General features: G+C 48.1%; 10 protein-coding genes across 21 annotated transcripts; 3 read left to right on the forward strand and 7 right to left on the reverse strand.

The window, feature by feature from the left end:
- The first annotated feature begins 39,205 nt into the window (after positions 1-39,205).
- Positions 39,206-62,872, forward strand: LOC122366361 (serine/arginine repetitive matrix protein 2-like). Its single transcript, XM_043338536.1, has 4 exons — positions 39,206-39,382; positions 49,548-52,760; positions 55,457-55,631; positions 62,828-62,872. The coding sequence occupies exons 2-4, from the start codon at positions 49,594-49,596 to the stop codon at positions 62,870-62,872; spliced, it is 3,387 nt and encodes a 1,128-aa protein (XP_043194471.1). The 5' UTR covers positions 39,206-39,382; positions 49,548-49,593.
- Positions 62,828-98,543, forward strand: LOC122366362 (titin-like). Its single transcript, XM_043338538.1, has 17 exons — positions 62,828-63,093; positions 76,642-79,969; positions 80,023-80,601; positions 81,022-82,427; positions 82,885-83,059; positions 84,780-84,940; positions 85,335-85,494; positions 85,822-85,946; positions 86,630-86,730; positions 87,014-87,223; positions 90,987-91,137; positions 92,482-92,651; positions 92,925-93,038; positions 93,418-93,584; positions 93,873-94,024; positions 94,570-94,765; positions 95,569-98,543. Exons 2-17 carry the CDS (start codon positions 76,659-76,661, stop codon positions 95,717-95,719), a joined length of 7,329 nt encoding a protein of 2,442 aa, XP_043194473.1. The 5' UTR covers positions 62,828-63,093; positions 76,642-76,658; the 3' UTR covers positions 95,720-98,543.
- A 167-nt stretch (positions 98,544-98,710) lies between these two features.
- On the reverse strand, positions 98,711-107,232 carry LOC122366365. The gene is made up of 9 exons (XM_043338548.1): positions 107,139-107,232; positions 105,105-105,466; positions 104,781-104,903; positions 103,470-103,509; positions 103,174-103,304; positions 101,924-102,043; positions 101,589-101,667; positions 101,142-101,342; positions 98,711-100,761 (listed from the first exon to the last, which is right to left on the reverse strand). The coding sequence occupies exons 1-9, from the start codon at positions 107,149-107,151 to the stop codon at positions 100,598-100,600; spliced, it is 1,233 nt and encodes a 410-aa protein (XP_043194483.1). The 5' UTR covers positions 107,152-107,232; the 3' UTR covers positions 98,711-100,597.
- A 664-nt stretch (positions 107,233-107,896) lies between these two features.
- On the reverse strand, positions 107,897-119,102 carry LOC122366367 (sushi, von Willebrand factor type A, EGF and pentraxin domain-containing protein 1-like). Of its 2 annotated transcripts, XM_043338550.1 has the most exons (7): positions 118,856-119,102; positions 115,668-115,862; positions 114,956-115,168; positions 113,661-114,532; positions 113,056-113,291; positions 112,473-112,639; positions 107,897-109,214 (listed from the first exon to the last, which is right to left on the reverse strand). In XM_043338550.1, the coding sequence occupies exons 1-7, from the start codon at positions 118,938-118,940 to the stop codon at positions 109,105-109,107; spliced, it is 1,878 nt and encodes a 625-aa protein (XP_043194485.1). In that variant the 5' UTR covers positions 118,941-119,102; the 3' UTR covers positions 107,897-109,104. The 2 variants fall into 2 exon arrangements, with proteins under 2 accessions (XP_043194485.1, XP_043194487.1); XM_043338552.1 differs by lacking the exons at positions 115,668-115,862; positions 118,856-119,102 and adding an exon at positions 115,295-115,366.
- Positions 119,103-136,350: 17,248 nt separating this feature from the next.
- LOC122366369 (acylphosphatase-2-like) lies at positions 136,351-151,768 on the reverse strand. Its single transcript, XM_043338555.1, has 3 exons — positions 151,063-151,768; positions 145,645-145,771; positions 136,351-137,147 (listed from the first exon to the last, which is right to left on the reverse strand). The coding sequence occupies exons 1-3, from the start codon at positions 151,121-151,123 to the stop codon at positions 137,033-137,035; spliced, it is 303 nt and encodes a 100-aa protein (XP_043194490.1). The 5' UTR covers positions 151,124-151,768; the 3' UTR covers positions 136,351-137,032.
- Positions 151,769-152,410: 642 nt separating this feature from the next.
- On the reverse strand, positions 152,411-170,164 carry LOC122366368. 2 transcript variants are annotated; one of them, XM_043338554.1, is made up of 5 exons: positions 169,478-170,164; positions 164,711-164,860; positions 159,248-159,428; positions 158,763-158,906; positions 152,411-154,101 (listed from the first exon to the last, which is right to left on the reverse strand). In XM_043338554.1, the coding sequence occupies exons 1-5, from the start codon at positions 169,997-169,999 to the stop codon at positions 154,007-154,009; spliced, it is 1,092 nt and encodes a 363-aa protein (XP_043194489.1). In that variant the 5' UTR covers positions 170,000-170,164; the 3' UTR covers positions 152,411-154,006. The 2 variants fall into 2 exon arrangements, with proteins under 2 accessions (XP_043194489.1, XP_043194488.1); XM_043338553.1 differs by having other exon boundaries at positions 158,737-158,906; positions 169,478-170,026.
- Positions 170,165-172,716: 2,552 nt separating this feature from the next.
- On the reverse strand, positions 172,717-183,447 carry LOC122366357 (TBC1 domain family member 23-like). Of its 2 annotated transcripts, none has more exons than XM_043338532.1 (13): positions 183,353-183,447; positions 180,989-181,206; positions 180,382-180,586; positions 179,992-180,115; positions 179,133-179,257; positions 178,720-178,870; positions 178,184-178,348; positions 177,085-177,289; positions 176,745-176,839; positions 176,105-176,453; positions 175,668-175,806; positions 175,170-175,364; positions 172,717-174,552 (listed from the first exon to the last, which is right to left on the reverse strand). In XM_043338532.1, the coding sequence occupies exons 1-13, from the start codon at positions 183,391-183,393 to the stop codon at positions 174,324-174,326; spliced, it is 2,241 nt and encodes a 746-aa protein (XP_043194467.1). In that variant the 5' UTR covers positions 183,394-183,447; the 3' UTR covers positions 172,717-174,323. The 2 variants fall into 2 exon arrangements, with proteins under 2 accessions (XP_043194467.1, XP_043194468.1); XM_043338533.1 differs by having other exon boundaries at positions 175,668-175,803; positions 183,353-183,424.
- Positions 183,448-184,107: 660 nt separating this feature from the next.
- Positions 184,108-198,382, reverse strand: LOC122366360 (distal membrane-arm assembly complex protein 2-like). Its single transcript, XM_043338535.1, has 7 exons — positions 198,178-198,382; positions 187,381-187,505; positions 186,862-187,044; positions 186,503-186,590; positions 186,080-186,212; positions 185,550-185,715; positions 184,108-185,087 (listed from the first exon to the last, which is right to left on the reverse strand). Exons 2-7 carry the CDS (start codon positions 187,497-187,499, stop codon positions 184,790-184,792), a joined length of 987 nt encoding a protein of 328 aa, XP_043194470.1. The 5' UTR covers positions 187,500-187,505; positions 198,178-198,382; the 3' UTR covers positions 184,108-184,789.
- Positions 187,881-198,721, reverse strand: LOC122366359 (leukotriene A-4 hydrolase-like). Its single transcript, XM_043338534.1, has 2 exons — positions 198,511-198,721; positions 187,881-190,200 (listed from the first exon to the last, which is right to left on the reverse strand). The coding sequence occupies exon 2, from the start codon at positions 190,188-190,190 to the stop codon at positions 188,352-188,354; it is 1,839 nt and encodes a 612-aa protein (XP_043194469.1). The 5' UTR covers positions 190,191-190,200; positions 198,511-198,721; the 3' UTR covers positions 187,881-188,351.
- A 4,933-nt stretch (positions 198,722-203,654) lies between these two features.
- Positions 203,655-210,281, forward strand: LOC122366363 (golgin subfamily A member 6-like protein 10). Of its 9 annotated transcripts, none has more exons than XM_043338544.1 (10): positions 203,655-203,695; positions 204,251-204,414; positions 204,740-204,908; positions 205,276-205,414; positions 205,785-205,854; positions 206,159-206,735; positions 206,903-207,761; positions 208,148-208,221; positions 208,511-208,643; positions 208,875-210,281. In XM_043338544.1, exons 2-10 carry the CDS (start codon positions 204,374-204,376, stop codon positions 209,159-209,161), a joined length of 2,349 nt encoding a protein of 782 aa, XP_043194479.1. In that variant the 5' UTR covers positions 203,655-203,695; positions 204,251-204,373; the 3' UTR covers positions 209,162-210,281. The 9 variants fall into 9 exon arrangements, with proteins under 9 accessions (XP_043194479.1, XP_043194474.1, XP_043194482.1 ...); XM_043338539.1 differs by having other exon boundaries at positions 203,658-203,707; XM_043338547.1 differs by lacking the exon at positions 203,655-203,695 and adding an exon at positions 203,711-203,885.
- Positions 210,282-222,304: the final 12,023 nt, after the last annotated feature.

The raw sequence follows: 222,304 nt of genomic DNA on the forward strand, positions 1-222,304 counted from the left end.
TTTTGCTATTTGAGGTCACTGATACCAGGTCAGGTCACAGAGGTCAGGTCACTGGGGGGTCACAATATGAAAGTGTCGTGTGATACATGTTTTATGGTCCATTTTACATGACAAATGCGATTATGTGGGTCAGACAGATTTTAGGGCCAGCTTAGGTCACGTTTTGGTCAAGGTCAGGTCAAGGTCAGGTCAAGGTCAGGTCAAATTAGGTCAAATTTCAAAGTTGATATTTTTGCATAAAATGGGTATCGATTCGATGCAGCTCGTCACGGGGAGTTCAATGGTGGTCTCCGTTTTGCGCTACGAGGTCTAGAATTGCTAAAAATTTAGTTCAAAAATTTGACGTCATCAATTTTTAACAGTTTTTTCGCTATAACTTGGCCAAAAAAAGAGGTATCGATCTAAAATTTGGTATGTATATCGAAGAGCGCAGGGTCTATCACATATATTCCGGTTTTTTCGAAATTCGAAAAATTTTTGGAAATTTTTTGAGTTTTTCTGAAAAAATCAATTTTTTTGATTTTTGGGGGTCAAAATCCAAAAATTTCGAAAATCCGAGATAGCAGTTTTGTAGCGCCGTCTTTTCTCTACACAACCACATAAAGAACTTTAAAATTGCTTGTTAACTGTAGAATTGGTGAGCGTTTCAAGATGTCATGTTTTTTGCTCATTTTTACTCGAACATGACCTCAGTTTGACCTCAATAACTCCTGACCTGAGGTGACCTGTGACTTGAAATTTTGTGTGAAGGTGTCAAATTGATGTCCGGTAAGGTACCCAAAATTTGGCGGCGCTGCGCGCCGCCGTTTTCTCGCTATTTAAGAAAAACCACAGGGGGGGGCCAAAATGGCCCCCCCCATCAGGGCGCGGGATATATGTAATAGCAACACATACCCATGATTTACTCTAGTAAGTTGTAGCCAGATATCTTCAAAAATAGCCAAGTTATATGCATTATAGCAAAAATTTCACTATGATATTTTTTAAATCGATTTTTCAGTACGCATTGAGCTCAAATTGCATCCGAAAGACACCTATTTGTTGAAAAAAATCACTTTGAAATCTGACATTTTTAGCCTGAAAGTGGCCTGACCTCAGCTAAATTCGACTCAAAATGACCTCGAATGACATACAAGTAAACGACACCAAATCTAAAATCTATGGCCTAAATGGACAATAAATCACGTGTCACATGGTCGATTCATGAATAAGATTTCCGTGACCTGTGATGACCTGACCCTGACTTGAAAATCAAAGTAAAAGTTTGATACCCTCAGGCATAGACCACTATATATCTGGACTGTGCACGGAAATTAGGGCCCTGCCATTAGGGCCCTAACTTTCGAAGGTCGTCACAGTCAACTTATTCGCCATATGATGATGTGCTTTGGGAAACATCACCACTAGTCAATTTGTAATCTGAGTTATATCTTACATTGAGCAAAAAATATATAATATTAGCGCAATCATCGAAAAAAGAAGGGCATTTTCTGCCCATTTCTTCCATGATTTAACATGGTGTGGATGATGGTTCCCAGCTAATTTTCACGAGAATTAGCAAATTTTTACAGACATGTAGCGAAGATTTTTGCAAGATTATTGTTGTTTGTTGTTTATCATTGACATGCGGGATAGTTCTCTTTTGTCTTTAAATAAAATGAAACCTTTTAATGCATACATGCCACTGAAATACAGTAAAATGTGCCGCTAGTGATAATCACTTCAGAATATCCTATGAACAGAACGGGGAGTGAGCATATTCAAAGAGCCAAGACAGTGCATGCAACAATGTCAGTTTTCCGGTTCCTGGCTAAGGCATCAATATGAAGTCAATTTCTATATGCCCTAAAGCTGAAAATGTCTTGGAATTCTGACCACTGGGCTCCCTGTGAGTTTTATTACATGCTGTGACGCTGGCCGAGACCGAAAAATTGAGCAGAAGACAACTGTAAGGAGAGGTGGCGGATCCGTTTCCAGACTGGCGGCTCCTATAATATCAGTCACAAGTGAAGCCCAAAACTAGCTAAAGTCTTGCAATTTGGTCAAGTGATGGTCACATATGTTATGGCTTGCGGAGAGCTGGCGTGCCCACATCAGCAATCTGTGTTCCGCTCCTGCATGCAAGCAATGGGTCCTGCTCTGGTAACAGCTGCCGAGTCGCTCTCTCTTCGGCACACGTATAGCTTCAAACGTGTGTTTCAAGACAGCGCGACTACCATTGTAAAGGAAAACGATAACTTTCTTCACATTGCTCGCTGAGGGAGTCACACTGTCGAGAGGCACCTCAAGTTACAACGCTACGACCTGCATTCCTTCAACACATTGATGTGTATAGTTGAGCGAAAAACAAACATTGCAATTCATGGAGTCAATATGGACAGTATACCGTCACTCAACACCAGCGATGCGCGAACAGAGCTTCATGAAATAAGAAAGCTTCATGAAAATGAGAAAGGTTGAGCCGCAGGACGTAAACACAATGCAACATTCCTGGGATCAGTTTGTCTATGCAATCAATAACTACGATCCTATTCGTCGATGTGTAAGATACCTACATGGCTGAGAATTTCAGATGTGGATTTACAATTCGAATAGTAACTAAAGGCAAATGTAGCACAAGAACTATAAGAAAGTGCATTCCTAAGTGCGAAGCTCTGCTGCAGTGTCCAGTGAACCGAGATCTCGTGACTCCGTCTAAATCTCGAATCTCGATCGCCATCACCCGCTGCAAAATGCGGCCACCGTCACTGACAACGGTGTTCAAAAGTCCCCTCTCGAGAGGGACAGATGACAGAACCCGTCTGTCCCTATGCTGAGCATGAAATCGGCCTCAGTGGAAGCAGGGAACAGTTGTGGCCCAGCGGGTCACCTCGGACGGTCTCGCTAAAAACGCAGCACCGGCAGCTTTGTTATTTACCCATAGGAATCTTCGTAATTCCGTGGCGCAGATCGTGTGGGCTTTCAAAGCATTGAGCCGGGTGCGTGTCTGATTTAGACAGGCAAATTAATCTGCAGTGTGTCCAATATGCCATCAGACTGTCTCTTGTCAAAAACGACCGATCACGGATTGTTCCTGTCTATTGATGCTTTGAACTTAATACAGTGTGATATACCTGTCTATAAGTGCTTTTATTTATTTATCGTGTTAAAAATCATGCTATAAATTATACATTTATTAAAATATACATCACATTTAAGAAGTTACTTTCATTTAAATGGGCTTACTAGACCGTCAATACACAATTCCGCGTGCTACGTCGAATTTCCCAGCAGGGCCCTAATAGCAGTCGGCAAAATCCGTGCACAGTCCAGATATATAGTGGTCTATGCCTCAGGGTATCTCAAGCATCTATTCACAAGTGCGTACATAAACAAAACAAAAAAGAAGCCTTATTTGACCTGTATGCCAGCGGCCAGATCCCAAAATGTGAACAAGCCAAACATGGATAATTTTTACTTCGACCTGACCTGTAACGTCATCGGTGATCTCGAGGTCAATACCGAGCTTCGTTCGACAGTTTTTTTCTGGGGCTATCAGACGCCGTTTGAATTTTGACAATCGGTCCAGTAATTTTGGGGTTAGGAGGGAGGGCTATGAATAGCCCCCCCCCCCGCCGAGTAGGGTGTGTTACACGCAGACCCCAGTGGCGCGCGGTTAATTAATTAACCTGCATTGTGTTTTTTTTTAATCAGCTCAATTGGCGACAGCTAATGCAAATTCATCAGCGTATGAGTGCGTCCAGCCAGTCCATGGACTTCGACGAATACGAATGCATTGCCGATGGCGGTCGGCGCACCAGGCTCGGGCGGACTAGCCGGTTGGAGTCACTTCCTGAAGAGTCGAGAAGAACAGTATGTAAGTATGCAGCCCACCGAGCCCAGCACGGCGCCACTTTTCAGTTGGTCCACGTGGTGGTTGTCGAATTTGTACCATTGGTCAGTGTCAGGGGCGCGGCAGAACGCCGTGTAGTGACCGTGTAGTGACCCATTAAGGCGGATGTAAACCCACGAGCCGCTGGGGGGGGGGGGGGGGGGGGCATAAAGCTGCTCCCCTTTACGTTTTATGGAATATCTCCGAAACCTGACGAGCTACGAACGTGAAACTTGCCTATAGCTTCAAATGAATACCTAGGCAATGTTTGAGGGAAGGTTTGATGGTTGTAGAACTTAACCCTCGCCCTGGCAGGGGGGGGGGGGGTCGATGCGACCCCCCCCCTAAGGTTTTTCGAAGATAGCGTAAAAACGGCACAGCTTTGGGGCAACCTTTTTACATATGACCTGAAAACTTCAGGTCCGGGTGACCTTGGGTCAGGTCACCAGGTCAGAAAAACCGGTACAAGGTCATGGTCAAATTTCAATTTTCTTTTTGCACCTGTCCAGCTCACAGTTTTCGACTGATTTCCTTCAAACTTTCAGAATGTGCTAAGTTCACCGAGTTGTATAACATATAGTCCGTTTTTTTGAGGTCACTGACCTGAGGTCAGTTAGAGGTCATTACGTCGTAATGTTAAGCCTATGGGAAAATACTAAATTCGGAAAATACTGAAGATATCCGCTTCGTTTTATCACTTTTGTGCTTTGAAACCACGGTACTTAACAGCAGGTCACTTGGTGCTTCTTTGTTTGGTGTACTTATCCATGGGTCAGGTCAAATGAGGTCAACTGAGGTCAAATGACGTTTTTGCCAATAACTTGGCACATAATGACGCTAGAGCTTAAAAAATCGCATCATTGTGTTTCTGGTGATCAGCCGAATCAAATGATATGCGATATGATGCAATTTGGTTAACATGAACTTAATTTATTGATTTAAGTTTACTTAAAATTTAAGAAAAACTTTAAATACACTTAAGCAAGCTAAAAAGTATATCATTCGACGCGCCTTGACGTGCTGAGTTCACTGGTGCTTTTCTTTTTGCTCTATCTTAATTAGATCAAAAGTTATAAGCGAAAAACTTTTGACCTGTTTTTAGCGAAATTTTTACATTTATACCCCCCAAAACCCCCCTAAATATTGACCTAGAGCAACCAAATTTGCACAGGGGCGAGAACTCCGGGGGGCCCACCTACCTACCAAATTTGGTGTTTCTAGGTGCCATAGGAGCCAATCGCGAGGGGGGGGTCGCATCGACCCCCCCCCCCCTGCCAGGCCGTGTTATGAAAAATGCCCTGCCAGGGCGAGGGTTAAGATGACGTCACAGTGGCGTCACAAAGTGTTGTCTTTTTCCGATATGGACCGTTTCTGATGCCGCTAAGCATGAAACTCAACTGTAAATGAACTAGACAGCACCTGCTGTCATCCTAAAACATTTAAGTGCATTTCCAACTAGGTTCTGACCAGTAATTGGTCCTTTATATTCAGTCTCATATATCGGATATATCGTGAGGAAACTGAGAGTCGCAAATCTATAACTTGACTTCTGACGTCACTGTGACGTCATCTCACATGGGATCGACACCAAATTTTGACACAACCTCGACTAGGTATTCAGAAAGATGTGTGCAAAGTTTCCCTTTTCTATCTCTTCGCGTTGTGACGATATCGTCGCAGAAGTAAAGGGGGGCAACTACACATATGCCCCCCCCCCCCCCCAGTGGGCGGCGGGTACGTGGCGCGGAGGCCCAGCGGCCGCCGGGTTAGCCCGCGCACTGCTGGGGGGTGGGTGTTTGAACACCCCACCTTGTGGTTTTTCGCGAATATATCAAAAACGGCGGCGCGGAGCGCCGCCGCTTTTGGTACACTTTATCATACATCAATTCTACACATGTTGTGAAAATTTTGGACCAAGGTCATTCAAGGTCAGGTCACCAGGTCACTTGAAGTGACCTCACCTCATAAAAAGTTTCAATGTCTGTCATAGCTACACCGAGTGACCGATCGCTCTGAAACTTTCAACGATTACTAAGAGCAATAGCATGCACAAAATGTGTACCTATCTCAGAATTTTGATATCGATGACCTAAGGTCAGCTCAATTTTGCGACCTCCCCATTATAATGGGAGAAAATTGAAATGCGCCTGTTTTGGACGAAAGACATTATAAACACTCCCAAACACCGCATTACAAGTGGTTAAGACACACTGAACATGAAAATGGTGTCCGTGACCCTTGTTTATGCCCTGAGGTCATCTTAGGTCACGAATGATATCTAACAGTTTTTTTTTTGCAAATAACTTTTGATAGAGGCATGCTAGAGCGATGAAAATGCCTTATATGTTTTCAGCTCGACGACACGGATCGACTGATATGCAACATGACCCTTTCCGGTCAGGTCATGACCTTGACCTAAGGTCAAATTTTCAAGTTGACCTTTCAAGGTCAAGTTATAGTTCATTCGATGCGTCTTGACGAGAGGAACATGACGAGATGCGTCTTGACGATGCCGGTGAAAGTAAGCTCGTACAAGGCTTGGGTCAAAAGTTATTGCAGAAAAACTGTTTCCGAAAACGGCTATTTTTGCAGTTTTTGCCCCCTGCAGGCAAAACCGTTGACGTTAGGTCAAATCTGGGAGGGATACTCAGAAAGGGCATTAACCCGGCAGTTGCTGGGGTATTTCGCCACCCACCGTTTGCTGGGGGGGGGGGGGGGCGTTAAACGCCCCCAGCCGATAACTCGAGAACCAATAGGCGCAGCGAAACGCACGAGGCGGCAAACGAAAGAACGCGACGAGACGCTTCAGATGAGTACTTTAAAGTTGAATTTTGAGGTCACAGGTGGGGTCAAGGTCAGGTCAAACACCTGAAATCGGGCTTTCAGTAGCATGGACTTCAGGACTTTGCAATTGGCGCCTCTCGTTATAAACTCTGTCAAAACGGTGCACAATCCATCATATAAGGCCTACAAGAGTGTCAGCGCCATGTAGAGGTCAGTCAAGCATAGGTCAGGGTCAAGGTCAGGTCAACCGGGTAGGCAAATATCCCCGAAAATCAAAACTGATATTCGCAGCCTTTGACACATGTTTTATGGGTAATTTGGGGCGTAGAACACGATGGTGACATTCATTTTATCATATGTGTACCTGTTTGGCTCAAAAAGTTAAATTTAAAAAATGCATGTATCATGGTGGTGAAGTAGTCACGAGAAATTGCCGAGATTCAGTTCAAGATTTTGGAAAATGCGGAACGATAATCAATAATCGAAGATAGCCATTTGATTGTTCATGGTATTGGCAGTCTAATGGCGTTTACAGCATGTCTGTATGTCTATTCTGTGATTTTATAGAATTTTTTTTAACATGTGCCGTTTTTGGTCGAAAACTCAGAAATCATGACGTCACTAAAACCTCGATATCTCAAAAAATTTCCGATCGATTTTTTTGAAACTTTGTCACAATAAACTTCAATCAATTCTCTACAGGTACCCAAAATTTGGCGCGCCTGCGGCGCGCAGTTTTTATGCTATGGCCCGGCGAAAAAAGTGGGGGCGTTTAACGCCCCCCCCCCCAGCAACTCGCGGGTTAATAGGGCTATCGAATGCGCTTTTCTGCGGCGCTGTAGCTCTATTGGTTCCCGAGTTATGCGTTGGCTTCTTGGAAATTGTCGACATTCGACCTGGAAATCGGCGAAATTTGCCTTCAATGACCCCTGGTGACCTGACCTTTGACCTGACCAAAAAATTGGCCGAATTGATTTCGTCATTTTTTTACGCTCTTTCCAACGCCGCCTTCCGCGTATCGCTATTCGCTACTTGGCCCAGGAGCCGAGTTACAAGGGGGGGGGGTGTTCAACCCCCCCCAGCAGGGCATGGAAATCCAGGACCCCCAGCCGGGCGCGGGTTAATTGTGCTGATTTACTACTACAACCTTTACGTTCGATTGTTTGGAAACGATGCTTTTTATTTCCTTGCTGCATTGTCATTCGGTACCGTTCCATAGAGCTAGGCAAAGTAGAATTTATTAACCCGCGCCGTGCCATGAGGGGGGGGGGAGGGTCACGTCCCCCCTCAGGTATTTTCGCGAATACCTCAAAACGGCGGCGCGCAGCGTTGCAGTTTTCGGTACACTTGTTCATACAACTTGTCGCACATGTTGAAGACCTGCAGATGTTGTGAACCTGCACGGTCTCATGTTGAAGACCGTGCAGAGGTTCACTTATGACGTCATATGTCAGTGACCTGACCTGACCAAAAAATGCGGTTGGTGTCAAAAGATCCGGCTTGAATCAAAGGTCAGGTATGTCAAGTTTCAGCTCTCTATCGCCAGCGCGTTCGGAGCTATCGCGAAAAAAAACTATAAGGGGGGGGGGGCACCCGCCCCCTCTCGGCCGGCGAGGGTTAAAGGTAGTGTGCCAGCTTTCCTGGACCGTGTGGAGTTAATGGCCCAGATAGGGAGAACCGGATTTTTAGAACTTATCCATACCTTCAAAACTCATGGAAACGTCTTAAATTCTTCAAATTTTGAGTACTACCCCAGTGCGAAATTCGCCCCGACGGGTTGTCGGTCGTACCCCAACCACATTTCACACCACTATGAACAATAAATGCACACACTGAAATCGCTATTACCGATAGGCTCATCCAATCAAGTTTCGATAAACCCGTTCATCATCATCTCCTGCGGTTTCGAACACGCCTGTTAGGTGGTGCGGTAGACCGCGCCCAAAGCCAGGGCCACGGTAACGTGAGGTAGCCGAGTCGGGGCAGAGTGCGCTGACCCAAGCCGGGGCCGCGCGTCCTCCCGGTGTCATGTGATAGCCCGGGGCTGCCCGCGGGGATGCGGTAGACCGCGCCCAAAGCCGCGGCCCCGGCTTGGGTCAGCGCACGCTGCTCCGACTCGGCTACCTCACGTTACCGGGGCCCTGGCTTTGGGCGCGGCTTCTGCTCATACTTTGTGGTGCGGTGGTGGTGCGTCGGGCCGCGCGCTCTGACTTCGGCCAATAAAAATGCGTCAGCTGATCATTGTCATTTCTGCCACTTTCATGTGGTGAAATGGGTTCATAACTTTAGAGACGGCTGTTTCATATCAATTATTTTACATAAAATAATGTTTCAAACCATAAATTAATATTTTTTTATAAATTTAGCTCGAATGTTTGAATGGACGGATTGACAGAGCCGGAACCCACGCTAAGCAGAGCTTGTTGCGTAGACCCCGACCCCTACCGTCCGATCGCGCAATTCCGGGTAACGGGAGAATTTAGATGCCAAAGTTTAACGTGCCCTTCAAAGCCGGACACGGCCTGTCCCACTCAACTGACTTCAACTGGCTGCGGCTGCTCCCACCAACCGCAGACCATCCCCGTCAGGAGTCTCAAATATCGAGCGCCGGAGCGTCTCGAACCCGGGCTCTCACTACCGGGAGTCCAATGCTCTACCAACTGAGCTACGGGACAGGCAGCCAAATTTTTTTATTTGACAGCCAAATTAAAGAAACAATACCAATACAGGCTTACAGTTTAAATTCGATATTGTGTTGTCTACGATTAGACAGCTGATAACTCATTCCCGTACGTCGTAACTCTATAATGACCTTTGCTTATTGTCACATGTGCGCCGCATTCGTGATTGTTGCCGACGCCTGTTTGCAAGTCAGCCCACTACAGTTGTTATACATATCGAAAAACCGATAAACTTTTAGGCAAAAAAAGCACTATTTTAGGCCCATTTTTGATTTTTTGCGATATTAGGTAAAAACAGAAGCTTCTTATCCTAGGAAAAATAAAATGGGATATCATTCGAAGGTGGCACACTACCTTTAACCCGCGCCCAGATGGGGTCTGCCGAGCAACGCGGTCTGATGGGGGGGGGGGCATTTTGGCCCCCCTCAGATCTCGAGAACCACGCAACATAGCGACAAGCGGTAAACGGTGTTGGATAGCCCCAACGGGGAACTATCTTGTGACCCAATTTCATTGACCTCGGTCAAACCGATGACGTCACAGGTCAGGTCAAAGGTCGAATTTTCACCGTTTACAGGCATTTCAAGAAATGCGTTGTAAAATCGTGTAAAATGCATTTCATTGAAAATCATCGATGGGGAAATGTTCTTCAAACACATATTTTGCTATTTGAGGTCACTGATACCAGGTCAGGTCACAGAGGTCAGGTCACTGAGGGGTCACAATATGAAAGTGTCGTGTGATACATGTTTTATGGTCCATTTTACATGACAAATGCGATTATGTGGGTCAGACAGACTTTAGGGCCAGCTTAGGTCACGTTTTGGTCAAGGTCAGGTCAAGGTCAGGTCAAGGTCAGGTCAAATTAGGTCAAATTTCAAAGTTGATATTTTTGCATAAAATGGGTATCGATGCGATGCAGCTCGTCACGGGGAGTTCAATGGTGGTCTCCGTTTTGCGCTACAAGGTCTAGAATTGCTAAAAATTGAGTTCAAAAATTTGACGTCATCAATTTTTAACAGTTTTTTCGCTATAACTTGGCCAAAAAAAGAGGTATCGATCTCAAATTTGGTATGTAGGTATATCGAAGAGCGCAGGGACTATCACATATATTCCGTTTTTTTTCGAAATTCGAAACATTGTTGGAAATTTTTTGATTTTTCTAAAAAAATCATTTTTTATATTTGGGGGTCAAAATCCCAAAATTTCGAAAATCCGAGATAGCAGTGTTGTAGCGCCGTTTTTTCTCTACACAACCACATAAAGAACTTTAAAATTGCTTGTTAACTGTAGAATTGGTGAGCGTTTCAAGATGTCATGTTTTTTGCCCATTTTTACTCGAACATGACCTCAGTTTGACCTCAATAACTCCTGACCTGAGGTGACCTGTGACTTGAAATTTTGTGTGAAGGTGTCAAATTGATGTCCGGTAAGGTACCCAAAATTTGGCGGCGCTGCGCGCCGCCGTTTTCTCGCTATTTAAGAAAAACCACAGGGGGGGGGGGCAAAATGGCCCCCCCATCAGGGCGCGGGTTCCCTCTCATGTGTGCGGCGTTTGCCAGCTTCTAATGTGCAGGTGGGGGGAGGGGGTTCGGTTGGACCCCCCCCCCCCTAGCCGTTTGGCCCCTGATCGAGCTAGAGCTTCTCGGAAAAAAACGAGCGTGTTGCCCGTGACGAGAGGAAGCCGATGATACCCAATTTTAAGGTCCTAGGATATTGGTTGACCTTCCAGGTCAGGTCAATGACCCAAAGTCGGGAAAATCGGGACCTGTTAGAAAGTCGTAAAGTGTGGCTGCTAAGGGGTTTTCCGGGGTGCTGATCACGAATATCGTGTTAGCTTTGATCACAGATGATGTCTTTAAGCATTTAGACCAGATCAGGTCAGGTCAGGTCAGGTCAGGCTCAGGTCAACCAGTAGGGGTCGTGACGGGTATTCGAAGTAGGTGTCAACCGCCTCTGACAGCTTCGTAACATGTTACGAAGGCACCAAAACTACTTCGTAAATGTTCAAATGGTTGCTAAATTCGAATTCAGCTCCAAAAACTAGCCTAGAAACATGCAAAACTCGAAAAAGTGAACCGAGGTCACCAAAGGTCAGTGACCTGACCTGACCTTCAGGTGACCTTGATATCCACCCAAATGCATGGGAGCAACATCAAATCTCATGTTTGAGCGTTTGAAACCACAAGAAGCTTGCAAACGCGCGGCTAATGCGAGCCGACACACGCCGAATCGCGATTCCGGCCAAACATGGCCTCGAGAAATAGGTCACAGGTCAAAGGTCATTTGGGTCAGGGTCGTGAAATTTTGGGAGTTGGTGTAGAATTGATCAACTCGAGGGTACCAAAAGTTTCGTCGCGATCCGCCGCTTTTTGCGCGAGTTGTTCGCGAAAAACCATGGGAAGGGGTCCATCCGACCCCCCCTTTCACACATGCAAGGTCAACTTATAGTTCATTCAACGCGTCTCGACGAGAGAAACACGATGCTGGCTACAGTAATGCTATGGCTCTCTTGAGTCAAAAGTTACTACCGAAAAACCTTTTTTTCGTGATAACTGCAATTTTTTAGAGGTATTGCCTTTTGGAGGCTAAACCGTTGACCTGAGGTCAAATCCGAGAGCAACACTCAGAAATGTCTGTAAAAAGGCATCGAATGCGCCTTTCCGGGGCGCTGTAGCTCTATTAATTCCCGAGTTAGACTTTTGTTGGCTTCAGGAGCAGTAAAAACCTTATTACAAGGCGTATCGTTATATTCTTCATGTAAAATCAAACGTTTCGCCTCTGAACAAAGACATCATCAGTGAAGTTACACACAACAGTACATATTATGAGAAAACAAGCAATCAGGTGACATAACAAGACATTCCCGAGTTAGCTGTCGGGTGCTTCGAAAATTTTTGAAATAGACAAAATTTGACCTTTGATGACCTATGGTGACCTGAACTTTGACCTGACCTTAAAATGACTTAATTATTTCCAACCCTATTTTTGACGCTCTTTCGATGGCCGCTTACTGCGTGTCGCTACGTGGCTCAGGAGCCAAGTCGCCTTGGCGACTGTCATGGATGACAGTCGCCAATTGTAATCACGCTCTCAAGCGGGTTATCAGCATGAAGGAAACATAGGAACGCGTGTTTTACAGCTAGTTAATTGCTGTCGTAGTCATTATTGTCTTAGTTTAGTTTTTATGCCCGTTTCAGTTTATTTCCATATGGAAAGTGTGAATGTCTTATTATATCACTGCATTTCACAACTTGGCTGCAGACTGATGGCAAGGAATATCCACTATGAGTGTATTTGCCTGAATAAATTGGTATTGGTATTGGTATTAGGGGCGTAAACGCCCCCCCCCCCTCAGCACAACACGGAGAACTCGGCCACCAAGACGGCGCGGGTTAACCAGTGCCGGGGCGGGGGGGGGGGGTGTTTGAGCACCCTGCTTGCGTTGTTTCGCAGTTATCTAAAAAAAGCGGCGCAGAGCGCCACCGTTTCTGGCACATCTATTCATGCATCGTTTACGCACATGTTGTGAAAATTTCAAACTCAGGTCTCTCAAGGACAGGTCACCAGGTCACGTAAAGTGACCTCACTTCAGAAAAAGTTTAAAAAAATCCCCGTCAGATGCTACACCGACTGAACGATCGCTTTGAAACTCTCAGCGACTGACAAGAGATGACGTAGGTCATGTAGTTAGGAAATGGGAAATGTTCAAAACCATCACACTTTCTATAGACACCCTGTACTTAGTGCAACAAAAAGCAATATGCAAGTAATGATGCATCATCGTTCACACGGTATACGGCATCGATATTCCTGATTTAATTGTTGCATCAGATCGCATGTCCCAGTTCTCCGAGAAATGCAAATTCATGACGGAAAGCAGTGTCTTCTATCACCTCGCAGACGGCACCAAAACTGACAGTCATGACTGTTTCCGGGATTCCATTGGCAGTTGGGCTTAGGGGGAAGTCCCCTGAACACCCGAGCTAGCCCACCCGACGTCCAGCTGCTCGCTCAGGCACTCGAACGACGCTTGTAGGGGTCAAAGGTCAAGGCGGTAATCAAATTTCATCAGTCTATCTCGTTGCCCGGCTGGTGCTTTGACCCTCCCGGTGCAATTTAACAAAAATGACATACGGCCTCCGGCTGCAGAGATCAGCGATTGGCGGGTCGCACAGAAACAATGCGCTGGCAGGCCCCCCGGCTACCCGGTACGTTTGCGGTAGGAGCGCCAAGTTTCCTCTGTTTGCTCGACAGATGGCCTTTTGTACCTATTGCATTTTGCCTTTTACAACCAGAACAGGGAAATTATGATGGTAATTACAGGATTGCGCTTCCCCTTGAAATGAATCTAGAGGTAACGGATAAGAAGCTACAAGTCATCATGACAAACCGTTTCGAGCGATTTCTGATTGAAAATTCAGTAGAAGACAATCGTCTAGGATGCTGTGAATGTAGTGCATGCGGTGTCTGCGCAGAGTCTGAACGAATGCTTATCAATGCGAACGTGTTTGTCCTGACAACAGGAAAACAAAGCTCCGACCATTATCCTTTAATGCTGCAAACATGTGTTCAATTGGTAAATGGTTATCATACATCAGCTCACTGTGCAGTCATGCTATTAGACCACCATGATCATTGGAAGATGCCCGTCAAGCAGGAGATGATAAGAACTCAACAAGCAGAGCTCTACGTCATAATCAAATGGCACGATCTCACCCCATGCTGGGCAGATGCTCCACACTCGATAGGTCTGCCGGGCCGGTACTCAGATTTACCGAGTAAACACAAGTGAACACGTGTGTAACGTTGACCGGTTTTGGGCTCGAGGACCCAGTGATGATGACTAACAATTGTTCGCCGCCACCTACCTCTTGTTGAGCTGCTTAGCTCGAGCGTGATTACGTCACACTTGATGACGGCTGTTACGTGTGTTTCAAGAACAATTTTGAGTGGTTCGCGTTCGTCATACCTATTGTAAGAATGATTAGGTCACATTGCAGATAAGATGTGTTTGTTATGTTCATAGCAACACAGATATGAAATGCAATGATTTTGATTGTCATATGACATGATACAGTGGAACTGTTGACTTTTTTCATTCATTCATTGTGCATTTTCTCGGTAGACTATGAGGGCTTGGAAGTTCATGGTGATGAAGAGTCATGGTATATACTACGTCATGCTTGATGAACACATTGAAGATGGACTTACGTGTAGTACAATATCTGTATGTCTCTGTGTTTATAAATGTTCAATTTTCTGAATCGGACAGGAATTTAGTAGGTATCAAATATTTGTTTTTCTTACTACGGTTGACCATAAAATAATGGAAGTGCCCTTAGGCCTTAGCAATGATGGGTGTACATCATTGTGCAGCTTCCCCCCCCCCCCGCACGTGTATGCGTTTTTACTGTCATCACATGCGCCGATGTTTTTATTTCCTCTGGTGAGGAACAGAAGTTGTTGGCTTCATTTTGCTCTGCACCACACCGTTTTTCCTATAGACCACCTAAACCTGTGGCGCAGCATAAAAATGGAGCCATGCAATGGCCAAAACCGACGCCACCGCCAGGTCATCAGAGCTCAGTCATATCTCTCATTGTCATATCTCCATAGGCGCGGGAGCCGGGGGCAGTGGGGGCAGCTTCCCCCCCCCGCCCCAACTCTGGGGCCGTGGGGGCGGTGCCCCCACAGCTTTGAGACGGAATACCACATTTTTTTGCAAATGTTTTCTTTTTTTGTTGAAAAAGCCAAGGGATGAAAAATAAGTGGCCTAAAACCGGTAAGAAAACTAGATTTGGGGGACCCTAGGTTGATCACTATGTGTGCCCCCCCCCTGTCTGAAAGTAGTTCCCACGCCCTTGCATATCTCACTAGCTCATAGCTCGTAGCTCATGGTCATATCACGTATGCCAGCGTCTATCGCTTAACCCTCACCCGCACATGCCATTTTCCCATCCTTATAGCCCTCGCATGTGTGCGGCGTTTGCCAGCTTCTAATGTGTAGGGGGGGGGGGGAGGGTCGGTTGGACCCCCTTGCCGTTTGGCCCCTGATCGAGCTAGAGCTTCGCGGAAAAAAAACGAGCGTGTTGCCCGTGACGACAGGAAGCCGATGATACCCAATTTTAAGGTCTTAGCTCATTGGTTGACCTTCCAGGTCAGGTCAATGACCCAAAGTCGGAAAAATCGGGACCTGTTAGAAAGTCGTCAAGTGTGGCTGCTAAGGAGTTTTTCAGGGTGCTGATCATGAATATCGTGTTATTTTTTATCATAGATGATGTCTTTAAGCATTTAGATCAGGTCGGGTCAGGTAAGTTCAGGTCAACCAGTAGGGGTCGTGACGGGTATTCGTAATACGTGTCAACCGCCTAGCTGACAGCTTCGTAACATGTTACGAAGGCACCAAAACTACTTCGTAAATGTTCAAATGGTTGCTAAATTCGAAATCAGCTCCAAAAACTAGCCTAGAAACATGTAAAACTCGAAAAAGTGAACCGAGGTCACCAAAGGTCAATGACCTGACCTGATCTTCAGGTGAGTTTGACATCCACCCTAATGCATGGGAGCAACATCCAATCACATGTTTGAACGTTTGAAGCCACGAAAAGCTTGCAAATGCGCGGCTAATGCGAGCCGACATACGCCGAATCGCGGTTCCGGCCAAGCATGGTCTCGGAAAGTAGATCACAGGTCAAAGGTCATTTGGGTCAGGGTCATTAAAATTTCAGGGGTTGTGTAAAATTGATCAATGCGAGGGTACTGAAAGTTTCGTCGCGATTGGCCGCTTTTTACGCGAGTTATGTGCGAAAAACTTTAGGAGGAGGTTGCATCAACCTCCCTGTGGCGGCGAGGGTTAGATTTAATGTAAATAACATATAATCACAAAAACGTAATATCGTTTTTCTAGAATACTTTTACGCAAAACACGCAAACCCGCAACAAAAAAAAAAAACGCACGCAGAAAACGAATTGTGTAGCCAGGCCTTTATGCTCACTTTTCACGTTATAATAAACACACATTCAATGCTAAGCAACACGGATGCGTCTTAATATACACCCTTGTAACAGCTCCAGAACTGATGGCCGATTTTGCTCTGAATGTGTCATCGCGACTGTTAGGTATAGGTAGCACAATAGAAATGAACTATGTTGTTGGTTAATCCTGATAACTATGCCTACTAGGCACTCGAAGCTCCCCGTTTGAGAAATAATCCACTTGAGTTTGTGTCGATCCCCTCTCGGCCATTGCCTGACTTTTTTGCCGAGTAAAACAGCAGGAACTCGTCCTTAGGCTTTTTGTTTATTTGCTCGCTTACAGGTTAGTCAATGGGCTTAGCAACTCGTGCAGCCACTGCTCGTCCTCGGCTGGGATTGGATGGTTTTGCGGTCATCGACTGCGGTTGCGGTCAGACCGTCTGACTTCTGGGTGTGACCATGTGCTATAGACAGGGATGTACCGGGTGGCCCAGAAAAAACGTTCCCAACTTTAAATCATTATTTCTCAGAAAGTGATAAAGATACAACATTGAAACTTCGAATAGTCAATGCGGCACACATTTTCAGTAAATGGTATGATTTTTATGTTATTCGGTCAATTACTTTTTAAATGGTTCGTGTTTCAAGCATGCCATGTAAAAATTACTTTTTTGCTCCGATGTTTACTCAAAAATGTGAGTGAACGGGTCACTTTCACCCCACGGCACCACGGCCTAGAGCCATGACTGCTACTGGCAGCTAGTCTCATTGATGGTTCGGGTCTCAGGATGACACATTCCCTCAGGCAACCACGCTGGCTCTGTGCCGGCGGCATCGGAAGAAGTTTCCAGTTTTCTAACCATCTTGTGGCTCAAATGCTTTCCTGGCTGACATTCCTGGGGAAAGGTAACTTTTCAACCAGGTTTTTGGTCATCTGCTGGCAATGTTGTTTTTCATAAGCTATTCTGTGGTCTTCTGGCACAGGAACCAGTCTGCTTTAGTTTGTTTTCCTTATCCGGTCGATTTACTGTTTGATCTACTGAAAGGATCCATGCATCATCAGCAGTAATCCATGCACCGTGCCACTCCTGCTAGAAACATGATTTGGTGTTGAAACGAATGGCATCCATGAACACCATTTCGGCTCAGTATTTGAATATTTGGCACATAAGTGAGACAAAAATACTTAAAATAAGAACATACGTGTTGGTGTCATTCACGTGCTCTATTTTTTATTCTTTTTTATAACATGGGACGTCTAACCCAATAATCGCTATCGTTTGACATCGGCAAAAAAAGCAAAAACGTCTTGCTTAATTCAACTCAAGATTGCCAGCTTGTAAATGATGGTATAGTGTTGTAATTTGGCATACCAATGCGCAAAGAAATGACGCAAACTTGATGAAAATTTTGGCTCGTTATTTGCACTCGAATTTGATGTATAGAGCTCCAAAGTTCGGAACGTTTTTTTCTGGGCCACCCGGTATGTATGTATAACCTCTCTCTGCACTGCATGTTATGATTAAGAAGACATGGAACGGTAAGAATAACCAGTAAAACGCCTTTTGGGGCGACTAACGGAGAGAGCGAGAGGGTGAGCCTTGCACGTGCGAAATTTCGAGGGGTTACCTCCAACTGACTTGTGCACTGCACCCTACTAACCGGTCTCTAGCGATGTGCCAAATTTGAGCACAATCGGCCCAGCCGTTCTCGAGATCTGGAAGTGGCACCCTGCACGTGCGCACGTGCAAAATGGGTCCCAACTGACTTGTGCACGGCACTCTACTAACCGGTCCCTAACTGTGTACCAAATTGAGCGCCATCGGTCCAGCCGTTCTCGAGATCTGGAAACGACCGTTGCACGTGCGCACGTGCAGCAGCACCCCAACTCTGGCACATGGATATGCATTGCCAAGTGGGTGCCTACCTACATGCCAACTTTCAGCGCAATCGGCCAAGTAGTTACCGAGATATTGCAACAATTACAAAAATGACACCTCTTCGTTTTGCACGTGGCACGTGCATAAGGGGTCACCCACATGCATCGGGAATAGTCCAATACTTGGTAGAAGGGATGAAGCTACCCTATAAATATTACCGCATGCAACTCGGTCAAGTGGTTGCTAAGATATAAGCGTCGCAAAATCGTGACCACGGCCGGCCGCTCATTCTCAGAAATTTCCGTTAATCTAAGGAAAGACTACGCTCGCTTTGCTCGCTCCGTAATAAGTATTGACTAGAAACCAACCCTCGCCGGCCGAGGGGGGGGGGGGGGGGCGGGTGCCGCCCCTCCCCCAATAGGTTTTTTTTCGCGATAGCTTCGAACACGCTGGCAATAGAGAGCTGAAACTTGGTATACCTTACCTTTGCTTCAAGCCAGATCTTTTGACACCAACCGCATTTTCGGGTCAGGTCAGGTCAGGTCACTGACCTATGACGTCATAAGTGAGCCTCTGCACGGTCTTCGGATGTCGCAACTTCGCAACGCCCTCACTGCCAGAGGAGCTTTCACAGGGAAATGAAACTTGCAGGATCTAGTATCCATTACGAGTCTTACAACTTGTATATCTCGGATTTTTCCTAAAGGTCATATGAGGTCAGGCCATTTTTGTGACCTCACCATTATAAGTCAATGGGGAAAAATAAAACTGCTATTCTGGCGCCGGGAACGATCTCCAAATATCTCAAGCACACAGAATCGTGATTTGATGCACTCCTTGCAAGGTTAGATGCGTCACTTTTGCAATGTTGACCTTTCGTGACGTCATTTATGACGTCGTCAAGGTCATATTAGTTTTTCGTCAATAACTCCCGATCAAATTGAGCTAGCGAGTCGGGAAAGCCACCAATGGACTCGGGAAGACCTGCCGAATCGAATGATATGCGACACGACCTCTTTCAACCAACTTCGTGACCTGGGGGCGCTGACCTGACCTTGACCTGAGGTCAACACCCTAAGTTGACCTGACCAAACAAAATGTATGTCATTCGACGCGCCTGAGCAAGGCGAACACGATGCTGCCAAAATCGGCGCTCTGCGGCCGTTTTTGGCGGTTATTCACCAAAAACTGAACCGTACCTTGGGGCATTTGACCTGACCTCAGAGGTCACCGGTTGACCTAGGACTTTAAAATCGGGTACCAATCTCTGCGTCTTGTAACGGCGCACACGCTCGTTTTTTCCGCGACGCGCTAGCTCCACCAGGGACGAAACGGCGAAGGGGGTCGTACCCGCCCCCCCCCCTCGGTCGGCGCGTATGTAGAAAACCAGTAGGTCCGGCGAGGGTTAAAACACTTAAAAAAATATGGGTTTATGTAGGCCTATGGTGATTCCAAGATGACAAATCATAAATTTCAAAAGCTTATTTTCCAGGAGTAGATGATCACAAATAAGAATTTGCAATTGATTTGTAAGTAAATTGTCTCAAAAACAAAATAAAGTTAAGTGAACACTCTGAACATGCATGCTTCATTGCTGAATCTGACACCAATCACGGCGCTTCAGAATGCCAATGAATCGAAATTTTCCTATATTTCTGGGACCGCAGTGGGGGCTATTATGAGTAACTGGAAAGGCACGAATCTTAGTTCCGGCACGAGCCAGGCAGTGTCCCTCGCCGCTAGTTCTGCAAGTCATCATTGCGTGACGTTACTCACTGAGTCGATACCGTCGCTCCTCCATTCGCCTCGTGGCCCGCGGCGCCCCGTCGAACCAGCGCTCCTCTCGTCTCCATCCTTCACCGCACCGTCATCTGATCTCGCCAGGCTCTCGGCGCCAGCCTCCCTGACTCTTGCAACCGGTAGCGTTGCTGTTTCATGCCCACTCACGCTAGCTTTACCATGTCCAGACCTCATATGGACCTTGGACAAGCGATTGAACCGATTTACGATCCGTTGCGCGTTTGTTTGACTCCAGTCGACTGTGTCAGCTGTTCGTCCGGCGACCGGAGTGAGTCATCCAGCGATGTCACGCCGGGAGGTCGCGTCCCTCACAGGCAGCCGAGCGCGTACCGTGCGGGTGGCGTCACCGTATCGCAGGGGCTATTATCCGAGCCGAGAGACCCGTCCACGTAGCGTTACATCAGCACTTCACTCGGACGGTTCGCGAGGCTGTGAACGGTGCCACCTCTCGGCACTGCTGAGCCGGAATTGAGCGCCGCTAGCCCCGCAACGATCAAAGAGGTGAGTCACTCCTACTCGCCGCCGGTCGGTCCTCTGCCGCCCACCGGCCACCGCGCCCCGCCCACCGCCGCCGCCGCCAGCCGCCCAGACGCTCGCTGCTGGGTGAAGGACGTTAAATACGACCGCCAAGGAAGTCGGCCTCCATTCAGAGTCTGGCGGCGACGAGAGCCTGTCGAGGGTGCTCGGACACCGGCGGGACGGCGTGCAGTCGCTGAACACACAACACTTGGCTCTGAGCGGGCGCCTGAAGGAGCGCGGAGAGACGGAGACAGCAGTCAGCCGAGATCCACCGGGCTCAGAGGACCAGCGCCGGTCACAGGGGACAGAGCAGCGACAGGAGCGGCAGCTACTGCAGCTGACAGTGCACACAGCAGGGAGTACATTGGTGCAAGTGCCACGCGCTGGCAGTGCAGACGAGCCAGTGTAAAGCTAAGTCAGTGTAATAGTGCTACACAGTGGCTTCGGAAGAATCAAAGGAATACAGCAGCTCTTATCGCAGTGAAGAGGGTCAAGCTCACCACCTCCAGCCGTGCCAGCAGCAGCGACTGACTGAGACTCCAGCTATGGCCAGCGGTCAGTCCAGTCAGGGTCCGTGGGTGCAGAAGTCCGGCCGGGAAACGTCCACCTGCTGGTCGCAGCTGGGTTCCGAGGCGCGCAACAAGACGATGCCGCCGTCCACCACCAGCTCGGGCGGCAGGTCCTCTTACAGCACCACCGTCAGCTGGGGCTTCTCCTCCAGCAGTAAAGCGAACGGGTCCAAACGTCAGCAGGATAACAAGGACAAATCGGGGCCCGGCCCGTTGTGGTTCTGACCGACAGCCAAATTTTTGTTGGACTTTGATGTGGCAATGGTGGTGGCGGGCTAAGTACAGCTTTTCTTCATTATTTAACATTTTATACGATAGGTTACATTGATAAAGCAATCCTGAAATGCCACATCCATCAATATTTGTGATCTCAATGTGAACACATTTTTGGAAGCGTATATAATTGTGTTTTGTTCTGCACTTGAATTCAATGTTCAACTTTTTATTTGGTGAGTGATATGCTAATATTTTGCATAAAAAAGTGGAAATAGTCAATGCGAACAGTGCAGATTTAATGGTCGTTCCATGTTTAGAGTTAAGTCCACCTACGAACAACATCTCCATACCACTTCCTCGTGATACGCTACAACGTGACGCTTATCTTACGATGCTATTTATTGAATGTCCGATCAAATATTGGTGTTGGTCTCTTTGGTGTGTGAACGAGCAAGCTAGCTTTTCAACCATGGCTTGTGCGAATATTGAGCTTCTTGCTGAAGCTCTTTTCGTGTTATTGAGTGTTATTTATGTATACCTATTGTGTCGTCATTGCCAACGGATGACAGAACTACCGTGACTGAAACCATGACAACGGAATGCCATTTGATCGTATGCTTTGTACCATATTTCTGATCATAGCAAAGCTGTTGACCTATTGGTGTAAGGATTTCTAACATTATGTGTGTTTCAAAGGTATGAAATACATTATTCATGTTTCTTATCCCTGCCTGTCAAACTGATTAAAATGAATTGGGACGGCGTATTTCAAAGAAGCTGAAGTGCACACATGCACGAGACACGTACGACTATTGCTTCCATCATTCACATAGCTTACACATGTTCGGCAAAACGGCAAAATCTCATGCCCTCACTTTCCTCGTGTTTTTTTTTTTCCAAAATGAAAATATTTATAACCTTTACGAATAAAGTTGGGTTTAGTGAGGGTTTTGAGATTATGTATTATGGACTCCACACGTCGAAGGTTTTCTGCTTTATTTCAATACTTTCCCCAGGCATGGGAACCAAACGTTGTACCTTCGTAACGCCTTTCTCCGTTCTTCTGCGTAAAGCGTTACTGAGTTGAGAGTTCGTTGTTCGTTTCTCCGTTTTTACAAGTAAAATACATTAATATTTTGTGCAATTCTCACACTTTTCACACAGGCAAACAAAATTAGATTGGCAGAGACAGTCAGCCGCCAATTGATTCCACCGAGACAGCGAGCGTCGAGCAGCCATGCAAACCCACGAAAACAGCAAGTTCTAGTGGGTTTTGTTGGCTTCGGGTGAACCGTTCCTTACCTTACCTCCGATCCATTTGACATCTTCTGAAACAAAAACTTTGAATCTAGTCCCATGATGACGTTACAGGTTCGATTTTCCAGCAACATTGCAAAACAAATTTCGACGTCACAGACATAAGCTTCGTCCTTCGCTCATATTGCGGCCTTTTTGCAGCGTCTAACGTGCCGATTCGGGTTCGTTGGAACCCCCTCCCCCCAGCCCTTTGGTCCCTGATTGAGAAGCTTCGCGAAAAAAAAAAACGAGCGCGCTACTCGTGACGAGTGGAACCCAATGATACCCAATGCTAAGTTCCTACTTCCTAGATCAACGGGTGACATTCCATGGCTTAGGCAATGGCCCAAAAGTCGGGAAAGTCGGGACCTGCTAGGGCTTTGTAAAGTGATAACCTTTGGAGGTTTACAGGTTCCTGATTACGAATTCCATGTTAGTTTTGATGAACGATAATGTCTTTATGCATTTTGGGCAGGTCATGTCAGGTCAGGTCAACTAGTTAGCGTCCTGCCAGCTTTCCATAGTAGATTTCTTTCAACCAACACTGACAGCTTCGTTACATGTCACATAAGCACCAAAACTGCTCTTTAACCCGCGCCGGGCCGGGGGGGGATGTTTGAACTGCCCCCCCCCCCGCGGTTTTTCGCAAATATCTCAAAAACGGTGGCGCACACTTATTCATGCATCTTTTCCGCACATGTTGTGAAAATTTCAGATCCAGGGCTCTCACGGTCAGGTCACCAGGTCAGGTCAAGTGACCTCACCTCAGAAAAAGTTTCAATCCTCGCCATAACTACACCGACTGGACGATCGCCTTGAAACTTTCAGCGATTGATTTGAGTAACAGTGTGTTTTCGATATCGGTGACCTAAGGTCAGGTCAATTTTGCGACCTCTCCATTATAAGTCAACGGGAGAAAACTGAAATGCGCCTCTTTTGGACGCATGATGTTCAAAACCCTCTCAAACATCGGTTCATGGGTTAACATGACACACTGAATCGGAAAAATGCACCTGAGACCCCTCTGTGTGCCCCTGAGGTCATCTCAGGTCATGAACGGTCACCAGCAGTTTTTTTTTGCTATAACTTTTGATAAAGACGAAACGAATGATATGCGACATGACTTACTTCGATCAACTTCGTGACCTGACCTCGACCCGAGGTCAGCACCTCATGCTGACCTTACCGGAAAAAGTATTCCATTTGCCGCGTCTGAGCGAGGAGGTGAACATGGTGCTGCAAAAAAAAAAACGCGGTTTTGCAACCGTTTTCCGAAATTATAAAAAAAAACTTAACCCGTGAGTTCGAGCACACCAGCTCAACGGCACTAGAGATGACGGATTCCTTCCTTCCACCCGTCTTCTCATCTGATCTTGCCGTCTGTCCGTCTTCTTAGCTTACCGTCTGCAACTCTGTCATTTCTATTTGCACTTCTGGCTGGACTTTTGCCTGCCCGTCCGTCCGTCCGTCTATCCGTCCGTCCGTCCGTCCGTCCGTCCGTCCGTCCGTCCGTCCGTCCGTCCGTCCGTCCGTCCGTCCGTCTGTCTGTCTGTCTGTCTGTCTGTCTGTCTGCTCTCTCTCTCTCTCTCTCTCTCTCTCTCTCTCTCTCTCTCTCTCTCTCTCTCTCCCTCCCTCTCTATCTCTTTCTCTCTTTCTCTGTGTCCTCTCCACTTTCCTCCCTCGCTCTCTCCCTGCTTTTCTCTCCGTACCAAATAATGACCACAAAACAAGATGTAGCATTTTTGTCTGTAAGCCTTAGGCTTTGCTGTCGGATTAATTTCGTTGAAGAGGACATTTCCGATTCTTTGTATAAGCTGCCACATTTGACCGTGGATTATGAACCTCATTGTTTTAGTTCTCACAGAGCTTATCGACATTGCATCATGTTATGGATGTCAATCACTAATGATTTTAAAGCTGAATGCACATAGCTACACTATGGCTCGTTGCAGTTGCATCACTTTGCACTGTCCTGACAAACGGATGAGCTTTCCTTCAGTGATGCAATGCGACATTGGGATGTAAAGGTCGTGTTGTGACGATGAACGACTGCGGTTACGTGTTGTCCCCGCTACCGGCCTATTGTGTGACACATTCCGTGGTAGGCCACTCCCGCGGGCCGGCAATAAGCATCTCTTCTGGAAATGAGTCACAGTGTAGTTACCAGCCGTACTTTCACTGCTTGAACGGTGCTGTCTCATAACACCTTTCTCATTTTGGTGAGTCTTGAAGAAAAGTGTTCTGCTAAATAAGAAGGATTGACGAACGAAAATACTTACTCAGACAATGATCAGGTCAGGCGCACATCTTCCACCTGATAGCCTCACCTTGGTCTGACACACCAGACCAAACATGATCCCCAGATAATCTGGATTCCCGGAATCGGTCCCAGCCAATCCCCGCGGTTATGTCAATCCAAATCCGGATTAACTGAGCCCCTTTCTTTCAAGTCTCAACCCGTTCCATGGTCTCGTCCGCTGTGACTTGGGAGAAGACGATTACGAATATCACGGGACATCCCCTACGGGACGCAATTGTGAAAAGATTGCCAGCCTGTCCCAGCTTAGTAGCTGCGGACGTGAATCCCGCGGCCGCTATCTCGTCTGGATCTTGCTTGTATCATCTACTGTGCCACCGCAGGGAAGTTTTACAGACGTCATTGGTATCGTGCGTGGCCGGTGACGGTTCTTCCAAGCCACGTGCCTCTTCGCAAGCAGCCACGGTTGTATTGCATCTGCGTGCCAGGATATGCTTTGCAGAAAGATGACGACACTGGGTCTGTTCGGTCTTTAGGCCATTTCAAACGACGTTGATTAGTTCCTGTAGCACAAACGTATAAAATACCGGATGATAGTGATTAACCCAGGCCACAACCAAGTCGAATATTAGCTAAATAGAGGTAGTTTGTGCTGCCTGCTTGTGAAGTTGCCTGGGTTTTCCGAATGTTGTTTGGACCACTTCCTCATTTGTTTAGCTGGTACCATGAGCTAAATAGTAAATTTGTTCACCGTATTGCTTCCGTTCTCTTGTTTTTAATCCGCACCCTGCTGATGAGGGGGAGGATTGGTTGTTTGAACACCTCTTTGCGGCTCTCACCCAAACAACCGAATCCTTGCCTTAGGGCACTTCATCTGACCTCAGAGGTCACCGGTTCACTTGAGATTTTAAAATTGGGTACCAATCGCTGCGTCTCGTAACACTAACGGCGTACCCACTCCCTTTTTTCTGCGAGGCTCTTGTTCAATTAGGGACGAAACGACGAGAAATGGTCGTCTCCCCCGGCCGGGATGCATGTAAAAAAAAACAACAACAATAGGTCCAGCGAGGGTTAACTTGACGAAGAATTGAAGAAATATAAATGTCAGTGCCGGTCAGCTGTTTTTCAGTTGGTAAAACTGGCGTCCGGTGACATTTGCGACCTTTCCATTAACCCGCGCGGGGCTGGGGTCTCCAGCCGAACGAGCGGGGCTGGGGGGGGGGTAAATTTTACCCCCCCTGTTATCTTCCGAACTAATGGTCCGATTTGGAAAATTCAAACGCCAATCGAAAGCTCTCATCACGAACTACTAAAAACATGTACTTAATTTAAAGTTTGAGGTCAAGGTCAAGGTCAGGTCAATGGTACAAATTGCAAGTTTCTACAGTATCGGCCTTGCACCGTAGTTGCCGAAGAATGGAGTCATGGACTGAGACTGATCGCCCAAAACGTGTTCTTAGGCTACCAAGACAATATTCGTTGCATACAATATCAGTCAGAGGTCAAGGTCAAGGTCAGGTCAGGTCAGGTCAGGTCACCAAAAAACAAAATATAGAAAAGGGCATGTGCGACACATGTTTTATGGGTCATTTTACTCATAGAATTCAATAGGCACACTCAATAAGTGATATGGACCACCTCTGGATGAATTTCAGGTCGAGGTCAGGTCAAGGTCAGGTCAAGTGAGGTCAAATTTTGAAGTTGGTTGTTAAGGCCTAAAAAGGTGTCTATCTGATGCAGTTTTTCACGGCGAATCGAATGGTGCTATTTTTGTTTCCGTACGAGGTCTAGAACTTCCAAAAAAGTCATTTTTCAAAAATTTTATGTGTCGTGACGTCATAAAATTTTGAATAACTACCACATTTTTGAACCGATTCTTCTAAAATTTGGTATGTAGGTGCACATAGACCACTTCTTTGACATATATTCCGGTTTTTTCGATAGACTCAAAATTTTGAATTTTATAATGATTTTCCCAAAAAAGTCAGTTTTTTGAAAAAATTTAGGCCAAAATCCAAAATTTTCAAAAAACCGAGATAACCATTTGATAGACAAAGTAAAATTACGTATAACCTTTTTGTTACGTCTTGATTCCTTTAAAAATGAAGATGTTAGCGGCGTTTGAACTTTTGCCGTTTTTGAGGCGAAAATGGCGAACATGACGTCACTAAAACGTCAATTTCTCAAAAATTTTCCGACGGATTTCGCTCAAATTTTCAGAGAACGTGTCAAATTGATGTAAGAAAAGGTACTGAAAGTTTGGCGGCGCTGCGCGCCGCCGTTTTTGAGATATCGCAAAAATTCGCGAGGGGGGGTAAAATTTACCCCCCCCAGCCCCGCGCGGGTTAACCCGTGCCCTGGTGGGGGAGGCTATTTTTTGCCTCCCTCCAGCCTTTTCGATATATCTCCAGAACCGCTCCACCGATCGTCACCAAACTTCTAGTACCCTACCGGGCATCAATTTTACACATTGTGTCAAAAGAAAAAATCCAAAGGCTATGACAGGCTGGCCGCAAATAACGTCAAAGTGACGTCATGTTCTGACGTTTTCGACCAAAAAAAAAAGGTTTCGCGGGATGAGCTGTCAAGTGTCAGGCCTACAACTTTGAAGATACAGAAAAACGTTTAACCCTCGCGGGCCCGGGGGGGGGGGGGGGCGTTTTTCGCCCCCCTGGCGAATATTTGCGATAACTCACGAACGCTTAGGGATAGGAAGGCGAAACTTTCAGTACCTTTTCTCCCATCAATTTGACATCTTCTGAAGTAAAAACTTTGGACCTAGCCCCCTTGATGACGTCACAAGGTCCATTTTTCTAGACCCCTGCACGGCAAACTTCGGCGTCACAGACGCAAACTTCAAATAGCTGCTAAAAATAGAGTTTTAGAGATAAAGACAAATTACGAGCACGGCTGTGTAGCGTTTGACCTAGAGAAAATTAGAAAAATAGTTTCGGTGACCTGAGGTCAGAGGTCAGCTCAACGACCCCGAAATGTGGTTTTAGTTTTTCGCAAATAACTTCGACAAAAATGGTCCTAGAGCTACGGCAGTGGTACCATCGCATTCGCCTTGTCAAGCCGCGTCGAATGATATATATTTTGTTCGGAAAAGGTCAAGTTTCATGTTGACCTCATGTGACCTCGAATGACCTCTGGTTGACCTTGACACATGAAAGGTCGTTTATGATGGATTTGTACCCGCTGATCACGAATCTGGCATCTATTTTCCTCTAAACCTTCATTTAGAGCTTCCGGATGGCAAAATTGTCTTATTTATTATTACTAACTTGAATCAGTGAAATAGCCTCTAGCAGGGATACTCTTCTGTGACCTTGACCTTTGAGCAGCCTTGTATCGTAAGATGAACCACAAATAGGGAACTGATCAGCCTCAAAACATTTCAAAACATCTTGGAAGTTAGCACGCAAGATGTGCGAAAAAGTGCCAAGTTTGAGGTCAATTTTGAGCGTGACCTTGACCTTGACCTTTGATTTGGAGCACATTTTCAGAATCCTCAGATTCTCTTCTTTCGTTTGACACCCACTTTTGCCGGTTTGATGCAGCCTGCCGTCCTCTAGAATGCTTACTTTGAGATCACTACACATGTGCCGGTTTTGGACTTTGACCTTGACCTCTGACCTTGAAAATTGACCTGAGGTCAAAAATTTTGGGTGCATTAGAATCGTCTCGTAAGGACCTTTCGTTTGGTATCGCTTTTGTTTCCGTAGCTCCCTTATTTACGGAGTTAGACAGGGGGGGCGAAAAACGCCCCCCCCCCCCGGGCTGCGGTGGTTGGGATTACCCCCCGGGCCCGGCCGGGTTAAACCGCGCCCCACTGGGGGGGGGGGCTTTTTATAGCCCCCCTCCCGTTTTTCTGCAATAACTTCCAAACCGCTTGACGTATCAACGCCAAACTTTCAGTACCTTAGGCTGCATCAATTTGACATCTTGTGTCAAAATTTGAACTTCGTACCTACTATAGGTCGGCCAGAAATGACGTCAGAATGACGTCATGTTCGGCCGATTTCGACGCAAAACATTGAACTTGGGCAATCGCTCCCAAGAGCTCAGTTTTTAAGCTAGATCCAATTTCTTTGCATTAAAGGACTCAGAATAGACTGCGCTATCAAACTGCTATCTCGGATTTTCGAAATTTTGAAAATTTTGAAAATTTCATATAATAATATCCAAGATTTATATTTTTACATTTTTTCAAAAAGTTTTTGACTTTTCGAAAAAACCAGAATATATGTGATAGAAAGCATTATTCTAGCAAGTTTTAGCTAAATATCTTCAAAAATGGCCAAGTTTTACGCATTATTGCAAAAAATTCACAATTATTAATTTTTCAAATCAATTTTTCAGCACGTATTTGACAACGTACGCCAATATAAATAGCACCATCGTGTTCCTGAGCTCAAACTGCATCCAATAGACACCTTTTTGTTGAAAAATTTTTACTTCAAAATTTGATCTTTTTTGACCTGAAAGTGACCTAACATAAGCTAAATTCGACTCAAAATGACCTCGAATAACACAGACGACATCAAATTCGAAATCTCTGACCTAAATGGACCATAAAACATGTGTCACGTGACCGACGCATGATATAATATTTTCGTAACTTGTGATGACCTGACCTTGACCTGAAAATCGAAGTCCAAGTTTGATACCCTCAGGGTAACTAGAGCATCTGTTCCCGAGTGTGTGATCCAAAAATGAGCCTGATCTGACTTGTAAGACGGCGGCCAGAGCCCAAAACGTGATCAAGCCAAAATGCTAATAATTTTTACTTTGACCTGACCTGTGATGTCATCGGTGACCTCGAGGTCAATGAAATTAGGTTTCGCTCGACAGTTCTTCCGGGGCTATCAGACGCCGTTTGAATTTGACGATCGGCCCAGTAGTTTCGGAGTTAGGAGGGGGGCTATGAATAGCCCCCCCCCCAGTAGGGCGTGTTATTCGCAGACCCCAGTGGGGCGCGGGTTAAGATATAAAAAGGTCAGGTCACCATGTCACGCCAAGTGACCTCACCTCAGAAAAAAATTAGAATGCTCATCATAGCTACACTGACTGAACGATTGCCTTGAAATTTTCACAGATTGATAAGAGTAACAGCATCTATAAAACATTTATCTCGGAATTTTGATATCGGTGACCTAAGGTCAGGTCAATTTTGCGGCCTCTTCATTAATAAGTCAATGGGAGAAAATTGAAAAGCGTCTCTTTTGCACGAACGCCATTCTAGACACTCTCGAACATCGGGATGCACGTAAAATTAACACACTGAACCGGAAAATGGGACCTGTGACCCCTCCCTATGTCCCCGAGGTCATCTCAAGTCACGAATAGTATCTAACAGTTTTTCGCTAATAACTTCTGATATCTAGGCATGCTAGAGCGATGAAAATGCCTTAGATGTGTTCAGTCTGCCGATGCGGATCGACTGATATGCAACATGACCTTTTACAGTCAGGTCATAACCTTGACCTGAGGTCAAATTTTCATGTTGACTTTTCAAGGTCAACTTATAATTCATTCGAAGCGTAACGACGAGAGGAACACGATACTGGCAAAAGTAATGCCGTGGCTCTTTTGAGTCAAAAGTTATTGCCGAAAAACACTTTTCGTAAAAACGGCTATTTTTAGAGTTTTTGCCCTCTAGAGGCTAACCCGTTGACCTGAAATCAAATCTGAGGGTATGTTGGCGAAAGAGCGTTAAAAGAGCTATCGAATGCGTTTTTCCGCGGCGCTGTAGCTTTATCGGTTCTCGAGTTAGCCGTTAGCAGTTTCCAAAATGTTGAAATAGCCAACATTTTACCTTTGGTGACCTCTGGTGGCCTGACCTTTGACCTGACCCCAAAAATGATCCCGTGTTTTCGTCCTTATTTTGGACGTTCGTTCGATTGCCGCTTACCGCATGTCGCTGCGTGGCCAAGGAGCCGAGTTAGAAGGGGGTGTTCAGACACCCCCCCCCCGGCCCGGCGCGGAAGTTTTGGAGCTATTAAGCTCGTCTCGGAGCTATTAAGCGGCTCGGCGCGGGTTAAGATGTCAAAGTTTGCTTTCAAATGACGTCATACATAATGACGAATTTTAATGACATAATACACACCTAATAACTTTTGCTTTGTAGTGAGTTTGTCTTGCTGTAGGAACATTGTGTGTTTCAAAAAGTAATTAAAAGTTGAAGTGTGTTTTCTTGAAAACTGGTGAATGTTTTTCGGTGAAATTTAATAGATGTTTATTTTTGCTCTTTTCAACCACGGTGCATCACTTTAACACGCGCACCGACGGGGGGCGGATATCCGCCCCCCCTGAGGTTTTTCGCGAATAGCGGGAAAACCGCGCGCGCGCCGCGAAATTCGGTACGACTATTCCCTCATCAATTTTATACACGGTGTGCAAGTTTGAACCTCCTACCTTTTAAGGTCAGGTCACCAGGTCACTTTGAATGACCCAACCTCAAGTCACTTTTTTGCAAGTTTGTCACCGTGCCAGAGCTACAGTAGATGTCGGAGGCCTTTGAAAGTCGCAGGATGTTATTAGGTCATTAGTAGCTACAATTTGTTTATCTCGGAATTTGATATCGGTGACCTAAGGTCAGGTCAATTTCGCGACATCCCCTTATAGGTCAATGGGGGAAAAAGCAACTCCCTGTTTTTACCACTAAAACGGTTCGGAATGGCCCCATATACCATACATGACTTCATATACGATTCAACCTTCACTACCTTGAGGTCTGTTTTGCTGTTGGGCAGCTGTGAGGTCATGTGACGTCATCAAAGGTCACCAAAGGTTTTTTGCCAATAACTCCGTACAGGAACAAGATACAGCCGCGCGGATGGTCTCATTGTGTTCAGCTCGTCAAGACGCATCGAATGATATGCATGATGACCTCGAGGTCACGTGACCTGAGGTCAACCTTTGACCTTGACCTTTCGAGGTCAATATATATATATATCATTCGATGCGGATTGACGAGAGGATCACGATGATGCCCTTAGTTTGTTCCTATCATGACTAATTCGAAAGTTATTCGAGAAAAACTATCTCCTTATCTAGCGCCGCCCTTTGGACTTTTTCGACCCCTGTGACGTCATCTTTGACCTGACCTGAAAATGACCTTTGTAAAAATTGTAGACCTTGTCCGTGCGTATCCGATGCCGTTTACTGCTTTTCGCTATCTTGCTTCGTTCTCGAGATCTCAGGGGGGGGGGGGCGGTCATCCGCCCCCCCGTCGGTGCGAAGTTGGCGCAGACCCCCGTCGGTGCGCGGGTTAACGCCAATTCATTAACCCTCGCCCGCACATGCCATTTTCCCATCCTAGAACGCACATGGGGGGGGTGGTTGCCACCCCCCCCGCGCCATTTCGTTCCTGTTGGAGATAGAGCTTAGCAGTAAAGACCAAAAAGATTCTTTGGGAAGAGACGAATCCAATGATACCCAGTTTTACCTTCTCAGGTCAGTCATTGACCTTCCAGGTCAGGTCAAACTAAAAAATGTTGCTGTTTTGGGTCACCGTTGGATATCAAGTGTGCTGCTTATCAAATACCGATGACGATGCTGTTTTCTGGTGCCAAGCCAGCTAGAACCTCTTTGTCACACTACCCGACCAGAATTTTGCTGCTGAGGTCATTTCAGGTCATGTTAGGTCAAGGTCAATTATATGTGTTTGTATGTCTGTGTGTGTCTGTGTGTATACTGATGTGTGCACCGATTGTTTTTGGGTCCATATTACATGAAATCATGCTCTGAGAAGCTTTTACCAAAAATGCAGTCAAAAAACTTCAAAAAAAGTACATTCAGCTTGCCTAAAACGCAATTATCTTAGGTGACCTAGGTTGACCTTGACCCTGACCTTGACCCCTGTACATCGTCAAACAACATGTTCCATGATAGGTAGGAGGTAAGACTGGCAAAAAAGGCCGAAATCAGGGTGTCAAAAGCTCATAAGGCCCATGGCAAACGCAAGATGTTGAGAATTGGCCATTTGGGTCATGACATGACCTGAAAAACAAGGTCATATCTCCGAAACCAAAAATCACAGAAACTTGAAATTTTCAGTGGACATCAAGAAAGGATAGAGGAGCAGCTATACGAAAAATCAGCCTTCTAGCTCTAAAAATGTTGAGTGCAGAGCAGAAAGACTACCTGGGGGGGGTGGCAACCACCCCCCCATGTGCGGGCGAGGGTTAACTTTCATAGGCGCGGGAACTACTTTCAGACTGGGGGGGGGGGCACACCATAATGGAGATGAACCTAGGGTACCCCCAAATCTAGTTTTCTCACCGGTTTAAGTTGTGGGGGCACCGCCCCCACGGCCCTAGAGTTGGGGGGGGGGGCGGCAAGCTGCCCCCACTGCCCCCCCCCCCCCGGGTCTCGCGCCTATGTTAACTTTTGTTGAAGGTGGGACGGTCCCTTTATAAATCCGAGGGAAAAAATTGAATTGCGCTTCTTTTGAAAAAAAGCACGCTCAAACATCGGGTTATAGGTGAACATTACACATTCAAATTTCAATGACAATAGTGTTTGTGTGTGTGTGGGGGGGGGGGTTCCAAGACCCCCAGCGGGGCGTCGGATATCAAACAGGTGACGCTATAGAAGTCCGTACCACAGCTATAGATGACGCCACGGTCTGGATGTCACGGACGCCGCTGACGACTACAACCTACAGTGCTCAGCAGGGAGCACTGAAGTGCCGCGTGTATGGACAGGCAAAGGAGCGACAACGATGTCGAAAAAGAAAGCACAACTTTTCCGCGTCTGGCCCTAAGCAAGGTGTCCGAAATTTCACAATGCATACCGACTTCAGCCTACCGACTAGCGGGCTTAGCGCGGCTTCGGCTCCCGTGTCCGTCTTCGGGGACTGGCACCCACTTTTCATCAACAGTCGGTGATCAGTTTTTATCCTTTGGATAAATTTATTGTTTCAATTTTTTGCACCAGGAAAGTGTTGAAAAGGCGAAAGGCTTCTTTGATATCTTACAACAGATAAAAAAAACCAAAATTTGCCGAAATCAGTGTTATCGCGAAGTTAACAGTAACGAAGCGAGACAATGAATGGAAATATCATCAAATAAATTGTCACATGTCGACTTTCCTCTCAATTTGGCTCTCGAAAAGTTTTGTTGGAACAAATTTGTCTGATCTATCCAGACCAACTTATCGGAGGGTACAGGGCAGGATCACCGCAACAAGCTTCGCTTAGCGGTGGCTCTGTCCTTGTGAATCCTTCCTATCAATAGGTTATGTATGTATGTATGTATGTATTGACGATCAAGAGCAATCCACAATCGGCGTGGCGATTACACTCCGAGTCCGAGCTGGTTGAAGATAACACAAGAAATAGGTACCTACACAAGAAAACGCACACACTTACGGATACGAAATACACAACGCGAACGCCGAACACGCACATACTTGGTGTAACCCGCACGAAGCCGCGTTCATAACTATGTACACACAGACTCGTTTGCCTTTCATAGTCCAAGAGTCATGAGGCTAGCTACTATGGCTACTCTGGCTAGGCTTAAGCCCCTTTTTTACAGCACGGGCAAATCTGGCTGGAGGCAACTGCGTTAGCTCGAGGGGGAGAGTAGGGGAGACCCGGGAGGTATGGGCCGGTTTTGTAAAAAGGCAATTTTCTTCCAGTGGGCAGTGGCTAGACCCGGTTTTTCACTTTGTGTACATGAAATTGCCTTTCGTCTGCAACGTGTGCCTGATATTAGGCACCTCGGATCAACTACTTTGTCTTGAGATAACTTTCAATAAATCATGTGCTTTTTCGATCCATCAAAATACACCGGGAGGTATGGGCCATGGCCCGGGAGGTATGGGCCGGTGCCATGTTTCATATTATTTTCTCGACAATGAGAATAATACTGGTAGCTGGTATCTACCTTGATCTCTCTTAGAGCCCAGGAACCGCATAAGCGGCCAACAGCTCACTTCATAGAGGTCATATGGGCACATATGTATTTTGGTAAACTCAATCATGCACCATGAAATAAGATCAATAATAATTTTCTGTTTGAATGAAATTTGAAGTTAAATTTTCAACCCTGCGTGACAAAATAAAACTTATTGAAGAGGACATTCAATGAAAGCATCAGTTTATTGATTTAGGATCAACGGGGGTGGGTGGCCCAAACCTCCCGGTTAGGACACCATAATGTGCGTAGCATCTCAGGTCATAATCTTGCAAGAAAGCTTCAAATTGCCTATCCAGTCTTAATTTGCATGCTTTAAACTTTATGTTAGCGATGGTCCGACATCATAATACGAGCCTGGCTCAAATTCATCACGAATTTTCTGTATGTACCGTATTTTACTCGAAGAGGGCAAAAACGCTTTTTCACCGCTCATTGCCAAAGAAGACTGAGGAAGATTTTGAAAATCGCGTGGGTTGTATAACGGAATGGCTGCTACCAGTTAACGCCGTCAAATGTGTACAAATACGCAACACTTCTTCAAAACTGCGATGGCCCATACCTCCAGGGGGCCCATACCTCCCGGGTCTCCCCTATTTAGGAGCGCCGCGGCACGGTAGGCGAATCTACGTTTTCCGGTCTCTAGTCGGGGTCGCGGTAAGTGGAAAAGGTGGTCTTGGCGAGTAGACCTTGCTCGTGTTTGGGAATTTTTGGAAAATAGGATCGCGATCTCCTCGGGTTCACCTCTCTGGATGGCCTTGTGCGCCGTGATAAGGGTATGGTATTCAGCCATTGTTTTAGGTGCCATCCAGCCGAGTTGGTCCCGGAGATGGGAGACATGATCAAATTTACGGCGACCGAAAATGACTCTAGCGGCAAAGTTAAGAATTTTCTGAATGCGATCGAAGTTCCTTTGGCTACCATTACCAAATACGGAGAGACAGTACTGGATCCGTGACATGACGAGAGCCACCACTAGTGTCTTGGTGACACCGTCGGGGAGGTAGTGGCGGACATGTGAGAGGCCAATTAGGAGACCCGTGCATCGGCGACTGAGCTCGGACACATGCGCGTCCCAGGACAGGGTGCCGTCGAAGATAACGCCCAGGTTGCCCACCTGCTTGCATGGCACTAGTTTGGTGTCGCGAAAAGAAACGGTGAAAGCAGGTATGCTTCTCAAATTTTGCCGACTGCCGAAAACCATGAGCTGAGTTTTAGCAGTGTTTATTTTAAGAGCATTTGCACTGAACCAATGGTCGAGAGACGCCAGTGACGCTTCCAAGCGCGAGATGAGTCCCCTAAGGTCGTTTAAAGGGCCACTCACCAACAATTGAGTATCATCAGCGTACTGGAAGACTGCTGCATCCTCAGAATAAAGTGATAGATCATTGGAAAATACCGTGAAGAGTAAGGGACCGAGTGCCGAGCCTTGAAAGACGCCCATAGAGTTGGGGAGAGGTTGTGATAATACCCGGCGACCGGACTCGTCCTTCAATGACACACTCTGTGTGTGACCCTGGAGATAAGCGGCGAACCAGGATGTCTCTATGCCGTGCATTGCCAATTTAGCGAGTAATAACTCATGGTTGATGACATCAAAACATTTGCTTAAATCAATAAGGCATAGCATAGAGACATCCCCCCTATCGGTGGCGGCCAGGATTTGGTCACTGACGGACAGAAGTGCTGTCTCAGTTGAGTGCCGGGGTCGGAAACCGTGCTGGGTATTGGCCAGAAGATGGTTTTGGGAGAGATAGCGATAGAGCTGTTTGTGAATGACTCGCTCGACCACCTTCATAGGTTCGGTCTAAATTTATTTTTAAAAAAAAGTTGATAATATTAGGCATTATAAATTTTTATGTGACATATTCTGTTGAACTTACACTAGGTACTTGTGATTAATTTGGGAACAACTGCATCGTTTGCTGGTCGTGATTATTGGTTTATTCGGATTCGTTTGTATTGCTTTTTTGGAGCCTCATTTCATCTCGATAACCGCTTTTGCTACAGCACGGTCTCGATTAGTATCCGATCTATTTTGCTGTAGCCACAATAAACCCAATACACAACTGCCATGCCTGATGCCTGATGCCACTGAATAACGGCTTCACGTACAAAGTTTCCGGATCATATTGGGTCATCTTAGGTCTCCCGTGTTCAGTGACAGCAATCGTAGCAATTACTTTCTTAAATTGGCAAACAATTGTTAATTCAAGCTAAAAATAATCATACAAACCTTATAAAAGTTTAACATCACACAAATAAAGGTACTTAAATCTATGTCGGGGAGCCGAGGCCATCCGATTTTGCAAATACAACTCCTACTTTGGCTCCGTCTCGAACTCGGAGCTAAATTTTCCAACGGCTCCGGCTCTGCATCCCTGTTTGTATGATTTGTAACGTTTGATGGCACAAAATGAAATAACACTTCCACGTGACGCCGTTCGGCCGATGTAATTTGACCGAGGATTTCCTTAAATCCGAGTGTGTCATGCCACTTTAAAGCGAAATAACTCAACCCTGTCCGCTGGAGAATGTAGAGGTCGGTGCTCCTTTTACGACAGACGTCACCATGACTCAGGCGGAATCTGGTGCGGTCGATCAGGCTGCGTCAGCTACTGAAATGTTGATGCTGAACCCAATCAAGCAGAATACAATGCCCCGTGGTTTGCGAGCGATGCGCAATATTTCATACTTTCTATAGGGTTTCCAGCTTTGGGTTCCTGATTGCAACTGTACTGTCGACAAATCGCTCAAGCTTTACAATCAATGAGGTTGTCGAGGAATCAGGAGAAAGATAAGAATGTAAAGGAGAAAGATGCATGTCACTCATATCAGTCACTCATGAGAGAGCAATTACAAATAAAAAAGCAAAAGCACGCTCTTTTTGTTCTTCCTTTTTAGCCCGGACGAAAACTATCCTCCGAGATCCTGCCACCTTTACCATTTCTTAATCTTTTCGTCACTCCTCTCCTCCGATTTCATCCATCCTCTTCAGTCTCTTACCCCTCGACAAGCGGCGACAGCCGGCGTAAACGACTCGCCGCGTGGTGGCGTACCTTTCGGGGCTTCGATTATCGCCAGCTGAGGGTCGTTGGAACGCCACATTCCACCTTAATCGTCCACCTGTGTCAGTGGAACGCCGCCCCGGTGTCAGCGGCAGGATGGCGGGGGCGGCGGCGGGGGCGGGACGGCGGGGGGATGGTCGGCGGCAGAGGGGGCGTGAGGATGGCGGGACTGGTGGGGTTGGCTGTGGAGTAGTAGAGTAGCGAGGCGATGGGATGTGGAGAACTGCAGTGCACACCCGACTTATAATGCAGCAGCTCTGCTGTTTCAAGATGCCCAAGCATTGTCTTGCCTCATCGCACGGGTGCGATGTTCACGGGTCCGTGAACGTCGCATTCAGGGGCCTTCATGGACATTACATGCCGAGAGGCTTCCCGCATCGCCTCTTGTTCTATCTGGATCCACCTCCAGGTGGCATAGCCTTGTGCGTTTTCATCCACCCTCACACTTTCGGTCTCTTCACGTTCTGCTAGGATTAAGTTCCTCTCCGCTGCAAATCTGTTCTGGAATCAATGTTTTCTACTTCTAGGCTCAGCTACCGTTTCAGTAAAGACCAAAAATTTCCAATGATAATGAGCCATAGTTGTATTTTGCGTCGCACTTGCCTGAAGTGGATGAATCGTATCATTCACTGGAGTCATTTCACCATTCTGTGAACAAATTTACCTCATTCATCACTAGTCTTGTCCGTTGCTGTATCGTCTACGTGCCGTCTCCGAAAAGTCTCTCCGTTCCGTCTCAATCCCGTCATCATGTTACGTCTCGTTTTCATCACACGCCTGTTTTGCTTGTCTCCTACTCGTTACGTCTCTTCCCTACCCCCTCCCATCCCTTTCCGTTCCATTCCGTGCCGTAGCGTTCCGTTCCATTCCGTTCCTTTCCGTCCCATAACCGATCCCTCTTCGTTCCGTCTCCACGCCACGTCTCGTTTTCATCCCACCTTTGTTCCTTTTGTATTTAACTCGTTACGTCTGTCCTCTCCCATCCCTTTCCGTTCCGTTCCATCCCTTCCCTCCCTTCCCGTTCAGTTCCGTCCCTACCCGTCCCGTTCCTCTGTCCCGTCTCCGTCCATCACACATCTGTTAAGTTTGTCCCCGTCCCGTTTGTCCCCGTGTCGTTCCGCCCGTTCCCCTCCCCTCTCCTCCCTTTCCATCCCTCCCGTTCCGTCCCTCCGTCTGCCCCGAATGTCGTGACCGGCGGGCCGCCAGTAGCCACGAGGACCCCGGGCCGGCTCGTCACTAGCCGTTTCGTATCGACCGACTGCGCGGCGGCGGCGGCGGCGGCGGCCGTCGGACCCCGCCGCCGCCGCCGCCGCCGCCGCCCAGGGAAACAGTGCAGCCCGACCGCCCATGCCGCAGCGCGGTAGCTAGGTGCTGCGGTGCGGCACTGCCGGCTCGGGGTCAGGTCAGGTCAGGGCAGGTCAGTGCGGGGTTTGAGGGGTTCCCGTGCTGGTGGAGGAGGGCGAGAGAAAAGAAGAAGAGGCGGGAAGGTGTCCTGGCGTCCGACCCTGCTGGCTTGTCTGGAGCTTTGGTAAGCATTGTAAGTTATCGGGATGGGAGAAATGCTTTCTTTCTCTTCGTGTGGGGTAAGTAATGAGGCATAATGAGGCATAAGATATCTGCATAAGATATTAAAGCATGGGGCTTTGTTTATGTAAATTGACTCGAAGTGAATGCCTATGTGTTTTTGTTGTCAAATATTCAACGATTATGATTTTGCTCTTTGGTAATGGATGTTGAACGAGTTTTCACAGGCTCTCGTTTTCGATTTTAGAGCGAAAACACGGCAAAATGGCATGCGAAATCCTTCTGCGGTCCCATTACATTATCCTGCCAGTGCTTATTATACCATTTATGTTAAAACTAACTCTTTTTAAATATTATTTGCAATGTAAACAAATGATTCAAAATTTGGACACAAATGAGCTTTTCAAATACTCAATTTCAATGAGCAGCGTTCAAAATGAGCAATTCTGTTCAAGGTCGTCCAGCGAAATGGTAAACATACATTGGAACTATAAAATAAATTGCGAATCTTCATGAAAAAAGAAATAGAATAAAATGTATGCAGCCAATCCATAGGAGATAGGCAGACAGCATTAGTGCATATATAATTCTTAAATTTCGCCTCGGCAAAAGGGAAAAGCAAACAAAGCGCTAGAAAACTTCTGGTTACATTGTTCGGCAAAAGCTTGAACTGCAGGGCGGGATATTTTTGCGGACGAAGTTTCTCCCTTCCAGCGATCAGTGTCACTTTTTATTCGCTGATGGTGGAGCATAATTTTATTTTTTGTTGTTGTTGCACATTCTTTACGTCTATTCACTAGTGAAAACGCATGAATTTTGTTTATCTTCTTACATCTGCCAACTGAAATTTTCCGTTATTTGCACATTCTACGCCGGACCATTCACGACACGTTGAAGCATTTATATTGCTTCCAGTATAAAAAGGAATGCGTTCATTAGAGTGAGACAAGCACATTCCATTCCACTCTTTCTGTTAGCAATCAAACGCCAGCTCTTTACGACGACCTTGATAAACAGCGTTATGTAACAATACTGCACTTGTATTTGTCTTTAACATTATTTGATGTGCATCTTTGAATGCTCTCCCGTTGTTTGTGTCCAGTAGAGATGAAACCAGCTCAACTCCCATGGTAGGAGGTATACGTTAATGTCGCTTACTGACTGGCATCGCAGGAAAGAGCGAACACGTCATTTGGTGATTGCAGCAGAAATCAAACCCGATAAATCTGCAGAGCCAGCGTGCAGTCTCCAACTCAGATTGCCTCCCTCAATCATTCAGCAAGATTCTCTGAGACGTAATAAAACTTATCAACGTCGCCTTCGGCCCCCAGGCAAATGATAGTCAAACTACTATAATAATTTTTGAAACTTGCAACGCTGTTTTGGGAGACGAGCTAATTTTTCTTAGCGAGTGTGGTCCTAATTGGAGGTGGTTTGCCGTAACGTAAAGGGGTTAAGGCCTGGCTACACTATGCGTTTTCTGCGTGCGTTTTTTGCGTGTTTGCGTGTTTTGCATACCTAATATCGTGCTAGTAAAAAGCGATATTACGTTTTTGTAATGTTTTTCATGTTCAATTTTAGCTAATATAAGAGTTGCAATACCTTTTATACATAACTTATGTAAAAGTTTTATTAAATATAGCTTTCTTCTAGAACGATATTACGCAAATCACGCACACTTGCAAAAAACGCACGCAGAAAACGCATAGTGTAGCCAGGCCTTAAGCCGTAACGTCCCAACCTATCCCAGCAGAAAATGGCGTCTGCCCCATGTCGCCGTCTGGTTAAATAGCACGAAGACACGATGACCCCACGGGACACTACCTCTACTGAGGTCACGCTGTCCAACCCGGAAATGAAAACATCTCGTTAGGGTAACGATGTCGTCCCACTGCGCACAGGGAGCAATCGAACCCGGTGAACCCTGGCCTCGTCTGATGGTGTGAAACTTCCAATGCGCCTGTAGAGGAAAGAGTTCTGTTATACCGTAAATAACAACTCGTGCAGACAAATTTCACATGGAAGGTAGATTGAGATAAACACGATATATGTTTATCAAGGTTTTTGGAAATATACATATGTTTCTACTGCTTTAGATGACAAGTAAAAAACCTGAAACTTTTCTTTGACGGACGACATCATCCTCACTTAACCCTCGCCATGGCAGGGCATTTTTCATAACACGGCCTGGCAGGGGGGGGGGGTTGATGCGAACCCCCCTCGCGATCGGCTCCTATGGCACCTAGAAACACCAAATTTGGTAGGTAGGTGGGCTCCCTGGAGTTCTCGCCCCTGTGCAAATTTGGTTGCTCTAGGTCAATATCTAGGGGGTTTCGGGGATATAAATGTAAAAATTTCGCTAAAAACAGGTCAAAAGTTTTTTCACTTATAACTCTTGATCGAATTAAGAAATATATATTCCCGACCGGGGCTGGGAAAATGCGTTTTATTCACCGAGGTTTTTGTGCGGAGGACCGAGTGCCGGTAGGCACGAGGTCCGTAGCCAAAAACCGAGGTGAATAAAACTGCATTTTCACAGCCCAAGGTTGGGAAGAGATTTACCACATGCCGTACCGGCGCAACAGTTTATATCATATTCATTTGGTATTATATATTATATTCTTAATATGGTGTTAATATTCTATTAATACTATGTTCATATTTATAGTCACCGCGATTATTTTTTGTGTTTTTCATTATTGGGCGGCGCTGGCCGTTGAGTATGAAAGATGAAATTCCTTACTTTTCCCTTATTTAGGGATTGAAAAAGCTGAGGATGAAGATGGTGAGGCGCCAGAAGTTAGAATAAACTATACAGATATGGAGTCCAGCAGGAGTGAGGAAACCGTGAGGAAAACCGAAAATTGGGTGAAACGCTGAATCAAACGCGTCTTAGATCCCAGCTGGAACAATATCCAAATGTTTCATTGTGGCTCGTTAAGATGCTTCGCGCATTTAAAGTGTTCGTTTTTTTGCGTGCATTATGTTGTAATAATGAGTAGGTATACTCTGACCATGTTCTGCAGCAATAAATACATTGGCATTTGGAACGATACCTACCCTTGTTTAGTTGAATTACGTTGACAGCAAAAGTAAGTGAAAACGCCGTCACTTAATTTTGCTCACTTCTGCTGTTGCTGTTAGTGAACACACAATCCGAAAATATCTTCTTTGAATTTGGTTCTTCCGCTCAGAATATTCAGTAAAACTTTGTCTGGGAAAATCAAAAAGCCCTAGGGCCGAATCGTTTCCCAAATACCTTCAACATTAGCCGAGGCGGGCCGAAGCCATTTCCCAAATGCACGTGCTAATGTTAAAGGGATATCTCGGCATGTGGTAAAAGCAATAAAAAAACACCAGTGAAATCAGCACGTCAAGGCGCGTCGAACGATATACTTTTTTGCTTGCTTAAGTGTACTTTAAAAAATCTTAATTATTAAGTAAACTTTAATTAATTAATTAAGTTCGAGCTACCCAAATTGCATCATTTCGCATCTCATTCGATTCGGCTGATCACCAGAAGCATAATGACACCACTTTTTAAGCTCTATCGTCATTGTGTGCCAAGTTATTGGCAAAAACGTCATTTGACCTCAGTTGACTTCATTTGACCTGACTCATGGATAAGTACACCAAATAAAAAAGCCCCAAGTGACATGCTGTTAAGTACTGTGGTTTCAAAGCACAAAAGTGATAGAACGAAGCGGATATCTCCAGTATTTTCCGAATTTAGTATTTTCCCATAGGCTTAACATTACGACGTAATGACCTCTAACTGACCTCAGGTCAATGACATAAAAAAAGAACTGTATGTTATACAACTCGGTGAATTTAGCACATCCTGCAAGTTTGAAGGAAATCAGTCCAAAACTGTGAGTTGGACAGGTGCATAAAGAAAATTGAAATTTGACCATGACCTTGTACCGGTTTTCTGACCTGGTGACCTGACCCAAGGTCACCCGGACCTGAAATTTTCAGATCATATGTAAAAAGGTTGTCCCATAGGCTGTGCTAAATTTGGCGGCGCTGCACGCCGCCGTTTTTACGCTATCTTTGAAAACCTTAGGGGGAGGGGGTTGCATCAACCCCCCTCTGCCAGGGCGAGGGTTAATACGATCAGTAGATTTGTTTGTTTGTAGGACAGCACTTAACTGCTCAGCTCACAAGCAATGGCAATTGATGTGGCAATACTTACGTGGCATCATCTATGAAACTGCAAATGTGCGCGTCGAGCATGGCTGGGCTGCCCAATGTTACTTCGTCAAAAATCTCCAAGCTTCTGCCCAGCAAAGCTTGCCAAATCGAAGTTAACATATAAACCTGGCAATTCTCATCAGCCTTCCAATCTTGTCGGAAATTATGGTAATCGTGCTTGTGCAACAGAAAAACAAGAACATTTTCAATCGTGAAAATGCATGAGCTCAACGGAATGAGTGATCAGTGTTACCACGGAGTATATAGTCTACGACACGGAATGTATGTCGTAGACTATATATTCCGTGGTGTTACTACGTGCATATTCAATGACATTGACGTGCAATATCTGCATACACCACTGACAGGCGACCTGTTATTAGATCTATCACTCGCTAACCGCCTGTAACTGCCGGAGTCGTAACTTTGTTACTGGCACACATCTGCGCAGCTATCATGCTAATATTTCCCGTCAGGCCACACGTGTCTTCTTAACTCTCCCTCTCCCTCCCCTCTCCTCTTTCTGCCTATACCTTGGTCGCCGTTCCAGGCTTCAATCTGGTCTGACGTGATTGCGTTAGGCGGAGTAGGGAGTGTCGTGCGGCGCTAGGTCGCCGGTATAGGTCACAGGTCAGCCGGCCGCCTGGAACTTGGACACAGCGATGGCCAGTAGCGCAGGTGAACTTTCCAGCGCGGTGGTCAGGTCGACGCTGTAGAGGTGCCGTGTTTTGGTTCCGCGTCCACTTCTGAGTAGTATGGCATTGGAGTGAGTGGCTAATGTTCCGGTAAATTCATCCATCCAGACGTTTTTTTCATCCGTTTTCAAAGGTAAATCATCCATTTTGTGAATTGATCTGCCTTCCTGTATTGCCCACTGCTGGTTGCGTGGCGTAACTTCAGCGTGCAATGAATGCTCCAGGTCGACATTCAATGTGTTGAAATGCTAATGGTGACAAAATTGGATTTCACAGCAGGAAAATTGCCTTAGGTAAATATTTCACAAGCACTTGAAAGCATCGTCTCTAAAAGACACTTCCCAATTCCCATATCTGCCGCGCAAAATCCAAAATCCATCCCTTCTTGTATTGTTCTGAGTTGCATGCTCCTGCTCCTCTTACCTTTGCTGCCTTCTTCTCCATAATTTCCCCATCCGCTCTTCTCTGTCAATCCCCTATCTCTTCGCTCTGTCCTATACCTCCGCTCCTCTCTCTGCTATACCCCTCTGCTCTTTCTGCTCGTCCGATCTGCCCGGCGGCGGCCTGATTCTGTCATGAGCTGGCTGACCAGCCCGAGGCTTATCGGCCGTACAGGGAGGGGGGGGGGGCTGGTCGGATAGGGGCGACATGCTGAGCCTGCCGGGGTTAACCGAGCGTCTGATGTGAACATGAGGTCCCTCGTCTAGCGTCGACCCGTCGACGCCGACAGCCGTCCGTCCCGTCACCGCCGGGGCGGAACAAGTGTGCCGTACCCGGCGAGCCACACAAGTGTCGCTGACCGGCGCTGGTGCAGATCGATTCACGCCAGTGGGTCTTGGCGGTGGCGTGGTGCCCCCCCCCCCCCCACGGTCCCATCCCCCGGACTGATCATCCCCTCCCCTCCGTCCGCCGGCCAGGCGTTGCTGTGCGGCCGACCCGGCTACTGGCCAGGGCAAGAGGGAGAAGCGATAAAAGTTAAGGATATAGGTGTTGGTTGTGGAAATAAATGACTTTAAGGAAAGGCGCCACAGACAGTAATGTAGCTCAGTGTGGTCTGCTGGTATATTGGCGTTATTTTTCTCCGTAGCGATTCCTTGGGAAGGCGTTTATCCCCGTCCTGTCCTGCCGCACAGACCGACATTCTGTCCCAAGGGAGCTGATCCAGGACAGCGCCGTCCGTCAATGCTAGTAATGATGACTGATCACTATTCCTTTGTGCTAGTGGTTTTAACATCTTTGTTTCTATCACGGTGCTTTTACCAATTCCTTTTCGTGAACAGCTCTGCGCTCTCATCAGTGTCCTGATTTTATCAACATTTTCAGTCTTAGAAATGTTATCAATGAAGGCGAAGCCACCGACACCACTTTGATCATCCTCACATCCCTGCTTTATCCCCGAAGACTTTGATGCAGCTCAGCAGCACGCTCGCGTTCCTCAGAACCACAGTCTCTCTCTGTATTTCTCGGCTCTCTACCTGTTCTTGTGGCTGGCTCGGGCACTCGGCGCCATTGATTGCCACTAAAACCTGACTGGAGAGGCGTGGCGCCTTCAGAATATATCGGCTGCAGACCTGCTCTGAGCCGCAGATGGAAATACCGCGGCCTGATGAGCTGAGTTCGCGGATTCTCGCCATGCATGGCATAGGAGAGGTGGTGTGGGCGATATTGCCAGGTGTGACGAAATTGCTGCCTCGGCAGAAAATTGAGGCTGGATAAATAGGATATGCGTACTCGTAGGGATAGGCAGGCATGTCTTCTTCATCAATGGTTTTGTGGATGTGACAAGCTTCTTGAATATTGCCAAGAAGGTTGTTTACTGTCAAAGATTATACCATATACATATTACATAGATTATTTATTCAACAGAAAAATTTGTGACCTTTATTAAAAAAAAAACTGCATAATTGTTATCAGGCATAGGTCCATGAAAGCCGGAAATCCGAACAATTTATGGTAATATGGCATGTTTGCCGTGCCAGATAGCGATAACAAATACCAAGCTAAATTTGCTCACCACAAAATTCATCTACAATTGGAAAATCACCCACATGCCTCTTTTCCCTTAACCCTCGCCCGCACATGGGGGGGGGGGGGGTGGTTGCCACCCCCCAGGTAGTCTTTCTGCTCTGCACTCAACATTTTTAGAGCTAGAAGGCTGATTTTTCGTATAGCTGCTCCTCTATCCTTTCTTGATGTCCACTGAAAATTTCAAGTTTCTGTGACCTTTGGTTTCGGAGATATGACCTTGTTTTTCAGGTCATGTCATGACCCAAATGGCCAATTCTCGACATCTTGCGTTGGCTATGGGCCTTGTGAGCTTTTGACACCTTGATTTCGGCCTTTTTTACCAGTCTTACCTCCCACCCATCATGGAACATGTTGTTCGACAATGTACAGATGTCAAGGTCAAGGTCAAGGTCAACCTAGGTCATCTAAGATAATTGCGTTTTAGGCAAGCGGAATTTACTTTTTGTGAAGTTTTTTGACTGCATTTTTGGTAAAAGCTTCTCAGATCATGATTTCATGTAATATGGACCCATAAACAATCGGTGCACACATCAGTATACACACAGACACACACAGACATACAAACACATATAATTGACCTTGACCTAACTTGACCTGAAATGACCTCAGCAGCAAAAACCTGGTCGGGTAGTGTGAGAAAGAGGGTCGAGGGTTAACCCGCGCGGGGCTGGGGGGGGGTAAATTTTACCCCCCCTCGCGAATTTTTGCGATATCTCAAAAACGGCGGCGCGCAGCGCCGCCAAACTTTCAGTACCTTTTCTTACATCAATTTGACACCTTTCCTGAAAATTTGAGCGAAATCCGTCGGAAAATTTTTGAGAAATTGACGTTTTAGTGACGCCATGTTCGCCATTTTCGCCTCAAAAACGGCAAAAGTTCAAACGCCGCTAACATCTTCATTTTTAAAGGAATCAAGACGTAACAAAAAAGGTTATACGTAATTTTACTTTGTCTATCAAATGGCTATCTCGGTTTTTTGAAAATTTTGGATTTTGGCCTAAATTTTTTTCAAAAAACTGATTTTTTTGGGAAAATCATTATTAAATCCTAAATTTTGAGTCTGTCGAAAAAAACCGGAATAAGTGTCAGAGAAGTGGTCTATGCGCACCTACATACCAAATTTTAGAAGAATCGGTTCAAAAATGTGGGAGTTATTCAAAATTTTATGACGTCATGACACACAAATTTTTTGAAAAATGACTTTTTTGGAAGTTCTAGACCTCGTACGGAAACAAAAATAGCACCATTCGATTCGCCGTGAAAAACTGCATCAGATAGACACCTTTTTAGGCCTTAACAACCAACTTCAAAATTTGACCTCACTTGACCTGACATTGACCTGACCTCGACCTGAAATTCATCCAGAGGTGGTCCATATCACTTATTGAGTGTGCCTATTGAATTCTATGAGTAAAATGACCCATAAAACATGTGTCGCACATGCCCTTTTCTATATTTTGTTTTTTGGTGACCTGACCTGACCTGACCTGACCTTGACCTTGACCTCTGAATGATACTGTATGCAACTAATATTGTCTTGGTAGCCTAAGAACACGTTTTGGGCGATCAGTCTCAGTCCATGACTCCATTCTTCGGCAACTACGGTGCAAGGCCGATACTGTAGAAACTTGCAATTTGTACCCTTGACCTGACCTTGACCTTGACCTTAAACTTTAAATTAAGTACATGTTTTTAGTAGTTCGTGATGAGAGCTTTCGATTGGCGTTTGAATTTTCCAAATCGGACCATTAGTTCGGGAGATAACAGGGGGTAAAATTTACCCCCCCCCCCCAGCCCCGCGCGTTCGGCTGGAGACCCCAGCCCCGCGCGGGTTAAAGTCAACAGATCAAAACCATCACTAGGTAGGACCGCTAAATCTAACCAGATTAGCTGGTTCCTCAATAACCAGACAGCGCCGAAACTCTGGCCTTTCGCCGAATTCCCGACTTTGCATTGATCCCGCTAGTGGACAGCAGTAACCGGTGGCTAGATATTTTTAAGATATTTATTTATTTAGTCAGGGCAACATTGATCGCATGGCCATTGCACGGTTTTAGGCCGATGCTATATTTTATTATTCCCGTAAAAAGTGCGTCCTTGTGTACATATATGGTTTCTGAATCCATACGTAACAACGTAGCTTGAATTCTATGCTCACTATTTATTTATCTTTCAATCACCACCAGAAATAAGCACGTGCATCTACTGCTCATGCACGTCACCGATGTCCTCAGTCACGCATCCGTGCTAGCGTGTGCCCAAAATACCACCCTCATTGGTAGCTATGTCTGATTTACCTTCAGCACCGACACACGTATCATCAGTGTATTGATCGAAAGACCAATCACACGGTTTCGGTAACGGATATTGATTGGAGCTTCGGGACATAGTGACGGGTACCGGTGACGTAACGGTGACGCAATGGTGACGTGACGCGTAACGGGATGTTGTGTTATGTGATGAGTTACGTGGCATGTGATGTGACATGTTACGTTACCTTTGACTGGTGACTTGTTTCCAATGAGACTCATTCAAAACATACGACTGAATGAGACTTTCGCCATTCCTTTCGGCGTTTCCTGTCCGTCGCATATTATTCCAGAGCTTCCCGAATTAAATAGTTTATAACTATTTCCTTGATAGCTTGAGCACCACACTGCTTAGGCGATGAACACGCGCGCACGTGCTGTTGCGTCAGCTCGTTTCGGTGGGCTTTATAGTACCCGGTTATACAGTGCATTGAAGGTGGCGACGTGAATTTAAAACCAGGCTTACATATTGCATGTAGTGCTCTAGCGTACGTGAAGAGAATAAAAATGCATCAGCTAATGTGTTACAATACGGATTGAGTTGGTGATTCCGTCCACTTTCGGGTCAGCCAAGGGAATATTTCATGACATCAGATGTGTGAAGTTGAGGTCGATTGCGTTTTTATAATGCGAGTAAGCCACTACACAATCTTGAATCTATGGCGGAGTGGGTCTTTGGATGCAAAATAATATTTTTGTTATTGGAAGCGCTACGCTACATAGGTACGACTGTAACGACTTTGGAAATTGACAAGTGTCACGAAGAACGTCTGACACATAATCCCCTAAAAGTAATGAATAAATCATCGCTCAGTATCTATCTCCCCTTCCTCCAATCCTTTCATCTCCCTTCTCCATCTTCTCCCCCCCCCTCTCTCTCTCTCTCTCTCTCTCTCTCTCTTTCTCTCCCTCAGGCCTCACTCACTCACTAACCTACGTCTCTGTTTTCTAGGTGACCGTCAGCGTGCAATGTGCGGCTCCCATGAGCTCTAACCGGCATGGCCACAGCCAGTGCTCGGCTCAGCGAAGCCGGCAGGCGTAAGCGAGCCGAGCTGTGCGCGCGACAGCGGCAGCGCGGCCCGGCGCCGCTGGCCAGCTTCGAAGACATCAGCGTGGACCGCAGCGTCGACTGCAGCATGGAGCGAAGTGTCGACCTCGATATTGAGGGAGGTGGGGTGATGGCCAAGGCGGCGCCGGCAGAAATCAACTGCCAGAAGCTGGCGCTGCCGGCGGTCAGCATCCAGGTCAGCAAGGCGAGCAGCTCGGCCAGCGAGGGAAGCCGAGCGACGACACCCGAGGCCGATGGGGGCTTCCAGGAGGAGGTTGGTGAGCTGCGAGGGGCCACAGACGAGCTCGGCGCTCCGCACATGTCAGTGAGAAAGGACTCGGTGTCGTCTGCGGGAAGTGAGCTGATCCTGCCAATCAGCGGACGCAGCAGCAGGATTTCGTCTTTCTGTTCCACAGCGTCGGGTCGGCGATCTGTGTCACCCTACCGAACAATGCTTGAAACGTCTTTCTGCGGCAGTCGGCCTCTAGCACCTCCGGAAGAACCGACCGAAATCCCAGAGCCGCGGCTTCCGGCCCTCGCAAGCAACGGTCACCACACACCTTCTCCGGCCGTATCTCCGCCTATGCGACGAGACTCAACGCCAGTGCGTCGAGAGTCGCCGCCGTTACGTCGAAAGTCATCATCGTTACGTCGGGAATCTCCACCGTTGCGGAAAGAATCACCTCCGTTGCGTCGTGCCTCTCCCCCGGAGGACAGACGAGCCTGCACCCTGCCACCCCATCAGGCCCCGCCCAACGAATCGTCGAGGAAAGCGTCTCTGGGGCAGAACCAGCGGCGACGCGAGGAGTCGCTTAGTCCAGCCATGACACCAGACTCGCCGCTGCCGAGAAGAAAATCCTCCTTCAGCCGTTTCCTTAGCGAGGCGAAACGGGAACTCAGGGAGCGAAGCAGGTCGCGGAGTAAGTCAAAAGAGAGGGAGATGGACGGTAAAGGGTCGATCTTGAGCATTTTCAAAAGAAAAGCCTCACATCCGAGAAAAGCTGACGGAGAACGCTCACCGCCACGCTCTCCATCATTAGAAAATCGGTTAGAAGATGAGATCAATAAAGTTGAGTTTAAGTTCTTTGATGGTGAATCTGCCAACACGAACGAACAGGTTTGCAATAACGCCGTCTCTTCTGAAGAGTCTACGGAGAGGAAGGGACCAGATGCGCCGGTCGTCCAAGGGTATGGGAATGTGATGCGTGAGCTGAACTCTGCTCTCATGCAGAGAACACAACGACCAGCCGGCGAGTCCCCTCCGCCTGCGCTACCACTGAAGTCCCCTTCTCGGCTAACACGAGATTTTGGTGCTGTCTCAGTTGAACATGATCACCCGCGACCAGCTGGGGTAGAGCTAGGACCAAGGGTCTTACCTGCCGTCATTCCCAAATTAGATAAAAATAAAGACAATGAAAACAAGCCAGCCAGCACAAAAGCGGAAGAAAAATATATAGCGCAAGAGAAAGAAAAACCGAAACTATCAACAGATGCTGAGAAGGAAGTCAACGACATCCCTTCTGCGCCACGCGCGGAGTCGCCTCCCGCAGCCGTTGCAGCCGAGCCGGCCGGCGGCAGCGCCGCAGACGAAGCAGATGCTGAGGTGCGCTCAGTTTGCTCCGTCCGTTCAGTGCGGTCCTCAGGGTCAGACAAGGAGTCCTCAGCCGCCGAACGGTCGGAGCCAGTAGGTCCGGACGCCGAGGCCACTCAGCTGTGCCAGGCTGACTCAGACGAGGATGAGCTGCCGTACGTGCCCACCACTTTGCCGTTGGAGCGGCCACTTCAACATCCTATTGTTCCGATTGAGCAGCGCGGCTCGGATCTGCGCTGCACCGCTGGAGTCGAGCGCCCGCGATCAGCCAAAGAGGTCACACCAGCAGATTTGAACAATTACGTGAAGGAGGCCAGCACTGAGCCCGCGCCTACATCACAAAGGGTGAAAATATTGATACCGCAAGATAGTTTGAAGCTGATTCGAACACCAAAACGAATGGCCATGAAGAGCTGGTCGCAGTTTGCACACGAGGGTCTCCAGAGCCCTCGTTTGAAAAGGCAGCAGCGAGCGGCGGAGACTGAGACGACGTCGTCAGGAGACGGTCCTAGGATGTCTGTCATTCAGGCTGAGTCATCTCTGGCGGAAGACGAAGAAGAAGAAGAACATGAAGAGGCGAAGGGAGATAAGAGCCCAGTTGTCTTATCGGATACACCGCCTGGCACACCTCCAGGCTGGGTTTGCGTCAACGAACTCCCAGAGCCGCGCCGAACTCCGAGAAAACTGGGCTCGGTTTCGACCAGCGCTACAGTGCACCAGCATTCATCATCATCCCCCACACATTCCTCAACCGACACAAAGCACACAAACCTCATCAGATCGTCTTCTGCAGCACCACAGCGACGGCCTCGCAACGTCGACGAAGACTCTCGGCGACGATCGGACCCGGCCGAGACACCTCCTTCGCGCTCCACGCCTCGCTCTCCAGCGGCGGATTGTACCGACTGTCCGTGTCGCCTCTCACTGACCAGTGGGTCGTCTCAGGAACTTCCGACTAGCGGCAGCTTCAGTCAGCTGCCTAGATCACCAGTAGAGATGCGCGAAGGCGAACTCAAACACGAAGAGATCCAATCCCGTCTCGGCGCGGACTGTGCTCCTGTTCATCGGCAAACTGCTCTCCTTGCGGACACACTCGAAGATGCTACGCTCACTTACTTCCGCACTGTGCAAGAGAACAGCCCTTCGGCGGCCGAAGCGCGTCGACGTTCCGCTTCAACACCCCGCAAGGACTCGTACGGCAACGTACTGACTGTCGACCGGCCCGGCTCGAGGCCGCGCCTCTCCTCCACGGGTTCCGCAAAATCACGCTCGCCATCACCGCACAAAATGCTGATTGAGACTTCGTTCTGCGGCCGGCAGCCGGTGCCGGCACCGGGTTCCTTCGAGGTGGACGATCTGGTGGACATATCGCACCTGCCTAGCGAGACGGCGTCTCTGCACACAGACACGGACAGCAGCGGGAGACAGAGCCAGGACGGCTGCGTGTGCCGCTGTCACAGCGACACTGACGACCAGGACACGGACAGGAGGCAGGAGGAACTGCGCGAGAGACTCTCCGTCGTCAGGTGAGTCACTGAGAAGTAGAATTAGGTATGTATTTTAAGTGAGTCGGTTGCGATTAGGAAGTGTTTACCTCTAATCGATTGAGTTAGGTCTTTTCATTGAGTTTTTTCACCCAAGTGACAGAAATTCGTTGCATAAAATACAGGCAGACATACGTTTTACACCTACATACTCCCACATCAAGGCCGCAAGGATGACACAGTCCTTGCGACATCTATTATAAAACAACTTCGTGACGCAATGACGAAGCTGTCTCGCGAAGTTCCACCGGGAATTACGTTTCCCTAGCTTTGGATGTGGGTCAGCCGACGCTCGACGGTTCCGGTGCCGTCGTAATGCAGTGGCAGTGCGGCACTCAATGGAGCAAAGTCGCGGACCGGTGACCTTTCTGCCCGGAGGCTGTAAGGTCGGGCGACCCCAGAGTAATGTGGGACGGTACAATACATGCACTTAGGGGTGGCTGAGTGCACATTTCGAGCTACGCGAAACGAGGTGGATGTGTAAGGACTTAGGAAATCGTGTTACGAGCCAAGTGGATAAAGTGCAGTACTGTACAGCCCGAATTACCTGTATCTCTACACACGGGCAAGAATTTCTTCCTCAAGAAATTGGTGGTTGAAGAAAAAACCTGTAATGGTGGTGCCTAAAATTGTCTTTTACATTATAAGTGTAGCATTAATACTCATGCAGTTTGTCGCGGGATAACCGCTAGTGAATGAGTGATCATGCCATCACCTTTCAACCTTCCTGCAGTCTTAGCTGCTGCGCCCGCCTGACTCACGGCTCGGCAACCGCGCCCCACTGGGGTCTGCGTATAACACGCCCTACTGGGGGGGGGGGGGGCTATTCATAGCCCCCCTCCTAACTCCGAAACTACTGGGCCGATCGTCAAAATTCAAACGGCGTCTGATAGCCCCGGAAAAACTGTCGAGCGAAACCTAATTTCATTGACCTCGAGGTCACCGATGACGTCACAGGGCAGGTCAAAGTAAAAATTATTAGCATTTTGGCTTCTTCACGTTTTGGGCTCTGGCCGCCGTCTTACAAGTCAGATCAGGCTCATTTTTGGTTCACACACTCGTGAACAGATGCTCTAGATACTCTGAGGGTACCAAACTTGTACTTTGATTTTCAGGTCAAGGTCAGGTCATCACAGGTCACGAAAATATTATATCATCCGTCGGTCACGTGACACATGTTTTATGGTTCATTTAGGCCAAACATTTCGAATTTGATGTCGTCTGTGTCATTCGAGGTCATTTTGAGTCAAATTCAGCTTAGGTCAGGTCACTTTCAGGTCAAAAAAGGTCAAATTTTGAAGTTAAAATTTTTCAACAAAAAAGGTATCTATTGGATGCAGTTTGAGCTCAGGAACACGATGGTGCTATTTATATTGGCGTACGATGTCAAATTCGTGCTGAAAAATTGATTTGAAAAATTAAGAATTGTTAATTTTTTGCAATAATGCGTATAACTTGGCCATTTTTGAAGATATTTAGCTAAAACTTGCTAGAGCTAGTCATAAAAACGCGTTCTATCACATATATTCCGTTTTTTTTCGAAAAGTAAAAAACTTTTTGAAAAAAATGTAAAAATGTAATTTTTGAATTTTATTATATAACATTTTCGAAATTTTCAAAATTTCGAAAATCCGAGATAGCAGTTTGATAGCGCAGTCTATTCTGAGTCCTCTCATGCAAAGAAATTGGATCTAGCTTAACAACTGAGCCCTTGGGAGCGATTGCCGTGGTTCAATGTTTTGCGTCGAAATCGGCCGAACATGACGTCACTCTGATGTCATTTCCGGCCGACCTATGGTAGCTACGAAGCTCAAATTTTGACACAAGGTGTCAAATTGATGCAGCCGAAGGTACTGAAAGTTTGGCGTCGATACGTCAAGCGGTTTGGAAGTTATTGCAGAAAAACGGGAGGGGGGCTATAAATAGCCCCCCCCCCAGTGGGGCGCGGGTTAACCACCACCACACATCCGAAGTGGTGTAAATGATTAATAACCCTTTTCACCGGCGGTTGCAGTGCGATGCAGACTCCATTTTCATTACAGAGTAGGGGCTTGACCACTATTTTACTCAACAGTGGCAGCTAGGTGTCATTGATGATGGAATGCAGTCTTAGAAGTTGTCATGTTCGGTGATAGTGTGGTTGTGTAAAATCAGAGAATTTTTGTAAACGATTCCAATCGCTAAAGGCCAAGTAATGCCTCAGAACTCCATTTTGTTGAATTTTTTCAAGGATTTGACGCGTAATGCCCAGACTAACTATTTGTTAGTATGCTAACGTCGATATCATACCGACATTCGTTCTTGCTTCTATAAGCTCAGGTCAGAACAAATCCGTTCCGAAAGCTACTAAACTATCGGCCAGACTTGATGGCACAATACTTCCGGGGTGGAGCGCTTCATCCCAGCTGAGTGGTCAATAAAACCGTCGTATCAATCAATCACTCCCAGTTCCGTGCAGATTTACTGACTAATCCGCTAAGAGCACAATAAGGCGAACCAGATGTCCAGCGCCAATCACCTTTCAGTGTAGGTAGCTGGCTGATCTTTTTTGAATTAATTCATTTTGCACTCGTCAATGACATGCAAATGCCATGAGATTCAACTAACCTATATCTGTCTGTAAACTCACAAACACACCAATCTGCCTCGTCTTCTGACTCTCCTCCGTGTCTCCTCAGCGGAAGCAGTAGCTCCTCGGGGCCTCCAACGTGCACTGAGCGACCTCCGCCGGACCGTACGGAGCTGAGCAGGTCGGGGGACACAGAGTACCTACTGGCGCAGCCTCCGGCGCCGTTCGGGATGGATCTGGATGTGCCCAGCAACAGGAGCAGCCGTGTCATCTCCCCGCCGCCGGTTAGTATAAGAAATGTGTGGGGACTGAGCTGAGGGGTGGTGTTCTTTCTCCATCAGACACATGTGTGACTAAGACGGCTTGGTGTCATCCCTATGCAAGTACCTTTAGTTATTCCAGCCGGGTGACTAATGCAGAGGTGTTTCAGGCACTAGTTGTGAAGTCGCATGCATGCATGGAGTCATGTGCTGTCATCTTTCCACCAGATACATATAACTGGGCTAATATGGTGACTCTCCGCTAGACACATTCTTCACTGGGATGAGGCATGGCGTCATCTCTGTATGTATAAGTAGACTTATGGGAATATACATTCTTGGACGATACCGCGAAAACGAAATATTTCTATCGAGAGTTTTCTAAGGATTTCATGCACGAGGCCTTGGCCGAGTGCATGAAATTCTTTGAAAATTCGAGATAGAAATATTTCGTCGCGGTAGGGTCCTAGATATTATTTCCTGTATGTTTCTTAATAGTTAATATCGTTCGTTATCTGCTTAAAAAAGGCCGAATATGCATAAATAAAATACAGTAACAATAACGACACGTTAGCTACTGAAATACTGGCAGTTCTTATTACTTAACAGTTCAGCAAAGCTTGCAAATTTTCTTTAAAACAGAAGCCCTCGATGAAATCAAGCAATCCAAGAAAACCATCCAAGAAAACGTCTCGCGCAAAGTTTCTTGGATGGCTGGATTGCATTGCAAGACTGCATCAAACATACAGGAACATGATGAGGTGGCGTAATCGGGTTTATCTTCCGTTGGTGTTTTAAACACCCGACACGTGCCATTTGGATTAAATGTCATTTCATGCAACATTTCAACGTTGGTGGTTCGTGCGCCAGACATTAGCGTAGAGTTTTCATGTTAAACCTCAACTTTTTCAAAATATCTTACATGTTGTATTCTTACATGTACGTCTCTCTCTCTCTCTCTCTCTCCTCTCTCTCTCTCTCTCTCTCTCTCTCTCTCTCTCTCTCTCTCTCTCTCTCTCTCTCTCTCTCTCTCTCTCTCTCTCTCTCTCTCTCTCTCTCTCTCTCTCTCTCTCCCTCTCTCTCTCTCTCTCCCTCTCTCTCTCTCCCTCTCTCTCTCTCCCTCTCTCTCTCTCTCTCTCTCTCTCTCTCTCTCTCTCTCTCTCTCTCTCATCTGATCCCCAACAAGCTACTCGTAGTCTCAAAAGTTCTTCATTTACTGCCAAAGTTGTAGCAGAACCCAAGGCAACGCCCCAACATGGAGGCCGCGCGGCACCGCATCACTCTCTGGTTTTTCCTGAGACGTATTTGGTCGGCTCCTTCCTTCGGAAAAGTCCGCTGTAGTGTGTGCCGTGTGGCGGCGAGGAGAGGTGCAATGCATCACGCTCCGTCTCGCCAGGGCACGGCCCATCTGCCGTTCCAACTACGGCTCTCTGGGGGCCGCGGCAGCACGACGCGAGATATACAGACGGCGCAGAGCAGAGGGGGCGAGGGGGAGAGTGTATCGCGGGAGGGAAGGGAGGACAGGGGACGCCGATAATATTGTTACGCTGGCAAGGTCACATTGGATCAATGCGAGGAGTTATCGGTACTGGCTCGGGCATCTGAACGGGTTGGCTTATGTGATAGTGGATTGAGTAGGAGACACGGATCTGCATTCCGCTATTTCCCTAATGTGCTTCTGAAGAAGGGTTAAAATGAGGAGCAGTGGAGTTTGGCGAGTGATGTAGACGTAGAGCATAAAACTAAGTCTTGAAAAGCTGCATTCTTTAATATTAGATAAATAATTGAATTTAATAATACATTAGGTATTTGTTACTGAACGGTATGTCTACAAGTTGTACCTATAGCAGCAATACTAACCAACCGCTGACATATTTGCTGGCGGTAGTGAACATAAACGACGGACGCAATATCCTCACGTCGCTTTATAAAATAAGGCAGTGATATAAGGTAACGCACTGGTGGAAATATCGGAGCATATCTTTTCTTGGCGTAGCCCATACGCGTCAGCGAGTTTCCAGGATACTGTGCCGCAATACCTTTGTGAAATGCGGGAGAGCCTGGACCCGTAGTCCATAGCAGAGAGCAACAGAAAGCCAAATCCGATCCGAAATCCGATACGATACGAAATCCGAATCCGATACGGAGTCGACATTTTATGATGTAATAGGTATGATCTATTTCAACTGTTTTATTGTAGCATTGTGGTGTACTTTTGCATATTATGTAACTGACGTGGGTACCAGAAAATCCATCTCATGGAGGATCCGAATAAACTAGGTATCTGTATCTGTCTGTATCTGAAAGTCTCTTTCTCAATAATGAAACAAGTTTGTATTAGTTGCTCTGTATTTCACACACATTGTGCTCCCCACTAGCCATAAAGACAGTGGAAGGGCTGAAACGTTTAATAAAAAAGTTAACAAAAATGATAAAAATCTTTTGATAGGATATTACAGGCTACCATTGTCTATGTCTGGTACTAATGGGTCGTCGGGGGTCGCGTGAAGAGCTCTCGCAGTTCTGCTGACCGCTTTTATAGCGTTGACTCTGCTGACGAGTACATTACGTGCTAGCATGCCACGCCAGCTCCGAGCGTGGCGTGCAAGGCTCAGAATCCGCCCGTGACAGGCAGCAGCACCTGGCGGCGGGGTGCCGAACTACGCTCAGTCAATAGAGGGTCCTGTTCGTCAATGCTTCTCTACTGCCATCAACATTACCGGCCTACTTTTTATTTCTGTATATAGGCATTTACATATTCGTGTACATTATATAACTATAATAATATTCCTGCATCTGCAGGTATATTTGTTAAGTATGTGATAATTAAATTAGACTCATTCAATGCAAATGGTCGAATCAACTTCGTTCGATTCAATTCATTTCCAATGGTTTAATTAAGTTAGCCTTCACCCTGGTGGGAAGGCTTGATGATAAACAACAAGAATATGAAGTAGCTAAGAAGTAATAAAAAAGAACAGATAAGAAATATCTGGATGGTGTTTCTTATTCTTGAGTACGGCGAAACAATATAATCGATAAATCTGACTGAAATAGACACGTTTTCTTCAGGCTATCACGTTCTAAGTTGGTTAAGAGTTTCGCCTAAAGATGCATTCACGACCTTCAGTTTGCCAGATACGAGGCATCCGGTTCATTGGCTATTCATGAGTTAATTGAAGTTCAGCTCTAAGTTGGTCATTGATCAGATTAAAAGGTTGGAATGAAGTTTCCTTACGATATTTGCTCAGCCTGTACCGTGCGCATGTCTTGCGTTGGCTAGCATAGCGTTACACTTTTTGTTATTATGCTGGTAGGTGATTGGCTGCTTTTGATTGTAGTCTTACTCCTTCGAAAATATAAGTAGGGGAGAGTGGGGCAAAGCGGCCACCCGGGGCAAAGCGGCCACCCATCGTTTTAGCCCTTCCTAGCTGGCGTCAGTTCCAATTTATGGTTTCCAATTATACTTCTCTTCACGGTCGTTGGAATGAGCTAGACCGGGGTTTCAGGCCCATCACCATTGTTCTGTGAAACACGGAAAAGCATTTCTTGCCAGGTTACCAACTATGTTTACAATTTTTAAATGTTATGTTATTCCATAACCGTTTGGAATTTTTATAAGCGTTCTTGTCCATGCATTGCATGATTATTGTACATGTATTCTACCAATTTTAATATTTTTTACCCCACTAATAGCTAAGCTGGAATATTTTTGTCTCGGACGGTATGCGCGGGGCAAAGTGGCCGGGGCAAAGTGGCCACCCCCAATTGGCCATAAGTTGCTTCCATCTGGATAAAAAACATTATTTATATTCAAATGTGTCGTCATGCAATCATCTTGGCCACTTTTCAGTTGCATGAGTTACCAAATAATGCAATTAAATGTTTATTTTCATGAAAATCCTTTCTTTGTTTACCTACAGGTGGAAGATGATAAAGTAAACATCCATCCTCGCTTAACCTTGTCACCATCAAATACACTAGTCGTACACGAGGCAACTATTTTGTTTCTCATATCGGGACTTGAGAAGACGCCGGTGGCCGCTTTGCCCCAGGGTATGGGGCAAAGTGGCCAATATGCATAGGCTTAAAGTTTTGTCAATATATTTCATATGTGAACGCCTTTGGAAATAAAACGCAGTTGAAATAAAAGGCAACTTACTAGGGATCACATTGGTATAGAAAGAATCTTTCCAAGTTTAAAAATCAAGCGTTGGCATCGTGAGAAGCGTTAGGGTGGCCGCTTTGCCCCACTCTCCCCTACCGGAGTAATGGTTCTAACACAAGAGGGCTGTTTTATGCTACTTTTGTATCAGCATCGCACAGGAAACCGGGTATAAATAGATATTACAAAAATAATTGAATTAGGATGGGACGGCGCGTGGTCAGGTGCCTGGATTTTCATCACTAATGTCACCGATCTATCACTGACACCTGAACACATAGCTCACACTCCATTCGCCCGATTTCTCCACCACGGCACCGAACAGGTGGTCCTGTACCCGCGAATAAGCCCCTCCGGTGTCCCCCATTTCATCTTCCCAATCCGCCCGCTCCATTGTCATCCATTTCCCCTGCGCCGCCGCCCGGTCCATGTCCAACAGAAGAACGACTCCATGAACATTCAGTCTAGCTGTCCATTAAAGCTCGGTGGCACGTGTCCATTAGGCGCGCGGCGGGACTCCATCCATTGAACGATGTGCAATCAGCCGGTCTGGGCCGAGGAGGAATGACCTTGTTCCGCGGCTGTCCGGCCGGCTGGTCGGAGCGGACGCTCTGCCCAGCTGGGTAGGATCGATTCCGGGAGCACTTTCCCCGGCCGGCTGTCGAGCGAACGAGCGGCGGGCGGTGGGCTGTTGTCTGTGAAGGGCTAGTGGGTGCCCCCACGCGCGGTGAGCAGGGCTGACCCGGCGCTTTGGTCAGGCGCACGGCGATGGGGCGTGGAGGGTCGATACCCAAGTGGGTAGGGAGTTAGGGGAATGATTGGGCAATAGGTGGGTCAATAGGGTGCACCCCTCGTGGGAGGCGTTGACCGAAATACCAGGCTAATTCGGATATCATTGAGTGAAATGTATGGCATTTGACAATCAAATTGTTTCATATTTGGTACTGGGTTTGAAATGTTCGATTGTTTAATGTTTAGGGATATATGATTGGACTAAATATTTGTCTACGGATCTTTTCTTCGAAAAGTCAATGCTGATTTAACCTTGGCTTTTGTGCAAGAGCACACCCAAGGTGGTAACATGTTATATAAGCTCAAAGATATACCGGATATTTGATACGTTTTTATAGCATGTACATAGGCCATTTGTAGCACTGATAGCATTTTCTGGGTACTAATAAGGGAGCTAATTCGAAGCACAATCCGAACTCTTATCTTTCTGCTGATTATGAAGTCTCGGCATGAACACTTTAATCCATTTAGCTCGGCGAATCATGCATTGATCCATTGTTGTTGGGCGTCTAACTTACATAACGGTTATTTGAAGGGACTAGTAAAGGTCACCGACTACCTCCACTAACCACATTGCCCCAACAGACGGTAAATAACTTTTGAAAATACCAATTTCCAATTTTAGTGTTTTCTGGACCAAAATTTTGCGAGGAATCCGATGGTGTGGTCCCCGAAATCTGAAAAATTTCCATTTTGGAGATAGCACCTATTTTTTGAAAAATAAGTATTCGTCAGGCTAAATAGTCAAATAAATTGGAAATATAATGAGTTAATTTTTGTAACAACACTAGAATGTGTCGAACATGAATTAGAGATATATTTTAGCTGAGATGATACTATATCTGCGCATACATGTACATGAACTAGTACATTAACCCTCGTCGGCCGAGAAGGGGTGGGGCGGGTGCCGCCTAATAGGGCTTTTCGCGATAGCTTAAAACTCGCTTAGGGTAGACAGCTGAAACTTGGCATACCTAATCTTTTATTCAAGCTGGATCTTTTGACCTCAACTGCGTTTTTAGGTCAGGTCAGGTCACTGACCTATGACGTCATAAATGAGCCTCTGCGAGGTCCTCAGATGTTGCAACTTTGCAACGCCCTCAGTGCCAGAGGAACTTTCACAGGAAGATGAAACTTACAGGACGTAGTATCCTTCAGAGGTCTCACAATTTGTATATCTCGGATTTAACCTAAATGTCACATGAGGTCAGGTCGGTCACGTGACCTCACCATTATAAGTCAATGGGGGAAATACGAAAACTGTTATTTTGGCGCCGGTAATGATCTAAAACTATCCCAAGCACATGAAATCGTGGTTTCATGATCGGACCTTACAAAGAGTACATGAAACCACGATTTCATGTGCTTGGGACAGTTTTAGATCATTTCCGGCGCCAAAGTAACAGTTTTCATATTTCCCCATTGACTTATAATGGTGAGGTCACGTGACCGACCTGACCTCATGTGACATTTAGGTTAAATCCGAGATATACAAGTTGTGAGACCTCTGAAGGATACTACGTCCTGTAAGTTTCATCTTCCTGTGAAAGTTCCTCTGGCACTGAGGGCGTTGCAAAGTTGCAACATCTGAGGACCTCGCAGAGGCTCATTTATGACGTCATAGGCCAGTGACCTGACCTGACCTGAAAACGCAGTTGAGGTCAAAAGATCCAGCTTGAATAAAAGATTAGGTATGCCAAGTTTCAGCTGTCTACCCTAAGCGAGTTTTAAGCTATCGCGAAAAGCCCTATTAGGCGGCACCCGCCCCACCCCTTCTCGGCCGACGAGGGTTAATGTACTAGTTCATGTACATGTATGCGCAGATATAGTATCATCTCAGCTAAAATATATCTCTAATTCATGTTCGACACATTCTAGTGTTGTTACAAAAATTAACTCATTATATTTCCAATTTATTTGACTATTAAGCCCAAAGAATATTTATTTTTCAAAAAATAGGTGCTATCTCCAAAATGGAAATTTTTCAGATTTCGGGGACCACACCATCGGATTCCTCGCAAAATTTTGGTCCAGAAAACACTAAAATTGGAAATTGGTATTTTCAAAAGTTATTTACCGTCTGTTGGGGCAATGTGTAACAGGTTAGAGCTCTGTTTTACCTTTGTGATTTGCGAGGATACTCTAGCTCATTCGGGTGTTGGGAGCAAGCTAAACTTGTTAATCAAATGGTTTAAAAATGGTAAAAACGGTAATTACCAAAACTGGTAATCATGGTTTGACCGTTGTCCTCTGTCACTTTCAGAGCTGGCCGTCATCGCCCGAAGACGCACCGGCCCCCGAGGTGTAGCCTCTGCGCCGGCGGCCGCCTGCCATAGCCTCTGCGCAGGCGTCCCGGGGTGGCCTAGCCAATTCGGCAGCCTTCTCTTTTCTACCTTATATCGTAGTATCCATTGTAGCTGTTAGCGGCCCGTCTGAAGAGGCCGCTCGCTTCGCGTCGCTGCTGGTCTCCTGGTTTTTCTCTGGCACGAAGAGGAGCGTCTCCTCCCGGTGTGCAGCGCCATCTGTCAGGTGAGAACTCAAACTGGCCTCTCTGGCGTGATATCAGCTGATGTGACTGATGCCGAATGAATGAATTGCATTTTGATTACAAACGATAAAAGCGACTAAACAGAGCATTCACTTCTTAGCTACCGAATGAAAAGCAGCATAGGCCTACTTCTTCACATGCATACCTAGTATACTGACTGCCATTTGGCGTAGCAGCGATGATTGCGATAGGGGAAGTTGGGGGAACGCCGAATACTTTTTTTTCTGACGCCCGTAGCACGCAAGGTAGACAACATAAGCTATTCTTGTTGGCGTCATTCGAGAGGCCAGTCTTTTGCCTTTAAAACATACCAGGCGCATTTGATGAATTCGCATACCGTTAAGCGCACAAACTAAAAATATCAAAGAAGTGACTTTTTCGGCGTTGCCCCGGACTGCGGGGAAAGCCGAAAATGGGAGAAATGATCTACGGGGAATGCCGACATTGATGTTTTGCCACTTTATCTCAAACTTTATCCAGAATTTATCAAAGCTGACACGCGTTTTAAGAGCTTGAGGACGCTTGGTGCACACTGGAAGTTATAATTGTGTGATATAATAAGAAAATACCAGGTAAATAATTCCTTAGAGGTAACAGGCCGTTGTGTCGGTTGCAAGTGTCATTTGTGTGACTAAAAATTCGCGTTGCTAGTCTACAGCAGTAAAGTCCACGTAGCGTGCTTTAACGTGCGTAATTGCACGTTTTCGGCATTACCCCAGCCAGCCACACTTTCATTTGCAGGCCCATAACTTTTCAACGTGCCGTATAAATTTCAAATAGTCAGCACACTTATGCAAAGACATGCTGAAGATTACTTGACCGAATTGGCCAGACAAACGGTAGCATAATGAGTAAGAAATGCAGCTTCAAAGGCGCATGTAGTACAAGGAACGCGTACCTTGAAAACGCTCTTGGCGCCCTCACAGCCGAAGTATTCCGAATGACGACTCGTAACAAACATGCGATAATTGTACTCACTTAAGCTTCAGAGCATCACTGACAGGTGGCATCCATGTCTTACGGTTTTCGAAATATCTCGAATTTCGGCTTTGCCCCAACTCCGGCATTGCCCCAACTTCCCCTACCTACAGTGATCAGTGATCATGTCACTGTTTTTATGTGTGCATCATCATGTTCATGTTATATGTGTGCACTGTGTAGTGTGCACTATGTAGTTCCATTAGCTGTAAGGCACAAGCTGAACCTTTTGACATTTTTTAGGCATCTATGCTTGAATCAAATTGATACAGAACACGTTGTGCATGCACTTTAAGTTTATTTTTTATCGATTATTGACATTGCTGCTCGTCCATGCAAGTAGAGATACGAATTACACCACTTGTTCACTCGTTATTACGCGTCCATTGCTATCAGTGTCTCTCTAGTGACAGCGTGACAGACAGCAGGCACCTAGACCCCCGGACAGGACAGAGCAGTGACGCCGAGACTGACTTCTGCAAAATGTCAGGGGCTGGGGACTCTGGTGCTGGGCTGGTCTGGAACTGGGTCTGAAGCTGGGTCACTTGTAGCCGAGGTGGGAATGCTGATACTGCTGGATTTAGACTTTTTGGGATAGGTATTGCAGCTGCATCGACATTCATGTTCACTGTTCAGACAAGCGTTTCAACTGTAGCGTTCTGGAGGCATTCTTTCCTCTCTGTTGCGCAAACATCTATGCCATATTTCCCACGAGACCCTGCTATCCATGACTGACACACTAACAATCAAATCTGTCCGAGCACAAGGCGGCGCCAATCCCGATAATGGCGCAGCGCTGAATGGCATCACACCCACGTATGGGGGGGGGGGGTCAGGGGCATTGGTTTATAGACGGGCCAGTGTATCGAGGCGGCAGAAGACAGCCCAGCTCCTAAAGTGATTTCGCCCAGAGACTGGTTTCGTAACTGCTCTGAGGCAGTGCTAGGCTGTGAATCGTGATTTAATTTGAAGCTGCTGACGTGCAGGGGATTTTTCAGTGAGTTCTGTCTACAGTAAGGCAGGATAATACATTCCCATACATGCAGCATTGCACGTTTAAATCGAGAAAGCCAGGCATTAAAATGGCACGTGCATTATACTGCACTTTTGAAACATACGAGAACTCAATGCTGATTGGTTTCCGAGACATGCAGGAAAATATGTTTTCCTGCACCTTTGGACGTTTTCCTGCACCCCTCGACATTTTCCTGCACCTCTCAAATATATGACGTCATTATGAATGACGTCACATCATAAAGTTGAAGAGCATCATTTTGCTCCTTATAACTTCATTTTATCTATCGTCCATTTTATTTGATTGGCTTATGATATATGTGCCTACATTTTGTTTGATGCAATAATTTTATTATTTGTCATGAATAAAGTGAAACATCACCATATAAAACTTAAACTTTGACGCTATTTCGCAACAAACCATAGCCACGAAGGACTCAACAAGGTTGAAATTGGAGCGTTTTGGTTCCTCCATAACATTTGCAACGCTCCCTATAATGGTACGCATGTATGGGAAATAGCTTCCTGCCCTGTGCTGGGAAAATTTGATGGTGTCACCTCGTATTTTAATCGAAAGTACCTCGGGCCTACCGGCCCTCGGTACTTTCAATTAAAAAACTCGGTGACACCATTAAATTTTCCCAGCCCCGGGCAGGAATGTATTTTCCCATACATGCAACATTGCACGTTTAAATCGAGAAAGCCAGGCATTAAAATGGCACGTGCATTATCCTGCACTTTTGAAACATACAAGAAGTCAATGCTGATTGGTTTCCGAGACATGCAGGAAAATATGTTTTTCTGCACCTTTCGACGTTTTCCTGCACCCCTCGGCGTTTTCCTGCACCTCTCAACTATATGACGTCATTATGAATGACGTCACATCATAAAGTTGAAGAGCATCATTTTGCTCCTTATAACTTCATTTTATCTATCGTCCATTTTATTTGATTGGCTTATGATATATCTGCCTACATTTTGTTTGATGCAATAATTTTATTATTTGTCATGAATAAAGTGAAACATCACCATATAAAACTTAAACTTTGACGCTATTTCGCAACAAACCATAGCCACGAAGGACTCAACAAGGTTGAAATTGGAGCGTTTTGGTTCCTCCATAACATTTGCAACGCTCCCTATAATGGTACGCATGTATGGGAAATAGCTTCCTGCCCTGTGCTGGGAAAATTTGATGGTGTCACCTCGTATTTTAATCGAAAGTACCTCGGGCCTACCGGCCCTCGGTACTTTCAATTAAAAAACTCGGTGACACCATTAAATTTTCCCAGCCCCGGGCAGGAATGTATTTTCCTGCCCGGGGCTGGGAAAATTTAATTGTGTCACTGAGTTTTTTAATTGAAAGTACCGAGGGCCGGTAGGCCCGAGGTACTTTCGATTAAAATACGAGGTGCGGGAAGCTATTTCCCATACATGCGCACCATTATATGGAGCGCTGCAAATGTTTTTGAGGAACCAAAACGCCCCAATTTCAACCTTGTTGAGTCTTTCCTGGTTATGGTTTGTTGCGAAATAGCGTCAAAGTTTTATATGGTGATGTTTCACTTTATTCATGACAAATAATAAAATCCTTGCATCAAACACAATGTAGGTAGGTATATCATAAGCCAATCAAATAAAATGGACGATAGATAAAACGAAGTTATAAGGAGCAAAGTGATGCTCTTCAACTTTATGATGTGACGTCATTCATAATGACGTCATATAGTTGAGAGGTGCAGGAAAACGCCGAGGGGTGCAGGAAAACGTCGAAAGGTGCAGGAAAACATATTTTCCTGCATGTCTCGGAAACCAATCAGCATTGACTTCTTGTATGTTTCAAAAGTGCAGGATAATGCACGTGCCATTTTAATGCCTGGCTTTCTCGATTTAAACGTGCAATGTTGCATGTATGGGAAAAATCATTTTAACTTTTGTTTGATCACAGATAACAGTAGTACTGTTATCTGTGGTTTGATTTTTACTCTCTTTACATATAAAAGATGCGGCGGTCATGGGGCGTGTCATGCAATGTCTTTCAGTAGGTAATTAATTTGTAATTGCATTATATGTTTCTGATATTTCCTTATTTAGTGCAGTGTAAGCACAGACTGTGAGGCCACTTACTGAATGTCTATTCTAAAACACATTCATACAACACAATGGAACACAAACACACACGGACGCAGACCATAACAGAAGTATGTCATTGAGTGTCACTTTTAAGTGCAAGCACCTTACTAGCTCCATTCGATTTATGTTAGGCACGTTATGAAAAAAGAAGTTTTACATTGTATTACCTTAGATGAAGAAAATTCAATGTTTCATGCAGTCCAGAATAAAGCTTATTCCTTTGTAAAAGATGGTTCTTCTTGAATCATTAATTAGTAATAAGAGATTGAACGATTACATAAAGAAAATATTGCAGAGGAGCCTGCTTCTGAAATATTCTGATTCAGAAGATGGCACTGCCTAAAAATGTGAGGCCCGCAATCCGAACGATGCTATACGATCAGAATGGTATAATAAATCCACTGCATATTGTGATGTGGGCTCAGAGATCAATTTTGACCGTACCAGGTGACTTCGACATTCCCATCGCACGGCGCATAAATCAAAGCAATCGGTGAAGTTATGAGAAGAGGCGACGTTATGATGAAATTCCTCATCCTATGCTATAGAGTGGTGGCAGAGAGAGAACGGTGTTGTTTTGAAATTTAATCATGAAGTATTTGGGATAAGGGATAACAGATAAAAATCGTACGCGTAAGCACATTATATTTCAAATAAAGAATGTCCATGATAACTAATTTAAATTTATCCTGACTAAAAGTTCATCTTGGCCCAGCCAGCCACCATCACAGGGAAATGTATGAAATTGCAAACCACACCAGCATCTATACTCACATTGAAGGACGTGATTTGAAGCATACCATAACATTTGAAGCATAGAAACATTATGATATTAATCAAATATTCAGAAACGATATACCCCGCTTCATAGATGAAGCGGGATCTGTGATCCAAGTCTTTAGTGTTGATCCAGCCTTTCGCTTATGATTTATGAAATTCAGAGCACTGCTGACACTTGTGAAGTGATCCGTATAAAGTAACTGATCGCTCTTTCTCGATCGTGACATGGCTGTCCAAGACCTCTGTGAATAATATCAAACACTATGGCGTCTATTTTGTCAGTTATGATTAGTTGGCCACTATTCATGAAACAGTAACGTTATGTTGTGTCACTTAACTTTCATCTGACTGGAATTTATTCCATGACGCAAGTGACAGGGGCTCTACAAACTCCTGCCTCTGAAACTACGAGTCCAATTTTCAATTCAATTGGCGTTTGCTGGCCCCAGAAAAACAGTCGAGCGAGACCTAATTTTGTTGACTTCGAGGTCATCAATGACGTTATCGGTCATACCAAACGGAAAAAAATTATCAGCACGCTAATTTACTGTATCAATGTTGAACATAACATCATCGATAACATTTCTTGTCGTTTTACGTATATCGCTGGTGTCTTATTTCGGTTCCCGACTCCTCTTTCAAAACTCCAGCCTCGCCCCGCAATTACTGAGATTCCCCATCCAGGCCCCCTCCCCTCCTTCCCCACCCGTCCCCCTCCCATCCCCGTCACGTGGGCGGCGCGCCTGGACCGTTAGTTCTCCATTCCGCCACGGGGAGGCCGGAGAAGCGCCGCCGCCGGCGCCGCCGCCGCCGACGGTCAATACGGCCGAGCCTGCGCACGGCTCGACCCGCGCGGCCGGCAGGACGGACGGTGCAGGCGGCGGCGACGGTGTGACTGTGTGCCCCCGTTGGCCGTCTCACCAACCATAGCGTCACCAGAGAAACATGCCCTGGTTCAGGTACGTGACGCCACAGAGGTCAGGTCAGTCAGCTGGACCCGGCCGGCGACTGGGTGGGTCGGGCGGCTGGGGAGTGGCAGGGAGGTCGGGAGCTGTGCGGGCCTCAATGGGACGTGTCGTCGTCTTGTTATCGAGCGATGTTCGGTTTGGTCCAACATCCCTGTTTTTGTCGGAGAGTGTGATTAGAGGTGGAAATCTCAAGTGATTACGTGATGGAGAGGTCGTACGAAGTTCGGGGAAAGATTGGAGAAACACGCTGGTGGTTTTCTTTTCGGGTAGTCGGTTAGAGGTCGATGGGCTCTCATCGGTTTTTATATTCGTCTGAAACTCATATCTGACTGCATAATTAAGAAGTGTACTGTGCTGCTAAAGGCTAAACTTAATTCAGATGGGAGATCACGTTTTATGCAACCAGCAGACCAGAAAGCTTGATCTCAGACTCTCAGCGCGGGTGAAAACAACGACCTCCACCGCTCTCCGGCAATGGCATTTCGGTGTCGCCGTCAGCCGCCTACCGAGCCACCGACGACCATTTCCCAGAGCTCCCATCGCCAGGCCCAGACCCATTCACAACGAGGATATTGAATCCCGTCACCGCGACCCTATCGCTCTGAGCACCCGGCCGTCGGAAATGCCCCACGGTCGCGGTCGCCCTCTCGGCCGGGGCAATGGCGGCGACCAGAGCCGGCAGCGTGGTCGGCGGGTCGTCTCGGCGGCGCGTCCCCTGCGGCCGGCGGAGTTTCGGCGCCACCACCGCCCTGCAAACCATTTCTGCCAATCGATCCGCCGGGGCTGCAGTCCGATTTGGTGCGCTCCAGGCCGGACGGCGGCACAGCCTAACATCCAGGCGTCATGAGCCGGTAGAGCTCGGCGGCACAGCCTACCACTTCAGGCAGGCATGGTGCTGCCATCCAGCGGCCGGGTGCTGAACTTCATGTCGCAGCAGACTTGGCTGCTGGAATGAAGATGTCGGCTGCGGGGAATAAATGCTGAAAGCCGAGCTTCATGTAGATGACCTTTCAAGGGATCATCAGATCAAGGCAAATACAATGCTTTGTGATTGAGAGGTAGGTATCTAGTGGAGAGCCTTTGAAGGGCAAGCCTCATTGATAAAGATAAATATGCTTCGGGTTTTCAGTGTGCCTATTTCAGTTCCGTCACTAACTTTGATTATAAAACTCGTGTTCAAAATTTGGCTTGATTTCTTTCAACTTAACTACAACTTGTGACGATACCTGTTATCCCTAGCATTTCAAATAGCCACGCTAATAAAAACGACGACGCATATCGCCTGTTGATGCGTGGTGTAGGAGCCAAGTTAGGGGAGTCGCAACATCTCCCCCCCCCCCCAAAAAAAAAAGAAACTGACGATTTGTGCGAACATCAGCACGACGTGAGTTGAATGCATCAGAATTCAGGGCCGTGTTGCAATATCAGTGTCTGGCATCCAGTGTGCCACGTCAGTCAGTCAGCGCGCATCGCTCTCTGTTTTCCTCGTTTGCTCGGTTTAACAAGGCTTCCGGTCCATTCAGACCATTTTGGACTGGCGAGCTGAGAGAAGAAATTAATTCATTGAGCTGACGCAACCCCTGGCTGGTGTCCCGTAGCATAGGCTGAATCCGTCCCGTTGGAACTGGCTTGTCCCGATAGTACATACAACCCATCCAGCCGTTCAAACGGTCATCCCCGAGGGGTATGCTCCCCAAGAACCTCCTCTTGCCGATTGCCTGGTAGGGGCGACCGACAGCCCGTAACGATGGTGATCAACGATAGGTACTAGTGGTGTCAATTTCAGGAAACGTTTGTCCAATGTCCGTCCAATGTCCAATACTTACGTCGACTGTCCGTCCAGAAATGTCCAAGCCAGCCATTTGTCCAAAGATGTCCGACATCTACGCAATAGTTTACACTCAACACCGTTATTTAATTTGCTTTTAATCTATCGTTACCAGCTCAAAAGTGTTAATCATATCGAAAGCTGAGCTTTCTAACAGCCAATCAATGTTAAAACACAATTACTTTATAAAAATATTGAGGTGTAGCAAGCGATTGTCCAAAGTTGTCCAAAGGCTGCTGTCATTGTCCAACCGAATTCCGAGTTGGACATTGGACAAAATCGGAATTCCGAAGATTCAAGTTCCGATTGACACCACTAATAGGTACTGAGGATGGAAGAGGATGGATGCCTCCCCGTTCTCTACCATCCTGGGCCAGACCATTACCAGTCGAGTTCTAAGCTGCGATCAGTAGACCGAGATCGACTACTTGACAAGAGTTCCGCTACTCAGCAAGGCGTACTTACAAGGATGTACCAAACACTGACACATGTTGCGAGGCCACAGCGCTCTGCTAGGGAGTGGTAAGGTGTTGATTACTTAGACAGCGCCTGTCGTCTACCGCGTGAGATTGGACGGTCGGCTGGGCCCTGAGAGAGCAGCACTGGATCGATTAACGCCACAGACGAGAGGCGTACTATGACCGCACTCTAGCACCGCGAATTTACATTGAAATGAGCTGTAACGCTGCTTTGCAGTATTTATGTACTTACTCTTGATTTAAACAAATTGAAAACATTGCCATTAGATTGCTTGAAATACATGCATCAGTAAAGCTTAGCGTAGTAATCGGGTGCTTTCCCAATATAGGCACCCACTTAACCCTCGCATGTGTGCGGCGTTTGCCAGCTTCTAATGTGTAGGGGGGGGGGGTCGGTTGGACCCCCCCCTTGCCGTTTGGCCCCTGATCGAGCTAGAGCTTCGCGGAAAAAACGAGCGTGTTGCCCGTGACGAGAGGAAGCCGATGATACCCAATTTTAAGGTCCTAGGTCATTGGTTGACCTTCCAGGTCAGGTCAATGACCCAAAGTCGGGAAAATCGGGACCTGTTAGAAAGTCGTAAAGTGTGGCTGCTAAGGGGTTTTTCGGGGTGCTGATCACGAATATCGTGTTAGTTTTGATCACAGATGATGTCTTGAAGCATTTAGACCAGGTCGGGTCAGGTCAGGTCAGGTCAACCAGTAGGCGTCGTGACGGGTATTCGTAGTACGTGTCAACCGTCTCTGACAGCTTCGTAACATGTTACGAAGTCACCAAAACTACTTCGTAAATGTTCAAATGGTTGCTAAATTCGAATTCAGCTCCAAAAACTAGCCTAGAAACATGTAAAACTCGAAAAAGTGACCCGAGGTCACCCGAGGTCACCAAAGGTCAATGACCTGACCTGACCTTCAGGTGACCTTGACACACACGGGAGTAACATCAAATCACATGTTTGAACGTTTGAAACCACGAAAAGCTTGCAAACACGCGGCTAGTGCGAGCCGACATACGCGAAATCGCGATTCCGGCCAAACATGGTCTCGGAAAAGAGGTCACAGGTCAAAGGTCATTTGGGTCAGGGTCATGAAATTTTCAGGGTAGGTGTAAAATTGATCAATGCGAGGGTACTGAAAGTTTCGTCGCGATCGGCCGCTTTTTACGCGAGTTATTCCCGAAAAACCATGGGGGGGTCCATCCGACCCCCCCCCCCCTACACATGCAAGGGTTAAGATCATTTGCCAGTGTTGGCAAAGCAGAACTTGGGCATGGTCTGCAGGTTCCATTACGTACATAATTCTCCAGACATCCGATTTGAGTAGGCTGGACACTAAACAGCCAATGCTTAGGAATGGCACGGGTGGGCGAGAACCACACATGCCAAATTTATCTTCCTGGCCATTTCATCTTAGTTCACCTCACCTCAAAAGATGAGTCATCCTCAGGACCTAGCTACGACATATATCACCTTCATCACCTACCCGCCGTCGCAGGAACGGTGGGGTGATGTATTTTCTGCTCGGTGGAAGTAGGCGTCTGGAAGTGGATAGCCCTCTTGACGCTATATGTTCTTCTGAAGTCAAATGCTTTGCTTTTAATCACAGTAAAAGTGGTCTTGTATTCATTCGCATATAACGTAAGAAATTCTAGATGTTAACCCTCGCCCATGTAGGGGGGGATTGGTGCAACCCCCCCCCCCCCTGAGGCTTTTCGGAAGTAGTGCAAAAACGGCGGCGTGCAGCGCCGCCAAATTTTGGGTACCTTATGGGGCAAATCTTGCGCATCTTTTGATAAAAAAAAAATTTGACCGGGTCATGTCAGGTCACGGAGTTATGACGTCACAAAGGGAACAGCCTCCGGCCGGATTTTCACAAACTGAGTGCCAACGCCCGAGGTTTCCTGCCGGTGGTATGGACATCGGTTGATGGATCGTGATGAAACTTCCCATGCATGTTGGGGCAAGTATTGGCTATCATATGGTATAAGAAACTTGACCGGGTCAGGTCAGGTCACGGAGCTATGACGTCACAAGAGGAACAGCGTCCGGTACTATTTTTGAAAAGCGCCCGAACCACTATTTTGCTAATTCTTGTCACCTCAATGGGAATATGCAGCAATATTAGCTTCTATAGGGAGCAAATGGACCTCCCAAATCCAAAAATACAATCAGATTTCAAAAATTTAAATTTTGATTTTTCGAATTTCTGCCGCCGACTGTGACCTTGCCGACTTCCGGCGCTCCCAACGCGCCATTTTTAGAGCTAGGGAAACGAAATACATACCAAACGATAGAGAATTGATCAAGGAACACGATAGTGAAGGTTTCAAGTCGATATCTTCCACTGTTTTGCCGCAATCGCCGCGGAAAATTGAAAAAGTCTATTTTTCCGAAAATTTGACCTTTGACCGGTCAAAAGTAGGTCAAATGTTGACCTAGGACCAAAAAATATACCACCAATCGCGAGATCTCGGCGAGAGCAATCCGTTGGTCTTTTCCGCTAAGCTCTACAACGCTCCGTTTTCAAACGCCAAGGGGGGGTCGCACCAACCCCCCCCCCGCATGGGCGAAGGTGGCAGATCGCCGTTTACGGGCGAGGGTTAATTGCTGCATTTGACAGAATGTGAACCATGTATTTGTGAGAATTGGTAACACATCATGACTACATTTTGTTCCAATCTTTGACAGCCGCTACTGATGATTATAATGCCCAAAAAATATTCCCATAGTATTGATTTAAAGAATATACTAGTATGTAATTCATAATAGATAATCAAATCAAATGAAGCCCATGTTCAGTATCTACTGAACATGATTCATTGGTAGGGGGTATAAAAACATCCCAATAAAACAAATTCAGTTTTGCTTAAGTGTCCTATGCCGGGCTCGAACAAACTCCAAATTCATCCACGGCTATCTCCGGTGTACCATGGGCTCGATAACTCTTAGAGGAGATACCGATCTGCCTTCACAATCCATCCTTTCCCTTCCTATACCCTCCCCCTCGGCCTCCGATGGGTTCAGTGACGTCACTGTCTCCGCCTGCGTCCGTCTGATGACGTCACAATGAATCAGCTGCCGTCAGCGGGGGCCATCTTGGTCGTGACCAACCCCCCCCCCCCCGCCACCGCCGCTACCTCAGGCGAGCACTCGATGAACGGTGCGCCGTCGGCGGGCTGGCAGCAGCATCGGCAGCGACGGCCGTCGTCGTCGGCGTCGACGGGGCGCCCGTGGGATCGATGGCCGTCCGACGCGAGACGTCGCGTCGGCAGAGGGAGGGCAGGCCGACGATCGGCGCCTACTCCGCGGGGTGTCGGCTGACGCATGGGAAGGCCGCGAGCCGTCGGCAGCGGCGGCCTGGGTAGGGAGGGTCGCTGGACTTCAGGCACGGCGGGTACCGACGGGGTACGGAGGATTGGCCTAGCCATGACCAGGCGCAGTCGCTTTCGATATTGCGGTGGTGTCTAAGAAATTGTTACGTAAAATAGTTGGATTGTAATCTATTTGCTTGAAATGTCAGATATACCAGTCGTGCCACCCTGGTTTGATACGCTGCATTGCTCTTTTTCAATATTGTGCTTTGTGAAATAATAATGCAGCGTTGTGAAATGATTCTGCAGTGTTGCGAAATGTCAAAAGTTTTGATGTTATTCCTGATATTTAGATAGCCAAATATTCGGTTGATAACATATACATACAATACAAACATTCGGTTGTAGACGTAGTTTTCCAAATTTTGGAAGCGCAAGCAGTAAATTTCTGACCTATAAACACACTTTTTCCCGTATTTTCACTGATTAAGGCTCATTTCATCATTTTACCCTGAAGCTCACAGGTGGGCCGTGACTGTTGCAGAGACGCAACAGATGCGTCATATCATGAACACCGGCGAGGAATAAGGCCATGCGAGGACGCAACAGCCTTACGTAATCATCGTGAATAAACCAGGTGCTTGAAGTGTCGTCTGTAGCACCGGAGAATAAAGGAGTCACCGGCAGACGACTGGACATGACATTGCAATTTACTGACTTGAAACGCGTGGAACTTTGCGACGTCAGTTTATCAGTTTTGAATGTCCCGTAAAATAATGTAAGCGAAGGCTGAATATGGGTCTATTTACAAAATGTTATCGCACTCCATGACCTATCAAATTTATTGGAACTAAGTAAATTATTCTGGATGCTTCTGTTATTATTCTGCTCGGCAATTATATTGCTCGCATCAATCATGTACCTACATTTGTTATATTACGTTATTGTAACGACCCGAGTACACGTTGCTAATACCCAAATGATGTGAAAAGTAAACCAGGAAGCAGAAATAACATACCAACATATTCCATATGTTTTTTTTTATACAGAATGCGCCAATTCACCCCACATATTGCCCGATTTAAAGAAATTCCACCTGACTTTACCAGCCAATCTCCGCCAATGCCTGTGACAGCCCGTCTGTTCCTGCTGCAACACTGCCTGATCTCCCCAGACAGTAAAACTGGCTCTGTCCGCCATGAATCTTGAACAATGTCCAATCGTCTCCGGCCGGGGTCCGTTGAAGCCGGTGAACTGACACGGCTTCTAGCGATGTTAGGACTGCTAGGGAGACGCTGGTAAAGCCAGACGGAGGTTGTCTGGTCCGCCAGCACGGAGGGGCGAGGGGAGAATTCTGATTCACTCCTCAGGCGAGGGGAAGGGGAGCAATACCCGATGCAAAGTCCCTGCGGACATGTATGAGTCATAACTAATTCACAGCGCTGCAGTCTGTCCCGTCCACAATCAGGAAACGTACTTTGGTAAAACGTTCACTGTGGACCTTGAGCGAGCTAGTGATTGCCTATCGAATACTGCCCATTCACAATCCTATTGACCTCCACTGGTCATTCACGTCTGCTAAAATGAACGCATTCTAGTCACAATGGAGAACATATAACTATAGGTACACAATCAAACAGATCGATGGTGAAAAGTTTGAAAGCAATCTTTTTTTAGCCGTGGATGATAGCTACAGAGTTCTTTCGTCATAGTGACGTCCATCGGTGTCCAATGACAGGAACTCTGTCGGAGGAGAAATATGCGCAAATCCGTCACAACCTTTTCTTAATTTCAATGGTTTTGCCAATGCGGTCCCTCATGCTGTAGATCACACAGTTTCTACATGCTGTAAAAAGTGTGTGCACAGAAAGTGCACACACGTTCTCAAAGCTCCATGGCTATAAGCACTTGCATTACGTTCATGAGCTATGTGCTTTTGTAGCACATTCCGGAATCTCCAAGCAACAAAACACTGCTCACATAGGTCATTATCTCATGGCAGTCCTGATATCCATACTTACACTTCTTTCTATCTGTTTCAGATCTTTCAAGTTAGGACATGTACAAATTAACAAAAGGCATCAAGAAGAAAGTTAAAGGCAAGAAAAAGCCTACCGAAGAAGAGCTTGAGCAAGAAGAGCTTCGGCAATATCGTCTTGAGAAGCAGCGGGAGCAGGAACTTCGCGAACAGGAACAGCGAGAGAAAGAAGAACAAGGTCAGGGTGACGAAGGAGCCGAGGATCCGACAGCAGCGGGAGCTGCAGCGGCTCCTTCAGAGGAGTCGGGGAAGCCACAGCAGAAGCCGGCAGAGTCAGACGAGTGGGCCAAGTTCCGTGCGCTCACATCCGGTGTCGACTCCGTTCTCAGCAGCACAAAAGAGAGTCTCCAGACTATCAAGGAAACAAGCTACTTCATCAAGAAGAAGCCAGCTTCTGAGCAAGAACCTGAGGTAGAAAAGAAGCCAGTTGCTCCTGAGGTCAGCAAGCCGAAGTGGGTCGACGTAGATGTTGAGGAAGAGTCACCAGAGTCTGAGACAGAGCCTGAACCAGTAGAACAGCCTGTTGAATCTCAGAAAACACCATCTCCTGAGAAAAGGCGTGACCTTGAAGAGGTTTTATCCGAGGTTGAGAAACTAGAACGTGCTCAGTATTTCGAAGAGGACGTCTTTAACACCGAATACGTTGACGCCGTCAAGGATATCAACCTTGCTGTTATCCCTGATAGTCCAACAGAGGACGGCGACGACCCATTCGATACATCAGCGGTTGACGAGGTCCTCCGTGAAAAGCCAGAAGAAATCAAGAAAAAGAAACTTAAGGCTTTCGCGTTAGGCAAAGCAGTTGAAGTCCTTAGCGGTGCCCAGAAAGATAGCGAGAAGTCCGCCGAGCAGGTAGAAGCTCCAGCTACAGCTGCTCCTAAGAAATCACGCCGTCGGGAGCGAGGTGTTTACAGACGAAAGGGCTCCTTGGACCTACTTGAAACATCAGAAGCGGCTCTACCCTCGGAGGACATCAGAGTTACAAAAAGTGCAACTGTTTCTCCGACAGAGGAGGCACCGACAAAGAAAACACTTCTTGATGAGGACATTGAAGATGGCGGCGATTTCGAGTTAAATCTTGCCGTAACACCTGACTTCCACAAACCCCAGCCAGTACCCGATACCGTAAAGAGCAAGGACAATAGTCCCACTGAACCCCACAACCAGATTATCAGTGATATTGTCAGCGAGTTCGATACCAAGGCTGAGCCTTCTCAGGCTGGGAGTAACGAGCAGATTCTTACAGCCAAACCACCTGATGAAAACGACCTAGAGTTTGATTCTCTTGCAACCGAATCACTTCTTCGAGCCAAGGATCGCGAGGAAATCATCGGTGACGACGACCCATTCGATACATCTGCAGTCACACAAGTCCTGGGTGAAGACAAGACTGCTGACACAGTTGACTTTGACGAAGAGGAAGTCAAGTTTGAGGCCGATTTTGGAGAAGCAAAGCCGAGACCATCTCGTCCTCCACCGCCTGTGATTATCACTTCTCCAGAAAAAGAGACACCAGACTTTTTGACATCTAACGAACATCACGACTACGAACCTCTCCCCGAACCAATCAAGTTTTCAAACGAACAGGAAAAGAAGCCTGATAACAATCAAACCAGCCAGGAAGAAGAAGAGGAAGTTGATCCCTTTGATACCACCGCTGCAGACAAGCTTGTCGGAACCGAAATCAAGCTTCTCGAGCAGGAGCTTTTCGACTCTTCCGACGCACCAGGATCTGAGCAGACATCGGTCCCCGTTGCAAACGAGGACGACTTTGACTTTGACCCTCGTGCAGGAGAAGAGAAACCGGAACCAGATCCGTTCGATACATCATTTGCTGGAGGGTTTGTCTCGAAACCTGTTGACGCAGCAGAGCTTTTAGCCTCGACGCCAACGCAAGACTCTACGCCCGTTGTTTTACCAACGGAGCAGGTAACAGGCTCAACCTCACAGGCAGAGGTCGATCCATTTGACACATCTATCGCGGACACTTTCGGCAACGTCGAGCTGCAAGTACTAGAGACCGAACTTCTGACAACACCTGAGCCAGCTGCAGTAACAGATCTAGCAACAAAACTAGATCTCTCTGCAACCAGTGCACCGCCACGACCTCCTCCACCTGCTCCTAAGAGTGATTCTACCTTTCCGGTAGCATTTGACGTGACACCTGAGCCAAAGCCTGCACCTCTTCCAGAGCTCCTTACCCTAACTCCTGAAGAGGAGCACACGGCACCTGTTGAGCTAGTTCCACAGCGCCCGGAGGACCCGCCTGAAGAGATAGATCCGTTCGACACATCCATCGCCGACAAATTCGGCACTGTTGAGGTAGGAGTTCTTGAGCAGGAGTTGCTTGGAGCGTCCCCCGCTCCGGCACCAAAACAACTCACCGAACTTCTTCCCAACTTAGCCGAAGAGATTTCAGCAGTAAAGTCCGGTACGAACAGTGTACAAGAAGAAGCAGGCGCAGAAGAAGAAGAAAGAGACGTTTTCGATACGTCTTACGTCGACCCTGCTAGTATCGTACATCCGTCTGAGGTTGACGGCGCTCGTTTTACGAAACCAAGCTCCCTGAGTGTATCTGAGAGCTCGGCAGCACTGCTAGCGTCCACTCCCGAAGATCCCAATCCACTGCTCCAGCCCGTCTCTGCTACCGGGACCCAGTCAGAAACAGAGGAAATCGACCCATTCGACACATCCGCCGCAGAACAGTTCGGACACACCGAGCTACGTGTTCTCGAAAGCGAGCTTCTTGGTGAAGTACGCTGCTCACAACAACCACCGACAAGACCCGCACCCCCGCGACCAGCCCCTCCCCGGCCAACTCCGCCCGCTAAGCTGCCCGCCTCCCTGTTGGCACCTTCTGCAGACGAGCTTCTTGCGGTAACTCCAACCTCAGAGCAGGCACCAACACTCCAGCCAAGCGCAGATCTTCCACCACCGCGACCACTTTCCCCGGTTGCGCTCGATCCGTTTGACACGTCGATTGCCGACAAGTACGGTGCCACCGAGCTCCGCGTCCTCGAGCAAGAGTTCGCCGGAAACGAAGCGGCATCGCCGGCGCTGAAACGTTCTGTGAGCGACCCTGATTTTGATCCGCGCGGAGAAGAGAAGGTAGCCAGGCCGGCCACCCCGAAGGCCGCTGCTGGTGCGGTTGGCTGTCTCCTGGACGCTGATACCGGAGCTCCTGGCGCAGGACAAACACTGACGGCAACTGTTGTGTCAGCTCCGACTGTTGAAGAACCCGAGGAAGTCGATCCGTTTGATACAAGCATCGCTGACAGTCTGGTACCTGGTAAAGGAGAGATTCTGGCGCTTGAGCGCGAACTGCTGCACTCGTAAGAAGTCAGTAAAACACTGCCCCGATAGTCGTGAGTGTTGCGTGTTAGAAAGTGTTTCTAGTAAAACTATCAACCATGGCTTCTGGTAATCCCTTCTTAGAGATGGGCGGCTTTGGAGGGTTCGAATCCTCTCAGCGAGATGACTCTGCTGCACTCAGCAACCCTTTCATGGACGACGCTCCAGGCCCAGCTGCAGCCCTGGACAACAACCCCTTCGGCGCCTTCCTGGCTTCCTCGGAGCCCGCGCCTGCTCCTGTCGCCGACGCGGCTCTCAGCAATCCCTTTGCCGACTCTGTACCGCCACCCAGGCCTCAGCCGCCGGTGTCACGCCCACCACCCCCTAAAGTCAGCGTAGCAGCGACGGCGCCGCCCCCTGTGCCGCCTCCACCTCACACTGACCTTCTGGACGGGCCGGCGGCCCCTCCGCCGCGACCTCCTGTGCCCGAGGCGACCCGCAACCTGCTGGCCTCCGTGACCGGTCACCTGGAGGCGGCCAGCGACTCGCTGTTCGGTCAGCTGAGTAACGTGAAGACGCCGCGCCAGAGTCCGACCCACATGCTGTCCCGCTCGCCGTCTCCACCCCTGGATGGTCTGGATGAACATGTGGAACATCATGATGTCGCCTTCAGGTGAGCATAATTACCCACCCCTCTCTTTACCTTTCATTCGATAATACTTTTAGTCCAGATATAGGCTAGAAACTAAGACAAATCCAAGATGCTTTGCTGGCCCGTGCGTGTTTGACCTGTCTATGATTGGTCGATAGCGTGACTCATAAGGTTTTGATTGTGGCGGCATGTATTGATCGTTGCGATAGTGACGATAATGGCCAGATAATGCCCAAAAATCAATGATTTGTATGGCCATATTGCGTGTGTCCTATTGCCAACTGCCGTTTCATAATTTTGTCCCATATGACCATATAAATTTGCTTCTCACGCTAGCGTATGGAGACATAAGTGAGTCAGTTAACGTTAAAATCTCAACAACTCTCGCTCAAGTAAATGCATCCAAAACGAATTTAGCAAGTATCGGCTCGTTTTTTCCAGCGCTGCGTTCGGCCAGACCGTCGAGGAACTAAGCGACCATGAGGACGCTCCAGACCACGCCCATGCGCCCACGGACTCTGCCGCCCACGAGATCGACCTCTGGGACTCGGCACCCGCAGCACCGGTCACCAAAACCAAGGATCAGATCTTGAGTCTGTTCAACGCACCGGCGACCAGAAAACCAGAACAGGAGGTAGACCTGCTAAGTAGTTCGTTCCACGACGAAGCCGCGCACCCAACTGGAGATCTTCTGGCTGACGGGCCACCGATGCCACCAGCGAAGGACGGAGCGGACATGTTGGAGCAGCCTGTGTTGACGGCAGCGCCTGCTTCCGTCCCGGCTGTACCCGAGCCAACGATTTGGGATACACCGGAACCTCCGAAGGTAGCGACAGAAGAGGGAGATAAGGATGGCACGACGCAAGCTGCGCCTGAGGAGGTGAAGGAGACGGAGGATGAGGCTGCCGACAGTGCTGAGGGTTTGCAGCCGCCGGCTCCGCCGCCCCATCAGTCATCACCGTCAGAGGAGGTGCCGCTGAGACCACTGGAGCTACAGCTGGACGCTCCACCTGACGCCAAGGTTGTGGTGGATGCACCGGAGGAAGACGGACGCGCCCACACGGCGGCCGCCTTCATGGACGAGTTCTCCACGCCTGTGGTGCCTGTGTCTCAGATCACTCCTCCGTCTCCACTCAGTCCGCCAGGACCGTCCCCGATCCCCTCCGTGGTGGCGACGCCTACACTGGCCGAGGGTCCGCCGCCTGGACAGTATGAACCGTCTCAGCCACCGACGGCTCTGACACCTCCCGAGGAACTGACCGCGCCGCCCCCGCCCCCGCCCGAGCCGGAGGTGGCGCCTCAGCCGGCGAGACCACCGCCGCCTCCTCGGCCAGCCGCGCCCCCTGCCCGGCCCCCTCCGCCTGGTGTGACAGCCGCTGCACCCGCCGCCCCACCGAAACCGACTGTCGATCCGCTCAACATCTTCTCAGCGCCTTCAGAACCCTCCAGCATCTTCGGAGGAGGCATCGAGCCCCCAGCAGTACCATCCGCTCCGGTACCTTCCCCGCTCGGTATCTTCGATACTCCACCAGCGACCGCGGCAGCAGCTTCGTCAACCACACAAGCTGTTGACCCCTTAGACATCTTCTCGGCTCCAGCGGCGTCAGAGCCGGCGGCAGTGCGTCGTCCGCCACCTCCTGCGCCACCGAGGCGCCAGCCGCCGCCCTCGCCTAACCCCTTCCTGGAGACAGTGGAAGCCGGCGATGTAGCGGACGCAGCTGCACCGCAGGAGGATGCCTTTGACGCGTTTGCAGCGAGGTTTGAGAAGGCAGCGGATGATGCGGCAACTGGTGGCGCTGTGGATCCGTTCGGGGCGGCGACTGGGACGGCCGACAAGTCTGCGTCAGGTGAGATGATCTGTGGGTCGAGTAACTATTGTACGTTTCAGACCAGAAAGAGAAGTTTGGTGTATGTCTACAAAACGTCAGTCATACAGTGAAAATGTAACAGAAGATGTCATTACGCCATCAAAGGAACCAGTTATTGCTTCTCAGCTTTGCATATGATAGCTTCTTGGCTATCCTTTTTGATTACTTGACTTCTCCGAAATAATAAATGCGTTTCATATGTTATCGGTCCACAAAAAGCTTAACATTTGCCGGCCACGATCATGACAGGGTCCATTGCTTCTCGTGTTCGCCTATGTATGTATCAAGAGCCGAATAGTCATAACAAGCATCCAAGGGCGCATCTCATACCAATTTTCTCGCTGCAGTAATTGCTTCACTGTCACCTTCTCTAGCCTCTCTAACTTTCAGCAGCCTTTCTACCTTATCAGTTATCTCCCCACCGCTTCCTCCGCAGTCTGGGGCGACTCCGCTGCGCCTTCGTCCGCGGGCCCAGGTGGCTTCGAGGACCCGGCGTTCGACTCGTTCCTGTCGATGACGGCGCCACCTCCGGTGCCGCAGTCGACTCCTGCTCGCGGCGCCAGCAAACAGCACTCGGAGGATGAGCCGACCGACCTCAACGTATTCATCAGGTGCGAACGATAGACTGGATTTCAGGAGGGGATGGGGTGGGCAGATAAAGAAGAGAACGTTGAGAACGAAAGGCTGCTGGACTTAAGTACTGATGTTTTGGTGACGTGAGCTGGGTTTTAGCTCGCTGATTTTATCACGAAATTCTTAAATTGTTCATAACCCGGCAGGCGGTGGGCCTACCAGCCACCTTCCGCGCGGTGGGGGGGGGGCATTTTTTTGCCCCCCCCCCGTATCTCCGAAACTACTGGACGGATCCGGAAAATTCAAACGGCGTTCGATAGCCCTGTCAAATTTGTCGAGGGAAACCAAATTTCATTGACCTCGGGGTCACCGATGACGTCACAGGTCAGGTCAAAGACAAAATGTTTCACCGTTCACGGGGCTTCTAGGGAAAGCGCTATAACACCGAGTAAAACGCATTTTGTCGAAAATCAGCGATGAGGCGTCAGTTGTCTAGTACATATGTTGCTATTAGAGGTTACCGGTCATACCAGGTCAGGTCACAGGTCAGGTCACCAAAGGTCACCAAGGGTCACCACATGAGCCCAACTTTACTAAGGTTATGCGATGCATGTTTTATGGCCAGTTTTTCATTTCCAACTCAATGGTGTTGGTTATAAGACCATCAGGTACGGTTAAGGTCACTTTCTGGTGGAGTTCAGGTCAAGGTCAGGTCAAAAAAGGTCAAATTTCAAAGTTGATATTTTTGCATAAAATGGGTATCGAGTCGATGCAGCTCGTCACGGGGAGTCTAATGGTGGTCTTTGTTTTGCGCTACGAGTTCTAGAATTGCTAAAAATTGAGTTTGAAAATTTGACGTCATCAATTTTGAACAGTTTTTTTCGCTATAACTTGGCCAAAAAAAAGAGGTATCGATCTCAAATTTGGTATGTAGATAGAAGGCGGTAGGGACTATCATATATATTCCGGTTTTTTCGAAATTCAAAAAACTTTTTGGATTTTTCGGCTATTATTTTCGAAAAATCTATTTTTTTATTTTTGGGGGTCAAAATCCAAAAAATCGAAAAACCGAAATAGCAGTTTTGTAGCCCTTTTGATTCCACACCTTTTATGTCTGAAACATTTTTATGTATCTCTAAAGCTGTAGGCCTGACAGCTCTTCCCGCGAAACCTTTTTTTGGGTCGAAAATGGCAAAAATGACGTCACTCTGACGTCATTAGCGGCCAACCTATCATAGCCATTTGAAAAAATTTTTGGTCATTATGTGCGCTAGCTGCTCCCGGGAGGGTACTGAAAGTTTGGTGACGATCGGCGCAGCGGTTCTCGAGATATATCGAAAAAACTAAAGGGGGGGGGGCAAAAAATGCCCCCCCCCACCGCCTGGAAGGATAAAGTCGAGGACAAGAGCGGTGTTTCCTACACAGATCACAGATGTGGGAATATGAATCTCATTGCATTTATTATGAATGCTTCACCAAGGCAGAAGTTTGTTTTTTCAAATATGGCTAGCATGTTGAAATAGGAAGTCTCATTGGAAGTGATTTTCGCATGGATGAAAGATGAGCTTAGTTATGAACTTAAGCTTTTTTCTGGAGCTTAGTGCCTTTGTGTCTTTGAACTGTTGTATAGGTTTTCAAATAGGACACCATGCATGACCTTCTATTCATGAACTACTTATCCATGAACTACACTACTGACCAAAGTTCAACAAAACACTGAACACATCTGACTTATCGTGCACCAATGCACCTTTCCAGACCACAGCAGAGCTGGACGTCACAAGCTCCTGTGCCAGCCCTGGCGCCACCGCCCAAGCCAGCGGTCGCTGCGTTCCAGGACGCCCCTGCCGACACCTTGGGCAGTAACCCGTTCGCAGTGCCGGCAACCGACCTTTCGCTGGACCTACCGCAGGCTAAAGGTCAGGAGTCAGTCGCAGTGCTGGAGGTGGGGGTGTTGACTTACGGTGGGGACTGGGGAGGGATGTGTGCGGAGGGGTGTAGTACGCACGGTCCACTGTGCATGACTGGGTAATGGTGTGTCAACAGCGCAGAGCCGAGGGGAGCGAGAGGCGAGGAAAAGTGGGAGGGGAGACGCTTCTTATTCCGGGCAGAATAAAGCAATGGAGTAAGTTTTGCTCAAGACTTATTGCTTTTGTTGTTGCGTAAATGCTTTAGTTACCTGCTTAGATACGAGGTATCCGACTAAATGATGAACTGTATTGATAAATTACGAGAAAGTGCGTCAATGGCTTTAGAAAAATATCAGATTTTGTTTCCATTATATCACTACGAACTTCCTTTTTGTATCCGCAGTGGAGCGTCCGGAGCCCGAATCGGGCAGTCCACCGGAGACCCCGCTGTTCGACGAGGACACCTCACAGCCGCTGGAGCCGTTCCCGAGAACCACCTGGGACAAGGCAGAGTTTGACATGTATCTCCGGCAGCCCAATAAGAAAAAAATCACCGGGCAGAGGTCAGTGGCTTGGTCACGAGCGGTAAAATATATAATGCCCATCTTCCTGCACATTTGCTTATTTTAGTTGCCCTTTTTGTGCTATGTTGCGATAGAACTAATTGCTTGCCTCAAAATTACTTGGGTCGTTACTTGTATGCCAATATCATATCACAAATAGCTCATGATGACACACTGGCATGATCACGGAATAGCATGAATTATTAGCCACGCATTAGGGCGTGTGCAATATTCGTCTACGGTCAGCAGCAACCACCGAATTCTTTCCGCCCTTGCCTACCTACCTTCGCTCCCAAATGATATAAATATCCCGCACTGCTCTCACAGGTTCTGGAAGAAGGTGTTTGTTCGTTTGGCGGACAATGCGGTACTGCAGCTGTTCAACGACAGAAATGACTCGGATCCGTTCCAGGAGCTACCGCTGCAGGCGTGCTACTCCGTCTCCGATGTCGGTCAGTACTCATAACTCAATCTCAACCAAAACTCGTCGTTCTGTGGTCCTCTATTACGTCCTTTTGCGATCACTCAGGTGCATGTCATAACACCATTCACGCGGTTTGAAGCCTTCACAACCCGTGCGAGCCCAACCCAGATGTCCGTCTTTAGCGAAGCCAGCCAGGCCTCTTTTATTGGTGCCGATGCCACGGAAGATTTCCGATACCATGGAGGATACCCCGAGTATACGATACCCCGAGCTGTGCAGCAGGCTAGCAGCCCAGTCTATTGGCTGGGACGCTCTAAGCTGGCTAAGACCAATCAGCCAGCTTACCTGTCAGCTTTCTTATAACGGAATACTTGTGTTTGATAGATATTTGTATAAGTTCAACTGATCGCATACGAGCGACTGTCATGCTATCAGACATGAGCCTGGATCCGAGAAAATGGATGATCTGATCCCACGGATCCTGATCCGAAAAGTACTGCTTTGGTTTGCTGATTTCCTTATAACAAAATATACATAGACCCTGCCTGGCTATTGAAGCAGGACATTCTCTATTGTTCTCAACTCTTAGCAGAGATTGAGACCTAACGTCAAAAGTCAAAACTCAAATACTGCGTGACGTTGCAGTGTGAGTCAGAATATTTGCTTTCCAAAAAACGCTGACTGCTGACCAAAGTCTATCCCGGATTACAGGAGCTCAGCAGTACGATCAATACGGGAAGATTTTCACCGTCAAGCTGCAGTACATTTTCTACAAGGAGCGGCCGGGAGTACGGCCGGGTCAGATGACTAAGGTAAGCACTAAGCGACGACGCTGTTCGGGTGGCAGTGTCCTTTATGAGCTCTGGTATTGTATCGCATTAGATAATGTCATGATGTATCGGCCGAATTATATGCTTGCCACTGCTCGCCCTTTGTCGGCGAAAAGTCACTATTCAGTAGGTCTACGCTCTCGCGTTCCTTCCATGGGAACAGCAGTTACCATAAATTTAGGCTTCACACTATTTTTAACTTTGAATATGATGGGATGTTCGTGTAATTTGCACATTTAAATATATCTATATTTTCCCTTCTCAGGCGGAGCGGATCACCAAGAAGCTCGGCCAGTTCGCCATCTCAGCCTGGGAGGGCGACTACGACCGCGTCAAGGAGTTCGCCAGCGACGTCCGTAAGCTGGGAATGCCGGTCGAGCACGCGCCCCAGATCTCACAGCTGCTGAAACTTGGCACCCAGCACTACGAGGATGTCAAACGCTTCGCCAGCTTTGTGGAAGAAACTCTGTTCAAGGCAAGATAAGATCGTGCTTTTTGAAGATTTTTTTTCTTGTTGTTTTCCTTCATCATCATCATCATCATGTAATCATATGTTCATCCACATTCATCATGGCTTTTCAGAACAAGAGTCAAATATTACATACACACAATACAGGTTAAGATGTAAACATGCGATAAAAAGACATAGATACACTAAAAGATTGGTAAAATCCGATGTCCGGTGTCCTACTCGGCTATCCGCTATGGCGAGGACATGGCGAGCCATTTCCTCGCCCTTCTGCGACACGCCGTCGCAGAGCGCGCCTCTCTCACTTCAGCCGGCGCCCGGTTCCACAGAGCGGGCGAACGATAAAAGAAGGACCTTCGTGCATGCTCACTGCGCGCCCTGGGAATCTGCAGAAGACCAGCCAGAGAGGCTCTGGTGTCCCTAGTGGCTACATCACTGCGGTGTACAATGCACGCGGTCAGGCTGCCGGGCGCCTGTTCGTTATTTAGCAAATAGTGCATCTGGGAAACGTCGCGCTCGGCTACAAGGTTGTCAAGTGACGTCCATTTTAGCTCAGCTAATAACGGCGTGACATGGTCTCGCCGTTTTGCCCCCTTCACCACCTGTGCACAATGGTTCAACACTTTTTGTAAGCGATGCCGTTGGGAAGCATTGCAGCCGGCCCACACAGAAGAGCAATAACTGAGATGCGGAAAAATAAGTGATTCAACAATCATTTTCTTCACAGGTTCTGGCAATTTGCCAGCCATTTTTGATAGTCCACCAAGAGTGGCATAACACCGTCTAACTATACTAGAAACATGCTTCTCAAACGTTAATCCTCCGTCAACATCCATCCCCAACACTTTCACCGCCGGGGAAGGTCTAATAGAAACATCGCCGAATTGCACAGAAAACTCGGAGGATGACTGCCGCTTAGTTGACTTAATTAGTACGAGGTCGGTTTTGTTAGGGTTAATTTTTAAACTGTTTTCACTAAACCAGCTGTGCACGGTGGCTACGGTGCGTTCGACGCTCACTTTGAGTCCCGACAGGTCACTGGGCTTACTCTGATGTAAAAGTTGCACATCATCCGCATACATCACCATTTTGGAGCCCTCCATTTCCAGGTATGACACTAAATCATTTGTAAAAATTAAAAAGAGTACTGGGCCGATCAGGGACCCCTGGATTACGCCATGCGTTATTGGTTGCATGTCCCCCTCTCCACCTCTCACTGCCTGTCCGCGCCCACTGAGCCAGTTATCAAACCAGTGGGTATCAATCCCATACCAACCGAGCTTCTCCAGGAGCCGGGGATGCTGAACGCTGTCAAACGCTTTAGATGTATCGGCTGTGGTAAGGCAGCCAATGAGTCCACGGTCCATCCCGCCAATTAAATAACCAACAGCGTCCAGCATCGCCGACTCCGTGGATCTGCCCGGCCGGAACCCATGCTGCTCGTCGCACAGAATATTATGGGACGTCAGGTAAGTAGTTAGTTGAATACAAATAACACTTTCTACGAGCTTTTCCACGGTAGGCAAAATGGACACGGGTCGGTAATTACTAGGGTCTTCTGTGCTACCACCCTTATGTATGGGGACAACTAGTGCGTTTTTCCATACCGACGGCACCGCGCCCGACACGATGGAGGAATTTACGACATTGAGCAAATGCGGCCCAATCACTTCAAAAGTCATGCGCAGCATGCCAATTGTTATCCCATCTTCCCCGCTCGCCCTCGAGGTCGACATTCGCTGGAGCGCCGCAGACAGTTCGGGTAGAGTCACCGGTCGCACCTTGAACGCACCGCTCACCACGCGAGTGGGACGCGGGGGCAGTCGGTCCGCCCCATTCCGAGTCTGCTCCAACGCGTCCGCCACTCGCGCCCCCACCGTAGCGAAATGTGCATTAACCCGGCGGCCGCTGGGCCTACGCGCCACCCGCCGGCCGCTGGGGGGGGGCATAAAGTTGCCCCCCCCCCTTTACTTCTGCGACGATATCGTCGCAACGCGAAGAGATAGAGAAACGAAACTTTGCACACATCTTCCTGAATACCTAGCCGAGGTTGTGTCCAAATTTGGTGTCGATTCCATTTGAAATGACGTCACAGTGACGTCATAAGTGAAATTATAGATTTGCGACTCTCATATTCCTCACGATACATCACATATATGGGACCGAATAAAAAGGGCCGATTATTGGTCAGAAACTAGATGGAAGTGTAGTAAGATGTTTTAGGATGACAGCAGGTGCTGTCTAGTTCATTTACAGTCGAGTTTCATGCTCAGCGTCATCAGAAACGGTCCATATCGGAAAACGACAAAACTTTATGACGTCACTGTGACGTCACCTTCGGTGCTACAACCACCAAACTTTCCTCAAACATTGCCTAGGTGTTCATTTGAAGCTGTGCCAAGTTTCACGTTCGTAGCTCATCAGGTTCCGGAGATATTTCACAAAACGTAAAGGGGGGGCAACTTTATGCCCCCCCCCCCCCCCCAGCGGCTCGTGGGTTAAGCCTCGCGGCCCACCGGCCATCACGCTCACTCGGGTCGGTGCGATGAGCCTCTGCACCCTTCGGCGCGATCAAAAACCGCCTGATGTCCTTCCATGTCGTTCGTCTGGTGTGTCGATAGGATGATAAGAAGAACGAAGATCTGGCCTCACACTGAGCGCTCTTCACTCTGTTACGGCACGCAGTGTAACGCTCGCGGCTCGCCGGCGAAGGGTTGGCGGCATGTGTTTGGCGAGCCAAATCCCGCTCACGCATGAGAGTGCGCACGTCTTCGCTGTCATCGAGCCACGGGCACGGCCGGTGTCGGGGCCGCACCTTGACGATAGGCATGTGCCGATCGACTACCGGTGTCCATACGGCCAGCCAGGCCGCCCACTTCTCCTCAGTGCTGGTCGCGCCGTACACAGCCGTCCAGTCCGCCAGCAAGAGCTCCAGTCGCAGCTGGTCCGGCACCAGTCCCCTCGTGGAACGGACGGTGATCTCGGTCGGCCGGCGGCGATCCCTCTTCAGCCGCGTCTCGGCCACCACCAGGTCGTGGTCGCTGCAGCTGCTGGGGACGACTCGGGCGGTGGTGACGTCATCGGTGGCACGGACCACCACGTGGTCGATCAGCGAGCCGGACTCGGGCCGGGTGGGACCGGAGACCAGCTGTTTCATGCCGAGGTCCTGTAGAGTTTGCTGGTACCGTTTGACCTCGGGCTTGGATGGTTGCTGCAGGTCAAAATTCAGGTCGCCGAGCATGTAAACTGGCTTGCCGGTACCTACTGTTCATCCGCGCCAGCTGATCCTGGATAGCGTCCAGGGCGGCCGACACGGGGGCGCTGGGGGGCCTATACGCAACTCCGACCACGAATGTGGTGACGCCTTTCACACTCAGCCAGAGTGACTCGAGAGCCGTACCCGCGCCCCGCACAGCCAGTGTCTCTGCTCGCAGGGTGTCCCTGTGCACGATGCACACGCCGCCGCCCCTCCCCCGGCCGGGCCGGTCCCGACGAGCCACCGTGATGCAGTTCTCCTGTTTATTTTGCTTTGAGGAAAAGATACAAAACGTTTCACTCGTTGATGTTTGGAATCAGACGTGTCAATTGGATGTTTCATACCGATTGGTACAAAGTGGCTTCCCTGCAAAATAAATTGTATCACGATGAATTCAGCATATTTCAGGTAATTTCTAATCACGCCATCTCAGTTGCTTATACTTCCTTGATTCACATGCTACCGACAACATTTTGTAAACTATTCTCACCATACCAACTTAACTACCGTCAGGTGAACGTGCATCGTGACCGTGCACTCAACTACAAGACCGAGGAGATCCAGATATCGGGAGTGGACGAGGTCTACTTGGAGCAGGATGTGACGGGAGCGGTCACCAAGCAGCTGGCCAGGGTTCGGCTGTTCTTCCTCGCCTTCCTCTCAGGTATAGCGGAAATGCTGTTGCTGTCGTTTGCATGTAGCTCGGGTATAACGTTGCATTTATTCAACCATGTTAGTGGCAGTATCCTGGCTAACGGGCTCAAAATTTCAACGAAACTGATTAAACTTTAGTATACAAAGATGATAATAATTTACATGGATCTAATCAATATAAACATTCAACACGTTTTTCGGCCATCTTTTATCTGAAATCGCACATTCCATTATCCCGCGCACCGACGGGGGTCTGCGCCAACTTCGCACCGACGGGGGGGCGGATGACCGCCCCCCCCCCCTGAGATCTCGAGAACGAAGCAAGATAGCGACAAGCGGTAAACGGCATCGGATACGCTTGGCCAAGATCTACAATTTTTACTAAGGTCATTTTCAGGTCAGGTCAAAGATGACGTCACAGGGGTCGAAAAAGTCAAAATGGCGGCGCTAGATATGGAGAGAATTTTTCTCCAATAACTTTCGAATTAGTCAAGATAGGAACAAACTAAGGGCATCATCGTGATCCTCTCGTCAATCCGCATCGAATGATATATATGTTGACCTCGAAAGGTCAAGGTCACAGGTTGACCTCAGGTCACGTGACCTCGAGGTCATCATGTATATCATTCGATGCGTCTTGACGAGCTGAACACAATGAGACCATCCATGCGTCTGTATCTTGTTCCTGTACGGAGTTATTGGCCAAAAACCTTTGGTGACCTTTGATGACGTCACATGACCTCACAGCTGCCCAACAGCAAAACTGTCAGACCTCAAGGTAGTGAAGGTTGATCGTATATGAAGTCATGTATGGTATATGGGGCCATTCCGACCCGTTTTAGTGGTAAAAACGGAGTTGATTTTCCCCCATTGACTTATAATGGGGAGGTCGCGAAATTGACCTGACCTTAGGTCACCGATATCAAAATTCCGAGATATACAAATTGTAGCTATTAATGACCTAATAATATCCTGCGACTTTCAAAGGCCTCCGACATCTACTGTAGCTCTGGCACGGTGACAAAGTTGCAAAAAAGTGACTTGAGGTTGGGTCATTCAAAGTGACCTGGTGACCTGACCTTAAAAGGTAGGAGGTTCAAACTTGCACACCATGTGTAAAATTGATGAGGTTATAGTCATGCCAAATTTCGCGGCGCTACGCGCCGCGGTTTTCCCGCTATTCGCGAAAAACCTCAGGGGGGGGGCGGATATCCGCCCCCCCGTCGGTGCGAGGGTTATTACTGGCAGTGACTTACACATGTGTATACGCACTGTACGTCGTAGCTGCAAGCTAAATTCCTTAAAAATTTGTCCCAGTGAGAGACCATCACGGCCGTTTCATTCCCTCTTCCAGGAATGCCTGACGTGGAGCTGGGTATCAATGACCTGCGGCGTCAGGGCAAGGAGGTGGTCGGCCGACACGACATCATCCCCGTGGCCACCGAGGAGTGGATCCGTCTCGAGGACGTGCAGTTCCACAACATCATCGACCTGCAGGCCTTCAAGGAGTCGCAGATACTCAAGGTAGGCGGCTGAGTGGCTCGAGCGCGTGGTGGTGTGAGTGGAGCGCCAGAAATAGCTTCACTTGGCGTTGACGTAGGTGTTGCTATTCATAGAATGGCTCGAACGGCTTTATATAAGTGAGTAATCATTGAGACGTGGGCATACGCGGTGGAGCTAATTTCGATACGGGTCGATGACGTATTCGTTGCTTCGATATGGTCCTCGCTCACTCGGAACATGCTCCGTATCGATATAGTTAATTGTGATGACTGATAATGCTCGTTTATATTTCAGTTCAAACCACCGGATGGCTGTTACATTGAACTGATGCGGTTTAGAGTCCGACCACCAAGGAGCCGCGAGCTGCCTCTTCAGGTCAAAGTCAAATACACCATCCTTCAGAACAAGGTAAGATGGCGCCATGGCCATTCAATCGTCCTCATACTTGCCTTATATAATATCTATGCTTATGCAATTCTGAATTGTAATGTTCCAGTAGATATTCAAAGAAGATAGAATACGAGTTATTCGCCGCATACCGATGGTAGATCGTTATAAGCAGCACGACAATATTTTTAGCACGAGGACGAGAGCATGCGTCGTTTTTTATTCGTCACGTGCAACCCATTCGGAAACTTCCGAAAATAATTGGTCATTGAGATTGCTTGAAATTACGTGCCGAGTGATGCTAACTTTGTTAAAAGTAAATTAACAAATTTCCAGTTCTGTTTCATTAAAATTAGCGGAGTGCACAAATGTTTCATAACTTCTTCATTGTTCATGACAGGTTGATATTAGCGCGGACATTCTCGTGCCGGGCTACGTCAGCAGGAAGATGGGCCAGATTCCGTGCGAGGATGTGTGCGTCAGAATGCCTCTGCCCGAGTGCTGGATTTATATGTTCCGGGTCGAGAAACACTTCCGCTATGGATCAGTGAAGGCCTCCCATCGCCGGTACGTGTTTTGTTTACGGCCTGTTTACGTACGCTATATGCAAGCAGAAATGTTGTGCAGCGTGATTTATCGTAACTTTATTATTTGTGTGGCTGGATGTTTACATATATATTGCAACAGGCTCAAATTATCACATCATTTTTGGTACAGGGAATAGTCACGGAAAGCAAACGCTGCTTGATATCAATCACATTCACATGAAAACGATAGCTCTAAAAAAGCTAAATTTACCAGGCTCCTCTCTCTTCAACAGTGCACCGACTGACTTTCTCCTGTCTTTGCCCACAGTCAGGGCAAGGTGAAGGGCATTGAGCGTATCCTGGGAGCGGTGGACACTCTGGAGCAGAGCCTGATGGAGGTGTCGTCAGGCAGCGCCAAATACGAACACCACCACCGGGCCATCGCCTGGAGGATACCGCGGCTGCCCAAGGAGGGACAAGGTCAGTGAGGGTGGCGCGTGACAGCAGGATAGTAAACGGAAACTTTTTCGCATTCGTGGTGTATCAGTGGTATGTAGGTATCGATCATGGTATCAACAATTATGACGAGTAGTTTGGTAGCGACTAGTGAAAATCACCCTTGCATTGTTGTAAGAGCTACGCCAGGTATGCAGCCAAACAAATCAGGTTTAAATTTGACATTGTGTCCGAAATATACGTTTCCGTTTAAGAAGACGCTATGCGAGGGCATATTATTTGAGAGAAATCAACATAACACGGCTTATAAACATGACTAAAAAATTAGCTGAATAGCAGTTTTTGATAGTACCTTATTGACCGATAATTTCCGAAGGCGGGTCGGTTCTCACGGGAGCAGAACAGTATGTAAATGGTGCTTATCTAACGCTAAAACAGCATAAATGCCTTAGAGATTGTTTTAGCACTATTGTCTTCCTTGCGCCGCTTCATTAACCCTGCACAAACAAGCTCGACACCTACGCTTGGTAAGTACCTGAACATCACCAGCATTCTGTTTCAACCCGCAGGTGCCTACACGAACCACACGTTCTCGTGCAAGCTGAACCTGACGTCGTTCGACCAGATCCCGGAGACTTTCGACAGGTTCTGCTTTGTCGAGTACACCATGCCGCACACCACCGTGTCACACACGGTGTGTCGCTCAGCCTCCATCAGTGGCGGCAGCGGCGACCCGCCCGAGAAATACGTCAGGTACCTCGCCAGGTAAGGCGCTATTTGTTAACATTACTGCTGCCAAATACCGATATCCTTTCAATTTTGCCATTTGTAAGCCCGTACCCGATGTATGCCGGAACATGATTATCTGTGTCAGTCAGGTGGTTCTTGAAACCGCTTAAAACTGCTCTCAAATTCATATTTAAGCATAATAGTCACATAGTTGCTCTTAGATGTCATCTAACCACCCATTATCTCTTTTTATAGCTTACGGCCTTTGTAGCATTTCGCCTTTTATAGCCTTTAGTGAACACCGCTTCGTCCTGAAACGCAATATAGAACCAGTCAACAAAAAAGCATACATTCATGGATATTTACATCTTAAACTTAGAAACAACCAATAAACAAACAGATTAATGCTCATAATAATGGCAAAGCTCACCGTTTAGGCAGAGCGATGTCTCATTGCACAATCAGCGGCCGCAGGGCACTACGGCGCTCAAACAGTCTCTTCTTCTGCTTGCTGTTTAGTGGGTTAGGGTGCCTATAGCCGTCAGGCTCAAGCATTCGACACTCAAACAGTCTCTGAGCCGGCGAGGCTGCCGACCGCCCTCCCCAGGCCCCAAGGCTATCTCCCCTATAGCTCAGGCGGCCATGGCCCTCTGATTGGCAGGTCGTGCCCCGGTGGGGCCATGAGATAGAGTGGCAGGTTTACAAAGAGAAGTGACATATCGAGTCGCGGCAAGGAGTAGCGCGATAGAAATAGCGCCAAATGATGAGCTTTCCCTATACTTTGACCAGCTGTGTGCAAAATAACAATTGATGTCAAACGACTCGTCTCACCTCCCCAGGTATGAGTACAAGGTGGAGATGGAGTTCTGTTACTCCAAAGACGAGCCGGCAGCGTACCTGTCAGCCACTCAGAGCAACGCCTCCAAACCCGCCGCTGAGCCACCGCCTCCTCGGCCGCCCTCCAGCGACTCCGACTCCGACTCCGACTAGTCGGATCGCTGCTCACCATCTGACTCAGAGAGAAAGGGTGAGCCTGCTGCTGAGCTTTCTGAATGACGACACGTAATCTCGAGTTGATCTCGGCGAAAATCAGCGATTCTGGAATTCGATCTGACTGACTGTATTCGCGTAACCGGGCGCAGTATGGCGATGTAACTCGAGTCTTGCGATCTGCTGCTGCGGCTGGCTGCTTTTGTTTGCCCGCAGCTCAGTGTATGTATGTGCGTGTCGTGCGATCGTTTTCCATACTGTAACATTCCATTAGGCGCGCGGGACCGGGCGGCGGGCCCGGCCCTCGCGCTGTAAATACGTTTACACCTGTGTATAGATTGTGCTCGTACGTGTTGTTGTGTTTTGTGCTTGTCCAGCCCGGCTCTCAACGGGCCATCGGCAGCTGATACCAAAGACATGGCGAGAAGCCACTGGGGACGAAAGGCGCCCGACAGGCGTGCCCCGAAAATCGGGATGAATGTGTTTGTGTGTGAGAGTATGAGTGAGAGAGTGAGTGAGTGAGCTCATGCCAGTGAGTTTGTTAGTGATTATTGTATGTGTGGCTGTTTGTGTGGTTTTATGATACCAGTTACCTGCAGTGTTAATAATTTTTCGTATAAATTTCGATCCTAAATTGGGCTGAACGTGCACGTGAGAGACGGCTGTATCACTGGAAAACACCTATCCTGCTGAGTATGTAGATCCCCTGCCCCACATACCACGCCTACAGTTGTGCATAGTGCCAGCTGCACTGAATTTAGCTACAGATTCATGTGCTTCTGGCATTTTACAAATTTTATTTCGGGAATGACGATCGAGTACCGATGGTGAATGAAGAGTGTTTTGGTCAGAACTAGCATTACGTGAAAATATGATATCGTTCCTGTATTCTAGTCAACTTGACTTTCTAGTCAACGTAAGACACCCACATGGTTGTGATCATTGTATAAGTTCGTTCGTGGCAAAAACTTTTGCCATGGATACGAGTATATTAAGTGAAAAATAAATCAGTCAAGTTATTCGCTCCCTACAAAAATGTACATAGCATGGATACGCGTTTCTTATATTTTATTTTTCTCTAGCATTTGGTGCAAAGTAACTAATGATTCGGGCGTGTTTTTTTTAGATTATGTTGTCGACGACACATGGCGGTCGGCCTTATGATGTGATTACTCGTCATGCTAACAATAATTTGAGTTATTGCATTATCATTTATCATTCGTTATCATCATTGTTATTTTTACCGTTATTGTTGTTACTTTATTTTAACTTATTGATATGTTATGTTTGTTGCATTTTTATTATTTTCATGTTGTCTTCAAAATGTTTTTGTTATTTCATTAGTATATTATTTTATTTTATTTTTTACATGTGTTTTCACATACCCTCCCGCACGGATCTCAATGTACCCATATTTTTAAACATTAATTTAAAACTGTGTGTGTGTGAGTGACGTGTTGTTTGTATTCGTGTTCATATCCCGGTATGTGAGGCGACGCAAGCCGCTGCTCACGGGGGCCGGGTGAGTGCAATCTAGTCATTAGGTTAAGACGGTGTGGTGCGAACACAAGCGCACATCCACCGGGTGGGGGTTCGAGATTCTGTGAGTGTGCATTGGCATGGTCGTGTACAAGAGAATCGTGAGATGTGCGTACTGCATATAGTCTGTCGGTAATAACGGGCTAGCGGTTTGTCTACATGATGTATTCGTAAAATTTTTCTTTAAAGCACTTACTAGGCTTCCAAAGAATTGTCATGAGTTGGGGATTATAGTGCACATTGTCTTCCTCCCTATAAATCGCATAATTTATCATTGATTGCCTTCAGCACAGTTAAGACGGACTCAAAAACTTAGAACCCGGTTTTATATGTAAAAATAAGGCTCAGACGTGGTTGTAAATGTCATTGATTTACTTCAATCACATTTCTATGTTGATTAACCCAAGCGTACATCAAATCTGGTGGTACAATATTGTGCGCCATGTGATTGTGATGCAGTTAACGGCAGTAGTTTGTCAAACACCCGGCGTTTGAGCATGCGTTGACCGCCGGCTCATCGTAGGCCCGGTGATTCGAGATGACCGCACGGAATAAAATGTGATGGCGCTAGCTCCGAGTTTATGCGTATTGATGTGCCCAGCCCGTTGTAAGTGAGCATACCGAATTGTGTAATTGTGGATTGTGCATATTTGGGTGTGAGTGTTAAAACCAGACGATAGTGATGTGAATATCTACGAGTGTCTGTAATCTCGTGTAAGGAACATGTATGCGTGTTCTCCGCATCAGCAGCACGGTGTAATGTTACCACACTATTTTCCGGTGTAGTCGAGCGGTCGTCGCCGCGGCGCTAGTCGTGATAGAACAGCATTATAGTGCGTGTCCAGTGTGTCGCCTCGTGTTAATGCCTACCATGTGTGTAGCCAACGCTGTCGTCCGTTATATATCCCATGTTTGTTCGGATCTTCGACTCCGGAGTGCGAGTTAGCGAGTGGTGAATGAGTGGTAATACTCGTCAGTCCGCGGTTCCTCCTAGAGGGGCCGGCTTAGACCAATAAAGTGGCGGCGCGGTGAGCGAGTGAGCGCGAGTTTCGTTCTATAGTGATGTGGACTGCTGCGTTCCTTGTCTGTGTCTGTCCGGTCGGTGTCGCGCCGCGCTGCGCGCCGCCCCGACCCTGGCTGGTATTGCGGAACGTCGCTGCATATCCCCGTGAATATGACGTGCCATATAACCTACCCGGGACGGCCGCCGCCATCGCCGCGCCTCCGCGGGGGGCTGTAGTCATTCCGTTCTCGTCAACACAATACTAATAAATGTACAGATGTGGACGGCGTGTTACGCTGAGTAGACTGGGGCGCAGATCGGTGAATTGTGGCTTATCTAAGGTGTTTTGGACACACTTATTATTTGCGTTAAACAACGCCTATACATCTTTTTTATTTATGAGTACAGGAAAAGGAAACAAACAATCGTAGCTACCTGTAAAAAACAGATATTTATATCCCGTGTATTAGTGCAACTCCGAAAGCAAACAGCATAGAGTAGATTAGTAACAATAAGTTATGCCATTTTTATCAAATGAGACAACTTAGCGAAGAAATACAACACAGAAGATTGAAAAGTAGGCGCCGTTTCCTATTGCAGAAAGCGTAGGCATCTACAAGTACACTTAAGGCCGCCGTCCACTGCGACGGAATTCCGTCCGGAGTCCGTCCGGAATGTCGCCGCACGCTGGCCGCATCCGGTCCGGATGCGGTCCGGATGCGGTCCGGATGCGGAGAGCTAATAAATGTTTCCTATCACTTATTACCAAATAAAATATTGCAAGTAACCAGCAGCGAATACTCTTGTCATTCTAAGGAAATAATTTTTACTTATGTACTTCATGATGATCGAGTTCCAATTCTTCGTACAATTCACAATGTTTGCCTCCGACACGGCCCCAAACCACGTCTGTTCCGGACGTTCCGGATGCGTTTTCCGCAGAAAAGTTCAACGCGTCGGACATCACTCTTCCGTCTCCGTAGCAACCGCATCCGAAACGCATGCGGAGAGCTGAAGGAAAATCAACAGCTGATTGCCGTTCGGATGCGGTCCGGACGGAGCGCACACGATTTCCGTACGGACCGGATGCGCCCATAGGGTTCTGTGTTAAATTCCGTACGGACCGCACGCGTTCCGCACAGTGGACGGCGGCCTTTATGCTTACAACAACGCAAAGCCCACCTCTGAAGCGTCCAAATCATAATTTTCATGCGCACACACTGAACACTTCAACACAGATCATGCGCAGACTGTTTCACACTTCTCAAGCGCATTTTATGATTAAAACAACAGAGACGACACTCACGGGCGCTCCTCCCAGTAACTACAATAACAACCCGGCCAACGTTTTCAAACGTCAGACATTTACCATTCAGCTCACCACCGCATGCGAACAACAAAGTGCTCGTGGAAGACATGTGCAATGTGCAGCGCTGTGAGAAACAGTGACAGCAGCAGCAGCAGCAATACTGCAGAATGGTGCAGAACAAACAAAATGATAGAAGAAGAACAACATACTCCCACTTGATTGCGCATATAGCTAAGATCAAACAAAATACAAAATACATTCTTTCCGACAACGATTGCGTGAACAAATATAGCGAGTTCCAAAAGCACAAGCAGTGCTCTTTAAGCATGTGAATATCAGTCAAACAGTGTGTGATTCCCATTACTTTTAATGGCAAATGCTTAGAAGGTCCATTTAAAAGTACTCTTCTCATCAGTCATCACTAGTATGATTTTTAGAGTTACTTACGTAGATTGTTATATGCAAGCAATAGAACAGCAGATACCAGCAGGAGAGGCTAAGTACCACATCACAATAAACAGAAACTATAGCATATAACATCGAAGTAGCCCCGGCGCTACCCTTCCTGTTCAGCAAATTCGCCTATCACGTGACTGGAAACATTCCCTGTGATATACCTGGCCTAGGGCACCTATAATGCCAACCTATGCTCGGTAGCAATAAAGCGGTGAAAATGATTTATATTCGCTCTACAGGGGCAGTGCTTTGATAGAGCTATCAAAGCACTGCCCCTGCACAGCTCTTTGAAATCGTTATTCACAAAATCAATCGCAATTTATCATGCACAATATCTGGCTCGGCTCCTGAGCTACAAGATTCATTATCGAAATATTATTGCAGTGCAAAGAAACTAAACCATCACATGAAGGGCAGAACTATTTATGAAGGAATCTTAGCATGAACCTAGTCATATCCAAGTTAGTGTCACGTGAACTAAATCACCTCTAAGTGTTCCAGTCCCATGCTTCTAACACAAGGTCTGTCTGCCGCTCCACTGAATCTATCACTGACAGGGTATGACCACGCCTCACTCCATGGTGTCGTAGTTGAACTTCTTGACCTTGAAGTGTCTCCAGACGGCGTAGCCAGCGATGGTTAGCACGGTGACGGTGGCGAGGGTCGAGCCGACGGCCAGCGGCACGGTCTCGTTGATACGGCGCCGGCCGACCGGCACGCCGGGGCAGTTCACCGCTGACGGAACGAGAGGGCACGGGGTCTTATTTAATAATCTGAAGTTCAATTTTTAGAACGGCCTTCTCACAAAAAGAAACGTAAATATTATAATGATATTTGAGTGATATCCCATTCCCCGCCGGCAGCCCATAACGCCTTGTTCAGAGAATTAGGTCTTGCGGCACAGCATACCACTTCAGGCGTTGACGGGTAGTGCCATCTAGCGGCAGCTATGTAAGTTTGCCTGCTCTAAGCGCTGCATCACCCATGCCAAAAGGAAAAAAGGGAGTGGAAACGAGTAAGGTTGAAATGAGAGGCAGCATCGTTTATTCTACTCTCTGTGTAGTGAAACAGAATCCATTTTTGAATGCCGTATTTAGTGATTATCGTGTACTCACAGGCTCCGAACTGTCCGTTGCGCACGTAGGGCTGCAGGTGCAGGTCCCACAGGATAACGCTGGCAGAGCGGACTCCGTCACCGTTGTACAGATCCAGGTCCTGTTTGGAGGTGCAGAAGTACGCCTTGTCCACGGGCGTGCCGAATAGGTGGAGCGTGTGGAGCATCTGACGGTCCATCCACAACATCTGACGGCCGACTCCTGTGGAGGGAAGGGTGGAGAGGGTTAGTGGAGCGGGAGAGTGTTTGCCGACCGACTCCTGTGGAGGAGGGAGGGAGAGGGGTTAGTGGAGCGGGGAGAGTGTCTGCCTGCCCACTCCTGTGAGGAGGGAGAGGAGGGGAGGGTATTAGTGGAACGTGTGAGACATTGCCGTCAACTTCAAGTCGTCGTAAACGGAATAAATAGCGTGTGTAATGTGCATAATGCACATATAGCGCGATAACTCACTTGGTTTTGCCTCGGGTAACTGGTCTGCGTCGTACTCCAATTTCATGTCACTGACATACCACGTGTTGCCGATGTCATTCTGAGGACAAGGGAAAAATAATCATCACCGTATACTATCCAGGGAAGCAAATATCAAGATACAAATTAAAATTATAAGCATTATGTATAAAATGATGCATGAGCCAGGAAGCAATGCATTCGAAGGATGCCTTTCAACTGAGCATGAATACTGCTCATACGAACGCGTTTTTTTTTCAAAGCAAGTTACAAGTTCACAACACAACATCGACCAAAACATAAGTCACTAAAAACAACCACCAAGCTGAAAGTCTGACCTCTTTGAAGAACATGCTGAACTCGAAGTGCTCCCAGCGCAGGCTGATCACCGGCTCGGCGTTGTCGCGGGCACACGCGCCCGTGACCTCGGCGTCATCCGGCAGACGAACCGTCAGTTTCTGAAACAGAAGACGACAATATAGTTTCAACATTTGAACATGTTGAAAGTTTTAACCCTCGCATGTGTAGGGGGGCGGGGTCGGATGGACCCCCCCCCCATGGTTTTTCGCGAATACCTCGCGTAAAAAGCGGCCGATCGCGACGAAACTTTTAGTACCCTTGTATTGATCAATTTTACACCTACCATTAAAATTTCATGACCCTGACCCAAATGACCTTTGACCTGTGACCTCTTTTCCGAGACCATGTTTGGCCGGAGTCGCGATTCCGCGTATGTCGGCTCGCATTAGCCGCGCGTTTGCAAGCTTTTGGTGGTTTCAAACGCTCAAACATGTGATTTGATGTTGCTCCCATGCATAAGGGTGGGTGTCAAGGTCACCTGAAGGTCAGGTCAGGTCATTGACCTTTGGTGACCTCGGGTGACCTCGGTTCACTTTTTCGAGTTTTACATGTTTCTAGGCTAGTTTTTGGAGCTGAATTCGAATTTAGCAACCATTTGAACATTTACGAAGTAATTTTGGTGACTTCGTAACATGTTACGAAGCTGTCAGAGGCGGTTGACACCTACTACGAATACCCGGCAGGACCCCTACCGGTTGACCTGACCTGACCTGACCCGACCTGGTCTAAATGCTTAAAGACATCATCTGTGATCAAAACTAACACGATATTCGTGATCAGCACCCCGAAAAACCCCTTAGCAGCCACACTTTACGACTTTCTAACAGGTCCCGATTTTCCCGACTTTGGGTCATTGACCTGACCTGGAAGGCTAACCAATGACCTAGGACCTTAAAATTGGGTATCATCGGCTTCCTCTCGTCACGGGCAACACGCTCGTTTTTTCTAGCTCGATCAGGGGCTAAACGGCAAGGGGGGGTCCAACCGACCCCCCCCCCTACACATTAGAAGCTGGCAAACGGCGCACACATGCGAGGGTGGATAATAAGCATACTACAATTGCGGTGTCGGTAAATGAAATATAAAAATTATTTCAGGAGATATATCACATTGGAAAATAACAATAACACCCTCCAGCAATATTTAATGTACATAATGTTTATCCATCAAGCATATGTAATTCAGTTCTATATTTTATCAGAAATCGGACTTTGTAACCATAACTAACCTTTCGTTCGTCGTACTCTGTGTAGTAGACAATCTCCAGGTCTGCGTTGATGGTGGCCAGGATACAGATGCGTCCGTGGTGGTCGAACACAGCGTACGCGTTGTCCGGTACCGGCTGGTAGGTCACCACCTCTGCCGAAAATAAATCAGCGTCAAAGTGTCTGCATACCGATATCGTATATGGGGTGAACTGAACATGAACGAGATTTTTAGGTGCTGTGAAAACGATTTTTTCAGCTCGTGAAAAGGCTTAGAATAAAGGCTACAACAGACGTCGACTCAGAGCCGAAACATTACCTGGTGTGGTTGTGGTTTCCTTTGCCGCATTCTTGTTTATCTGAAATAAGACATAGGAAATTGTTAACCCGCGCCCCGTTGGGCTCTGCCGAGCAACGCGCCCTGTTGGGGGGGGGGCATTTTGCCCCCCCCCCTAAGATCTCGAGAACCACGCAACCTAGCGACAAGAGGCAAACGGTGTTGGAACTTGGGTAGCCCTATCAGGGAACTACCTTGTGACCCAATTTTATTGACCTAGGTCAAACCGATGACGTCACAGGTCAGGTAAAAGGTCCAATTTTCACCGTTTACAGGCATTTCAAGAAATGCGTTGTAAAATCGAGTAAAATGCATTTCATTGAAAATCATCGATGGGTACTTGCTCTTCAAACACATATTTTGCTATTTGAGGTCACTGATACCAGGTCAGGTCACAGAGGTCAGGTCACGGGGGGTTACAATATGAAAGTGTCGTGTAATACATGTTTTATGGTCCATTTTACATGACAAATGCGATTATGTGGGTCAGGCAGCCTTTGGGGCCAGCTTAGGTCACGTTTTGGTCCAGGTCAGGTCAAGGTCAGGTAAAGGTCAGGTCAAGGTCAGGTCAAGGTCAGGTCAAATTAGGTCAAATTTCAAAGCTAACATTTTTGCATAAAATGGGTATCGAATCGATGCAGCTCGTCACGGGGAGTTCATTGGTGGTCTTTGTTTTGCCGTACGTGGTCTAGAATCGCTAAAAATTGAGTTCAAAAATTTGATGTCATCATTTTTGAACAGTATTTTCGCTCTAACTTGGCCAAAAAACGAGATATCGATCTGAAATTTGGTATGTGTATAGAAGAGCGCAGGGACTATCACATATATTCCGCTTTTTTAAATTCCGAAAAATTTTGGATTATTTTTTAGTTTAAAAAAATCATTTTTTTGAATTTTTTGGGGTCAAAGTCCCAAAATTTTGAAAATCCGAGATAACAGTTTTGTAACGCCGCTTTTTGTCTACTAGATCATATAAAGAACTTTGAAATTGCTTGATAACTGTAGATTTGGTGAGCGTTTCAAGATTGCATGTTTTTTGCTCATTTTTGCTCGAACATGACCTCAGTTTGACCTCAATAACTCCTGACTTAAGGTGACCTGAGACTTGAAATTTGGTGTGAAGGTGTCAAATTGATTCCCGGGAAGGGAAGGTACTGAAAATTTGGCGGCGTTGCGCGCCGCCGTTTTCTTGCTATTCAGGAAAAACCACAGGGGGGGGGGCCAAAATGGCCCCCCAACGGGGCGAGGGTTAACTGGTATAATTTGTTAACCGCTGGAGGACGTTTCGCCTACCTGATCCGAGTCGATGACGCTCGGTTGGTCGACCTGCTGCGTCTGTGGCGCCATCTGACGGTTAGAAGATCCGGCGGGAACCTCATCTCCCTCCACTCCCTGGTTTTCAGTTGGCACCTCGGGCTGGCGAGAGGTCAAAAATTATCTTACACTACGGACTTTATATCGAGGAGCTAGATAATGTTAGCCAAGTGCATGCTTTGTCACATCCTAGACGAAGACATACAGGTTTGCATAATTGTAAAAACGATAAATATCTTGCAATAAATGTCAAAACAAGATAAGTGCACTGCAACACCGATCACGAACCTATCGAATACTTACCTTGGATTCTTGAGGCGATTTATCTGGCGTCTTCTCTCTTTCCGGCTCCGTTTCTGGCTGCGGCTCCTGTCCCTGCTCTGGGTCCTGTTTCGGTTCCTGTTGTTGTTCCTGTTGTTGACCAGCCACCTTCTCTGTCTCCTTCGCTGTATCTCCGTTCACCAGTATCCTCGGTTTAGCTGTCGGAGCTCTGTCCAGACTGCCAGACTGTGAGTCAGGCGCAGGGGCTGGTGGCTGCACTGTGGTCCGAAGATGGCCGTGCCGCTCCATAAACCGTCTCTCCTGTCTCTCAGTCTTGCGCTCCAGGGCTGGGAGCTTCACGGCCTGGGCCACTATGGCCATCAGTGAAAGCAACAGCAGTGCGTCTGAAACAGACGGAAGAAGAGGGTCTCGGTCAGTTGGCCATCGCGCTCAGCGAGGTGAGCATCATTTTTTGAGGGGTCATAAGTGAGGTCCCGATAAAGAAAAAGTATCTGACATGCTATAAAGAGGAAATTTTCGTTATGATTCATCTCAAAAGTCATAAATCAAGGAAAAAATAATTCGATATTGCTACCGTGTTCTCGATACGAGCGTGGAGCTTGTAGCCACGTAAAACTTTGGTGACCATTCCGCCATTGACCGTTCGTCTTTTCCACTCAAAAGTCGCCTGACAAAACACCATTCCGGTCACAGACACACAATACCCATTCCAGTGCGCAGTTGGCCGTGTGCCTGGCGCCATCGAGAGCCGCTCGATGTTGCCAACACTGCAGACTGTAATTGCAAGGATCGATGGTTCGTGACGTCCGCTGACCCAGACGGCCGGTCCAGCCTGCCAGACAGCCAGCGAAGCCTGCTACGTAGGAGTCATTCGAGCCAACAGACAATGGTGGCGGCATGACTCTTATAAGTGCTCCATGCTCAGACTACAGGGTGATGATGGTTGTGTCACATAACCGGTGTAGAATGACAATTACGGTAGATACAAAAGGCGAAGAAACAGTGCGCACGGCGCAATACAATAACAAAAGGATGTTGTAATGAGCAGCGGCCGGGGATCCATTTGTAATCGGCATATTTATTTAACTTATTTATGGGCTGAGGTAAATAATGAAATGAGAGTTGCCGTAAGGCTCTCACCGAGCAAAACAAAATAATTGTTCAGGGGCTGTCAGAACCGAGGTGGAAAAACGTTCGAAATGTACGTAAACATGACATGAAATAGGCGGAAAGCAAATTCATTTCAGTGATAAATTATTGGAAACCTCATGAAATCAGAGGGGGTTTACCTATCTTACTTATAAACTTGAACGATTAGAACATGATAGGTATACCTTGAGCGACCAGAGCGGTAAAAAGATACGTTATTTTTGGTGACAATCCTCTATTCCCAAATGTTCGGTTACCTAAGTTTGCTGTCAAAGCTATCGGCATTGCACGGAGTGTTTGTTTGCAATGCATAATGCAATGTACCTATATGCAATGGGAGCATCCAGCCTGCGTGACGCGCGTTGTGAGGCAAATATAAAAAGCCGCCAATGAGCAGAGTCGAAACGTTATTTGACATTCAAGCCGGACTGTTCCGAAGAACACCATTCAGAGCAACACAAGTTCAGCTCTATTTATAACTGATTTCATAGAGCAGCGATTTCGTGACGGGCGCCCGCTACTGCGAGCGTATGCTGCGATTTCCTGTCCCTAGATGGCAGCAGCAGTAAGCGCCTGCGAATGTAGGCTGTGCCGCACGGCTCATCGCGAGTCGTAAGTTCGACCATGTGTGTGTGCGTCAGAGAAACGAGGTGAGAGGTACAACATCGGAGTTTAGGCTTCAAAAATAAATGATCATTGACCTTCTGGCCATGAATCAAGTGTATCTTTTTAGAAAAACATCGAATGCAAACAAATTCAAAGAAGCTCATACCCGCGAAACATTCTATTCTACCTACCTAGAGTTTTTGCCAATGCCAGTAGGCTATTGCGCAGCAATATCGGCCTACATGTCTACATCTGACCAACTAAGACATACTATTCTGAACACACGCAGCCCCCACTCACCTCTGACTGCCATGGCTGCGTCTCTTCGTCTCCGTCCTCTCCCAGTATAATGCGGCTAACGGAGCGCAGGACTCGCGCAAAACGGCATCGATTGCGACGCTGCGCGCGACGCCGGAGAGCCAGCTGACTCCAGTCGATGGCTGCGATCGAAGGAACTCCAGAAGCTCCGCCCCAGAAGGCGGGTCACACCGACTGGAGGCGACGTCACTATAATGGTGACGTCATCCATGAGGCGGCTCGACAACACACAGACGACTAGGGATGGTGGGTTTTGGTAAGTGTGTCCTCACCGTAACAGGCGGAGTATCTGTTACCAATGTTGAGATAGCAGGAGAGGATCTTCCCAGTTCCCCTGAATGTGGACATCTTGAAAAACGCTCCCCGAATGCTTATGTGAAGACTGGGACTGAGTAGCGAGTACTGACGTGCTATTCTATCACTTAAAAGTTTTATAGTCCCTCGTAGCCACATGTGTTGACCTTGAACGCCGGAAAACTAAGACTGCAGGATTACATCGTTCTCGATTATCAACCAGGAGTTTGTTCAAAACGATGATGAGCTATGAATGTCTGGGCTAGATTGGCAGGATAAGACTATAAATGGTAAACACCAAGCAATATGAGCATGAAAATTGTGTTAAAAAATAACTATATCAATATCTCCTACGATAAGTCGATAGAAGTCAGCAAAACCTTGGCTGGTTTCAATTTTGAACCCAATGAACACGCATCGAACCTGGCCGTCTTACCACACTCGCGTTTCGGCTTCCTGGCATATTTATTAGAGGTCTAATGACAACAACAGCGGAACGGGGGCCGTGCAAAGGCCGGGGCTCGCAACTACCGACAACAGACCGCGGTACGAGCTGGCGGGCGCTCAACCAATCACAGAGCAGCCCGCACTGCCGGCAGCCTCGCCAACACATACTGAACAGATCACCAGAGGCCGCTCTCCTAAACCGGAGGGCCAGAACGTCTGAACGGAGCGGCGCGCAGGCGGGCCTCCGCTTCCGCTGCCGAACTGGAACAAAACAAGGCCTGCGAATAGACAGGCGCACCAGAAATTGACAAAAACGTGGAGTGTAAACATGCTGTCGCGCAAAAGGCACAGAGCACAACTACGAAAAAAGTTTGTAGCAAACACGAAAAAACAATGAAGTCAAAATATGTTCACGACTGCCTGACAATTCAGACTGAATACATAGCCAACGCAAATATTCGTGGCGACGCAGTCTGAGGACATTATAGCGTTTGATTCACCAGGTATGTCACGGCACCTATAAAACCATTTCGACGTTTTAACGCACTGAAGAAGATTGACATAGACTAGTATCGCAGACATGTGTTTAACTTTACGCTTCCAGCGACCACCGAGGGGACAGACCGACGATAAGCAGTGAGTCTCAGGGGGCGCTGCCGCGTGTGTGCACCACTGAAGCTGAGTGGGCGGGGCACTGCTGCGCTCCCAACACGCCTACGTGGCATGGTACCGCCCCAGCCCACCGTCGTCGCCACCTCTCACAGACACAGCTCGCGTCCAGTGCGTCACTCGTCCACTACGCATCAGTTCATATCGCGCAGCTCCAGCTGCAGTCGGTGCGACGCGACACGGCGGCGCGAGCGGCACAGCTGCGCAGTTTGATCTGACGATAATCTCGTTAAAGCTGCGCGTCGTCGCATCAGTCACGGCGGCAAGTTCTGTACACCAGCCTCGTCTGCCATCAGATCCTGTTCGCACACAATCCGACGGTGACCGAGCTGCAACTGTCAGCTCGTCGCCATACACGGCTGTCTCTTCGCACAGAGACTTAGCGATAGCTGGGCGCCCGTTGGTCCGCCGGCGACCACTCTGCCGCGGGGACCGACAGCTCAGTCTACTGAATCTCGACCGTCTGGGGCTCTTCGCTCTGAGGAGCTACCACTATCCGCTCGATGAGGGTGATGCCACTCCGCTTTGACAGCGCAGTTTACTTGTTGGAAGTGGTGTCCCCGGCGGAGGAAGATTTGCCGCAGGACTGGGAGTCGTCTTGTTCGGCGCCCTCCAGCTCTGTCTCATTCTCCTCCAGCAGGGGTTCACCTGACAGAGAAAAAGATACGTTAACATGGTGATATCTCACACAGAAAAGAAAATATGGGAAGCAGTATGAATTCACGAGCAGTCTGGCCCAGATCTGGTAAATGGTATGTTACTGCATCAAGCTAGGATGTTGCATGAATTCAAAAGTCAGTTTCAGCTTACAACGATGAGTAAAACAAATATAGGACGTCAATTTAGAAGCGCAACTGGCTCTCGATTAATAAAAAACAGTCAGACACAGAATCGGGTTACCATTAGCAAACGCCATAAATAGTAAGTTAAATTGCAGCAATTTATTTACAACTGGGAAGGCCAGAGCTATTAACCCGCGCCCTGCTGGGGGGGGGGGGTGTTTGAACACCCCCCCTTGTGTTTTTTCGCGAATATCTCAAAAACGGCGGCGCTCCGCGCCGCCGTTTTTGGTACACCTTATTATACATCAATTCTACACATGTTGTGAAAATTTCAGACCAAGGTCATTCAAGGTCAGGTCACCAGGTTACTTGAAGTGACCTCACCTCATAAAAAGTTTCAATGTCTGTCATAGTTACACCGAGTGACCGATCGCTTTGAAACTTTCAGCGATTGATAAGGGTAACAGTATCTATAAAATGTATATCTCGGAATTTTGATATCGGTGACCTAAGGTCAGGTCAATTTTGCGACCTCCCCATTATAAGTCAATGGGAGAAAATTGAAATGCGCCTCTTTTGGACGGAAGACATTATAAACACTCCCAAACACTGAATTACAAGTGGTTTAGACACACTGAACATGAAAATGGTGTCCGTGACCCTTGTTTATGCCCTGAGGTCATCTTAGGTCACGAATGGTATCTAACAGTTTTTCGCAAATAACTTTTGATAGAGGCATGCTAGAGCGATGAAAACGCCTTAGATGTGTTCAGCTCGACGATACGGATCGACTGATATGCAACATGACCCTTTCCGGTCAGGTCATGACCTTGACCTGAGGTCAAATTTTCAAGTTGACCTTTCAAGGTCAAGTTATAGTTCATTCGATGCGTCTTGACGAGAGGAACACGATGCCGGTAAAAGTAAGCTCGTACAAGGCTTGGGTCAAAAGTTATTGCCGAAAAACTGTTCCCGAAAAAAATCGGCTATTTTTGCAGTTTTTGCCCCCTGCAGGCAAAACCGTTGACGTTAGGTCAAATCTGAGAGAATTACTCAGAAAGGGCGTTAATAGGGCTATCGAATGCGCTTTTCCGCGGCGCTGTAGCTCTATTGGTTCCCGAGTTATGCGTTGGCTTCTTGGAAATTTTCGATATTCGACCTGGAAATCGGCGAAATTTTGCCTTCAATGACCTCTGGTGACCTGACCTTTGACCTGACCAAAAAATTGACCGAAGTGATTTCGTCATTATTTTTGACGCTCTTTCGAACGCCGCCTTCCGCGTATCGCTACGTGGCCCAGGAGCCGAGTTACAAGGGGGGGGTGTTCAAACACCCCCCCCCAGCAGGGCGTGGAAATCCAGGACCCCCAGCCGGGCGCGGGTTAATACATGGTAGCGGACGAGGGGCTCAAGCTAGCAGAAAAGTAAATGTAACAGTTATCTTGGTAAGAACCCAACCCGCTCTGGTTGTAAAGCAATATAAAAGGATTTCCCCTGCATCGATAAAATTTTTAAGTGCGCCTTTAAAAAGTACGGGTAATATTTTTCTCTCATTTCAATCCACCCAGCGCTACCTGTTTTTATATTTTATTTTTGGACTTTTGGTTAACCCGCGCCCCGTAGGGCTACCGGCGGACCCTACCACCCGTAGGGGGGGGGGGAGGCGTTTCGGCCCCCCTAAGATCTCGGAAATTTACCGGCCGATTTTCAAAATTCAAACGGCGTTCGATAGCCCCACCGGGGAACTACCATGTGACCAAATTTCATTGACCTAGGTCAAACCGATGACGTCACAGGTCAGGTCAAAGGTTAGATTTTCACCGTTCACAGGCATTTCAAGAAATGTGTTGTGAAATCGAGTAAATTGGTAAGTTATTGAAAACCATCGATGGTACATTGTTCGTCAAGCACATACTTCGCTATCTGAGGTCACTGCTACCAGGTCAGGTCACAGAGGTCAGGTCACTGGGGGTCACAATATGAAAGTGTCGTGTGATACATGTTTTATGGTCCATTTTACATGACAAATGCGATTATGTGGGTCAGGCAGCCTTTGGGGTCAGTTCAGATTATGTTCCGGTGAAGTTCAAGACAAGGTCAGGTCAAGGTCAGGTCAAATTAGGTCAAATTTCAAAGTTTGTATTTTGCATAAAATGGGTATCCATTCGATGCAGCTCGTCACGGGGAGTCCAATGGTGGTCTTTGTTTTGCCCTACGTGGTCTAAAATTGCCAAAAATTGAGTTTGAAAATTTGACGTCATCATTTTTGAACAGTTTTTTCGCTATAACTTCGCCAAAAAAGGAGATATCGATCTGAAATTTGGTATGTAGATAGAAGACGGTAGGTACTATCACATATATTTCGTTTTTTCGAAACTAAAAAAAAAATTGAATTCTTTTTTGGCTAAAATATCCAAATAAATTGCATTTTTGATTTCTGGGGGTCAAAACTCAAAAATTTCCAAAATCCGAGAAAGCAGTTTTGTAGCCCTGTCAATTCTACACCTTTTATGTCTTGATCATTTTTCTGTATCTTCAAAGCTGTAGGCCTGACAGCTCTTCTCGCGAAGGTCTTTTTTCGGTAGAAAATTGCAGAACATGACGTCATTCTGACGTCATTTGTGGCCAACCTATCATAGCCACTGGAAAAATGTTTGGCCACAATGTGTAAAATTGATGCCCGGAGGGGTCCTGAAAGTTTGGTGGCGATATCTCCAGCCGTTTAGGAGATATCGACGGAAAAGGTCAGGGGGGCCGTTTCGCCCCCCCCCCCCCTACGGGGCGCGGGTTAATATTTCGGTTTGGTTTATATTAAATGATTGTCAGACTCCCGATTAGGAGATGAGCTGGACATGGCAACGACTGAAACAGGTTAGTGTCATGTCCAAATGACGAGACTGTGATGAGTTTATGCATTCGGTGACATACTGATAACTGAACACCACAGGTTCTCACCCATCTCAGACACCACACACGCCTATTTCTTTTGCCAAAACTCAAGCTGACTAATTCCGATGTAAGTACAATTACCTCCTGTACTAACAACAGAGCTATAAGGACACGTCTGCATCACATGGGTGGCCTCACACGTCATCAAAATATGCTATGCACTGTCAAGCACCTACCTTCAGTATTGAGCACGGACGAGGTGTCGAACGAGGCCAGGCTGCCGCACATGCCGCGCACACTGGCCGTAGCCGCCGCGCTCAGCGTGTTGGAGGCCGCGTCACTGGTGGCCATTGTATCCGTGGAGCCCATGCTGTCCAGTAGGGACGGCGTGGCGTTGGAGGTCCTGAGAACGAGAGGAGGGGAGGTTAGGGAGGGACGGAGCTCAGGGGACGCCTGACGTGGCCGGTCAAGGGTGACTAGTGTTGAACATCAGGGGACACGATCACATAGGAAGGAAGAGTTAGGCTAGTTTTGTATTCGGTTCACAAGCATCAGCTGCTGACTGGAATGATCCATTCAATTCATATTATCACAAGAACGCACGAGTGCTTTGTATGAAATGAATGGCGAGTTCGAGGTTCTATGGGGCGAAATATTTGGTGCAAAACCAAAGCACTGACTGAATGAGTGAGTGTGTCATCACAACGTTCCCTGTGTTAAAGTGAAACGAATACAGGAAAGGTCCTAACTCCAGTCTTACTGCACCAATCGCCACTCCCATCCAACCCATCCCCACCATAGTCCCACCCCCTGACTCACGTATTGCTGTGTCTGGAGGCCGAGTGATGGCTCTGCACAGAGCGCTGTGACACCGAGTCTGACTCCTGCTCCCGCCGCCAGAGTCGCTCCCGGCGGGAGGCCGGCGGCAGGCTGCGGTGGTGGTGGTGGAACCGCGCTGCCAGCTGGGCGCCCGTCAGACCACTGGCTCCGTGCTCGGAGTGGGGAGGAGGGGCGCGCTCCGAGCGCACCGCCTCCTCGTAGGTTGGCAGGACGAACTGCAGGGAGGGAGAGGGGAGGTGAGCGACGGGGCACCAATTGCCAAGGTCGGGTGGTGTGATCAGGTGGCCAGCGTCAGATCAGCCGCAGACGACAACCAGCGAGTACACAGATAAGACATAAGTCGTCTAAAACAATCGAATAGCAAAGCTAGCTGGTAAGCAGCACCGGGTGGAATCAAGTGGTCAAAAGTAAGAAGGAAAAGCCATGGACTGATTGAAATTTGAGACAAATCTAATTCAATATCAGAAAGAGCTACAGCTGCGGTTATTTGGTTTGAACCTGCTTTTCGTGCTATTCAAAACCAAATTCCCCATGCCACCCACGGTAGCACACCCCACTCGAGTGCCCACACCGCACCGTCTCACCTGCGACCCCGACCCCTCCTGGTAGGCGATGAGGGCCACCCGGTCCGCGTCCTCCGTGCGCCGCGGCCCGGGCGGCGGCGGGGTCGGCGGCGGCCGGCGCAGCGGCTTCCAGGCGCGGCGCTGCAGCAGCAGCACCAGCAGCAGCACGAGCAGCAGCACCACGGCCACCGTGACCGCCAGCAGAGTGACGCCGATGGGCGAGAGGAGCGGAGGAGGCTCGGCGGCGGCCGGCGCCGGCTGTCGTTCACACGCCGGGGCCATGCGGTTCGGTGTCCAGCAGCCACCGGCGTCACAGGTCAGCCGGCGCGGGCCGAGCAGGCGGTACCCGGGCTGACAGGTGTAGAACACCTCTGCGCCCGGCGAGCGGCCGCCTCCATACGCCTCTCCAAACGGCACGGCTGGCGGCGAGACGCAGCTGGCCACCGGCTGGCAGCGCGGCCGGCGGCCCACCCACCGCCCGCTATAACAGGTCAGCCGCTGCGGCAGACACGGCGATACCCGGTCCCGCGTCCCCTCCGTGCACGCGTACTCGACCACGGCGCCGGCCGACGCGCCAACATCTGAGAGCCACCCGCGCACCAGTCGTTGGGTGGTAAGCGGCTGCCGCTCGGGCAGGCCGCACGCCGGAGACGGCAGGGGCTCGTCCGGCTGCTCAGCGCGGCAGCCAGGCGCCACGGGCGGAGACCATTCACCGCCGCTCATACACTGGTATGTATCGGTGCCAACCAGAACGTGAGCCGGATTACAGCGGTAGACGGCCCGTGCGCCGACAGGGTACTCGTCGCGGTGAGGTAGGACGGCTGATCCGTCACTGAGCAGCTCCATGAAGTAGCCCTGGTTGGCCGACGGCGGTGGACCGCACACGGTCCGTGCTGGGGAGGGGAAGGGGAGCGATTAGCATATTGACAGAAGGGGTATACTGGTGAGCGTGCTGTCGTCAGTCATATGAAACGACCGTCGTTGATCTGTGCAATGTCCTTGCTGACTGTAAAGCATGTTAATTTTATGCATCACATGCAGCGGTCGTGACACAGCACAACGAAACGACGAGCGACGAATAACTTACATCAACAACAACGCCACGGTTGGTTTCAAAGCATCATATAATATCACTCCATCATAAAAACAGCATTTTTGTTAAGCAATACATTGTGTACATTGTACAGGTCACCAATGATATGTTTATAAATAAACGCCAACATTTCTATGAGAATCACCTTTAAAAGTCAAACCTTACAAAATCAAACAAAATCACCTTAAAAATCCATTTTCCCCAGCATACACCTTCCACTCACCGCACACAGCCTCCTCTCCCAGCCAGTGGCCGTTGACGCAGACGCGCTGTACAGTGCGCTGCTCCGCGCCACCGGCTGTCCGCAGCTCAAAGTCCTCATCGCACCGGTAGATGACCATGGAGCCCTGAATGAAGCGCGTGCCGTCCGCGGCGCGCAGACCCTCCACCTCCCATCGGCCGGCCTTCAGCGGCGGCGGCTTGGGACAGGTCACCTCTGCGGGCACATAGACGGGAAGTGTTACTCAGATCGGCATACAATTTTCGGGGAAAGTTAATAATTCAATGAAAGACAAAGATTTCCAAAATATGAACTGGCAGTGTGTAGTCAATGGTCCCTTACCATGAATATGGTTAGTTGATAAGTGATAACCCATTTTGCATATCCACGATCTGCCTTTGGCTTCTCCACAGAAGTGTACTGAAAGTCAACATCAAATAACTGCATCCTCCCAGGTCAGTTGAAAGTTCAAACACCTAGCAAACTCTTCCAACAGCGCACATTGTAAGCCAATCCGAGCTTCAACACCAGCCACCCAGTAACACTCATGCAGCAGCTGCAGGTCACAAACTTATTTTCATCTAATAAAAAATAAAAAAAAATCGGAGCTTAATGCGTACATCCGGCCATGACTGTTTGTATATAGAGCGACATTTTCCTCTCCTTCCCATGCATTCTCCCCGCTCCCGCTCCCGTTCCACCGCCGATTGCTCACTAGTGCACTGGGGCAGGCGGTGCGGGTCCGGGTGCAGCTCGCTGCGCCAGCGTCCCTCCGAGTCGCACGTCACCCGCTCGGGACCGTCCAGGTGGTATCCCTCGCGGCAGACGATCCGCGCGTCGTCGCCGGGCCGGTAGACGGCCTGCAGCTGCAGCAGCCGGCCGTGCGCCACAGCCGGCGGCGGGCACCGCACTGCGCGAGCACATGGGGCGCGGGGGGAGGAGGTTAGATCGGGCCATGCCAGGGGAGGGAGCCGACAGCAAGACCTTGCTTCAGAGAGGAGGCAGAGGTAGGGGACCTAAATAATGGTAATGATGATAATGATGAAAATAATAATGACTTTTGCTGCTTGTGTCCAATTTATGTATGTTTTTTAACATTTTAACATTCAACTTTTAAGGTTATGCTCATATGCTCATCATCAACTCTAACCATTTACCATACTAAAGTGCTGGGGTTTGGAGGCACAAAGATGCCTACTTATAGGTCAACAGTTTTAATAGCAAAATAAGAAACATAACCTGACATAAGACGTAGGCTAAAAATATGTTGCCACAAGAGTAGCTTAAAAATAAACAATAACATATGATATGGAGGAAAGGCAGAAGTGCATACTGAGGTATGTACTCATACCAAATTTTTTGAACACCTTTTCCTTATCCAAATAAACCAATTCAAGCTATGTCCCAGTCAAAGCACAAAAACAAAGGGTGCAATCAAGAAAAGATAAACCTTATAGTGCAGACTGCAGGGTGAAGCTAAACAATTGAATCAAAAGTCTGATGATGTTACAGTCTTGCTCCACCATGACATGATAACATACTAGATGGCATATTTTGCGCTATAACTGTGCGTTTTGATAGATGCATTTGATGGGGCATTAGTTTGGGTGTGGGAACTTATGATTTTAATTTGTGTTATTTTGTCGGAGTTGGATATTTGTTTGAACGGCATGGTATGCTGGTGCTGGTTGCGGGTTGTTAGAGCCTTTCTCATGGTTTGCCTTTATCGAACTCAAACCCACCCTACCCTACCCATACCCTTCCTTACTCATAACCTACAAATAGTTACCCTTCTCAAACTCGATTAAAGTAACGTACCAAATTTGAGCGCAATCGGCCCAGCCGTTCTTGAGATATAAAACTGGCCCACTGCACGTGCGCACGCGCTAGCTGAGACTCCAGATTACTTGTGCCAGCCACCTTTCTAAATTGTCCCCAACAGTGTACAAAATTTGAGCGAAATCGGCCCAGCCGTTCTTGAGATGTATAAGTGGACCCCTCACGTGCGCACGTGCAATCGATCCACCCTACCTGTCACACATGACCATGCATCGCCAGGTGAGTGCCCCCTCCACCCGCAGTCCAAGTTTTAGCTCAATCGGCCCAGTAGCAGCTGAGTTATTCCTAGTACAAAAATGTGCTGTTTACTGGTAGGCGCTTATTTTCAGTGTTTGGAATTCCCCTTTGCGGGCGGTGCATTGCAGCCCATGCTTTGATAGCTACGAGTATTGTCAAAAGTTGTATGACCTGCCGCCTGCCGGCCATAAGCCATCGATCGGATTTTGTCGAAAAATACCTGTAACGTTAACAAAACACGGTCGTATGTTTGAGTCATTTTCACAAAAGTTTATTGACTTTTCGATAATATTTTGGGTGGATATTGGTCAGAAAAGAATGCTCTTTCCGAATATGTAGGTTTCATGGCCATTGATCAGCGTTTTCAATACGTTTTGATGTTGTAAAGGACACCGCGCTCCGCGCGAAATAAATTTTCAAATTAATTTTTCATTATTAAGGAAATGGTACGGATCATCACTTTTTGTTTGCTATTCTCTGATTACACGTACATTTACCTGCAAAATGGTACCACACCGATTTCATTCCGTCAAACCGTTTTCCAGCTGCATCAATTTTCTTCCCACAATGCACGAAATCGGTCATTTTTCACAACCGGGGGTTTTACCTAGCACGTGTCGCGTGCTATGCTATGAAACCATATCAATATGCTAGTTCCATCTCTCCTCTATCCAGTGGTGGCAACCGCTTCTCGCTGCAATCACCCGTTGCCGAGATATCAAGCCGGAAAGCGAGCCGTGTCGGCCCGATTTTCGGCCGACCGCCGCTCTCGCCGACACCATGCTATCCCTATGAGAGCGCCCTTTTGCACGTGCCGACGGCGCACCCCTGGTCCGATCACGCCCAAATTTTAATACAAAGGCCGCCCACGCCCACAGATTCGGCATGCCAAATTTCACGCCGATACGCGGCGCCTTTCAGGCGCAATAAGACACATAAGTCATGACACACGGATGGAGATCGTACAGACATCTTATAATTCATAATATAGATTGTATATGCTGTCTATTCATGTTACAAAAACATAAAGGAAAAACACCAGATCCAGATGCAACAGGTAGCGATTCACCAGATGAAACATGATACAGAGAGAACGGTTTTAGTTAAATCAGCATGATGATGGGTGTACCAACAGATCCAAAGGGCAAGGGAAATTCAGATACAAGCCCTTTATCTCTGAAATTCATAAATGAAAAATGCTAGCTTGCTGATGGGGAAGAAAGCTTGATAGTTATAAATAAGGAAGAAAGTACTCTATATAACAGAGAAAGGAGTTTTAGCTTAAGTAAGTACTAGGGGACTGATTAAGATTTACAAGAAGTAGACTGTAATTGGTGCATTTTAAAAGTATAGATGTTTCTGGGGTTATTTGCTGGCTGCTGCACTCTCTTCTGCTTTTGCGTCCATTATCTGGTAAACTCAAACAATCAATAAGGTACCTGTGTACCCACAAATGACAACAGAAATATCACCAAGTTAGAAAAAGTGTGATTTCCGATAAGATCATAAAGTGCAATATCCATACACAACATTTCCAGCAATAATGTGTAAAACGACCTGAACAAACCTAATTACAACCACCCTCCACTTGCTGAACCTCAAATTATCCCACCTTACTATCACACCTCGCGAATGTGCCAATTTTTATCACTGTTTAGCCTAACTGATTCTGAAAGCCGTGAATTTCAGGGTCGCGTTGGACAGAAGAGCCCCACACAATTATATATCACCTTTCTAAAAATTATAGGTCTACCAATTCAGATGTTTAGAAATATACATAATAAATACAGACATTAAACATGAAAAAGAAAATCAGGAATCTCTTACCTTCTTCATTATCACCCACTGAGACAGATTCAGCGCATAGTCGCGCCAGACTGCATGCTAGGCAAAACAGCGCTAGCTTCAGCATCTTCGATGTTTTGTCAATATATCCTTGTGCAAAGTCATAAGCTTATGTGGTCAATTGAACAAAAATCCATTGCAACGAACAGTAACAATCCGATTATCAATGGCCGACCAAGCGCACAAAACACACACCACCATAAACAATATTAACAATGATAGCAAGGATAGCAAATATGAAGCCATTTTCAGACTTAGTGAGCAAAACTCTGTTTGATGACGTAAAAATAAATTTTCCTCCGGATATCTCAATCTTTGCCTAGAATCTAGATAGTTAGTTGGAGCATTTCATGATGTTCATTTCATACATTTAAGCTTATTTTTCATCAATGGATTCAATTGAGCAGGGTAGTGGTTACAAACAGAGTATGTATAGAACAACATTCCAAATGTCCAGCGTCAGGAGTAAGACATGCGTAAAACTGACGTCACTAGACTCTGATGTCTGGCGACGGCAAAGAGAAGCTGAAGTTGAAGATGTGTTCGCCAGAGGTCAGCGGGTTATACGGTCATACACTGTGATACGGTCAGCGTCATACCGAAGCGCTAAGCATGGGGGTGGCATAGGGGACGGGCACTAGTGATATCCACTCAACACCATCATCGTCACCCATCATCATCACCGTTCCGTGCTTCTATCCTCAGGATACTGAAATCCTTCTCCTCCACGCCGCAACCCCCTCCGGGCTGGACAGGCAACTTTATCTCATGCGGGCTGCTCCCTTGGAGCGGCACCGCTGCTCCCGAGGGAGCGCACCCCGTAGCCGGGTGCAGTGAGTGCCTTGGGGCTGGGTGGCCTGTCCTCTGGACGGGCTCAGCCCCGGCGACTCACTAGGGTGCCTGCCCAGACCAATGTCTCCCCCATATCCTATCATCCTCCCGGCTCTGAAATGGTCTCATTGGACCGAGAGAGTCTAACCCAACAAAACAAACAAACAAACAAACGTCACCCATTCATGCCTTCCTCAGGATCAGCCGACCGGCATCCTGCCTCACGTTGCCTTCCCTAATCTCTGGGCTGGCCCTGGCGCCTGGCGGTACCCAACCCCAGGGCCTGGGCCCGGCCACACCAGAGTACAGACAAGTCCGATGGCGACACTGGCCGATCCAGGAGGAGCATTTGGGGCAAATGCCCATTAGTGTCGTTTTGTATGGACTTGGTAGGGCCTGAGCCCTACCATGGTGGCGGAACGGGGAGAGCACCGAGGCAACGTGCCCCCCCCCCCCGCCCCCTTGATTTTGGTATTTCAACATTAGCCCTATGTTGCATGGAAAGAATGGGACCAAAAGTCGGCAGTGCCAGAAAAAGTTTTTCAGGGAGCAATTTCCTCTTCTCGGGTTTTTAACCCGCGACCGCCTGGGGGGGGGGGTCGGATCCGACCCCCCCCCTTCGTTTTTCTTGAATAACTCAAGAACCGCTTACGCTATCAACTTGAAACTTGGCATACCTTCTCCCCCATCAATTTGACGTCTTCTGTGTAATTTTTAAGAAAAAATTTCCAAAATATTTTGAGATATATCGATTTTAGTGATGTAACTACACGGCGTCTTTGGTCAAAAAGTGGTAAATGTTTAAAAAATCGCCAAAAATCAGGGTTTAAAGCAAATTGAAAATTAAGGACATAAAAAGACGCAGCTCAACGAGTTCTTTAAAATGGCCATCTCGGATTTTCTTTAAAATGCGTTTTCACCCCTAAAAATTCAAAAAACTACATTTTTTGGAAAACAGCTAATAAAATCCAAAATTTTGAGAATATCCAAAAAACCGGAATATATGTTATAGAGCTCTATTAGAACATTAGATGTCCCAAATTTCAACTTTCTATCTTGATTTTTGACCCCCAAATTGTAAAAAATAGCTCCAACATGCATAGGGCATGGTGACGTCATAAGCATTTTCGTGAATTAGAGGCACTTCTGAACAGTGAACATCGCATGTGAAAACAAATGGCACCACTACAGGGTGTAACGAAATTATCCGGACATCTTTCTTCGCGCTGTAATTAAGAAGCAAGCCAATCTGATATTTTCCCTTTTGAATTATTAAATAGCCACCTTTCATAAAAGCGCAGGTACCTACAAATTTTTGGAGCATTCCCGCCACTGGGTTTTCCAGCACAGTGGGTTTCATATAGAGTAGCGCCTTACTAACCTGTGCCCACAGTTGGGCGGCGCTGGTGGCAGGTGTCCCCTCATTCATTCCTGCTGGACAATATAGTCCATAAGATATCGATGGAATTGCATGGGAACTATTTCCAAAGCCATAGCCCTTTAGCCCAGAAGAAAAATAGGTCCTCTCGGCATCACTTCTCATTCTGCTAGGGACTTGAAGGTGGTGCGCCGCCCCGCATGAAGACTGCGCGGCTTGAATCAGGCATCGGTACACGTTCAGAAACCGAGCCCTCTTGTGCCGTCTGGTTGAGTGGCTCCAACCAATCGCTAGCCAGGATGTTGCGCAGGTAATACTCGTCACTGATAGTGGTTTTCTGTGTCGTCATGAGCAACTTGAATATTACACAGCAGCTGAACATGCTCCAGGTCTGGATTTTGCCCGGATGTTTGACGCCGGCGACGGCCGGCACATTCGAGCTGCTGGCAGCCCACACATGGCCGATTTGACGGCTCAACGGATATCGCAGCTCGAACAGATTCCCATCCGACCAGGCCATCTCATTCATGTCTTCCTTCGACCAGTGGACACGCCCTGACCTGAGGCCAAAGGTGGTGGACTGGTTGTTTTCCCGTCGATTCCATTGTCTTTTTCAGTTTGAAGGGTAGTAAAACCAAGCTAAAGGGCGGGTAACGGTGAATCATGATATGGGACCTCTTATTATCTGCCTTGGTAAGAATTCGAGTCAGTTTGTGGATTAATTGGTACCCTTTCCTTGTCGCTATCTTGACAACTCTCCTCACCACTTGGCAAAGGGCACCTTTTGCGATCGAGGCCGGGCTGACTCTGCCACCAAGTCCCATCTTATTACGCCTCAGGCAGATGTGCTACTGGCTGCTGCTGATGTCCAGCTGCTGACAGACCAGCTTCTGACTCATGCCACCATGCCACCAACACGTAGCCTTACTACGAAACGAGAGACTGTACTCCCTTCTCTCCACTGCCTTAAACGAAAACTATCAAATGAACCCGTCGGCGACTCGACTCTTACTCAGAGCAAGAGTCATTTCGCAACGTCAGGTCACTGCTGAGTTGAGAGCAGATACCAGAGGTATGCATTCATCTGATTTTCCAGCTTCTCACATTAAAGAAGAAACTGTGCGAGCAGATATGGCGAAAAAATAGATGTCCGGATAATTTCGTTACACCCTGTAGATTCCTGGGACAAAGCTCGTCTAGAAAAGTGCATTTTTATGTCAAAAATAGAAAGTTGAAAAATTGACCTTTTTTCTCAGCCCTCGTATGGTATAAACGATTTTGTTATGCTTTTAATGCACATTTATCACCAGCACAGTGACTTGGGGTCACATATAACCATTACCATCGGATTCGGCGTGAAAAATAAGCCATAAAACATGTGTCGCACCCCCATGTAGCAGAAAGTGAAAACCGTGACCTTTCGTGACCTGACCTGACCTTGACCCGTACTTAGTATGACCCCTATACGCACATGGTATCTTCACTAGGCCTTTGAGGTCATTTTTGGTGAGTTTCGAGCAGCAGCTATCGATTCCGCTGTCCGTAAGCCTAATCATGCAAAACCCCAGAATTTGACCTTTGACCTGACCTTGACCCGAAAGTTGACCTCAATCTTAAAATCTTAAGAGTGCTCTGGGAAGGTCTCGTAGAGACCTTTCGAACGCCGCCTCGCGGGGCTCGATGCGACCATTGGTTCTCGAGATAACAGGGGGGGGGGGGTCGGATCCGACCCCCCCCCAGGCTGTCGTGGGTACGGAAATAGCCCAGGCGGTGCCGGGTTAATAGGGTACCTACCAGTATGCGCAAATTGTAGGTAAGTACCTATGTCTCAGAACTGTTGCGTCTGTGTGCTGAGGTCAGGTCAGAATCAGATTCGTGACCTTCCTTAACCCTCGCCGGACCTACATATTGGTTTTCTACATACGCGCCGGCCGAGGGGGGGGGGTCGGGTACGACCCCCCTCGCTGTTTCGCCACTGATGGAGCTAGCGCAGAGATTGGTACCCGATTTTAAGGTCCTAGGTCAACCGGTGACCTCTGAGGTCAGGTCAAGTGCCCCAAGGTACGGTTCCGTTTTTGGTGAATAACTTCGCAAAAAACGGCCGCAGTGCCCCGATTTTGGCAGCATCGTGCTCGCCTCGCTCAGGCGCGTCGAATGATATACTTTTTGTTCGGGTCAGGTCAACTTAGGGTGTTGACCTCAGGTCAAGGTCAGGTCAGCACCCTGCAGGTCACGAAGTTGGTCGAAATAGGTTATGTCGCATATCATTCGATTCGAAAGGTCTTCGTGAGTCCATTGGTGGCCTTTCCGACTCGATAGCTTAACCCTCGCCCGCACATGCCATTTTCCCATCCTAGAACGCGCATGGGGCCACCCCCCCGCGCCATTTCGTTCCTGTTGGAGATAGAGCTTAGCAGTAAAGACCAAAAAGATTTTTTGGGAAGAGACGAATCCAATGATACCCAGTTTTACCTTCTCAGGTCAGTCATTGACCTTCCAGGTCAGGTCAAACTAAAAAATGTTGCTGTTTTGGGTCACCGTTGGATATCAAGTGCGCTGCTTATCAAATACCGATGACGATGCTGTTTCCTGGTGCCAAGCCAGCTAGAACCTCTTTGTCACACTATCCGACCAGAATTTTGCTGCTGAGGTCATTTCAGATCAAGTTAGGTCAAGGTCAATTATATGTGTTTGTATGTCTGTGTGTGTCTGTGTGTATAGGTACTGATGTGTGCACCGATTGTTTTTGGGTCCATATCAATGGTGTGTCAAAAGTGGAAATAGCCGGTGCGCCGTCTGGCAACCCGGCAGCCCGCCGCCATAGGGAAATTCATGCTTTTTGTCGCTTTTTCGCTCCCTTTGAGTCACTTGATCTAATTAGAGCTTAACTAGGAACGAGGCGGGTCAATTGGACGTATTCGGGAGCCGAATACGGTGTTTTGGAGCCAATACCTGGGAAACCCTGCCCGCCCAATGCGAGTTTTTAAGAGTCTGCATGCCCAAATTAACATTGAGCGCGGCCGTTTTCGGTCGGTTTTCCCCGACCTTGTGGCGAAATCGCCTTATTTTTTCAACCAGGGTGGGCTAATTCGCTTAACTAGGAATGAGGCGTTGAAGAGAATTATTCAAGGAATAGAGCTGTGCAAAAATATTTTTTGTATTGTTAAAACTGTATCCGCCCTCGAACGATAAATATTGTTGACCCATCAGAAACACATCACCTGGAATGCGTTTGGACTTGGCTGGATCTAATATTAGCGAGTATCTGCTAATGCAGTTTCGTGGCTTACATAGTACGCACACAAGCATACCTACATACTTCCTGCCCTTGGTTATTCCTCACTTGAATGAAAATTTTGCTATAATAACTAGTCCAAGCAGTTAACAGGTTTTAGTGCAGTGCCAATTCGGAACCGTTCAGCGCCGCCAGTCTCCCAGGCGGCGCGTAACGGCTGCCGCCGGCCGCCGCGCCGCCGCTCTGGCAGGGTGTTTGACTTCATATCTCTGTTGCTAGAAAAGTTGTGGACCGATTTACTTGATTCTTGCATGAAAAGATCCGCTTTCAATTCTTAGCAGATAACGAAAATTTGACGTCAATTGCACGATCCGCTGCCCATATTGTGGTACTGCCATCTATTGACAAGGCTGGAGAACTAAAGCCGGGCGGCTATTTCCGCTTTTGACACACCATGGTCTCAGAACTGTTGCGTCTGTGTGCTGAGGTCAGGTCAGAATCAGATTCGTGACCTTCCTTAACCCTCGCCGGACCTACATATTGGTTTTCTACATACGCGCCGGCCGAGGGGGGGGGGGGTCGGGTACGACCCCCCTCGCTGTTTCGCCACTGATGGAGCTAGCGCAGAGATTGGTACCCGATTTTAAGGTCCTAGGTCAACCGGTGACCTCTGAGGTCAGGTCAAGTGCCCCAAGGTACGGTTCCGTTTTTGGTGAATAACTTCGCAAAAAACGGCCGCAGTGCCCCGATTTTGGCAGCATCGTGCTCGCCTCGCTCAGGCGCGTCGAATGATATACTTTTTGTTCGGGTCAGGTCAACTTAGGGTGTTGACCTCAGGTCAAGGTCAGGTCAGCACCCTGCAGGTCACGAAGTTGGTCGAAATAGGTTATGTCGCATATCATTCGATTCGAAAGGTCTTCGTGAGTCCATTGGTGGCCTTTCCGACTCGATAGCTTAACCCTCGCCCGCACATGCCATTTTCCCATCCTAGAACGCGCATGGGGCCACCCCCCCGCGCCATTTCGTTCCTGTTGGAGATAGAGCTTAGCAGTAAAGACCAAAAAGATTTTTTGGGAAGAGACGAATCCAATGATACCCAGTTTTACCTTCTCAGGTCAGTCATTGACCTTCCAGGTCAGGTCAAACTAAAAAATGTTGCTGTTTTGGGTCACCGTTGGATATCAAGTGCGCTGCTTATCAAATACCGATGACGATGCTGTTTCCTGGTGCCAAGCCAGCTAGAACCTCTTTGTCACACTATCCGACCAGAATTTTGCTGCTGAGGTCATTTCAGATCAAGTTAGGTCAAGGTCAATTATATGTGTTTGTATGTCTGTGTGTGTCTGTGTGTATAGGTACTGATGTGTGCACCGATTGTTTTTGGGTCCATATCACATGAAATCATGCTCTGAGAAGCTTTTACCAAAAATGCAGTCAAAAAACTTCACAAAAAGTAAATTCAGCTTGCCTAAAACGCAATTATCTTAGATAACCTAGGTTGACCTTGACCCTGACCTTGACCCCTGTGCATCGTCGAACAACATGTTCCATGATAGGTGGGAGGCAAGACTGGCAAAAAAGGCCGAAATCAGGGTGTCAAAAGCTCACAAGGCCCATGGCAAACGCAAGATGTTGAGAATTGGCCATTTGGGTCATGACATGACCTGAAAAACAAGGTCATATCTCCGAAACCAAAAATCACAGAAACTTGAAATTTTCAGTGGACATCAAGAAAGGATAGACGAGCAGCTATACGAAAAATCAGCCTTCTAGCTCTAAAAATGTTGAGTGCAGAGCAGAAAGACTGCCTGGGGGGTGGCAACCACCCCCCCCCCCCATGTGCGGGCGAGGGTTAATTTGATCAATAGTTATTGACGAAAAACTAATATGACCTTGATGACGTCATAAATGACGTCACGCAAGGTCAACATTGCAAACGTGACGCATCTAACCTTGCAAGGAGTGCATCAAATCCCGATTCTGCGTGCTTGAGATAGTTCGAGATCTTCCCGGCGCCAGAATAGCAGTTTTCATTTTTCCCCATTGACTTATAGTCAAAAGATCCGGCTTGAATCAAAGGTCAGGTATGCCAAGTTTCAGCTCTCTATCGCCAGCGTGTTCGGAGCTATCGCGAAAACCCCTATGGGGGGGGCGGCACCCGCCCCCCCCCCTCGGCCGGCGAGGGTTAACATCACAAGCCTATGTGAAGATGCTGAATAATGCGTCCTGCTTCGCGTAAACGAGCGAAATCCATCCGATTCGTTATACATGATTATGACAGATTGTGGCTCATAGCTGTACTGACCCAGGTGTCAGTTACCTACTGACAGGGACATCCCCAGCCAGCAATCCCACTTCGTTCCCGATCGGGATTTTCGGACTCAGCCCGCACCACCCCGATCGGGACCGGAGTGGGACAGGATTGGGAAATGAGACACTTTGTACGGGTTGGAACGGTCCGGATATCCCAAACCCGCACGGTCGGTTGGGAGATCCCGCACGTATCCGGACCGCCTTATGACGTTTTAACAAGCGCTTAACTCCGATCCCGATCGGGATTCCCCCATGGGTGAAACTTTGACATTACCATTGGGGTCCCAAACGTCCAAGGGGGTCTCCATTTAGTGGGGGCCTCCAAGCAATTAGGGGCCTCCAATCGTGGAAGCGGTAATTTACGAACCACGCCAGGGCCTCCTCTAAGAAATTTTCACTGGGGGACCAGAGGCTCAGAAGCCAAACCCAGGGTACCCCCAAATCCAGTTTTCTCATCGGATTTAGGCCACTTATTTTTCGTCACAGCTCGGATGCCATGAATTAATTTTTTTAATATTAATAAAGAAATGGTGGGTCACCTGACCCTACTGGTGGTTCCAGGCGAGCAGGGTGACATTGTATGTAAATTTTCCCCGCGGCGTCCGAAATCGACGAAAATTTCTGGCTTTGTCACTTTCGACAATAAAACAGAATGCCTTCATAATAAAAAAATAATTTAACGGCACAGCATTGCGCAAGGAATCTAACCGACCCCAGAAAGTGTGAGGGTTAACCCTCGCCCGCACCTGGGCGAGGATGGCCACTTTTTAACCCGCGCCCCACTGGGGGGGCTATTTATAGCCCCCCCCTCCCGTTTTTCTGCAATAACTTCCAAACCGCTTGACGTATCGACGCCAAACTTTCAGTACCTTCGGCTGCATTAATTTGACACCTTGTGTCAAAATTTGAACTTCGAACCTACCATAGGTCGGCCGGAAATGACGTCAGAGTGACGTCATGTTCGGCCGATTTCGACGCAAAACATTGAACCACGGCAATCGCTCCCAAGAGATCAGTTTTTAAGCTAGATCCAATTTCTTTGCATGAGAGGACTCAGAATAGACTGCGCTATCAAACTGCCATCTCGGATTTTCGAAATTTTGATAATTTTGAAAATTGTATATAGTGGCCGTTTTCACGACGGAATAGCAGGCATCTATTTAATCCCCATTTGATCCTTTGGTTCCTCAGGAATTTTAGTAGTTCTTTTTAGTAGGTTCCCCAGCTTTCGAATGAATGGTGCGTTAGTTTGCTATTTTTCTATTAAATATCACATTGATTTACTTTATCTAAGGATTTATCACTAATATCAACATAAAGCGTAAGCACGATTATAAAATTATGAAATTATTAAATACTAGTACAATAGTTAAAAAAAGATACTGAGTTGCCAGGCTACAAAGAATATATTCATTTATGGCGCACGACAGACATTTAGAAAGCAGCGCCCTGTTTTATTGCACGCTGCTAGCCGCTTCCATTGGGTTTTGCAGGCCGACGTCATTGGTCGTTACACGTATGATGTCACGCGACTTGTGGCCTGTCACGGCTCTTTAAAGGGACACTCCCACCTTAACATTAGTTTTGAGTTGAGATAGCCAAATTGGTGGCCATGGCCTGCAAATACCGGTTTAGGCACTCACAACATCGACAAATGCTTTAATTCGGAGATATGGAATTTCAAACTTGCAGTTTTCGGATTCTAAGGGGCTAGTGCATTGGTATGCCCCCTTAGAATTTGTGACGTCAGCGGAGATCTAACGATTTTTAAATCTTTTACTAAAACGTTTGGTAGCACGCGGTGGTATATGCTGTTTTGCGCGCAACAAATGCCGCACTTTCAAATAAAGTCGCTAGAAACAGCGGAGATCCCAAAAAGTAAACAAAAGTAAAAGTCTAATATCTTGAAAACCGGTGAATATTTTTCGATGAAATTTGGTAGATATTCGTTTTCGCTCTTTCTGAACCGAGCGACATCACTTTCGTGCCAATTCATTAACTTTTTTGAAGGTGGGAGGGTCCCTTTAATGATCTCCACTAAATGAATGCAACAATGGCCTTTTAAGTTGATCTCTGTGGCCATCTGTCTATGGAGCGACCAATATGAAAGTTGGGTGAATTTACCGGGGTTACATGACTATGAGCAAGCAAATGTGTATCAGGAATGGATTTAGGTGGAGAATTGCGCTGGACCATGAGTGCTCGAACGCTCCCAATTCCACGCCGGTTTGGCTTTGGAGCCGAGACAGACGATGCGGGTCAAGGTCACCGCTGGGGTAACGGTGGATTGGCTGCGCCCGAGCACCCGTAACGCGGCACAATTCTCCATCTATGGATTTTCCTATTCACTCAGCATTGTGATAGGCGTTCGTAATAGCATTTACTCTGCTCATGTACCTATCCCCGGTTATTTAAAAGAAGTTTTTGTGGGGGAATATCACGGCTTTAGGTACTCGGTGGCCCTATTCACGACTTTCAAAGAATGCTCCGATAACTAAACACCGCACAGACCTACTGCATTAGTGAATCTGACAGAAGTTCTGTGGAATTACATCCCCCCTCACCACACCCCTAAAAACTCATCCAGTGTCCAAAACCACTTTTATCGACTCGCCAAAAAAAAAAAAAAAAAACACACACACACACATACACACACAAAGCATGGGGCATGTCAGCTCTCAGTTCATTTATCATTGTCTTTACCATGGTTCAATTGCATTGCGCGATTTAAAGCACGTGAGTGCCTATATAGTATATATGTAGAAAATAATATCTACAGCAAAACATCCAAAATTACAAAGGCTACAATGCTTAAAAAGTAGGTTCATCAAGGAAGCCCATTTTTACTTGCGTTGTGTTCCCAACCATGCGATTCCAACGCGGGCTATTCGCAACGTCTGTTAAGGCACGTTAACAACTGACAAGCCGCCACCGCTGCCACTTATTCATAGATGGTTGATATCGCAGCTTGGGCGTCAGCAGCGCGGCCCACAACGCGTCGGCGCCAGCGCACGCAGCTCTTGGCACTCGGCAGCCGGTGTTGCGACTTAACGGCCGGCCGGCCCCATGAAGGAGAAGCTCTTGGTGAAGCTTTGTGATCGCCTCATAGCCGCCTTGGAAGTCATCTTTCTTGGCAGATCCATCCGTTCAGATGGTACGGTGCAGTCTGGATAAAGGACGAAGTCCAACGCCGCTAACCCCGCGACCGCCACCCCACAACGTGGCCGCAGACCGAACGGGCGTAAGGGCCGTAAGGGCCACCCCGCCATCCGGTAGGTGGCTGAGCAGCCGGGCGCAGCGGCGCCTGGGCGGCGGCCGCGCTGAGATGAAGTCCCAAACCGCCATGTCGCCATCACCGCCATCACCATTGCTGCAGCTGTTCCCAACCGCCTCAATCGCCGCCGTTTTGCCAGCAGTCGCGCCGCGGAATGGCAGAAGCTCCAGAGTAGCCTCCAGCGCCCCTCTCCGCACGTGTGCAGGTGCACTGCGGCCGCCGGGTCCGACGTCCAGGCAGAACATGATATTTCCATGCTGCTCCGACGGTGGGCTGGTCTTGTTTGGGCGTTCCTCCACTGTGACGTCGGTCACGCCTGCCCCGGCCAGGGCGCAGAGGCCGACGTGTCACCATCCGGTTGCAGTTCTCACTCCTCAGTCGGGTCGCAACGTGTACCTCTTCCGCAGCGTGGAGCGCGCTCCCGCTGGGCAGCGATACAGCCAAAAGTAGCATAGCATGCGGGCGGCCAGCGCTGCGCCGGACAGCGGACCCATGCCGGGGGTATGCCGGTCTCGGCCATTAGCGGGGTCGTCGGGGCCGAGGCTGTACATACAGCTGGTGACCGCGTGAGCCGCCAATCGAAGCTCACGGCTTATAAGCTCGACGCGGGCATCACACGCCGTCCCGATGGGAGCTCCACGACGCCGCCGCGAACTCCAGCGCGGCTCGCAGCGCGAAGACCAGTACGGACGGCCGGGGCAAACGGCGTGCGGGAGTCGCAGGCGACGTTCTGCGGACAGAAAGGGTTGGGCATAAGCTGGTCGGCAGGACACTCTTGAGCCGAGCCTTTGATGTAATTACAGATGATCCAGAAGCATGCACAAAAATTCATGACACACTATTCTCATTTATGTATTTGCTACATATGATATGATATACCAGCTCATGATCAGTGACGCATTCTGGGCAATATGTTCTAAAGTGAAGTAACTGAAGTTACAGCTTAAAAGCTTAAAAAAACAGCTTAAAAAACACACACACACACATTCGATAGCTTATGAGAATAACATGCCTTGTGTGCTTAATGCAGGAAAATATTTTTTCACTTTTTTAGAAACAGCAAAAGAGTTGTCAACAAGCCATGTCAACTATCTAAACAATTTTTATGGAAACTGCTGCTCTAGCTAGCTTAACCCTCTAGTGCCCCCGGTATCATATCTGTAAGTCAATTTGCAGAAAATTCGCCTGCTAATCATAGAGGTGAAAATTGTTGAAAACCCTGCTGTATCAGAAGTGGTACGTCTTGGCAACCACCTGGTGGCAAAATTTTTAAGTAATGATTTCTCAGTTTCCCACCAGGTGATTTTGAAGAGGGTCAGTTTGTCCTTTGCCGAAAATCAATTTGAGATGCAAGTGTAAATTTAAGCATTTAGAAAACAAAAAATTAGTTATTTGGAAAGAAACTTGGCATACTGTGAGACAAATGTTCAACATATATCATAGTATGTTGCAAAACATCGCAACTTTTTCAGGGTCAAAGATATGGACCCCTATTTTTGGGGATACTAGATATGATACAGTGGGCATAGCACTCCAATATTTTCTATGAAATTTTCGCCGCTGCAACATACGGTGTGCCAATACCATAGTTTTCTCAGGTGATAAGCATTGCAATGGCCTGTGCGTCATTGCAAACGACGATGATACAAGATGCATAAATTTGTGAAGTTCGCACCTCTTGCGCCAGATAACTCTATTTCGCTCCAGACTTAAAATGTCATAACGATATTGGTACGCTTATGCCGCCTCTCATCCTTGTCAATCTTCCAACATCTAGCTTTCTATATGAGTGGCCTTACATGCCTCATACATCTCGACTTTTCTAACGCTCATAGGAATATGGTTTTGCAACTGTTCGACGATGACAAGACAGACTCCGGACCGAAGGGCGTGGTTCCTTTGATTTCCTATCTAAGAAGTAGGCAACCATGCACTGCTGCCAAGTTCCAGCAGGTGCCTGACACCTGGTAAGCATTTTCACTGCCAGGTATGTCATTTGTTGTCATATATTGACATATACCGCCAACTGTGGTAGCTGAGTGCCACTGAACAAAAAGGATTTATAGGTACTAAATTAACATGGATACTACTTTTGTACTGACCATAAGAATAAAAGTTGCGGCATTGCGTAATAATGCGTATGCTCACCTCCATATGAGGTCAATGAATATTGTGCAAGTTCCTGCCGATCGGTGCACAGTTACCTGTACCTGTGTTGTCTGACACGTACAACGGTTATTGCACTGGTCAGTGCGCGGCTGTTATACTGACGCCGATGACATCAGGACCGCACGACCAGTCAAAGTACTAACTGACGATTCACAGGCTGAGAGTTTCAGTCACCCGAGATTGTCCGGCTATCATGAAGATAAACCAACATCGTCTTTGGCATTGATCCCGGTCCGTCGGCAGACTGTCCAGCATTTTGCATCAGAACTGCTTCACTTCAACCAATTACCGCGAGCCAACTGTAAGGTCTTCATTTCTATATCAAGTGTGCATAACGCATCTACGTTTGAGAAGCACGGCCCACATGTCTGAATTATGAAAAAATTGCACAAGTGCAACGCGCTGTATCGTGGAAATTGAAGGAATAGAAGGCACTCGTAAATAGATGCCTATGATTAGCGTTGTTCCCTAAGCACCGACTGAAAGGACATTTTGATACAAGAAGGATGCCAATGAAATATTAAGAAAATGTTCTGATAAAAAGTGCATAGTAAAGGATGTCTTGTTGGCATTTTACACATTTTAACTGCCACTTTTATCACTGAAATTTTTAATGATATATATTTTCTCATCTATGTCTTCACTTCCTTCTGTGTGGTCTGATACCACTAAAAATTACCAAGTGGAATGCCCAATGTATCATATTTGATACAAAATTTATTTCCGAAATTTGAACTGCGAAAAAATATTGGACTCCAGATTTCGAACAAGGGACCCAAAATGAATCATATGTTACAAGGTGCTAATTTTAGGAACCGTGGAACTATGTGTGGGCATTAGAGGGTTAAAGTTCCACAACGTTTCCGGAGCACCGTACCCAAACTCAGTTCATGTTACAAGAAAAAACAGTAATAATGCCTCCTAATTTTGAATGAAATATAGGTATGAGTAATTTGATTTGGAAAGCAACAAATTTCCGCACATCATTTTAGCAAAATTACTATTTTCTTCAGTCATCAGGTTACACAAAACTATAGCAAACTTTATGATCTAGTTTACACAAAACCAAAGCCCCGATTTTAACAAATGTAGATAAAATTTAAACAATTTTAAAAAATGTATCGTGGAGAAAATGAAAAGTGTAGATTTGTAAAGCCGGGATATTTCAATTTCACGGATTAGGCACTTAAAGAAATATCTTCACCTTTCTTTGAGCCACCAGCCTTCACCCAAGTTTTACACGAATGTAGTGAAGCAGACAATGTGGCAACTCAAAATTGTGATGGTTTGAGATAATTATGACGGTAAAAGAAAAAGCAACACAAGGTTCCTTACCCTCGTTTTTTTGACATGGGTTCAGATGAGGCTTCAACTGTTGCCGACCTGAGGAGCTATAGGGACTTGAGCTTTCCAAAACTCAATTTCTAAAGGCACTGAGCAGTGAGCAGTGTTTGGCTTTCACACGAATGCGATAGTAAGTTATATGAAGTTGACAAAGCAAGCAAAGCAAAGCATGATGCCCCGCGCGTCCGCCCGCGACCACGCCCCGCGTCCGACTCCCGACCGCCGCGTGACCCGAGGCGCCCGGCGGTCACGTGACCTACCGGCCGGGACTGCAAACGGCCTTCACCACCATTCTTGTATGACGTCATATCCTACTGAGGTGCTGATTGGTCGGAATTAGATACCTGAAGGTAATTATCTGCCGTAGTTATTTTTGTTTCATTGTTTTGCGTGTTTTCTTATATGAAATGTAATTAAAAAATTTGTCATATTTTAATCACCATTAAAACATAAATGAATAGGTATAAAAGAGAACTCGATATATACTTTCCTTGTTTTTAAGAATTCCGGAATTAGATACCCGAGGGAGCAAAGAGGGAGCAAGTTGCCACGCTGATTTAATAGGGGAGAACGGGGCGATTTGGCCGCCTTTTTGTAAAAACGATATTTTGAGAAAACCAGTGCGCGTTTGGTCGATTTTTCCATGGAGGGGTGTGGGGCGTTCAATTGTTGTTCTGGCTTATTACTTGCATCATGCCGGGACATCTCGTTTCGGTGGTAATTAACCGTTCTTTCAAATACTGCACGGCGGCCAAATGACCCCGGTACCGGGGTCATTTGGCCGGGGGAGTGGGGTCATTTGGCCGGGCATGTGATTCAGAGATATACCTATTATAGAGCTGAGACAACCTGAAATATTGACGCCCAAGATTGTGCTTAACTCATGAATTCTGGATTGACTCGACGCATGACTGATGTGACGATTCAGATGCCCCAATGCTGACACAAATGATGAGCATCGTGACTCATCGTTGATTCGCCTGAAATCCTTAATTTTTCAAAGGACTAGGCTTACGCTCGATTCATTTGAATCAGTGCAAGTGAGGAGCCACATTTGATTTACGAGCTTACGACTCATGAGTTGAGCACTGCCCAGTGATAACAACAGCCAACTGTAATGGCTGCCAAATCGTAGATTGCTTTAGACAATCGCACTGCAAAAAATTCCTTTGTGCACGAGTTGTTTGTTCGTAAACACGAAATAAAAACGATTCCAGCAGGCCCCGTCTTCGACCCAGCACTTCAGATCACATCCAATGTAAAATACGGTCCCGACGACATGGACACATGTCCAGTCATCACTGCGCTTCACTGTTTTTCACCTTTGCGCCCCTGTTTCTTCGACGGTCCAGCTCCCGACGTTCGATGGTTCGACGGTCCAGCTTGTGGACCCCGCTGTTTGCTCCTCGCCATACGTGCCTGTTGCTCGTCATCCAAAGCCGTCCGCTCCGGGCTGTTAGTCATGATTTTAGAACGCCCTTTCTTCCAACCGGCTTTTCGAACGTTGATGCGCAGCTGCGGAAGTGGTCGGATGGACTCCATGGGCTTCCGACTGGAGCACAGCCGCGGCACTCGGCAGGCGGCTGGAGCACGGCAGCGGCAGGCAGCTGGAGCACGGCCGGCCCCGGGGCTGGCGGCTGGAGCACAGCCGCGGCAGGCGGCTGGAGCACGGCCGGGGCCGCGGCGTGCTGATCTGCCGTCGCTGGGGCGACAACTGGTGCGAAGACCGCCGTCGGCACAGTCTTCGTCGTTGAAGATATCCTGGTATAGCAGGGATATCCCGGCCGCTTCGAATCTCTTAACCCGCGGATGTTCTTCCGCTTGAAGGTGGCGTCTTAGGCACGACGAAAAATCGCCGCCACCGGTAGAGGTCGATGTGACATCACGGGTTCGCCATCTGCCGCCGGGTGCCGAAAGCCAATCAGCGGACACCTTGGTTAGGTCGTCCCTTGCATTTAGACTGCGCCGCATTACCACCCTCAGTGGCAGAACTTAGCCAGCGCAGCGCGTCGCTCGAAGACTAGGCAAAAAATCAACTGAGTCGCTGGGCGGCCAATTCGCCCCGTATGGGGCGGCCAATTTACCCCAATATGACATTTTTAGGAAAAGGGGTCCACAGACAAGCAAAAATTGTTACTTAAACTTGCAAAAGGGTCAGACAGCTCCCTGAATCACCAGATTGTTCTACCAATAAAGTTAAAATTTTGATGTCACCCAAATAAGGGACACTATGCAACTTTTCGTAAAGAAGAAAAAGTTACGTTTTTTAGCCAAAATTCAAATATCGTTGGCTTTACAAAAAACTGGGCGTCGTCGAGTTTCCTTAGTTTCTTTCCAAAGTAGTTCTTATGACGGCGGATGGCGCCATATTCAAAAATAATCGCTCGGGACCGTCAAAACGCGTAGACATGGGGCGGCCAAAGTGACACGGGCGGCCAAATGACCCCGCTCTCCCCTACCTCATAGTCGAAAGGTGGGCTACTAGAACCAAAAATTGCTGTGTTTGTAAATAAATAAGTGATTTGAGGGCAAAAAATGCCCGGATTTAAACTTCTAAAATTATTTTGAACATAAAATATTTCAGTTTGAGGGATGTTAAGGCCTCTAAGGGTAGGTACTTTTTAGGTATCAAATAAGTTCCTCTGCGAAAGTTCCGTCGTGAAAACGGCCAATAAAATTCAAAATTTATATTTTTACATTTTTTTCAAAATGTTTTTGACTTTTCGAAAAATCCGGAACATATGTGATAGAACGCATTATTATGACTAACTCTGGCAAGTTTTATCTAAATATCTTCAAAAATGGCCAAGTTATACGCATTATTGCAAAAAAATTAACAATTATTCAGATTCCATAGGCAAAATGCGTAGCTTCAGGTTCGGGGTGTTACTAAACATCAGTCCCTTGCTGATCTGAAACAACCCACACACTCATTACCATACACAGGCATATTTATTTACAAACACATCATCAAGCAGCTCCGTTTTAATTTCAGCTTTCCTGACTTTTCCTCAATGAATGCATTTCAGACACTGTTGGTGTTGGGAGGGTTCCAGGTCATCCCAGCTCGGCTGCAGGGCTGGCCACGGGCGGATATATCCAAGGTCATGAGACGAGAGAGCCAGTAACGGTCAGCGACGCTCAACGGTGTGGTCACGTGACATCATTGCCGTGGTATCCTTGACCGACCAAGATGCCACATAGCTCCGTGGCTTTTTGGCATTCTGCACAGGGACCGCGCTGCAAGTTACGCTCTATAACACTGAAAGCCGATCCTTTTGCGTGCTTCTGTTGTCAATTTAAGGCAGTATATCCATTTCTGGTATCACACAACCAGGTTCAAGTCACGCATGACAATCTTTTGCATACACAATTGACACCACATCCGACATCAAGAAGCACCTCACCAGCCAAATCAGCTCCTCCCTCTCCCCCAACCCATTGCAGCTTGCATGATACAAATGCTTCTTGCACCTTGACAAGAAGACAATCCTAGCACAAATGCTCGTTTAGCACCCTAGCTCATAAAGGTCAGCACGCAGGTCATGACGCATCCTTAGAGCTGCACGGTCGCTGTCCACGTCAGGTCAGGTCAGGTCAGCCTTCCAGGCAGTTTTAAAACCTGACGGAGAAGTTGGAGAAGTCCTGTGCATTCAGGTAAATGGTGTTGGAGACGTCGCACCGCTCCGGCTGAGATCCCGGGCTTCCCGTCTTCTCCATCCACTGAACTCTGCCAACAGAAAAAGAACAGGGAGAATGAAATGCCTATAAATTAATGTGTCTCCTATCTTAAAACCTAGAAATGGCAACTTTTGGTTTACGATCATTTGTGCGTAAATAAAGGTATCTGTGGAGTGGTGCATACATTTAAACCAAACTTTTAGTGAAATGCCTCTGCTCTCCAATGATTTGAAGTTCAAGAGGCCTGACGATTAGCATAACTACGTAAATTTGATTCTAAAAGTTGTCGAACATTGGTCACTGGTGACCATTTAGTTTGCAATCCATTATCAGCAGTCATGCTGAGCACAGACTCTGAGTAATCAGTATGTGTTGGCGGGGCGGAGCCAGACGATGTCGGGGCATCTCTGCGGCCACTCGATCAATACGGGCCCGGGCCGAATTCGGGTCACTCCTCTGGCGCGGTCAAACACGACCGTGACTGCTGTTTGTGCGGTGTCGGCACCGCAAATGGCATCGGAGAGAACGGGAACGGGGTGGTGGATGACGGGAGAATGGGGGTGGCAGGAAGAGGGAGGATGAGCTCAGGATAAGGAAAGAGGAAGCTCTTTCAGAGATAAGGAAGAGGAAGCTCAAGGATAAGGAGTGAGGAGAAAGGATGAAGCAGGCCAAATAATTGTAGGTGTTTATATGTAGACGTGTGTCAATAAATGTGACGTGTGCCATATCATATGTGCGGAAGTTCAACTTCCTATAGGTATAAGGTTGGATTTATAACTAGGTGCTTATAATTACAAGAAGGCCAGCGAACACTCAAAGTAATACTTTAAAATTACGTCTTGTTTTTTTACATAATTCTGCAGCCATATCTGTCCACTCTCTGTTTGCAAAGCATCCAGCTAAAATATAAAGTAACTCAACTTCCTCTCAAGCTTTGCCAAACTGCTGACGTCATGTGGGCGAAAATCTCGCCGAGTTGGCAACAGCCCGTCCGCAATTAATTTCAGTCATCCTGGCAGAATTAATGACTTTCAACCGCCGAGCCGAATATTCGCAGCAGTTGTAAAGCAAACCAGCGGAACGAAATGTCAGGACCGTTAGGAATCAGCGAGCGTCACACTTTTGGCTGTTGAAGGTTATCGTTGCACCGAATGAATGCATGTTTTTGAACACAAAAGATGGATAGGATGGTAAACTGCGCGGATTATACATCGAAATGCATGAAAGATAAATTTCATATAAATGTTAACGCTTCATTGGCAGGTTAAAGGGACCCTCCCACCTTAACCCTCGCCGGCACAGGGGGGGGTTGATGCAAACCCCCCCTAAGGTTTTTCGCGAATAACTCGCGTAAAAAGCGGCCGATCGCGACGAAACTTTCAGTACCCTCGCATTGATCAATTTTACACCTACCCTGAAAATTTCATGACCCTGACCCCAATGACCTTTGACCTGTGACCTCTTTTCTGTGACCATGTTTGGCCGAAATCGCGGTTCGGCGCATGTCGGCTCGCATTAGCCGTGCGTTTGCAAGCTTTTCGTGGTTTCAAACATTCAAACATGTGATTTGATGTTGCTCCCGTGCATAAGGGTGGGTGTCAAGGTCACCTGAAGGTCAGGTCAGGTCAGTGACCTTTGGTGACCTCGGGTGACCTCGGTTCACTTTTTCGAGTTTTACATGTTTCTAGGCTAGTTTTTGGAGCTGAATTCGAATTTAGCAACCATTTGAACATTTACGAAGTAGTTTTGGTGCCTTCGTAACATGTTACGAAGCTGTCCGAGGCGGTTGACACGTATTACGAATACCCGTCACAACCTCTACCGGGTGACCTGACCTGACCTGACCCGACCTGGTCTAAATGCTTAAAGACATCATCTCTGATCAAAACTATAGCACGATATTCGTGATCAGCACCCCGGAAAACCACATAGCAGCCACACTTTACGACTTTCTAACAGGTCCCGATTTTCCCGGTTTTCGGGTCATTGACCTGACCTTTTCGGGTCACCCGATGACCTAGGACCTTAAAATTGGGTATCATCGGCTTCCTCTCGTGACGGGCAACACGCTCGTTTTTTCCGCGAAGCTCTAGCTCGATCAGGGGCCAAACGCGAGGGGGGCCGTACCAACCCCCCCCCCCCCTTGTGCCGTCGAAGGACTCAAAATGGCCTGTGCCGGCGAAGGTTAACATTAGATTTGAGTTGAGATAGCCAAAATGGGGTCCCTGGCTCACAATTACCGGTTTCGGCACTCACAGCATCGATAAATGCCTTAAGTCGGAAATATTGAATTTCAAAATTGCAGCATTTTGATTCAGAGGGGCTAATGCATAGGATATACCCCTCTGAATGTGTGACGTCAGCGCAGATATCTAACGATTTTTAAATGTTTGACTACAGGGTGTCCCATAAGTTCGTTCTCACCTTATATTTGCATGTAAAACAGAGTGCATTGCGTTTTGATATGTTTATAACCCCCCAATGTGCTCCCCATTTCATAGGTAAACACATGAATACATGCTGCGACATGCCAACCGGCATGTTTGGCAGCATAGCAGGCTTAAAGTTAGCCCAGACTGACTTGGCATGCGCCGTGAGCTCCTCAATGCTGGAACACCGCTTCGCTTCGACGAGCCTCGATTTCAATATTCCCAACACATTTTTATGAAATTTGGATCCGATGAGTTGGCTGGGATGTGATCTTACCACACACGCCTATCACAGTCTCCTGGCACTGCTTTTATGCTTTGCTTGACCTCTGCACTGATGCACTGTCTTGCTTGAAGATGGGCCTACGACCTCCCGGATGCCATTTTCTCCTAAAAAAATGTGGTCATACTTGCGGTTCGAGTTATGCTAGAAAGCTGAAACTCCTACTAGATCTTCTTGGAGAAGCATTCTGCGTCCCAAGACTGTTTCTGGAGTATCAATCGCAACGTGATCAGTGTCTGGACGCATATTACCCCACATTACCGTGACCCTGGCCTTTCGCATAGGAATAAAGCGGGATGACATAAAAGCCTTTTCCGTCGCCCATATGGGACCGTTTTGGGGTTTGGACCGGTGTTTTATCTCGAGCACGGACTAGGTAGTCCAGATGACCACATTGATGTCATCGGCCCTCCAGTTTTCTTAGCCTCAGGCATAACGAAACACATGTTTGGCCATTTTAAGACGTTTTTGACTGTTTTGAGCCCTCCGGTAAGTAGAGCTTAAGTCACCTTGAGTTAGGTACCCCGAAATGATACTCTTAGACAGCTGGTAATGCATCCTGAAAAGCCTGTTTACCAACTTTCTAACGCTAAGACCTTTTTGACGGCCATTTTGGCGCCACACAGTTTTGGCCACATGGCTCACTCGTGAAAGCTGACAAAAAAGAGCATAAACTTGCAGCGATTGACTCCCGACAAATCATCGGCGTCACTTGTTGACTGTGCGTCCAGTTAGCGACAGACATTGGCTACATACTGGATGGCCTCAATCACCCTCAACCGTCGTGAATGGCCCAGTGCGGACTAAATACCGAGACGTTCCCGTATCGGAGACCTCTATGTTGCGGCGTAAGCCGTCTCCACAGGAAGTGAACTCTCTGGCAAAAAATATTTTGTCTAGACGAATTAGTTACCGTGGAGCACATTCACAGTTGCCATGGCAACCCCAAAAGCTCAGTTACAAAATAAATTAAGCGTGGCTTTAAATCAGAGAGCCTCTAAAAGAAAAATTTAGGTGAGAAGGAACTTATGGGACACCCTGTAAAACGTTGTGTAGCACGCGGTGGTATATGCTGCTTTGCGCGCAACAAGTGCCGCACTTTCAGCTGCCAAACTATTGCTTCCAAATAAAGTCGCTAGGAACAGCGGAGATCCCAAAAAGTAAACAAAAGTAAAAGTCTAATATCTTGAAAACCGGTGAATATTTTTCGGTGAAATTTGGTAGATATTCGTTTTCGCTCTTTCTGAACCGAGCGACATCACTTTCATGCCAATTCATAAACTTTTTTGAATGTGGGAGGGTCCCTTTAAGGCATTTCACCTACCCTGGCTTCAATGATTTAGTATTATTCAGCATCTTTCATAAAATGTCTAGGTATTGAAATATGTCCCTGGCTCACGTTTCAACGGTGGCAATCCTATTGAGGCATGAATGCTGATCAAAAGCTTATGCACTTCTCGCTCTATCATTCACGTTTATCGAAACTCTTTCTGATTCCAATGCATGCCTCACTCGAGCTGACAAGACAACGGTCGAGAAGCGGCTCTGTCCAGAGTAATGCTGTGCCGCATTGCTTCTGTGCTATGCGGCACAGTATACCTGACAGGGCACCAGATCGCCCGCTGCCAGCCTGGACGAGCGACGAAGCATACGCGCTGTTGCTGTCAATCTGATGAATGAATTGATGATTTCAAGCGAGCTTTCTACTCAGTGCCTTCTTTCAGACATGTTGGCCAAGATAATTTAACTTGTGTCCTACATTCAAGTTCTCACAAATACTATTTTAACACTCGCAGTGGAAGGGTTGCGAGTACTACGCCCAGTGGAAGGGGGGGGGGGGCGGATGGCGCCCCCCCCCCCTAAGATCTCAGCTCCCAGTGGAGCTAGGAAGACGAAATTTGGAGGGTAGGTGGGGGCCCTGGGGAACTCTCATGTGTGTGAAGTTCATGACCCTAGGTCAATATCTTCAAGGTCAAATGAGGTCAAATGTGGTCAAATCTGCCATATGAGCGACTTTTTTGCGTTTACACGCCAATAACTCAGAAAGTTACCGGCCGATTTTCTTTTTTCTGTCAATTTACGAAAGAACATACATTTGTGAGTATGTATAGTGAATTTCTAGTTAAAGGGACCCTCCCACCTTAACATTAGATTTGAGTTGAGATAGCCAAAATGGGGTCCCTGGCTCACAATTACCGGTTTCGGCACTCATAACATCGAGAAATGCCTTAAATCAGAAATATTGAATTTCAAAATTGCAGCATTTTGATTCAGAGGGGCTAATGCTTAGGAATACCCCTCTGAATGTGTGACGTCAGCGCAGATATCTAACGATTTTTAAATGTTTGACTAAAACGTTTTGTAGCACGCGGTGGTATATGCTATTTGCGCGCAACATCTGCCGCAAACGCCGCACTTCTAAAATAAAGCCGCTAGAAACAGCGGAGATCCCAAGAAAGTAAAAAAAAGTAAAAGTCTAATATCTTGAAAACCGGTGAATATTTTTCGGTGAAATTTGGTAGATATTCGTTTTCGCTCTTTCTGAACCGAGCGACATCACTTTCATGCCAATTCATAAACTTTTTTGAAGGTGGGAGGGTCCCTTTAATCAAACAATAAATATGGCAGTTAGAAGCCTGCTAAGGGTAAGATGTCGCCGGATGAAGCGGGATCGGCCGACGCAGAAAAAGCGGCAATCACAATTTTGTGTTTACACACTTTTAACTCATGTTTTTACCGGCCGATTTTCAAAATTCTTTGACCATAAGATTGCCTGTACATTTCTTAGTCTTCTCACTAAATTTGACGCGAATCAAATATAATCAGCGGTAAGGGGCGCGATGTAAAGACGGAACCGTCCCTCCCGCCCCGCCACAACCTACAATTCAGGCGGCGCGTAACGGCTAGCGCCGGCCGCCGCGCCGCGCCGCCGCGCCGCCGCGGCGGCAGGATGTTTGACTTTACACCGCTATTACTAGAAAAGTTGCGAAACGATTTTCTTATTTCTTGCACGAGAAGATCCGCAATTCAATTCTGGACAGCTAGGCAAAATTTCACATTAATATTATGTTTGCGGCGCGAGTTATTGGCGAAAAACAGGAGGGGTGGGCGAAATCCACCCCCCCCCCCCCCACTCCACTGCGCGTGTTAACCCTTTTCCACTATCATTCACTCGATTCACCTACTCTGAATTTTCCCTGCATGTGTCCCCTGGCGGCACTCAGCTGGGAGGGCGCGTCCGGCGGTGTCAGTATTTTGACGCTGTCAGCCGAGCGTCGTCCGTCGTCCGCCCCCGGGCTGGCACCTCTCCACGGAATGTGAGCGCGCCTCCGCCGGCGCCGGCCGCTGTCCAACGGCTGCGACCATTGCTCACGGGCAGCGGAGGACAGGACCGCCGGCCTTCACGGCTCAGAGGCGCCAGGGAACTGCCTGTGTTCACCCGTAGTTGAACTATTGGTGTGTGCGATACGGCTATACGGTCCAGGGCCTGTACTTGGGCTGACGGGGGGCTGGAGTGTTCAATAATGTATGCAGAAAGTGCTGGGATATAAGTTACCTATCTTCCATGCCAAAAGAAAAGGAAAAGTTTCGACGAAAATATTCAGCCTTAGTAGATTTGGTCTGGCTTTATCCAGACAGCAAGATGGAAGATCGTCATCTCATCCAAAGTATATCACACCTCAATCAGCCTCAGACATCGCTGGCATCTCGTATATAACACCAACAACCCTATTCTAATCCGATTTGTTAGCAGCCGTCTGACAGAAATCCTCCTCCCATATCTCGTCTACCTACATATCTCTTCTATTTCTTCTTATTCTTCTTAAATAGACGGCACCCTTGTATCTCGCCTCTTCGGTAGTAGACAGCTGATGATCACGTTTCGTATTCCATAGAGACAGTCTAAATCGTGCACATTTCAACAGCACTGTCCTTTTTCTACAACACGGCATATGGTTTGTTTCCCAAAGCCGATGGTGCGGTAACGAGCGCGGCAGCTCCAGCCCAGGGCCTGTTTTCGGTGCGTTTCCGGTGCGTTTCCGTCCGTTTCCGGAACCAGAAGCGCCGCTCGTGGCGCCGCTAATACAACACTGTCGATTGGCGCCGGCTGGAGATAATAGACAGCGCTGATCGATGTCACTCGCGTCGCGCCAGACGCTGGTCGTTTCCGTGAGCGGTGGCCAGTGGTCGCAGCAAGCTGCTGCAGTCCGGAGTTGGTCCCAAGGGGCAGGGCCGGGTCTCGACCGGTGGCCGCGCTGGTCGAAGGCGAATGTCATTTGCAGATTGCATACTAATTAGTGAGTCGGCTCACCGCTTCGGGGCTCCGGAGGAAATTGCTTCATCGTTGCAACGGCAGCGCGAAATGACAGCCGTTTCTCAATTAACGGCTGTAAGTTCCGTTATAATTTGGAGGAGTCGGAATGATACTGTTGGGAAGATTGTCCAGTTGTGCTAGATGGTTTCTCAGCTTGCATGTACCGTGTAATAATAAAATGCTGGAATCTGTGCTTCGAAATGTAAAGTGACAAGAAAAGGTTTGTTTTTATAAGGCCCGTGTGACGTTTACTTCTCCTGGAAATTATGAGAAGCGGAAGACATCATGTCATAACGTAGCTATGATCGGCCTTTACGACTCCCTGAATAAATAACTCGATCAACAATGACAGGCTATTGAAGTTATAGCTTCAATATCCCTCGAATTACCCTGAAAGTGGGTCAACTTTTATATGGCTCCACCATGCATCGTAAACTCATACACAAGGGAAGAGGTACGTCATAAGCATTTCCCTGGACAGACTGGGAGGATATGATGAAACAAGCACCCGGTATGAAACTGGGCTCTCTCTTCCTCTCTCTCTCTCTCTCTCTCTCTCTCTCTCTCTCTCTCTCTCTCTCTCTCTCTCTCTCTCTCTCTCTCTCTCTCTCTCTCTCTCTCTCTCTCTCTCTCTCTCTCCCTCTCTCTCTCTCTATCTCTCTCTCTCTCTCTCCCTCTCTCTCTCTCTCTCTCTCTCTCTCTCTCTCTCTCTCTCTCTCTCTCTCTCTCTCTCTCTTCCGACGCGGCTGCTCGCCGACTTCACTGATACCCACATAAACTGAGCCGGGGTCAGGTCTCGCACGGCGATAGTGTTTCAGCGGTTCGACCGCCACGCTCCAGCCGGCGCGGTCGGTGCAGGGCATTGTTCGACCGATGGCGGACCGGCGATCGTGCTATCATCAGAGAAGTTGGACGATCACGGCCACAAATGGTTGGGTCGCTCCAGGACAACGGATGGAGCCTAATGGAGCAGGATGTTTCACTGTTGAGTGTTAATCGTTAATGGGTTAATGACTGGGGGAGTAGTTAATTCTGAAGCACTCGGTCCAGCTGATCATTTGGCTGTCTATAGTGTCTACCACAGAGCAGTATTGCACGACCTGTGACGGGTTTATAACCACTTGCTAGTTAGACATCTGACCCATGCATATTGCATATGAATAGGTAATCGATTAGTTTCTATGCGTGGGCGATTGATAAATGATAACTGGGTGAAACAGGGATTACTGCTGTAATCTCCATGTCATACAATAATGCATATTGCATCATATAACAGAGATCAAAACCCCATAGTGCAGTGAACAGACAAAGAACGGTCTTGTTTGAGCTTATTTCCTCGCAACAGTGATAAGCCCCTAAAAGAGGTTATTCCGCTTTTTCTGTGGAAAAACGACATTGAACACCAACCTGATTTATGAATATGTATATAGCTGCATAAGAATATTAAATAGAGCAAGATTATACCTAATGACATTAACACCAACTATTTCCCGCTCGTCTATGGTGAGCCCCCACTCACATTTCGTCCACCTGCGATTTGCGCGCCTGCAGTTTGCCGCAGATGGTGCCCTGTTTGGTGTTCTTCACCCAGCCAGTCGCGCCCAGCTCGTCACACTTTTCCTTCAGAAACTTCACGTAGCCACAACCTGTCGATGAAACGATGTGCAACTATGTGAGCAAAAATTTATGTGAAGACAACCTTGACAAACTTGTTAAAATTATTGTCAGTGCGGTCAAACTTCGTTTCCTGCAAGCTCAAATCACGTCAGCATCTATTAGCGTAGCACATCAGCAGCAGCTGGTGCCGAAATTGGGTCAGGGACTGGCAGTAGGTCACAGCTGCCAGCCCTGACCGACCGCCAAATGACCATTGACCAATCACTCCCCGTTCCCTCGCCCAACCCGTCTGGAAGGTAGCCCACCGCGGGTCACCGGGACAGGAAGGGCACGAATCCACCGCATACCGGAAGAGGGCGTGTGTGACCTGACCGTGCCGCGGGCGATATTCATCCATCTACACCAGCTGAGGCCAGCGCTGACCGTAATGGCCGGGACGGCGCCGCGGGGGACGGCTCCATCAGGCTATCACGATGAGCGGGTCGTCCTGGGCCGCCTGCCCGGCCGCGGAGTAGCTACCTACATCTGTGTCTGGCAGCCGACAGGAGACCGATCTGGCATCAGTGGATATCTCTCAAGGTCTGATAATCTGGTTCCAACGGCGTGGTGGCGATTTTTCAGGCATCTGACGATTTTGAATGGAAGGGATTTGGTTTCTTGCCAACAGCATACAGGTGAATGAAGCACTTCATCGGTAAGCATTGAATGATGGCAGTTTCCTTCCCCTGAAAAGATGTGCCATTATCCTGAGATTTTACTGTAGACGATTGCTCGGTCGAATAGACGTTACGTTTGCTCAAAATCAAAACGTTTTTTAATAACACTCACTTTTGAACAATTGTGTAATAATGCATTTTGACAGAAGGTTTTGGAAACAAATCTTGATAAATTTTCTCGCCTAAGACGCTGCTATAAGTACACTAGTTTCGATGGTTATAATACCAGCTTAACTGGGCAGCGCGGGATCGGATTTATAGAACTGTTATAAAAAGTATCGATTTAACAGTCTCATCGCCAAACAAAAAGTTAAAATGAAGAGCAGTAGAAAAACGTAAAAGCATGCCTATTACTCCTATCTGAGCTTCAAATCTTCACCACCCCGAGAACGACAGCTTATATCAACTCATTAGCTCGGCCATTGGGGAGTGGTGTCCGTGCCAAGTTAGTCGTCAACTATGACAGAATCACAACACGCTGCTGAGGAGCGAATGACGTCATCGGCTCCGTCGGACAGACGGCCAGCGCTCCTCGGAGATCTAAATAGCCCACCATCACGAGGTCTTCGGATGAAGCTGTAAGAAGTTAAGAGCTGTAGCGACGTGGTTGACGTCTAATTCGGTTCCCCGGTAAAAAGTGCTGTAGTTCATTCGTTGAGAGAGATATGTTTCAAAGAGTTTCAAAGAGAGATTTATGCGGTCTACCAAAGAGATATGCAAAAATCATCGGTGCATTAGATGCAGAGATTCTTTCGGTAAATAAAGTCCCAATTTTACTGAGAGATTTTCTAAAATATCAGCGTGGATCTATGGAATACGAAATTTTCATCAGAAATTGTGAGTCTACCTGATTTTCCTATGCAAATTTTATTAATAGGAAACATATATGTAATATTTTTTTCTAAAGGATGGTGCTGGACAAACATGATTTTCCTTCACGGTTTTCTTATGCCTTGTGGGAAGTGGTGTAATGACAACGTAACTGTTCCCGGATTGGCAACATGCTCTGCTTATCCGACACTTCCGAACCACAATTCTGATGCCACACATTCTCAGCACATTCCAGCCTGTACCAATTCGGAGAGCGAAACTGGAGCCCTGTCATACACCAAAGTTTCAGCATGATTTACAAATGCCCATTATTCCTGACCACACCATATTTCCTCCGCTCTGGAAAAAGCCCCGTCTCGCATTCAGTGCGTGCCTGTCGTATGAAATGTTGAGAGAATTTCTGACGCTGAGATCAGAAGCCAGCGGGAAGCTAAATACGTTTGATCAACAATACTGCACGCCCTCGATTGGGGAAAGGCTGGCCCGTTAAAATGCACTGCGCTGGCGCTCTCTAATGGCTGTCAAAGGTCGCGCATTCAGAAGTCCCGACTCTGAGCTAATCCAGTTAAAAACCCCTTTCACTTAGCGAGTCCAGGCCTTTGTGCTGACGCACTTTACAGCATTTTCGCTTGTGGAACTTCAGAGAGAGGATCCTCGAAAAAAATCAAAACGGGAAAATGATGCATCGATGTTCCAGAGTCCAGAATCTCAGTCAGCTGCTATCACTTTTGATCAACAGGTGTGAATGATCGGGTACATTGTAAAATTAACCTGCTAGATATCAATCATGTTAAGATACTCTAATAAGTAATAACAGACAAGACGTTTCCGCACTTAGTAAATCTCTGAACGCACCGTACTTCTCTGACATCTCATCCCAGCCGTTTCCTGTTTTTGTATTATTTTTTGGCGGTATCCAAGGACACCTCTGGACCCGGAACGTATCAGGCGGGCGCCAGTTGGCCGGAGCACCCGGCCGGTCTATTGTGCCGCGCCTGTGTCGCTGTCCTGTCGGCGACAGAGTTGGTGGCTGCTTGGCTGGCGCGTGGTCTGCATAATCAGGGAGTCTGGCGTCAGGCCAGAGCGTCAGGTCAGGTCCCTGCGGTGGCGGTGGACAGCGGGTCAGGAGGAGCAGTGGACCAGAGGTTAGTGGACAACGAATGGTGGACAGCGGGTCAGGAGGAGCAGTGGACCAGGGTTAGTGGACAATGGATGACAGTCGGTGGACGAGAGGTCGGGGGGGGGGGCAGTGGACCAGGGTTAGTGGACAACGGGTGGTGGACAGCGGGTCAGGGAGGGGGGGGGGCAGTGGACCGAGATCGGTAGACAGGGGGTGGTGGGCACTGGGCAGTGGACCGGGGTCAGTGAACCAGGGTGATGCTGTGCCGCATTGCTTCTGTGCTGGGCGGCACAGCATACCTGTCAGGGAACCAGAACTAGCCTGCCTATCTGCGCCTGCCGGGACCGGTTCCTTTCAGGCGCGTAACCACCACTGGGGAGTACTTCCTTTATTGTAGACAGGTGAAAAGCCTCTTTGAAAATTAGGCAGGTCACCGCCCCAGAAGAGTAGTGCAACGAAAGGAAATGGAAGAGGATACAGAACGCAACTTATGATAGAGTGGCTTTCCCAATTATCATAAACATCTGAAACAAATGCCATCAGCTGCATTGCTTGAAACACAACACATTTGTATGTATCTTTTGTCGTGCAGTTTCAGTATCCCTGTAACACATTTGTCAGTTGAAAACGGCCACCAGTTCGGCTGGAGTCCCAATAAATCTAGCCGTCCACAGCGGAAGATAAATGTTCAGCCAACAAACGACAGTAGGAAATAAGCTATCGAGTATCGACTGTTCTATATCGGTGCCAGCCAAGTGGCGGGAAACACTCGACAACCCACAGACTCCTCAGACTCCTACCAACTACATTTATGCATTGTCCAGGCTCATACAACTGATAGCCGAAAACATCACATTTTTTATGCGCGCCATGACAATCGCCGAATGTTGATGGCCTTATTGCTATGCATTGGTCAATATTTCGGGAGTGTATGCAGAGTGCCCAGAGTGTCCTCGACTATGGCGGAGTGCCCAGCGGTACATATGGACGGATCGATGTGCCACACGGCCACTCATCTCGGGATGCCAGCCGCCACTATATAGCGACAGAAAGCAAACACAACGCATTCTCCCAGCAGGGACACCGCTGCTAACGTTATTACTTATGTGAGTTATGCCTCGTCTGACGGACTAACTGAGAGTGAGAGGTGGTGACATCCTCGGATGGAGTCAGGCCAACTTGGACTTCTTGATTTATCCATTGGCAAAGTAAGTACAGAACAGATTATAAGACGGTATTTTGTCAGGCAAATGCCTAACAGACTCGTAGGGTCGTCGGGGGGGGGGGGGGGGCTAGTAGCTACCGTTCCCAAAATTTGTGATTTTTTTTCAACAGCAACAAAAAAGAGACCACATCGCCTTGGCCCCATATTTCTCATACGAGTCATTACCAACAGATCGCAGGGTATGTAAATGCACAGAGCATCGGCTTCGAATCTGCCGGTAATTAGCTTTTTGTTTGCGATATATCTGGGTTAACAGCCCTAAATTGGCGATAAGCAGAGCATTTGGCTTGAGCTAATTTTGAGACTCAACCAAGCGTCGCCGTTTGCACGAAACAAACATTTTCTGTCCGTTTTTCTGCTATACTCGTCGCCCGCATGGATCCGTGAGAGATGATGCAGGGCCAGGGGGAGGGACGGAGTGGGGATGATGAGAGGGCTATGAGAAGGAAGGGAGGAGAGAGGAGAGGGAGAGAGGAGGGGAGGAGAGGGCGGGTCGGACACGCCTCGGCGGGCGGCGGCCGGCTGGCGATGGTAACGCGCCGTGAGTGATTAACGAGAAGTCGCTCCGCCGCCGCACGACGGCTGCTGTCGGGGGAGAGCTGACGGACCGGGAAGTCCTGGCACATACGGACAGGCCAATACGCCGACGGAAAGGACCAGCATACTGGCAAGAGGACCAACAGACACTGACGGACCTGGACCAACACACTGACAGACAGAACCAACATACTGACGGGAAGACCAAACATACTGACATGGTGAATCAACATTGGCGGAGTAGATCAAAATACTGACGGGACGAACAAACATACTGACGGGGTGGGTCAACATACTGACGGGGTGGATCGACATACTGACGGAGTGGATCAAATATACTGACGTAATGGATGAACTGAACATACGGACGGGACGGACCAGCATACTGACGGGACAGACCGATGCGCTAAGGAACGGAACAACACACCCATTGTGGGTATGGATCAGAATATCGAAGGCCCGCATCGTCACCCTTTTTCGTCCGGGGTGGCAAGCAATAGCCGTTTTCACGACGGGATATCCGGCGACTGCACCTGATTTGACCAAATCTGCACCTAATTTCTTTTACAGCAAATATCTTCATTTTATGAATTTATTTCAGTGTTTTAATCGATGATGCTCTCTGATAATATGACAACGCAGGCATATAAGCAATTAGTGCAGCCCTATAGCTGATAGCTGCTAAGAGACACGCTGAACCTGATTTGACCAGATCTGCACCTAATCTGTACCAGATGTGCACCAAATGTGTACCAGAATAACAGATGGCCGTCGTGAAAACGGCTAATATCTATGCTTGCTAATAGCTTGTTTATCTCTCATTATTGCACATAATTACAAAGACATGATACAAATAATACAAACCAGACACCTCGGTCAATATCTACTCACCTTGCACGTGGCCGAACACCTCGAAGTCGACTGAGATCATGGGGTCATCACCCAGCGTCATGACGGCGCAATGAGATGGTCACTGAGCTGAGAAGCTAGTGCACTGGGAGACCGAGCTGAGAGTCTGAGCTGAGAGGCTGAGCACGCTGAGCTGACGGTCTGCGAGACAAGCGCAGGCGGACTGTTTGGTTTGAAGGCCCGACAGGCGAAAATGAGCGCGTTGGCGCAACTGAAGCAGCACTTCAGACCGCTAATACCAGAAACTCTCAGTCGTGTGTTGATATTGCTGAATCCCTTCGCTTGTGATGCTCGCTCTCAGCGACCGCCTGGAGTTTTTCGTTCGAGGATCTCTATATGCGCCTGCCGGTGTTCGGTCTGTATATCACGAGCTCTGAGCCTGCACTGCCGCTGCGACCCTCGGAGCCGTCACCGTCGGCAGGGCCTATTTCTGCTGTGGGCCAAACGACCGACCGACCGACAGTCAGCTGTCGCGTTGGTGGGTAAGTCGAATGGTCAGCAGGAATATGCTCTTGGTTCGTATATTTCCTGGTGTAGTCTCTAAAAAATAATTCTTTGAATTGACATTTGACAGTACATCTAGTTTATTCCTAAAGCGTCAAGATTAACCAACTCTCTTGGAAACATGATATTTAACTAATAAACTATGAAGCATTTGTGGAGTCCTACTAATCAAACTCTTCTATTCACGCGCTGATAGACGCATTTCGACGGACACGAGCTGCATGGTTAAATGCACTTCTTGCAACGCCCACATGCTTATCAATTCCCATACACCCTATGTATGCTATGCAATCTCGTTGACAAACTCCTGAAATGAGATCCATATACAAATAATTTTTTCCGCGATCCGTTCTAGTAAAAAAGATTGGCACCTATGAATCATTGTCTGCGAACATACCTACTTATAACATACCTAACCCTAACATACATACCTAACATAACATACCATACCTAACATACCTACATACCTACTTATATAACATACCTACTTATATATGTACCTACTTATAGAGACAATATTTTTATTACTTCTTCCTGCTATTTACCATTTGTTTGCAACGTAGGCAATCTCCTATTCCCAATAATGCGGTATGGTTAACAATGCGGTGTGGTTAATAACAATAGAACGCAAATAAACGCATCTCTTAGTAAATGTCTAATGTCCAGTCTAATGTCTAGTAAATGTCTTCCAATAAATGTGCTGAAGAAAACAAAATTAGTGTCCTTATTCAGACCTGAGAATCCTCTGACGAATAAGCTATCTTTTGGCATGTGCCCATGTGTTTGGTTATGTGTTTTTTTTTGCACTTGCGTTCCGTCTGCCGTCTGGACCAGTATTTTATTGTATTGCTTCAGTACTTCACATAAATTACGAAACGTTTCACAACAACCGGTAACTATAACAACGGCATGTAAATACACGGAAGTTTGCGAAAACCCGCCTCAAGGTCAAGACAATTACGAGCAATTATTATTTGACACATCGATCAAAAAACATACGGCTTACAAGCACACCAAGTTAGCATTATTTTCTACACTACGAGTACAACTGTCTAAGCGTCATCACAATGAAATAAATCACTTGCAAATTTGATCTCACCTGTACTTACATACGTATATGTTATACAATATACATCAGATGTGTACACTGTACATTACTATATCGTTGCATAATTCAGCAACAAGTTACAGCTGCAAGCGACGTGCTTTCACAACGGATTATTGAAAGCAGTGTTTCCTAATTCAGATCGCATCTGTCAATATTTATTCGGCATGCAGTAGCAGAGGCTTCTGTTTATGAGTTTGGTTCGCGGAACAAAAACAGACATAATATTTTGCGATTAAAGGCACGTCTAAATGCCCGTCAGATTCGTCATAAGCACTGCACTGGCTCGTACACCGTGCAACACTGGCTGCGTCAACCTACTATTACATCAAGTAAATAAATATGTTCACGAACTTACCCACAAACCTGACGCATAAGCTCTATGTGCCATAAAAAACATATCATCATATTACACACACTTCAAATATGCACTCCTTCATCTTACGAATGCACTAATGCATGACGTGACATTGCCGACGTCGGTTCAGCCGTGTAGGTGCTAACACATTTTAGCACCGCTTAAACAAAAGCATACATATTTACATTTCTATTTTAAAATCAGCGATGAACCTGGGTTTCATTATTCATGGCAGACCTTTTATATTGTTGTTTATGAATCCCGCCGTAGGTATTTATTTACAAAAAAAAAATCGAAGCATGGAAAAGCGATTTCAAAGAAAAGGTAAGTATGTTCCTTAGCACCGTTGTAGGTTGTAACTATATGTATCCGTTACATTCATGCATACAGCTTATATTCGCTGAGTTTATTCTGTACACCATTTTAACAGTGCTATGTAAAAAGAAATGTCTTAAAACGTTTCTGTACAATAAATGTAGCCCTAAACATCATTTCAGTTTAAATGTATGTTCGGAGAAAATAAAGGTAAGCCACACATAAACTAACACATATTTATCACTGAGGCCCTCCTGTCTGCGCGGGACGATTCGGAATACTGTGCCAAAACCATTAAAGACGCACAGGATCGCCTTCTTCCCAAAGTGTCTCCTACTCCTCCACACACTATGATCGTTCCGGAGGTCTCGCATAGCCTCGCTCCTCAGGGAACTGTTAATAAGCCGGATCTCTATATACCTTCCCATAGCACTTACTTCTCGCTCAGGAGAAAATCGGGCCAGGTCAGTTCCCAGAAAGCACCTACAGGTGCGACCTCATCAGCCGAGTACCTCTTACAGGAGCCGCCCGGTCGTCGGACGAATTCATTCTCAGGGGAGTACCACTTGAGACGAGAGCATTTTCAGATGAGTTGACGCTCGGCCGGGTGTGTCATCCCTCAGATGAGCGTCTCCGGCTTTCCGTCAATATCTCTCGGGATGTGGACGAACATCTGACCGGGAATCGGTATCGGTCTCGCTGTCGGCTTCGGAGCCACATAGCTGATTAACGACTTGGCCTGCCGGCGATAAGGTCACGTCAGCATACATTGTTTGGACGGCGGGCTGGGGCAACAAACGGACAGCGGCGGTGCCAATAAGTCCTGAGAAAATAAGCCAATTACTTGTTTAGACAAATTAGAATAGCGCCGGGGTTTATGTTTAGAAATAAAATCATATCAATATCAAATCACTAAAGTCAAGAAATAAAATCACATTAAGTATGACATTACCCGTTAAAATACAGGGACAATTACAAATAAAATGGTACGCAAATCCACATAACAGGGCTTGTTACACATATTATTTTAATATTAAGGTTTGTGTTGCCATCAAATAAAGCTGCATTGACAAAAGACAGAACTGCAACGAACGAAATATACAGTTGCAATGATAAATCAATAGGGCATAGATGTACGTACATACAAAAAAAATCATGTCACGCATCATTGCATGCAAACCAGTTCCAAATTAAACACACATGCAAAACAGTTTAAGAAGCCTCAGCAGTACTGCATGCAAAATTTGGGAATTTAGTGTATCTTAACATTTTATTGCAATTTTTCTCTGCATCCATTTGGCCTCTGTCATGATCGACCATATGTAGTCAGGCTGGGAATCTTTCCTCAGACCGTCGTAATACTCCGTAATCTGGCAGAGGAATGGGCTGCGTGCCGGCTCTGATTGCCTGAGACGTCGTGATCGATTTCCATTCTCTTTTCATGGCTGCAGTAAGTAGCAGAGAAATACGACGCAAAGCATGATTTGAACGATTCTCCCGATCGCTTCATAAACCTTGATATAAATGTGAGATGTTTGTGTCATAAGCTAGTTGATGTTTGCCAAGGACAATCCTGATAAACCAACGAAGGCGTTTGAGTCGGGTAGCCCCGCGTGGTTATCTCGTTTCAAGTGTGTACAGCAGACATCGGAGACGACACAATGCGCTCCCTATGTCCAGAGAGGAGAGTGAAGTAAGACACAGCCGTAGATGTCAAGGCCATGTCGTCATAACGTCCACTTGCATGTGTTTTATCCGGCTTGTGTCAAGCACTAATGATTACCGACCAAGATTAATCTGATAACCGTCCCCCGATAACCGAAAACGATTCCCTCGCACCTAGTGACGTTTTATTACGGAGCGAGCGAAGCGAGCGTAGTCTTTCCTTAGATTAACGGAAATTTCTGAGTATGAGCGGCCGGCCGGCCGGCCGTGGTCACGATTCTGCGACGCTTATATCTCAGCAACCACTTGACCGATTTACACGCGGTAATTTTTGTAGGGTAGCTTCATTCCTTCTACCAAGTATTGGACTATTCCCGATGCATGTGGGTGACCCCTTATGCACGTGCCACGTGCAAAACGAAGAGGTGTCACTTTTGTAATTGTTGCAATATCTCGGTAACTACTTGGCCGATTGCGCTGAAAGTTGGCATGTAGGGCACCCACTAGGCAATGCATATCCATGTGCCAGAGTTGGGGTGCTGCTGCACGTGCGCAAGTGCAGGGGTCGATTCTAGATCTCGAGAACGGCTGGACCGATGGCGCTCAAATTTGGCACATGGTTAGGGACCGGTTAGTAGGGTGCCGTGCAAAAGTCAGTTGGGACCCATTTTGCACATGCGCACGTGCAGGGTGCCGCTTCCAGATCTCGAGAACGGCTGGGCCGATTGTGCTCAAATTTGGCACATCGTTAGAGACCGGTTAGTAGGGTGCCGTGCACAAGTCAGCTGGAGGTACCCCGTCGAAATTTCGCACGTGCAAGGCTCACCCTCTCGCTCGCTCCGTTAGTCGCCCCAAAAGGCGTTATACTGGTATCTTAGCATATAAGAAAACACCATATTTTACTCGCACCCTGCACTGAAAAATTGGGATGCTGTGAAATGTGAACACAGCTCAGTTTTTGCGCAATTATATAAAAAAATGACGTTACATACTACAGTAAGTGGCTCCTATCACGCACACGTCCTAAACACGCACACCAATGAATATTTTTAATATAGCTGCCCAAGCAGAAGTGTAGAAAGCATAAATCGACCGAAAAAGATTTCTGGCAACATTTGTGCCGCGGCGGGCAGTTGTTTCAGCGCTCTCGCAGCAAAAGGTAAGTAATGATAGCATGTTTTGTAAAGGAAGTGCTGATTTTTAACGCTGAAAAAGTGCCTGATATAATAATGCGTGGTTCGGTGTGCATTAATTTTTCACGGAACCATTAACATACCGGATAGATTATCAGGCATCAATTTGTGGCCAATAAGTCAGTGTTTTCTTTGATCATACGTGTATTACCTGGAATGCGTCGGGGAAGACAGGAAAGGGCTGAATGTGAAGCGTGCGTGTTTAGGGCAGCTGGTTCTCCAATGACGCACAGGTGCCATGCTGCATAAATGCACATACATCAGATGGATTTTTTAACGTTTCTTTTTAGAGGGAACGGTTTAAATCGCATTACTGTGATACGTTAACATCTGACAGAGTTCTGGAAGATTGATGGTCCCCTGCGTTTTGACAAAAAGCCAAGGGATTTAAAACCAGGCCCGGGGGCTCGGACGGTGACTCCAGGGCGGTGTTTCACGGCCGCTAGCAGCGCGCTGCCTGCACACGTGTCAAATTGGGTTTCCACGGAGACCAACAAACTCGTATATCCAACACAGCTGCAAACTGTGACATCAGCTCGCGAAATGCGCTGGCAGTGTGCTGCTATCGGCCGTGAAACACCGCCCTGACCCGGGGCTCGACCACCGAGATCGGGCCCGGAGCCTCAGGTGTGGGACCGGGGCCGGGGTCTCGGACTGTCGGGCGATGAGACCTTAGGCCCGGGGTCTCTGGCGGTAAGACCGGGCCCGGGGTCTCAGGCGGTGGGACTAGGCCCAGGGTCTCGAGCGGTAGGACCGGACCCAGGGTCTCGGCTGGAGAGACCGAGTCTGGGGCATTTTTAAATAAAGCGATTTGTCCATACTTATTTCGATGATTTTGATCCCCATCCTGTCATCTCTTCCTGTGCGCATTTGAAGCATGTGCATGTGCGTAATAACAGCACTGATGCTCTATAAGCGCACACCGGGAGTTGGTCGACGTTTGGCCTTATATATCATAAATGATAGAAAACCGCTGAAAAGCAAATGCCGAGCTAAACAAAGAAATGTTTAGGACAACTACTGGCATCAAACTTGTCAACATGATAGGCGTCAGTAGGCCATACGAGTAGTTTTCCTGTTAGGTGTGCGTGATAGGGGCCACTTACCCTAGGTATTACAAGTATTATCTCCCCATAAGTCAGTACCTATAAGCCAGCGGGGTACCATAGTACTATTGTGCGAATTTATCTACAATAAAGAAAAACATCATATAATAGAACAAATAGCTAAAAGAGGGAATGTAAGCTAGTAATAAATGATTGTTTGAATCTGACCTCAGCTTTTTCAGTGGAGCTTTCAGTTATTTAACCAAATGCCCCGGACCAAATGCAGACCTTATAGGTATGTAATTTTGAAGATTGTGTATTTTTTCCATGTCCGTGATGGTCTTTGTACTCATCACTACGGTGCAATAATGCGAGCAATTCTGTCACAACAGTCGCTGCTGCGTTGTTTTCGTCTGGTCGGTCCCGTACCATGTAATCAAGGCCTGCACAGCTATTATCGAGCGCCATAATTGTCCACCAATCACCACTAGGCGATGCTGGGCGCCGGCAGCCCGCCATGGTTGTGCAGGCAGGTGCTATTCGTGACCACTCGTGAGTCGTGACTCGTGACTATTTGTGACTTCGTACTTGAAATTACGACCTGCATACAGTTCATAACTGCGGCAAGAAAACGCTCAAATCGATTAATTGTCATACACTGAAATTTGAACACGGCTCATCTGATATCGAGCAAACATTTTGATTCAATTGCGTTTTCTTATTTCTATCAGCCATATTTTGACAGCACAATGAGTGAGATGAGATACCTACTGATTTGAAGAAGGGAATGTTAAAAATTTGTTGTTGTTCGGTGGACTCAAATTCCCATTCATGCATTTACAGACAAAGACGAATTAGACGAATTATGCACCCGAGTATCACATACACACAAACACACACATGGACAAATATACATAGAAAGGCGGACGACGGGCCAAGCACGAGCACAAGCATCCCGGGTGAAAGCTTTTTTCTCTCATTCAGACTAGAGTATACATCGTAGTCCGTACTTACAGTGCAGTCCTGGGCAAGGCCGGGCGCGAGTTTCGCTAAAACGAACGCGATGTGCGGGCTACAGCCGAGCCCACTTACATCTATTGGTAGTGGGTTTTTGGTTGTTCAGCGAGAGATACACGTAAACAAAACACATTCATAAATTTAATATGAAGCGGACAGCATGCTTGTCTGTGATGTAACTAAAGTGGTCTTCAATAGGCGGCATGAGATTGATGAACAGATATGATGAGACACCTTTGAGGATGACGTTATTGGCTCGGAGATGCATCACATGAAATTTTGGTGCATGCCATATTATACGTTCCCATGCGCTGCTCAAATAACTCAAGTCAAGACAGACATCGAACTAAGCATGTGATGCCACTAATGCGTAGAGAAATGGTTTCCAGCTCAACAATCGAAACTTCAAGGTGTCATGCTGGATGTAGCTCGCCCAAAGCCACCGGCACCCACCTGCAGCAGACGTGACAAACACCTACAGTTGAAGGGCAGGGGGCCGATAAGGTCGCGCTGAACGCCGCAGAGAAGCAGGTTCTTCGACATCCTGAACAGCATCAGCAGCAGCACGGAGACCACCGAGACCGCGGCGGCCGAGCCGAGCCGTAGCGACGGCTCCATGTCGGCTGCAGTGCGACGGGAGCGAGGGACGGAGCGAGCGGTCAGATGGGCTAAATGTTGTGATGTAGCTGGTGGAACCAATGGACTCTTATGTAAATGCTTCATGAACTTAGGCCTAAGTATAAATGATCCTATCACCTAGTTGTTGAGAACATTTAATTACGGAACAGTTTCCATGAGATCTCACCAACAGAATAGATAGTCATACAATAAGATAATTTAGCTGTGGTTCACACAGCCAGCATTAGAATAAAATGTCCAAGCAGTCGAGTCGGCGACACCCTGACCTTACACTGGTGTTATGAGACCAATCAATTTCGCGCAGACGTCACTCAGCTCGTCTCACCGGGAAGGATGACGTCGAAGAAGAGGAAGACGCCGCGCCAGACGTTGATGACGCCCGTCAGTCCGAACAGGGCCAGGAGGTCGTGGGCGGTCAGCGCCGGCACGAAGGGCAGCTGACGGTACCACCGCACCACCGGCCACTGGATGGCGTAGCTCAGCGCGCATACCACAAACCCGACACCCTGAGACGGAAGGCAGGGTAAAGTAAGACGGATTTTCTTTCTTACACAAGTGATACGTGGTAAAATGGCTTGCCGATGGAAGGTAGGGGACAAGATGAAACTCCCCAGGTGGGTGTTGAGTAGGGCGAGTTGAGCTTGATTAAACACCCAGCTTAGCGGGAGCGCCTCACTTCTACTAAGTCCTAACTACTACGACAAACTTTACCAGGCCTGGCAAAAACTTCACAGTAAAGCCCGGTTCCGACTACGGTCACTTCAGGCCCAATCAGGCCAGATCAGGCCCAATAATTCCCAAAAAGGCTGGAAAAGGCTTACGGCCTGACGGCATGCTAGTGCGAACCGGAGCAACTGATCCGGCCTGAACTGGCCTGATCAGACCTTCAGGCCAGATCAGGCCGAAGTTAACTTCAAGTCAACTTTTTGCGCCTGATCCGGCCTGATCTGGCCTGACGCTGCGCCCGCCATTTTGAATTTGCATTGGCGCATTTGCGACGTGACAATGCGTGGTATTCGAAATCGTGCCCTTTTTGACACTGCAAAATAAAAGTGCCTATTTATATAAATGCACATAAAAACAGACCCAGTATGAATTAGGCACGCGACGTTGCGCATGGTTCTTTTTTATTTGATTTTTATTGTGGCCTAATTTGTGTCATTTCGGGCTTTGAAGGATGAATAACTCCCATGGTTGCTACTGATTGCTGTTTTGTTTAAATTAATTATGAACGTTTGTTTCGACAAGTCCAACATTATTTCAACCAAATTAGCGTTTCTTTTAAAATTGATTCCAAAAAATAATGTGCTACTCATCAATATCGTAGCAAGATAACCATTCAAGCTTACGAGAAATAAATCGGGCTATGGTGGAAGATCCAGGTTCAAGACAGCCTTTACAGCCGCCTGACCTGTCGCGCATAAGAAATCCAGCTCGTCCACCTTCCCCGTCTGAGCTCCCGGGCCGGGAGGCCTAGCTTAGAACAGTAACGGATGGCTGCGCCTGATATGAGCCGCTCCAGCAAACACCAGGGAGGGATGAAAGTAAACTTTTGGAAAGTTTGCTCGAGAAGGACACTCGCTCTCGGTCGCCCTCGATGCCACGAACCTCTGCCGAGCTGTTGCGGTGTCTTCTGCGGCAACTAAACTCATCGTCGCCGGCACCGAACAGGCTCCCGCTACCTCTCCTAGATCCCGTGACTCTCTGTCATGACTCGGACTGAATGGAACCAATCGCTACTCCATTCGCCCCCCTGGACCCCACGGCACAAAAGGACCTTTCCTATATCGAATGGCAGCTTGGCCGGGGAGACTCATTTCCAGACCAAAGAAATTTGACGGGAAGACAAGAAACTAAACTCTTAAGTCGACATGTTCCATGTGCAAGATAAATTTGTGGCGGGAAACCACAGCGGGTACCTATATGTGTGAGCAAAAAAGCAAACCTTGTTTAGGTCAAGCTAATCGAGACCCTACATGATGACATGAAAAGTGTCATAAACAGCGGGCTCTTATTTCTCGGAGTTGAGTTGCGTCAATGCTTATATCTTTGTTAGCCCGCGCCCCGTTGGGCTCTGCCGAGCAACGCGCCCGGTTGGGGGGGGCCATTTTGGCCCCCCCCTAAGATCTCGAGAACCACGCAACATAGCGACAAGCGGTAAACGGCGTTGGATATCCCCAACGGGGAACTACCTTGTGACCCAATTTTATTGACCTAGGTCAAACCGATGACGTCACAGGTCAGGTCAAAGGTCCAATTTTCACCGTTTACAGGCACTTCAAGAAATGAGTTGTAAAATCGAGTAAAATGCATTTCATTGAAAATCATCGATGGGGAAATGTTCTTCAAACACATATTTTGCTATCTGAGGTCACTGATACCAGGTCAGGTCACAGAGGTCAGGTCACGGGGGGGTCACAATATGAAAGTGTCGTGTGATGCATGTTTTATGGTCCATTTTACATGACAAATGCGATTATATGGGTCAGGCAGCCTTTGGGGCCAGCTTAGATCACGTTTTGGTCAAGGTCAGGTCAAGGTCAGGTCAAGGTCAGGTCAAATTAGGTCAAATTTCAAAGTTAATATTTTTGCATAAAATGGGTATCGAATCGATGCGGCTCGTCACGGGGAGTTCAATGGTGGTCTTTGTTTTGCAGTACGTGGTCTAGAATTGCTAAAAATTAAGTTCAAAAATTTGACGTCATCATTTTTGAACAGTTTTTTCGCTATAACTTGGCCAAAAAACGAGATATCGATCTGAAATTTGGTATGTATATAGAAGAGCGCTGGGTCTATCACATATATTCCGGTTTTTTCGAAATTCGGAAAATTTTTGGATTTTTTCAAAGTTTTTCTAAAAAAATCAATTTTTTGATTTTTTTTGGTCAAAAACCAAAAATTTTGAAAATCCGAGATAGCAGTTTTGTAGCGCCGCTTTTTGTCTACTAGACCATATAAAGAACTTTGAAATTGCTTGATAACTGTAGATTTGGTGAGCGTTTCAAGATTGCATGTTTTTTGCTCATTTTTGCTCGAACATGACCTCAGTTTGACCTCAATAACTCCTGACCTAAGGTGACCTAAGACTTGAAATTTGGTGTGAAGGTGTCAAATTGATGCCCGGGAAGGTACTGAAAATTTGGCGGCGCTGCGCGCCGCCGTTTTCTTGCTATTCAGGAAAAACCACAGGGGGGGGCCAAAATGGCCCCCCCCCCCCCAACGGGGCGAGGGTTAGTGTGGTAATTGTCTGCAAAGCACATAAGAACCTACAACATAAGAACATGCATGTCTTTTCTGTTTTCTTTTAGCCACTTCTTAGATTTTCGATAAAAATCATGTTTTTATTACTTAAAACCACATTAAAACATGTTACGCAGTATGATTAAGATTATCGGTTTCAGGTTTTCATTATATAGAGCGATTATACCAGTAAAACGTCTTTGGAGCTGACAAACGGGCGAGCACGAGAGTTGAGCTCATCAAACGAGGAAGTGCGAAACAATACCTATTCCAACTGACTTGTGCGGGACACGCTTCTAACCAGTCCGTAACAGTGTACTTTAAATTTGAGCGCAATCGGACCACCCGTTCTCGAGATGTAGAAGCAGCAGTCTGCACGTGCGCACGTGCATACTGGACCCCAACTGACTTGTGTGGGACACCCTTCTAGTCGATCTCTAACGGTGTACCAAATTTGAGAGCAATCGGCCCAGCCGTTCTTGAGATGTGGAAGCGGTCCCTGCACGACGCACGTGCGCACGTGCAGTAGGACCCCAAATGTGAAACGTTGAAATGCATTGTCCGGTGGACGCCTACCGACATATGAAGCTCCAGCGCAATCGGCCCAGCATTTACCTAGTTGTTGTAATGAGAGCGAATTTGACACCTCTTCATTTTGCACGTGGCACGTGCAGGGGAAGGGGCAACAAACATGCATCGAGAGTACATAGTCTGGTATGGGAAGAAGATACCAAAAAAGACTATGGGTCGATCGCCACAGATTTGGCTGAGATATGAGCCTATCAAAATCGTTACTTTGACCGAGCGAAACAACTATGAAACCCTTGACTTCACACGTGCCACGACAGTCACCTCGACGCATCATGAGTAGTCAATTTCGAGCTGGAAGGGATGGGGATGAGGCTATACCTAACAAAAAAAGACCATAGGTCAATCGGCCCAGCGGCTGCTGAGATAAAAGCCTCGCATAAGCGTTACGAGCTGCGCCAAACCGCGCCGGGCTGCTCATGCTCAGACTTGTAAGCTATTTAGAAAATCGCAATTCGCTCTCGCTGGTAAAAAAAAAAACACGCACACATTTAACCCGCGCCCCGTAGGGCTACCGGCGGACCCTACCACCCGTAGGGGGGGGGGCGTTTCGGCCCCCCCCCTAAGATCTCGGAAAGTTACCGGCCGATTTTCAAAATTCAAACGGCGTTCGATAGCCCCACCCGGGAACTACCTTGTGACCAAATTTCATTGACCTAGGTCAAACCGATGACGTCACAGGTCAGGTCAAAGGTCAGATTTTCACCGTTCACAGGCATTTCAAGAAATGTGCTGTGAAAGCGAGTAAATTGGTAATTTATTGAAAACCATCGATGGTACATTGTTCGTCAAACACATACTTTGCTATCTGAGGTCACTGATACCAGGTCAGGTCACAGCGAGGTCAGGTCACCGGGGGTCACAATATGAATGTGTCGTGTGATACATGTTTTATGGTCCATTTTACATGACAAATACGATTATGTGGGTTAGGCAGCCTTTGGGGCCAGCCTAGGTCACGTTTTGGTGAAGGTCAGGTCAAGGTCCGGTCAAATTAGGTCAAATTTCAAAGTTGATATTTTTGCATAAAATGGGTATCGATTCGATGCAGCTCGTCACGGGGAGTCTAATGGTGGTCTGTCTTCGTTTTGCTCTACGAGTTCTAGAATTGCCAAAAATTGAGTTTGAAAATTTGACGTCATCATTTTTGAACAGTTTTTCGCTATAACTTGGCCAAAAAACGAGGTATCGATCTGAAATTTGGTATGTGGATAGAAGACGGTAGGCACTATCACATATATTCCGGTTTTTTTCGAAACTCAAAAAACTTTTTGGATTTTTTGGCGAATATATCCAAAAAAATGCTTTTTTGATTTTTGGGGGTCAAAACTCAAAAATTTCAAAAATTCGAGATAGCAGTTTTGTAGCCCTGTCAATTCTACACCTTTTATGTCTTGATAATTTTTCTGTATCTTCAAAGCTGTAGTCCTGACAGGTCTTCTCGCGAAGGTCTTTTTTCGGTCGAAAATGACAGAACATGACGTCACTCTGACGTCATTTGTGGCCAACCTATCATAGCCTCTGGAAAAAGTTTTGGTCACAATGTGTAAAATTGATGCCCAGAGGGGTCCTGAAAGTTTGGTGGCGATATCTCCAGCCGTTTAGGAGATATCGACCGAAAAGGACAGGGGGGGGGGCCGTTTCGGCCCCCCCTACGGGGCGCGGGTTAAAAGATATTTGGTGAGGCAGACCGACGGCCTGACGCCTGTCGCCTGACGTCTGGCGTCTGGCGTCCCATACGGTCTGATCAGGCCGAGCGTCCGACGTTCAACTTTGGCCTGAACGCCTGATTGGGCCTGATCTGGCCTGATCTGGCCTGATGTGGCCTGAAGCAACCTCATAGTCGGAACCGGGCTTAAAATGTATAACTGCGAGGTAACAACTCCCAAAAGCGTCAAGTCGTTAGTGGAAGTGGTTAAGCTACGAAGTAAAAGTAGCTTCTACGGCGTCTCCGACATACCAGCGAGATGGCCGTTGAGACGGGCGGGTCGCCGGGCAGGACGATCTTGTCGAAGAACCCCCACAGTCCGCGCCACAGGAAGGTGCTGATACAGGTGAGCACCACGCTCAGGAACGCGTCCATCGTGCGCAGGTGGTAGTCGTCCGACAGCTGCCGAACGTGTGGAAGGGGATATTGGACATACAAGTAGGTAATCGTCATATAGATTACACACAATGCATGTTCCTCCTCTGCATTGCCAATGGCGCAGAGCCATGATGAAGTAGCAAACAGCAGCGAAACAGGACATGCTATCTACTGACATACCGCCTGAATATTCAGATGACAGCGTTTGGTGAAAATAGAGGACAGTTTTGGGAGTATATACAGACAATGAAGGAAAATGAGGAGGCTCAAAATTGATTGTATCATAAATGTTACGACAAAAGCGCAACTGAATGTGGCCTGTGGGGGATGAAGAGCACTCATTATACGACATCTCTCGAGGTTTAACCCGGCACCGCCTGGGCTATTTCCGTACCCACATCAGCCGGGAGGGGGGTCGGATCTCCCCCCCCCTGTTATCTCGAGAACCAATGGTCGTATCGAGCCCCGCGAGACGGCGTTCGAAAGGTCTCCACGAGACCTTCCCAAAGCACTCTTAAGATTTTAAGATTGAGGTCAACTTTCGGGTCAAGGTCAGGTCAAAGGTCAAATTCAGGGGTTTTGCATGATTAGTCTTACGGACAGCGGAATCGATAGCTGCTGCTCGAAACTCACCACAAATGACCTCAAAGACATAGTGAAGGTACCATGTGCGTATAGGGGTCATACTAAGTACGGGTCAAGGTCAGGTCAGGTCACGAAAGGTCACGGTTTTCACTTTCTGCTACATGGGCGTGCGACACATGTTTTATGGCTTATTTTTCACGTCAAATCCGATGGTAATGGTTATATGTGACCCCAAGTCACTGTGCTGGTGATAAGTGTGCATTGAAAGCATAAAAAATCGTTTATACCATACATAACTAAACGAGGGCTGAGAAAAAAAGTCAATTTTTCAACTTTTTATTTTTGACATAAAAATGCGTTTTTCTGGACGAACTTTGTCCCAGGAATCTAGTGGTGCCATTTGTTTTCACATGCGATGTTCAGAAGTGCCTCTAATTCGCGAAAATGCTTATGACGTCACCATGCCCTATGCATGTTGGAGCTATTTTTTACAATTTGGGGGTCAAAAATCAAGATAGAAAGTTGAAATTTGGGACATCTAATGTTCTAATAGAGCTTTATAACATATAATCCGGTTTTTTGGAAATTCTCAAAATTTTGGATTTTATTAGCTGTTTTCCAAAAATTATAGTTTTTTGAATTTTTAGGGGTGAAAAACGCATTTTATGGAAAATCTGAGATAGCCATTTTAAAGAGCTCGTTGAGCTGCGTCTTTTCATGTCCTTAATTTGCAATATGCTTAAAACCTCGATTTTTGGCGATTTTTTAAACATTTACCATTTTTTGACTCAAAACGCCATGTAGTTACATCACTAAAATCGATATATCTCAGAAATTTTTGAATTTTTTTCTTAAAAATTGCACAGGAGACGCCAAATTGATGGGGGAGAAGGTATGCGAAGTTTCAAGTTGATAGCTCAAGCGGTTCATGAGTTATTCAAGAAAAACGGAGGGGGGGGGGGTCGGATCCGACCCCCCCCCCCAGGCGGTCGCGGGTTAATATCTTGAACGGGACCGAGTTTCTATTCTGGCCGCCCTGACCTGCTCCCAGGTCTAGTTTAATTCGGTGGACGGAATGGAAGGACACCCCGGGGACAGGCCCACAGCTGGATACAGCGTCTCATTTCACAGTGAAACGGTGTCTCCGTCGTTTTGTGGTGGTATACTGTGGCATGTCTGGGCGTGCCCCCAGCACATCCATCTTGATGAAATGACACGAAGCGCAAGATGAAAAGAACGAAAAAGGCCCTGTGGTTAGATTAAAATTGACGTTGAAACCTTTCGCCAAGACGAAAAGTGCATACCTATTAGAAGTAGCATATCAATTGTGCCATTTGAACCATCGGTTCATCCATGGCATGGCGTTGCATTAGTTAGTTGAAATTATCGAAAATTGGAAATGTTGCGCATTCATATTTGCTTGTTAAAATTACAAAAGGCTCCTGCACTATCTATAAAATTTAGTTAATCGCAGACACGCAAGTATGACACGTCAATGTTGAATGATGTTGAGGGTTTCTTTGAAAACGAGCCCCATTATTATTAACCCGCGCACCGACGGGGGGGCGGATATCCGCCCCCCCTCAGGTTTTTCGCAAATAGCGGGAAAACCGCGGCGCGTAGCGCCGCGAAATTTGGTATGACTATAACCTCATCAATTTTACACATGGTGTGCAAGTTTGAACCTCCTACCTTTTAAGGTCAGGTCACCAGGTCACTTTGAATGACCCAACCTCAAGTCACTTTTTTGCAACTTTGTCACCGTGCCAGAGCTACAGTAGATGTCGGAGGCCTTTGAAAGTCGCAGGATATTATTAGGTCATTAGTAGCTACAATTTGTATATCTCGGAATTTTGATATTGGTGACCTAAGGTCAGGTCAATTTCGCGACCTCCCCATTATAAGTCAATGGGGGAAAAATCAACTCCCTGTTTTTACCACTAAAACGGGTCGGAATGGCCCCATATACCATACATGACTTCATATACGATCAACCTTCACTACCTTGAGGTCTGTTTTGCTGTTGGGCAGCTGTGAGGTCATGTGACGTCATCAAAGGTCACCAAAGGTTTTTGGCCAATAACTCCGTACAGGAACAAGATACAGACGCGTGGATGGTCTCATTGTCTTCAGCTCGTCAAGACGCATCGAATGATATGCATGATGACCTCGAGGTCACGTGACCTGAGGTCAACCTTTGACCTTGACCTTTCGAGGTCAACATATATATCATTCGATGCGGATTGACGAGAGGATCACGATGATGCCCTTAGTTTGTTCCTATCTTGACTGATTCGAAAGTTATTCGAGAAAAACTCTCTCCATATCTAGCGCCGCCATTTTGACTTTTTCGACCCCTGTGACGTCATCTTTGACCTGACCTGAAAATGACCTTAGTAAAAATTGTAGATCTTGGCCGTGCGTATCCGATGCCGTTTACCGCTTGTCGCTATCTTGCTTCGTTTTCGAGATCTCAGGGGGGCGGTCATCCGCCCCCCCCCCCGTCGGTGCGAAGTTGGCGCAGACCCCCGTCGGTGCGCGGGTTAAAAGATAAGCAAGTAATAGCCTTTGGCTCATTGTATAATAGACAAAAGAAATGGCACGTCAAGCAATGAATAGCAATGAATAGACACGTATGACACGTCAAGCAAGAATCGTTCGACAGCCGGCCCTCGTCTTTATTTTCGGAAATCGGTTTCAGCTGCACCGGTTGTAATCCGAACCACTCCGTCCGCAACCTCGGGCTCACGACTCCGTAAAGACACGCAATGGACACGCCACGACTTCGATTCGACACGCTACGGCTTCGATCAATGAGGGCTGCTCAGAGATTAGAGAACAGGCGACAGAGGGAAGCTCTCGAAACAGACACGAGGCAGAACGATACAATCGTCAACACAAGTTAATTTTATCTGGAAGTGTTACGAGAAGGAGGCGAGGCTTGGAGTCAAATATGAAGACATATTATCGACTGGTCGGGTGAAGTCGATAATGTCCACTATCGAAACAATGCAGAGCAATTGTTAACAGGCATGTGGCATCGTTGTGCCTAAAAGTTAGTCGACCAGTAGGATTATCTTGAGGCTTATCACCATGCCAAGACATCAGGAAGTGTTATCTGGTATTGTGCTGAGCAGTGAGCGTCGTAGTGGTTATCGATTTTATAAAAACAAAAGTCAAGCAACGGTTTGTGTTAACCAAAACCACCGTATAAGGTACGCTGATGCCACATCGCAATCGACGTCACTGAGTAATTTGTTGTGATGTGAATGATTTTATTTGCACACGTGTGCTCAAATTAAATTGCGATGGCCAGTGTTGTTTAATAACGGACAGGCAGACAAACGGTCAAAAGGTACAAACAGACAAGCGGGCAGACGGACAAGCAGACAGACGGATAGGCGGATAGACGGATAGACGGATAGACAGATAGACGGATAGAAAGATAGAAGGATAGAAGGATAGAAGGACGGAGGACAGACGGACAAAGAGACTGGCAGATAAACTGACAACCGTACAGACGGATGGACGGACAGGCAGATAGACGGATAGACGGATAGACGGATAGACGGACAGATGGATGACGTACAGACGGAAATAAAAGTTACGCTTAGGATTAGCGGGCTAGTGCAGCACGAAATGAGGATGGTCTTGAGAAACGACAAAAAGAGAAAAACTAGCATATTAGCAGCATCACAAATGCTCCAGGAAGCAATCAGTGGTCGCGCTAAGGCCGGATGGTGCCATCAAATGGAATGCGTTCAGCGGATATTCGTGGATAGCTGTGGAATGTTGATACGTGATAGTACAAGGCACTTTAAATACAAGGATACTAGGATTAGTCTTTCGGTTTGCACAGTCTCACGTCTCACTCGAAACGATAAGCTTGTGACAAAACTGACGAAACTTTCGGTTTGCCAGTCTCACGTCTACTCGAAACGATCAAGCTTGTGATAAAACAGTCGCTCTGCTAGGTTTGATCTTTGGACAATTGCTTCCTCGATATGTTTCGGATTACCGTCAATAACCCATAACCCATCAACCCGCTATTCTCACCGTTGTATCCAATGGAGACTCGAAACTGAAGAACGTCTTGGGCAGATCCACATCCACGCCGAGTGGCAGCGCCACACACGTGTTCAGGAAGCGCAGCTTGGCCAACACGACGAACCCGGCGACGGCGAACATGCCGTAGGAGAACCACGAGAGGCCAGAGTCAGTGTCCATCAACAGGAACACGCCGCGCCACAGAGACACCACTCCGACCCAGAGGCACACGACCACCCCACGCGCGGCCAGCCGACGAGCCGCGCCGCCGCTGCCGCAGAAGAAATACAGCTGCAGCCGATCGCGCATAAAGGTCTGCATGTAAACCACCACGGCGCCGAAGGTGAACGAGGTCCATGCCGACGGGCGCGCCGCGTTCGGAAACACGGCCGCGTCCAGCAGGATCCAGATCGACTTCCAGGCGCAGGTGGTGAGCAGGGTGGCCACGAAGAAGGTGACGGCGAAGTCGGCGGCGGCGGAGAGCCGTCGCTGCCGGCGCGCCGGCGACGGCAGAGTCTCCGGGTGGCCCATGCTGCCGTCCGGCGCGAGCGGCGCGCCCACACTGAGAGCCGGAGAGAGGCTGTCGACGGCGAGTCGATAGCGCGCCGGTCAGTGGAGGATGGGACGCCGCGCGCGGGGCACGTGAGGAGTGGATCGATCAGCGCCGTGACCCTCCGGCGCCGCTGATCCCTCTTCACACGCGCGCTCCGGTCAAACTGGCGTGGGTAGACGTGTTCAAAGTTCACACGCTCACTCAGACACGCGGGGGCGCACGCTCGTGAATTTTATCTGAGTGGCATGAGGCGTCTCTTTACAGGACCCAAAGAATATCGTCTTCAGTCAGTTGTCAGTCACCCCATCCTTGGGACCAAACCGTCCACATCTTGTTCACAGATCGATCTTTTCTTAGCCACGTAAATTAGACGGCACACATAGGGGAGAGTGGGGAAAGATGCCCAGGGTTTTGCTTTGTCATATATTATTCGAAAATGACGATCGGAAAGCAAAAACTTGGAGTCTCAACGGAAGCCGACATAATTTTTCTCCAAAAATATCACACTTACGTGCCTGAAATATGATAACTTTTTTTGTTATTAAGCATTTTCCTGAAGAAGTGAAAGGGGGCATCTTACCCCACAGGGTGGGAAAGACGCCCCCTGGCGTTGGGAAAGATGCCCCCCTGCACTATAAGTGACATAAATGGGCACGTGAATCGCCTTAACGAATCAGTTGTCCCTTCGAGCCTGCAGAAGACACCAAACGTCATCGTAAGGGCCCTCAAAAGTAATCGTAAGGGGCTTCAAAGGTCATCGTTAGGGCCATCATATTCCAGCGCGGCCAAACAAGCCTCCGTGGTGGCGTTCGGAGACCACTGTGGGGCCTTTATAGGTCTTCATGATGCTTGAGGGCCCTCGAGCCCATCGTGGGGACCTCAGATGCCAGCGCGGCCCGTGGAGCCAACGTGGGAGCCCTCAAAGGATGTCGTGAGGGGCCCTGGAGCCAATAATGGGGCCCACAGAGGCCGTCGTGAGGACTCTCAGAGTCAGGTGCCGCCCAAAAAGTCGCTGTGTGGGCCGAGAGACCGGCATGGGGAGCACCCGACCGTACTGGACTCTCAATAGTCCCAGATCGGCTTTTGTCTCTCATCACAAGTATGTAATAAATGATTTGACGGGCTGCTTGAAGGACAGCCTAGGGATTTAGGGGGGCGTCTTTCCCCATCAGGACAGGGGGCATCTTATCCGAAGGTACCGAAGTAACATTAAATCAGCACAATTTGTTAGACATAAAACTACACCCTGAAACAAACTGTTTGGTACACAGTACACGCACTGTATCACGACTATAGCAAGGGACGCAAAAATTATCTACCTTCTTTGATATTTACAATGTTTTGACACCAAAATATTTTTTTGAAAGCAGCAAATAAAAAACATGCAATCACCAGCCAGCCGTTGCCCGACTAAGCTTCGCAAATTTTTGTGCAGTTAACAAGGCAGGCTTCCGCTTTACGCTAAGAACATTAATTTCCAGGTTCGATTCTTTGTTTCGCCGCTAGAGGGGGTGGGGCGTCTTTCCCACCCTGGGCATCTTACCCCACTCTCCCCTACTAGACTATACATAGCACACAGTAACACTTCGATTGTTTGGCCGTCTGTTGCCGTCTTTAGCCGTCCTTTTATGTAGTTGTTGCCAGGCCAGTTGACCCCAGCCCCGCCCGTTTAGTTTCCATCTCTCGATGGATCCCGGAACCCATTCCCTTCGGCGACAGAAGTCCCCAGCCGACTCATCTCCCGGCTATTGGAGCGTGACCATACTCGGAAGTGTCGTCCCACGACTTCCAATAGCGTGACCGCAGTCGCCACTGCCGACGGGTCAAGGCGGCCTTCCGTTCACATTGGGAATAAGCGTACGTACGGCTCGCGCTCGCCTGCCGTCTGTTCAACTTTAGGGCGTGGAACCGGGAGGGGCTGTGTGAATATATGTAGGCATACGATACGACGATATAGGGTGGAATCCGCGACTGGAATTATCATTTCTGGCTATCGTGAGTCGTGACTTCTAAGGGTCATTTAGAGCCGATGGAGCTCCATGGCAGTGAACTCAGATAGCAGAGCCGGAGATTCGATGGAAAATATGGGAGCTCGAAATGCGAAGCTTCTACATAAATGCACATTGGATCCAGTGGTATGTTCCCCACAAATCATTAATTAAAGATGAAAATATTCAGAGTGGCATGTAGTCAGGTGTCACAAAAAGCAAAGGTTTACCTAAAGTACATTTACACGAGTTTAAGGGCACAGGGCGCATGACCCACTACGCTAGCAATCCGATCTGCGATGAGTGTTTTCGAACTGCGAGAGCTAATAACCGGGCTGCCAACCAGGCAGTGAGACTCGTTTACCGGCAGATAAGAGACGTCATGCGATTTGAGTGCACTCACACTTGCCTCTTGCTTAATGCACTTCAGTGGTGTAATTAAAACTCCTTAACAACATGAACTTCGCACTCGCACGAAAATACCTCAAGATCACGAGTAAGTGCCGTACCTAGCTCAACTTCCTGAGCCTTGACCTGAGACCCCAACGACACCGTTAATGGGTGGCGGCGTCTCCTTTATCCGAAATGGACACTTATCATCCATCATCTATGAATCATGGCTTGGGATCACTAGATACCGTCGCACAAGGCACCCAACGCACCTCTGGCTATCGTACATTACGCAATCTGCCACACAGATTCACGAGTCAAGACAAGCAGGTATATATTTAGCGTTTGTGGCAGCACAAACCCCCACGGGAACAGAACATGGACATTGGACGAAACAACGGTCTTACAACCTCCACTGGTACATCGCCTTTTCGATAGGTGAGGTGGTTGAAATGCACCCTCATTGGCAGTCGCGCCGGCGCAACACACTTCGATACGCAACGGGGGGTTACAACTTACAGAACACGGTAGAGTGTGACCCAACCGCAGAATCACACAGACGAAACGGACAATTTTCGGACACAAATCACACCCACACGGTATCATAAATCAAACACCGTAATTGGTAGAACAGTTGAACCTCACGGACCAATAAATCGCATTCGTCAATGTCGCTCTCTGGGGTCTCTACCAGAGACAGAGCTGACGTCACAGGTTCACACATGACGTCACAAGTCATATTTTTCACCAGTCACTCAATAATCAGCCCTTTTCCGACCGACTTTGACTAGAAACAAGCTAGCCCGCAGCGGATCGGAACTCAAACGGGGGTCACTTTTCTCGCCACTGATTCTGACGAAAGATAAACATCCACTTCACACTTTATCGGACAATATACACAGATCGGCATCGCTGGGATAATTTGACACTGCGAACTACACATGAGCATGGGCCTACTGCGGCAAGACAACCTCACTACTTCGCCAAAAGCTGTCCGTATATACCACCGGACACATGACTTCTTAGCTTATAGCCAATCCACGTACTAATCCAGCATTTGATAAACATAAATGAATTCTGTTTGAAAACCAAGCACGGATAACCAACGATGCAAGCCCTTATATATTCTGCCGAGGCCCGAGCCCGACGAATAATTATGGGAATAGATATTAAATTAAATAAATTAACGACACATTTACAAGAAATCAAAGCTGACGATATTATGTCGAGTTCACCCCACTGACATAACTGCAATCGCCAATGATTATCAGCTCAATCTTGGATATTGATAAGGCATTCTGCACCAATCCCAGCGGCTAGCGAATGTGACTTTTACCTAACGAGGACTAAGAACACTCACCCATCTGTTGGGAATGTCTATAATAGTTCATCCATCACACTATGCAAATCCATCGTCATGATTCCAACCGCACAGCACACAGAACCCTCACAGCTTCAATCTGGTCCACAACCAAACGCACCACCACAGCAAGCCGGCACGGCAGGAGCTGCGACTCGCGGCTATCATGACCCCGACAACAGCCATCGCGTCTTCCTCGCACATCACGGTTTTCGCCGGTGTCGCCTCTTTCTCACAATCGCTCCAGCCTTCAGGCGTTCTACGAAAGAGACGGAGCTCTCGAATGTCGGACCGGCTTGAGGAATAGGCAGGTCTCCTGCTGTCTTCATCAAATCACTAGACAAAAACGGCCATCGTTACACTGGTTACATGGGGGTGCTACGTCAATCGGTGCCACGTCAAACACTGCTCAAAACGCTAGCCTGGCGTGGCTGCACGCTGGACCAGTCACCGCGCGTGTCACTGTCACACGAACTGGACCGACGTTACTGAAACGGCTTGACGTGGTAACCATACGTTACTGGAAAATGGTCACGGACTTGCCTCACGCTCAGCACGTTTAGGTCACGCCTCTTGTGAGGCTGCCTCTGCTGGTGGGAGCGCCTCGCTGGCTCCCTCCGCCCCCTCTGCCGCCGCCTCAGCACTCTCTCCCGCCTCCATTGGCTCGCCTGCCTCTCGCTGTCTGGTTTTACCAGGTGGCCCGTCAGAAGGTTGGCCCAGGGTGTCGTCAGATAGACGGATAATGGCCATCTTTACCGCCTTGGTCGCCTCACCGGCGCGGGGGATGTAGAACCTGGGGCGGGGAGGGGAGGGGTGCACAGGTCAGGGCTGATAACGCGCTGCAGAGAACACACAGCATGGGCCAGCACACATCAGCTATACACATAGCAGCACAATAGCACGCATAGGCACACAGATCAAGACAGAGCACATGGGCTCATAAATCACGGAAAGAACAAAATTTAGGACAATGACCGAACACAATTAAACACGGGGAACATGATCAGTTACGATAAGAGACAAACTGGCGGCTGCTGACGAGCAGTAGTGGTAACAATGGCTCACTGAAAAGTTCCGTACCAACCAAAACGTATAAAACACTTCAGACTCAGAGCTCCACCTAACAGTTCGGCATACTGTGAGCCGAACATAATTCGAGGCGCCACAGCTGACACTCTTCGACAAACTTTGTCATTTAAAAGTCAACCCAACCGCGTCCCCTTCGTCCGCAGAAGCAACCCGTTCAGTTCGAGCGACCCATTCCATCCCGCTCAATCGGCACTTTCCTTGATAGATCCAGCTCACTGGCCTAACATACTCTACCTACCCATCGACATGTGCCCCATATTCTCCCAGACAAACCCTTTCCTCTAATCGTCATCTCAGTCATATATGATCAATGCTACCCACCTGTCCAAGTCCGTGATGGTCATGCCATCGCCGTCATTAACGCCGTATTTGAAGGTAATCAGCTCCGGTCGTTTCTTCTTGCTGGTGATTGTGACGACGGAGGTGAGTGAGCGCCGGGCGGCCAGCCGCGCCCAGCCGGGCTTGTCGGGCACCTCTCGCAGGACCAGCAGTTGGGTAGGTGTCACCAGAAGTAAGCTGGAGGTGAGAGAGAACGAGTTAGGTGAGTTCGGATTGGGCCGGTTCGAGTTGTAGAAGACTGTGACGATAAGTTGTTTGAGTGAGTCAATTTCGTAAGCAGGAAAAATATGTTATACTGTTCTGTCGTTCTCGTTCCTATGGTAAGAAAGGATGCACGACTGGAAACAGAGAATGACCCCTTTATAACGCTTTAAAATATTCAAAACTAGAACAAGCACCATACCGACAACTCTGTATCGCAAACAGCACTCCGTAACGAAAGCAGGCATAGTCTTCCCAGCCGCTACCGCCAGGACGTACCTGGGATGTGCCTGTTTGTTCTCCTTGATGTGTTGGCACTTGAAGTGTTCGAGGAGCTCCGGTTTCCGCATGTACTCGGCGATTTCCACCAGCTCCATAGTGGTCTCGACCGGCATCGTCAGCTCCTCGTCACTCCCTGCTAAATGGTTAATAGACACATTTGAATTAACGGCGTGTGATGAATCTCGTCACTCTGCACTAAATATAGAAACATTGACAGTCAGCAGTCATATTGAAAAATCGTCAGATAGACGCACGACAGACGCCCACCCCACATACTTATCTACGGCCCATGCCCTAACCCACCACTCGGCATTCGCTACATGCAGAATATTTACCAAGCAATCCCATGGTTTTATCTCCTCTCCCAAATTCCCATCCAGCCCGTCCCATGCCACGTCCTCATCCCCATCTTTCCTCCTCCCTGGTTTACTCACGTCCATCCTCATCATCATCCAGTGAGAAGACGGGCGCCATGTTGCGATACCGCTTGCCCTTGTCCTGGCTGCTGACATGCCGTTCCGTCTGCTGTTCCATAGCTGCGTTCGTGATTATATCAACTAGCTTCTCCTTCACCTGCTGACCCTTCATCTTCCAGCGCGCGTTCAGACGATCGATTAGAGAGACCTTGGTGCCGGTACCGGGCTGAGGAGGTTGAGGGGCGTCTGGACGGTCGCCTCCGGGCCCAGCGCCGGCGGGTGCCTCGTCTGGGGTACATACGACGCAGTGGCGCGCGCTGTGGTCCGTCAGAGCCGACAGGTTCTCAGAGAGCATGTCGTGCACCGCCTAGGGGTGAGAAGAAATATGCCGAGCTGTGATATGAAGTTAAAGGTATGGATATAACTTCCGATGGTAGCTATCTGTTTTGTGAATCAGTCAGTCAAGGCAAACACCCATTTACCAATAAATTGTACAAAACTTGCTTCAATGAGGGGCCCATTGCCTGCTCATATATTCCCGAGACGACATTCAACAAGCTTCAGACATTTGTAGCTCGGTTCGGTTTGTCAGTTGCCAACAACCACAGAAAGCTATCTAAAACCACAGAAAGCTGTCTATGTAAAATGGCGACGTTACCTGATAGCCTCCTTCCACCTTGCTGACGTAGAGGGAGCGTTTTTGCAGGAAAGAGGCCACCACCATGTGAAGAAATTGGTCCTCCTTCTCCCGACCTGAGCGAAGGCATGGAAAAATGTATTTTCAAGTGTGCGCAATGCATAAACAAAGTCTGTATTTGGTCTAACCAATAACTCAACCATGAACGTGAGGCAATAAAAAAATTTGCAAACGAGATAATTATAGTAAAGACGCCATGATAACATTCAAATAAACCTGTCAATGAAGCAACCTTGATACCCAATACGTAGGTATGTGATACATTACATGATTACATCGATCATAACTCAATAACACCAACCAGATCCGATGAAGCACAGGTGCTCCCCGGCAGCCGAGTGCTGCGCCGCCGTCGCCTGACGCTGTGCACTGAGCAGAGCCGACACGGCAGTCCCGAACGCGGCGGGTTCATACAGCATCAGAGTGCAGTCGAGGTGGAACGCGGTGGGCAGGTGACCGGCGTTATACTGGTCGGCCGGCCGGCAGTCCACCAGGAAAAACTTCACCTGAAATACGCACCGGAGATTGGACTTTCAACAATGGAAGAGTGTGCCATTCAAGGATAATAGCAATACTCGAACAGAACAAACGAAAGAATATCGTATGTTGGAAGCAGCTGCGTATTCGGTCAATCTCGTTCAGCCCATTAACAGTCGTGCCTCTCCCCCGGCCCATACCGCGAGGCTCTATTCACTCACAAACACTCCCCTTGCTATTAATCCTCCTCCGCGACCACACTTATTCCCTCCCTCCGACTCCTGACAGCCATCAGATCTCTTCAGTCACCACTCACGCATATAGCATTCAGCCCCGACGCACACAGACGGCTGACGCATTACGACGCATCCCCGTCCATCACAAACTTTCCCCTCTTTCCGACTCCCCCACTGACTTATGGGAATATTCCGCAATCTCCACACACACACTCAACATTTTCCGTATCTACTACACGCCTCCTACGTCTCTCTCTCTCTCTCTCTCTCTCTCTCTCTCTCTCTCTCTCTCTCTCTCTCTCTCTCTCTCTCTCTCTCTCTCTCTCTCTCTCTCTCTCTCTCTCTCTCTCTCTCTCTCTCTCTCTCTCCTCTCTCTCTCTCTCTCTCTCTCTCTCTCTCTCTCTCTCTCTCTCTCTCTCTCTCTCTCTCTCTCTCTCTCTCTCTCTCTCTCTCTCTCTCTCTCTCTCTCTCTCTCTCTCTCTCTCTCTCTCTCTCTCTCTCTCTCTCTCTCTCTCTCTCTCTCTCTCTCTCTCTCTCTCTCTCTCTCTCTCTCTCTCTCTCTCTCTCTCTCTCTCTCTCTCTCTCTCTCTCTCTCTCTCTCTCTCTCTCTCTCTCTCTCTCTCTCTCTCTCTCTCTCTCTCTCTCTCTCTCTCTCTCTCTCTCTCTCTCTCCTCCCTCCCCTCTCACCAGCTCTGTCTCCGGCAGTACATCGGGTGCGTCCCTGCTGTCCATGCTGGAGAGGATCTCGTCAGCATAGACGGGCAGACAGAGTGACTGAGCCAGCGGTACGGTCGGGGTGAGCAGGGACGAGAGGTGCGGCGCACACACCCCGAACAGCGACGGGTACAGCTTCTGTCGGATGGGAGGTAAAAGAGATGGTGAGGGCAAGTTGATTGAAACATCCAAGACAAAACAGAACATTGAGTCGAGCTTAATTGTCTTGTTGCACTATTACAGATAAAATACTTGATACAGTAACAAAGCCACCCTCCCAGGAAGTGTTAATCATGTCGCAAAAAAAAAAAAAAAACGAGAAAAACGGCGGATGTAAACAAGAAGGAAGCCAAAATTAGTATGTCACTCAGCGGTGCCTGTTGTACATCGTTCAATAGCATTGGTTAGATTCATGACCGTCAAGTCAACAGAACTGCCTCTAATACCAGGAGCCATCTTCTCACACAACCATGATCTTGCCATGTCATCAGCCACACGCAGTAACGCACCCGTCTGAACGACTTCGGTGTTCTCATGGAGTAGAAGTTGGCCAGCTCGCAGAAGTCTGGCACGTCATCCGACTGGATGAAGCAGGGCAGGGAGGCCACTGTGGAGACGATCTGAGCGCGAGGCTTGCCCTTCAGCTCCAGAATCTGGTCCCTGGGCGAGCGGAGGGTATCAGTGAGATGGGAGTTAACGGGACACAGCTTGTGGTACGGCGAGTTTTTTTTCTTGTCAACAGAAACCAATTAGCATAGCTGACGATAATTAACGCTGAAGGAAAATTTCATCTGCCTAATTATGTTCGTCAAGCGTCGCCGTTTCACCCACACAACGCCTAAACATAGTAATGACCCAGTACCATTCCTTAGCGCTTTGGTTAAAAAAAAGAAATTCCCAGATGAAACTGACTCCGACTCACTTAGCGTTGACGAGGATGACGAGACTGAGGAAGAAGATGAGGAAGGGGTCGTCCATCTGGAAGTAGATGTCCCACATGACCCGCAGCGCCTTCAGGTCACAGGTGGCCGCGAACAGGCTGTTCAGCTGAAACGAAACACACATTATGAGGGTACCTAATTTAGTGGTGTCAATCGGAACTTGAATCTTCGGAATTCCGATTTTGTCCAATGTCCAATTCGGAATTCGGTTGGACAATGACAGCAGGCTTTGGACAACTTTGGGCAATCGCTTGTTACACCTCAACATTTTTATAAAGTAATCGTGTTTAACATTGATTGGCAATTAGAAAGCTCAGCTTTCGATATGATTACCACTTTTGAGCTGGTAACGATACATTAAAAGCAAATTAAATAACGGTGTTGAGTGTAAACTACTGCGTAGATGTCGGACATCTTTGGACAAATGGTTGGCTTGGACATTTTTGGACGGACGGTCGACGTAAGTATTGGACATTGGACAGACATTGGACATATGTTTTCTGAAATTGACATCACTAGTACCTATATGAAGTCATGAATCATGATACAAAAAAAAAAAAGAGAATAAAATACTAAAGGAAACGAAACAGTTGAACGGCCAACTTCTGAACAAGTATCTACCAAAAGTTAACAAGAAGGAACAATGGAACATAATGAATTCCTGATAGCCCTCTCTTGATAAAAACAACGACAAATGTGTTGCGGTGTATGCCAAAGATCGGCGTGAATGCAGGCTTTTGTCAATATGCGACATTTCGAAGCTAACTATTCAGCATACATAAATCTCAGCTAAGGCGATAAGTTCGTAGCCCAGCAATTACTATCAGCCACAGCACATACCCATGTGGTTGCGAAGCTGTCGGGCGCCACTTTCATCGTGTCGAGGAAGTTGCAGAGCTCCGGCTCGTGGTAGAGCAGCAGCAGCCGCAGCAGGTGGTACGGGTCGCCGTCCTTGGTGCAGTTCCTGACGCGATAATCGTAGTCTGGTCAGTAACGAAGCCCTGCACTGCGAGCCATCGCCGACCTAACGTAAAACGGCCGAAGGGTTTCACATGATACCGTTCAAACTTCAAACCATTGAACTGGTAGGTCTTCTGGTCAACAGACATAGTGAGGCTGTTGAGTTCGTCAAAGACGGAATCCCGACTATACCGAAAGGCAGCCCCTCCTATGCTAGCTGCTGTATGAGCTGATCAATTCCCTACCAGTCCAATCCGACAAGCAACTCACTTTGGTATGTACCGCTGCAATATATTTGTGAACGTGAAGTAGAGCTCTGGTTTGTTCAGCTTCAGCGGCACCAGGGGCTGCAGTATGTCCATCCAGCCGTTACCGCGTCGGTAGGTGTCCCGCTGCGACTTGCAGTAGTGGGTGAGTACTGACTCGACGTCCGACATGACCGACACGCGGTCACCCTCGTCGTTACCCAGCCGGTCTGCGGCGGAGGGAGCGGAGGTCAGACAGACAGGGTCACGGGTAGGGGGGGGGGGACGAAAACGGTCTGCGGGATTGTAACGGGTGCGAGTTTCGGTTTCCAGTCACATATGTTTACCGGTAGCGATGGACGGAGCGTTGACGTTGACTGGTAATATGGGTAGGGATGGATGGAAACAGTCAGGCGGAGTCACGGGTAATGACGAGCGAAAAAGGTTAGTCAGGGTCACAGCCAACGCCCAACAGGTGACGAAGAACAGAAAATATTAGATGACAGTGTCACAAGTGGAAACGAAAGTGAAAAGTCAGATGGGTAGGGAAGGTCAGAAACGCTCACTGGTCACAGTGGGGGGACTGGGGGCGGTAAATATTTCCCCTTTAACTACTAAATCACAATACTCACCAACAAGCTGCTGGATGTCCTCCCGCATCGTCTGCTGCTCCGGCAGGTCGTAGATGTTGGTGAAGGTCATGAGACCATCGTCGACATCCTGCTGGATGTCCAGGCACGCCAGCCAGGCGGAGGCGCGCAGATCGTCCGGTAGGGGTCGGCATTTGGCGATACCGCGCACATCGACCCCCTCTGGGACACTGAGGAGGGCCGCCTCCAGCTCCAGTGTCCTGGCGGGCGTGGAGAGTGGGGTGGGGAGGGGTTAGTTGGGGTGGCTGGACTGGACACTGGGCAGGTAGATCTGGTGGGGTAGATGGACATGGTGACTAGTGAGAAGGCTGGACACCTAGTTGCTGGGAAGCAGTGTTCTCATTTTTAGAAACCTTATAGATTGTTTTAAAAATAAGTATATCTCAGTGGGTAGCAAGGGCAAAACAATAATATGAAATATAATTTCATCTAAAAAAATGTTGTTGTTTTTTCTGTATTTTCCTTTCCTAGTCAAGATCTGGAATTGCTGAATACCTATTGCTATTATTATCTGGTGTCAATAACTCAACATTGGTATTAGATAGGTAGCTATTTAAAGGAAAAGGGCCACCTTTAACATGGGGATTGAAACTGAGATAGCCATCTTGTAGCCCGTATCCGAAAACCTGTCTGTCTACCTCCTTACGGCCGATTTCGGCCTCCATTCGTAGTTATCAGCAATTTTAAAAGAAAATACGCCAGGAATGCGTCCTTATCCCAGGAATGCATTCTTATCCGACAATACAGCCACCCGCGGCGAGGCTTTGGTTTTTTACCAATCAGCTCCAACCAGCTCAGCTTTAACCAATCAGCTTATCTGACACAATCCGACGAGTCTGTCTTCTGAACGCTGATTGGCTTGAGTGTGACGTCATCGCTATGCCATCATACAGTAGGTGCCGTAGAGAGTATCAACATAGTACCAATATGTTAAATAGTTTTAAATACTTTTTCGCGAATTGTGCACTTCTGGCACCAGTTTTAAAAAGAAAATGAAAAATAATAATGTCAAAATGAAAAACAACAATATCTTCATATTTCACGAAGGTGGCCCTTTTCCTTTAAAGTGTTTTAGCTTCCATGGTTCAAGGGTAGATGACCTGTTACTATTTCTTGTCATATTTCTGTGCAGATAGTGCAGAGGTCAGTGATGAAAGGGCTGCCACCTGACATCTGGACAAGTTATAGAGAAAAGCAGTCACTGTTGAGTGTTGAGTGCCCATCCTGAATGATCACATGAGTTTTTACATAACTGAATTGAGTCAAAACAAGGCTAGGACTTGACATTAGGGTAGGTTAGTTTATATATCATGTTTATTTGAAAATTTTGGTACTGATTACTAGCATGATAAGATTGGACCAAACCAATGACTATTCAATAGTCTGCTGTTTGACATTGGCTCCACCACTGCCAAAATACAGAAAAAAACTATGTGAACTGAGTAATACCTACCACCTCATGTGGTTGGCAGTAGTGTGGTAACATCTACTGAATGGCCAGACTGCAAAGCATGACAATCTGTGACGTCGTCTCTGCACAGTGCAGACTGCAGGAGCACTTTAAAGCTGCCCAATGGAATATGTATATACCTAGGTACCATGTTGTGGTGGAGATTTTGTGTGAAATGGTGTGGACCCAACAATAATAACATTGTTGTGAACTCCTGGGTAACTTCTGTGCAGGTGCATCATTGTCCCAGAAACTGATAACGAAACAAGGAAAACACAATCTGGATTGATCAAAGGGTACTAGCCCTTTTATTGCAATTTTTGCACAAAATTGCAAACAATTTTTATATTGGTTGTAGGTCATCTTAAGTGTTGGCTCAAGGTTCGTGCCAATTTCTATTCAGGTTGGTGATTTCCTCCTTTTGCACTGCTTAAAAATGGATGAAATTCACAAAACAATAACACAAAAAGGAAAGAACTCAGTCAGAGAAAATCACCAGGTGGTAATGTCACCAGATTGGTGTGGGCTGGCCACTGGGGCAGATTCACCACCTAGCTGGTGCGGCTCGTCAACTCAGCTCAGTTGCAAACAACACTACAGTCTGACTTACTGGCATTTTAATGAGTCAAAGAGCATTGAAACCTAGGAACCTTAGCACTTAGAAAGATGATATAAAATATTTTTTAGCATTGACAAGGCATTAATGTAATTATTTTATCAATAATGCCGAGTGAATGGCACATACTCTTGATGAGACATATCCAGCGCACGAATTCCCGACGACTGCGTGAGCAGCACATGGCTTGATAAATTAAAGAGCATTTCAAAAGCAGAAGCAAAGCATGCACATTCATAAAACAGAAACTTACAGTACAATGGTACATTTTATTCCTTACCAAGACGTATCATCGCTCACCGCGTCACCATCCGACGCCATTTTTGTGTCAACTGGCTTATTGACAACTTCCAATAACAACAGCTGATACTTGTAAATGACGTAGAAGAAATTAATGCAAACGCCGTTTTTCTGAAAATATTTACGTATGAATTGAAAAAGTGTGCATGTGTTCTTTTTGAAACAACTGATTCAATAATTATTTACTTGTTTTTACATTTTAAATTGAATCCATTATTTACAGGAAATTTGTGAATTCAGGCATTGATGACGTCATTAGCCTATTTCAAAACTTTACAGGCAATGCAAAATATAAAGCCTTGTACAAAATGATGTGGCCTTTAGAGTGGCAAGTTTTTAGCTCCACACGAACACGAATATTCTCCAATATCTTTGCAAACGCAACCTCATAGGATAAGGAATCCCAGGCCAATGTGGCGAAACCTTTTCGTTTGTGCCTTTTGTGTAGAGTGATTGAATGCCCACCCGAGCTTATTGCACACGTGTCAGCGCTGCTTTTTTTTGGGGGGGAGGGGGCGTCCAGGGTGCTACCGTAAACCGTCAGTCACATCGTCTTCTGACCGACAGGATCCTTCATCCATGGACAGGACATTGCTTAGGCCGTATTTAGAGTATTCCGGACGGCAAAGACTCTACGTGATGATATGAAGAATCTGCCATCCAAGGTCGAAGTACCATCTCATGTCGCAGGTCGGCGATTCTACGTGACGCAGCGTAGAATCGTTGCGTAGGATCATTCATCTTCAACGTGTTTCCTTTTCCGTTACATCCAGCAAAATAACAAAACATATTGGTATTTAAAAGTGCAAACTGCAAACCGACAGGCAGAGCAAGCTAATGACGCCAACAAGCGCTCTCCTGTCTTCTGGACTCAAAACAAGCCTCATTCCCTAATCGACAGAGTTCGCTGATAAAGTCACCGGAGAGTCGCCGTGCAAGAACAATTTCCATCAGACTTGCAACTACGCGTAATGCATACATCTGTGCACGAAAAAGGTCTGCGGGCCTGTAAATTTGACGAGACAACTAGAAATCAGACAAACAACAGTCCGATACGACACACAAAAGTGCATTGAATCGTCGCCAGTACAAAACCTAGCAGCCACACTATGACACTCGCCGAGTCTCGACCGATCATTGGTGATCACTTGGATCATTCGTGATCGACCCCACTCAGACACAACAGAACAACTTAAAGGCAATCGAGAGCCACATAATGACGGAAAAAGTCATATCCTCCGTCCTGGTGAGCCGATAGACACTGCAAATTACCCGTGGGTAGCGACATATTGTTCACAAGGCGACCTTCGAGTGGGTCACCGTTTTGGTTTAGTCATTACAGTACGTCATTTTTCTTGACTCGTGAATACAACGTACATCACATACCATCAAAATGACAGACCCTCGGGCTGTTAAACTACGTCGCTGTGGACCCCGGTTTTGATTGACCTTCTGACGCCGAGCCGGACTGTGTTGCATCACTTGATTGGCTCTGAGCATCGGCCGGAGCCTGTGCCGCCGCGTCTGATTGGTCGCCTCCGGGCGCCTCGAGCTGCGATTGGCTCTCGGCGGCGGCCAGCATGTCGTCCGGCGGAGGCTGTAGCACGTCCACGCCTCGGATCTCCAGGCCAGGTATGGCGTCCTCCAGCAGGAGACAGATGTACGGCAGGATTCGGATGTGATCCATGCGCTCCAGCGTCAGAGTCTTCAGCTCCCTGCACCGAGAGAGCCGGGACAAGGTGAGTGCTCAGCAGCGCGCAGAGTGAATCGAAGGACAGATCATTGTGGTAAGAGGGCAAGTGCATTATTTCTAACGGGCCAGTCGACCGGTACAGTCGTATAAAGAGGAGAGTAATCAACCTCAGGCAAATAACGATGATCTGGTTACTCGATAGGGAGGAACATTACTACGCGCTACGTCACAGTTGATAAGCGCGTACATAATGCAAAAACAAAGCAATTCGTCGCAAAACCCTAAGACTAATTCTAATTGCTGTATAACATGTGTAAAACATGTGTTCATGTACAATCAATGCATATGCTGGACAATAGTCAAAATAATTTTGATTAGTATTGTCCAATGACACGAATACGACTCATATTCACTCCACGTAGCGGTGCCGACACTCACATAACTCGCCCCGCCTCTCCCGTCTAGCCCGCCCCCGCCGACTCACTTGAGCTGCGCCACGCCCTCGAGGCCGGTCTCTGTGACGCGCCGGCACCCGCTCAGGTCCAGGTGCTGCAGCGTGTGCCGGTACTCGCCACAGACGCGGTCCACGCACCAGTCGTCCACAAAGGGACAGTCGCGCAGGTACAGCGCGCGCAGCTTCGATAGACGAACTGTGAGCGCAGTGCGGGAGGGTCAGAGAGAGCATGTATTTCAGATAGGACGTCTGAAGGGTGTCAATGACAACACACAGGACTAAAATTGCCTTTAAATCCAAGGGCGAATCCAGTTGGGATACGGAGGTTGGTCAAATAACATGGCTGTTGCGCTTTATGACGATGCGTCACCACGATTTGCGAGTTCCTGGTAAACGTTTTTTTCATACAAATAATACCTAAATCATCGCATTTTACACTACACTCTGACTCATCTAAACGTCATTTAGTCTCCAAATTCTCCAAATGTCCCACCCACTGAGGAGCTTCAGAACCCAATATTTAACAACGCAACCCATCGACCAATTCAGCGTCGACTCACTGAAGTTCTCTAGTCCCTCGTAGACGATCTCTGTGCCACTGGCGTCCAGCTCTTCCACATACATGCCGTGAGTGTATCTGCCCGGCAGGGGCACGCTGCCCTCGGGGCTGCGGGTCACCCAGCGCGGGTCTCCCTGGCGGAGGAAGGGAAAAGGTAACGGGGCAACATAGATAAAAGCGAGCATTGCTGGAACCAAACTGGAACGTTCAAATAGCGCTCGTGACAGTGAATACCCCTTGCAAAATGCAAGGGAGCATGAAGCCGGATATCGACATTCACGATCGACATTCACAAGACTGCATTGAAAACGACAGTTTCAATCTTACACAACCGGATGAAAGCCACCAACAGATCAATAATCAATTAGACCGTCTTAGAACTGTTTCTATTAACTGGTAAGATATTCACTGTCAGTGACCTCACCTGGAGTCTCACCCTGCCGCCTCGGGCGATGATAAAGTGGGCAGCCGCCAGGTCAAAGCCCAGGATCTGATGGCGTTCCTCGATGAACCTGGGCGGGGAAAATGCCATTCAGAGTCAATGCTTGTAAAAGTAAGTCAATAGTTTTTATGTCGCAAAGGTGGAAAAAGTAAAACGACAAAAGGAGCAATGCCTGACTTAAAATTCTCATAACACGATCCGATGCTTCAAGAGCAATTACATTATAAGTGCAATTTAACTATGATGGTAAACATTGTTCGCCTTAGTTCGATTCAAAGCTTGTAAACAAACATTACCATGCGCGAACTGCAGCATCCTTCGGCAGGCAGCTGACAGCTCACCTCTGTTGGAGGACCCTGTTCTCTTTAACCTTGTCTTCCAGAAACTCCACGACAGCCTCCTTGCTGAATTTCATAGTGTTGAACCGCTGCAGCAGCTCCACCGTGGACGCCTGCTTGGGCTTCAGCAGCTCGAAGACGCTGTAGAACTCGAGGCTGTGTCGCTTCTCCTCCTCATCCATGATCCTGCCGTGAAGCCGGAGGGGTGGTTAACGTAGCCGATCACGTGAGTTAGGGCCTGGGGGCACCGTGGTGAATTCGGTCCTAGCAGAACGATGCATTATGCTATGATCTGTAGACGAGACACTGGACAAAACAGGGCTCGAAGAAAAGCAGGCTGAATGAAGACGTTATCTGCGTTCGACGGTAACAGCTATTTCGAATAATACATGCGTACTCCCCTTCCTCTCTTCATCGTTCTTCTTCTGACACAAACCAATTTCCCCTTCAACGCACACCCTTTTTATGTCCAACACACAAACCCTCTTCACCTCTACCTTTTCCCTAACGCCTCTAACGCACCTTCGCTCTCGCTGTGAAGGGCTCTCATTGTCGTGGTTGGCTCCTGAGGCCAGCTGACGGCGTAGAACGGTCAGGTGACGCCTCAGGTGGCGACCGGAGCGGCATCGGAGACCAAGCATCACGACCTGGGGTCAGAACTGGTCAGCTGGGTCAGGGAGAGGCCAACTGAGCGGCACAGGTGACAATCATCGCGATCTGGGACCAGTAGAGATTAGTGAAGTCGGGAGGCATCTACTTACGATCAACTACACAGAGGTCTATGTCGACCAATATTTAAACAAATCGTTGTCGCTAGCTATTTTGACAAAGGCAAGTTTGCCGATTTAGTTCGCACAATATCGAACTAAGCCATCCAAAGCCAAGATGGCTGGCGTGTAAATGCAACTGGTTACTTGTCTAGTTGATAGTTTTCACCATTGTCGTCACAAAAATATAGGCATCGTTAGAAGGCGCTTGTTTGTCGGGGCGGACTGTGCAACATTCAAATACCCAAACCACGGTTATAAGCCAGAGTTAGGTAAAGTACCTAGTTTATTTGAAACCAGACACCAAGCATACACAACAACAGTCAACAGCCAGTTACAAATTACGTTCAAGAGATACAAAACATACGAAGTCACAACTTGCGATGCTGACTGAAAGTCAGCTAGAATTACACAACTGATTGATTTTCAGAGTTATCGAGGCTTTCAATGAAGATAGTCAATAAATTTAGTTTTACGCTATCGTCTGGCTATTGGGTCAATTTTACACACCGTTTTGAAATCATTCGATAATCGCCCACAATAGCATCAGCAAAAGCGCTGAACGGTCCGTACGATTATCACAAGGCCTTTCAATTATGCGGAGATGAAAGAACACACGAGCACGAAATCAAAGGCTTGGACAGAAAAAAAACACCACAGACACTACGAGCTACTTCCATTGAAGACCCCAGCCCAGCAGAGTCTCTCTCACTTCACCACTCCGCATCACTCGCTAAGATGCAGGTCTTTCCCGACCGTGTAAATGGCCACGTGCATCATATTCGGCTTATTCCTCTCAAACGTCGCGATCGCCTTCGGTCGAGCCTCCTCCCAGGCGTACAAGTCACGGTAGATCGGTCTGACGAACTTCATCCTGCCCTGAGCGGTCACGAACTCTAGTGACGGCTGCAGCTGCCTCTCCCACCGGGCAGCCAGACCGAGACGTAACCAGCGGAATCGGATCTCACTGTTGGCACGCGCGTCCAGATCATACAGCTCCTGCATCTTCTCCAGCTTCTTCACCGGCAGCGGCGGCGCTTCCAGGAGCTGAGCCAGCAGCTCGATCACCTGACCTGAGGTCAGCGGGGTCAGGTCGTCGGCCGAGAACGGGCACAGCTCGTCAGTGTTCCAGGCCAACCAGCGGGCAGACAGATCCGAGCACACGCCCGCCAGTTGAGAGTCGAACTGCGGCTCCACTGGCGGCATGCCTGGCGTGTGCAGCCACGCCTCCCAGTCCACCTTGTCGAATAGACCAGGCGTCGGAGCAAAGTACTCTTCCAGAAACTTGCGGAAGTCGGCGCTGTCGATTGATTTCAGTCGGAATTTCTCCACGTACGCACGCAGGAACGGATCGAAGACCGTCGGTCCGCCAGCCAGCTGCTCCAGATACCAGAGGAACGCGTGACCTTTCTCGTAGGGAACCGTCGAGAAGGCATCATCGGGGTCCACGTCAGCCAGCTTTGGCGACAGGCAGGTGAGGGGATCATCGGCACCACGCGTACGAATCGTCTCACGGAGGCTCTTCCATCCTCCAGCTGCCGAGAAGTGCCTGGCAGGCTCACCGTGCAGCCGCGACAGGATCTTACGCTCCAGAAACATGGTGAATCCCTCGTTGAGCCAGAAATGCTCCCAGCTGCGGTTGGTGACCAGGTTGCCGGTCCAGCTGTGAGAGATCTCGTGTGCCACCACGTCCACTAGCGAGCGGTCCCCGGCGATCACCGTCGGCGTGATGAACGTCAGACACGGGTTCTCCGTGCCACCGAACGGGAAACTCGGCGGCAGCACGAGTAGGTCGTACACGCCCCAGATGTACGGACCGCAGAATGCCTCGGCGGCCTCCAGCATCTTCTCTGTGTCGACAAACTCGTGAGCTGCGCGGTCGACTACACCGGGCTCGGACCAGACCGAGCAGCGCGGTCCGAGTGGGCGCGACTCGAGATCGCCCACAGCCAGAGCGATCAGGTAAGCCGGCACGGGCACTGGCTGGCGGAACCGGCACCGCGCTGCGCCGTCGGCCTCCTCGCGGCCCTCGCGGAGGCCGGACATGAGTGCCGTCAGCTCGGCCGGCACTGTCAGCTCGGCCGTGTACGGCGTCTTCACGGCCGGCGTGTCCTGCAGCGGCGCCATAGAGCGGCAGTGGATGGCCTCGCAGTGCGAGTACACGTACGGCCGCCGCCGGCCGGCCGTCTGCTCTGGCTCCAGCCAGGCCAGCGCGGTCGACTCGGGCCGCGTGCTGTACTCGACGGCCACAGTCAGCGGCTGGCCGTCCTCCGGCGGCAGGGTGACACGCAGCGGCGTGCCGTACGCCGTGTGCTCGTGCTCCGACTCCAGCTTCCACTGGAGCGGCGCGCCGTCCTCCAGTCGGCATACTCCAGTCACCTCCAGCCCGCGGGTGTCCAGCAGCAGGACGGCAGCCGCCGGAGCGCGCCGCTCCACCCGCAGCTCCGCGGCGCCACGCAGCCGGCGCGCCTCAAAGTCCACCGTCAGACGCAGGTGGACCGAGGTGACGGCCGCCTCGTGCGGGTTGGAGAACGAGCACGGGTCGTCCGGGCACGTGGCGGCCATGGCGGCGACGCTGAAACGACGCGCGAACGCTGCTGAAACTTGCCACACCGCTGAAAACGGCGGCTGATTACTTCTGTGGAGGAACGTGTGGCAAACCAGAAGATGACAGCTTTTGCACTTTTTTCTTAATTGCTTTTTATAGGAAATAGGTAGTAGGTAACAAATATACAGTCCTATGAAACAGTTTTGCATTGATATTTCCAAGCGTTACACATAAAACAATGCGAGCATACTTAACTAGGTGCGTTATTCAGCTCTTATAAATCACCATTCACCAGCCAATATAACTAGCCCATCATAGCAAGGTCTAGCAACAAATATCAGGGTGTTATGGGCTGGCTGATGTATATACAAACAGTAAGTAATCTTTTGGCAGATATAACTTAGCTGTACTTGCTAGCATCAGGGGCTCAAGTCTCAGGTTTTTTTTTCTACATTTTTTGGCATGTCATTTAATTGAAATAAAACATCAATCAAGCAAGTTGCATTTAAAGCAATAAAATACCCTAGTTGAATTCTGGCTATTGATGACTACACAATAAGAGTCATATGTGTTAGGGTTCTGTCCCAGCCCCGTCTTGTCCCGTCTTTCCACTTCGTAGTTAGAAAACACAACGTTTCAATTATCTTGCATTTTCCATACGACTTCTGGCACAGATACAAAAATCGTTCGGCACACAGCCCCTTCCAAACACCACACACAGCGTCCAACCAAGAACTCCTCTCGGCCCGCCAGAAAACACCATTCCAGCCCCGACACGGGATTGGCCCAGAATCGACCACGCAACAAGTCTTGGCCAATCCCACCGCTACTACCATCCGATAGAAGAGATGGGCGCGGACAGTGGCGACGATTGAGTACCAAGTAGGCATAGGGATGGGAAAATAAACAATCTCTTCCTCCATCGACGTGAATGACGCAGCTCTAACGAATAACGGCGCAAATGGCTGCCAACCCGCTACCAAATCCAGTTTCCTCTATCGCTTACCCTCACATCCCCCTTCCCTTAAATTCACTAGGACGCGTCATACGTGAATCTATATGCCTAGTGACATCAACTCACTTCGCTGGTTTTGCTACACCAAACCAGTCGCACGAATCGGAGTATGGCAGCATTCGTACAGTGCACACAAATCAAACAAACATCCGACAGTAACATCGTTCTAACTTAACTCTTAACTTTAGGTCACACGTCCCACTACTGGTGCGTCATGTACCGGATGCTACCGACAGCATCTTCCATGTCTCAATCACACAATAGTTGACGAGTATCATCACACCATACCACTGGAATGTCAGTCGAGAAAACGACGAGGGCGACGCACCTCGCGTCCACATCTCGTTCTCACCACTGTCTCGGCTGCCCTGACCTCTAGGTCACCGGGCCCGGGTGACGCCCCCACCAACCGCGAAGGTGGCGCCACGGTCGCCTGCCCAGGTGCCGCCACTGACAAACGTTCACCGTCCTCACACGTCTGTGGGCGCTGCTCACCTGTCTCAGCACCTGTCGTCTCCAGCGTCCGCTCGTTAGCCACTGTCGTCCCCACCGGCCGTCCATCGGCCGTCACCACCATCGGTCGTCCATCGGCCGCGATCAACTCCATCGGTCGTTCACCAGTGCTTGCCTCGTCCATCGGCTGCTCTCCGGTAGCCGACTCCTCCAGAAGCTGCTCTCCAGCAGCCGTCTCCTCCAGCTGCCGCCTGCCAGCAGTCACCTCGGCCAGCTGTCGCTCGTCAGCAGCTGTCCCCGCCAGCAGCCGCCCGCCAGCAGCCGCCTCCGCCGGCCGTCGCTCGTCAGCAGCCGTCTCATCCAGCTGCCGCTCGTCGGTAACAGCTTCCGCCTGCTGCCGCCCGTCAGTAGCCGGCCATGGCCGTTCTCCGGCCACTGTTGTCGCCTCTGCCCACGGCAGGCCGCCTGCCGTCGCCACCAGCTCGAACTGCCTGCTATCAGCACCGACCGCCTGTGGTCGCCCGCCGACTGTGCTGGTCTCCGGCTCCGTTTCACTTTCAGATTCCACAGCCACTTCCCGGCTGTCCCAGGTATCAGCTCTCTTGAGATGCGCTCCATGGATCCACCTCCGTCGTCTTCCTTTTCTGAGTAGATAGTCCGGTGGTCTGCATTTGATGATTGAGTACGGTCCCTCGAACTTTGGCTGCAGTTTGCCCTTGACACCTCTCTCGGCACGGAAGTTTCGGCACCACACTGTGTCTCCCAGCTTGAATGCTCCGGTGGATTGCGCGTCAGTCCTGCGGCTCTGCTCCTGCTGCACGCGCTCAGACACCAGCTGGTGGATGTCCGTCAGCCGACCCCGTAGACTCTCCACGTAGCGCTGGTAGGTGCGCTGCTTCAGCTGCTCTCCGTCCAACTCTGCCCTGAGCACGGTTCGAGGCGAGAAGCCGTGCACCAGTTCAAACGGAGTGAAGCCTGTGACAGAGTGGGTACTGGTGTTATACGCGGCTGCTACTAAGGGAAGTAGTCCAGGCCAGTCTTCCTCAGCTGTGAAATGAGACAGCATTTCACACAGAGTCCTGTTGAATCGTTCAGTGACGCCATTGCAGCATGGTCTGTACACAGTGGTCCTCAACTTCTTGATTTTGAGCCGCTCACACAGACCTCGTACCAGTCCACTCTCAAAATTCCGTCCTTGATCCGTCAGCAGCGACTTCATTACTCCATACCTGCTGATCACCTTCATGAGACAATCTGCTACATCTTCGGCTGTCTGCGTTCGCAGTGCAAACAGCTCCACCATCTTGCTAAACAGGTCCGTCACCACCAAAACGTATCGGTAGCCCTGTTCGGTCCGAGGCAGCTCCATGATATCAGCAGCCCATTGCTGAAACGGTTGACCCTCCACAGGTACCGCTCCTCTTCCTTCCTGGCACGCTGTCGTCTTGGACTTGTGGGCCAAACAGGATGGACATGAACGGCACATCTGCCTCACGTCCAGTCGCATGTTGTGCCAGAAGTAGTCCTCTGTCAGTCGGTGAATCGTCCTGCGCACACCTCCATGTCCTGCCATAGGAACATCATGTGCCAACTCCAGCAGCTTCGTGCGCAGACTCAGGGGTACAAGTACCTGCGGCTTCTGATGGCCCTTTGACTCTCTCAGAATGATGCCGTTCTTCAGGCTGAGTCCTCCGAGCATGCTGTAGAACTTCAACTCCTTGACTTCACTGTCAGTCAGGTCCTCTAACTTCAGCTCTTTCCCTTGTAGATGCAGACTGAGTCTTCTCAGTACTGGATCCCTTGCTGTTGCCTCTCTGAACTCAGCCTCACCCTGAGTTGATGCTGACACACTGCCGACAACAACAGCTTCAACTGTTGCTTCATCAGCCACTTCTTCTCCATCCTCATCGTGACCTTCTGAGTCCACCACACGTCTCAGATATAGTCGGTGTAGTCCCTCGCTCTGTGGTACGAACTCCGCTGCGTTCACATTCAGCTGGCTCTCCTTGTCTGCTTCAGTAGGCTCGTCTTGTCTGGATAGAGCATCCACATGAGGAATGGAGCTCCCTCGTACATGCTCCACGGTGAAGTCGTATTCCTGCAGCTTCTCAAACCACCGGTACAGTCGACCGGACGGTGGCTTGGACTTCTGCAGAAACTGGATTGCCTCATGATCCGTCCTTATCTTGAAGGGCTTGCCGATCAAGTAGTGTCGATACTTCTTGACCGACTTGATGACAGCAGCCAGCTCTCTTTCGGTTGCCGACCAATTCTTTTCAGCCGGTGTCCATTTGCCTGAGGCGTAGGCAATGACGCCCTTTTCCTGGCTCAGCACAGCTCCCCATCCAGTGCCACTCCCATCAGTCGTCAGCGTGAATTTCTCCATCACATCCGGGAACTTCAGAAGCGGATACTCCTCCAGATCCTTCTTCAGCAGTTGGAAGTGTGCCTCGCACTCCTCAGTCCACTTGAAGGTCACCCCTTTCTTCAGCAGGTCCGACATCACAGCTGTCTTGCTTCCGAAGTTTGGAATATACTGCTGGTAATAGCCAACAAAGCCCAGAAATCGCCGCAGCTCCTTGACTGACCGTGGCGATGACCACTTGCGGAGAGCTTCCACTTTCTCTTCAGCTGGTCTGATGCCTTCGGTGCTCAGATGATGCCCGAGGAAGTCCACTTCAGTTACGGCCACTTTACACTTGGTTGGGTTCAGCAGCAGCCCTCCATCTCGGAACTTCTGAAGTAGCTCCTTCAAATCTCGCAGGTGTTCCTCAGTCGTCTTCGAGAAGAGGATGACGTCATCCAGGTAGATCATCACTTGTTTCCAGGTCATTCCTTTGAGTAGGTCTTCCATGATTCGCTGGAAAGTTGCTGGACTTGTCTTCAGGCCAAACGGTTGTCTGGTCCATTGATGAAGACCGAACTCTGTGGTGAAGGCGGTGACTTCCCGTGACTTCTCTTCCACTGGGACCGCCCAGTATGCTGCTCGCTGGTCTAACACCGTGAAGATGGTTGACCCCTGTGTCGCCTCCAGCATGTCCTCGATTCGTGGTAGCGGGTACGAGTCATGTTTGATTACCTGATTAACTGCACGGTAATCACAACACAACCTCATGCCTCCATCCTTCTTCTTGACGATCACTACTGGTGAAGCCCAGGGCGACGATGATGGTTCCACGAGGCCCTGCTCCTCCAGCTGATCCAACTGCTCCTTCAGCTGCTTCCTCAGGTGCAGTGGAGTGCGGTAGGCCCTCTGCTTGATTGGCCTGGCTCCTCCTGTGTCGATCACCAGCTGATGGGGTCCGTTGTACTCTCCTACCTCCTCTGGGCTCTTCGAGAACACATCCTCGTAGCTCTGCAGCAGCTCCTGGAACTGGGAACGAGCCGGCTCAGCAAGGGGTGACACATCAGGCAGACCCTCTGTCTTCTGCATGTGGCACAGCTCCGTATCCATCAGCTCATCCTGCCCCAGGACTGTCCCAGCTGGGATCACGACTTCATCATCACTCATGTTCAGCAGTCGAATCGGGATCGCTTGGTGGGCCAGACGTACCGAGGGTGCCATGACTACTCCATCCACCTCGGCTGGGTAGAACACTCTCGGCTCAGCAACTGTCACCCTGCGGATACTCATGACAGTCTCTGCCCAGGGGGCACATGTGACTGCACACCTAGCCCTCACAGTCGACCACCTCGGGATACTCCTGCCCTCAACTGTTAGTTGTCCTGTCCCACAATCGATAGTGGCCTTCAGCTGTTGCAGGACATCCATACCAATCAGCACACAGTCAGTGAGGTCTGCTACAACAAAGCTGTGGGGAAGGGTGGTGTCACCAACCTGCAGCATCACAGAACATCGTCCCATTGTCGTTACTCTGGTGCCGTTTGCTGCGACGAAGTGCTCGGACTCAGATGATGTCGCCTCCCGCTCCAGTTCCAGGTCATCAGCCACCTCCTTGCTGATGATGCTGGTCACACTCCCAGTGTCCACCACCGCCTGTACCTCCGTCCCATTCAGACAGATGACTGCCTTGACCTCCGCTGGCTGATCGGAGCAAACACGCCGCACAGTTCCTGATGCCTCCTGTGCTTGTCCCCCTCCTGGTCTGGATCCGCTTGCTTCCGCCCTCTGTGCCCCCGGCTGGGAGGGACACTGTCGCTGAACGTGGCCCCGGCCTCCACACCTGAAGCATGTCTGTGTGACATCCCGGCTTGATCCAGATCGACAGGCAGCTGCAAGATGTCCTCGTCGACCACAGCTGAAGCAGGTCGGGGCAGGATCCCGGCTTGATCCTGTCCGACAAGCAGCTGCCAGGTGTCCCTGACGACCACACTTGAAGCATGTTCGTCGGTGGTCTGGTGCACCCCTGGCTGAAACAGTTCTTACTTCCTTTGGCCTGTTGGTGTCAGTTAACTCGTTTTGAAGTTCTTCGGTTGTTTTTATTCTTTCAAGTCGCCTCACCAATGCTTCTGTATTAGTAGCTTCGCTGTCTAGTACCCTCAGACGCCACTGACTGGGTACAGCACGGGTAATCTGTTCAGCCACCAACTGCTCTTGGGCCTCCACACTCAGCTCTGGCATAGCAGCTCTTGCCAGTGTTTGCAGTCTTCCTACAAAGGCCCGAGGCTCATCTGAGGCAGCCATCTTTAGCTCATAGAACCTATGTAGAAAGGCTCGTCGTTTCTCGGCCGGTACCAGTCGCTTCATCACATGGTCCTTCGCCTCCTCCATGCTGGTGAGGGTGACGTCCTCTTCCAACTCTCTGGCCAGCCACTCATGGGCCTCCCCGAAGAGTGCCGGCAAGATGGCTCTCTGTTGACTGTCGGACCACCCGTTGGCCCTGGCCACTCTTGTAAATCCCCTCATGAATGTCTCAGGGTCTTCTCCCTCCTTATAACCACGGGGCTTGAAGACCGAACCGGATGGCTCCATTTCACTGGTCTGGCTATTTACGTTAAGATCAGATTGCAAAGTTACTGGTTTATTTTCCAAATCCTCAATATTCACTACCTGAACTTCCTCTTTTATCTTGCTCTTGATTTCACTCATGCGCCAGGATTGCCTCGCTCCGTTGAGTCAAATCCCACTTCTGTTGTTAGGGTTCTGTCCCAGCCCCGTCTTGTCCCGTCTTTCCACTTCGTAGTTAGAAAACACAACGTTTCAATTATCTTGCATTTTCCATACGACTTCTGGCACAGATACAAAAATCGTTCGGCACACAGCCCCTTCCAAACACCACACACAGCGTCCAACCAAGAACTCCTCTCGGCCCGCCAGAAAACACCATTCCAGCCCCGACACGGGATTGGCCCAGAATCGACCACGCAACAAGTCTTGGCCAATCCCACCGCTACTACCATCCGATAGAAGAGATGGGCGCGGACAGTGGCGACGATTGAGTACCAAGTAGGCATAGGGATGGGAAAATAAACAATCTCTTCCTCCATCGACGTGAATGACGCAGCTCTAACGAATAACGGCGCAAATGGCTGCCAACCCGCTACCAAATCCAGTTTCCTCTATCGCTTACCCTCACATATGCATGTCCATTATCTGTAAAAGTCATAGTAAATCTTGCAAAATACCTTTTGGTGTGCTTGTAAGTTGCATACCTATCATCATTTATCATTGTGTGTGCTTCACATATAACTAACTGCTAACTTCTAACAATTACCACTAACTTTACGAAGACACTAATTTATCTAATTTACAAAGTTACATCTCATAGACTCATAGGTAAAATGGAATGTAGGTAAATGTGTATTTCCACCTTAATCAGTCAACAATCTTGCTTACCCTTACAAATAGCAAAGCAAGAACAACCAGCACAACTTTAGAATAGCATGTCATGCAGGTTCTGATCTTGATCATCATTAGGAGTTGCTGCAGGCTGATATTGAGTGGATATTTTAGAGCACAATTGAAGTTGGCCGACATAATTTTAGACTATCTGTCCCACATCTGACATCCTCATTTGAAAAGGCTATGACTACTCTCACCAACCTTACAATTTGCCTGTCATGACTCAGGCCATCACAATCACTGTCAACTGTGAGGTGTCAGCGATGACCAATCAGTCGAAAGCTGGGAATGTCTGTACCTATTTTCCTCCTTGCAAGAAGTCCAAAACTAATTGTTACCTCAAAATGAAAAATAAAGAAAACTACAAATTTAATTTGAAAAAAATACAGTTAATTTTTAGCTACAGCCTGCACATATGAAAGCTGAAGTGAAATCCAAGAAGTGTTTTATTTAAGAGTTCCAGCAATAACTAAAGCTGTGTCAAACTAGAGCAGTAAACATCACAGGTGTTCAATAGATATGGAAAATTGAAAAGTGGTGTTTGATGCAGATTGCAGGGACAGTTTTTCCCAAAGTTTATACAAAGCTCCTCAGCCTTTGCTTCCTACAACCACAACTCACAGTGCTGTCCTATGAAAGGACGCCGGTGAAAACAGGGCGCCGGAGGGCATATTGGGTCACATGACATTCGGAAATCCTCACTCCCCCCGTGGGCCTTCTACATCTTACTTACTTACTTAAGATGCACGGAAAATTTTGGGAGGCCCAAGGCCTGTAGTGGCCTGTATTTCATGCTAAATGTCATGTGTGAATTTCACAAGCCTTGATCAAATCGCCCCAGGCACCCTGTTTTCACCGTCATCCCTATGAAATAATGAAAGCCAAAGCTGTTAGGCTTATCTGTTACACTCTTGGTCCAGTAAAATTATGTTGTGAAGAAAAGAACAAAATTTTGTCATCCCCACTGTTGAGAACAGGGGTCGAATTGATATCCAAATTCCAAATTATGACGTGTGTGAAGTCAATAAGGCAAAAGAAAGCGTCAATAATGCAAAAGAAAACTCACAATGCGCAAGCAGACTGGGCGAAGACCACAGCGGAGATCGTTCCAGCGCACGCTTCAGAAAAGCAGAAAGAGACTGAATAATCTTCAATCGCTTCTCAATCAAATCATTTGCAATTGAGAGTTGAGAACTTTGTCAATTCGCAAATCGCACGAAATTCAGTAAGTAGCGAAGATGGGGCAAGCGATACGAAATACAACGCATTGTAGCGGTGATTTATGTTCAGGGCTGGAGGCAGCCGACTCGTTGCTAGGCAACTTGCTGCTAAATTAGCAAAAAATTCCTCTATTAGCAGGTTGCCATAGAAAGTTGAAGCCGACCTCCGGCCATCAATTATGAATGAACAGTCGCTTTTGACCTTTCGCAAGGTATATAAAAACACTAGGTAACACCGAAAAATTCCTTCAACATGAAGGCAACGGGTTCAGGTCTTGACAACTAGTGCTAGCATGATTTGCAAGATACTTGCTACGTAACTACTTTACAGATTTTCCTAATACTTTGCTATTACTTATGTTTCGCGATTTAATAAAGACATATTTTTAGTTATCCTCATTAAAATTCGTTCTTGCCAAGAAATTTGTAATTTCACGGTATGACATCATGCCTTCAGGAAGCCTCGGATATCTCAGTATCTAGGCAGTGAACCTACTTAATTCTGATGTTTTTAGAAATGAAATTGATTTTTGCATTCTCTTGATATGAACTTTTTGGAAAACAACAGAAAAACATTAAATTATCGCTTTTCAAAGTGCCATTTTGTGCTTGATAAGAAGTGATGGCCCTTAGACAGAGCGTTCCTATAAAAAATCTAGAGTGAGCTGGCCTCTATAAAAATTAAAATTAGCACTAGTATTTAATTGTCTGTTAGATGTTAATTTTCATTAAGCTTAAGGTTCTACGGAAAAAGGCGAAATTCGCCCCTAAAGGCTTCAATGTCTGAATGAAAAAAGGCACTATGGTAAAGAGGTAGTTGAAAAATGGGAGGGAGCTGGCCTCTACAAGTTGTTGATTGAGATAGATTAGCGTATTGACTTTCGATTGATATACCTCATTAAGCATATGGTTTTACGAAAAATGGCTAAATTTGTCGAAAACTATCTCGTTTTTGTTATAAACCGTATATTAGAAATGGCGACGTGCGCCACTTCCGTCGCCGACGCCATTTGGACGCCATGTTGCCCGAGATTTGAGCGCTTGTACGCCTTGGCTTCTAAATTTCAAGATGAATATTGAAGGCAGAAGACGGCGTTGTGCATATGGGGGGCACGCACTGATTTCAAGTGAGTCGGAAGTGCCAAAATTGAACAAGATTGGTTCCAAGTACGTTTCGAAGTCCGTCATTCAGGCCCTGGGAATGGGTGACCCTGGCAAGCTTGCTGGACGATACCTGTGTCATAAGTGTATTTCCTATGGCAGGTCGCAGATGAAAATTGTTCAGGTGAGATTACTTGACTGATGTGTTGGCTCATAGCTGGGCTCTCCATTGATGTTTGCAGTGTGAATTTACTCTTGTGCTGTGCAGATTCACAGGAATTTGTATCAGTCTGGGAGGTTTGGTCAATCAGTCATTTTTATCATATGCTATTTTTGTCACATGTGCTAAAAATGACAACGATTCTGCTATTTTTGGGAGCGATCCAGTCTGCAAAACGTGGCAGGGTTCGACAAGATCTGGTTGGGGCAGACACATGCTGCGTTCGGATGGGCGGTTTCGTTTTTTCATCGGGGATCAGGTACTCTCTTTGCAGACGTCACCCGAGCTGCCATATCTATGTCTCACTTGCGCAACAATTGTCTTTTCATGGTTAAATATATAACAAAACATATCTAACCTGACCTTACCTTACCTACAACCTACAACCTAACCTACCAACCTACAACCTAACCTACCAACCTACAACCTACCAACCTACCTAACTGGATATGGCAGCTCGGGTGATGTCTGCTAAGAGAATCCCAGGGAATATTCCTCAGACCGTTTGGGCAGGCTTCTACGGAGAGTGCGCAAAAACTGTAGCCACTAGGTATATCTCACTCTGCATTATATCTCACTCTGCATCACGCAAAGCCCTTTGTCCTGGTATTGTATCTAGCCTTGAAATTTATTTTAATTTGATTGTTTTAATACGTCTCGCCCGAATGTGTAGCTTACTACATATCTGGGTTGTGTATATAAGTACTTTGACGGCATTTTTTCTATCCTTAAACAATAAACATTCATGGTTTACTCGTAATGAAGACATTGGTCTTTTTTATATATATTAAGTGTTACCCACTCACACTCACCTCTTTTGTGTTATAATAGACTTTAATTACCTCACTCTGATAAACTATGTTTTGTTTCACTTCTTTGATTTCACTGGGTGACCCGGTAATGGTAAAAAACAATAAATATTAGACCTGTTGTCACAGTGGTTAAGTTATACCCCGCACCTTTAATGCCCACCTAATCGACTTTTTTTTTAGGTATTTTACCAACCACTGTTTCTATTTCAGTTGAGAGGCATGGGTGCGGCGAACACCAACCCCACGGCAGTGGAGGCCAAGAACCGCCTCCGCCTGCTCCTCATAGGAGCTGCGCCGACAGTGGCCGCCGCAACCCACGATGACCCGCGCGAGTCCGGGGCCTCAGTACTGCTGGAGGAGAAGGAGCCGACTTACCTGAGCGCCACGACGCTGGACCTGGACCACGAGCCGCCAGTGGAGCCAGAGGTGCCGGACGCGGACGTCACCGCGGTGGAGAACCTGGTGACCGCCCGCCAGCCGTGTCCGGGACCCGCAGCCAGCGCCGGCGCCGCCCCGCCACCTGCAAGCCTTCCCTCTGGAGCAACCGGTGTCGCCAGTCTCTCCAGGCAGGCGCTGGCGTACGTCGCGGGGTACGTGGCCGCTAAGTGCGCCACAGTGGACAGCACGCTCGGCAAGATCACGTCCGATGCCAGCGAGGTACCCCGTGACGAGCGCTACGCCTGGATTGACACCCTCAGCCGCGGCGGCCTCACGGTGCCCAGCGCGCGGTGGCTCGATGAGGTTGAGCAGCTGGAGGTGCTGTTCACCACGATGCACGGAGGAGATGTCGACCGCGGCCCCGGCGTCGTTAGGCGACTTGCCGAGGCTGCTGCGCTGAAGTTCCCGCAGCTGCATCCATACGTACTGAGGAAGTACGCTATGACTAGGACGCAGCTGCGGGTACGTGAGATCCGGCGCCTCATCGGCGACAGAGAACGTCTCCGAAAGGAGCAGCCTACCTGCAGCCGGGAGGCCAAGCGTGCGCGCCTGTACGTGCATCCTGGTGATTAGACTTCAGCGTGGCCCTGCTTTGTGTGCCGCGCCGGCTGTGGCGGAAGCCGGCGGCGGCGTGCCACAAGACTTTAGCGTGGCCTCGCTTTGTGTGCTGCGCCGCTGCGCTGGCTGTGGTTGGAGCCGGCGGCGGCGTGCCGCAAGACTTTAGCGTGGCCTCGCTTTGTGTGCTGCGCCGCTGCGCTGACTGTGGCGGGAGCCGGCGGCGGCGTGCCGCAAGACTTTAGCGTGGCCTCGCTTTGTGTGCTGCGCCGCTGCGCTGGCTGTGGTTGGAGCCGGCGGTGGCGTGCCGCAAGACTTTAGCGTGGCCCTGCTTTGTGTGCTGCGCCGCTGTGCTGGCTGTGGTTGGAGCCGGCGGCGGCGTGCCGCAAGACTTTAGCGTGGTCTCGCTTTGTGTGCTGCGCCGCTGTGCTGGCTGTGGCGGGAGCCGGCGGCGGCGTGCCGCAAGACTTAAGCGTGGCCTCGCTTTGTGTGCTGCGCCGCTGCGCTGGCTGTGGCGGGAGCCGGCGGCGGCGTGCCGCAAGACTTTAGCGTGGCCTCGCTTTGTGTGCTGCGCCCCTGCGCTGGCTGTGGCGGGAGCCGGCGGCGGCGTGCCGCAAGACTTTAGCGTGGCCTCGCTTTGTGTGCTGCGCCCCTGCGCTGGCTGTGGCGGGAGCCGGCGGCGGCGTGCCGCAAGACTTTTATGGTATTGGTGATCAATGATCATTCACATTCGTGATCGTGGTAACCTCGGTTATTTGCCGTTTGTGAGACTGTTTGGCGCGGTGAGAACTGATATTTGCAGAGCTGAGTTCGGACCGAGCATGTTGGTTCTGCGCTGTTGGTTACTACTCTGTGCTCGTGGTAAATTCACATTATCATTTATACAATTAATGACAGCTCAAGTTTCGCCTCAGTTTTGCGTGTGAGTGGTGAAGCTTGTTTCCGTTTTAAAGTCGTTAATGTGTGTTTTGTGCGCATATTTTTAACCCGGACTTCTTGAAGCATTGAGATGAATATACGAATCGCTGGGAGGGATGCAGATTTTTGGCTCCTCATCAAACTTCCGAATGGATGGTCGAGACAGATTTTTTTGGTGCATTCTCCATCAGTAGGTCAACAAGTCACGTCGATGTCAGGTTAAGTCTGAGACAAGTCACTGCATTGGGTTTAGAGACCAGCTAACGTCATTCAATATTGGAGCGTCCGAGTTCTTAAATGTATGTGGAAACCACTGAACTCTAATGGTGGAAACCGATTTCGCTGCGTGTGGTGGGAGGGTGCTAGCAGCGGCCGTGAAACGTCGCTCACGACGACGTACAGTACGCCGGGATGTCATATAATTAAAACTTTCAGAAAGCGCGTTCTCTCGGCCTTCATTTACACTGGAGATAATAGGTGGACAACCAGCACCATTTCAGAGTTATTTTATTTACAGAAGCGGTTTTGCATCAAAGTCCCTGCCGTAAGTGTTGTGTCTATGCCTGCCGCTGGATATTCGGCATCAGGGATATATAGTTGCGGATGTAAAATAAGAAGCGATGCCAAAATTAGATCAACCAGGAAAGCGACTCTGCTAAATTCAATTCTATCCATTTTCTCACAAATACGCCTATGCTTTACTACGCGGATAATATGCTATTTCTATTTACTGGTAAAGACTCAATTTATAATTTAAGCCTTTTGATAGCTACTTGATTATACATTGAATAACACATTATAATGATTATATTTTGACACAATGTAATAATATAAAGTGTCAATTTATAATAATAGAATTTGAAACATTGGTTAATTTTTAATGTGAACGATATGTACCGTACGCAACTGTTCAAAAGCAGCACACGCATCAATCAGCTGACGCCACATTCCCGGTGGCGCTGCTCACGGTGCACGCCTGACCTTTCGGTGAATTGAAAAGTTGTAGTGAAGTGTCAATGCACTCCAATTCGAATTATGTTGTGGTTTGATCGAGTGGTGTGCGCACTCTGGTTTCTGGATAATGCCTATATAATTTGTTTTATTGACTACATTCTTTTTTAACTGCAGTGCATAGGAGCTGACGAGTGACGCCTGACACCGTGGTGGTTATATCCAAGTTATATCAATATCATATCAATCACAGGACACAGTTCAATGTGGCAGTTGGCAATTGGCAATACACCCAAAGATCCCATCTTATGTGTAGCCTGCGCTGGCATGGTGCTGACTATTTCAATTTCAGTAATACACACCAATTTTCCACACCAATTTCAGTAGTACTGAACCTTCGGTCAATTCTAATTTTTCTCTCACTTGTTTTTTATGTGAGGATTAATTTTTTGGACACACAAGCTACCTTTCATTCTTTGGAGCATTCATCAATGTGACCGAGAACTGTTACTTTGACTTTGAGTTGCTGATATTTGTGAAATATTTCTGGACTGATTTGTATGTGATCTACTGACTGTGATATGCTGGCAGCCAACACAAACAGAGTCAACCATAACTGGCATGCGAGGATAAGTACCTACGGCTACCTCTGTCACTTCAAGCCAAGAGGAGCTTCCTGTCAGCTTGGACAAATGTGATGCAGCAGTAGAAAATATGCTGAGCATAGCAGATGAGCTTAAAATCATACAGCAAAGGTAACTACTAACTAGCATTATACATGGGAAAAGGCCAATGTGCTGGTTAGATTTAGCTCTCAGTGCATTTGGGGGATGAGCTCAGCTTCAGGAACAGCTTCAAGAACATGTCCCCAGAGACTGGAGACATGTTCTAGCTAAAGACATGAGTGGGGAAATGGTTGTTGACTAGCAGCAAGCTAAAGTGTAATGCTTAATTTGTGGTGGTCTGTGTGATTTGATATAGCTTTTTAACCAGGTTAAGGCTGAGGGAGACAGACAGGTGAACCAATCTAACCATTTTTATCATGTGACACCAATTTTTCCCGTCCGTTCTCTCTGACAGTACGACGGAGGAGGAGCGGCGCCGGCGCGCGCAGCAGCTGCAGCAGCGTCTACAGGAGGACGCGCTGCGGCGCAAGTTGCGCAATGTGCGCCTCATCGGCAGCGTGGAGCGGCTGGCCGAACGGGCCTCCTCGCTGCGTCAGCTCACTGACAGACTGCGGCTCATAAAGGTTGGACACGGGCCCGGTCCGCTGTGCGGGGCACGTATACCTGCTGGGTTTTGAGCCGAGGACAACTGTATTGTAAGAGGAATCGAGTGACAGATCATGAATGAATGTCTCGCTGGTCGGGGCTAATGGTAATGCGAGAGTGACTGCCGTGTTGTGCGAGACTGATGGGATGGGTGGTGGTCTTTGGTGGTTTTATAATTAAGCTGACTAATGTTTATCTTTAATCTTGTTTGTTTTGACCGATCGTCGTTCAGCTACGGGCATCACTCGCCATGTCAATGCAGTTGTTGATGCTGGTCTCTAGATTCACATAATTCCAATTTTGTGTGACGACTAACGACTTCCTCGTTTTTTGGTCGTCTCGTAGCGTCAATACGAGGTTCTAGCCACACATCTGCCTGATGATGATCCATCCAGCCAATCACACCTCGCCGAACCGGCGGCAGCGCTACGTCACAGCCAATCAGCGACCTCCGTGGGTGAAGCAGAACACCATCGTCAAACCGGTGAGCAAATGTCGGGCTAGCGTCGACTACTGGCCCGAGCGAACGATATATTTTGCTTCACTTAGACTTTATTTTTGTGATCTGCTGGTGATTTCCTTAGCTAATGAAACAAATGTAATCGAACCATAATTCATAGTGTAATCATGCGCCTCTGTCATTTGGTGGCCGCATTGTTGGCAAATGACAGTCCACATAAGCTTAGTTCAGCTATTCTGACTTTATTTCGCAGTTCGTGCTAAAACTTAAAATGCTTTTCCCGGAACTTGTCGAAAATACTTGTCTGTTCCTACTGAGTTTAGTGCACTGATGAATCATAGTGCTTGATCGCTGATTGCTTTACTTTCCAACTCACAGCTTGTACATGTTTCAGCGCTGAAGGCGGCCAGTGGAGATCCGACGGCCGACTTATCACATCTTGTGGAAGGCTATTACGACCCCCGGTAAGCCATTGCAGGTGCTTTCTTTACTGCACATTTCTATTCGGTCCAGTGTCTCATTCATATTGTTTCCAAGAACTCTCGTGGATAGTGATTGTTCATGAACTTGTCGATGCTCGTAAAAAGAAGCATGCCATAAGACGTCTTAACTGCATAATTGTAAAATGAGGAATCAACAGAGGTACTCAGAATTCAGTTACCAGAAGGCAATGCCGTTACCCGCTGTTGAAAATTGTTGGCCGTAGGTCATCCTAATGTCGCTTCATGTGTGGCATATTCCTCGTCTCACGTCCCGTTCTCCCATCAGGCTGGCGGCTCGCGGGTGGCAGGGCGCCGCCGACCCGTGGGGCCCGTCCTCGCAGCAGCTCGGCCGGGACGAGCTGGGTCGCTCCACGGAAAGCCGAGCAGCTCTTCTACGCTCGAGGATCGCCACTTCTGTCACCGTCCGCAGCGAGCCACCAGCGCCGCCTGGCGACCGCGGCGTGAACTACAGAGCTGTTGGAGGACATACCTGGGAGCGGGGGAGAGAAACGGAGTGGGACCGCGACGCGCATGGTTCCGGTCCCGGTCCCAGGGACCCGTCGGACTGGGAGCGCTCAGAGTGGGACCGGTCCGGACCGGGGGAGCGCAGCTCAGCGCCCATGCAGGACCGCTCTGTGTCTGAGTACTCGGTGTCTGCGCCGGGCCGACGTCGGGCGGCGCCGCTGGCCTGGGACGGCACCCTGGACGGCGTGGCCAGCCGCTGGGGCACGCTGGAGCGGCCGACAGCTGCCGACGAGCAGCTGCAGCAGCTGGACAGCGCGCTGGCCCGGCAGCGGCAGCTGCTGGCCGCCACCGCGGCGGCGACGGAGAGGGCAGAGACGGCAGCGGCGAAGAGCTCGGAGGTGAGTGGTCGATGGTCATGGGTGTAAGAAATAATATGAAGGCACGAATTCTGACAAACCATGCTACTTCCAAACTAAAATTGGAATGGTGTATCGGGCAAAAACGTCGTGAATCGCTTCAGTAATCGTTAACATCACCCGCCGCTCTATTTTCTGTTTATTTCCAGGATGCCCACCACGCGCCGCTACCTCGCCTTAGAACAGGCTCCTGGCTGAATCCGGAGCTCTCTACGAGTGGCCACCGACACTTGGATTCTGAAGCCGCTGCTCATACCAGGGACGGGTTCAGAGACCAGCACCACTACACTGGGGACCACGGCCCGTACGTCGGAGACCAGGGAACTCACCAGATTTCTCGGGAGACTAACGTGCGCTTTGCGGATTCCTCAGACAACGAACGTTATCATAGCAACCATCACCGTGACCATAATAACATCGGCAAAAGGCCCAGCCACGGTGATCGTTCCAGTTTCGCTGGTCGTTCGGACTACCTCGAACCGCAAGACGAAGAGCCTCGCTGCCCGGCCCATCAAGCTATGCACGAGGCAGGTCAGACGAGAAGGTATGAAGAGGACGGAGCACGGTTCGAGCGAGATCCAAGCGGCGGTGGCGAGGGGGAGCGATTGAGAGAGATAGCAGAGGATGATGAGAGAGCCGAGATGGAGGCTGAGGAGCGTGAGATTAGGAGACAGGAGTCGCTGAGAAGACGAGAAGAGGAAGAAGAGGAGAGGAGAAGGTGGGAAGAGAAGAGGCGAGCTGAGGAAGAGAGGATGAGGGAAGAGAGAAGGAAGGAGGAGGAAGAAAGAAGGCGAGAAGATGAGATGAGGAGGGCAGAAGAAGAGAGGAGGCGAGAAGAGGAAGAAAGAAGACAAGAAGAGAAGAGGAAGGAGGATCAGAGAAGGCAGGAGGAAGAACAGAGGAGACGGGAAGAAGCTGACAGGAAGCGGGAGGAGGAGGCTCGGGCGGCCGCTGAACGCTCGACTGCAGCGAGAAAGGCGTCAGTCACCTCAAACGCCAGTTCACACGGTGAGAAACGGGCACCGGGGTGGGACCGGTATCCTTTGTCATACAGCTATCAATTAGTGGTGTTTGACACTCTCTTGAGTGTATCACTGTTGCTTTTGCCATCCACAGATTCGACATGAATAGTTGAAAACGAATCCTCTCGTCAAGCTTTAGTGAACTATTTTTGGATCGAAGTGCATATTTTTTCAATTATGTAACCTCGGGCTTCGTCATGACTTCGTCATAGTTGCTAGTCTGTCTGAGTTACTGAATTGCGTATTATTTTCATGTGGATGCATTTGAAGTCAGCATAATGTGCTCTAAGATCCATTTATAACCGCATGAAAGAATCGCACAATAGTGTTGATCTTTAGCCAAAAATGCTAATGTCGTGTATTTGTTGCCAGGTATGACCTGGAACGGACGGTCCGCTGCGGCGGATGCATCACGTACACAGAGTGGAGCCAATAACGGCAAACAGGTAAGTCCTGGCCTTGCAGGACTGGATGTGGATCCAGGTAGCCATCCAGTCACATGGGTGAAGGGGCGGGGTTGCCGATGCTTTGAGCTCAGCGCGTATTGAGGGTGAGGATGGCACGGGGCTGGAGAATGGAGGTGTCTCGTGTGTGACGGGTAATGGGTGCTCACTCTCATGAGGAACATTTGATGATACTGTGTGTGCCCCACTTCTTCCTCTTTTGCTGCCATGCATATGCACGACTGTACGATTTTATGTTGAATAACTAAGGGCTGTCTCACCTTATTTACAGAATGCGAAGAAAAAGAAGAACATGGATTGGCTGTTGGGCGGCGGTCACTCGTCTGGGGAGTCGGACGGTGAACGGCCAGAGGGCGGCAGAGGCAAACCGACAGGGGACGCTGCCACTGGCACGAAATATTCCGGTAAGCTGGCGAAACAGAGTGATGGGAACTTTTGCCTCTATTGTAAGAATGTAAACTCAAATCGTGTATTCTCTTTCATTCGTGAAATCAGTCTTGACCATCTTCATAATAAGCCCCCAGCCTCCAATGCTCAATCGTCGAATTGACAACATAGTTATATAAAACATAGTGCGGGGGGATGTTCATCATCGCATTGACAATGGTTCTGACAGCACACCACCTCCTCTACAGGAGCACCCTCGACGGCAGACCGGCCGGCCGCCGCCAGTCGCCAGAGCTCTCACGGAAGCACCGCTGCCGCCCCGGTCCCAGCCGTCAGACGGGCGGTCGACACTTCATCGAGTGACGATGCCGTTCCCGCCCGTACCCCTGCCACCGCTGCCGCCGCTGCCCCCGCTAAACTCGCTCCTGCCGCCGCGGAGAAGCCCATGAAGATACGTCTCGACTCGGGATCCGATTCGTACCACCTCAGCGCAGATCTGGGAGGCGATGAAAGTGATGACGATTTCTGGGGCTGATGGACGTCATCGAGATGTCATTGGGAAGGTGAGAGCGGAAACGGGGTTGGTTGGTGAGGACTTGTGAAGTGATACTGTGCTGGTTTACGCAGAAGTCCCGTGCATGATATCATGCAAGCAAAAAGGCAGATAAAGCTTAAATCAGGCAATTTGATTGTGAAAAGAAAGCTTTGATCGGAACCTAATGTTTATCGCAAACATATTCAGAGGGATCTGGCCTCTGGATCAATCGTTATTATTAAAAATGACGGAGTAAGTTCAAGTCCAGGGTTGTCATGAAATTTTGGGGGTACCATTCGACTACCGTGGTGGCACAGGCTTCGGATGGAACTACAAATGAAGAACCCAATTCAGTACTAATGTGTCTCCCTTTCCATGTCTGTTGAAAGTCACTGGGATGTGTGCCTACTGCCTGTGCACGCCGGTATCGTGTAGTATCCACACTCCCCCCCCCCCCTTCCTTTCCACATACACCCTCTCATAATGTATCCCTCGTGATAAACTCGCCTACTCTCGCGTTTCTTAAGCCAGATTTACCAACAGAAAAATAGCCCCCTGCCGGAATTTTTTGCTAAAGACCGCTTCACATACGGAGCGTGAACGCGATAGGCACGTAAGCGGATAAGGCTTTACCGTTTACGCTCCGTATTTGAAGCGGTCTAAGCAAAAAAAAAAATAATAATAATAATAATCCGGCAGGCGGCTATTTTTCTGTTGGCAAAACTGGCCTCAGATCTGTGACTACGGAGTCCGTCCACATTGCTCAGTCTTGTGCTGCGAGTCATATGTGCAGTGTGCATTGTCAACCAGCCAGTGATTCGTCGTGGCTGTCATGATTTCCGATCTCACTGGTGGCTTATGTATTTTGTGTTACGTTCTGTTTGTCCTATTGCCACTTTGATGGTGGCCCCCGTTTTACAAGCCAAAGAGCATTCCAAATAGTGCGATTACAGATTTGCAATTGACAGGGTTGATGAATACCGATCCGTCTTCGGTGTTATTTATTTTTATTTATTTCATTTCATTGTTAATCGTGAGCGCATTGTCCGGCACATGGATTATGACATTGACTCAAACTTGCAAAGCACGACCAATAAGATCAATAAACTATTGATTCACACACTGTATATTTGTGGTATGAATTCGCAAGTTTCTTTATTTTTAGTACTAAGCTATCATAATTTGCACATTGCAATGACGGAAGACACTATTATCCGTTCAAATTGTTTCTCTGTGGTTCAGAACGGTTTTGCAGGTCTACAAAGCTGATACCTACATTAGTTCTGTCAACATGCGAATGTCCTGCCTCACCCCACTACCTTTCCCGATAGAAAAAGCTTCAATGTTTGCGAGCTCGGCTGATCGACGCTCTAGCTTTTTTATCGTGACGCGTCAGCTTCATAAACCGCGTTTGACAACGCAATTCGACAGCACATAAGTCAACTGGCACGATACATAACACTGTTGACTAATGAAGAAACGAACTAAAAATCTCAACCAGATGATTAAATGAAATAGAGATAACCATCACAATTTGCACTCGCTATTGAATTCTGCAGTATAAAATTGCACCGTATAATGTGACTCTGTCAGAAGTGTGGCTGTGGCCATTTATCTTGTCTCTGCGATGAGTAAGTTGTCCATCCTTTGATGAGGTAATGTGTTGTCGGCATTGTCCGCTCAAAGCCTGGGATCTGACAGCGCATATGTCACCGAGCTCGTTACTAAAGCCCGGCGGACGGTACAAAAATCGTCAGCTCGGCAATACCTGTACGAACTGCTGATAGGTATCGCAATTTGCACCTGCCACCACGGCTCCCGAATTGAGACGTCATGCAGCCGACTGCAGTATCTCTGAGCCTCCTGAGGACTGGCGTAGTGACCGCGGCACGGACTCTTGGCCTATCTCAGGGTGATTTCACGACAATGCAGCTGTCGCTGCCGTTGAGGGGTGTTGCACTCGACGACTTTGAGGACGTCCGTGTGGTGTGGGGATGCCGGGTGAACTCGGTAACCGTCGGCATTGGCCTGTCCGGGCGAGTATAAGTCGACGTTTGAGACAGACGCCGTCGTGTCGGCTCCTCGCTCTTTCGACTGCGTTTACGCACTCTGATGCGATCGCGATCATTTGAACATTATTTTCGATCATATTTTGCTCCCCGTAGGACTGTGCGTACGCTGTGATTAATATAATATCGTCCACATGTTTGATGACTAGCTGATGATTGTAGGACGTGGGTGGAAATGTAACTTTATCCGTTACTTCTCAAAAGTTCTCATATGTTTCGCTAAAACAGGTGCAGCAAATCTGGTCGACTGAAACTGACTGCGACCCCTCTGTCGCCTGCCTCGGCCCGTTCACCCGACCCTGAGTTGTCAGGCTCGGGTGCCAGTCCCGTAAACGACTCCATCTATTAGCTGTCACAATCCGGAAAACTTCCGGACAACTTGTTCTGGAGGGCGTAAAAAGTGCGTCGTCTGACACTAACAAATGGGACAGCATGCATCACTGAGACTCCAGCCCGGGCGAGTGGGAACAACCGAACCCAGTCAAGTCAAGTCGAGCACAGAGTTGAGCTTTAGCTCAACAAGTATGCTCTCGAGAGCGAGAAGGTATAGCCCTCGAATGGTACGAGTGCCTACAACGATAGCATTACTCTTGTTCGAAGAAGTGCTCTATATTGCGTTGGTTGCCAGCATGAATGTGGATGGCATGGCAGTTTCTCTGAATGAGTTCTGTAGTGCATTGATATTACAAAGATTTGTGGGTGGTTATGGAGCCGAAAGATCAGATGGAATAGCGATAGCGATCGTCTACATAAGTGTCCAGTCGATATGCCTGAAGGGCATTAGTCTTGTAACTGGTAAATCCCTTTCAAAGTGTCATTTATGAGCCTCTCGTCCACGCGAGCCTCTATGCATCATATAGCATTTTTGCGGTGCCCCAAACAGTCGTATACCCACCTAAAGCGTTCACACTGGGGGGAGCTGATACTAATCTAATGCCATCAATCGTATCACCTGGAATGCATGACAGATGCCGAAACGGGAGCTACTGCAACACCTGGATTGAAAAATAACGACCAAAAAAGATGTGACAGGGAGGGCTTCCTTGTTGTGCACCCGTTTCGGCGTCAAAGTCCGTGTTTGTGGACATCTGTCCGCGATGGCTCTGCAGTAGCAGCTGGCTCATCACCGGCAGTTAATGACGTACCAACTACTGGATCCGTCGCCACCACGGGCCGACACCTGGTCAGTGACCATTGTTAGATCGTGACGGCAGGCCGTGGGCCGAGTGTGGACTGAGTGTGGACGAACTTCTGCTACATACTGAGGAAACAGTCCAATAACTTTTGCCGATTTTGTATTCATTCACTTACACAACTGGTGCTGCTTATTCGGCGTCGTCACTTTTTGTGCCATTACACGACCGACGCAGTTGGCGTACTTGTTGGCAGTTTTCTTATGAAGTGGCACAGCCCGCAGCCGTCTCGTCACACCAGAGTGACATACTCGTACAGCTATCTCTCTCTCTCTCTCTCTCTCTCTCTCTCTCTCTCTCTCTCTCTCTCTCTCTCTCTCTCTCTCTCTCTCTCTCTCTCTCTCTCTCTCTCTCTCTCTCTCTCTCTCTCTCTCTCTCTCTCTCTCTCTCTCTCTCTCTCTCTCCTCTCTCTCTCTCTCTCTCTCTCTCTCTCTCTCTCTCTCTCTCTCTCTCTCTCTCTCTCTCTCTCTCTCTCTCTCTCTCTCTCTCTCTCTCTCTCTCTCTCTCTCTCTCTCTCTCTCCTCTCTCTCTCTCTCTCTCTCTCTCTCTCTCTCTCTCTCTCTCTCTCTCTCTCTCTCTCTCTCTCTCTCTCTCTCTCTCTCTCTCTCTCTCTCTCTCTCTCTCTCTCTCTCTCTCTCTCTCTCTCTCTCTCTCTCTCTCTCTCTCTCTCCTCTCTCTCTCTCTCTCTCTCTCTCTCTCTCTCTCTCTCTCTCTCTCTCTCTCTCTCTCTCTCTCTCTCTCTCTCTCTCTCTCTCTCTCTCTCTCTCTCTCTCTCTCTCTCTCTCTCTCTCTCTCTCTCTCTCTCTCTCTCTCTCTCTCTCTCTCTCTCTCTCTCTCTCTCTCTCTCTCTCTCTCTCTCTCTCTCTCTCTCTCTCTCTCTCTCTCTCTCTCTCTCTCTCTCTCTCTCTCTACATCTCTCCCCTCTCTCTCTCACACACTCTATTCCTCTACCTCTGCTCTGATTAATTAGATGGAGATAAATATCCAGCACTGGGAGGCGGCGCTCCAATAAATCAGCGTGGTCTGGCGGCCGCTAGTGCCGACAAAGGGCCGTCGGTGCGGTGCGCTCACCTCACATTAGAGGCCAGCCGCCCGCTGCCCAGCGCACGAGACGCACGGCACGAGGGCCGAGCCGACCCGACCCACCAGCTGGCCTGGTCGTCGGGACGTAATCGCAGGGCACAAGTCGAATCACGGATTTAGCTGTTTGAACTGGTGGTGGCAGGCTGACTAGTTAAACTTCTCGGATCTTTTGTCAAAAAGGTGAAAGAGAGGGGCTCAACTATCAAGGTTCCTCGGTTATCTCAACAGCACTGCCATAGTTTTTCGACTCTCCTCTTCCTCCAATACATTCCTCCACTATCCCCTCTACCTTTCTCCTCTCTCTCTCTCTCTCTCTCTCTCTCTCTCTCTCTCTCTCTCTCTCTCTCTCTCTCTCTCTCTCTCTCTCTCTCTCTCTCTCTCTCTCTCTCTCTCTCTCTCTCTCTCTCTCTCTCTCTCTCTCTCTCTCTCTCTCTCTCTCTCTCTCTCTCTCTCTCTCTCTCCCCCGCCGCGTTCCACCTCGTTACCGTCTGGCAGGCCGTCCGGCACCCCGCGATTGATTCTTGTTTTCCGCTCATTGGTGCTCGCCGCTTCCTTGTTTTGGAGTCGCTGCAAGCGCGCGCCCCACACCTCGTTGGCTCTCTCCGGCAGCTAATTGTCGCCTGTTGTAGCTGGGAGAGCCGGGCGGCCGGGCGAGGGCGAGCTGAGTAAATCTCCCGGTCGACCGCCCGTCGACCCATCCCATTGTTTTCACACCCCGTCGACATAAAAACGGCGCTTAACATGCCGGCTGGCGTGCTTTATTGCGCGTCCGATAGACATTCAATTTGGCCGCCTCGGAGACCAATTGACGCTGCTCGGTGCGTGCCCGGGCCGGGGTGCAGTTATCGGAAGAGGAGTGGGGTGGGCTGGTAGATCGGGCGTGACCTCATCTGGCCTGCAGCCGGGTACCCGCCGAGCTATGCATGGCGGTGCGTTTTTTACCGGTGTGCTGGTGTGAATGGACGGCGGGACGGGCGGTATCTCGATCGAATCGGAGCGCGGGGTAAGGCGCTCGGTGTGTGCGCGATTGGAGCCAGCGGGGCTAGCAGGTGGGGTGCTCAGTGCTGTGTTGTTATATGATATTTTACAGCCCAAACAGGTAGTCTCTATAGGTACCCAGCAAGATATAGTCCCGTGTCCCAGGCCCGGTAAACTCTTCTGGTTTGATTGTTTCTTATCCCATTCCAGGAACAGTCCCATATTCTCCGAGTTCTCGATGACGGGGATAGTCCCCGTCTCCAGGTCGTCCTCAAGTCCTGGATAAGGGTGAGGTTGGTGCATAGGCGTCGCCAGAGATTGTCGGTTGGGGGGGCAAAATCAACTTTTGTGTCAAAACTTGCCTTTCCCCAGTCTTTACTCACTCGTTTTACATATCATTCGACGCGCAATGGTGCGAGGAATCCGATGGTGACAAAGGTTTCCTTCTAGCTATGACATGTAATTTTTTACAGAAAAATTCGAAATTTTGAAATTTCATAACAAAACGACTGGTAGAATTATAGTGGCTGCGATTGCCGACGCACTGCAGAGGGCCCCTGTGCAGACGCTCGACGCTCATGATCATTACCCATTAAGAGGTGAAAAACGCTCCATTTAATCGGATCACCCTGCTAGAACCTCCATTCACGCATGCATGCAGAGGTTTTACGTGAAATGCATAGGACTTATCCCAGCCGCCGATCGTAGCTAAGTTGGGCATTCGGCGGAGAGTGAATGTCGGAAGTGTGAATCGGAATTCGGAAGTAATTCATCTTTGCTTCAGTGAGATGAAGTGTTTTGTTCACTCGAGTGTGAACAAAAGTTTCTCGTTTTTCGTGTGAAGGGAAGCGCTGCAAACGCGAACAAAAACTGTTAAACGGAACCAAAAGTAACGCACGGCATAGCGGTAAGCGGCAAGGGATCCCGTAGAGATAGGTTTGTGACTTCCAGGCCATTTCAGGCCACTCAGGGTCAGTGCTGACTCTCAGAAGCCTGCTTAGGATCCCGGAGATCGACGTGGGTCACCTCAAATATTTGCGTGTACGTGGTGTTTTAGGGCTTTCCGAGCCCAAGGTGGGGCCCTCAGAAGCAGTGTGGGCGGCGGGCGCTAAGAGACTAGGCCCAGGGTGAGCCTGGAGCCCTCGGATAGCAGTGTGAACCCTCGGGGTCTGTGTCGAATCCCTAAGGACCCTACGTAGGGACATAATAAACATGTGTTGCGGACCTCAGAGGGACACGTGGGCTGTGACCCCTCAGATGCCGGCTAGGGGTTGGCAAAGTCTGTCGCCTCAAAAATTTGGCTGAACTATCAGAGGCCAGTTAAGGTTCTCAGAAATGTTCGAAGGCTTAAAGATTCCTGTATGGGCCCTCAGAGAACATGAACACCAGTGGGACTTTCAGAGGCCGGTTTGGGCCCTCTGAAAGCTTCTTTAGGGCTCACTGGAGCTCCTTAGGAGCCTTTGTTTAAAGCAAGCTCATGAGCCCTGCGACACTTGTACGGTAGGTACTTGAGCCTGTCGCAGACATTTGACGAGTTGAGAAAGGCCCCGAAGATTTCGTTTCACGCTTTGAACGAAAATTGTGTCAGCACTCCAAAACTTATGAAAATCAGCTGTAAAATGTAATAAAGAACGAACTAGGAACATGTAATGAATCACAGCATTGACATTTCCGAGTCTGGACTCGGAGTCTTGAAGATTTTGGCGACTGCGAGTCAGACTCTGGTTTGAACTGCACGCTCAAACCGAGTCTGACCTCACAGGCATTCTCAGAAAGGTACCCCCATTTTTTCCCGACTCCAAAATCTCATCGGATCTGTATCGATCTCAGGGGGTGCCCGGTCCGAGGTTGGGGGGGCAAGCTGCCCCGCTTGCCCCCCCGTGGCGACGCTAATGGGTTGGTGTAAAGTGCAATGTAACATTCTTATGAGTGATACAAATTGATTGGTAAGCTTGCGATTCATTTTTTCTTATGACAAACTAAAATGATGCGGTTTCGATAGTAGTTCAAAGGTCTCTGTGGATATACACATACCAGCTCCTCTTTGTGTTCAATAACCGAGCTGGGTCGCTGCGAGAACCAGAAGGCTGAAATTCTGCTGATCAGCGCGCGCTGTGATGCCCTTCTCTAAAACACACATCACACAGCCCACAGTTCGTAAACACGAAACAGAGGAGTCCGCTGATTTGGCTGAATAGTGGAATCCTCGCGGCGTAAAAACAGGCGTGGCTGGAAAGCAGTGGCCACACTTTGATCAGTGAATCACGACGCACGAACGCTACTCTGCAAAAATGTTGCGTCTTTGTTGCAAGAACAGCGAAGGAGATCGTCACAAAGAGGTCCGAAGAGAACGAATGTTAGTAGGAGGTGGAATGAACTTTGACAGTCTAATATTGACAAATTAACTAAATACCTATAAATGCACGTATATGTATGTAGCTTAGGGTGGTCCTTATTTTCGAAAATCGTATTTGGATACCTTGCGCCCCTTCAATCGGTGCCGTTTAACGAAAAAACATGTCTGTCAAAATTTCAGATCCCTACTTCATTATTTACTGGTAGCTCAACGCTCGTTCGTTCGTCAATGTTCGCTCAATGTCCGTTTCGTCGATCAACGTTCGTTCCCTCTTCCTCAGGTGTAACGGTTGTCTGCGTCGCAAACTTCTGGGTACATGGTGTCCCCCAGTTATGAACTCCTTGGCTCCAAGTTCCCAGTAGCGGCGGAACACCTTCAATTAGGGGGGGGGGCACTGCCGACTTTTGGTCCCATTCTTTCCATGCAACGCCCATAGGGCTATACTAAAATGGCAAAATTAAGGGGGCACGGTGCTCCGGTGCCCCCCCCCCCCCCGTTCCACCGCCTATGCAAGCTCCCATCCCGCGGCCAATCTCTCGCCTACTTCCTCCACCGCCACCAAATCCTCTAGGAAACGGTCCGGGAAGCGGCCAACCGGACGTTAGAGAAGGTACTAGAGTAGAGGAGTTCTGGGCCAGGGCCAGGAATCCCACCCAGCACAAAGGGAGAGCGGTCAAGAAGGTGGAAACTCTCTTCGACGAGTGGAAACGCCTGAAAAAGAACAAGAACAGGACTTCCGCCACCCAAACAAGCAACGAGGACGTATTCAAGAAACAACTGGAAAATATCTTTGATATCGCCCACGGTGACGCAATGTCCTTGATACCTAACCATCCCGGAAGATCGCGCCTTCCTTCTCGCCCAACGTGAGCCAGGGAGACGGGATAGAATGACAGAGGCAGACATGGCGCTCCATTCCCAAGAAAAGAAGAAGAGGAGGAGGGATGACGCCGAAGAGAGGAGGAGGAGCAAGGCGTCGCGTCGTAGGAGGCGCGGGCGGCAGCCGACCAAGTGGAGCTGGAAAGCATAACCTCGAGTAGCTCCGAATCGTCCCCACTTCGCGGAGCCGTGAGACCTGGCCCCAGCATGGGTACAGCCACTCTGTCATCCCGAAAGCGTGGTCGAACCACGGCCATCACGCCGCAACTTTCCGCTAACGTCTAACGTGTGTGTGTGTGGGGGGGGGGGTCGGTTAGACCCCTCTGCCTTTTGGCTCCAGATCGCGCTAGAGCTTTGCGAAAAAAAACGAGCGTGTTGCCCGTGACGAGAGGAAACCGATGATATCCAATTTAAGGTCCTAGGTCATTGGTTGACCTTCCAGGTCAGGTCAAGGACCCAGTGGTCAGAAAAATCGGGACCTGCAAGAGCTTCGTACAGTGAAGCTGTATTGTTTTTGGGGGTGCTGATCACGAATTTCATGCTAGTTTTGATCACATATGGTGTCTTCGTGCATTTAGACCAGGTCGGGTCAGGTCAGGTCAGGTCAGCCATTAGGCGTCCTGCCGGCTACCCATAGTAGGTCTCAACTACCACTGGTGGCGTCGTAACACATAACAAAGGCACCAAAACTACTTCGTAAATGTTCAAATGGATGCTAAATTCGAAATCAGCCCGAAAAACTGCCCTAGAAACATGTATACCTCGGAAAAGTGACACGAGGTCATCATAGGTCAATGACCTGACCTGACCTGACCTTCAGGTGACCTTGACACCCACCGTAATGCATGGGGCGAACATCATTTCACATGTTTGGACGTTTATAATCGCAAAAATATTAGAAACACGCGGATAATGAGAGCTGACATACGCTGAATCGCGACTCCGGCCAAACATGGTCTCGAGAAATAGGTCACAGGTCAAAGGTCATTTGGGTCAGGGTCATGAAATTTTCAGAGTATGTATAAAATTGATCATCTCGAGGATACTGAAAGTCTCGTCGCGATCGGCCGCTTTTTACGTGAGTTATTCGCGAAAACTCATGGGGGTCCATCCCACCCCTACACATACGAGGGTTAATATGCATTGAGCCACCAAAAAGCATCCGCCGATTTCGCTCTTTTTGCTCTTTTTCCACGTTTCTAGACGAATGGCATCATTTGAGGGGGCGCAAGCGCGAAAAAATAAAAATAAAAATTTTGTATGGAAATAAGGACCACCCTAATGTAGCTGCTTTGTTTTGATATGAACTGCAATTGCATGACATTTCTAATCAATGCTCCTATTTATTTCCTTTTTCTTTTCTTTTTTCCTTTCCGCAAGAATTGTTGGGCTGAAACACCTACCACCCTTCTCCAATGTTTCTTTCAGTATACCTATAGGCAGACTCCGTTACTGAGTTGAGATGTCTCTTCCCTCGAGGATTAGCTCACCAAGCAATCGCACAAATACTCTCCCCCCCCCCCCTCCGTCTCCCTGAGACACGGCCACCGGACAGCGGCAGCATTTGTCAGGTGTCACCGGTGACATTTGTCAATTGTCAGCGGCGCCGCGGCACCTGATTGGCTCGGAGCCGATTTGGTCGTGTTCTCACGCAACGCGACTGTGTGATCGCCAACCGCTTTATCATGTGTTGACATTTCACTGTTGATAAGGAAAGGGCTTCATTAGATGGATTGCAGTCCGATGTCTCTATGCTACGAGGAACAAATAGATCCGGCCTTAGTGACAGTGTCCACTCTGGTGTTTCCAGAGTGGACATTGTGACTTTAATGTGATTAAAATTGATTTCATTACGAAGTGGATGCCCTCCTTTATTGGATATCAGATTCGGTGCATCATGAACGCTTACATAATTGTTGGAGAGGCTCTGCTGTATTGTACCGACTACCAAGTATATGTATTTCGACCGTGGCTTTGCAAATAAGTATGAGCTGCCGATCAAGAACGAATATGATCGTGTTTTTAAATTTTCTTACGTTATACGATTTCCATAGGTACCCAAAGCATACAAATGCGAGTTTTGAATCGACCTTTCGCGTGCCTACCTAATGAAAAAGGTTGTTTTTTAAATACATACCTACAACCTATTCACTTAACTTTCTGATTTATCCCTCATTTTCTTGGCTTTCTCGCCAACCAGATTTATAATGAAGAATGTACGGTGTGTGCTACAGCAAATCAAATTTCATGCGTGCTACGTGCCTCTACGTGCTTTTGTATTGCATAATAGTTTTATTCTTGAGTGTATGAGACATTTGGACAGATCCATGAGTACCTATACCTATAACCTCCCATCGGATAGTATCTGCAATGAAACGATAGTTCAACAACACAGCTCTGAGAAGAGAAAGGAAGAGAAGCATCTTACTATGTATTACTGTTATAAAATGATCCACACACAATTCAGGTTAAGGGTCGTCTAAATGCTAACACAATCACGATCACATGGCATTCAACAGTGAGCCGAATTCCAACGTTTAGCCTTTCCACACTACCCAATCCCACCTCCTGCCAGCTTTACCCGTTCGCAAAACATTTCCCATATCCGATGTCATGGTTTATTATTTCAGTTCGGGGGGATGACACGTGTAGCCGGGTTCACAGCAGCGTTCTGCTCCCGTGCCACCGCTCCCTCCCTCTCTCCCTCTCCCTAACCCTACCGGGAGCGCCTTGGGACCTCTCCCCTCCATCTCTCTCTTCTCTTCACCTCTTTCCTCCCCCATTCTCACTCCGCTAACACAGCTGGTGAGCAGCTGCCCACGCCTGTCAACCCCGATCCCCCGGACGGGGCAGATGTGAGGGAGGGAGCGGGGAGCTGAAACTCGAAACGGAAGGTGAGACAGGTTCGGCGGGGCTGGTCAGCTAGAGACTGCATTTGATAACAGTGGGAGCACGTTCTGCTTTATGCAATAACTTGACATTTTATATTGGCTGCAATATTCCATTGAATTAGGTCGAATGATTCAAGGTAAGCTGCCGTCATTTTCAGCTTTTCGCACTGCCAATCTCAACGCTTCGGCACATTTTAGGAGCTGAGCTTCCATGCTTATATTAATATTTTTCAGGCAACTATTGTAGGCAACGTGATGAGTCGCCCTATTTCTAAACATAGAAATAATTGTAATCTAGAGGCACACACTCATGGTCTGCTAAGGCAATAAAGATACGCCGCTATTTTTGTCCGTTACAATTGCGTCGACGCAGCCCGGGACAAATTAGGAAGCCGCAGATGCATGTACCCGTATAGGAGCGCTGGGCCTACCGGTGCATTCAATGTCTAACCATCACAAATTTCCAGCGTGCGTTCAAGATCGGCAGGCTAATTGCTAATATATCGCCCTGCTATCTACTTATCAAGAGTTATTCGGCCGCATAATTATATGCAGAAGCTTGAAATAGGTGAAACTGGTTGCATTAGTCAAAATCATAAACTGCTTCCAGACATGGGTCTGTCATTACAAAAGTCAAACTACTTAGTGCTTCGAGTGTACCAGATCCCAAGATGACAAATATCAAACGGCAACTAGTTACCTAACTCTCACATTTACTAACGTCTTTTCGACGTCCTGTCACAGCCCGCCATGACATGGCGGGAAGACCAGCGCCGTGCATGAGCGCGCTGGTCGGTGGCCGTTTTTACCCACGGCTGCGGCGCCTGGATTTCCTTGAGGTGGCCGTCGACAGGCCGCTCGGTGCCTTCACATGTGTGCTGTGGGGTGACAGCGAGCGGCTGGTGATCCACGCAGGGGCGCCACCTGGTGGCAGTGAGGTGCGACAGGGGACCTGGCCGTGGTGGCGAGCGAGGGGCTGCTGGTGACCGGCACGGCGTGGTGTTGGCGGCCCGGCCGGGAGCGAAGAGCTGAAGAGGCAAGGACTGGAACGAAGTCGGGGGATGAGATTTGAGGGTGTAAAAGTGTCACTGTCAGCAGCGTATAGGGCAGTAGCGGCGGAACGCCTACAAGCGGGGGGGGGGGGGGGGGGGCACTGCCGACTTTTGGTCCCATTCTTTCCATGCAACGCCCATAGGGATAATGTTAAAATGCCAAAATCAAAGGGGGGCACGGTGCCCCGGTGCCCTCCCCGTTCTACCGTCTATGGCGCAGGGAAAACAATAATAGTGTCGTGCCAATGCAATTTGGACGGGGGGGGGCAGTGGGATCGTCGCTGGCTGATGGCTGTTGATGTCGCACCTCAAACGCAACCTTGTACCAAAAGTTTTGGTGGAGACCGGAGCAACTGGAGTTGCCTTATCGAAATATCTAATACCATTTTTTATTCATCCTTCCCTCCAGCACCCCGAGACCTGTGGGGATGGGTTTGTTGAGCCCCCTCCTCAACCGTTTCGCCCCTAAATTGAGCTAGAGCCTTCCGCAAAATGGTGACCTCTGAGGTCAGGTCAAGTGCCCCAGCGTGGGATCTCGGTGTATTGGCGAGTGATCACGCCAACAATGGTCGTAAAGCTGCGATTTGGACACCATCGTGTTTGTTATACTCAGCTCGTCGAATGATAAGCTTTTTGTTTGGG

The sequence above is a fragment of the Amphibalanus amphitrite genome, unplaced genomic scaffold (genome assembly GCF_019059575.1).
Source record: "Amphibalanus amphitrite isolate SeventyFive unplaced genomic scaffold, NRLGWU_Aamphi_draft 000800F_arrow, whole genome shotgun sequence".
NCBI lineage: Eukaryota > Metazoa > Arthropoda > Thecostraca > Balanomorpha > Balanidae > Amphibalanus > Amphibalanus amphitrite.

What these genes read in the sequence shown, in the direction of transcription:
- LOC122366361 (XM_043338536.1), top strand. Translation starts at nt 49,594, where the DNA reads ATGGCCACAGCCAGTGCTCGGCTCAGCGAAGCCGGCAGGCGTAAGCGA. An exon ending in GAGAGACTCTCCGTCGTCAG is followed by an intron (nt 52,761 to 55,456) that starts GTGAGTCACTGA and finishes GTGTCTCCTCAG; the next exon opens with CGGAAGCAGTAGCTCCTCGG. An exon ending in GTGTCATCTCCCCGCCGCCG is followed by an intron (nt 55,632 to 62,827) that starts GTTAGTATAAGA and finishes TGTCACTTTCAG; the next exon opens with AGCTGGCCGTCATCGCCCGA.
- LOC122366362 (XM_043338538.1), top strand. Translation starts at nt 76,659, where the DNA reads ATGTACAAATTAACAAAAGGCATCAAGAAGAAAGTTAAAGGCAAGAAA. An exon ending in CATCATGATGTCGCCTTCAG is followed by an intron (nt 80,602 to 81,021) that starts GTGAGCATAATT and finishes CGTTTTTTCCAG; the next exon opens with CGCTGCGTTCGGCCAGACCG. An exon ending in TGGAAGAAACTCTGTTCAAG is followed by an intron (nt 87,224 to 90,986) that starts GCAAGATAAGAT and finishes AACTACCGTCAG; the next exon opens with GTGAACGTGCATCGTGACCG.
- LOC122366365 (XM_043338548.1), bottom strand. An exon ending in TCAGCATGTTCTTCAAAGAG is followed by an intron (nt 101,668 to 101,923) that starts GTCAGACTTTCA and finishes CCTTGTCCTCAG; the next exon opens with AATGACATCGGCAACACGTG. An exon ending in CAACGGACAGTTCGGAGCCT is followed by an intron (nt 100,762 to 101,141) that starts GTGAGTACACGA and finishes TCGTTCCGTCAG; the next exon opens with CGGTGAACTGCCCCGGCGTG.
- LOC122366367 (XM_043338550.1), bottom strand. Translation starts at nt 118,940, where the DNA reads ATGCTGAAGCTAGCGCTGTTTTGCCTAGCATGCAGTCTGGCGCGACTA. An exon ending in AGTGGGTGATAATGAAGAAG is followed by an intron (nt 115,863 to 118,855) that starts GTAAGAGATTCC and finishes GTGCTCGCGCAG; the next exon opens with TGCGGTGCCCGCCGCCGGCT. An exon ending in GCCTCCAGACACAGCAATAC is followed by an intron (nt 112,640 to 113,055) that starts GTGAGTCAGGGG and finishes TCTCGTTCTCAG; the next exon opens with GACCTCCAACGCCACGCCGT.
- LOC122366369 (XM_043338555.1), bottom strand. Translation starts at nt 151,123, where the DNA reads ATGACGCTGGGTGATGACCCCATGATCTCAGTCGACTTCGAGGTGTTC. An exon ending in GGTGTTCGGCCACGTGCAAG is followed by an intron (nt 145,772 to 151,062) that starts GTGAGTAGATAT and finishes TTTCATCGACAG; the next exon opens with GTTGTGGCTACGTGAAGTTT. An exon ending in AAATCGCAGGTGGACGAAAT is followed by an intron (nt 137,148 to 145,644) that starts GTGAGTGGGGGC and finishes TTCTGTTGGCAG; the next exon opens with AGTTCAGTGGATGGAGAAGA.
- LOC122366368 (XM_043338553.1), bottom strand. Translation starts at nt 169,999, where the DNA reads ATGGGCCACCCGGAGACTCTGCCGTCGCCGGCGCGCCGGCAGCGACGG. An exon ending in TCTCAACGGCCATCTCGCTG is followed by an intron (nt 159,429 to 164,710) that starts GTATGTCGGAGA and finishes CTTCCGTCTCAG; the next exon opens with GGTGTCGGGTTTGTGGTATG. An exon ending in GTTTGTCACGTCTGCTGCAG is followed by an intron (nt 154,102 to 158,736) that starts GTGGGTGCCGGT and finishes TATCGCCGGCAG; the next exon opens with GCCAAGTCGTTAATCAGCTA.
- LOC122366357 (XM_043338532.1), bottom strand. Translation starts at nt 183,393, where the DNA reads ATGGCGTCGGATGGTGACGCGGTGAGCGATGATACGTCTTG. An exon ending in CACCGAAGTCGTTCAGACGG is followed by an intron (nt 178,349 to 178,719) that starts GTGCGTTACTGC and finishes CCCATCCGACAG; the next exon opens with AAGCTGTACCCGTCGCTGTT. An exon ending in GGATGATGATGAGGATGGAC is followed by an intron (nt 175,807 to 176,104) that starts GTGAGTAAACCA and finishes TTAACCATTTAG; the next exon opens with CAGGGAGTGACGAGGAGCTG.
- LOC122366360 (XM_043338535.1), bottom strand. Translation starts at nt 187,499, where the DNA reads ATGCTTGGTCTCCGATGCCGCTCCGGTCGCCACCTGAGGCGTCACCTG. An exon ending in CGAGGGACTAGAGAACTTCA is followed by an intron (nt 185,716 to 186,079) that starts GTGAGTCGACGC and finishes CTGCGCTCACAG; the next exon opens with TTCGTCTATCGAAGCTGCGC. An exon ending in GAGGGCGTGGCGCAGCTCAA is followed by an intron (nt 185,088 to 185,549) that starts GTGAGTCGGCGG and finishes CTCTCGGTGCAG; the next exon opens with GGAGCTGAAGACTCTGACGC.
- LOC122366359 (XM_043338534.1), bottom strand. Translation starts at nt 190,190, where the DNA reads ATGGCCGCCACGTGCCCGGACGACCCGTGCTCGTTCTCCAACCCGCAC.
- LOC122366363 (XM_043338544.1), top strand. Translation starts at nt 204,374, where the DNA reads ATGCTGAGCATAGCAGATGAGCTTAAAATCATACAGCAAAG. An exon ending in GAAGGCTATTACGACCCCCG is followed by an intron (nt 205,855 to 206,158) that starts GTAAGCCATTGC and finishes TTCTCCCATCAG; the next exon opens with GCTGGCGGCTCGCGGGTGGC. An exon ending in CACTGGCACGAAATATTCCG is followed by an intron (nt 208,644 to 208,874) that starts GTAAGCTGGCGA and finishes CCTCCTCTACAG; the next exon opens with GAGCACCCTCGACGGCAGAC.